The following is a 243,649-nucleotide window of genomic DNA, read 5'->3' as shown; positions in this document are numbered from 1 at the left end:
CATTGATCACTTGTAAAATATCCTCCCAAATGTTGACTCATTATATTTTTTAAATTGCATTTGTTCATATCACCACCAATCTTATCAGAAAAATCCTTTAAATATTGGAAAGCTGGCAACCTTATGATGACAAATACAAGTTTTCCAAACTTCTGATTTTCTCTTGAAAGTTCAAATATTATCATAGGCAACAACACTTTCAGTGATTTTCCTTGAAGAGACGGGCTTACTTCATTAATTTTGACAGTTTGTGTGTTCTCAAGGACCAAGAGTTAATAAAATTACGTTACTGCTTCATCAAAGACATTCTTATTTTTTAAAAAAAGATTTATTTATTTATTTTAGAGAGAGAGAGAGTGCGAGCTGGAGGAGGGATGGAGGGAGTGGGAGAGATTCCCTAACAGATTCCCCACTATACATGGAGCCCAACACAGGGCTCCATCCCAGGACCCTGAGATCATGACCTGAGCCGAAACCAAGAGCTGGCCTCCTAACCAACTGAGCCATACAGGAACCCCCAAAGACATTCTTAAGTGAACCTTACTTTGTCTTATTATTTTTTATTTTTATTGCAAGTGTGTGGCAGTGAAGAATACAATGCATATTATACAGTTTGGTATCACTGCTTTGATTCACGCCAAAGCACTAGCCAACTTAGCCACCAGGGCTTTTGTGCCATTAGTGCAAATATCAATATAATGAAAGGCAGATAATATTTTAATATTATTATAAAAATGGTTTTTAACCTGAGAGATACCTTGAAAGGGTCCTGAGGACTCCCAGAGGTCCACGGAGCATACTTGAAGAACTGCTGCCTCATGGATTCCTTCTTTCTGGTTCTCATTGCTTCTAGTATTTACATTATGGTACTCATCACAAAGGATTTTCATCCCCTTTTTCATGTTTTATCTATCACAATGGGAGCCCTTGGAGGACAAAGGCTATATGTTATTTGCTTCTCTCTCCTCAGGTCCTAGCATAGGACCTGAGACATGCTAAGTAAGTAATATGAATAAATTAAAATTTCTCATAAATTTTCCCTTGACCTCCCATTTGGTGGTGGAAAAACTGAGCTGAGGGCCTAGGTCACTGACAACATCTCTTTTCCTGAACGTTCCTTCTCACTAAGTCAATCTATATTACTATCTCTTATGCCTAGCCTCATGCTTATTATTTACTTTTTATTTACTAATTATGTGGGAAGTATTTAATAAAGGCATATTAATATGGGCTGTTCCTTATAATGTTTCCTGTTCACATTTCTTCCCCAAGGGATATTTATATTTATGTTTTTATATGTGGTGGGGACTAGTTTAAGAAGGTCAAGCTCCAAAGTTCTCTTTGAACTGTGGGAGACAAAAGAAACCTTTCAAAAGTTGGGCCTTGGCTCAGAAATACTCTTCCCACGGTCTGCAAGAGCTCTCTCTTTGGGAATTTGCTGGCCACATCATAATATTCATCTACTCCATTTGGCTGTGGACTTGTCAGTGGGGCAGGAAATTATTATTTTTAGAGTACTGAGTGAAAGATAAAAATGAAAAGAGAAACTCTACTTTGGCAACCAGTTGCAGGTCCCAAAATATTTGTGTTTTATTTTTGTACATGAGCCCACCAGTTGCCTAATAGATTCGTGATAACTTAGAGAGCAAATGATGCTATAGTGTTTCTATAAAGAGCTTGGAAAATAACTTCATTAATTGGGACTTCAACTATTTCCTTTCAAGCACACAGAATTTTCATTGTTGGTGGTTTTAAAAGTCTGAATCTGGACATTTATGCTTTCAACGGATGGGTCAGGGAGCATCTGGGTGACTCCATCGGTTAAGTGTCTGACTCCCGATCTCAGCTCAGGTTTTGATCTCAGGGTCGTGAGTTCAAGCTCCGTGTTGGGCTCCATGGTGGAGCCTGCTTTAAACAAACAAGCATACAAATGGATGGGTCAATTAAAAAAATATGTGATTTATGGGGCGCGTGGGTGGCTCAGGGGGTTAAAGCCTCTGCCTTCGGCTCCGGTCATGATCTCAGGGTCCTGGGATGGAGCCCCACATCAGGCTCTCTGCTCTGCAGTCTGCTTCCCCTCCCCCCGCCCCCTGCCTGTCTCTCTGCAGACTTGTGATCTTTATCAAATAAATAAATAAAATCTTAAAAAAAAAAATACGTGACTTAGTCACTTTGGTAATTCTTTTCCTCCTTTACTGAAAACAAAACTTTGCAAATGGCTGATTTTCCTCATTTTTGAATTGGAAAGTATGGTTGATGAGCCACAGTTTATTTATTTATTGAACAGCTATTTACTGAGTGACTACTATGTGCCAAGGGGAGTTTTAGACCCTTAAGGTATATTAGTGAACCAAAAAAAAAAAAAAAAAAAAAAAAAAAAGGATCCAACCCTTATCCTAATAGGCAGAGGCACCATACATTTTAAATCAATTTAAATAATAAATGAGTAGGGGCGCCTGGGTCGCTCAGTTGGTTGAGCCTCTGCCTTCAGCTCAGGTCAAGATCCTGGAGTCCTGGGTTTGAGTCCTGCATCAGGCTCCCTGCTCATTGAGGAGCCTGCTTCTCCCTCTCCCTCTCCCTGCTGCTCTGCTTACTTGTGCTCTCTGTCAAATAAATAAATATACTCTATTAAATAATAAATGAGTAAACTGTACAGCATATTAAAGGGTGATTAAGTACTTTGGGAGTAAGAAAAAAGTAGGTAGGGAGGAGGGACAGAGAGAAGGAGAATACCACATTGGCAGCTACAAAGTCTTACAGTTTTATGGAGGTAATTGAAAATTGGGACTTGTGTCTCATTTAAATCTCTTTCTATATAATACATTTATAAGCAAATACAAAATGAAGTGGTGAAATCAGTAAAAATGGTGAGGAAAGTTCCTCCAAAAATTCTTTCCTCCATAAAAGAAATGAGAATACTGTAAAAAAAAAAAAACTGTCAGAATCAACTTTTTTGAATGTATACCATAAGCAGTGAAACAATCACATCGCTTCTTTCAGTATGTTGGTAATTAATACTCTGTGTATTTGGTTCACAGACACACAGCAAGAATGTCGTTGTGTCAATTCCTTGTCTCCCCAGTGATAAGCCTGTGTGATATTTAAAAAAAAAAAAAAAAAAAGATTACAGGGGCCCCTGGGTGGCTCAGATGGTTAAAGCCTCTGCCTTCGGCTCAGGTCATGATCGCAGGGTCCTGGGATCGAGCCCCACATTGAGCTCTCCCCTTGGCGGGGAGCCTGCTTCCTCCTCTCTCTCTCTGCCTGCCTCTCTGCCTACTTGTGATCTCTCTCTGTTGAAAAAATAAATAAAATATTTAAAAAAAAAGATTACAGAATTGGCCAAAAGATGAAAGTGCAGCAAAGAAATGAAAAATGATAGGGCTGGAAGTGAAATTCAAATTGAACATAAATGGAGTTAGAGAAGAAATAGGTGATCATGGGAATGTTAACACTGTCACCAAGACAAAGTGTAGATCCGTATGAATCGAGTGAAGGCTACTTCATTTCCAAAAGGAGGAAAGTGGCTGTGACAAAAGGGATGAAGATGTCTCATAAAAACTGATGCCAGCAAAAAACCACTTTGCCTTCACGGCATTCTTAGAGATACTTCATGAGATTTTACGTAAAAAGGATATAATGTCAGAAGTAAAGAGGACTATGACAATTCTTCAAGGCATAGTGAAGATACTTGTTCTGTATTATAAGAAATTAGAGGCCAGTGCCTGGCTAGGTCAGTTGCTTAAGCGTCTAATGCTTGATTTTGGTTCAGGTCATCATCTTAGCGTTGAGGGATCAAGCCCCCATCGAGCCCCGGGTCAAGCCCCACGTCTGGCTCTGCATTGAGCATGGAGTCTGCTTGAGATTCTTGCTCCTTTTCCCCTCTCCTCACCTTGCTTGAGCTCTGAATACATATATACATACATACGTATGTACATACATACATATGTAAAATCTTAAAAAAAGGAAAAAGAGAAAAAAGAGGCAAGCATTGTTCAAACTATTTTGGTAAGTTTTTTTTTTTTTGCAAAGAAAACAATTTAATTCTCAATTTCTCTAAATGCTTGAGATTACAAAGTACTAAATAAATATTAGTTTTACTATGTTTTCATTTCCCTACACATTTATAAATGATGCTAAGAAATTTTTTGATGCTTTGACAAAAACTTTTAAAGGTCACAGAACAAGGGTAATTCCTCCCATTAATGATTAAGATTTTTGTTTGGTTTCAACTTGCAGTGTCACATTCTTGTAGTATGGTGAAAAATGAAGATTTCTTTTTTTAATTTAATTTTTTGGGAGAATTCTTTTTTTTTAAGATTTTATTTATTTGAGAGAGAGCACAAGTGGAGGGCTGGGCAGAGGGAGAGGGAGAAGCAGACTCCCCGCTGAGCAGAGATTCTCCACCCCCCACCCCACCAACATGGGGCGTGATCCCAGGACCTGCGGATCATGACCTGAGCCAAAGGCAGATTTAACTGACTATGCCACCGAGGCACCTCGATAACATTTCAAATCAACAGTAAAAGGGTAGATGCTTCTGAAAAGGAAGCCATGTTGGCCATGTTGGCTATGGCCAACAGCTAGTATGTGGAAAAACCCTCTACAGAATGGGCTCTTTTATTTTTTTTTATCTTTAAATAGATTTTATTTATTTATTTGACAGACAGAGATCATAAGCAGGCAGAGAGAGAGAGGAAGGGAAGCAGGCTCCCCGCTGAGCAGAGAGCCCGATGCGGGGCTCGATTCCAGGACCCTGGGATCATGACCTGAGCCGGAGGCAGAGGCTTCCACCCATTGAGCCACCCAGGCGCCCCGGGCTCTTTTATTTTTTTAAGATTTTATTTACTTATTTGACGGAGAGAGAGATCACAAGTAGACAGAGGCAGGCAGACAGAGAGGGAAGCAGGCTCCCCACTGAGCAGAGAGCCCAATGCGGGGCTCGATGCCAGGACCCTGAGATCATGACCTGAGCCAAAGGCAGAGGCTTAACCTGCTGAGGCACCCAGGCACTCCCAGAATGTGCTCTTAACAAGTATACTATAGTGCCTTCTCGTGGTATACATCCAATATATGGTTTCTTTCATAAGGATTTTGAATTCATAAAGAATTAAAAATTTTGTACATTAGGAAAAAACATACATGAATTTAATGGCAAAGGACACACAGGGAAAACCAAGGTATTATAACATCTGACATGACAAAGGCATTAATTTACAGGACTTAATACTTTAGCTACCAAGACAGCAGGCTTTGGCGCTGGCAGACCACCATCCAAATCCTAGCTTCATTATTTATTGACTACCTGCGTGACAAGGCAAGTTATTTAATTCATTTTTGCTCTAAATTTCTCATCTGGAAATGGGGACAATAAGAGTATTTACTTCATAGAGCTAAGAAGATAAAACAAAGATAACAGATGTACAGCTGTTAGCACAGTGCCTTGCTGTGCTTATTACTTTAATACTGTGCAGAGATTGTTATAAATCAGTATGAAAAGTATAACACCAATAGACAAAAACACAAAAAGAGCAGTTTGTAAAGAAGAAAAACAATTGCTCAGTACATAATAAAAGCAGTACAAATTAATGTAACAATCACCATTCTTCAGCATATTAAATTATCAAAAATATTTTTAAGTGTTAATGCCAGAGGGTGGTCAGAGTTTAGGAAATAGACACTAATGGAAACAAAACTGATACATCCTGGCAATTTGACAGTTTGATGGTGAGTTTAGGATGTTATTCTAAGGAAATAATCAAATAGGTATAAAAGGCTATAAAACATGAGGATGTTTATTATAATATAGTTTTCAATATAAAAAAATTTAACAACCTTAATGTTCATCTATAGAGGTGGCTTTTTTTTTTTTTTTTTAAACTAAGCTCTGTGCCCAACGTGGGGCTTGAACTCATGACTCTGCAGGCTGAGCCAGCCAGGTGCCCCAGTGGAGGGTTTTAGAGGAGTACAAGTTATGAAAACTCAAAATGTAACAAAATGCAGCCAATATAAATAATAGTTACAGTGAGTATTCCCCTTGTTCCAGTGACCATCATTTCCTGCTTGGATTACTCCCTGCTTCCAAGCTCTCCTCAACTCATTCTCTACACAGATGCCAAAGGCAAATCTAATCATGTCAATCCCTTGCTTGGCCCCCTCATGGCTGGTCAATACAAAATCCTAAAACAAGCCTCAAAAGCTCTAATCTCTTCTCTCTCTTCCCATTATAGTCCGGTAACACAGGACTCAACGTGCTTCTTTGCTGGACTCTGTGCCCAGTCATTCTCCCTGATTCAGCATTCCATTGAGCCCCATGGGTTAGTATCACCCTGCTCTGTCTTCTAACAATACCTTGCACTACTTCTTTGGAGCTCTTACATAAAGGCTATTAAATGTTGTTTATGCAGTTATTTGTTTAATATACTGTTTCCTCTTGCATTAGAGTTTAAATTCCAAGAAAGCAAAAATTATCTGTTTAACCAATATTTTCCCCATTGTACTTAGTACAGTGCCTGACATAGGTGTTTGATGTGTTTACTGAATGAATGGATGAAGAACAAGCTACAAAATACAGTATGAGCCCAGTTTGGTATAAGAGGGACCAAAGACTTAAGTGGCCAGTACGAGACACAGAAACAGACTACCTCCAGCAGATGCATGCTGGCCAGGCTCTTCCCTGAGAACAGAAGGGGAATGTCCTCTCTGCAGGGCAGGCTGCACAAGAGGGCGGGAGCTTGCTGGGAAGAGCAGAGCTGATGGGAGTGGTGGCCTCTGGGGCTCCTATTCTTCCAGCTCCCCAGGCAAGAAGAGGCTGCTGGAAGAGGAAACTATGTCTTCCGTGGACCACCCAACGCACAGGCACTGGGGAGCCACAAGATGAGGGCTGCCTGGAAGGCTCAGCTGGGGTGTCAGACTCAGAGTTATGGGGAGATAGGCCTTGGGTTGCACACAGCCCCAGGGGGCAGGGCTCAAGGCCAAGGCAGGGTAGCGTCAGGACTCGCCCTAGAGGGCAGCGTGGAGAAGCCTTGGGAGAGGAGTGCCACTTCACTTGAAACTGATGTTGACTCCTTTGGCTGGGGGATGGGGCTGGTCTCTATGGTCAGGAAATTTCTCATTGGGTACTTTTTCTTAAAGATGCCTTTTAGCTGTGTGGTAACTGGAGGCAGTGTCAGATGTGGATGGGTAGCTATGCTGCTGCCTCTTTTGTCAAAAATTTGACTTGTCTGGTTTATCAGCCATCTCAGGCTTTGTCTTTTACGATGTCAAGTTCTTCTGCCCACCTGGTTCCTGAAGGTGGGCTCCCATCCTCCAAATCACCACACCCATCCCAGAAGATGCCAGGCCAGGATCTGTGCAGCCCACCCCCGCTCCTGCCCATAGTAGCACCATTGTAGTTCCCTGCTCAGCTTCAGATATAATGCTTGTAAATTTGTAGACCCACCACTCCCATGTGACACACAATCTCCCTGGCTTCCAGCCCAGGTCCCTGAAGTCTTAGAAGAACCTTCCCTCCAACCCTCAGTAGCCCAATAAACACATTCTGAAGGAATGAATACATCCATTTATTTAACTTTCCCATGTGCAAGACCTTCTTTGATGGAGTGTCATGGAGGCCCTTGAGGGAGGACTGGGGCAGGGACTTGCGGTTAAGTCTTAAGGGCAGGTTTAAAGTCTAGGCTTTGAGTTGGGTGAAAGGGAGCTATTGCAGATTTCATAGAGGACATAACTGGCCTTAACCTTGCACCATCTTGGGGCTAACACAGCAGATGGGAAATCAAGTGATGCCTAAGTATTGGAAATGGTGTGATGGTGGGGGTAATAAAGATGTAATGTGGAGTAGATGGAGGCTCTGAGCCAGGGAAGGTGGTAGAACCTTCAGTTAAGATTGGGTTGAAGGGCAGAGCTCACACTTTGGGTACAGAGGGAGAGGAGGAAAAGACAGCTGCTGCTTCTTTCTTGGGTCAGGTGTCCAAAAAGGAGGGCCATTACTCTCTATCTATCTGATGCCTTGTCTGGGGAGGAGCCTCCACTCTCCCCAGAGGTTTTAGCTTTGGGTCCCGGCTGAAGCCAGAGAAAAATAAGGAGAAAAAAGGAGGAGCCAAAACAAAAACCAAAAAAACCCCAACAACCATAAAAACCCTGAAGTAAAGTCCATGGTGTGGGGAGCTTGAAGGCCCCCTTCAAGTAGCTCAGGCCTGGCAGCTTGTGCTGGGCTTGCGGGAAGACTCCCTCCCACAGAGGCAAACTAACTCGGGAAGCAAGCCCGAGCTCGCGGAGGGCTTGTGGGTGTGCGGGGCTGGGCCACCAGGGTCAATCAACCGCCCCCACTGCAACCAGACACAGGGGCGTGCTGTCTTTCCGAGCGTGTGGGCTCAGGTCAGGAGCGTAGACGCCAACCTGGCCAGGGGCTGCGTCTTCACCCCACGCGCCGCCTGGTGGGACCCGCGCAGGCGCAGTCCTGCTGGCCCGAGGCTGCCCCCTGGCGCCGCCTCACTCTTCCCAAGGGCTCATGTCGGTGTCAATAGCCACGCAGTTGTACGCGGCATAGCGGAGCTTCTCCTCGCACACCTTGGCACTGAGGGAGACAGGACCGCGGTTGGCGCCAGGGGCACCGCAAGGGCCAGTGCAGGGGGGCCTATGGGCGCCGGGGCCCCAGTTCGTGCTCTTCATGACTGGCCATCCTCCTCCATCCTAGGGTGAAGCCCCTACCCTGCTCCCCACTCTGTAGGCTCCCCCGCGGCCAACAGACCCACCTGGCATAGTGTGGTAGGAAGAGGGTGCTGGAACACGTGGAAGATTCCGGCAGCGCGTCTGTGGTTTCGTAGCTGGGGGTGCGGACGGGCCACAGATTAGGAAGAACTGTAGGGACACAGGGTAGGGACACAGCCCCAGTCCCTTCGGAAAGCAAGCCCCGCCCCGCTCCAGCCACACTCACCCCAGTTTGTCTGGGTAGATGTAGATCCGCGCAGGCAGCCGGCTGCGGCCAGTGACAAAGCGCAGGAAGCGGCTCCGATCCTCTGCATGGAGAAGGACGTCAGCATCCGCACTGATGGCGGGGAAGGCTCTACAACTCCTCCCCTGCCTCGGTATCCCACAGGTGGAATCCGAACCCAGGCACCACGCTCTCCTTTGCCACTCACCGTTGGTGAAATTGTTCAGCGCTTCCCAGAAGTACTGCACCCGAGTGTCAGATGGCTCGAAGTCCTCAAACCGGGCTGGGGACCAGGTCGGAAATCGAGCTTAGGTCCCAACCTGCCTCGTCCGTAAGGCCCCCGCCCCCACACTGCTGGACCCCCATACTCACTGAGCTTGCGCAGAGCATCCACGGTGACCTCTGGGTCCCCGCACACTTTCTTCTCCAGTTCCTGCCAGGTCAGCAAGTCCAGCACGGCCTGCGGCACCACCTTCAGCAGCCCTGCCTGCATGGCTGCCACCTGGGGAAGGAGGGAGAGGCCTGGCTAGGGAAGAGGGTCCAACTCCCAAGTCAGTGTGTGGTGGGGTACTTGGCCTCCACTCACAGAGATCGTGGGGGCATGATCTCTGTTCAGCACTGGGGGCCATCTCTGAACCCCACTGATAAGCAGGAACATGGGGCAGGGGAATGGTGGGGCCCAGAGTTCTTGCGACTGGGTACTGGGGGCCTATCAGGCTAGGCTCTGCCTGTTAGGAGCTGCACAAAGCTCTTGTTCTGCTGGCCTCTGGGTGGTACCTGCTCCTTGCTCTCTTCTAGCCGGGTCTTCTGCACCAGCTGGATGAAGCGGGAACGGTCCTCATATCCCACCACGATGCCTGCACCCCCGGGGATCAACTCTACCACTTGCTGGTCACTCAAAACGGTGGTGAATGTTAGCTCCTTTCCAAATTTGAACTCAAATGTCTCTTTGTCCATTCCTTCCATCACTTCTAAGAGCTTCACCTGGCAGTTGGAGAGAGGGAACGAGGTCGGCCTTTCATTGTGGAGACAGTCCTTGTTTTCTCTCAAGATGCTCACAGGGAAACAGGAGAGGCAGCTAGACAAGGAAGTCCCCATGCAGCCAATGAGGGCAGTGAGGGGGGTTGGAACAAGGACTATGAAAGCATCAAGACAACACCTTGCCAGTCTTGGCTGCCAGAGAAGGTGTCCTGGAAGAAATGGCATCTAAGCTGAGACCTAAATGATGGCTGGGAATTTGCCTGGCCACAAGGAAGTCAGGAAAGAGAACAACATGAAAAAAGGTAGAAAGAGGAATCTGTTTGGCTGGAGTCAAGTGGCCAGAGACACAGAGGTCACATAAGGCTTGTCAGGTTCTGCATTTTACCCTAAGCCTGGGGCAGAGCCATTGAAGGGTTTAAACAAGGGGAAGGAAATGAATTATTCTGGCTGCAGGAATCAGATGGGTTAAGAATGGAGACAGGAACGCTAGGTTTGCAGTCAGTGGTTGTGTCACAAGGGAAGGTGGCCTGAAGCAGGAGGATAGCAGTGAGATGGATGAAGTGGACAATGCCAGAGGGAGATGTGATAGAAAGTAGGAGGTAAGGGAGGAGAAGTAGCGGGTGGCACTGAGGGCCCTGGCATGGAAAAGGGGTGGATAGTGGTGCCATTTGGAGACAGGAGCCCTGGAGGGCAGAAGAGCGGGGAGGTGAGGAGGACTGGGCTGAGGCGGAAGTGCCATCTTGGGGCAGGCGTCCAGCAGGCAGGTGCACATAAGGGTCCAAGCTTAGGAAAGAAGCTGGAGTTGGAGGTAAGGATTTGGGGGCCGCCAGAATAAAGACAGTGGTTGAAGCCATGGGAATAGAAGGAATCAGTAAAGGAGCATGTGTGAGAGTAGAGAAGGTTCAGGACACCCTCGGGGAACAGCGACATTTAGGGGCTGTGCAGAGGAAACACTGGGTCCAGGCCCTACTTACCAGCACGGAGTCCACAGCTGGGAAATCCTTGCTCCAGCTCACCTCCTCCCCAGATAGCTGCTTCCACACAAAACCGGGCAGAGCCAGGACCTATGGGACAAATACCATCGTATCCTCATCTTGGGCTGCCCAGGTTTAGCTAGCCCTTCTTCCTTCCAGGGGCTGGGCTGATCCAATGGAGGCACAGATTTGGCTACTCACCAGGAACTCCTTACCCCGCAGGGCAGCCCCCATCAGCTGTCCGATCCACTCGTATTTGGCAAAGTCTCGGCAGGAGGGGTTGGGCACGTACATGTCCCGGGCCTCCCCAGTGCCATTGCCCTGCTCCCAAGACAAGAGCTATTAGCATGGCATGGAATGGACCCTACTTTATTGCCCCAGACGCTCCAAAGACTTGCCTGCACACCTTCCACCGGAAGCCCTGAGTGGTCCCTCTGATTGTACAATGGCTACTCCTTCCCTGTATGCCCAGAGGCCGCCCTAGGCAACCTGGTCCCTCCTCTGCCCCCTCTCTAGTTCAGAACCTGGGAGGTTTGCAGAGATGAACAGCAGAAACAACTGGAGAAGTAGGGATAGGAGATTACCTGGTTGGCTGTGCGCACAAAAAAGGGCAGAGGCACAGGGGTGTCTGCTGAGCTAGGGCACAACTCTTCTGACATGTCTGCCAGGCTATCCCGAAAACCACCCCCTGAAATGACACACAGATGCTCTCAGCTGGAGCATTCAAGAGCTCCAGCCCCCATAAAGAGGTAATAAACTGGTCCTCTATCTTGATTAGCTGTGACCCCAGAAGCCTCTACCACTCTACATAGGGCAGGACCATCATTATCCTTCCCCAGGGCCTCACCTTGGTCAATGATGCCTTCTGCAATGAATTTACACTCCCACCACTGGTCATAGCGCATGGGCCACCTGTAAGAAGGGGTGGATCTTTGTTCCCATACTGGGTCGGGGCTCAAGATATTTCACCAGTGAGGGACAGGGGCCACAGAAGTAATGACAAGGGGTTTTAGAGGCAGTGTGCGGAGATGTATAGTTTATGTGTGCCCAGTCCAAGTCCCTCAACCCTCATGCCATACCTGTAGTCTAAGGGCTTTTCGTACTTGTCAGAGGGCTTAAGGCCTTCATAAACCTGGGGGCAGGGAAAGGGAAGGGAGCTGTAGGAAAGTCTATGTCAAGATCTTGTCCTACTCTGGCCCAAAGGCCTTACTTAGGCCCAGCCCCCACCCCAGACCCTTTACTGACCCTCCCTTAGATCGACCCCATGTGGTCCAGACCTGGGTGAAGACCGCATTCTTGCAGGCAGGGTCCCTTAAGGGGCAGGCACGGTGCTCCATGGCGAGGCGCCGGTTGATGTATAGGCGTGGCATGAAGCTGGGCTTGCTGCTTTCTGAGTCCCGCAGGCACTGGGCCACCAGGCCTGGCCTCTGGCGTGACAGCAGCAGGAATTGCTTCACTTGCTGATGAGGAGATGTGGCCAGAGCAAGACTGGCAGGCAGTCAGTGTCTGTCCAGGCTCTGGAACCTTCCTCCATGCCTGGACCTGATTCCTAACTCTAGTCCATGCCTAGTCCATCCCCAACACCCTCTCCTTCCTTGTTTTCAGTCCCTCCTTAGTCCAGCCACCCGGGGGAGCTTTTTAAATGCACCCCCCCCAATCAAACCTGGTCATCACCTACTTAAAACCCTTCCAATGGCTCCAGGGACCTAGGACATAGTCCCTCCTTCACAGCCTGGCCCAAATTGCCCTCTGCGATCAGGGCCTCCTATTTGCCTACATAGCCTCATCCCCAAGTTATACACACATCTACCTGGGGTGCTTCTCTCGTCATCTTTGGCAGCTAATAACTCCCAGTGTTCACCTTCCATGCAGCTTCCCTGTCTATGCTGTTACTTCTCCTCCCCCAGTTCTTGTACATTTCACACACTGTCTGGGAGAACGGCAACCCAAACACTACATTTTAACGATCTGTGTCTGGCTTTTTTCCTACAATCCTAGAGCCCAACAAAGGTCCAGGCCTAGAGTAGCTTTTAAGAACCCTGTAGAAGAGAGAGCACTTGCATGAGCAGAAGGGAGGAGCCCACTGCTGACACCACTACTAGGCGGGCCAGGCTTACCTTAATCTCACTGAAGGTGCCCAGCGTGTGGTCCCAGGCAGGTACCAGGTGGTGCAGGACACTGTCCAGGATCTTTATGAATCTGGGGTGAGTGGGTAAATAAAGATGGTGCAACTAAAGAGGATGGCATGGATTTAAGACTCCCTCACTCCCCAACACACAAGGACAGGAGAAGGTGGGGTCCAGGGGCTGCTCAAAGTGGAAGAGCTTACAGTATAGGGCCTGGGGAACCTCCTTCCTACTGACGAATGAGGCTCAGGACTAGGGGAAAGGAAGGGCTGGGCAGGCACAGGACCACAGCCACCTCTGCAGGAGAACAGCTCTGCGGTACAGAATTTCAGGGTCCGTGCCTTCCAGACGTGGGTATCGCACCAGACTGGTTGGCTGGAACAGGTCTGCATTCAGCCCTAGTTCCCGCTGTCTAGACGACTTGATCTTGATCCCTCGAAGACGCACATCAATCCCATCATCTGGGGGAAGAAGTTATTTAGGGCACCTGCTGCCTCCTCGGCCCTTAGACCTGAGAGTGGCCCCTGAATGCTCAGGATTTCAGAAACTTGGAGCCTTTGAGACGCCTTTCTACTTATCTGACTTTGATTATTATATTCTTTGTGGGTTTCTCCATCCCTCACTATATTGCAAGGCCTGAGGATCCCAACTCAGTTCCTCTTCCAGGTAAGCCCAACCACCTGGCAGCTTTAAGGCAGGCCTACGCCTGGCGCCTCCCACATGGCTCAGGCCCAAAGCTTCACCTCCCAGAGAGAGTTCAGCTATTCCCCCATCCCAACTCCAAGCCCATTGCTTCTCCACACTCGCTGCCAACTAGCCACTGTCTATACACTGGGGCTCCCTTTCCCTCCTTAGAGCCTGAAGCCCCACCTCGGCACTCGACGATGCGGATCTCGATGACTGGGAGGTGAACGGTCATGTCCTCCAGGACACACACATCCCCGATCAGGGTCCTGACGAGATGGATGAGAGGCACTCTGAGTACCCCTTGCCTTCAGGGATTGCTGGGCTCTCACTTGACTTTCTGCTTCCCAATGGGGCCAGGCCCCATTGCTAGGATCATGCCCCATTCTCCCTCCCAGACCAGCCTGTTCACTCACTCGTCAATGCTCACGTCACTCAGCTTCTTCAGGTTGTCCCCTTCGCCCCCATAGATCACTACTCGCTTAGGCATAAAGTTGTCATCTGTGGTATCCACTGTGAGCAGTAGCTTCCTGAGTGGTCAGAGGATGCACATGGGTGTCTGTACACTTACAGGCATGGGGCCCGCCCACTCTGTCCTACCTCAGAGCCCACTCACTTGACAATGGTGCCCTTTTTCATGGTAAGCCGTACCCAGTGCTGGCACTGGGACCCATCGCTCTCCCAGTAGGTGTCTGCATTGCTGTCTGTCAGGCAGGACACATTGAACTCCTCCTGTGGAGGGGCAGAGAAGTGGAGACAGTGTTTACCCCACTCCCTGAACATGGAGGCTTAAAAGCACAGCTGGTATGGGTAGAAGTGTCTAGGCATTCCCACAAGACTTCCAAAATGGGGTGCTGGACTGAGTCTGGCCTGTGGGAATTCAGGTTTGGCCCTGGCCTAAAGGTGAGGGTTCTGGATCTAGCAAGAAATGACCTCTTGCTTGGGGTGGGAGGAGTCCCAGAACCCACCGTGTAGGAGGAAACGTCTATGCTCTCCACATACTGCTTCACGCTACCCAGGTTCTCATCCTCCTTGCCCAGGTGGTCGTACAAGAAGTGGATCAGGTCCTCGTCGCACTCGTAGGTCCACGTCGGGGGCACATAGCTAAGCAACCCCAAGTCCCTAATTAGGCCAGGCCCAGACCTGGAGATTCTTCCTCCCTATCCCACCCCAGCTCACTCACAGTAATCTCTGTACAGCTTCCGTATATGCCTCCGCTGGCTGGGGCTTTGATCCAAGGCGATGAGAGTATGTCAGGTCCACCACCTGTTCCCATCTGTGGGCACGGAGTGGGGGACGGGGAGACATCAGTGGGCAGCGGGGTAACCCCAGGGAGCTTTCTCCGGAGCTCCATCTCATCATACTGGGCTTCCAGAAGCTCCACCCCATTTCCATTCAGGTCCCGCCCCTTCCTGCCTTTAACCCTGCCTTCACTCCCTATCCCACCTCCCCGTCTGTGTCAGCTTAGTTCCCAACCCTTCGGGGCCGAGCAATCCGGCAGCAAGCCCCGCCCTTTCAAGTGCAGGACCTGAGCACGGGTCGGTAGTCCACGCCGAAGAGCTGCTGCTGCCGTTGGAGGTGGTCTGGAGTGTCGATAGGTACGAGGCGGGCCCCGCCCTCCGCCGGTCGGCACACCAGCAGCCAGCCTTCGTTCAGCCCGCAGTCACCCAGGTGTTCTGCCAGCTGCTCCTGCCGGGACGCGCAAGACGGGGACAGCCGTCTCGAACTGCCCAGCGCCCTGCCCAGCCCAGCCCAAGGCAAAGGACACGGAACGCAGTGCTCCCTCAAGGTGGGGGATGGGAAGGGAACGGCCTGGAGCTGCCCTGGCGCCAGGGGTCTTCTGCGGGGCCCAGGGCAGGCCAGGGAGTACCTTGGTCAGCTTCACCCAGAGCCCCTGGCCGTTGCACAGTTCCTCGCCGGTAGTTCGCACGCAGGCGCCGCGCCGGAGCTCAATGCTGTCTCGGGCCGCACGGAGGGGCCCGGAGCCGGTACCAGGGGCGGAGCCCGCCGTTCCCACACGCAGCCCCAGGCCCTCCGCCTCCCACACGGGCAGCAACACGCGCGACGGACCCGCTGGGTCCTTGTAAAGCTTGTAGAGCACCTCGCGTGGCACGAACGCCAGCGCCGCCGGCAGCGGCCGTCCAGCGCGGAGGCTCTGCGCTGCCTCTGCCAGGAAGCGCACGCGGCCCAGCAACTGCCGCGGGGACTCTAGAGCCGCGCCCGGTCCTGGGCCTGCCATGGTGAAGTGGCAAAGGAGAGCCCAGGAGCGGCGGTTCGGCTCCCAGAGCCGCAGCCGCGAAGGCTGACCAAGCTTCCCACCACGCTCGGCCCCGCCTTCGGCCAGCCTTCGCCGTAAGTTCTGGACTAAGGGCACCCAGAGCGCCTGCCGTATTAACCTGTGTACTCAGATACTTAAACTTACTACAAACCAATGTGCCTCGTGCTGGGCCAACCAGACCCAAGTTCAGTTGTCTTTACCTGATCCATCTCTCCCTGTCTGTCCTCTTTGCTTCCACCATTTTATGCCCTCATTGAACCGCTATCCTATCTAGGCTGGATCATTGGAACAGACATTTTTCTGGTTCTCTGGCCCGTTTTTGCATTCCCACTCTGATGAGTCACACACAACCAGAAGACTCTAAAAATCTAACAGACATCCTCTTAGCTCCTCATCCTAGGGGCAGTATTGCTAAAATATTTGGGAGAATAATCCCCTCCTTAGCCCTGCCACTGATAGGAGCCTTGAGTTGTTCAGCGCTCATCCTGGTTGTTACTCCTAATCCTAGGACACTTGTGATCATTATCCAGTTTCTCCCAGTAATTCTGAACCAGATGAGAGGAAAGGTCCAATGCGGGAAGATAGGTCCAAGGTGGGTAGATAGGATGGAGGCAAAAAAAAAAAAAAAAAGTACAGGAGCTGTTGGTGAAGTATAAGGAAACTTTGTCTCCCACCCTCCCTGGCAAACAGTTTTTTAAAAAGTTTTTTTTGAGATATAATTCATATTCCATATAAGTCACCCATTTAAAATGTATGATGGTTTTTTATATATTTTTAAAAACTGTAGTAAAATAAGTGTAAATTTGCTGAGTTAACCACTTTAAGAGTACAATTACCTATTTCCAAAACTTTTTCATCATTCCAAACAGCAGGGCTTTCTCTTTAAGCAATAACTCCTCATGGCCTACTCGATAAACTCTAATCTACTTTCTGTCTCTATGAATTAGCCTATTCTAGATATTTCATAAATGGAACCATATAATATTTTCCTTTTGGGTCTGTCTTATTTCACTTAGAATAATATTGCAACAATATCATAGCATGAATAGAACTTAAATTTCTTTTTATGGGTCGACTAATACTGTGTTTTATGTATACACTACATATCGTTTATCCATTCATCCGTTGATGGACATTTGGATGGAAACTTTGTTTTGATTTAGTTTTCAAATAATCAAAGTTATCAAGAAAGAAATAATTTTTGATCCCGTGTAATTCTGACGATTTTCCTTTTATTTTCTCCTTAGAAAGCTGGGAACATAGTGCCCCTCTTCCCTTCTCTCCAAGCTGTTTGTATGCTACGGTGCTACTACAGAATAAAGTGGATAAGTGAATCTCATAAGGGCATGCATGACCTGGACTCTGAAGACACCTCTAGCCTCTTTAATTCCAGCAGATGGGTCTTCTGGTTCCCACAATAGCCATTTGTTCTTTTGCCTCTTCTCTTTGCACCTGCTGTTCCCTCTATTTGGAACACCCCTACTGCTTTCCCTAGTTACAGGAAGAGCCCTTGCTAGCTACTTCTGGTTTTTTCCTCTTGAAACATTTACTATTATGATCGCTGATCCACCAGTCTGTAGCTCCTTAAAGGAAAGGGCTGTCTTGGTGACCACTGTTAACTTCTGCATCTACTATATATAGTGCCCGCCTCTTAGTAGGTAATATAAATATATATTTTAAAAAGACTTATTCTAAGAGTGAGAGAGAGATACCGCACTGTGCCTGCGCACACTTGAGTTCCGGGTAGCGGCAGAGGGAGAGAATCCCAAGCCGACTCCCAGAGGAGTGTGGGGTCCCACTGAGGACTCAGTCTCAGGACCCATGACATCATGACCTGAGCCGAAATCACAAGCCGCACACTTAACCAACTGAGCCACCCAGGTGCCCCGGTAACGTAAATATTTAATTATTTCATTTCCCTGTAGAGCTTGGTTCTTTAATCCACTGTGTGCCTGCCTGGTCGCCAGGCCTAAGATTGTTAGAATCATGGAGCATGGGAGTAAAAGTGAGTCTCGGCTGAAACTCTCGGATTTCCAGGCCATCAGAGGAGAGGAGATTCCTGATGCCACGGTAAGGGGTAGTTATTTGCGGAGTTCTTGGCGGTGGGGAGGGTAGGAGAAGCGTGGGGGCGTTTGTTGCTGCGACGCTACAGCGGATTTTACGGTGGAGAAAGGTTGTCGGGGGTCCTACCGGCAGCACCCAGGGCAGCCCCGGAGCTAATGCCAGTGTCTGATCATGTGACTTTCAACATGGCGCCGACCCTGGCTCCCTCCAGGAAGGGGTGGAGCTTGATCTCACAGACTCTGGTTGACGTTACGGTGGAGACTCTGCTCGCAGTTAGCCACGGCTTATCATGGAGGCGAACGGGTCGGGGTGAGTTCTCTGCACCACTTGGTATGGCCGGCGTGGTTTCTGACCTGACTCTTCCAACTCAGGAATCTGTCCCTATACCCCTCTTTCCCGACCTTGGAGAGTTCCCAACCCGATTCCTGTCTCTGGAATCCCTAATCCTCTATACATGGATTCCTGAGACTCGTTTAGGGGATGCCTCCAGGATTTTCTAATCCTCAGTTAGGATCCGTATTTTGGGACCGTCTTCTCTGATTTCTCAGTGTACCCTAGCCTGGGATCTACCAGCTTCCGAACCAGCCAACTGGTAGCCCTGTTCCTGAGATTTTCTGGCCCAAAGACCCTGATCAGTTCCTACTGGGCTTTCATTACGCCCTTCCCCCAGTTTCTCCAGTGGCTTTGAACTTGGGGGAGTTGGGGCTGTGTGGAAGATAGAGGCCCCAGCGCGGGCCCTTCTAGTCTTGTGCACCATCTGATAGGCAAAGAAGAAATGGAATGGGCGGGGAGCCACAGCTTAGGAACTGGCTGGAGAAGGCAGATAGTGGTGTCAGAATGAATCCGCCTTAAGAACCCGGGCCTTTCCCAACTCTTGTCCAAGCTTACTGACACCTACCCCTTCCCCCTCCTGATCTCCAGATCCCAGGGTTTTCCAGAGCTGAAGAATGACACGTTCCTGCGAGCAGCCTGGGGAGAAGACACAGACTATACTCCCGTTTGGTGCATGCGGCAGGCAGGCCGCTATTTACCAGGTGAGGGTCGGGCCCAGGAATCCAAGTGAAACTCTGGAGAGTGAAAAGATTTTTGAGGGGCAGGGGAGGGATCCAGAGGTTCCTCAGAGTTCGGCCCAGCTTTCCCTCTTCTGTCTGCAGAGTTTAGGGAAACTCGGGCTGCCCAGGACTTTTTCAGCACCTGTCGCTCCCCAGAGGCCTGCTGTGAACTGACTTTGCAGGTGAGGCCTCTATGAAAAAGGGAGGTATTTATGCCCTCAGTTTGCCTTCTAGTAACCTGTCTTCTATTCCCTACAGCCACTGCGTCGCTTCCCTCTGGATGCTGCCATCATCTTCTCTGACATCCTTGTTGTACCCCAGGTACCCATTCAAACCTGATGGGTAAGAAAGAGTAAAGGTAGCCAAGGCTCAAGATAAGCACTTATCTACACTGGACAGATGGAAAAACTGGGCTGAAAGAGATGGAGTTTGACCAAGTTTCATTTTCCTTTTCTTCCTTCTTGACATGGGCTGAACAGAGCCTTTTCTCCTAGAGTTATAGGTAGGAAATCCAGGTATTTTCTTCCTTGCCAGGCACTGGGCATGGAGGTGACTATGGTACCTGGCAAAGGGCCCAGCTTCCCAGAGCCATTAAGAGAAGAACGGGACTTAGAACGTCTCCGGGATCCAGCAACAGTGACCTCTGAACTGAGCTATGTGTTCCAGGCCATCACCCTTACCCGACAACAGCTGGCTGGGCGTGTGCCGCTGATTGGCTTTGCTGGTGCCCCGGTAATGTGGAACAAGGCAGGGACTTGGGCATGGGGAGATCATTCTGGTGGGTCTGGTGTAGACAAGGGAAGTAGGTATCAGTCTGGCTTCTACACCTATGACATTCTCTTTGTATCCTTTTTGCAGTGGACTCTGATGACATACATGATTGAGGGTGGCGGCTCAAGCACCATGGCTCAGGCCAAGCGTTGGCTTTACCAGAAACCACAGGCTAGTCACCAGCTGCTTCGCATCCTCACTGATGCTCTGGTCCCATATCTTGTGGGACAAGTGGCTGCTGGTGCCCAGGTGGGTCCTGAGGGAAAGGAATAGACTTGGGGTCTAGAAGAATGAGAAGCAGTATGGTTCCCTACACCTGAGAGGGTAGGTGTCATAATGCCCAGCAGGAAAGAAGCTTGGCCTACGATGATCTGACTGGAGCACCTAGGTCCAAACTTGTCATTGACACTGGCAGTGCTAATATGCATTCAAAGACCAAAGCTCGCACTGGTATGTGGAGAAAGCAGAACTTTTTGAATGGAACTGGATTTATAGGCTTAGGCAGTATGAGGGTCTGAAGTTACTCGGGAGAAATTGAGACACGTGGTGTGTGTGGGGTGTGAGATACTTTGTGTGTTATGTATTTGTCTTTACCATCCCCTCCTCCCCTCGAACTGTAGGCATTGCAGCTCTTTGAGTCCCATGCAGGGCATCTTGGCCCACAGCTCTTCAGTAAGTTTGCACTGCCCTACATCCGTGATGTGGCCAAGCAGGTGAAGGCCAGGCTGCAGGAGGCAGGCCTGGCACCAGTGCCCATGGTAAGGATGGGGATGGAGTAAGTGAAGGTGGGCCTGGGGAATGGTCAGGGACTGAAGTGACCACTGGAGGGCAGCAGAGGCGCAGCCAAGATAAGTTAGTGGGCAAAGGCAGGCCTTTTGTTGCCTCAGAAATCTGTCCTTTCCCTCAGATCATCTTTGCTAAAGACGGACATTTTGCCCTGGAAGAGCTGGCCCATGCTGGCTACGAGGTGGTTGGGCTTGACTGGACAGTGGCCCCAAAGAAAGCCCGGTGAGTGACAGAGGATGAGGTGGAGAGGGAGCAGCTGCCACAAGAGCAGTCACCAGGACATGGCACTGACTTTGCTTTCAGGGAACGCGTGGGGAAGACGGTGACCTTGCAGGGCAACCTGGACCCCTGTGCTCTGTATGCATCTAAGGTAACCAGGGTCCCTACATGTGTGTGTATATACTCCCATGGCTGTGAACATGGTTGTATTACTGTGTGTGTCTTTATTGCATGTTTGTCCCGCTGTTCGTTTCATGTGAGCTCTAGGAAAGCAGGAATTTCTTTTTATAGTTGTCTGGCCCATACTAAGCATCCAGTAAACTGTTTTGAATTAACGACTGAATGAATAACACGGAGTAGAAGCATGCCTACGTGCTGTCATGGTTATGCATAGGGAGTACAGGGGAGTGCTGGCCCCCCTGTAGCCAGTGCCCTGTTGGTCCTCCAGGAGGAGATCGGACGGCTGGTGCAGCAGATGCTGGATGACTTTGGGCCGCAGCGCTACATTGCCAACCTGGGACATGGACTTTACCCTGACATGGACCCAGAACACGTGGGGGCCTTTGTGGATGCTGTGCATAGACACTCACGTCTGCTTCGACAGAACTGAGCACACACCTTTTCTCTCAGCTACCACTAACAAAGATGATTGGTTGTTTCCAGGAGAATAAAAGTTCCAGAGGTGGAGTCTAACATACGGTTTCATCTGTGGAAGATCTTTGCTCTTATCTTCAGTTCCTTCTTAGCCTCTGCTTCTTCCCTGGGGCCCCTTTCTGCATCTTCTCCAAGTCTTGGGAGCTCAGATATCAGTGAATATGTACTGTAGGACCCAATGTCAGGGCCCTCACTACCATTTTGCTCTCACCTCTCCGAGCCTGAGGGCTAGGTAGGATTGGGTAAAGCTTCCTAGCAGCTGAAGCTGTGACATTTGCAGAGTAATGGGGTCCCCACAGCATACGAGGCCAAATTGACAGAGCTTTGTGTCTGGGGATGGAAGGGGGTGTAGATCAGAGAGGGACACAGAAATTGCTAGAATATTTTAGAGAGTCCCCTTGAGGAAGATGGAATCTAGGTGAGCAGGGAGAAGCTTGAGAGGACTTCAGCTTTGACACCAAAAGATGGTGGGGGAAGAGGGTGTGGACATAAAAACTCAGGGTTAGGGTGATTAGGAGTAGAGACAGACTTGCATCTTTGAGGGGAGAAGGCCTTTGAAGCCAAAAGGCCTTATTGCACTCAGGGTTGCTCTGCATTCTTTTCTGAGTATACCCTCCAATTTTCTCAGGACCTTGGTGTTTCTGCCCATCGTAGTGGTACCTACTTCCTGGGACAAGGTCTGAAGTGCCTGTGAGCTCTGAAGAGGGGAGTGGTGTGGCAGGAAATTCTTCATTTGTCATTCCACATCTTAGACCACTAGGGACCCACTGTACTAGAGGCGCAACCAATTCCTTGTTCCAGCTTAGGGCAATGCAGAAGAGAAAGAAGAGCCTCATTTATTGAGAGAACACAATTCTGATTTTAGAAAAATGGTATTTTCTGTGATCCATGATTTATTCATAGAAAAGCACTGTGAGTTCACATACTTGCTAAAAAACGGCAAATCGTGATACAGAAATGGGAGTGGCTTCTTTTTTCTTTCTTTCTAACCAACCTATTGGGCTGAGAGGTTGTAGGGGCCCATGGCTGGATAGTAAGATTTAAGTAGCCACAGACAGCAAAAACGACTTACTGGTTAGTGTGAAGGGGCGAAAAAAGTGACATTTTGTCAAAGAAAGGAACATAAAGCAGAGAGGTCCTTAGTTCACACTCTAGCTATACCACCCCTTCCCTATCACACCCCACCCCCCACTTGGGAACTAAAACATGAAACAGTAAACACCAAGACACTGGCATCCAGATGACTCTTCTGAAAGCCCATGCTACCTGCTATAACAATTCCAGGCTGAGCACAGGGGTCAGGAAGGTAGCAGGAATAGGATACACTGTGGAGGTCAGCTAGGGCTAAGACAGGCATTGCCTGCTAGGGGTAAAAACTACTCAGAAAGGGAAAGGCCAAATGCATTCCAGCCCCAGCCTCCAAAACAGTGACCAGTGGGCAGGCAGAGGAAGCTTGAGGTAGAAAGGCAAGGGAAGAAAGCAAGTACAGGGCAAGAAAAGAACTGGAGCTGAAGGAGTCACTCTTAGGGCAGACGGAGACTAGTGCTTAAGAGCTTGCTGAGAAAGCGGTGAGTAAGGGAGGCAAAGAGATGGGGAACGTGTTCAGCGAGTGAGTGAGATGAGGAATGCGGAAGAGAGATCTGGCACAAAAAGGGACACATTCATGCAGATTCTGAAACATAAATTCACACATACTTATATGTCAAAATATCCAGTTACACATATAAAGACAGACCAAAGGAGAGCAAGCATACACACACACACATGTTCATACACATGCATCTGTGCGCGCCCCCCCACTGAACATGCATTGATAGGTGTACACACACAGGTATGTATGCGTACATGTTCACAAATGTGTATACCCTCACACACAACTCACAGTCCAGCACACAGACAATGTACTGACACACAGACCTGACAGACACACATAAGTACATGTGCAAGACAGGTATGCACAGATCTATGCACAGAGACACACGTACTTAGCCATACAGATATGTATACACACATACATAGTTTGAGATAAAACCAGACACTCTCTAACACAAAGGTGACCAGAGTAGATTAACGTTAATGAGCTCAGTGGCCTCCCAGACCTTTACCCTCCCCCTGCACTTACTTCTCAGGAGCTCAACAGGTTCTTAGAGAGGCTGTGTGTGGCAGGAGTGAGAGCTTCACTGTCCTTGAGGCTTCATGAGGCAAGAGTCTAAGTCCAGTCCTGGCCCTGGCCCTCTCCCACCACTGGGCTATATAGATGCCCTGTGTCTGCAGGCTGGGGTTTCTGCATAGACTAGACCTGGGATTTATTCTAACCGGTCATTGTATTCCCCACCACCCCCACTCTTCCACTGCAAACTGTATATATTCTGCAAGGGAAACCTGAGAAATGGTTGTGTCTCCTCAGAAAACAAGCCTATCTTCCCACCCATAGCTACTTCAAGTACCCATCAAATTAGAACCAGAATTATAAATAGTTACAACTTTACAGTGTAATTGGCAACACATATACTATAGTATTTACAGTACCATAAATGCTTCTGTTTCTCTGGTTAAGCGATCCCTGAGACGGAACAGTGTTCTGTGTTTGCCAAGGGAGAGCGGGCCAATGCCCAGGACACGCAGGATATAGGGGCGTGAGGTGGCATGTTGTGGGGTTTCTGATCGATCTGCAGGGCCCAGCTCCTTCAGGAAGAGTGGGCTGTAGTGAGAACTCTGCCAAGGAAGGCATATTGGCTAGAGTTGGACTCTCCCATGCTTAGCCCTGTGGTGCTTTGGCTTCAGCCACAGGCGCTCAGAGTCCTCTCAGGGTGGTCGAATGTTTCAGTGTCCTTGGCCTGACCTGTGGTACCTGGGAGCCCAGGCTGCCCTGGCAGTGAGTTGTTTGCTTTCTCAGCCAAAGCGCTCTCGAACCAGCAGCATCAGCTTCTTCTTGCCCTTGTAGATTTGTTTGAGGTTGTCGATGAACTGGGCAAACTGCAGGTGGCCGTCCTGGGGCAGCAGGAAGGTCTCCCGAGCCTTGCTCAGAAACTCGATGAACTCTCCGTAGTGGCGAGGGCTGATGTGTGTCAGGCGTGAGTGTGTAGTGTTGATATAGGCATTGATGGTGGCATCCAGCAACTGGCGCAGTGGAGCTTTGTCGGTGGACATGAGCTTTCCAGAGCTGCGGCGGCCTGGGATGCCCGCCAGGCCGGGGGCCGTCACTGTACAGCGCCGCAAGATGTCTGAAAGCACTGTGGCGCAGTGCACACTCTTCACCACCAGGGGGATGAGGGCTGCCAGCTCGTTCTTGCCCAGAGAGTGGCTCAGGGCACACGCCCAGAGCACATCATTGATGGCTGGATGGGTATCCTGGTTGTAGGCCAGGTTGAGATGGCTCATGGCCAGGGAGGCCAACTTGAAGGCACGTAGCGGGTAGCCACGGAGCTCCATGTAGCGGGCAATGGTGAACAGTTGTGAATGTGTCATGCCGCCGGTGGCAGCGTCAATGGCGATCTGGTAGGCTGCCTCAAAGGCGATGTGGTCTTTCTCACAGAGTGTAAGGGCCGACAGGGCACAGCTCTGGGGATCCTTCATGGCACACTGTAGGGCCAGCGTGCGAGCACAGCTAGCCAGCTCCTCCCGCTGTGGATAGTCAAGACTGAGGCGCAGGATAGTGGTGTGGGATACAGCTGTGGCAGCCACAATGCTAGTAGCTTCGGTGGGGGTGAAGAGTGTGTACCAGCTCTGCAAAATGCTCACCAGGGCCCGCACACCTGTCAGGGAGAGCCTGAGCTCAGCTGTGGCCATCCGGGTCCCGATCCAGGTCTGCCCAGATGACTGACCCTTTGGGGGTCAGAACTTGGCCTGCAGAGATGAGTTATCCTTCCTCCTCAGCAGCCTTGAGATGATCTGAGGCAAACCAAGGAGCATCCCGGATGGCCAGACCTTGTTTGGGGTCTCTTCCTTCCCCTTCCTTCCCCAAGTCAGAGGGTCAAAGATTTCTGCAGGTGCTCTTAGCCCCTCACAAGGATGGAGCAGCAGAGCCTGTGGTAGTCATAGGTCTGCCTGGGGGTTCTAACTGAAGTGGGACCTCTTAGGGTAGAGTCTCATGCTGGGACTTTGGGTTTTAGTTGGGGTCCTGAGACTCCAAGTCGTTTGGGGTTTTTTTTAGAAGCACAGGCAGGGACTGGGACCAAACCACTGGGCCAACTACCTCCCAAGGGTGCACTTGTATACTGGTGGCCGAAAAGTCAATCTCTCAAATGTGTCTCTGATTGGAGGGTCAAAGTGGGTATGGTCCAAGCAGTAAGGGCAGAGCTTGGGCTAGGTAAATAAAGGCCATCTTTCCTGTCAGCAGCTCCATGCTTTCCCAGGCCATCAGTAAATGGAATATGAGAGCTCTAAGGATTCACTGTCTTGTTCCAAGAGTAGGGCCTAAGAACTCCTTTCCCTGGGGATTAGAGGGAAGTGGGAGACTCACCCACTTCTGTAGCACATGTCACCAACCACCGCACCATCTCCCGGCGCCTCCAGTTAAGAGTTGATAAGGTCATCCTCATCACCTGAGCAAAAAAGAGGCATTTCCACTTGGCTAAGCGTAACTGTTGGACTTCTACATTCCCACATGCCCTTACCATCCATTTATGCAACAAGTGTCTATTGGTGCTTTAAACAGCCATCTCTGATAAGTACAGACAGGTTTGTTTAATTTCTGCCCACCCCTCCCACCAATCAGATAGAAGACTTCTCTGATGACCTGTAACGAAGTCCTTATGTCACACCTTATTATTGACTTGACTTGGGAGGAATGGGGAGGGGTGGAGAGAAAATGGGGACCCGATGGAACCTAAAGCTACATTGCTTCTGGCCTTCACTTCAAAATGGAGCTCAATTTGGAGATCCTTACCTAGAAGCCTAGTCGAAAAGTTGTGTTCTGGGGACACAGAAAGAACCGGGCTTAGCTGGTTCATGCCCAGTGCCTCTTATCTTCTACCGATGATCACTACGCCAGAAGCCTAAAGCAGGGATAACCTATTCCTCCTCCATACCTGTAACCCCAGCTCCAGGGCCACGTTGAGCAGGGTGCTGTCGGTACTACTATCTGTGGGAGTGGCAATCTTGAATGCATCTTGGGCCAGTTTGAAGATGAGAGAGGAAGAATGGATGTGCTTCTGTATTGCTTCCAGAATTGTTCGGAGCCTCAGAGTATCCCCTATAGGTGCAGAGAGAAGGGGCAGTGACAGGTCTTCTTTAAAGTCTCCCTGAATAGTCTACTGATCACATAGATACTGGCTGAACTGGCTGCTATCAATTCACTGAATAATTCTGAATGCTACCATCCCTTCTGGGTAGACAATCTCTGTCTCCACTAAACCCAATGAAGACTGCTTCACCAGGCACCCACATGAATTCACTTCTCACCACCTGTTCATCTGCCTCTACCCTTCACCTTCTTCCCCTTAACTCCTTAAGTGCCAGAAATAATTTTTATGAACACCTGACTTTTGAGAGCTACTTATACAGGACACAGGAAGCCACATTATTATCAAGAAATATGCTAATCCCACTGTCTGCCTCTCACTGCAGCTCCGTATGCTGTACCTTTCATCCCTGTGTTATGTTCATTCTGTAACTGGAGGCATGTACCTCCCATTCCCCTTTACCCATTTTGCTCATCCCCTTACTTCCCTCCCCTCTGGCAATCACCAGTTTGTTTTCTGTATTTATAGGTCTGTTTCTGCTTTTTGTTTATTCATTTGTTGTTTAGACTCCACATATAAGTGAAATCATACGATAGATTTTTGTTTGTACAGATTTTAAATTTTGCATAAAATCTTTAATTCTTAAGGTGAATAATGTATGGGCCACAAACTAGGATGTTTTATGGAAGCAGATTAAAATTATGTGCAACATGAAGCAGGCCCCCTGCTGAGCAGAGAGCCCAATGCGGGACTCGATCCCAGGACGCTGGGATCATGACCTGAGCCGAAGGCAGCTGCTTAACCAACTGAGCCACCCAGGCGTCCCAATTAGTTCTTGATGTAATTAGTGTTTCATGAGTCATTGTTTGCATAAAACACCCAGTGCTCCATGCAATACGTGCCCTCATGGGCTAACCTATTCCCCCACCTCCCTCCCCTCTAAGATCCTCAGACTGTTTCCTGGAAACAATCCAGTATTCTTTCTGTTATTGATTTCTAGTTTAATTCCACTGTGGGCTGAGAGCATACTTTGTATGATTTCTTTTAAATTACTTAGGTGTGTTTTATGGTCCAGAATGTGGTCTGTCTTGGTGAGTGTTCCATGTGAGTTTGAGAAGAATGTATATTCTGTTCTTTGATGAAGTATACTATAAATGTTAATTGGACCCAGTTCATTAATATTGCAATTTAGTTCAAGTATATCCTGATTTTCTGCCTGCTAGATTTATCAATTACTAATAGAAGAATGTTGAATTCTCCAACTATAATAGTGGATTTGTCTATTTCTCTTGACTATATCAGTTTTTGTTTCACATATTTTGGTGTTCTGTTTTTAAATGCATATTCATTAAGGATTATTTTGTCTTCTTGGAATAACCCTCTTCATCCCTGTAATTTTCCATGTTTTGAAATTTATACATATGCATACACTCCAGCTTTCTTTTGATTTGTGTTAGCATGGTATACCTTTCTCCACATTTTGTTGTTGTTGAAGAAATTGTGTTTAAGAAATATTTAAGAAATTTTTTTTTTAAAGATTTTATTTATTTATTTATTTGACAGAGAGAGATCACAAGGAGGCAGAGAGGCAGACAGAGAGAGGAGGAAGCAGGCTCCCCACTGAGCAGAGAGCCCGATGCGGGACTCGATCCCAGGACCCTGAGATCATGACCTGAGCCGAAGGCAGCGGCTTAACCCACTGAGCCACCCAGGCGCCCCTTAAGAAATATTTTTAAAGGTGAAAATAACAAACTGGCATGCTTTCCTGGGAGAGTATCTTTTCCAGACTCTTCCTGCTTTCAGTGTGGCTAGTCTGGCAGTAAGACTATAGGGTGTGGAAAGTGAGGGCCAGAGTGTTGATATTCTGTTGGTTTAAAGCCCTGGCCTCTATTTTTTTTTTTTTAAAGAGAGACAGCACAGAAGTAGGCAGAGGGGGAGAGGAAGAAAATCTCCAGTAAGTTCTATGCTCAGCACAGAGCCTAATGTAGGTCTTGATCCCATGACGCTGAGATCTTGACTGGAGCCAAAATCAAGAGACAGACGCTTAACTGACTGAGGCATCCAGGCACCTGTGGCCTTTGTTTTTAGAGAGAAATATTTGAAAAGTAAAGCATATAAGCTCAGTCATAGAGAAATATCTTCCTAAAGGTACTGAGATAAAAATGAAGCCCAGTGATGTTCACTGTTTGTACTTTTGTTTGAGTCTTTTTGCTTGTTCTAGCACTCTTTCTTAGGGAGTGCTAATTCATTTAACTATCTATCTAGCTATCTAATTTGTGGTTAACATATATAGTCAAATTGCCATTTTTTAAAGATTTTTTTTTTATTTATTCATTTGTCATAGAGAAGCAAGAGCAAGAGAAGCAAGAGTGGCAGGCAGAGGCAGAGGGAGAAGCAGGCTCCCCGCCAAGCAAGGAGCCCGATGTGGGACTCGATCCCAGGACGCCGGGATCATGACCTGAGCCGAAGGCAGCCGCTTAACCAGCTGAGCCACCCAGGCGTCCCTCAAATTGCCATTTTAACCATTTTTAAGTGTACAAATGAATGGTGCTCATCATATTCAAAATGTGTAAATATTACCACTATTTGTAAAATTTTTAATTTTTTCTTTTTGACAGAGAGAGAGAGAGATATCTCGCAAGTAGGCAGAGAGGCAGGCAGAGAGAAAGGGGGAAGCAGGCTCTCCACCAAGCAGAGAGCCTGATGCGGGATTCGATCCCAAGACCCTGAGATCATGACTTGAGCTGAAGGCAGAGGCTTAACCCACTGAGCCACCCAGGCACCCCTGTAAAATTTTTTAATCACCCCAAACAGAAGCCCCTGTAAAACTCTAATCTACTTTCTGTCTTTATTAATTTGCCTGTTTTAGCTATTTTCATGTAATCATATATTTAAAATTTTGTATCTGTATTATTTGACTTAGCATATCTTCAGACATCCCCCAGGTTGTAGCATATTATCAGAATGTCATTTCTTTTCATGATTTAATATTCCATTGTGTGTATATACCACATTTTATTTATCTGTTTGTAAGCTGATAGAAACTTGGGTTGTTTCCAATTTTTTGGCTGTTACGAATAATGTTGCAATGAACACTGATGTGTAAATATCTGTTTGAGTCCCTCTTTTTCATTCCTTCGGGTATATACCTAGAAATGGAATAACTGGGTTATATAGTAATTCTATCTAAAATTTTCAGGAACATGTGTACCTGGCTGGCTTGGTCACTGGAGCCTGTGACTCCTGCTCTTGGGGTCATGAGTTCAGGCCCCACACTGGGTGAAGAGCTTACATTAAAGAAAAAAAAATTAGAGGCGCCTGGGTGGCTTAGTTGGTTAAGCATCTGCCTCCGACACAGGTCGTGATCTCAGGGTTCTGGGATTGATCCCTGCATTGGGCTCCCTGTTTGTGGGAAGCCTGTTTTCCCTCTCTCCCTCCCAACTGCCCCCCCCTTCAATGCTCTCTTGCTCTCTCAAATAAATAAATAAAATCTTAAAAAAAAAAAAAAGGTAGGGGCGCCTGGGTGGCTCAGTGGGTTAAAGCCTCTGCCTTCGGCTCGGGTCATGATCCCAGGGTCCTGGGATCTAGCCCCACATCGGGCTCTCTGCTCAGCAGGGAGCCTGCTTCCTCCTCTCTCTGCCTGCTTCTCTGCCTACTTGTGATCTCCGTCTGTCAAATAAATAAATAAAAAATCTTTAAAAAAAAAAAAAGGTAAAATTTCCAGGAACAAACTATTTTCCACAACAGCTGTACCACTTTACATTCTCACTGGCAATGTACAATTCAATTTCTCCACATCCTTGCCAACACTTTATTATTATTATTTTTTATAAAAGCCATCCTAGTGGGCATGAAGTAGTATCTCACTGTGGTATTGATTTGCATTTCCTTAATGACTAATGATGTTGAGTACCTTTTCATTTGCTTATTACTTATATATCTCCTTTGGAGAAATGTTTTTTCAAATCTTTTGCCCATTTAAAAATGGGTTGTCTTTCTGTTGTTGAGTTGTACTTCTTTATAGATTTGTATATTAAGCCCTTATCAGGTATATGATTTAAAAATATTTTCTTCCATCCTGTAGGTTGTCTTTTTAGTTTCCTGATAATATTCATTAAAAGATTTTAATTTTTTTCAACACTTTACTTTTAAGTCACCTCGACATACAAGGTGGGGCTCGAACTTATAACCCTGAGATCGAGTCACATGCTCCACCAATCAAGGCAGTCAGACACCCCCAAAAGCTTTTAATTTTGGTGAGGTAGAACTTATTTTTTTCCTTTGCTGTTCATCCTTTGGTGTTATATTTAAGAATTCACTGACAAGTCTGAGGTCATAAAGATTTATCCCTATATTTTCTTCTATGAAGTTTATGGCTTTAGCTCTTTTACTTAGGTCCTTCCCTTTACTTTTAGTCTGTGTCTATATATATACTTTCATTATCATTTGTTTCCATAATTTTTTTCAATTCTTCTTTAATTTCCCAGTTGACCCATTCATTCTTTAGAAGGATGCTGTTTAGTCTCCATGTATTTGGGTTCTTTCCAAACTTCCTCTTGTGGTTGAGTTCTAGCTTCAGAGCATTGTGGTCTAAAAATATGCAGGGAATGATCCCAATCTTTTGATACCGGTTGAGTCCTGATTTAGGACTGAGGATGTGATCTATTCTGGAGAATGTTCCATGTGCACTAGAGAAGAATGTGTATTCTGTTGCTTTGGGATGAAATGTTCTGAATATATCTGTGATGTTCATTTGGTCCAGTGTGTCGTTTAAGGCTTTTATTTCCTTGCTGATCTTTTGCTTGGATGATCTGTCCATTTCAGTGAGGGGAGTGTTAAAGTCCCCTACTATTATTGTATTATTGTTGACGTGTTTCTTTGATTTTGTTATTAATTGGTTTATATAGTTGGCTGCTCCCACGCTGGGGGCATAGGTATTTAAAATCGTTAAATCTTTTTGTTGGACAGACCCTTTGAGTATGATATAGTGTCCTTCCTCATCTCTTATTATAGTCTTTGGCTTAAAATCTAATTGATCTGATATAAGGATTGCCACTCCTGCTTTCTTATGATGTCCATTAGCATGGTAAATTCTTTTCCACCCCCTCACTTTAAATCTGGAGGTGTCTTCGGGCTTAAAATGAGTTTCTTGGAGGCAACATATAGATGGGTTTTGTTTTTTTATCCATTCTGATACCCTATGTCTTCTGATTGGGGCATTTAGCCCATTAACATTCAGGGTAACTATTGAGAGATAGGAATTTAGTGCCACTGTATTGCCTGTAAGGTGACTGTTACTGTATATTGTCTCTGCTCCTTACTGATCTACCATTTGTAGGCTCTCTCTTTGCTTAGAGGACCCCTTTCAATATTTCCTGTAGAGCTGGTTTGGTGTTTGCAAATTCTTTCAGTTTTTGTTTGTCCTGGAAGCTTTTAATCTCTCCTATTTTCAATGATAGCCTAACTGAATATAGTATTCTTGGCTGCATGTTTTTCTCGTTTAGTGCTCTGAAAATATCATGCCAGCTCTTTCTGGCCTGCCAGGTCTCTGTGGATAAGTCAGCTGCCAATCTAATATTTTTACCATTGTATGTTACAGACTTCTTTTCCCGGGCTGCTTTCAGGATTTTCTCTTTGTCACTGAGACTTGTAAATTTTACTATTAGGTGACGAGGTGTGGGCCTATTCTTATTGATTTTTAGGGGCTTTCTCTGAACCTTATGAATTTTTATGTTCGTTCCCTTTGCCATATTGAGGAAATTCTCCCCAATAATTCTCTCCAGTATACCTTCTGCTCCCCTCTCTCTTTCTTCTTCTTCTGGAATCCCAATTATTCTAATGTTGTTTCATCTTATGGTGTCACTTATCTCTCAAATTCTCCCCTCGTGGTCCAGTAGCTGTTTGTCCCTCTTTTGCTCAGCTTCTTTATTCTCTGTCATTTGGTCTTCTATATCGCTAATTCTTTCTTCTGCCTCATTTATCCTAGCAGTGAGAGCCTCCATTTTTTATTGCACCTCATTAATAGCTTTTTTGATTTCAACTTGGTTGGATTTTAGTTCTTTTATTTCTCCAGAAAGGGCTTTTATATCTCCCAAGAGGTTTTCTCTAATATCTCCCATGCCTTTATCGAGCCCGGCTAGAACCTTGAGAATTGTCATTCTGAACTCTAGATCTGACATATTACCAATGTCTGTATTGATTAGGTCCCTAGCCTTCGGTACTGCCTCTTGTTCTTTTTTTTGTGGTGAATTTTTCCGCCTTGTCATTTTGTCCAGATAAGAGTATATGAAGGAGCAAGTAAAATACTAAAAGGGTGGTAACAACCCCAGGAAAATATGCTTTAACCAAATCAGAAGAGATCCCAAATCGTGAGGGGGGGAGAAAGGGGATAAAAAGAGGCTCAAAAAGAAAGAAAGAAAAAAAAGAAAAAAAAAAGAAAAGAATTAAAAAAAAAAAGAAAACGAATAAAAAATATATATAAAAATACATATATTAGATAAACTAGTTAAAAAACGTTAAAAAAAGAAAAGGGTAAAAGTTAAAAAAATTTTATCAGAAGAAGAGAGAAAAAAATGAAAAAGAAAAAAATTAAATTAACTGCAAGACTGAAAAAATCACAGGGAGAAAGCCATGAGTTCCGTGCTTTGCTTTCTCCTCCTCTGGAATTCTGCTGCTCTCCTTGGTATTGAAACCGCACTCCTTGGTAGGTGAACTTGGTCTTGGCTGGATTTCTTGTTGATCTTCTGGGGGAGGGGCCTGGTGTAGTGATTCTCAAGTGTCTTTGCCCCGGGCGGAATTGCACCGCCCTTACCAGGGGCCGCTTGGGTTTGCTCTCAGGAGCTTTTGTTCCCTGGGCGCTTTCCATAGAGTTCCAGAGGACGGGAATACAAATGGCGGCCTCCTGGTCTCTGGCCCGGAGGACCCAAGAGCCCGGGGCCCCACTCCTCAGTGCGCCCTCAGAGAACAGCGCCCAGTTACTCCCGTCTGCCTGACCTCCGACCGCGCTCCGAGCTCACCGAGACTGCGACTGGTTCAAGGTAACACCGAGCTGTGATCTTACTGTCGGCTCTGTCTCTGTAGCCGGCTTTCTCGTTCCAATACCCGCAAGCTCTGCGACACTCAGACACCCCCGATCCTTCTGTGACCCTGCGGGACCTGAGGCCACGCTGACCCCGCGTGGGCTTCACTCTGGATTAGCCTCTGGAGCGATGTCCTTCAGCGGAACAGACTTTTAAAAGTCCTGATTTTGTGCTCCGTTGCTCCGCCACTTGCCGGGAGCCGGCCCCTCCCCCCGGGGTCTATCTTCCCGTCGCTTTGGATTCACTTCTCTGCCAGTCCTACCTTTCAGAAAGTGGTTGTCTTTCTGTTTCCAGAATTGCTGTTCTTCTTCTCTTCGATCTGCCGATGGATTTGCAGGTGTTTGCAATCTTTAGATAAGCTATCTAGCTGATCTCCTGCTAGCCGATGTAGTTTCAGCCTGCTACTTCTCCGCCATCTTGACTCCTCCCTCTGTGTATATATATATATATATGTATTTTTAAGTATTTTATTTATTTGACAAAGAGACAGATCACAGGTAGGCAGAGAGGCAGTCAGAGAGAGAGGGGGAAGCAGGCTCCCCGCTGAGCAGAGAGCCCAATGCGTGACTCTGATCCTGTGTCTTTATATTTAAACCGGTTTCTTGCAGACAACATATAATTAGGCCTTTGGTTTTTTGTTTTTGTTTTAAATTTGCTCTGTCAGTTTCTATTAAAGATTTTTATATATTATTAAAGATTTATCCATGGGGAAAAAAAATGGGGAGCCTGGGTGGCTCAGTGGCTTAAAGCTTCTGTCTTCAGCTCAGATCATGATCCCAGGATCCTGGGATTGAACCCCACATCGGGCTCTCTGCTCAGCAGGGAGCCTGCTTCCTCCCCTCTCTCTGTCTGCTTCTCTGCCTACTTGTGATCTCTGTCAAATATAATAAATAAATAAATAAATAAATAAGATTTATCCATGGGGAAAGGTAGGGACAGAGAGAAAGGGAGAGAACTCTCAAGCAGGCTCCCTGCTGAGCATGGAGCCTGACCCAGGGCTGGATCCTAGCACACTGAGATCATGACCCAAGTGGAAATCAAGAGTTGGATGCTCAACTGACTGAGCCACCCAGGAGCTCCAGTCTCTATCTTTTATTTATTTATAAAAAGATTTTATTTATTTATTCGACAGAGAGAGAGTGCACAAGTGGGCAGAGAAGCAGCGGGGGTGGGGTGGGGGGGGAGCAGGCCCCACCGAGCAGAGAGCCCGATGCAGGGCTTGATCCCAGGACCCTGGGAGGGATCATGACCTGAATCGAAGGCAGAGGCCTAGGCACCACTCCAGTCTCTATCTTTTAATTGGCATATTTAGACCATAACATTTAAAGTGATTACTGATATAGTTGGAATAATATCTACCATATTTATTAACTATTTTCTATTCATACTTGTTCTTCGTTTTTTTTTTCGTTTTTGTCTTTTTTTAAGATTTTATTTATTTACTTGACAGAGAGAGAGAGAGCACAAGTAGGCAGAGAGGAAGGTGGAGGGGAGAAGCAGGCTTCCCACTGAGTGGGGAGCCCCATGCAGGGCTCTATCCCAGGACTCTGAGATCATGACCTGAGCCAAGGCAGCCACTTTAACCAACTGAGCCACCCAGGTACCCCCCTTTTTAAAAAAACCTGCTCCCTTTTTGGCCATCTCTGGCTTACACTGATCTTTTTTTATTTAATTTTCTCTCTTATCAATTATACTTCTCTCAAAAATTCTTTTAGCATTTGCCCTAGAGTTGCAGTATACATTTACAATGAATCTAAGTTCAGTTTTAAATAACTATAAGTTCATAAGATGCCTTATAATAGTATTCTCAATTTTTTCCTTTCCTTCTGTAACATCATTGCTGTCATTCATTTCACTTATCTTTAGGCTATAATTACCCAATATATTGCTACTATTATTTAAAATTTCTTAAAAGTTTGTTTGTTCGTTTTTTATAGGGAGGAAGAGAGAGAGAATATCTTAAGCAGGTTCCACGTCCATCATGGAGCCAGAAGCAGCACTCGATCTCACAACCTTGAGATCATGACCCAAGCTGAAATCAAGAGTTGGATGCTTAACTGACTGAGCTAACCATGTGCCCCTAAAATTTTATTTTTATGTAATCTCTACACCCAACATAGGGCTCAAACTTACAAACCTGAGATCAAGAGTCACACGTATCAACTGAGCCAGCCAGGTGCCCCTGCTATTATTATTTTACTTTTATTAGTTTAAGTAAGAATTAAAAAAAAAAAAACCCAAAGGTTTTATTTTACCTTTATTTGTCTCTTTTCTAACATTCTTCCTTTCTTTATGTAGATCTGAGTTTTACATCTCTATTATTTTCCTTTTCCCTGAAGGACTTCTTTTTTGTTTATAAGTTTTTTTTTTCTTTAAAGATTTTATTTATTTATTTGATAGAGATCACCAGTAGTCAGAGAGGCAGGCAGAGAGAGAGAGGAGGAAGCAGGTTCCCTGCTGAGCAGAGACCCCAATGCGGGGCTTGATCCCAGGACCCTGAGACCATGACCTGAGCCAAAGGCAGAGGCTTTAACCCACTGAGCCACCCAGGCGCCCCTCTCTGAAGGACTTCTTGCAAAGAAGGTCTATCAGCAATAAACTTCTCAGTTTTTGTCTGAGAAAGTATTTCTCTTTTATTTCTGCAGGATAGTTTATTTGGATACCAAATTCTGGGTTTTTTTTTTTTTTTCAACACCTTACATATTTTACTTCATTCTCTTCTTGCTTGCGTGGGTTTGTGAAGTGATGTAATTCTTATCCTTGTTTCTCTATAGGTAAGGTAGTTTTGTTCTCTGGCTTCTTTCAAGATTTCTTGGTCTTTGGTTTTCTGCAGTTTGAGTATGATGTTTAGGAGAAAATTTTTTGGTGTTCATACTTGGTTTTCTCTGAGCTTCCTGGATCTGTGTTCTGGTGTCTGTCACTAACTGGAAAATTCTGAGCCATTATTACTTCAAATATTTCTTTTGCTCCTTTAGTTCTTCTCCTAGTATTCCCATCATGTATATGTTGGGTATCTTTTCTTTTTTCTTTTTTTTTTTTTAAGATTTTATTTATTTATTTGACAGAGAGAGATCACAAGTAGGCAGAGAGGCAGGCAGAGAGAGAGGAGGAAGCAGGCTCCCTGCTGAGCAGAGAGCCTGATGCGGGACTCGATCCCAGGACCCTGAGATCATGACCCGAGCTGAAGGCAGCAGCTTAACCCACTGAGCCACCCAGGCGCCCCGGGTATCTTTTCTAATTGTCCTACAGTTCTCAGATATTCTATTCTTAGGTACCCCATCCCATCATTTAAAAAAATCTTTGCATTTTGATTTAAGCAGTTTCTATTGACATTTATAATTTAAGAATTTGGAAATATTCACATGGTTTAATGTTAAAATGACACAAAAGATAAATAATTAAAAGTTCTTTCTTCCCCTCACCCCTGATGCTCATTCACCCACTTCTAACCCTATATGCAGTCAATATTATGAGTTCTTGAATTACCTTCCAGAATACTCTACGGATAATAAGAAAATACATTATCTAGTTCCTCTCCTTAAAAACAAACAAACAAAAAACCTCACAAATGGTAGCCTAGTATACAAAGATTTGCATGTCCCCACCCCCCCCACATATCAACATATCTTGGAGATTCTTCCACATCAGTATATAAAGCTCTTCTTTCCTATTAAATGGCTGCATAATATTCCATTTATGGATGTACAGATTCACAACTCCTTATTCAAAACCCTTTGAATGTGTTTTGGAATTCAGAATTTTTTTTACAGAAAGATAATTTATGTATGCATTATACATAATCTTTGCAGTGGGCTTGGGGCAAGATCCCATAATTAAACACACTGTGAATGAATAAATATTCACACTAGTTGGGATGAAGAGCAAAATAAGTATTGTTATTTATCAATAACAGCTTTAAACTGAGAAATGAAATGGTGTGATATAGACCATAAATACTTGGTATTCTTTATTTCTAAGAAAACATTCAATAAAACCTAAAACCTAAAACCAAACTAAATATTTCTACATACACATGCCTAAATATTTGCTACATTTGGTTTCTCGAGCATCTTGGACAAAAGGTTTCATCAGGTTTGTTATTATTGTCACCAAAGATTAGAATTAGGTATTTAATGATGGGCCAGGAATGGGGTTCTTTAATGATAAAGCAATACTACACTATAATAGATGTCCTTTAAAAATGTGTAGTTCTAGGGTAATGTATCTAATATGGTTTTCTAGATAAGCAGTCTGCTTAATTAAGTAAGCAGATTTAAGATCTTCACTGCTAAATGCATATTATTCAAGGCCAAGTAAATGCTCATACATTTCCCCCGTATTGCTTATGGAGATTTTTTCCATCTGTTATATCTCACCATTGTCATCACTACTAGTCTCATGCTTCTTTGGGTTAACACCATTTTAGCAATTTTTCTATCTTGCAAGAAATGTACAATAGGCACATACTTTATTCCGTATTTTTTTGATATCCGATTGCTCCATCTCAGTGATTCTACAACCTTAGTGAACATAAAAGTCATCTTGAGAATTTGTTTAAATATAGATTTTTGGGCTTCACCCACAGAGATTCTAATTCAGTAGGTCTGGGAATTCACATTTCTAACAAGATTCCAGTTGTTATCAATGTTGTTTGTCCACTGACTACACTTTCAGTAGCAAAGTTCTGACTTATTTAGATTTCTAGTCAATAAAATTTTAGTGTCTACTTTTTTGTTGATTTCATGGTAGGTAGAAGCTTCTTCATCATAGATATTCAGATATTTTATACTATGATGCTTCTTAAATTTCTACAGCCAATTCTGATATTTTATACTCACCTTAAATATGTTCAGTCCTTCATGACATAGTCTAGCTTTTTTCATGACCAAAACCCAATCAGGGGCATAGTCACACTGCTTCATTGTTGAATCTATACAATCATGGTCATTTCAGCATCTTCATTTTTCCCCCTCTGAAATCTGTTCTTCATTAGTTCTGGTCAAATTGGTGAAACTTCAACACTATATTTTTCAAGTCATATGTTGTGTTAATTCTCACACCCTATTCTTTAGGAAGATGCCTCACAGACATACCTGGTTAAGCTTCTACACTAACTCTATGTTCTGTGCTACTGAAAATGATGGATGCTTCCATTTCTTCTTATTCTTATCTTCAATTTTCTGGACATTTTTACAGGACAATTAAACTCAAATGGACAAAATGACAACAACACAAACAAAGAAGGCAACACATTACTGGTGAACAGCAAAGATATATGTGACTAAGAGTGCTGAGGAACAACTAATGCCTAATGTCAGTGGAGGTGAGGTTTTGCTGTGAATCTTAAAAAAAGTTTGGATTTTCAAAGTTTTTCAGATTTTGGAATTCCATGTTAGAGATTTTGGACATAATATACTTAATCAGCCTCCTATTGATGAATACTTAGAATATTTCAAATATTTCACAATTAAAAACAACACTGGACCAAATAACCTAGTGCAAACATCATTTCACGTTTGGGTATAAATACATTTGTAAGATAAAATCCTGGAAATGAATTGCACAAAGGATATGTGCACTGTAATTTTCATATATATGCCAAATTGCCCTCCACAAAGGATTACCAATCTATATTCCCAGTCCACACCTTTGCAAACACAATGTTTTATCAAAATGTTTTCTTTTATTTTGAAATAATTTCAAGCTTACAGAAATGTTTCAAGAATAGTACAGAGAGATCTTTTCTTACCCCTGAAGTTTTCAAAGGTAATGATACCCTATCACTCCTGAATAGTCTACACTTCTGGCAAGCAAGGAAACTCTTCTACATACCCATAATACAACCATCAAAATAAGGAAATTAATATTGACATATTACTACCATCTACCACAGATCCTATTCAAGTTTCACCAATTGTTCCAATAATGTACTTTATAGCAAAGAGATTTCAAACAAGATCATATGTTGTATTTAATTTTTCCTATCTCTTTAGTCTTTGTCATTTTGGAAAAATTCTTCAGTCTTCCCTTGACATTCATGACCTTGACACTCTGCAGATTAAACTAGTTATTTTGTAAGTATGCCCTTCAATCTGGGTATGTCTGATGTTTCCTGAAGTTCTTATAGCTTCCTAACTGGTGATATATAATTTTGACTTGACCCATTTCTGATGGTCTTAACTGTGATCATTTGATTAAAGTGATGTCTGCCAACTTTCTCTACTGTAAAGTTACACATTATCCCTTTGTGATTGACAAGTATTTTGTGGAAACATACTTTGAGATAATGTAAATATCCTTAATCAAATGTTCACCCACTAGTTTTAGCATCCATTGATGTTTCTAGGCTGAACTAAGTATTATATATAAATACAGTCTCTCTCTCTCTCCCCCTCTGAATGCTATATTCTCATTTCATCATTCTTTCCACAATCATCAGCTGGCATTCTACTCTATTCTTATTTGCTCAAACCAGTATAAAACTCATGGATAAAACTATTTTATTCAATGAGTTATAATAAGTTGCCATCATTACTTAACTATGCATTTATTTATAGCTTTATTGAGGTATAACTGACATATAATCATCACATATTTTAAAATGTAAAACTTGATAAATTTTGACATATGTATACCCCCAATAAACTATCACTACAGTCAAGATAATGAACATACACATCACCCCCAAAGTTTCCTTGTCACCTTTGGTGAGCCCTTTTTCCCTTCCAACATAGCTTGCCCCAGCTCCCATTCCTGTGAGACTCCTGATCTTCTTTCTGTCACTATCGTGTGCATTTTCTAGAATTTTATATAAATGGAATAAAACAATATGTAGTTTTTACTTTGGTCTAGCTCCTTTCACTTAGCAATAATTATTTTGAGATTCACCCATGTTGTAGTGTGTATCAACTTTTATTCCTTTTCATTTGAATATTTGTAGTATTCCACTGTATGGTTATATCACAGTTTGTTTATCTGTTCACCTATGGATGTGTATTTGGATTGTTTCCAGTTACTGGTTATTAAAAGGAAAGCTGCCATGAATATTCATATTAAATAATTTGTACAGACATGTACTTTCCTTTCTTTGCATAATATCTAGGAATGCAATGGCTGGACTGTATGTGTAAGAGTTCATTTAACTTTTAGGAAATTATGAAATGGTTTCTCAAAGTGGTTTTGCCACTTAAGTTCCTGCAAGTTAGTATATGAAGGCTCCACTTGCTCCACATCCTTGCTAGTCCTTGCTATAGGTTTTTATTTTTTGTTTTTATTTAGCCATTTTCTTATTGTGATTCTATTGCATTTCCCTAAGAACTAACAATATTGAACATTTTTTCATGTGTTTATTTTCCATCAGAGTATCTTCTTTGGTAGAGTATCTCTTCATATCTTTGCTCATTTAAAAAGTGGGTTATTCATTTTCTTATTACTGAGTTTTGAGAATTCTTTACATATTCTGGAGGCAAGACTTTTTTTTTTTTTTAAAGATTTTGTTTATTTATTTGACAGACAGAGATCACAAGTAGGCAGAGAGGCAAGCAGAGAGAGAGGAGGAAGCAGGCTCCCTGCTGAGCAGAGAGCCTGATGCGGGGCTCGATCCCAGGACCCTGAGACCATGACCTGAGCCGAAGGCGAGGCTTAACCCACTGAGCCACCCAGGCGCCCCTGGAGGCAAGTCTTTTATGAGATATATGATTTGTAAATATTTCTCCCATCTGTGGCTTATCTTTTCTTTCTCAATAGAGACTTCATAAAGCAAAAGTTCTTAATTTTGGTTAAGTCCAATTTATCAATTTTTTCTTTTATGGATTGTACTTTTAATGTTTTATCTCCAAAATCTTTGCTTACCAAAAAAGGAAAATGATTTTCCTAATGTTTTCTTCTAAAAGTTTTATAGTTTTAGTTTTTTACATTTAGATCCTTGATCCATCATAAGTTAATTTTTGTATATGTTGTAATATCTGTTGAAAAGACCATCATTTTTCTCAACAGAATTGGCTTTGCCCTTTATTGAAAAAACCTGACCACATATATATGAGTCTACTTTGGGACTATCCTTTTTCATTGATTTGTTGTCTAACTTAACACCAATAATCCTATTTTGAATACTACAGCTTTATAATAAGTCTTGAAATCAGGTAGTGTTAGTCTTAATACTTTTATTTTTCTTTTGAGAAGTTGTTTTTATTTTTTATTTTTAAAATTTTTTTTAGATTTTTTTATTTATTTCAGAGAGAGAGAGATCACAAGTAGGCAGAGAGACAGGCAGAGAGAGAGAGAGGAGGAAGCAGTCTCCCCGCTGAGCAGAGAGCCCGATGCGGGGCTCGATCCCAGGACCCTGGGATCATGACCTGAGCCGAAGGCAGAGGCTTTAACCCACTGAGCCACCCAGGCACCCCTGAGAAGTTGTTTTTGGCTATTCTAGGTCCTCTGTATTTTCATACAAATTTTACAATCGGATAGCCAGTATCTATCCCAAAGGCTGTTGGGATTTTGACTGGAATTGCATTGAATCTATACATCAATTTGTAAAAAATCAACATTTAATAATGTTGAGTCTTCTAATCCATTAAATGTAGTATGTCTTTCCATTTACTTAGGTCTTCTTTCATTTCTCTCAGCAGTATTTTATGATTTTCATTGTATAGTTTTTAGACATCTTTTGTCAAGTTTATTTTCAAGTATTTCATATTTTCTTTATACTATTTTAATAGTAATTTTTAAAATTTCAATTTCTGATTGTTCATTGCTGGCATATTGATTTCTATATATTGATCTTGTATCCTGCAACCTTGCTAAATTCATTATTAATTCTAATAGCTTCTTAAGATTTCATAGGATTTTTCTACATAGATGAGCATGTCATCTGAGAATAAAGACAGTTTTACTTCTTCCTTTTCTTTTTACAAAATATTTTATTTTAAAGTAATATCTACACCCAATGTGGGGCTTGAACCCACAACCCAGAGATCAAGAATAGCATGCTCCATCAACTGAGCCAGCCAGGCACCCCTACTTCTTCCTTTCTAATCTGGGTATCTTTTATTATTATCTTTTATTGTCTTATTGTACTGGATAGAACCACCAGTTTGATATTGAATAAACAATATCTTTGCCTTGTTCCTGATGTTAGGAAGAAAGGATTCAATCATTTACCATTAAGTATAAGAGTAGTTATATCTTAGATATCCTTTATCATGTTGAGGAAGTTTATTTCTTTTCCTAGTTTAAGAGTTTTTAATGTTCTTATTAGGGATTAATGTTAGATTTTTTTAAATCCTTTTTCTGTATTATTAAAATGATAAAATAACCCATGGGTTTTCGTTTTTACTCTATTAGTACGGTGAATCACAATGATTGATTTTTGAATGTTAAACTAACCTTACATTCTTGAGATAAATCCTACTTTGTTGTGATGTTTTATCTTTTTAAAATATATTATTGGATCAAGCTGTAACATTTTTATTAAGAATTTTTATACCTGGGGTCGCCTGGGTGGCTCAGTGGGTTAAGCCTCTGCCTTCAGCTCAGGTCATGTTCCCAGGGTCCTGGGATGGAGTACCGCATCAGGCTCTCTGCTCAGCGGGGAGCCTGCTTCCCTCTCTCTCTCTTTGCCTGCCTCTCTGCCTACTTGTTATCTGTTTGTCAAATAAATAAATAAATTCTTTAAAAAAAAAAAAGAATTTTTATACCTGGGGTGCCTGGGTAGCTCAGTGGGCTAAAGCCTCTACCTTCGGCTCAGGTCATGGTCTCAGGGTCCTGGGATCGAGCCCCACATCTGGCTCTCTGCTCAGCAGGAGCCTGCTTCCTCCTCTCTCCCTGCCTGCCTCTCTGACTACTTGTAATCTCTATCAAATAAATAAATAAAATCTTAAAAAAAAAGAATTTTTATACCTATGCCCATAAGGATATTATTAGTTTGTAGTCTTCTTAGGATTTTTGACTGGTTTTGGTATCAGAGTAATGTTGGCTTCATAGATTTAGCTGGGAAATATTTCCTCCTCTTCAATTTTCTGGAAAAGTTTGTATGGAATTGTTGTTTTCCTTAAATAGTTGGTAGAAGTTACCAGTGAAACCATATAGGCCTGGATTTTTTTTTGTAGAAAGGTTTTTAACTACAATTCAGTTCTTTTTGATGTTCAATTCTATTTATTATTTTTGTGATAAAATATATATAACATAAAATTCACCATTCTAACCATTTAAGGGTACAATTCAATGACATTAAATCCATTCACAATGTTGTACATTATGGCCACTATGCATTTCCAGAACTTTGATCATCCCAAATAGAAACTCTGTACTCATTAAATAATAACTAACTTCCCCAGGCTCTGTGTCCTACTTTCTGTCTCTATGAATTTCTCCTCTGTTTTGCTTTCTGTCCCTTTGAATTTATGATATTAACTGTGGCCACTTTACTCAAGTGATGTCTACCAGGTTGCTCTATAGTAGACTTGTACTTTTTTCCTTTGTGATTGATTAAGTGCTTTGTAGAGAGATACTTTGGGACTACATAGATATCCCCTTCCTAATAAAATGTCCTCTAGTTTAGCAACCACTGATGTTTCCCTGCTGTGGCAGTTCTAGGTACCTCATATAAGCAGAATCATATAATGTTTCTCCTTTTGTGTCTGTTTTATTTCACTTAGCATGTTTTCAAGGCTCATCCATGTTGTAGTATGTATCAGAATTCTATTCCTTTTTATTGCCAAATTAATATTCCATTGAATGCATAGATCACATTTTGTTTATCTCTACATCTGTTTATAGATGCATTTCCAACTTTTTGCTACTGTGAATAATGCTGCCATGAACACTGATGTACAAGTATCTGAGTCCAAGTTTTTGTTTCTTTTGGGTATATACCTAGATCATCTTTATTCTTTTTTTTTTTTTTAAAGATTTTTTTTTTTTTTTAATTTATTTGACAGACAGATCACAAGTAGGCAGAGAGGCAGGCAGAGAGAGAGAGGAGAAGGAGGCAGGCTCCCTGCTGAGCAGAGAGCCTGATGTGAGGCTCGATCCCAGGACCCTGGGATCATGACCTGAGCTGAAGGCAGAGGCTTTAACCACTGAGCCACCCAGGTGCCCCGATCATCTTTATTCTTGAGTGAGCTTTGGTAGTTTGTATATTTCAAGAAATTAGTCCACTTCATTTCTGTTGTTTAATTTATTGACATAAAATTGTTCACAATATTCCTTTATTATCATTTTTATATCTTTAGAATTTGTTGTGATGTCACCTTTCTCATTCTTGGGATTGGTGATTTTTTTGTCTTCTTTTTTTCTTGATCAGTCTGAATAGAGATTTCAATTTTACTCTTCTTTTCAAACAGTGTTTTGTTTCATTGATTTTTATCTACTGTTTTTTTTTCTATATTCTGTTTATTGATTTATGCTCTGATCTTTATTATTTCCTTTCCTTTGCTTTGAATTTCATTTCATCTTCTTTTTCTGGTTTCCGGTTAAGGTGGAAACAGAGATCATTGATTCGAAACATTTCTTCTTTTCAGATACAGCATTTAATGCTAAAAATTTCCTTCTAAGTAAAGCTTTAGCTATATTCCAAAAACTATAATATGCTTTTCTTTCATTTTCCTTCAGTTTAAACATTTTCTAATCTTGGGTTTTTTCCCTTGGTCCAGTGAGTTATATGAAAGTGTGTGGTATAATTCCCCCCAATTTGGTGGATCTTCCAGATATCTTTTTATTGTTGACTCTAATTCAATTAAGGTTGTCTGAAAACGTTTATTTCACCTTTGTTTTTGAAATATATTTTCAATGGTGTAGAATTCTAGGTTGACGGTTTTTTAAAAGTACTTTAAAGAATTTCCTCCACTTTTTTTCTGGTTTATACTGTTTCAAGTGAGAAACTTGCTCTCACATTTAATCTTTTGTATATAATATGTCTTTTTTCTCTAATTACTTTTAAGTAAGATTTTCTCTTTTAATACTGGTTTTAAACAATTTGATTATGATGCCCCTTGATAAAGTTTTCTTTGGGTTTCTAGTGCTTGAGGTTAATTGAACGTCCTAGATCTGTAGTCATCTGATCCTGCTTGGAATCTGATACTCCATGCCACACCACTGCCAACATCACCCCCACATGGATGCCTATTAATAAGTTTATTGATTTTTGCCTATAAGATTGGTGAATATTGTTATCTCAGGGTAATTTTAATTTGCATTTCTCAAGGAAGTCCAGGTATTTAATTGTTCAAAAGTTATTCGTATCTTCTTTTCTGTGAACTATCAGATCATATCCTTTGACTATCTGATCATATCCTTTGTTCAAGTTTTGTGTTGGTGTATTGATCATTTTCATATTTATTTATCTGTATCTTTTACCTTTTCCATAATGAACATATATTTTTTGGGCAATAAGACACAACCTGAAATTATTTTTTAATAAAAAGTACCTTAAAATATCCATAGTTTCCTAGTATCAGAAAAATATTTGCAACCCACACAAGCTAGTATTTCATTATAGCTTCTCAGGGGCTTGTTTTCATTTCTTTTTGTGGTGAAACCTACCTAGCTAACAGGGAGGTAGTATGTGAGTTTGAAAATGTGAGAGTCCATCTTAGCTGCCTATCTTCGGACAAGGAGCCCTGGAAATATCACAGACTCTCATATCTATAGAGATTTATAATTCTTAGTCATGACTTCACTGGATCTTCCAACGGCCCTGGGGAGGCTGATAGGTTCACTGACAATGAATCCCATTTTATAGATTTTGAACCTGAGGCTTGCAAAGACGAAGTGACTACATCATATGGAAGGTTAAATTTAGAAGTTATCTTAAAGATGATTTCATTCTACATACTCCGCATCCCACAATTAGTAACAAAGGCAAAACTCTGTCTTGGACCTGGGTGCTCATTCTAATGACAGCAATCAAAGTGGGGATCCCTATCACTCTAAGTAGTCAAGAATAGCTTTTCTTCTTTAGGAGACCACAGACCAAGCGCTTGATAGACCATCAATGGGCCAGCATAGTGGGGGTGCTGGAGCCTAAGTTCTATCTATGCTCACCTTTGGCAGCGGTCAACATGGTGGAGGCCAGTTCACATTGCTGTGATTCCAAGTGTCCAAGCGTGAACCAGCGAGGATAACGGCTGGGCACCACAGACACCACATGGTGAGGGTGAGAAGTGTCGCCTGTAGAAGTTGAGTTTTCTAGAACAGGTAACCTAGAAGACCCAGGGAGAGTCATCAGCCACCATCCAGACCCTTTACATTCTGAGCCACCTTAGAGAAGTTTGTTCTTTGCTGGGGAAGAACTGTGCAAGAAAGGGTTAACTAAGAGCTTTAAAGATTGTTTCTCTGTTTTTTAATGTAGGCTCCATGCTCAGGATGGAGCCTAATGCAGGGCTTGGCTCCATGCTCAGGATGGAGCCTAATACAGGGCTTGGACTCATGACCCTGAGATCAAGATCTGAGCTGAGATCAAGAATTAGACACCTAACTGACTGAGGGACCTAGGCACCCTGAGCCTTAAAGGTTTTAAAACTTAGAATACTATACTGTATGTGAGATGAATGTCTGGGTACTTGTAGAACTCAAGCTGAATACTTTTTACTGCAAATAGATTTGAAAGGCAGTTTGAAAGCCCTACAATTATTTTTTAAAGTATAAGAAACATATGCTAAGGAATCCTCTGCAGTCTTTTTCTGGTTGAAGTGAAGAGCTCTCTCAGCCTTCTGATCTAACTAAAATTCTTCTGTACGGTCTACTGCATCCTAGAGGTCCACCTGCCTAAGGATCCTATTCTAGTTTGAAAACAAGATCCTCATAACTTATTGTTCTCAAGTTCTGGTATAGAAAGACTTATTTTTATTTCTTCTAGATGCATCTGGTGACCTCTGCCTAGGAACCATGACTCATTTGAGCTACAGAAGGGCTCAAACCCATTCTCATGCTGCCTAATGGGCCCCGGAGACAAAGATACTCAGGTCTTGGGTGCTCCATATCTACTAAAAACTTAGGGGCTTTCTCAGGTGACCCACCAGGAGTACAACCAGGGAGCCAAGTGAGTCACCAGCAAGTCATTCCAGACAGGAATCCTAGATAATAAGAATATGCCTGAGTAATTTTAGGGTGTGCTTGGTCCAGTATTTTCAGGTCTAATAGAAGAGACAAAGAGGGAAAGAGAAGAAAGTGAGATAAAGAAAAAGAGCAGTGGAGATTTCTGCTTTGATGGAAGCAGCTGGGCTGGGAAAGGGCTACCCACCTCATGGCACGTAAGGCTAATTTATAGGACAGGTCTGGATCATGAGGCAGCAGAGCTGAGAACAAATACTTGGCAAAGGTATGCATGGGAACACTCTCTCGGTGAATGACTTCTCCTAGACCACTGAAGGGGCCTCCTGCAGGAAGAAGATAGGACAGCCAGTTATTTATCTACATGCTTCTATTTGCCAATCTGGACTTGAGCTATAGGATCCTTCACATGTTTGCTAGCCCTGGGAACTTGAACTATACTTTAATGTAAAAAATGATTCTGTACAGTACTCTGTTACAGAGAGGAACTCAGAGTTATAAGCCTAAGGTACTACGACAAAACCCTTCTCTACTTACCCTCCAGGAGTAAGATGCACTGTTTCTGCAGTGTTCGCACTAGCTCATCGTCCAGCTGCAGCTCCTGAAGTCGACTCAGGAGCTGTTCCTCGTTACGGCACACCTTGTCCTGTGTGTAGAGGCCTTCAGGCATCACTCTCTGCTGACCCATCCCCATCAGAGCAACTTCCAGGGCCAGTGACAGGTAGGACTCATGGCTGTTTGGGCAGCCTGTAGCCACAGGTACATGCTGGTATACAGGGGGCCTGCTTTCATTCATATCTGAGGGCAACATGGGACCAGATTCTTTAGGTCAGTTCTGTGGATTCTTTTGCTCCTCTCTCCCTCCCACTTTGGAAAACAGTTAGGTCAGCAGATGCCACAGGGAAGCGGAGTCAAAACCCCAGAGCAGTAAGGAAAATATACTGAAAAAAGATTACACAGAGCCACAGAGATTCCCAACTCCTTCCCAATATGTGAACTGGCTAGACCAGTTGGGGAAGAAGTGGATCTTATATTAAACTTTTGCTAACACATTATGTAATACATGATTATCTGTTGGGTTTTTGTTTGTTTGTTTGGTTTTGGTTTTTTTTGTCTATTTCACTAGAGTATGAGCACGTAAAGGGAAGAGACATTATCTTATTGCCCTGTGCATCTCCAGGGTCTGGTATGTGAAAGGAGCTAAGTGTACGTCCTTGATGAATATATTTCAAGTACAGTCTCAGGTTTTTGAGACGTAAGTGTCACTGTGCAGAGGAAACAGACCAAAGATGATGATTTCTTTTCAGGTGATTAGAGGGAAGATAAGGGCAGCTCTAGCTCAGATTGGGGACAACCACTGTATCTCTACCCAGAGAGATCCAAATCCATCCATTTAAACTATTACTTTGTAACACTTGCAACTTCTTTGTAATTATTACTTTCTATGTTCCACCTCTTGGGTTCAAAGTTTTAGAAAACGAGCACAGGTTTAAAGTCTTACAGGGGTTTAGAGTCTTGTTTCTTTTCTTTCTTCTTCACTTATCTGGTTAAATATTTATGGAAAACTATTAAATGAGCGGTATTGCACTAAGTGCTGGGATCACAAAGATAAGTAAGTCATAATTTCTACTTTCAAGGAACTGAAGTCGAGTAAGATAATCACTTGTAAACAAATTGTGCTGCAGTGGGCTAAATACCATAATAGATGTATGTATAAAATATAGTGATGGCATAAAATTCTGTCTCTAGTCCTTGCTACACTGAGACTACTAAGATTCTTCCTTTCTAGTTCTATTATCACTGGTAAAATCAGAATATAACCATCATGAGGAAGAAGGTTCAAAGAAAATATGAGAGTATTATGCAATTGTAAGGGTTACACACATTCTTTTTTTCGGAAGTTCTTTTCCACTTCAAGACTGCTCCAAGACTTGGCCTCTGCCTCCTGAACACTATCGCTCTTCATACTCACTTTGGATCACACTCATTAGGTATTCATGGTATGGAAGTGAGAGGAGCAAAGGAAAGCTGGCAAGGGGAAATAGGAGAATAGGATGGGGCCAGTCTACGGGGTGGGAAAGGAAGGTGAGAAAGAGATGAAGCCCAAGGAAACCCCTCAGGGTAGGTCCAATTTGGATAAGAGGACAAAGGCTGCAGGAAATGTAGACAGAGTCAGACAGGGAAGGGAGAGCTACTAAGGACAGTTCTGGTTCTTCTCAGGCTGACCCCTGTACCTGACACTTCAAGATAGCCATCATCATTCAGACGACAGGCCTCAGTCAGAGTGAGAAACAGGCAGCCAATGGGATCCAGGGGGTGGCCCACCCAGCCTTCCAGGTTTGTGATGGTTGTGGTTCCTCTCTGTAACAGTTCTGGAAACAACAGATCCAAATTTTAGAAATTGATAGGGACACATTGCTCTCTGTCCCTGTCTGAGTCTTCTCATTAGCAACTTAAAAAAAAATCTTCCCCCATTGTCTCGCCTTGGGTGGTCACAAGTTTATTAGCTATAAGGTCTTGAAGTCTGAATTTAGACTTCTTGCTTGCAGCACACATAACGTAAATATAGTTTTACAGTTTAAAGAGGGTCTTATACCAGATCTTACTGGGTCTTCCAACTGCCTGTGAGGGATGCAGACCAGCATTATTATTCCCATTTTGTAGATTAAAAAAACCCTGAGATTTATAGAGGTAAAGTGAGGTAATCCACACATCAGGTAGAAAACCCTGAAATTCCTTCCCTCCTGCCAGTCCATGAAGATCCTCATCAGCCCCAGCCTGAGAAGTTAAGATGGCTCCTTATCACTATACCTTTCTTCTGGTGCTTGTAGATTTCCAGCTGCCGTTGCTGCTGCAACCTCAGAGTATTGATAATGGCCACCGTGAGTCTGAGGGCCTCTTTTGGATAACCATGGGAGCGCAGAGCATCGACCCGAGCGCAGGCTGTAGGCACATGCTCTACCAGATGAGAAGAAAATATTTTGGTTGGGTTAGATTTTCCAATGAGGAAAATTCATGTTTGACAAAGGGGGTTTGTGTTTTGCTCAGTTCCTAAAATTCAGCTGATATCTACTGTGTACCAAGACCCATGTTTTATCTTTTAAGAATACAGAGTTGAGGGATTATGGACATTGGGGAGGGTATGTGCTTTGGTGAGTGCTGTGAAGTGTGTAGACCTGGTGATTCACAGACCTGTACCCGTGGGGATAAAAATATATGTTTATAAAAAAAAAAAATTAAAAAAAAAAAAAGAATACAGAGTTGAATAAGTCACAGGCACTACCTTCAAAGAGCCACCATGTGGCCTCTGTAGAGTGGCATGGTGTAGAAAGGAACACACAACTAGGATAATAAAATGTAGTACCTCTTTGTGACCTTGGACTATGAGAACTCAGTGGAGGTAGCAGCTAACTGCCTACAGAGAAAGGCCTCATTTATTAATCCTACATTCCTGAGAACCTATTTTATGCCAGTTTGCTTGACAGGCAAGGGAAGTACAAACGTAAATAAGAAATGACCACTTGCTCAAAGACCTCACAAATGATACATAAATAGATCATTATAAAACAGTTAAAAGTAAACAACATGATAGTAATATATACAGAGAGAAAATAATATTTGAGCAGCACTTTGTAGAACTAGCAAGATTTTAATTAGGTAGACAAACAGGAAAAGGCATTGCCAGCAAAAAAGAACATATAAGCAACGGCATATAAATAAAACATAAGAAGTATTCTATAAAGCATCTTTTGAGTATAACAAATAGTTCTGTGCAGAGTAAGTTATGTCACCAGAGACTGCCTAGAAATGTAGAGTATGATATGCCATACTAAGGAGACTGGATTTAACTTAAGGATAATGGAGGGCCTCAAAAGCTTAAAAATGGGCAAGTGGTTATAATGAGATTAATGGTTCATTGGGCGATTTTTAAAAAATTTAAATAGGTTCCATGCCCAGTGTAGAGCTCAATGCAGAGCTCAAACTCATGACCCTGAGATCAAGACCTGAGCTGAGATCAAGAGTTGGACACAACAAGTGAGCAAAGCAGGTGCCCCCATTTTGTGATTTATTTTAAAGATAACATTAAAAGTCAGAAATAACTGCAGAAAATTTGAAAATACAGATAAGCAAAATATAAAATAAAAATCAGAGATAACCATTATTTCCAGTATTGTGTGTATGTATGCATTAAGTATGTGTGTGTATATATATTCTGATTATGTATATATATACATGGAATGATATGATCATTATTTTTTTAAGATGTTATTTACTTATTTGTCAGGGAGAGGGAGCACAAGCGAGCAAAGGCAGAGAGAGAAGCAGGCTCCCCGCTGAACAGAGAGCCTGATGTGGGGCTCGATCCCAGGACCCTGGGATCATGACCTGAGCCGAAGGCAGCTGCTTAACCAACTGAGCCACCCAGGCATCCCTTATTATTATTATTATTATTATTTTTTAAGATTTTATTTATTTATTTGACAGAGAGAGATGACAAGCAGGCAGAGAGAGAGGAGGAAGCAGGCTCCCTGCTGAGCAGAGAGCCCGATGCAGGGCTCGATCCCAGGACCCTGAGATCATGACCTGAGCCGAAGGCAGTGGCCTAATCCACTGAGCCACCCAGGCATCCCTTATTATTATTATTATTATTATTATTATTATTTTTTTTTTTTTTTAAGATTTTATTTATTTATTTGACAGAGAGAGATCACAAGTAGGCAGAGAGGCAGGCAGAGAGAGAGGAGGAAGCAGGCTCCCTGCTGAGCAGAGAGCCCGATGCGGGACTCGATCCCACGACCCTGAGATCATGGCCTGAGCCGAAGGCAGCAGCTTAACCCACTGAGCCACCCAGGTGCCCCCCTTATTATTATTTTTTAAAGACTTATTTATTTTAGAGAGAGAGCATGAGCAGGGGGAGGGGCAGGCAGAAGGAGAAGGAGAGAGAGAGAAAGAGAGAGATGGAGAGATGGAGAGAAGCAGACTCCCCTCCACGTTGGAGAGAGCCCAACGTGGGGCCCTATCTTACGACTTTGAGACTCTTAACAAACTGAGCCACCAGGTGCCCCCATGGGATAATACTATAATTGTTTTGTAACTGGGTTTTTTCTCTGAATAATGTATTATAAAGTTTTTTTAATATCATTAAATATACTTCTACAACATTAAAAATGCTGATATACCATTCCTCTGAAAATATGGATATAATCCACTGAGTCAATCAATCCCCTACTGTTGGACATTAAGACTATTTCCAATCTTTCTCATCTGTACATTATTTACGTCCATGCTCTAATAAAGCCCCTAGCTTTACACATATTCTTAGTTAATTATAGCACAGGATAAATTCCTAGATGTAGAATTCCTGGGTCAAATGGTATGAATGTATTTTAACAGCTTTTGATAAGCATTATTGACAGGGTATAAGCACTTACATTCCTACTAGTAGTAAATGAGAATAACTATCTCCATGTAACTTTTCCCACACCATAAACTAATTATCTTTACTTCAAAAATCTCTGACCATTTGACAATCAAAAAATGGTAATTCAGTGTTGTTGTCTTTTTAAAGATTTTATTTATTTATTTGACACAGAAAGAGAGATCACAAGTAGGCAGAGAGCCAGGCAGGCAGAGAGGGAGGCAGGCTCCCTGCTGAGCAGACAGCCTGATGTGGGGCTCAATCCCAGGGCTCTGAGATCATGACCTGAGCTAAAGGCAGAGGCTTTAACCCACTGACCCACCCAGGTGCCCCAATTCAGTGTTGTTTTGATTTTCACATTTTCACCTTTGTTTGCTGACGAGATGCATATGATTTCACACACTTGTTAGATTTATGTTCTGGACGTGTTAGATATGGGAAGAGGCAAGGTGACGAAAGGAGACTTCGGGTAGTGGCCCACAGTGAGTTTGGGCAAGGCTTTTAAGAGAGACAGGGACATATGCATAGTCAGCAAGTTTTTTTTTTTTTTTAAAGATTCTGTTATATTTATTTGACACAGAGAGAGAGGCCACAAGAACACAAGCAGGGGGTGCAGGAGAGGGAGACGCAGTCTCCTTACTGAGCAGGGAGCCTGATGCGGGGTTCAATCCCAGGACCCTGGGATCATGACCTGAACCGAAGACCGACGCTTAACCAACTGAGTCACGTGGGTGTCCCTGCATATTCAGCAAGATCTTGAGAAAGACAAAGAAATGTAGTGAAGGATGAAGGTAAGGAATTGGGAGGAGATATAAAAATAAATGTCATTGTTGACATATATACATTGTTGTAAGACTCAGAAAATGAGTATTTTTTAAAAGTGTCTGTTTTGGAATGAGCATCCTGTGATAAAGCAAAGAAGAGATTGACATACAGCCAGAGGAATATTTAAACCCACAATGGAAGAACTCTGTTCCTTTATAATGAAGGAAGGAAGGGAAGGTGGAGAGAAGGAAAGAAGACAGTTTGCTGACAAATGCAGATAGTGCTCTAGCTACTAGCACAGGGTAATTTAAGTTTCGGAGTTAGTGCCTTTTTGTAAAATATATTAATTTCAGAGTGGATTATAACATTGCTCTGCAACTGTTGACTAACTATGAACTGATGTTTAATGGTTTTATGACTACTCTTTGAGATTTACTAACTCCTTTCCCCTTCTAAAACTCAGGAAACAACACAAATTCCTCTGTTTGAGGTCATTATACTTCAGCTAAATACACATGGAAGTAGCTGAAGCTTCACATAAATACCCCAAGTCCCTAGTTAAGGCCCCAAAAGATCTGTCCAAATTGGAATTGTGTTGCCAGCCCCTATGTAGTTCTGGCCTGGCACAAGGTAAGACTGAGCTCTGAAATTCTTAGAGGAGAGGAGAGGTACACTTACCAAGCCACAGCGGCTGGCCTTGGGAATTAAACAGTAGTCTCTCACTTTCCTGCTGGCAGGCAGGAGCTGTATATATATCGCTGCTTATTATTCGCTGTAAGTGGCTGTCCTGCCAATGTAATTCACGGCCCTCGATGGCTCTAGTGAACACTGTTCGTCTTGGTCTGGATAAGGAGTCTGGGGAAAGAAAGACATGCAGCAGTTCAGTGACAGGTAATCTGAAGCTCTAACGCTTATGTCTTCTTCAGAGTGGGAGGATGAGAAGAGTAGTATGTGGTTCGTGAGAGCAGCCACTCTGCCATCTGTCTGGGTGCTTGTTGTGCTGCCTCTTTATTGGCTAGCCCTTAATGTAGCTGTGCCCTCTATGGCAAGATCCTTTCTACAGAGACCTATGGCTGCCTTTCCAGTCTACAGAAGACCAATTTCTCCTAGGATTGAGAGCCACATGAAAAAGAAGAGAGACAGTGGTGCTCAGCTGCTCAATTATGAGGACACCAACCGCTTCTATAGAAGTCAGAGGAAGAGAGAAGTAGCTAGATAAGTCCCCTGGACAATCCATAACCTGTCTCATTTACAGCCTGATCCTTATCAGACTAAAGACTTCATGTAATTTATATTAAAAGCTGAAAAAGGGTGCAAGTCCTATGTATTCTGGTCCCTTTATCACACGGATATCTACAGGCTTACAGTCTTGTTCTTGAATATGAAAAACTGATACTGACAAAGACTAATTTAATTAACATAGACTCTTACCATGCCATCTCTATTCAGGAAAAAGTCTGCAAGGAAACCAAAACAGTTTAGACAAAATAGCCTCAACTTTTAAGGGTGGTATGGAGGAAGATCAAATGAAAGATATGTCATCAAAAACTCTGGAGACAGAAGGCCTCATGGAAACTACATTTAAGGAAATTAAAAACTAACAAACAAACCAACCAATCAACCATAAGGGATTATTTAATTGACTCTCTGCCAGATTAAGGACAAGTGGTCTGGGATCAAGTACTAAAATACTATACAGATGTTTCCAGAGATGCCCAAATGAGCTATACATCCACTGAGTCTGTGCAAAAAAAACTGGGAGGGGAAGCCAGAGGATTCAAAATGAACATGAATGAAATGAAGAAATGAACATATTCATTCATTAGGCAAAAGTCCTTAGAATATGTTCATCTCTTCAGAATTTGATATATTCCATAGAGTGTGGGTTTAGAGGGTTAAATAAGAATAGCATGACAGGGGCGCCTGGGTGGCTCAGTGGGTTAAAGCCTCTGCCTTCGGCTCAGGTCATGATTCCAGGGTCCTGGGATCGAGCCCCACGTCGGGCTCTCTGCTCAACAGGGAGCCTGCTTCCCCCTCTCTCTCTGCCTCCTTCTCTGCCTACTTGTGATCTCCATCTGTCAAATAAATTAATTAAATCTTAAAAAAAAAAAAAGAACAGCATGACAATATTTACTGAAATGTCTTCTCCTTCAAGTTGTCCCTCAGTAGAAGCACAATGTACCTCCTACTGGCTGCAGTCTAAACCCCTCTCTTGCTGAACTGAGACTCTACCTTGGGTCTTCTCAACCCACAGTAGGGATTAGGCTCCCAATATTCAACAAGTCCGTAAATAACGAGCACCTACACATGGCAGGTACTTGTTCTAGGTGCTGAGGATAAATAAAGTCACTGCCTCATGGAACTTTACATGTAAATGGGCAGAGATAGTTCAATAAATCTACAGTATACCCGGTATATGAGATGGTTTTGAGTGCTTTAGAAAAGACTAAAGCAAAATTAGGGAGAAAGACAAGCTGGTGTTGGGTGGGGGTTATTGTTTTATATAGAATGGAATCTAATAAGGTAACATTTGAACAGAGACTTTAAGCCTGATAACTAAGTAACTAAGGGAAGAGCATTCTAGGCAAAAAGGAATAGCAAATGCTAAAATCCTAAGGTGGGTACATATTTGGAGTATTGGAACGTAGCAAGGAGGTCAGTGTACTGAGAGTGGAATGAGCAAGCAGGAAAATTATAGGAGATAAGGTCAGAGAGATTCTAGAAAGCCAGATCATTGAGGACCTTACAGGCCATGAGTAAAAGATGAGAAGCCACTGGAGGGCTTTTAGCTCATAAAGGTGTATGATGCGACCTGCTTTTTAAAAGGTTAACTGGCAACAGTATTGAGACTAGACCATGAGGTTGAAGGGCAAAAGCAGGATGGGCAGTTAGGAGGTCACTGCAATAATTTGTGAAAATGATGGCAATTTGGCCAGAGTAATAAGCAGTAGAGGTCATAAGAATATATGGATTCTGATGGACAGAAGACATGGAAGGATAATTTTCCAAAGAAAATATCTAGATGGCTAATAGGCACATGAAAAAATGCTCAATGTCACTCATCATCAGAGAAATACAAATCAAAACCACAGTGAGATACCATCTCACACTTGTCAAAATAGCTAAAAGTAATAATACAAGAAACAGAAGATGTTGGCGAGGATGCAGGGAAAGGGGAATCCTCTTGCACTGTTGGTGGGAATGCAAATTGGTACAGCCACTCTGGAGAACAGTTTGGAGGTTCCTCAAAAAGTTAAAAATAGAGCTACTCTATGTCCCAGCAATTGCACTACTAGGTATTTACCCAAAGGATACAAAAATACAGATAACAAAGGGGTACATGCACCCTGATGCTTATATATAGCAGCACTATCAACAACAGCCAAACTATGGAGAGAGCACAAATGTCCATTGACTGATGAATGGATAAAGATGTGTACACACACACACACACACACACACACACACACACAAACAGCCATCAAAAAGAATGAAATGTTGCTGTTGGCAATGGTATGGATGGAACTAGAGGGTATTATGCTAAGTGAAATAAGTCAGTTAGAGAAAGACAAATACCATATGATTTCAGTTATATATGGAATTTAAGAAACAAAACAGGAAACAACATATGTTGGAGAGGATGTGGAGAAAGGGGAACCCTCTTACACTGTTGGTGGGAATGCAAGTTGGTGCCGCCTCTTTGGAGAACAGTGTGGAGATTCCTCAAGAAATTAAAAATAGAGCTTCCCTATGACCTTGCAATTGCACTCCTGGGTATTTACCCCCAAGGATACAGATGTCATGAAAAGAAGGGCCATCTGTACCCCAATGTTTATAGCAGCAATGACCACGGTCGCCAAACTGTGGAAAGAACCAAGATGCCCTTCAACGGACGAATGGATAAGGAAGATGTGGTCCATATACACTATGGAGTATTATGCCTTCATCAGAAAGGATGAATACCCAACTTTTGTAGCAACATGGACGGGACTGGAAGAGATTATGCTGAGTGAAATCAGTCAAGCAGAGAGAGTCAATTATCATATGGTTTCACTTATTTGTGGAGCATAACAAATATTATGGAGGACAAGGGGTGTTAGAGAGGAGAAGGGACTTGGGGTAAATTGGAAGGGGAGGTGAATCATGAGAGACTATGGACTCTGAAAAACAATCTGAGGGGTTTGAAGTGGCGGGGGGGGTGGGAGGTTGGGGTACCAGGTGGTGGGTATTATAGAGGGCATGGATTGCATGGAGCACTGGGTGTGGTGAAAAAATAATGAATATTGTTTTTCTGAAAATAAATAAATTGAAAAAATTATATAAAAAAAAGAAACAAAACAAATGAACATATGGGAGGAGGGGGAAAACAAAAAAAGAGAGAGGGAAACAAACCATAACAGACTTTTAAATATAGAGTACAAACTGAGGGGTAATCGAGAGATGTGGGTAGGGGATGGGCCAGAAGGGTGATGGGTATTAAGGAGGGCACTTGTTAGGATGAGCACTGGATGTTGTATGTAAGTGATAAATCACTGAATTCTATTCCTGAAACCAATATTGCACTGTATGTTAGCTAAGTAGAATTTAAATAAAAATCCGAAAAAAAGAAAAAATATATGGATTCTGGATATATTCTGAAGGTAAAGCCAATAGGATTTGCTCATGGTTTGGATCTCAAGTGAGGGAGAAAAAGAATCAAGAATGACCCCATGGTTTTTGCTTTTTTGTTGTTTTAAATATTTTATTTATTTATTTATTTGACAGAGAGAGATCACAAGTAGTCAGAGAGGCAGGCAGAGAGAGAGGAGGAAGCAGGCTCCCCGCTGAGCAGAGAGCCTGATGCGGGCTCCAACCCAAGACCCTGAGATGATGACCTGAGCCAAAGGCAGAGACTTAACCACTGAGCCACCCAGGTGCCCCAGACTCCATGGTTTTTAAGACACACTTGCCATATGTGGACATAGGGAATACTGTAGGAGGAGCAGGTTTAGGTGGGGCTTGACAGATAAGAAATCTAAATGGAAATATTGAAAAGGGAGTTGAGCATATAAGTCTGGAGTTGGGATTTAAGACAATATAAATTTGGGAGTAGTTAGTATACAGATGATTATCAAAACAATGCAATCACCAAGGGAGTTTCTATATAGAGAGAAGTGTTTGATGACAGAGCCCTAGGCACTCTAACATTTTTGGTTAGGAAGAAGGAAGGGGACAGTAAAGGAGGCTGAGGAGGAGGAACCAATGAAGAAAGTAAGAACAGAACCAAGAGAGCAGTGTCTTGGAAATAAGATGAAAAATGTGTTTCAAGAAGAAAGTAAATAATTCTAACAAATAGTGCTAATGAGCCACTACATTTGACCATGTTTAGCATCAGTGACCCATATAAGAGCAATTTCAATAGCAGAGGGATGAAAGCTGACGAGAGTGGAGAATATGAGCAGAAGTAGAGATGATAAATACGTACTATTCTTTTAAATTATTTTTCTTAATTCTACCACTTATTTCTACTACCTCAGGGAAATAGGGTAGTAGCCAGAGAGGCATATGGGAACAACATGACTGTGTTTTGTTTTGTGATGAGAGAGAAAGCAATGTACTTATATACTCATAGGAATTTGTTTTACAAACAAATTTGTAAAACAGGGGAAAGAAAAGATAATTCCCGGAGTTCTATCCTGGATAAAAGAGAAGGAATAGGATCTTGAGAATAGGTAGAGGGCTTGGGCTTAGAAGCACAAGTAGAAACGGGGAGAGGAATGGGTGCCTGGGTGGTTCAGTGGGTTAAAGCCTCTGCCTTTGGCTCAGGTCATGATCCCAGGGCCCTGGGGTCAAGCTCCGCATCGGGCTCTCTGCTTGACGGTAAGCCTGCTTCTCTCTCTCTCTCTGCCTGCCTCTCTGCCTACTTGTGATCTCTGTCTGTCAAATAAATAAATAAATAAATCTTAAAAAAAAAAAAAACAACCCAAAAAACGGGGAGAGGAAGACTGGATGGATACAGACAGAAGAAGATGTAGTGAGAGAGTCATGGAAATTCTCTTGTGATTGCTTCTATATTCTCAGTGAATAGGAAGCAAGGTTATCAGCTGGAAGTGAGGAAGGGGAGGAATAAAGTTTTCAGAGAAAGATTCATGAAACAGTAATTTAGAAGAGTAAAAGAATGCACAGATTAAGGAAATGTCTGGACAACACTATGGACCCATTTAAAATCAGTGGTCATAAACTTAAAATAAGACCAGTTACCATGCTTATGTTTCTTTTCATCATGTTCAGCAGTGTGGGCATGCACTGAGGAATCAGAAAATGACAATGAACTACTAAGTTTAGTGTTTTGCTATCTGTGTGAAATGAAGGGAAAGAGAAGTTTGAGCATGTATGTGAGGGAATGATTATAATGATTCACCAAGAAATCAGGAGGAAAACAAGGCTACCAGGAGAATGAAAAAGTGGTAGGATCAAAAGTCCTAGTGGATCAAAGAATTATTGGAACCAGGATACTAGAGAAAATAGGTTAGCAAGACTGATGATGGTATTGACAGCTGCCTGAAATTGAGATTATGAAGAAGGTATAGTTACTGGCAATGATAAGGTTTAGGGTATGGTCTTGGGATTGTATGGCTCAATTATGTGGGAAGATGAGACTATTAAAAGAGAGGAAGTCAAAGAACTGAGAGGCTAGGTTTTGGAATGATCATCTGTGTGGCTACTGAAATTATCAAGAATTATGATAGAAGCAGTAACAGAAAGCAGTATCACTCAGCCAATAGCCAAAATCTTCAAGGAAAGAGCGGGGTTGATACAGAGATCTACAAATATCAAAACCAGAAGAGTAGCTGATAGTATATTTTGACAGCATGAACTTTAAAGCTGGGGGGTGTTTTAGGAAGGAGGAAAGGATAATGATATAGAAATGGCAGTGAAGAATAAGTGGGACCCCCATTGCTCCATTAGGTATAGAGACCTGAGAGCTAAATCAGCCACAACTTGAAGCAAGATGTTGCAGAAGAAACAAAATCCTCAAATGAGAACCAGTAACACAAGCAACCAGTATGATAAGGAAGAAACTACCAAACTAGAGGCATGTCTTTATATGCTTTTGACTCTCTATGCCAATCCCAAACCAATACTAAATGGATGATGTGTTGTGGAGATTAGAGGAATGCCCGTAAAGTGTAGCTTAAAGAAGTGGCAAAACTATAACTTTTCAAACTACTGTTACTTTTGTTGCTTTAGGTATACTGACAATCAGTTATGGTACAGTAGACGAAGACCTGGCCGGAACAATAATTTAAGTGATTTTCTCCTTGAGATTAAAAATCCCAGATTTATCACTTAAACTAGAAGGACCACATGTAAAATCAATATCTGACAAAAAATCTCCTACCAGTAAAGGTTCCCAATGGGCTAAAGAGCAATCAGTTGCCAAGAGCAAACAGCCTGAGTTAGATGAATTAAAACTGACGTGAATAGTGATGCTCAGTGTTACCTGCAGGCCAGGGGCTCAAAAGGCAGAGGCTCAAAAGGCAGAGTGTATAGTATCACTGTACTAGATTTGTCTTAAAATGGGCCAAGGGTCCTAGCAGTAATTTGGGAAGATAATCCAACCTAGGTATCTGCTGTATAAAAAAATTTGAGGAAAACAGAGAAAAGGAAGAAAAGCAATTGTCAGGACATTTTTAAAAGCTGTTTTTAAAAATAAATAAATAAATAAGTAAATAAATACTGTTTTTTGCAGGCCTTCCATCCTTCCCTTGAGGTAGGCCTTCTAAGCTAAAATCAACCCCAACTGAGGATCCATTAGTCATGCAGAACTTGAAAGGTAAAGAGGATTCATGCAGAAGGCTCTAGGAATTTACAGTGGGCACTATAAGAACACTCAGATATGGAAAAAGACACAGCACCTCCAAAATGTCAAAGGTAAAAAGCTTACCCTTATTTAAGGCTTACTCTTATTCAAGATAAATAAAAGGACAGGCTTTTCTTACTGAGAATGGCAATACTGACAGCCAACTGTCTGGCCACCTTTGTTCTAGAGCTTTACCCTCCCACCTTTTGGAGATCTGGCACAGAGACCCCAGAAGGATATATGGCTCACCTGGGCTGTGACTGGCATTCTGGGGAAGTGCATTGGTGATGTTGGGCAGCTCATGCCCATAGTTCCCATCCTCCAGGGGACAGACATCCAGGTCACTCCACTTCTGCAGCTGCTGTAGCCAACAGGACTTTTCCTCCAGTTTGCAATGTGGATTTAAAATGATGCATACCCATAAGGCCCCTGGAAATAAAGCAACCAACAATCTTGATATCTTTCCTCTGATCTGTCAGCTTTAATTTTTCAGGCTACTCTTTTCTTCCATTTCTGGTTGGTAGGAAGAATCTCCAAAACATCAGCTTTTCTCAATATAAAAAAATAAAATCTGCTAAAGTTTTCAGAAATGGCTTATTTTTCCTCCCTAAAGCTTTCTTAAAGCAGTGATTATCTGGATATCTGGATGTGTGCCTGTAATGATGAATAAGACAGATTTGGACTTGAATTCTGATCTCAGATTTGTAGTCCAACATACTATTTATTAAGAGCTTTCTATGTTCAAGGCCTATTCTCCTACTGGAGAATAAGACACTGTTCCAACCCCTGAGGAGCTGCCCAATGAGGGAGATAGACTAATAAATATAAAGTCAATTGAATAAAATGAGTGTTAAGATAAAGATATGTTGGGGTGCCTGGGTGGCTCAGTGGGTTAAAGCCTCTGCCTTCAGCTCAGGTAATGATCTCAGGGTCCTGGGATTGAGCCCCGCATCGGGCTCTCTGCTCAGCAGGGAGCCTGCTTCCCTCTCTCTCTCTGCCTGCCTCTCTCCTACTTGTGATCTTTCTCTGTCAAGTAAATAAAATCTTAAAAAAACAAAAGATAAAGATATATTCATGGTGGGGTGCCTGGGTGGCTCAGTGGGTTAAGTGTCTGCCTTTGGCTCAGGTCATGATCCTGGAGTCCCAGGATTGAGTCCCGCTTTGGGCTCCTTGCTTAGCAGGGGAGTCTGCTTCTCCCTCTGCCTCTCCTACCCTGCTTGTGCTCTCTTTCTCGCTTACTCTCTCTCCATCAAATAAATAAATAAAATCTTTAAAAAAAGAAGGCATGTTCAGGGTATAATAGCAGCATATAGGAAGGACACTTAGCAGAAGGACAGAGGTCATAAAGGAGGTGCTCAGAAAACATCAATTTTTGATTAGTTGACCTTGGATTTTTTGAACTTCAAATCCCCCAACTGTAAAACTGACAGCATAGAAAAACTACTCTGTAGCGATAGTGTGACAATTAAATGAAATAACATTTGTAAAAGGCCTAGCATATTACTTGGCACATAGCAGAATTTTAGTATTTCCTTTTTCCAAGAAAATTTATTTCAACTTGGATTTTGATACTGCTGATCAACCATGATGCCTTAAAACTATCACATTCTTCGATCTTCTCTGTCACTATAGCTGAGTATCACATTTTCCATGTAACCAATAGCTACTGTTTCTCTTACCATCTCACTTTTCTTTTAAAGCAAAGCTGCCTCTTTTCAAGGTTGGCTATGTGACTGCGCCAGATGTATTCTCAATCTCAAATCTGCAAAAAGCCTGGCTGCAGAATATCTTAAGTTTAAAATCCTTTGGGATGAAGCTACATCTTTGGACAGAGGTACTTTCAAAAACTATTTCAAGCCTGTTAAGCTCAAATAGGAATGTTTTAAAGGATATTTTTAGCCTCAGTATCAGATACTACTTGAAATATCAGATACTACTTGAAAATGGTGAAGATGCATTTCTATTGACTCAGTTTTAAAAATATACCATGAAATATAAACTATACTATGTAATAAAATATATTATATTATGATGACTCTCAAGAGAATTATAGTTAGGAGTCACCCAAATAATAATTAAAGCATGGCAAATGCTATCACAGACATACATAAAATCCTATGACAATATATGTTGGAGCAATGAATTCTGCATATGGGGTCAGAAGAAGCTATAGAAAGGATATGACATATGAGCCTGAAGAATAAACATGAATTAATTCTGGTTAAAGATACCTAACGACTTATAGCAGCAATGGCCACAATAGCCAAACTACGGAAAGAACCTAGATGTCCATCAACAGATGAATGGATAAAGAAGATGTGGTATATCTATATCTATATCTATATCTATATCTATATCTATATCTATATCTATATCTATCTATCTATCTATACACACACACATACACAATGGAATACTATGCAGCATCAAAAGAAATGAAATCTTGCCATTTGCGATGACGTGGATGGAACTAGAGGGTATTATGCTTAGCAAAATAAGTCAATCAGAGAAAGACAACTATCATATGATCTCCCTGATATGAGGAAGTGGAGATGCCACGGGGGCGGGGCAGGTTAGGGAGGTAGTAAAAGAATAAATGAAACAAGATGGGATCAGGAGGGAGACAAACCAAAAGAGACTCTTAATGTCACAAAAGAAACTGAGGGGGGTTAGGGGGAGTGGGGGAGGGAGAGGGTGGTGGGGTTATGGACATTGGGGAGGGTATGTGCTATGGTGAGTGCTATGAAGTGTGTAAACCTGGCGATTCACATACCTGTACCCCTGGGGCTAATAATACATGATATGTTTATAAAATATAAAAAATTATTAAAAAAAGACATGTACACATAATTACTAGCACTTAACTAGCATAAGGGGTTTTAAAAAATGTGTTTACATGTTTATATCCTTCTCTAGAGTGTTCACTCTTTGAGGACAGGGACATTGTACTTATTTTTGTGTTCCCAGTGTCTGGCACAACTTGGTACTCAATGAATGTTTGTAAAATGAAAATAAAAGGAACACAATTATTTATCAAAAAAAAAAAAAGATACCTAACCACTACTTCCTTCTGAAACCTCACTAAAATGAAAATAAAGGGATAAAAATAGGCATAAACTCACACAGTTACAGGGAATGGGAGAGATAAAACAGAACAGCCACAGAATTTTAGAATTTGTAAAGTCTGTGGATGAATGATAGCTGACTTAGAAAAACAAAGTTGACACCTCCACCAGCAGTTAGGAAAACCCAGAAGCACAACTGATTCAGGCTGCAGAACCCTGCTGAAAGTGGAGATGAATTTAGTAAAATTGGTTAGAAATTTGTCAAAGTGCTCAGGTTTGCAGAATTCCTCCTCTGTTCAGAGTATCAGAGTGCCTGCTCCTTTCCTTGCCTGGATGAAGACCAGAGTTTTACTCACTGGGAAGGTTGATTCAGACAGGCTCTGGATTGGAAATATTATGCACAGTCAAGAGTGGGGTGTCCTTCCTAAAAACTGAGGGATTAGGGAAGATATATATATTGAACAAATGGATACCTCCCAACCCAACCCTCTTTCTCCATTTGATTCTAAGAAGACTGTGACAAGTTTATAACTCAGAGACAAGAGACTGGAGGATTCATCTCTGGAAATCACGCTGGGGGGAAAAACATATAGCACATACTGTAGTTTGGGCTCTCCACTGAAGAAAAGCCCAGTTAGATCATCCTCAGTTAAACTGACTAATTAACAAGGTCTCTCTCTCTCTCTCTCTCTCTCTCAAACACACACATGCACACATACACACAGAGCTTCCATCTAGCTCTTAAGTATTATTCTTAAATAGGATTGGGTAGCTAAGAAACATTAGATATATAAGAAAAGCATCTTACATAAAGGGCAAAGAACAAAGCAAACAGAAGGAAAACCTTAAGGGAATACCAAAAAGGCACAGGTCACAAAAAAAACTTAAAGAGAAAAACATTTCCAGTTGATATTCTCAAAGTGAGAAAATCCTGCATCTATGAAGAGCAGGATGCAACAACAACAAAAATGGGCTCTTGGAAATTAAAAACATGATGACAAGAAAATTTATTGAAAATTAACAAAATGGTGGATGGGGCGCCTGGATGGCTCAGTTGGTTAAGTGTCTGCTTTGGTTCAGGTTGTGATCCTGGGGTTCTGGGATTTAGCCCCACGTCGGGCTCCCTGATCAATGAGGAATCTGCTTCTCCCTCTCCCTCTGTCCCTCCTGCTCCTGCTCTATCCACCTCATTCTCTCTCTCTCTATATATATATTTTTAAAGATTTTATTTATTTATTTGAGAGAGAGAGAAAGAGAGAGTGAGAGAGAGCATAAGAGGGGAAAAGTTCAGAGGGAGAAGCAGATTCCCTGCGGAGCTGGGAGCCTGATGCAGTACTCGATCCTGGGACTCTTGGGTCATGACCTGAGCTGAAGGCAGTGGCCTAACCAAATGAGCAACTCAGATGCCCCATCTCATTCTCTCTTAAATAAATAAAATCTTTATTAAAAGATTAATAAGATGGTTAAAAGATAAAACTGAGAAACCTGGAAGATAAAAGACAAAAAACAAAAACAACAAAACAATGAGAGAAAAAAAAGTAAAATTAGAGACTCAATCTCCATTTAGTATGTTCAGTCACATAAAATAATCTAACAATTTTACTATGTTGTTAGAGACATCCCTCTGGAACCCTCTATTTTCTTATTCCTGTTACAGACCCTCCTCTAAGCCTGCAGCATAGTAACCTAGAAACTAATATCCAAATAACAGAAGTAGTTACAGACAAAAAGAGAAAATAAAGGTGAGGAAATGAAAAAGAAAAAGAAGTTCAAGAAAATGTCTCAAATTAAAAGATATAAGTTTCCCATTTGAGAAGGCCTACTGAGTGTTAAGCAAATTAGATTTTAAAAAATTTATTTACTTATTTTTAGTAATCTACACACCTAATGTGAGGTTCAAACATGCAACCCTGAGACCAAGAGTCACATGCTCTACTGACTGAGCCAGCCAGATGCCCAAGTAGATTATTATTAGTATTATTTTTTGGTTTTAGGAGTAGAAATTTATGTATTCATCACATACATGTAATACCCAGTGCTCATCACTACACATGCCCTCCTTATTGCCCATCACCCATTTAGCCCATCACCCATCCATCCCCCCTTCCAGCAACCCTCAGTTTGTTTTCTATAGTTAAGAATTTCTTATGGATTGCCCCCCTCTGTTTTCGTCTTATTTTATTTTTCCGCCTCCCCTGTGTTCATCTGTTTTCTTAAATTCCACATATGAGTCAAATCATATGGCATTTGTCTTTCTCAGACTTTTTTTTTTTAATTTTAAGACTTTTATTCATTTCTTTGACAGAGAGAGAGAGAGAGAGAGAGAGCACAGAGGGAGAGAGAGAGGGAGAAGCATGGTCCCTGCTGAGGACCCTGGGATCATGACCTGAGTCAAAGGTAGACGCTTAACCAACTGAGCCACCCAGGCACCCCCTGAGAGACTTATTTCATTTAGCATAACACCCTCTAGCTCCACCCATGCCATTGTCAATGGCAAGATTTCATTCTTTTTGGTGGCTGAGTAATAATATTCCTGTGTGTGTGTGTGTGTGTGTGTGTGTGTGTGTGTATACACACCATATCTTCTTTTTCCATTTATCAGTCAATGGATATTTGGGTTCCTTCTAGATAATGCTGCTATAAACACTGAGGTATATGTGCCCCTTTGAATCAGTATTTTTTTATCCTTTGGATAAATACCTAGTAGTGTCAATTGCTGGATCATAGCATATTCTATTTTTAACTTTTTGAGGAACCTCCATACATTTTCCAGAGTGTCTACACCAGCTTGCATTCCCACCAACAGTCCCCCTTCTCTGCACCCTCACCAATATCTGTTGTTTCCTGTGTTGTTAATTTTAGCCATTCTGACAGGTGTGAAGTGGTATCTCATTGAAGTTTTGATTTGTATTTCCCTGGTGATGAGTGATGTTGAGCATTTTTTCATGTGTCTCTTAGCCATTTGTATGTCTTCTTTGGAGAAATGTCTGCTCATGTCTTCTGCCAATTTCTTAACTGGGTTACTTATTTTTTGGGTTTTGAGTTTGTTAAGTTTTTTATAGATTTTGGATACTAGCCCTTTACCTAGTATCCATGACAGATATGCCATTTGCAAATATCTTCTCCCATTCCATGAATTGCCTTTTAGTTTTGTTGACTGCTTGCTTTGCTGTGCAGAAGCTTTTCATCTTCAAGTCCCAGTAGTTCATTTTTGCTTTTGTTTCCCTTGCCTCTGGAGACGGGTCTAGTAAGAAGTTGCTGTGGCTGAGGTCAAAGAGACTGTTGCCTGTGTTCTCCTCTAGGAATTCGATGTTTTCCTGTCTCACATTTAGGTCTTTCATCCATTCTGAACTCACTTTTGCACATGGAGTAAGAATGTGGTCAGTTTCATTATTCTGCATATTGCTGTTCAGTTTTCTCGACACAATTTGTTGAAGAGACTTTTTTCCCATTGGATATTCTTTCTTGCTTTGTCAAATATAAGTTGACCACGGAGTTGAGCGTCCATTTCTGGGTTCTCTATTCTGTTCCACTGATTTATGTTTCTGTTTTTGTTCCATTACCATACTGTCTTGATGATTACAGCTTTGTAATACAGCTTGAAGTCTAGAATTGTGATACCTCCAGCTTTGGTTTTCTTTTCAACACTGTTTTGGCTATTTGGGGTCTTTTCTGGTTCTATACAAATTTTAGAATTGTTTGTATCAGCTCTGTGAAAAATGTGGGCAGTATTTTCATAGGGATTGCACTGAATGTGTAGATTGCTTTGGGTAGTATAGACATTTCAACAATGTTTGTTCTTCCAATCCATGAGCATGGAATGTTTTACCATTTTTTAAAAAATATTTTATTTATTTATTTGTTAGAGAGTGCACAAGAAAGGGAACTGGAAGGCAGAGAGGGAGTAGCAGTTTCCCCGCTGAGCAAGGAGTCCAATGAGGGACTCACTCCCAGGACCCTGGAATCATGACCTGAGCTGAAAGGAGACTTTTAAATGACTGAGCCACCCAGACATCCTTGTTATTCCATGTTCTTGAACTGCTTTCATAAGTGTTCTATAGTTTTCAGAGTACAGATCTTTTGCCCCTGTGGTAAAGTTTATTCCTAGGTATCTTATGAGTTTTGGTGCAACTATAACGGGATTGATTCCCTGATTTCTCCTTCTGCTGCTTTATTATGCATGTACAGAAACACAACAGATTTCTGAACATTGATTTTATATTCTGCAACTCTGCTGAATTCCTGTATCAGTTCTAGCAATTTTTTGGTGGAGTCTTTTGGGTTTTCTACATAGAGCTTCATGTTGTCTCCAAATAACCAAAGTCTGACTTCTTCCTTGCTGATCTCAATGCCTTTTATTGCTTTTTGTTGTTTTATTGCTGAGGCTAGGACTTCCAGTACTATGTTGAACAACAGTGATGAGAGCGGACATCCCTGTTGTGTTTCTGACCTTAGGGGAAAAGTTCTCAGTTTTTCCCTATTGCGGATGGTATTAGCTGTGGCTCTTCATATATGGCCTCTATGATGTTGAGGTACGTTCCCTCTATCCCTACTTTCTTGAGGATTTTTTTTTTTTAATCAAGAAAGGATGCTATATTTTGTCAAGTGCTTTTTCTGCATCTCTTAAGAGGACCATATGGTTCTTATCCTTTCTTTGATCAATGTGGTATATCACATTGCTTGATTTGCAGGTGTCGAACCATCCCATAGCCCTGGAATAAATCCCACTTGATCTTGGTGAATAATCCTTTTAATGTAATTTTGGATTCGACTAGCTAGTATCTTGTTGAGAATTTTTGCATCCATGTTCATCAAGGATATTGGTTGATAATTCTCCCTTTTACTAGGGTCTTTGTCTGGTTTTGGAATTAAGGCAATCCTGGCCTCATAGAATGCATTTGGAAGTTTTCCTTCCTCTATTTTTGGGAATAGTTTCAGAAGAATAAATATGACTTCTTTAAATGTTTGGTAAAACTCTCCTGGGAAGCCAGCCAGTCCTGGATTGTTTGTTTGTTGGGAGGTTTTTGATTACTGATTCAATTTCTTTGCTGGTTATGGGTCTGTTCATATTTTTTCTTTCTTCCTGTTTCAGTTTTGTAGTTTATGTTTCTAGGAATTTATCCATTTCTTCCAGATTGCCTAATTTGTTGGCATGTTATTGTTCATAATATTCTCTTACAGTTGTTGGTATTTCTGCAGTGTTGGCTGTAATCTCTTTCATTCATGATTATGTGGGTCCTTTTGCTTTTCCTTTTGATAAGTCTGGTTAGGGGTTTATTAATCTTGTTAATTCTTTCAAAGAACCAGCTCTTGTTGATCTGTTGTTGTTGTTGTTTTTTAATTTTCTATATTGTTTAATTCTTCTCTCTTATTTCCCTTCTTCTGCTGGTTTTAGGCTTTATTTGTTGTTCTTTTTCCAGTTCCTGTAGGTTTAAGGTTAAGTTGTGTATTTGAGACTTTTCTTGCTTTTTGAGGAAGGCCTGTATTGCTATATATTTCCCTCTTAGGACAGCCTTTGCTGCATCCTAACTGTTTTGGACTGTCATATTTTTATTTTCATTTGCTTCCATGTATTTTTAAATTTCTTTAATTTCCTGGTTAATCCATTCATTCTTTAGTGGGGTATTCTTTAATCTCCATGTATTCTGTGGTCCTCCCAAATTTTTTCTTGTGAATGACTTCAAGTTTCACATTGTTGTGGTCTGAAAATATGCATGGTGTGATTTCAGTCTTTTTGTACCAGTTGAGGCCTGATTTGTGACCCAGTATGTGATTTATTCTGGAGAATGTTCCATGTGCACTTGAAAAGAATGTGCATTCTGCTGTGAGTGGGGTATTAAAGTTCCCACTATTATTGTATCATTATCTTTAAAAAAAAAATTTTTTTTAAAAAAAGGTTTTATTTATTTATTTGTCTGAAAGAGAGAGAGAGCACAAGCAGGGGTAGCAGCAGGCAGAGGGAGTAGACTCCCTCCCAAGCCAGGAGTCTGATGCAGGACTCGATCCCAAGACCCTGGGATCATGACCTGAGCTGAAGGCAGATACTGAACTGACTGAACCACCCAGGAATCCCAATTATTGTATTATTATCAATGAGTTTAAGTTTGTTATTAATTGATTTATACATATGCTCCCAAATTGGGGGCATAAATATTTAAAATTGTTCCATCTTCTTGTTGGATGTCAGACCCTTTATTATTATAGTGCCCCTCTCTATCTCTTTGTTATAACATCTTATTTGTCTGATATAAGGATGGCTACTCCAGATTTCTTTTCACATCCATTAGCATGATAGATTGTTCTCCACCAATTCACTTTCAACTTAGAGGTGTCTTTGGGTCTAAAATGAGACTCTTGCTAACTGAACATAAAATAAATAAATAAATAATAGAATAAAATGAGTCTCTTATAAGCAGCAAATCGATGGGTCTTCTTTTTTAATTAAAAAAAATTTTAATCCATTCTGATACTATTTTTTTTTTGTTTAGAGCATATAGTCCATTACATTGACAGTAATTATTATAGTAATTATTCACCAAATTCTGAATTTGGTGCCATTATATTTCCTGTAAGGGCACTGTTCCTGTAGATTGGTGCTTTTTAGTCTTTTTTGCTTTTTGTCTCTCTTTCCTGCTCAAAGGGAACCCACTTTAATATTTCTTGCAGAACTGATTTAGTGTTCATAAGCTCCTTTAGTTTTTCCTTGACTTGGAAGCTCTTTCTCTCCTATTCTCAATGACAGCCTTCCTGGATAAAGTATTCTTGGCTGCATATTTTTCCCACCTTGCATGTTGAATATATCATGCCATTCTCTTCCTGCCTGCCAAGTTTATGCAGGCAGGTCTGCTGCCAGCCTTATGCATCTACCTTGTAAGTTAAGGACCTTTTGTCCCTAGCTGCTTTCAGAATTCTCTCTGTATCTTTGCATTTTGCAAGTTTCACTCTGATATGGCTTGGTGTTGACCTATTTGTGTTGATTTTGAGGGAAGTTCTCTGTGCCTCTTGACTTGAATGCCTGTTTCCTTTCCAGATTAGGGGTGTTCTCAGCTCTAACTTGTTCAAATAAACCTTCTGCTCCCTTTCCGGCTCTTTGTCTTCTGGGACTCCTATGGTATGGATATTACTGTGCTTTGTGGAATCACTGAATTCCCTACATTTATATTTGTGCTCTAATAGTTTCCTTTCCCTCCTCTTTTCAGCTTCATTATTTTTCATAATTTTGTCTTTTATATCTTGTTGGTTTTGCATCTCAGTTATACCAATTTTTATTTTGGCCTGACTAGTTTTTAAGTCTTTTATCTCTGAAGCAAGGGTTTCTCTCGTGTTTTCTATGGTTCTCTCAAGCCCAGCTAGTATTCCCGTGACTGTTTTTCTAAATTCTTATTCAGATACATTGCTTATATCTGTTTTGAGCAAATCCCTGGCTGTGATTTCTTCTTGATCTTTCCTTTGGGGAGAATTCCTCCCGCTTGTCATTATGTCTAGGTGTCTGTCTTTTGTATATTATGAAAGCATGTTAAGTTTCTTGCTCCTGAGAGTAATACTTTATTAAGAGTAAAAGTATTAAGGGGTCACACATTGTCCGGGGCCTGACACTTCAGGAAGTGTTTCTGGTGTATGCTATATGCACTCTGCTGTTGTGTTTTGTTCTCTTTTGCATAGATCAGTCCTCCACAGAGTTCTTCCCTGCTTGCAGTGGAGAGTGTCTGGGCCTTTAATTAGATATGCTTTGATTTGTTTCTTAAGAAAAGCCTGAAAAAAGAAAGAAAGAAAAAAAGCCTGATCCAAGAAAAGAGAAAAGGAAAAGGAACAAAAAAGCAAACAAAGAGACAAACAAAAAACTATAACCCTGATTCCAAAGATAAAGAAAGAAAGAAGGAGGGGTACCTGAATGGCTCAGTCGGTTGAATATTGGGTTCTTGATTTCGGTTCAAGTTATGTTCTCAGGGTCATGAGATCAAGCCTCAGTGCTGGGCTGTGCATGGGACCTGCTTAAGATTCTCTCTCTACTTCCCCCTCTATACTTCCTCCCTCCCCCCTCTAAAAAAAAAAAAAAAAGAAAAGAAAAAAGAAAAAGAAAAAGAAATGGAAAGGAAAAGAAGAAGAAGAAGAAGAAGAGAAAAGAAAAAGAAGCCTGATCCAAAAAATGAGAAAAAGAAACCAACCAACCAACAAATGAACAAAAAACCATAAACCTGATTCCAAAAGGATAAATAAATGAATAAATGGCCTTGTCCTATTTCTATCAGAACTGAAGCTGACACTCTGGAATACTCTATGATCAATAGACTTGGTATACCTGTGTTGGTCCCCTGGGGGAGAGGCCCACTGTGCTGGCTCACAGTCAGACCTGTCCTAGTAAAGATGCCCCTGCCAGGCAGAGGGTGGAGGAGTTTGGTGTCAGAAACTCCAGCTTCCCCTGGGGGCCCTGTGTTTCTCTCTGAAGTCTGATGGAGCTCGTGAGAGAGGGCTGGCAGTGAGGATGGGAGATGGTGTCACCCTGCCCTCTTATTCCCCAGGGAGTGAACTTGAGGCCACCACAGTTGAGGAGGCCCTCAAAGAAAAGCTAACAATCTCCTCTCCTGTATTCCAGGCTTTTGTCAGATCCCTCCCCTCAACTTGTTTGTGCCTGGGGCCATTAGAACTCCCAGCACCTGCTTTGTCTGGTCTATGTGTCCTTTTTTTTTTTTTTTTTTTTTTAAGATTTTATTTATTTATTTGACAGACAGAGATCACAAGTAGGCAGAGAGGCAGGCGGGGAGGGGGGAAGCAGGCTCCCTGCTGAGCAAAGAGTGGGATACGGGACTCAATCCCAGGACCCTGGGATCATGACCTGAGCTGAAGGCAGAGGCTTTAACTCACTGAGCCACCCAGGTGCCCCTATGTGTCTGTTTTTATGCCAGTACCATGCTTAGTGATCACAGCTTTGTAGTAAAGCTTGAAATCTGGCAACGTGATGCCCCCAGTTTTGTTTTTCTTTATGCCTCCGTCAGAAAGGATGAATATCCAACTTTTGTATCAACATGGATGGGTCTGGAAGAGATTATGCTGAGTGAAATAAGTCAAGCAGAGAGAGTCAATCATCAAATGGTTTCATTTATTTGTGGAGCATAAGAAATACGGAGGACATGGGGAGATGGAAAGAAGAAGGGGGTTGGGGGAAATTGGAGGGGGAGAGACTATGGACTCTGAAAAACAATCTGAGGGTTTTGGAGGGGCAGGGAGTGGGAGGTTGGATGAGTCTGGTGGTGGGTATTATGGAGGGCATGTATTGCATGGAGCACTGGGTATGGTGCATAAACAATGAATTCTAGAACACTGAAAAGAAATTTAAAAAATAAATTAAAAAAAAAAAAAAAAGAAAGAAAGAAAGAAAAGAAAAGGAACTCCCAGCACCACAGTTCTCTTGTGTTTCATTTCTCGCTGGAGGCTGGCATTCAAAACTTCAGACCTTAAAGGACTCGGCAAAATGCAGAGCACTCCCCTCCCTCAGAGGAGAGCCTCACAGAGCTGTGGCCAGCACTGTTCTCTCCCAGAAAAGCAGTCCCACAGCTGTGCAGGTGCCTGGAGTCTACTGTGAAGCACCGCCAAAAGCTACAACCAGGTCACCTGCCCTCTGCACCCATCTCTGTCCCCTGCTGTTGAATGGCTGTTCCATCGTGCCCGGCAGGTCTTTTGTCTTTAGAGAGGCAATATACCCTTTTCCAAATGTACTTCAGGAAGGGGAACATTATCTCCCAGTGAAACCCCGGCGATCCCCACACCAAGGCATCTTGCTGTCTTGCAGTAACCCAACTCATTGGTCTCTTTCCCGCTCACAGCCTCTCTCCCTGAAAAGTCTCCCTCCCCACCACAGCACTGTGGCTTTTCTCTCCCCCAATTCAAGTTTCCAAACCTTGCAATTGTGCAGGCTGTCTTCTTAATCCTCTGATAAATTTCCCAGTTGTTCAAAAAGGTCCCCCTACCACTCTTCCATCTTAATTCCTTCAAGCAGCTTAGATTTGAAAAAAATTTAGAACAGTAAGCGATATCAGTGTGAAATTTCAGATTAATGATGACAAAGATAAAACATATGGTTCCGCCAAGAAAAGATAAGACATTCTTCTGAGCCAGAATGACCTGGTACTTCACAATGGCAAGTGGAAGCTGCAGGACATTGGAGAAATGTCTTCAAAGTTCTAAAGGGAAAGGACATGATTTCCAACCTAGAATATACACCAATCAAAGTATCAATCAAAATGAGGGTAAAATCCAGACATTCAGCAATACAAAATTTATCAACTATGGAAAATTCCTATCTGAGGAAGCTACTGGAAAGTGTACTCCACCAAGGCAAGAAAGTAAATTCACAGAGAGGAACGTGTTGCATTCAGAAAACAGGGAATACACACTGGAGAAAGAAAAAGAGAAGTCCTAGAATGAGAGTGAAGGGCAGTAGGTACCTGACTACTCTGCAGCAGGTTTAGAAAGGAAACAATCTAGAAAGACAACTATCATATGATCTCCCTGATATGAGGAAGTGGTGATGCAACATGGGGGCTTAAGTGGGTAGGAGAAGAATAAATGAAACAAGATGGGATTGGGAGGGAGACAAACCATAAGTGACTCTTAATCTCACAAAACAAACTGAGGGTTGCTGGGAGGAGGGGGGTGGGGAGAAGGGGGGTGGGGTTATAGACATTGGGGAGGGTATGTGCTTTGGTGAGTGCTGTGAAGTCTGTAAACCTGGCAATTCACAGACCTGTACCCCTGGGGATAAAAATATATTATATGTTTATAAAAAATAAAAAATTTAAAAAAAAAAAAAGAAAGGAAACAATCTAAAACAGGGATAGAAAAATAGATGGTTCCAGAAGAAATGTCTCTAACAAGATAATAAAATTGACAGATTATTTGTTGTGACCAAATATATTATATGAAGATTTTAAATTACTGCTAGACAATTTGGGTGTAAATTAATGATCACAACAGAAAAATCTGCAACCTCCCTAAAAATCAAACAGAAAACAAATGAAAGTATTAATTCCTGAAGGGGAAGAAAAGTTGTATAAGAAAGTAAATGCAGAATTAGTATACTACATGACTGTGCTACAAATATTTATTTAGTGATAATAATGTAAACATTTAATTTTGATCTAACCTCATAATATCATTATTTGAGAGAATGAGGGAAAGGTTCATGGTATGTATGTATGTATGTATGTGTGTATGAATTGGGAGTTATAGACTCAACGAGAATAAGATCTCTCATGAGAACCCTTGTTCTTTCTGCTGTGGGAAGATATAGTGAAAAGATGGCTCCCCATAAACCTGGAAGTGGGTCCTCGCTTGATACCAAATCTACCGGCCACTTGTCTTGGACTTTTCAGCCTCTAGAACCCTGAGAAATTTCTTTTGCTTTTAAGTCACCTGGTGGGTATTCTGTTGTAGCACCCCAAACAGACCAAGACAGAAACTAGTACAAGAAGTGGGGTGCTACTATAACAAATATGTGAAAGTGTGAGAGCAGTTTTGGAACTGGCTAAAGGTTGGAAGAATTTTGAGTTGCATGCTAAAAAAGCCTATGCTGCTGTGAACAGATCTTTAAAGATGATTTTGGTGAGGGCTCAGAAAGAAGAGGAGACTTGTAAAGTTTTAATCTCCTTAGTAATCCTGAACAGAGTTTTGGTAGGAATATGGAAGGTAAAGACCATTCTGATGAGGTCTCAGATGGAAATGTGGAACATGTTAGTGGAAACTGTAGGAAAGGTGCCCCTTGTTATATAGGGGCAAAGCACTTGGCTAAATTGTGTTTATGCCCTAGCATTTTGTGGAAGGTAGAACTTTTGAGTGATTAAATTAGCTGAGGAAATATGAAAGTGAAGTATTGAAAGAGTAGCTTGGTTCTTCTTGACTACTTAAAGTAAAATGTGAGAAGAGAGAAATAATTTAAAGATGGGATCGTTTAAAATGAAGCAGAACTTAAATATTTGCAACATTCTCAGCCTATACATATTGAAAAGAAAAAGAAGCCCTATCTGGGAAAGAATACTAAGGGTTTGATCCTTAGAGAGGTTTTACTATAGGAAGATAAAAGATAATATCTAGAATGTAAAAATCAAGAAAGAATAGTCATTCTGAAATATGAAGGCATATTAGAAAAAACACCTAAAGGATTTAAAATTGCATTTAAAACTGTATGAAGTGGTAATTGGCAATGTGAAGGAATGGGGCAAGGGAATACTGTTTTTTATTTTAAAGTTTGTAGCAGTATTTGACATTTTAATCTGTATACATGTATTATTTAATTTTTAAGAAGAATAAGTGATAAATAGGAGTTCTTTGGGCACAGAGATAGAAGAAGGGTGTATCCCAAACAAGGGGAAGGATATAAGCTAAGGCAAAGATGCTCTCTGGAGTCATTTTAGTCCCTTTGGATATTTAGTCTATTGGATGTTTTTTCCTTCTCCAGGGACTGTGAGCTCCTACCAATTACAGAGTCCTTTATGAACACCAGGCGACAGGAAATCCTTAATATGTAAGTGCAGCAGGTAAAAAATTTGGAACAGTGTGCATTAAGAAAGATGCAGCCACTCTGGAAAACAGCATGGAGGTTCCTCAAAATGTTGAAAATAGAACTGCCCTATGACCCAGCAATTGCACTACTGGGTATTTACCTTAAAGATACAAACGTAGTGATCCAAAGGGGCACGTGCACCCGAATGTTTATAGCAGCAATGTCCACAATAGCCAAACTATGGAAAGAACCTAGATGTCCATCAACAGATGAATGGATCAAGAAGATGCGGTATATATACACAATGGAATACTATGCAGCCATCAAAAGAAATGAAATCTTGCCATTTGCGACAACATGGATGGAACTACAGCGTATCATGCTTAGCGAAATAAGTCAAGCAGAGAAAGACAACTCTCATATGATCTCCCTGATATGAGGAAGTGGTGATGCAACATGGGGGCTTAAGTGGGTAGAAGAAGAATCAATGAAAGAAGATGGAATTGGGAGGGAGACAAACCATAAGTGACTCTTAATCTCACAAAATAAACTGAGGGTTGCTGGGGGGAGGGGGGTTGGGAGAAGGGGGTGGGATTATGGACATTGGGGAGGGTATGTGCTTTGGTGAGTGCTGTGAAGTGTGTAAACCTGGTGATTCACAGACCTGTACCCCTGGGGATAAAAATATATGTTTATAAAAAATAAAAAATTAAAAAAAAAAGAAATAAATGAAAAAAAAAAGATGCACAAATATTCAAGTCATAAAAGAGTTACTATCCCTACTTTTTTTCCCAAAGATTTTATTTATTTATTTGAAAGAGAGAGAGTATAAGCAGGGGGAGCAGTAGAGGGAGAAGCAGGTTCCCCAATGAACAGGGAGCCAGATGTGTGGCTCAATCCCAGGACCCCAGGATCATGACGTAAGCTAAAGGCAGTTGCTTAACCGACTGAGCCACCCACATGCCCCTCTCTACTTTTAGGATTTAGGAATCCTAAAGGCCTGTATAAATATAACAAGAAAGAATTTTTTCTTACACTCCCCAATGGTATCTGGGTTGCACTATTTGCTGGTTCTTCTAAAACTGATGTAGGGAGTGATATGGCCCCACCTACCAAGGAATAAAGATGAAGAAGATGTGATCATTTAGGATGAGAGGAGTGCTCAAAACAGAACTGAGGAAACATTTAAGTCATGAGCAGAGGAGAAGGAGGGATAAGTGAAAGAGAAAGAGAAAAGAGAAAAAACCAGGAGAAATCTGTGACACACAAGCCAATTAGCAATGTCTAATGCAGTAGAATGTCAATATTAGTAACACACATCTACTTTACAGTTTACAAAGTGTTTTTCATTTATAGTGAAGTCAAAGATTTTTCACATTTAACCTTTACAAGTAGAGTAAGAAACCCAAAAAAGCCATTAAACTTAGCAACTAAGGGACTCTAAGGACATTATGAATGGCAAAGATCAATAAGTAATAGGAATGGAAAATGGATCAGGTGAGTTGAGAGAGGCTCAAGAGGTAAAGAAACAGGGTGCTCATTCAAGTCATCAAAGAGTTCCTGTTTCCTAGGCATTTAGATATTAAAAAGGGGATCCCTAGAAAGTGAGTACATGTATCTTCCCTGGAAAGTTAAAAAGAAGTTTTTGGTCTAATTAAGTCCTTATGAAGTTGTTTCAAAAACATTCAGAGACGATCACATCTCTAAGAAAGAGCCAAAGCAAAAAATTCTGCAGATGTTTGCATATAATAGCATTCATGGGACTGTGTTACCAATATCCAAAAGCATATTTTCCAGAAACTTAAAAAAAGTGTCACAAACTCTAACCAAAGGTTAGCTAGCATGGAAAATTAAAAATCACATATAATTATTATATAGTAAATACAATAGTAAAATAATAGCTACAATTTATTTTTTAATGGGCCAGGCATTATGTTCAACATTTTATATACATTATCTCATTTAGTCTTCCAACTTTGGGCATCAGCAGGTCTTGGGTTGGCTATAGATGGTAGAAAATGGAACCAAGTATGACTCAGATTTTCTTCTTGAGCCGTTAGATACATCTTGGTGTTGATACCGAGATGGGGACAACAAGGGAAAAATCAGACTCTGGCAGGAAAATTAAGAGTTCAATAACGGTCTTATTAAATTTGAGATGTTTCTTAGAAGTGGTAGGTAGGTGGGCACTGAGCCTAGAGCTCAGAAGGAAGGTCAGGGCTAGAGATATAAATTTGTGACTTACCTATATTTAGATGCTATTTAAAACCATGGCACTTAGGGGCACCTGGGTGGCTCAGTAAGTTGGGTGTCTGACTCTTGGTTTCGGCTCAGGTCATGACCTCATGGGTTGTGGACTGGATCACTGGACTCTCATTGGACTCTGTGCTCAGTGGGGAGTCTGCTTGAAGATTCCCTCTGCCCCTCCCCCCCCGCTCAAATAAGTAAATCTTAAAAACAAAACCAAACCATGGGACTGAATGCGATCACTTAGGTAGAGAATGTAGACAGGGCAGTAGGTGCTATGGAGTACTCAGTATTCAAAAGGGTTGCAGAAAGGCAGAAGGGCCTGCAAAACAGACTGAGAGAAAGCAGCCAGGAATACAGGAGGAAAAACAGGAAGATGGGGTTATAGGGGCCAAGAGAATAAGTGTCAAGAAGGGCATAGTCAATTTTATTGAAAATTGCTAAGAGGTCAAATGAGATAACAACAGAGAAGTAACCATTGATTTAACAATACTGAAATCACTGGTGATTTTGACAAGAGCAACTTCAATAAAGTGGCAGAAATGAGCAATGGAAGCTCAATTATAGTGGACTCAAAACATAATGGAGGTGAACACAGGGGAAAAGGTGACTACAGACAAATTTTTCAAAGAAATATTGCTCTGACTTCTGCATAGTGAAGCAAACAATCAACAAAATTAAAAAGCAACCTACAGAATGGGAAAAGATATTTGCAGATGACATATCTGATAAAGTATTAGTATCCAAAATATATAAAGAACTTATAAAACTCAACACCCAACATCTGAATAATCCAGTTAAAAAATGGGCAGAAGACATAAATAGACATTTTCTAAAACAGACATACAGAGGGCCAAAAGACATATGAAAAGCTGTTCCACATTACTCATTATCAGGGAAATGCAAATCAAAACTAAAATGAGATATCTCACACCTGTCAGAATGGCTTAAATAAAAAATCCAAGAAACAAGACACGGTGAGAATGCAGAGAAAAGAGAACCCTCTTACACTGTTGATAGGAATGCAAACTGGTGTAGCCACTATGGGAAACAGTATGGAGATTCCTCAAAAAGTTAAAAGTAGAACTACCTGGGGCGCCTGGGTGGCTCAGTGGGTTGAGCCTCTGCCTTCGGCTCAGGTCATGATCCCAGGGTCCTGGGATCAAGCCCTGCATCAGGCTCTCCACTCAGCAGGGAGCCTGCCTCCCCCCTCTCTCTGCCTTCCTCTCTGCCTACTTGTGATCTCTCTGTCACATAAATAAATAAAAAAATCTTTTAAAAAAAGAATATTAAAAAAATAAAATAGAACTACCCTACAATCCAGTAATTGTACTACAAGGTATTTAGCCAAAGAATACAAGAATACTAATTCAATGGGAACCATGCGCCCCAATGTTTACAGCAGGATTAGCAACAATAGCCAAACTATGGAAAGAGCCCAAATGTCCATTGACTGATGAAAGGAACAAAGAAGATGTGGCATATATATACAACAGAATAGTACTCAGCCACAAAAAAGAATGAAACCTTGCCATTTGCAATGACATGGATGGAGCTAGAGAGTGTAATGTTTAGTGAAAGAAGTCAAGAAAGACAAATACCATATGAGTTCACTCAGATGCGGAATTTAAGAAACAAAACAAACAAGCAAGGGGAGAAAAAGAGACAGAGGCAAACCAAGTAACAGACACTTTACTATAGAGAACAAACTGATGGTTAACAGAATGGAGGTGGGTGGGGGGAAGGATTAAATAGGTGATAGGGTTTAAGGAGTGCACTTGTTGTGATGCATGCCAGGAGCTATACGGAAGCGCTGAATCACTATATTGCACATCTGAAACTAATATTACACTAATATTAACCAACAGGTTTAAATTTCAATAAATTAAAAAAATTTTAATAAAATGTAATAATTTTAAATAAATTATAATTTTTATATCTATAATATAAATATAAATAAATCTAAATAAAATTTAAATTAAAAAACCTAAAAATAAAGAAATATTGTTTTGAAGAGAAGAGAAATGCAGTAATAATTGGAGGGGGATGGGAATATCAAAGGCACTTTTTTTAAAGATGGACAGTATTAGTCCATTGTAGCTGATGGGATTGGTCCAGTAGAGAGGGAGAAACTAAAAGGCCAGAGAAAGGAGGTAACTGCAGAAGCAAAGTTCTTGAGAAAAGGAGATAGTATAGGCCCAGAACAAATATGTAAGAACTGCCCTGTTACAGGAACAGAGATACTTATAGATATTAACATAATATAAAGCAAAGCATATGTGTGCAGATACGGGGAGATGAGCAAACTTCGTCTGACCACTTCTGTTTTCTCTGGTTCAGGATCTGAAAGCAGTGAGTCCACTCCTCTGAATTCCTATAAACCCTCCCCAGGCCCTTCCAAGTGAGCAGGCCTGGTGAACAGTAAGGAGCCCTCACAGCAGTAAGGGGAAGCATGCACCATAGTCTAGTGTTCGACCTAATAAGGCTTCTCTTAGTATAGTGGTTCTCAAATTGTGGTCTCTGGAACAGATGTAACATCATTCTTTAGACATTTGTTAGAAATGCAAATTATCAGGCCCTAATCCAACCTACTGGATTAGAAACTCTGGGGACAGGGCCCAGCAACAAGTTTAAATAAGTACTCTCGGTGATTTTGAGAAGTTTGAGAACCACTGTCTTTGCAGAATGCGGAGGGTTTCTTGGAAGACTGAAATAGCAATTTCTCAGATACAAAAATGTCAGCAGCAAGAGCTTTTCATAATGAAACTAAGTATATGACAAATGCTTTAAAAGTACTGGCAGTCAGCTGTGTTAACTTCTTTACACATACCTTTGCCTCAAAGGCCAAGCCCAGGTCCACAGCATAATCCCATGAGTATGATAGAAATTACTCCATGAGATTCAGGCCTCAGATGAAACTGACTCACTGAGGAAGGCTGATTTTAAATTTAAAAACATGCACTGTAGAGGAAAAAAGTACATAACAAGATAGAATTGAGGGAGGTGTCGCAGAGGGATGCTTGATTTGGAGTCAAACATATTGCTGTTCCATGGGTAGAACCACCATGTGTGATCCTGAATAAAACACTTAACTTTTCTGAGCTCAGTTTTCTCATCTAAAAAATATGAAGGTGCCAAAATCTTACCTTGGAAGGGAGTCCGTGACTACAATCCTGTCTGAGTAAAGAGTCTAGAAGTAGTGCCCAAGTTTCCATGTATTGTATCATGTGACCCTGGTCACAACAGTTTGGACCAGTAGATTTAGACCAATAGTGTAACATTCCTATACTTCAGAAAATGTGGTTATGTCATGGCAGAGACAGTTTTCTATAATTTTATTTTGTATCCAGAAGTAACCAGAGCTGTCTGTTTCTTTGCAGTAAACACACAATAACTTTATAGGGTTGTTTTGAGAATTAAGTGAAAAAATGTGAGTATAATCTATAACACAGAGTCTGGCACATAAAACTAAAAAATGTCGTTCTTCATAGTAATGAGAGCTCCAAAGCCATTAGTGTCACAGGTGAGATCAAAAAGTCTCAGCACCCAAAACAAAACCCCAAAGTAAATGAGTATAGTTGCAGAGTCATGAAGCCTCACTCTGCAAGGCTTTTAGCTCTGAGGCTATGAAATATATGCTCCTGGGGCTTTAGTCTAGAAGAACTCACTGAACTCCTAACCTGCAGCTTTCTCTTGTATTACTCTGTATGAGTGGAAAGTTTGTTGTTGCTTTCTGGCATGGAGGGACTATGGAGGAGCTATATTAGAAATTTTAGAATATGTTACACAGAACTTTTCCGGTATAACTGAAAGTAGGGCTATGATTGGATTCAGGGTATGGAAGATTCTGAAAATAAGAAGAGAAGCTGAGTATTAGCACTGAAAAACTGGCCTTGGAGCACTGGAATGATACAGAGAAATGATGACCAAAGATGATGGCCTTGATGAGGAGAATCTAGAACAGAGAGGCCATTCGGAAGGCCACAGGTCTAATTTAATCTAGAAGTTCCCAATGCCCTCAACCAGAGCAGTGGTGATAGGAAATTAAAAAGTGTGAGTGGACACTGAATTGCATTTTAAAGGTCAAGGCATCAAATAAAGTTGGTGACTGAATGTTGGGAATGAAAGAAAAATGAGTGCCTGACAGTTTGGTAGAGTGAGGAATGGTGGTGCCACTGCCAGAGTTACGGGAACATGTTTCGGTTGAAGGTCCGAATTCATTTTTGGATTTCTCAAACTTGAGGTGATCAGGGGATTTTTCAGTGGAAATGGTTATAGCGCAATGTTGATACAGGACTGGAACTCAGATTAATAGAAAGAAGATGAGGCTGAGATCAACAGAAAGGTAAGCTCTGGAGCCATGACATTAAAAAAAAAAAAAAGTTCTCAGTGGGGGGGCTATAGAGGAAGAAGAAGTCCAAGGCCCACGTCTTGGAAACTGCCCTATGTCTAAGAGGTATGTCTAGTAGTGATACAGAAGAGCAAACCCAGGGAAAGTAAGAAAAGTAAGGTTGATAAGTATCTGGAAAGCCAGGTTAGTGCCAGGCAGAAGAAGCCAAGGGAAGACATTTTCCCTCAGCAAAGGCTTCTATGAGGTAATATCTGGAACAGAATACTGATGTCAGTAGCAATGTACAATGTTGTGGAAGCAACACAAATGAGCTCAGAATACTCTGGGTGGCCTGCGTAGAGCCTACATCTTTCACAGCTAGGCTAAAGTTCATTTAGCAAGACCCTCATAATGACTGACAGCAAGCGTTTGCTAACACTTCTGCGGGGGGTGGGGGCAGACTGGAAGGACAGACAGAGCACTTCTCTGAGATATGGGGACTTACCTAACTCATCCCAGAGTTGCCTGCATTTATCTGTCATGCTTGTTCCTTGCTGCCTCCAGAGTGTGAGTCGTGGGTCAGCCATAAACTGCTCAGTTATCAGCGTCAGCATCCTGGCTCCATTGGAATCCCTCATCCGCAGCATCTCTCGAACCTGACACATAAGGAGGGGCCAGGGGTTGGTGACTGCACATCATAAAAAAGCAGGAGAAGGAAGGGGAGGAGAAGATGAAGTATCTAAACATAACACACCCAAAGAGCCAAAAAGAAGGTTTCTTGTTCTATAAGCAAGTTCTCTGCATATATCAAGAAAGCATGCTGTGCACAATGAGATACCACTTCACATCCACTAGGATGGCTAGAATCAAAAGTCAGATAACAACAGGTGTTGGCGAGGATATAGAGAAATCAGATCTCTGACACACTGTCGTGGGAATGTAAAATGATGCAGCTACTTTAGAAATCAGTATAGTAGTTCCTCAAATGATTCAATGTAGAATTACATGACCTATCAGTTCCTATTGTAGAGAGAATGAAAACACATGTCCACACAGAAACTTGTATGAGAATGTTTATAAAAGCATTATGCATAATAACCAAAAGGTGGAAATAATCCAAATATCCACTAACAGAGAATGGATAAACAAAAGTGGTCTAGCCATACAACAGAGTATTAGTCAACCATAAAAAGGAATTAAGTATGGATACATGCACAACATGGGTGATCCTTGAAAATACTATGTTAAATGAAAGAAGCCAGTCACAAAAGATTATGTACGATATTATTCTACTCCTAGGAAAGCCCAGAATAGGGAAATCTATAGAGACAGAAAGTAGATTAGTGATTGCTTAGGGCTGGAGGAGGGGGAGTGAGGAATAAGGGAAATGACAGGTAAAGGGTATAGGGTTTCTTTTTAGGGTGATGAAATTGGTCTAAAATTGACTATGGTGACGGGTACATATATCTGTGAAAAATTAAAAACCACTGAAATGCACACTTTAAATGGGTGAATCATCTGTCACTAAAGGCGTTAAGAAAAAAAGAAAGAAAGAAAACCTGCTGTGAGAGCCCAGAGTTCTAAAGTACTACATCTCTTCAAGGCTTTATCTGGCAGCCTTGGGTTCCAAGCTGAGGGATGGTGTCTTCCTGACGAAAACCCCCAGCAATGTTAATTGATTTAGAATGGAGCAGAAGGAAGAGGACTACCAGGGTGAGGCAGTAAGGATCCCTGGATGCCACCTGCTCTTACCAGATCTACTCTGATCAGCCTTCCCATTAGTTTTCGAGGATTCAGTACAGATAGGTCAAGTGAGCTAGATCCAATGCATGAAGCCAGAAGTATGGTGAGCCCAGTTTACTTAAAGAAAAAAAAAATACCCTTCATATCTTACCTTGGCAAACATTGAATTGAGTTGCTTCCCAGAGCCATAGTAACCACCCTGGGAGAGGAAGAGTTTCACTTGTTCTTTCACCTGTTCCTCATCCAAATGCCAGCAGTTCTCATCATCGATGCTGGCCCCAGCTGTGGGGTCAGGGGCACCTGTGAGGGATGGCAATGGTGAAATGAGTCCCCTGAATTCATATGCTACACATTTGGCAGAAGGGGTACTTTGTGAGTATATTCAAAAGTGGATGGCTTATTCTGCCTTATTTGGGAGCTTTGTCAACTGTGTGGTCCTAAATAATTAATGTAAGAGGGCTAATGCTAGTTTCATACTCACTTATGTCTCAGTCTTATCTCCTTCCAAGGTCTATAAATACCATTCCAGGGGGGGCAAAAAATCCCAGAAGAAATGCACAAACATGAAAAAGTGATTTATTTTTTCCCTAGGAGGGTGACTTTTTTTTTTCCCTTCAATTTGCCATCCTATGACATTCAAATAAACCTTAAAGTACAGGTCACAAAATTCTGTGTCATTATGCAATTGTAGCTTCTCAGCAGAGTCAACACTTCTAAATCTCTAGAAACTTGCCCCTTAAGGCAAAGTCAGAGTTGCATGCAAGGTGAAAAATTTTATAAACTTATACTCAAAATATCTTTCATATCTGGACTCACCACACCACCTTCAAACAGTTTTGGTTATTTACACACCTCTCTCCCCTCATGCCCTGTTAGCTGCTTGCTCACAGCTGAATCAGCCACAGCACTGTGCTGGTAATGTGACAGGCACCTAGGGAATATTTATGGAATGAAAACTGAATCTTCTCTCACTTTCTCAAAGACAGAGTCCTGTGTTAAGTTTTTAGAAACCTGCCTCCAAGTGTTAAAAGGCTAAAAATCAAACGCTCTCCAGGTGTGGCCATGCAATAGATTAGAAATTCATGTCATGAAACCATAAGAGACTCTTAATCTCAGAAAACAAACCGAAGGTTTCTGGTGGGGGGTAAGGATGGGGTGGCTGGGTGATGGACATTGGGGAGGGTATGTGCTATGGTGAGCGCTGTGAATTGTGTAAGAAAGATGATTCACAGACCTATACCCCTGAAGCAAATAATATATGATATGTTAATAAAATAAAAATAAATAAATAAAGTTTCTCGGAAGGAGGAAAAAAATAAGAAATTCATGTCATGTTTCATCTCTCAGTCTACTTTTTCTCTTGTCTTCCTGTATCAAAGCCCTGATTAAATGAAATTCAGGTCTACCCAGAAGATGCTCTTTAGTTAAGCTTTTGTAGTGCATCTATCTTTTTCTCCAAGAAACCAGGAGGGTTCACACATTCTGTTATTCTATAAGTACTAATTAATACATATGACTGTCCAGTTTATGCTTATCTACCATATACTACTTTTCTTCGAATGTATTGTTCTAGATAGTTCTAATTAGAAGTCTTCAGTGATGCACCATTTTTATTAAATTAAGTCCATATGCCTTAGCTTGGTATTCAAGGTTCTCCAAGCTCAGGCCTTATCTTTTTTTTATAGTCTTGTCTACCCTGTATTTATGCTATGTTTCAGCTAGGAACTTAGTGTTCTCAGAAATCAACCACATTTCCTTATGACTTCACCTCTGCTTTTTCCTTTTTTTCCCTCCCTCTCCTGCAACCCATTCTTCAGCCAAACAAATGATACTTCTTATTGACAGCATTGCCTGGGCTCTAGAGTCAGGGCTGCAATGAGCAATGGAAACCATGAAATAAGTATAGAGAAAGGCCAACACTGGCATGCTTCATGCACTGCTTAGTTCACTTGGCAGGAGAGGCTCTTTTTACCCCCTCACTAAATTAGCTATATAACCCATTGCCACCTGTCAAAAGTATGTCCATTTTATGCTCAAAATACATATAAAAGGAGTAATACTCTTAGCACTTTATTATTACTTTTCTTTTTTTTTTTTAAAGATTTTATTTATTTATTTGACATAGAGAGATCACAGTAGGCAGAGAGGCAGGCAGAGAGAGAGTGGAGGAAGCAGGCTCCCTGCTGAGCAGAGAGCCCGATGCGGGACTCGATCCCAGGACCCTGAGATCATGACCTGAGCCGAAGGCAGCGGCTTAACCCACTGAGCCACCCAGGCGCCCCTATTATTACTTTTCTTAAAGACCTGTTGCATTTTATTCTGCATCAGAATTGTGAATTTCTCATATATTCCCCAAATTGAAGTTTTTAAAGAGTAAGTGTTTAGTTTTGTACCTCGCAGTGCCTGGCTTATTACAGCACTGAGTTAGCATTTATAGAATAAACAAATACATGTCTCACTGACCGTCCAGATTTAAGCTCCAGGTGGGCAAATAATATATCTTATACTTCTTTTGTATCCCTAAAGGGGCAAAGCAGAACAAGTATACTACTTATTCTTAAATACTGGTTAATAAGAGCCATATTTTTAGTGCTTCCTGTATACCAGAGTCTAAGAACTTTTTACATATATCCTCACTAGAACATACTCTCCTTGAGGGCATAAATGGTTTTATTTGTTGGTATATTTGCAACCTGTAGAACAATATTTGGCACACAGTAGGTGCTCAATGATTATTTGCTAAGTAAATTCCAATGAAATTTTATAACTCCATAAGGTAGTATTATTATTCTAATTTTAAAATGAAAAAAACTAAAGCTTATACAGGTAAGTAATATAACATATATAATAATATGTACTATAAGTATAACATATATGATATACATATACATACATATAACATATGTAATATAAGTAATATAACATACATAATATCAGCCAGTATCTATATGCTGGCCTCTCTTCAAAGTCTGTTTTTTGTTTTTTTTTTTAAAGATTTTATTTATTTGACAGAGATCACAAGTAGGCAGAGAGGCAGGTAGGGAGAGAGAGGAAGGGAAGCAGGCTCCCTGCTGAGCAGAAAGCCCGATGCGGGGCTTGATCCCAGGACCCTGAGACCATGACCTGAGCCGAAGGCAGAGGCTTAACCCACTGAGCCACCCAGGCACCCCTCAAAGTCTGTTTTTTCACTACAACACTGAACTTCAGCCTCTAGCCTCATAGGCCTGAGCATGGAGAGCCACAAGCTGGTTTCAGGCCCTGGAACATAAAGTTGGATGGTGTCTATGAAGATAGTCAAATCCTTTCTTGGCCTATTCCACTGTATAGAATATAGGATTAGGCATTTTCCACTTAGTGAAGATGATAGAGTTCTCACCAGTACAGTGATTCTCAAATGTTAATACATAGAATAATCATCTGGGATTTGTGTTAAAAATGCAGATTATAGTCTCACCTCTAATGATTCTAGTTGTCAGTAGTTCAATAAAGACATAACAGAGATAAAATGAGGTATATTAGGTATAAACCAAGGACTGGGCCTTTGAGTACCTTGTTGCCAAGGATGGGGATGAGGGAAGAACAGAAATGGTGCTCCAAAAACAAGCAGAGATGGTTTGAATACCAATTCTGACTCTTCGGTGGTTTGATTAGGATGTAAAAAAGCAGGAACAGGACCCAATCTCCCAGGGGAAATGGCCTTAATTAACTGGCTGGAAGTGGGAGTGATAACCCCCCATAAAAGTTCAAAGGGGTATGGAGAAAACTGGAGAATCTTTTGGGCCTAGGTGGTGGTAGTGGCAGTTTATATAAGGCACAGTTTATAAATGCACAGTATACGAACCATAGAAAACTGCTGGGAAGGGTTTGGATAAGGCAAAGTCTTGGAAGTTACTAACATTAAAATTTCAACTAGAACTTTAGAAGGGTTCACTTATTTGATAGGCAAAAAAGGAAGGTAAACCATGTAAATGTTTGCTGATCTATAATGAATGTAGGAGATGAGAAAGAGGGCTGCCAAAATGGCTGGTTGCAGCAAAAAAAAGGGGAGAGTCAATATTTGAGGCATCCAGGTAACACTACTATAAGGAGTTGGTGTGACTGTTGAAGGAATTAAAGTCACCTGGGAGAGCATGAGGCCCCAAGGAGGATTTTCTAAGATATTTTCATTGACTCAACCAATATTAATTGAGAGCCTACTATGTGTCAGGATATGTGCCAAATATTTAATGTACAGTGGTAAACAAAGCAGATATAGTTCTTATCCTCATGGAGCCGGTAGACCAGTTGAGGAAAGAGACGTTAAACAAATAATTACATATGGACATATTTGTGTGGGCAGAAAGACAGGTCAAAGTTTTCCCTGAGAAAGTGGCATTTAAGTGAACACCCAAGGAATGAATTAGGAGTTAGTCTAGCAAAGAGTGGAGGAAATACTGTGTGTATTTTTTGCTCAAAGAAGCAGGAAGTCATAAATTATGGTGGTAATTAAGTACAGTCATAATAAGGGGGAAAGCATAAGAAGAGTAAGAAGAGTATTTCCAGAGGGAAAATCACATGAAAATGTAAGCAAAAGCCAGATGATACAGGTTTTATAGGCCATATGAAATCTGGACTTTACCCATGACAAAATCTGTGGTTATAGAAAAGTAACTCTGGATAACTGTGTGGAGACTGGAATAGAAGGGAGCAATAATGGAAAAAGAAAGATAAATTAGACCTTTAGGTGGGAGATTATGGTAGTTTGATTTAGGGTGATTGTAGTATCAATAGAAAGAAGGAGAAAATGATGAGATACATACTTTGGATGAAATATACTTTGCTCTGTTCTACAGGAAATTTCCTTACCCTTATTTTCCATCACTTAGTTTTTAAAAAAATTGCCATTATATTTGTAATTTTCATTAGTTCTTCCTGTTGTGTGAATTTGTTTTTACAGCATCCCGTTCTCATTTCATGGTTGCAATATCTTCTTCTAATCTAATGATAATGTTATTAATAATTTCTCAAGGTTTTCTTCTCTCTGGATAGTTTCTATTTCCCCCAAATTGCCTTTCTATGTTTGTTAACTTTGGTCTGTATCTTCCACAATATTCAATGTTGTTGACCATTCCCTTGTTGAAACAACTCAGTTGTTCCCTCAGTTCTATAATGACTTTGATAATTTCTAGCTATCTTTTTCTCACTTCTCATTCTACCTTTCTCATTCCTACAATGACTTCTGTTTTCATCACTGTATATGCATGGCTGTATTCATTCAATAAACCCTTATTAATTTCCAGGTACCATGCTGGGTGACAGAGACTCAGAAATTAGTAAAACATGGTTCCTGACCCTACTCCTCAATTACCTCGCTTTTCTCAAGGTATCCAATCTCTCTTCATGGGTAAGTAGCAACTGAATCCCTGATTAGATTCTATACCAGAGAATCTCAGGGTATAGAGTTACCAAATCAAATCACTTAGCATTGGCGGGGAAAGGGGGAATGGCGCCTGGGTGGTTTAGTCGTTGGGCGTCTGCCTTCAGCTTGGGTTATGATCCCAGCATCCCTGGATGGAGCCCTGCATCAGGCTCCCTGCTCTATGGGAAGCCTGCTTCTCCCTCTCCCACTCTCCCTGCTTATGTACCCTCTCTCACTGTCTCTCTGGCAAATAAATAAATAAATAAAATCTTAAACAAAATAAAACAAAATGAAAAACAAATCACAGAGCATTGAGCAGTGATCGAGGTAGAAAAACAGTCTACCAAAGGTGACAAGGCAAAACCTAGGTTCTACTTCCTAGGAGAAAAACACAGAAGAGAAATAAAGGGGTTTCAAGGAAGTGAAGAGCGCAGCAATGCCTGGATCCATTCTTGGGATTAAAAGCAGGCAGCTACCAGTTTTAGAAATCTTATTTCTGCTTTTTAAGTCTGTTTTGGTGGGGAAGAGGGTTTGCGAAAGGGAATAAGGAAGATGGTCTAAGTATTTAAAGATTTAGCAGGGAAAAGAAATGTGACTGTGCTAATAACTACAAAATTCTGAATTTTGTCCTCAGTTCCAGATCCACATATCCAACTATCCATCACAGATCTTTTCCTAAATGTTCTATAAGCCCCTCTAATTTATCATCTTCCCAAATTTATTCCTCCTCCTATGTTCCCTCAGTGAACAGCAACATTATCATCAAATTCATCAATACTATCCTAGCTAAACATTCTAGAATTCAGTTTTCTCCCATCTTTCTATTCTTTTCTTTACTCCTGACACAACCTATACACCTGAATGCTGACCAGTCCAGGTTACCTCTAAGATATCTTTATTCTCTGTCCCCCTTTTTTCAGTATCATTGTTGATTATCAACATTGCTTATTAGAAACAGATTAGGAAAGGCCTGTGGAATACTAGGAAGCTGGGTGTAGAAAAGTAATATTAGTATGGAATAAACACAAGTATGGAAGTAGTAGTTCCTGGGGAAGGTTAAGAATCATATCTCAAGGTCAATGTGGTAATGTAAGCCCAATTTCAGAAAAACACATAATAGGATACTGAGATGGGAGGGTCAAGGAAAGATCAAAATTGCTTTAGCCCAGTGGGAAGAGGTAAGAGGGAAGAGGGCTGTTTTGGTGACAGCAGTGGTATAAACAAGACAGGTATAATATACCTCCTTAACCAAGGTGGTCATTAAAAGAAAAAAGGCAAGAGAGTTTGGAAATAAGCAACAATTCTGAGAAAGAGCTAATGGGAATAAAGCATAAGAGATCATAACCTAGTTATTGGGGTACAGAGCAGTACTTCCCTTTAATGCTATAGACATTGCGATGAGGCAGAACTCAGGTCTCTAAGAGCTCTGGATTTAAGGAGGCCACAGAAGTAGAACAGCCTCCCTGTGTGGGATAAGAGATAGGTGAAGCTACTCTTTATAAATAGAGAGAGCTCAGTTACTACATATACACCACAACTTTCTGTATAAAGCAACAAAAGATTATTTCTGCTAGGTAGCAAGAGTTCCTGGAAGCTCGTCTGAGTATCTTTGTTTCTGAGGAGTGCTGAGGTTGTGTGTAGGACTTGATTAGTTCTATTGGACAAATGGGAAAGGCAGACCCTCTAGCACACAGACTACAGTATTATACAGGCCACCCACCTGGTCTCCTTGCCTCTTTTATGCTGGCACCACAATTATCTTCTAAAAATAAAGAAGTACTATAAAGAAGCATAAAAACCTTGAGTTCTGAAGTCAGGTGAGCCTGGGTTATAAATAATTTCCTATTTTATGAAATGGAAGTGGTTAAAACACCTATTTCACAGACTAGTTTTGAAAGCTAAATGAATTGACATATATAGAGTCCCTTGGGTAGTGCCTGGAACATAGTAGAATCTAACAAACAAAATGCCTTCTCAAAATTTTTTCCTATGATAAAGTTCTTACAATCTGGCTTCGTTAGCATCTGTTTCAACTTAGCTATCTTTTCTACTAGATTTTAAGCAACTTGAAGGCAGGAACCATGTCTGTTTTATGCCTTCAATAATCAGCACTATTTCTTGCACACAGCAGGTATTCAATATATAACCAAAGAAAAAGTGAACATTGTATCTTTCTTCATCCATGCACCCTCCCATTATATATAGCTCATAAGCACAAGGCTAATAGATGCTCTTTAGAATAACCCTGATGTTATGTGGGATCCTAAAATATTAAGGAAATTCTCATATCCATCTAATTTCACTGAATGACACAAACTATTTCAGGCATTCACACACTCCTGAATATTCCAGGCTCCTGGGCACAGGGATTATATAGACAAATAAAGTCCATAAACTACATCAGTATATAACTCTAACATTCTCTGTCCTTTTTGCCAAAACCTTTATAAGGTAGACAATTGGACTGCTTTAAGAAACTAAGAGTTAAATAGTTGTTTAGATAGAATGAACTCATTAAGGTATAAGCAATTACAACTGCAAAAATATCCCCCCCCCAAATTTGAACCTCCAAATATGCAACGAAGCAACAAAGTAGGCTTTTGTAAAAATCTGTATAATTACCATGCACTTGGTTGATTTCGGAGTTGGAGGATAGAATCTCATCTGCCAGTTTCTGTGCAGTAGGAAGAACTTCAGTGTGGTGGGCCGTGATTAAATATTGAATAAACTTTTGTAGCTGGTCCCTATTCATCTGGAAAAGGGTTTCTGAGATAGGAAGACGCAATTTGACTTGGTCTGGTTTACGGATCCTGTAGAGTGAGAGCGCTACCACATGAGCACAGTAGAATATGTCTTTGTTCCCACAGCCACATGTCACTGAAGTGATTTTACATCGATCAAAACTGATTGCAACTTTGTAAGTCACTGCTGGTTCAGAAGGAGTAGCTGCCTCAGTTACTGTGCCACTGAGATGGAAGCCTAAGGAAACAAAGAAAGTGTGTTTAGAGATTCTGTAGTAAGAATCTTGAATATTTTCATTTTGCATTTCAATTAATCAATTCAGAAACTTTTTGCTGAGTATCTCTATCTTTGTAGTAGGCTCTGCCATAATACACAGGTCAATGAAACTCAGATATAGCTCATAAGGAACACAATATCTAGAAAAAAAGTCCTTACTCTGGAGTCCACAAACCTGAACTAATTCTGAAAACTTTTGTTTCTACATGTGTACTTTTGCTGAGGATGGAGATGGTTCAAAGCTTTCATTATAGTCTCAAAAGGTTATCAAAGAATCCCAAATAAGTTAAGAAACTCAGGTAGATTTTAAGCTCTTTGGGGGCAAAGACAAGTCTACAAATAACATCAGTACAATCTAGATTAAGGTGAGTGCTATAAATGCAAGAGAAACCAAAAGAATGCCATGAAAAAGGACAGGAGTAAGAACAAGGAGACTATGACAACATTTATTCCTCAAAGCATACAATTCCAAAATGGTGGCCATGTGGAACACATAAAAGGCAAGAAACTTCATAAAATATGGAAAGCACAGCTTGCTGTAGTGAGATTAGCAGTGTTACACATCTATTTACTAGCACATAGCACTGATAATTTTGAAATGTAAGGAGAATAATTCAGTCATTCAAACCAAAGTTTAATGAGACCTTAAATATCACACTGCTAGGCCTAGGAATATTATTAAAAGAAACAGGAGAAGAATATCAAATATCTGTAAGGCATCTATCATGTAGCAGGATTGTAACTGGTGCTTTTAATAATTTATCACAACATGATGAAGTTGGTATTATTTTCCTTGTTTTCTTTTTTTTTAAATTAACATACAATGTATAATTTGTTCCAGGGGTACATGTCTGTGATTCATCATTCTTACACAATTCACAACACTCACCATAGCACATACCCTCCCCAATGTCCATCACCCAGTCACCCCCTCCCTCGCAACCCCCTCCCCTCCAGCAACCCTCCGTTTGTTTCCTGAGATTAAGAGTCTCTTATGGTTTGTCTCCCTCTCTGGTTTCATCTTGTTTCATTTTTCAGTCTCGTCCCCTATGATCCTCTGTCTTGTTTCTAAATTCCTCATATCAGTGAGATTATATGATAATTATCTTTCTCTGACTGACTTTTCAAGTTTTTATTTAAATTCTATTTCGTTAACATACTGTACAATACAGGTTTCAGGTGTAGAATTTATAAACAACGCCCAGTGCTCATCACAACAAGTGCCCTCCTTAATACCCATCATCTGTCTAGCCCATTGCCCACCCACCTCCCCCCATCAACCCTCGCTTTGTTCTCTATCATTAAAAGTCTCTTATGGTTTGTTTCCTTCTCTCTCTATCTTTTTTTCCTCCCCTTCCCATATGCTCATCTGTTGTGTTTCTTAAATTCCACATATGAATGAAATCATATGGTATTTGTCTTTCTCTGGCTGACTTATTTTGCCTATCATTATACACTCTGGCTCCATCCATGCAGCTACAAATGAGAAGATTTCATTCTTTCTGATAGTTAATATCCCATCATATATATATATAATCTTCCTTATCCATTCTTCAGCAAATGGACATCTGGGCTTTTTACACAGTTTGGCTATTGTTGATAATGCTGCAATAAACATTGGGGTTCATGTACCACTCTGAATCTGTATTTTTGTACCCTTTGGATAAATACCTAGTAGTGCACAATAGCTGAGCTATAGGGTAGTTTTCCTTTTAACTCTATACTGTTTTCCAGAGTGGCTGCACCAGTTTGCATTTCCACCAACAGTGCAAGAGGGTTCCCCTTTCTCCCCAACTTCACCAACACCTGTTGTTTCTGGCATTAATTTGAACCATTCTGACTGGTGTGAGGTGGTGTCTTATCATGGTTTTCATTTGTATCTCCCTGATAATGAGTGGTGATGGACGTTTTTTCATGTGTCTGTTAGCCATCTGTTCGTCATCTTTGGGAAAATGTCTATTCATATCTTTTGCCCATTTCTTGATAGATTATTTGTTCTTTGGGTGTTGAGTTTGATAAGTTCTTTATAGATTTTGGATACTAACCCTTTATCATATACATCATTTGCAAATATCTTCTCCCATTCTGTAGGCTGCCTTTAAGTTTTTGTTGATTGCTTTCTTTGCTGTGCAGAAGCTTTCAATCTTGATGAAATACCAACAGTTCGTATTTGCTTTAGTTCCCCTTGCCTCCAAAGATGTGTGAAGTAAGAAATTAGTATGGCCATGGTAGAAGAGGTTGCTGCCTATGTTCTCCTCTAGGATTATGATGGTTTCCTGTCTCCCATTTGGGTCTTTCATCAATTTTGAATTTATTTTTCTGTATGGTGTAGGAAAGTAGTCCAGTTTCATTCTACATATTGCTGTCCTGTTTTCCCAACACAATTTGAAGAAACTGTTTTTTTTTTTTCCATTGAATATTCTTTCCTACTTTGTTGAAGATTAGGTACCATATAGTTGTGGGCCCATTTCTGGATTCTTTTTTGTTCCATTTATCTGTCTGTTTTTGTGTGAGCACCACACTGTGTTGATGACTACAGCTTTGTAATATCACTTGAAGTCTTAAATCATGCTTCCAGATTTCCTTTTCTTTTTCAGGACTGTTAAGCTATTCAGGGTCTTTTGTGGTTCTATACAAGTTTTAGGACTGTTTGTTCCAGTTCTGTGTAAAATGCTGGTGGTATTTTGATAGGAATTGCATTAAATGTGTGATTGCTTTGGGCGGTATAGACATTTTAACAACATTTGTTCTAATCCATGAGCATGGAATGTCCTTCCATTTCTTTGTGTCATCTTCACTTTCTTTCGTAAGTGCTCTACAGTTTTCAGAGTACAGGTCTTTCACCTCTTTGGTTAGGTTTGTTCCTTGGTATCTTATTATTTTTGGTGCAATTGTAAATGGGATTGTGTTTTTGGTTTCTCTTTCTGCTGCTTCCTTATTGGCGTACACAAATGCAACAGATTTCTGTACACTGATTTGGTATCCTGCAACTCTACTGAATCTGTTTATCAGTTCCAGAAGTTTGGGCTGTGGTGGGGGGGCGATTCTTCCAGATTTCCTGTGTAGAAGAGTATCATGTCATCTGCAGATGGTGAATATTTCACCTCCCCCTTACTGATTTGGATGCCTCTTATTTCTTTTTATTGTCTGATCGTTATGGCTAGGACTTCCAGTATGATGTTGAATAGAAATGGTGAGAGTGAACATCCCTGTCTTGTTCCTGACCTAGAGGAAAGGCTCTCAGTTTTCCCCACTGAGGGTGACGTTAGCTATGGGTTTTCCATATAGTGAGCTATTTATTATGTTGAGGTATGTTCCCTCTAAACTTACTCTGTTGAGGGCATCATCATGAATGGATGTTGTACTCTGTCATATGCTTTTTCTGCATCTACTGAAAGGATCACATGGTTTCTATCCTTTCTCTTGTTGATGTGATGTATCACGTTGATTGATTTGTGAATACTGAACCACCTTTGCAACCCTGAAGGAAATCCCACTGGATTGTGGGGAATAAGGTTTTTAACACATGTTGGATTTGGTTTGCTAGTATTTTGTTGAGGATTTTTGCATCTATGTTCATCAAGGATATTGCCCTGTAGTTCTTTTCCTGTAGTTTTGTTTTTTTTTTTAAGATTTTATTTATTTATTTATTTGACACAGAGAGAGAGAGAGATAGATAGATCACAAGTAGGCAGAGAAGCAGGCGGGGGGTTGGGGGGAAGCAGGCTCCCTGTTGAGCAGAGAGCCCAATGTGGGGCTCAATTCCAGGACCCTGAGATCATGACCTGAGCTAAAGGCAGAGACTTAACCCACTGAGCCCAACCCAGGCATCCCGCCATCTCAAGGTATCTTTAACAGGCTTTGATACCAGGATAATGCTGGCTTCACAGAATAAACTTGGAAGTTTTCCTTCCTTTTCTATTTTTTGGAATAGTTTGAGAAGAAAAGACATTAGCTCTTCTTTAAATATTTTTTTGTTGTTGTTCTTTAAAAAGATTTTGTTTATTTTGAGAAAGAGAGAGAAAAAGAGAGTGCGCTCATGAATGAGGGGGAGGGGCAGAGGGAGAAGCAGACTTCCCGCTGAGTAGGAAGCCCAATGTGGGGCTTGATCCTAGGACCTTGGGATCATGAACTGAGCTGAATGAAGGCAGAGGCTTAACCAACTGAGCCACTCAGGTGCTCCTTAAATATTTGATAGGATTTGCCCGTGGAACCATCTGGTCCTGGACTTTGGTTTTTTGGAAGTTTCTGGAGGGAGAAGCAGGCTCCCTGCTGAGCAAGGAGCCCGATGTGGGACTTGATCCCAGGACGCTGGGATCATGACCTGAGCCGAAGGCAGCTGCTTAACCAACTGAGCCACCCAGGCGTCCCTTCAAATGAAACCTTTTAAGTTTCATTTGTTACTCTCTTTTTAGCTCCTTTTGATGCAAGGCTAGGTTCTTTATTTGAGGTTTTTCTTGCTTCTTGAGGCAGGCCTGTATTGTTATAAACTTCCCTCTGAGAACCGCTTTTGCTGCATCCCAAAGGTTTTCATTTTCATTTGTTTCCGTGTACTTTTTAATTTCTTCTTTTACTTCCTGGTTGACCTATTCATCGTTCAGCAGCATGTTACTTATGGTCTTTCCAAATTTTTGCTTGTGGTTGACTTGTAGTTTCATAACCCTGTGTTGAGAAAAGATGCATGGTATGACTTCTATCCTTTTGAATTTGCTGAAGCTAGTTTTGTGGCCTAATAGGTGATCTATTGTGGAGGAAGTTCCAGGTGTACTTGAAAAGAATGTGTATTCTGCTGTTTGGGGCTGGAATGTTCTGAGTATTCTGTTAAATCCATCTGGTTCACGGTGTCATTCAAAGTCATTGTTTCTATGTTGATTTTCTGTTTAAATGATCTGTCCATTGGTGTAAGTAGGATGTTAAAGTCGCCACTGGTATGGTATTATTATCGATTAGTTCCTTCATGTTTGTTCTTAACTGTTTTGGGTATTTGGGTGCTCCCATGTGGGGCCCATAACTATTTACAACTGTTATATATTCTTGTTGGATTGTCCCCTTTATTATGATAGTGTCCTTCTTGACTCTTGTTACAGTCTCTGCTTTAAAGTCTATTTTGTCTGATAGAAGTATTGGCACTCTGGCTTTCTTTTGACATCCATTTGCATGACAGATGTTTCTCCACTCCTCACTCTCAATCTGCAGCTGTTTTTAGGTCTAAAATGAGCCTCTTGTAGGCAGTGTATAGATGGGTCTTGTTTTTTTTGTTGTTGTTGTTATTTTCATTCATTCTGTCACCTTATATCTTTTGATTGGAGCGTTTAGTTCATTTACATTCAGAGTAATTACAGACTGGGGTGCCTGGGTGACTCAGTAGGTTAAGCATCTGACTCTTAATCTCAGCTCAGATCTTGATCTTGGGGTATGAGGTCAGGTCCTCCATTAGGCTCCATGTCATTTTGTTATTTGTTTTTTTGTTGTTCTGAAGATTTTCTCTAATCCTTTCTTGTCTTTCTCTCTTTCATGGTTTGGTTTCTTCAGTGACATATTTGAATTTCTTTCTCTTTATTCTTTCCATATTTCTTAGTGGTTTTTGATAAATGGTTACCATAATGTTTGTGTATAACCTCTTTTGCATACAGCAGTCTATGCTAAATTGATGGTCATTTAAGTTTGAACCCATTCTTTACTCCTCTCCTCCCTACGTTTTAGGTATATACTTCCTTTTCTTTTGTGAATTCTTTGACTGATTCTTTTTACAGAAATATTCACTTTTTACTTCTTATGTGTTTCTTACTTTAATACTGTTGTTTGTGGTCTTTTCTTTCCACTCAAAGAGTTCCCTTTAGTATTTCTTGCAGGGGTGGTTTAGAGGTCATGAACTCCTTTAGTTTTTGTCTGAGAAACTCTTTATGTCTCCTTGCATTCTGAAATGACAGCCTTGCTGGATAGGGTATTCTTGGCTGCAAGTTCTTCCCATTCAGCACTTTGAATACATCATGCCACTCCTTTCTGGTTTGGAAAGTTTTTTTGCTAAAAAATCTACTGCTAGCTTTCTGGGGTTTCTTTGTATGTAACAGTCTTCTTTTATCTTGCTGCTATTTATTTATTTATTGTTTTTAAATATTTTACTTATTTTAGAGAGAGAGTGAGAACAAGGGAACATGGTAGGGAGCGAGGAGGAGCAGAGGAAGACGGATAAACACACTTCATCCTGAGCACGGAGTCTGACATGGGGCTTGATCCCATGACCCTGAGATCATGACTTAGATGAAATCAAGAGTAAGATGTTTAACTGACTGAGCTACCCAGGTGCCCCTATCTTGCTACTTTTTAATATTTTTTTTATCATTATATTTTGCCAATTTAATTGTTATATGTCTTGGTGTAGATCTACTTTTATTGATTTTGATGAGAGTTCTCTGTTATTCCTGCATCTGAATATCTGTTTCCTTCCCCATGTTAGGAAAGTTCACCTCTTATTTCTTCAAGTAAATTTTCTGCCATCTTTCTTCTCTCTTCTTCTTCTAGGACTCTTATAACAGGAATGTGTTTATGTTTGAAGGAGTAACCAAGTTCCCTAGGCGTATTCTTGTTTTGCATAATTCTTTTTTCTCTTCTTCATTCAGCTTGATTATTTTCCTTTACTCTGCCTTCTAGACCATTAATTCATTTCTCTGCTTCTTCCAGCCTCCTGTTTATGCCATTAAGTGTGTTTCTCTCTGCTATGTTATTCCTTATCTCTGTGTTAAGGTTTTCACTGATGTCTTCCACTCTTTTCTCAAGTTTAATGAGTATCTTTATGATCATTATTGTAAATTCTCTATCAGGAATGTTATTTTTATCTTTTTTCCTTGGACCCCTATCTATGGCCTTGTCTTGTTCTTTCACTTAGAATAAATTTCTCTGTCTTTTCATTTTGTCTTAGTCTCTGTGCCTGTTTCTATGTGTTAGGAAAGTCAGCTAGGTCTCCTGTTCTTGAAGGTAATGGCTGTACACAGAAGAGGCCTTGTAGAGCCCTGCCAATTAGTGTCTCCTATTACAAGGACCTGACTCTTCTGGGAGTATCTCCAAGATAGCCTTCACTTTAGAACTAAGGAAAAGAACTGCAGAGTTGAAAAGCAGCTATTTTCCAATCTACATCCATAGGATATAGACAGCAGGGTTATACAGAAGAGCATATATTATACTGGGATTAAGCAATGAGGATCTGTTATTAACTATGTAGTCTTGGGAGATTCACTTTAGAACTTTGAGCTTCAGGTTCCTCCCCAGTAAAGTGGGGATAATAATACTTGCCCTTCTCTCAAAAGTGGTTTATAAAACTGTAAAATGTCATGCTTTTATGCTATTTTTCAAATGAGTTTCCATGTCAAGGGCATCAGAGAGAACTTCTCCAATGGCCAAGTTTAAGAGTGGTTGAAAACCAGGTGCTAATGGGATGCCTGGGTGGCTCAGCTGATTAAGAGTTTGCCTTTGCTCAGGTCATGATATTAGGGTCCTGGGATCAAGTGCCACATTGGGCTCCCTGCTCAGTAGGGAGCCTGCTTCTTCCTCTTTCTGTTGTTCTTTCTGCTTGTGCTCACTCTCTTGCTCTCCTGACAAATAAATAGGGGGGAGGAGTCAAGATGGTGGAGAAGTAGCAGGCTGAGACTACTTCAGCTAGCAGGAGATCAGCTAGATAGCTTATCTAAAGATTGCAAACACCTGCAAATCCATTGGCAGATCGAAGAGAAGAAGAACAGCAATTCTGGAAACAGAAAAACGACCACTTTCTGAAAGGTAGGACTGGCAGAGACGTGAATCAAAAGCAATAGGAAGACAGACCCCGGGGGGAGGGGTCGGCTCCCGGCAAGCGGCAGAGCAACGGAGCACAAAATCAGGACTTTTAAAAGTCTGTTCCGCTGAGGGACATCACTCCAGAAGCTAAACCAGAGTGAATCCCACATGAGGTCAGCGTGGCCTCAGGTCCCGCAGGGTCACAGAAGGATCGGGGGTGTCTGAGTGTCGCAGAGCTTGTGGGTATTGGAACGGGAAAGCCGGCTACAGAGACAGAGCCGACAGTAAGCTCACAGGTCGGTGTTACCTTGAACCGGTCGCAGGCTCGGTGAGCTCGGAGCGCGACCGGAGGTCAGGCAGACGGGAGTAACTGGGAGCTGTTCTCTGAGGGCGCACTGAGGAGTGGGGCCCCGGGCTCTCGGGTCCTCCGGCCGGAGATCAGGAGGCCGCCATTTGTATTCCCGTCCTCCAGAACTCTACGGAAAGCGCTCAGGGAACAAAAGCTCCTGAAAGCAAACCCCAGTGGATTACTCAGCCCAGCCCCTGGTAAGGGCGGTGCAATTCCGCCTGGAGCAAAGACACTTGAGAATCACTACACCAGGCCCCTCCCCCAGAAGATCAACAAGAAATCCAGGCAAGACCAAGTTCACCTACCAAGGAGTGCAGTTTCAATACCAAGGAGAGCAGCAGAATTCCAGAGAAGGAGAAAGCAAAGGACGGAACTCAGGGCTTTCTCCCTGTGATTTTTTTAGTCTTGCAGTTAATATAATTTTTTTCTTTTTCATTTTTTTTTCTCTTCTTCTGATAAAATTTTTTTTAACTTTTACCCTTTTCTTTTTTAACATTTTTAAACTAGTTTATCTAACATATATATATATTTTCTTTTTTATATTTTTCTATATTCATTTTCTTTTTTTAAATTCTTTTTTTTTTTCTTTCTTTCTTTTTGAACCTCTTTTTATCCCCTTTCTCCCCCCTCACGATTTGGGATCTCTTCTGATTTGGTTAAAGCATATTTTCCTGGGGTTGTTACCACCCTTTTAGTATTTTACTTGCTCCTTCATATACTCTTATCTGGACAAAATGACAAGGCGGAAAAATTCACCACAAAAAAAAGAACAAGGGGCAGTACCGAAGGCTAGGGACCTAATCAATACAGACATTGGTAATATGTCATATATATAGTTCAGAATGACAATTCTCAAGGTTCTAGCCGGGCTCGAAAAAGGCATGGAAGATATTAGAGAAACCCTCTCGGGAGATATAAAAGCCCTTTCTGGAGAAATAAAAGAACTAAAATCCAACCAAGTTGAAATCAAAAAAGCTATTAATGAGGTGCAATAAAAAATGGAGGCTCTCACTGCTAGGATAAATGAGGCAGAAGAAAGAATTAGCGATATAGAAGACCAAATGACAGAGAATAAAGAAGCTGAGCAAAAGAAGGACAAACAGCTACTGGACCACGAGGGGAGAATTTGAGAGATAAATGACACCATAAGACGAAACAACATTAGAATAATTGGGATTCCAGAAGAAGAAGAAAGAGAGAGGGGAGCAGAAGGTATACTGTAGAGAATTATTGGGGAGAATTTCCCCAATATGGCAAAGGGAATGAACATAAAAATTCATGAGGTTCAAGAAAGCCCCTCAAAATCAATAAGAATAGGCCCACACCCCGTCACCTAATAGTAAAATTAACAAGTCTCAGTGACAAAGAGAAAATCCTGAAAGCAGCCCAGGAAAAGAAGTCTGTAACATACAATGGTAAAAATATTAGATTGGCAGCTGACTTATCCACAGAGACCTGGCAGGCCAGAAAGAGCTGGCATGATATTTTCAGAGCACTAAACGAGAAAAACATGCAGCCAAGAATACTATATTCAGCTAGGCTATCATTGAAAATAGAAGGAGAGATTAAAAGCTTCCAGGACAAACAAAAACTGAAAGAATTTGCAAACACCAAACCAGCTCTACAGGAAATATTGAAAGGGGTCCTCTAAGCAAAGAGAGAGCCTACAAGTGGTAGATCAGTAAGGAGCAGAGACAATATACAGTAACAGTCACCTTACAGGCAATACAATGGCACTAAATTCATATCTCTCAATAGTTACCCTGAATGTTAATGGGCTAAATGCCCCAATCAAAAGACACAGGGTATCAGAATGGATAAAAAAACAAAACCCATCTATATGTTGCCTCCAAGAAACTCATTTTAAGCCCGAAGACACCTCCAGATTTAAAGTGAGGGGATGGAAAAATATTTACCATGCTAATGGACATCATAAGAAAGCAGGAGTGGCAATCCTTATATCAGATCAATTAGATTTTAAGCCAAAGACTATAGTAAGAGATGAGGAAGGACACTATATCATACTCAAAGGGTCTGTCCAACAAGAAGATTTAACAATTTTAAATATCTATGCCCCCAATATGGGAGCAGCCAACTATATAAACCAATTAATAACAAAAATCAAAGAAACACATCAACTATAATACAATAATAGCAGGGGACTTTAACACTCCCCTCACTGAAATGGACAGATCATCCAAGCAAAAGATCAGTAAGGAAATAAAGGCCTTAAACGACATACTGGACCAGATGGACATCACAGATATATTCAGAATTTCATCCCAAAGCAACAGAATACACATTCTTCTCTAGTGCACAAGGAACATTCTCCAGAATAGATCACATCCTTGGTCCTAAATCAGGACTCAACCGGTATCAAAAGATTGGGATCATTTCCTGCATATTTTCTCCTGACAAATAAATAAATAAAAATCTTCAAAAAAAAAAAAAAAAAGAAAAGAAAAGAAAAAAATTTAAAAGACAGGTGTTAAGGAAGTACACTCTTAATTTCACTTAGGCTACTCAGAAGCATTTAGAACAATCGTGAGAAATGACTAAAGTCCTAATGAAAAGAGACCCCATGGAGGAAGGGTAACTTTAAAATTTCAAATATGATAGTAATGTCAATGTAGGAAGAGCTTAGGTTCTGAATCTGGAAGCTGAATATAAACATTTTTACATCAGTTGAATGCTTTGGGATACCTGTCCTACAGCACAGTCTCTGAACCCAAATCTCTAATTCCTTTCCTGCATGAAAATGAGTAAGAATATTGGTGAGATTTGGGGCAGAAGCAATGGGTATCTTATTAAGATGTAAGCCCCAGTAGGGCAGTGCTTTATCTGTGTGTGTTTATCACTATAAAAACCATAATCACTCTGGCTATATGAACAAGAGAGTGGACCTCAGCTTCCAGGGTTTTAAAATGAGAGGCTGGTCTAAAAGACCTCCAAAGTTCATTCTAGCAAGAATATTAATTGACTATATGGTGACTATCACTGAATTTATTATTCTTTTTCTTAAACCAGGTTACTTTTGGGATTTAAAGAATGTGTAGTAATAGATAACCTTTATGAGCGCCTCCCATGTGTTGGGCTCTGTTCTAAGTGCTTTATATGCCATTAACTCATTACATTTTCACAGTTCTTATGAATCTGATATAGGTGTGATCTAAGTTTTAGGTATCAATTTGATTAGGCTATAGAACCCCATCATTCAAACACTAATCTAGATGTTGCTGCAGAGGTAGTTTATGTATGTGGTTAACATATAGAGTCAGCTGGCTCTAACTAAAGGGAATTATCCTCAATAATGTGGGTAGATCTCATCCAATCAGTTAAAAGGCCTTATGAGCAAAACTAAGGGTTCTCTTAGAAGAAATTCTGCCCCAGAACTGTAGAATCAGATTTTGCCCCAGAATTTCCAGCCTGCTGGCCTGCCCTACAGATTTCAGACTTGCCAGCTCCCATAACTGTGTAGACCCTTACCTTGAAAGAAATCATATATACACACAGATACATATAAACATTATGGGTGTGTATATACATATATCCTACTTATTCTGTTCTGGAAAACCCTGATTACTATTATTATCCCCATTTTATGTATGAGGAAAGAAGCACAGAAAGGTTAAGTAACTTGTTCAAGTTCGTTCTGTTAGTAAGTGGCAAAGCCAAGATTTACACCCAGGCAGTATGGCTCAAAAACCCTTATTCAGGTTATCAAAATTCTAAAATTTCAGGGCGCCTGGGTGGCTCAGTGGATTAAAGCCTCTACCTTTGGCTCAGGTCATGATCCCGGGGTCCTGGGATCGAGCCCTGCATCAGGCTCTCTGCTCCACGGGGAGCCTGCTTCCTTCTCTCTCTCTGCCTGCCTCTGATCTCTGTCAAATAAAAAAAAATAAATAAATAAAAATCTTTTTAAAAAATTCTAAAATTTCAGTTTTTATAGCCCTAGTAATGGTTTGAACCCTCTTTGTTAATCTGGAATTAGAGACAAATGTTGATGATCAATTTAGATTCCACAGTAGGTCAAGCTGAACAACTGAGAAACTTTCTACAAAATTTTTAAAGCTAGTCAAGCATGACTCTCTAGAGGCTTTAGCTAAGACCCATGATGCTCTCGAGAACATGTTTATTTGAACTTGGTAAATCTTTTGTCTCCACTGGCATAGTTCATGCTCCAGGCCTAGGCCCATCTGAAAGGCAGAAGTCTGTCGGTGGCTCTCTGGAAGTTTCCTTGCTGTGAGTTACTTTTTCCTTTCATGTATCTTAGAATGTAAATTGAAAGCCAGTTTCACATGTTTGTTCCTCTTGCCTTATTGTAATATAGTAACATTTTTCAACGTTTAATTACTCCTGAGAATAAAACTACGTAGAATAGGTTCAATATAGTGTTTCTTTCACCTTGCAAACCTAACTGCCATAAACATGTCCATCAATTTCTTTCACCTTGCAAACCTAACTTCCATAAACATGTCCATCAATTTGTAGAAGCCTCAAAATCTCTACTGAATCCAACATGTATTTATGGAATAGCCACTGTATGCTGAGTTTTTACTTTTTAACTCTTTTATTCGGACATTTTCAAACAAATAATTAGAGCTTAGTATAATGAGACCCCATGTTTCCTTCACTCAGCTTCAGTAATTTTCAAGAGACATACACTGGTTAATCTTTACCCTTTCCCAACTCCTTCTCTAGCCTCTCCAATAGATTATTTTGAAGTAAATCCCAGAAATAAAATTTCATTGCTGTATACCTCTGTATACCTATCTAAAGATAAGAATTTAAAATTAATAATAATTCCTCAAAATAAAAAATCCAGTGTTCAGATTGCCATTAGTAACATTTTAAAAAGCCCCCAAAACAACAAACAAACAAAAACAGGAGGTTTATTCAAATCAGGATACAAAGTCCAGCCATTACATTTGGTTGATTTGTCTCTTAAGCTCTAAGTTCCTCTCCTGCCTCCACCCCCTATTATTTACTGAAAAATAGTAAGGTAGCTCTAAATGCACTTGACCAGATTCAGGTTTTCTGGTAAAATTACTTCACAGGCTGTATTGCATATTTTCTAATACATCACATCAGGAGATACATAATGCCTGATGGTTTTTCTTTTTGTGCTTTTAGGATTGGTCAGTGTGTTCAAGTGTTGTGAGCCTGATTCGTCCATTTTAACTTTTTTTTATTTTTTTATAAACATATAATGTATTTTTATCCCCAGGGGTACAGGTCTGTGAATCTCCAGGTTTACACACTTCACAGCACTCACAATTGATTCATTCATTTTAAAGTTCCCTATAAACTCTCTACCTAAAATAGTTTTACAGTCATTGATGATCACTGCCTCAATCAATTATTTCATTTAGAATGGCTCTATTTTTTTATTTCAATTTTGACTCTCTTACCTTCTCTGGCTCCTAACACCCTCATTTGTAAAATGAGGAAAGAAACGTGTAAAGTGCCCAATTCAGCATTTAGAACACGGTAGGCTTTTAACAAAAAAAGTGACAGAAATGACAAACACAAAAACTGCTTAAAATTCATGGGAAAAACAACTACTTTATAGAACATCATCTTTGTGATGATCCATCAATCACATTTTCCTAAAATGCAAAAAGAAAATGCATATATTATGAAACCATCCAGCTTATCAATATTCAAATGTGCAAGAACTACTGGCTTTTAAAACAGTCTCTTTTGTCAATTATAGGTCTTGAAATGATTAAGATAATGGATGGGCTGGTGGGAAAAGGCATGGGCAGACACACAGGAAAGCAATCAATGTATGTTTGCTTCAATAGTGGCTCCAGCAGGCCATAATGATCCAAGTCCCAGTACTTCCTTCCTTCATACAGCATATCTTTTTGATGCAAAGCCGTCAGGGACAGTGGGTATGGTGGAGACCTAGCTTTTTGAAGGAAAGAGTCCATCAGGCAGGTGTTCCCCTGATGGCCCTATCACTTCATACAGGAGAAACAAAAACAAAAACAAAGAAACCTCAAGTGCTTTAACACAAGCAAGCCCTGAAAATGTACCAAATACTTTTAAGGAGTTCTGTTTCGTTTTGCAAACATTACATCCCCACCTTGACCCATCCCTAAATCATAAAGTGAGCTTTGCCTTGAGAAAAGAGAGACTTCATTTCAACTTTCTGTTCTAGGCCTGAGATAGCCTCCACACATAGTCTTCACATTGTTTAGAAATTTAACAATAAAATTGAATCACAGTCCCTTCTCCATTACATATCACAATGGCTCTGACATCTGTTTCCAGGAAAATCTCTGGCCTTCTATGAACACCTCCTATGAAGTAAGCCCCTACCAGCATGTTATCCTAATAGTATGCCATGTTTTCCTTGCCTCCAACATGCTCCAATTACCACTGAGGAATGGGGCAAGACTCAAACACTGTGCAGAAATGGCCTCATAGGCTCCTAACAACCAAATAATTTGCACGTGGTCCTTGCTAGAGCCTGCCATGCTTAAATGTGCAGCAAGAGCTCTAAGAACCTCATGATTCGCCAGGAATAACCCATGGATGGCTCATGGATTAAAAGAGTTCTTATTCTCCTGCCTTCTAAACGAAATAATGACCCAGAGGAAATGGAAATGTCTGAAATTGTTTACTTAGTAATTTTCTTTGCCCAGAATCAAGGTGGGAGAATTCAGCACATGGGCTGGACCCCAACTTGGACTAATCAGAAAGTACCAAAGATCAGTTTTGCACTTGTGGAAAATATAAATAAAATTTTCCTTCCCCAAGTAAGAAAATCCTATGTTCTTCATGGCTTAGCTCAAATATCACCTTCATATGAAATTCTACCTGCTGCCCTTATCCTGATTCAGTCATATTAAATGAAGATGCTTTAACATTTATGCTTATGGAGCTTATAATCTAGTTCACAAGAGAGAGATTTTACCCAGAATTAGATAATAAGAGAGACTCATTTCACAGATGAAGAACGGGGCCAGAAAAGTTACACAATTTGACCCTAATTCATTGAGTGATTACAGTCACGAAACAGAATTTAAAATGACCATAAATTCACATTCTGAAACATCTTGGGCTTTAAAAACTATAAAAAATAAATTGGTAAAAGTCTCCTTTAAGTTAATATACTTCCTAAATACAGCCAAATTGCTTCTTTTATCAAAAAAGAAAATAATTTTATTTTTTTGGCACTTACCGTATGCTAGACACTAAGACCTCTTGTAAGCACTATTTCATTTAATTCTAACCACAATGTTATGTGTTTAGCACTATTATTATCTCCATTTTTTGTAGGCAAAAAAACTGAGGCTTAGGGTAGTTCATTTGCCTAGGTTTACAGAACCAGTAAGTGGCAGAGTTAGGAACTGAACCTAGGTAGTCTGGCTTCTGAGTCTAAGCTCCTAAGAACTATATTTTACTTATTTTAGAATGTTGCCCAAACATCAACCTCATATTCCTAGTTCAGGAAAATCAGAGTAATGTTTGGTATTGCCTCTTAATTTTTTTTTTTAACTAAGACACTGCAAAATCATCCTAATTCAATTTTCATCTTTTGTTTACATATAGTCAGCTACTATGATAATTATCAAACTGATAGAAAATGGAATTTGAGCAAAGCTTTATAGAATAAATAAGAATTAATTAGATGAAAGGATGGGGAATGACAGAATAGTGGTAAAGAGTACTCCAGATGGCAAAAAAGCATATACGCAGAGGTGCTGAGGCAGGAGGAAGAAAAAGGCTATGCTAAGGCTAGTAGTACTAAGGATGAGAGGAAGATGGAATATTAAAAAAACAGAAGAGAAGACTAGCACCTTCTCACTTTCTCATCCGTAATTCTCCACTCAAATGATACCTATTTCAGGAAGTCTTTGCTGATCCCTGATCTCTTTGGAGAATTAAGTGTTTTTTCATTAGCTCTCATTTTTAAATCAGTGCTATCTCTCTTATAGCCCTTGACATCAGTGTAATTAATAGATTGTATATTTGTCTTTTCTTTTTAGATTGTAAGCTCCTTGAAAGCAGGGGTTATGTCTTTTTCATCTTTATATTTTCATCTCAGGCCCACTAAGGGCACACACATGGCATACTACTAAGGCTTAGTAAGTGTTTGTTGATATGTGAATGAGTAAATGAACACTAAAATGAATCTTTGATTTACATATCCATATCCATGACTAATAGAGAATTAAGCATGTTTATAAAATTATATTGATAAATTCATAAAATTTATAATTTATTACAATTATAAATTATATAATTTATTATAAAATTGCATTTATAAATTTATAAATATATAATATATTTATATATATAATTTATTATAATTATAATTTATAAAATTATATTTGTAAATTTATAAAAATCATAAAAAGCATGCTTATAAAATTATAAATTATAAAATGATAAAATTCCTGATTTTATGATTAAAATGAAATCAGTGAAGAATTAAACAATTTTACTGGGATGCTGAGCATAGTAACAATAATTTTTACATAATGCTAAAAATAGTAAAGCTCCAATATTATTTTCCATAATTCATATTTATAGTCCAAATGGATAGCTTTTATGCTTCTGCCAATTCTTAACCCAAAATATAAAATATGAGCAGTTTTATTAGCTAACAATTACTGGATACTTACTGTGTATCAGTGTTCTAGTTACTTTCCATGTATTAACTAAATCCTCAAAACAACCCTAAAAGATAGGTTCATTTATTATCCTCTTTGCAGATGAGGAAACTGAGGCTCAGACAAGGAAACTTGTCTAAGATCACACAGCCTCTAAGAGGTAGGGTCGGGATTTGAACACAGGTAGTCTGGCTTTAAAGCTTTTAACTACTATAATACATGTGCTTTTAACTACTACATACATCAATATGACTATGCAGTTTAAATTATATATACAAAACTTTATAAAAGTTATCAGCAAGTACAATTCTACAAAGATACACTGATGATAAGTCAGTAAACTCTGATGTTTCCCTGTTTCCTGGGCAATTGTTCAAGGCAACTAAAACTGACAAGTGGTCTGCAATGCTTTCACAGTTGGAATGAAGATGGACTCGTGAACTCATCTGTACAAGACAATGTTTCTGCACAGTGAGTGAATTATCTGCTGAGAGTTCTAAAGGAAAACACTTCTCAGTACAGCCCTCTGACACCACTCAAAGTCTTTGTGTTTCTGAGTGCAAGAAAGGCTCTAGTAAAGCCTGGGCAATTAAAACCACTTTGCTCATTGCTCTTTTGATTCACAAGATCCGTGAGCAGGTGCTAATGCATGAAAATGAATGTAGTTTCAGCCAATGGCAGAGAAAAGGAGAGCTGTGGTTTATAAAAAGAATAAATTTTCTTATAGTCATTTTGAGTATGTATATATAAACTACGAAGCTCCTTTGAATGACAATACTTTCCTCTTGAATAAATGTGGTTTTGTTGAAACTGTATAGTGTAAATTAGACCTTCTCACTTAATTCCTGTCTCCTGGTTGCCCGTAACAATGTATCAGCAGCCACTCTTTCTCCTTTCTGTGATCTAACAAAACGGTAGCCACAAGAAGGCTTAAAACAGTGAAAGTGACATCCTCAAAATAACTACTTTCCTTTCCAGAAAGTCTTATTCAAAAGCTGGATAACTACTGCCAAACCAAGAGCACTGGGATGGCTTTGTGGACACATATTAGGATATAAGGAGCTCAGGAATCTGGGTACTTGAGTTCTAATTCCAGTATTCAATTCCTCTTTGCCTCAGTTTCTTAATGACGCAAATGGACACAGTAATACTTACATGCCTGTCAGACTCATGTGAAAGTAACTTGTAAAGAACACATTTCCCAGAGATATCATTCAATAGCAATCCCAACTGGCCAGGGCCAGGGCCTACATAAGTTCACAAGAAGCAGATGGCACCTGCACACTGGGTGAGGGTGCGAGAGACTGCAAAGTGAGGAGCAGTATTGTTATTCAGGAATACAAATGATGACGCCCAGTTACTCTGAGAGCTACTTGGTTTGTTTGTATTAGAGAGGTCAGTCTAAGCTTCTTGGAGCAGCTGAGTAAGCTGGGGGGCCCTTCTTGTGGCCATCTGCTCCCCTCCCAGACTCCTCCCGCAAATCAAGAGGTTTTTCTTGTATTAACCTCTGAAGAGCAGCCACAGGCCGTCTCAGCACCAGCTTCAGCAGGCAATGGCCTCTGCTCTCCATCTGTGCCAGCAACCAAAGTTAAAGAACAATGAGGCTTCCCAAACCCAAGTATTCATTCACTTACAGATATAACTCTTCTATTACCTATTTTCCAGTACTCTTTTACTTGGATCTTTATAAGGGGATTAGGTATATAGTTTAGATGACTGAGTTATTTTTCTTCTGTTATTTTAGAAAAAATTTATGTAGAAAAAATAAAATGGCAAGAATCTCTCTGGAAAATTCACTTAAAAATCTAATATGCATAAAATATAATCAATTTAAAAATAGTAATTTCATTTTCCCCTGAACCATTCTCTGAAGTTTAAGACTTAGAGCACAAGTTGTCTTGTACACTGATGGATAACCAATCTATACAGAACTACAGATCTGATGCCTGCTCCTCAGTTCAGAGATTTGAACACAGACTGGGAAAAAAAATACCACACTCCTTAAGCAGTTGTCAGCAGAAACAATGTGCATACATACAACGTACACATGTTGCCAAAATGGATGTTACAGCCTAACAACAGGGGCACCTGGGTGGCTTGTCATTAAGCATCTGCCTTTGGCTCAGGTCAGCATCCCAGGGTCCTGAGATCGAGCCCCACACCAGGCTGCCTGCTCAATGGGGAGTCTGCTTCTCCCTCTCTCACTACCCCCTGCTTGTGTTCCCTCTCTCACTGTCTCTCTCTGTGTCAAATAAATAAATAAAATCTTAAAAAAAAAACAAACAAACACATAATTGTAAAATGACTTCAGAAAATACCCTATTCCAGTTAGTAGACTACATCAATGGGAGGAAATAAAAACTAAATAATAAACTGTTTTTCAGAGGAAAAGGACACACATAGCTATTTTTGATCAACCATGGTATTATGTGATCAAATGTTAATTTTTAAGAGTCCTCAAAATAGCATTCATTTTAAAACATTAAAATATTACCCAGATAACCTTTTTCCTAGAAGAAAAAGATTTCCTGGCTACTTCTCCAAGACTGTGTATACTGACTTGAGTCAGCAGACTATTTGAAATTATACTTCAATGAGTTAATATACATATTAGTGTCTGTGTACAATGTTATTAGGATTCTGACTACAACTGTGGCTAGCTCTCTCATTCCAATATCTAAAGAACCCTCATTTAAAGCAAAGTCTAACCTCAAATGGGCTAAAGAAAAATGCTATATTTATGCTTCTGCATAAATATCAAATGAACTGTAATCAAATTCTTATAGCAATCAAAAGACTCATTTTCAGGCAATCTTAATCCTCATCTTTTCTTAACTCCATGACATTTTATTTCCAGCATGGCCTTTTTAATATGGAGATAAATGCATATTCCACATAACATTCTTTATTTAAAGGTTTCATACACTAGTAAGAACGCCATTCCTAACATTTACAGCATTTTGGACAAGGCCTCATATTACCCTCTAGCTTTATTCTTTTGTTCTGTCTGGCAACTTGACCTGTGTGGGGCAGCAAGAATGTCAAAACAAATTCAATTAGGACAATGCTTTTCATTTTGTTTAGAAACTGGAGCAAAACCATTTTTTCCACATTCTAGAGTAACCTGATTCCATACAAACACCAATCAAATAGAAGACATTCTCATTATATCTTCAGTCAGGGTTCTAAATGTATCCACATCATCCCCTGGATCTGAGGAGCAGTTCTTCAGAGGAAGAATTTCTAGGGTCAGCAACTCTTCTGAATCAAAATTACATTCTTACTGTACCATTCCATTAATTGGCCAGCAACTCCTTGTGCACACTGTTCTCATATGGCTTTTAACTTCTTTGCTCCTCTAACCCCAAAGGCAGGGGATAAATATGCTAAACAGAATATTTCTCACCTTGTATACATCCTGTTTAGAAAGACTCCCTGAAAATCTTTAGATTATCTAAACTGAATTATATATTTATAGATTCTCATGCTGTGTGATATAATTATTTTTCTCTTCTTTAAATTGACTTAAAATTTGTGTATAAAACAAAAGTCATGGGAAGCTTGGGTGGCTCAGTAGGTTAAGCTGCTGCCTTCAGCTCAGGTCATGATCCCAGGATCCTGGGATCGAGTCTCCCATCAGGCACTTTGCTCACCAGGGAGCCTGCTTCTTTCTCCACTTCTGCCTGCCACTCTGCCTGCTTGTGTGCGTGTGCATTCTCTCTCTGATAAATAAAGAAAATTAAAAAAAAAAAATAGTCATCAACTGAACCAAAGCGCAATTTATTCTGGCCTGGTCTCAGAATTACAGCAGACTAGAACTCAGAAAACATATATATATATATATATATATATATATATATATATATATATGAATGAAAGACAAGCTTCCTTCTGTCAGTCCTAAAAAGCAAACTTGCTTTTTGAGTAGCCTGTAGGAAAAAACAGCTATGAAGCTTTCTCCCATATAATCCAGATCTAGATTGAGGAGTTCTTCTGTAGAAATGTAGGGATTCTCAAGATCAAGAATGCTGGTGAAGAAGGCTGTTTTTGTAGGTAAGAAAGTGCAGTGTCCTGAAGGGGGAACAGAAATACTCTTACTGGAGAGGTTGCTTAAAGATAAAAATCTACAAAGTCCATATAGTTGAGAGCCAAAGATGTTGCTTTCTTTGTCTCAAAGATCTAAGACATGGGGCACCTGGGTGGCTCAGTCAGTTAAGCGTCTGCCTTTGGCTCAGGTCATGATCCCGGGTCCTAGAATCAAACCCTACACCAGGCTGTCGGCTAAGCAGGGAGCCTACTTTTCCCTCTCCCTCTGCCTGCTGCTCCTGTGCTTGTGCTCTCTCTCTCAAATAAATAAATAAAATCTTAAAAAACAAACAAATCTAGGACCACACAGTGGAATCCCAGTCTCTGCACCAAAACATTATGTCAGGTAAAATATTTTTTTTTTTCTGATGCAAAATTAGAGGGAAAAAGAACAATAATCAGGCTATTATCTAAGGAAATGGTGTTAAAATTTAATGATCAATTGAGAAAATGAACGCTGAAATGGATACACCACAGATTATCAGGGTTACCAAATTTTTGATAGTGGCCACAGTGAATTCTTTCTCTCATTTTCTGTACTGTGCTAGAGAACAAAAAGTGATTTTCAACTTCAGAATGAATATAATATCCCAACCGCAATTCTAAGTGATAGAATCACTGACTAATTCATTTATCATACATAATTTAAGCCTTTACTGTGTATTAGATACTAAGCTAAATATCAAGGATACTAAAAGGAGAAGGAGTAGTGTCTACTGGGAGAGACAGATAAGTAAACACTGATAGTTGAGGAAATAAATGTTATAACAAAGATTAGCAAGTGGTATTATAGGAGGACAGAAACAAGAACACCTAGTTCAGGCTGAGGGTCTGCAGGTCAGGAAAGACTTCTGGCAAGTAGTGATATTTGAGTTAAATTTTGTTTTTTTTTTTTTTAAGATTTTATTTATTTATCAGAGAGAGAGGGGGAGAGAGCAAGCACAGGCAGACAGAATGGCAGGCAGAGGCAGAGGGAGAAGCAGGCTCCCCGCTAAGCAAGGAGCCCGATGTGGGACTCGATCCCAGGACGCTGGGATCATGACCTGAGCCGAAGGCAGCTGCCTAACCAACTGAGCCACCCAGGCGTCCCTTGAGTTAAATTTTGAAAGGTGAGTAGGAGGTGAACAAAAAATCTACATTATGAGACATGTAATATGAGAGGTGCTATACAGGGAGATGAAAACACAGGTGAAACAACCAAGCTAAGCCGAAGAAGGAGCCAGGAAAGGGTCTCCAGAAGTAGGGAAAGGAGGCAGAATGTCACAAGCCAAAGCAAGGCCTTGCAGCATGTAGTACAATATGACATGCAATAGAGTATAGTGACTGTATTAGTTTCCTATTGCTACTGTAACAAATTACTACAAATTTGGTGGTTTAAAACAACACGAATTTATTATATGACAGTTCCAAAAGTTGGAAGTCCAAAATGGGTCTGGGCTAAAATTAAAGTGCTGGCAAGTGTGCACTCCTTCAAGAGGTTCTAAAGGACAATCCATTTCCTTGCTTTATTCAGCAGTTATTATTTTTTTTCCCAAAGATTTTATTTTTTTATTTGAGAGAGAGTGCAAGAGAGAGAGAGAGAGAGAGAGCACAAGCAGCGGGGAGGGGCAAAGGGGGAGAGAGAAGCAGATTCCCCACTGAGCAGGGAGCCGAACAAGGGGCTAGACACGGGGCTCGATCCCAGGACCCTAAGACCATGACCTGAGCCAAAGGCAGACACTTAACCAACAAGGCCACCCAGGCACCCCTATCCAACTTTAAGTGCTCACCTGTATTCCTTGGCTTGTGGCCCTTTCCCATTTAGCACTAATAATGGCTAAATCTCCACTGTATCAATCTGACACTGAATCTCATTTATCTCTCTTTCACTTATAAAGACCCTTGCAGTTGCATTGGGACCATCTGAATAATCCAGGATAATCTTGCTATGTCAAGGTCAGCTGATTAGTAAATTCCCGCTGCTACATTAATTCTTCCTTGCCATTGTTTTTTTTTTTTTCCTTTAAAGATGAATTTATTTATTTATTTATTTATTACTTATTTACACAAGCAGTGGGGGAGCGGCAGGCAGACAGAGAAGAAGGCTCTATGACGAGCTAGGAGACTGGTTGGCACTCAATCCCAGAACCCTGGAATCATGACCTGAGCCGAAGGCAGATGCTTAATTGAATGAGCCACCCAAGCATCCCTCCTCTTTGCCACTGTTAACATAACTTTGTCACAGGTTCCAGGGATCAGTATGTGGACATCTCTGGCTAACATAGTGATTTAGAGTGCACATGCTGGTATCACACTGCTTGGGTTCATATTTACCATCTTATTTAATAGTTGTGTGACCCTGAAGAAGTAACATAACTTCTCTGTACCTCAGTTTCCTTATCTGTAAAATGGGATAATAATAACTACCTCATTCTGTTGCAGTGAGGAATAAATAGTTTAATATGTGTGTGAGTGGGTAAAGGGTTAACAAAACTCTTTCCCTTTCTTCATGAGACTCTGGCCTTTTGTGGTTTTTTTGTTTTTGTTTCTTTGACTTTGGCCTTTGATTAAATTTTCATTTTTTTAATTTAATTTTATTTTTTGATTAAATTTTTAACTATGTTTCCCTGAAAACCTGATAAAGGTAAAATGTCAACTATATTCTTAAGCAGTGTTATGTTAAAAATAACACCTGACTGGTAATAATGGGAAGAAGTGTAAATACCAGTTGTAAGCCAAATCTTCGGGCTGCCCTGAGTGTTGATGACTCATGTAACTTGGCACGACCCTTTTGGGGACTCTGGATACTATGCCTATATAATTGCTATAAGAGATATTGACTCCTGTGAGACATAAGCCCATTAAGTCAGGGCAACTCCTACACATGTCCAATGTGAATCTCATTTCTTTATACCTGAGAATCACCTAGGGGAAATGGAGGCAAAGAGTAGTTCCTGAGCAGTTGCACAGATGACTCTATGAACTGCTACAAGCTCTCACTCAAGAAGAATGCCTGATGTCTTGCTAACAATCTTTGGTTCCTGTTCTGTATATTTCCTTTTCTTTTTTTATTGTGTTAAAATACACATAACATAAAATTTACCATCACATTAACTTTTTAAATTAATTTTAAAATTAGCATATAATATATTATTTGCCCAGAGGTACAGGTCTGACCATCACAGTAATTTTTTTTTTAAAGATTTTATTTATTTATTTGACAGAGAGAGATCACAAGTAGGCAGAGAGGCAGGCAGAGAGAGAGAGAGGAGGAAGCAGGCTCCCCGCTGAGCAGAGAGCCCGACGCGGGACTCGATCCCAGGATTCCAAGATCACGACCCGAGCCGAAGGCAGCGGCTTAACCCACTGAGCCACCCAGGTGCCCCACCACAGTAATTTTTAAGTGTGCAGTCCGGTGGTATTAAACACATTCATATTGTTGTGCAGCCAACACCACGAGCCATCCCCATAACTCATTTCATCCTGTAAAACTGAAAGTCTATGCATATTAAACAATAACTCCCCATTCTTTCCTCCTCTACTCCCTGGCAACCACATCCTTTCTGTTTCTGTAATTTTAACTACTCTAATTACCTCATATAAGTGGGATCATACAATGTTTGTCTTTTTGTCATTGGCTTACTTCACTTAGTGTAATGTCCTCAAGGTTTATGCATGTTGTAGTTTATTACAGAAATTCTTTCCTTTTAAAGGCTGAATAATATTCTATTATATATACATATCAGATGCTGCTTATCCATTCATTTATCAGTGGACACTTGGGTTACTTCCATGTTTTAGCTTTGTGAATAATGCTGCTATGAACATGGATACAATTTCTTTGAAGGCTTTTAGTTCTTTAAGGCACATAACCACAAGTGGAATATCTGGGTCATATGGTCATTTTATTTTTAATTTTTTGAGGAAACTCCTCACTGTTTTTCACTGTACCATTTTACATTCCTACAAACAGTGCACAGTCTTCCAATTTCTCCACATCCTTCTCAACACTTGTTTTCTGGTTTTTTGATTATAGGCATTCTAATAAATATGAGTTGGTTTCTCATTATCATTTTGACATGCATTTCCTTAGTGATTAGTGAGGTTGAGTATCTTTTATGTACTTATTGGACATTTATTTATCTTTTTGGGAGAAATGTCTATTAAAGTCCTAAGCCCATTTTTGAATCAAACTCTTTGGTTTTGTAGTTGACATGCAAGAGTTCTTTACATATTTTGCATATTAATATCTTACTAGATTTATGATTTGCAAATATTTTCAGCCATTCTATGGGTTAACTTCTTACTCTGTAGACAGTATCTTTGATGTACAAAAATTTTTAGTTTTCATGACATCCAATTTCTTTTGTTACCTCTGCCTTTGGCATCGTATCTAAGAAATCACTGTCAAATCCAATGTTATAAAGATTCGTCCTGTGCTGTCTTCTAAGAGTTTTATTGTTTTAGGTCTTATATTTAGGTTCTTGATTCTTTTGAGATAATTTTTGCATATGGTGTCAGGTAAGAGTCTAATAACTTCATTTTTTTGCATGGGGATATCCAGTTTTCCCAGAACCACCTGTTAAAAAGACTATCCCTTCCCCATTGTGTGGTCTTGGTACTTTTGTCCAAAATCACTTGGTGGTGGTGGTGGGGGGGAATGAATATATATATATATATATATATATGCAAGGGCCTATTTCAGGGCTTTCTGTTCCAATCCAACTAGTCTATATGTCTGTCTTTATGCTAGTACCACATGGTTTTGATTACTGTAGTTTTACAGTAGATTTTAAAATGTCCTATTTAATTTTGAGTAGACTACTGTCAAGTGTGGCCTATTACATAGTCTTGTGAGCCTGAATGTTTAATTGAACCTAAGAAGACACCTTTCCCTGCTGGGTGTGGCAAAGTGTTAAGCTCTTAGGAAGGTGTTGTTACACAGTATGTGCTATATTAACTGTTAGCTATTCCTGTTACATATAAATTGCATACAAGAAGGGCTGGCACAATCCTAACATTTATTGGAAAAATACTGGTATTAGTATCAGTATCACCACCACCTCCACCTCCACTACCACTATGATGGCGGCCTATAGAGAGCACTGCAAGTAATCCTGTATGGCTGAAAGGTACAGTATAAAGAAGATAATGGTAGATATGTGCCTGAAGATGTAGGAAGGCTTGAGATTATAAGGAAACAGATAAAGAGCTCTAATTCTTTTTTTAAAACAAGAAAAAATCATTAACATTATTTTAAATAAGGTAATATCATGATTAGATTCTATATCTTAGAAAGATCATTCTGATAGGAATGTGGAGAATGGATTGAATGAGAGAGGCTGGAACAGAAGCAGAGATTAGCTAGGAGGCTGTTAAAGTTATTCATAGGAGAGAAATGACGGTGACAAGTAGGATAGTTTCAAGTAATTTCAAAGACTACTTTTTGCTGGCAATACACACACACAAACACACACACACACACACACACACCTCTCTAAAAGTCTTCTAGGTTCCAGATCTACATTTCCAACTACATGCTGGACATCTCCTAAGGAAGTCACTTAAACTTAACATGTTCCAAACTGAGCTCATCAATCTTCCCCTAAAAATTATGCTCCTCCTGATTTCCCAGACCCTATTAAGGAAAACATCCTGGTCATTCAATGTTGAAACTTGCCTCCCATATATGAAGTTTACAAGTTCTCTAAAAATGGTTCTATAATCTATTTATTCACTCAGCAAAGCAAGCAATCAAATAACATCTTTGAATTAAGTGCTAATATTGAAGATTATTATAAAGACACAGCCCCTGACTATTTTATAATCTGAAGAGAAAGAGAGACATGTAAATAGGTAGTTATGATACGTGATGGGCAAAGAACTCCTGTGATAGAACTGAGTAAAACTTACAGAAAAATAGCAGACTTATAGAAAAATAGCAAAAAGCCTGGGTGGCTCAGCTGGTTAAGCATCTGCCTTCAGCTCAGGTCATGATCCCAGAGTCCTGGGTATTGGGCTCCAACCCCCATCAGGCTCCTTGCTCAGCAGGAAGCCTGCTTCTCCCTCTCCTTCCTCCCACCCCATCCTGCCCCGGCCTTGGCAGCTCATGCTGTCTCTCTCTTTTAAATAAATAACATCTTTAAAAAATAATAACATAAAAATCAAGTAAAACATTAAAAGAAGAAAAATAACAAAGAGAATGGCAAATACAATTTGCATGCTATGTCCTATTTCATTCTTACCCCTGCTTTTTAGTTCAGGATCTCATTCCTACAATGGTCTATAAGCTAGTCTCTTTTCACCAAACTAACCAACACTCAGGCACAAGTAGAAGTAGCTAGGGTATAATGAAGAATACATTACACTTTAAATAAAAATATATAAATCTGGGTCCTGACACTCATTAGCTGGGTTATCTTAGGCAAGCCCAAATCAGAGAGCTGGTCTTTACATCACATCATCATCCTCTTTAATGATATTAATCTGTTTACTTGTATTCTATCTTTTGTATCTATTTACTGGATTACAATGAGGCTTAAATAGAGTGAAAGTGTAATATCTTCCTGATCTTTTTGTTGGGGAGAAAACCCAACCAAAGAGGTAAAAGATCTGTACTCTGAAAACTATAAAATGCTTATGAAAGAAATTCAGGAAGACCCAAAGAAATGGGAGAACATTCCATGTTCATGGATTAGAAGAACAAATATTGTCAATACTATAGTACCAAATACTGTTAATACTATACTACCCAAAGCATTTTACAGATTTAACAGAATCCCTATCAAAGTAACACCAGCATTTTTCACAGAGCTGATACAAACAATTCTAAAATTTGTATGGAACCAGAAAAGACTCCAAATAGCCAAAGTAGTGTTGCAAAAGAAAACTAAAGCTGGAAGCATCACAATTCCAGACTTCTAGCTGTATTATGAAGCTGTAATCATCAAGACAGTATGGTACTGGCATAAGAACAGACATATACATCAATGGAACAGAACAGATAACCCAGAAATGGACCCTCAACCCTGTGGTCAACTAATCTTTGACAAAGCGGAAAGAATATCCAATAGAAAAAAAGACAGTCTCTTTCAACAAATAGTGTCAGGAAAACTGGACAGCAACATGCAGAAGACTGAAGCTGGACCACCTTCTTACTCTATATACAAAAGTAAATTCAAAATGGATGAAAGACCTAAATGTCAGACAGGAAAACATCAAAATCCTAGACTAGAACACAGGCAGCAGCCTCTTTTACCTCAGCCACAGCAACTTTTTACTAGACCTGTCTCCAGAGGCAAGGGAAACAAAAGCAAAAATGAACTATTGGGATAAAAAGCTAGATAAAAAGCTTAATCAAGATAAAAAGCTTCTGCATAGCAAAGTAAGCAATCAACAAAACTAAAATGGGAGACTGACAGAATGGGAGAAGGTATTTGCAAATGACATATCAGATAAAGGGCTAGTATCCAAAATCTATAAAGAATTTATCAAACTCAAGATCCAAAAAATAAATAACCCAGTTAAGAAATTGGCAGAAGACATGAGCAGACATTTCTCCAAAGAAGACATACAAATGGCTAAGAGCCACATGAAAAAATGCTCAACATCACTCATCATCAGGGAAATACAAATCAAAACTACAATGATACCACTTCACACCTGTCAGAATGGCTAAAATTAACAACACAGAATAAATGAATACATAAATAGAATTAACAACACAAAATAACAGATGTTGGTGAGGATGCAGAGAAATGGGGTTGTTGGTGGGAATGCAAGCAGTGCAGCCACTCTGGAAAACAGTATGGAGGTTCTTCAGAATGTTAAAAAGAGACTACCTTATGACCCAGGAAATGGCACAACTAGGTATTTATAGAAAGGATACAAAAATACTGATTCAAAGGGGCACATACACCCCTATGTTTATAGCAGCAATGTCCACAATAGTCGACCTATGGAAAGAGCCCAAATATCTATCAACGGATGAATGAATGGGTAAAGAAGATGTGATATCTGTATATCGATATCGATATCTACGATATATATATATCTATATATATATAGATAGAGATATATATCAATATCGATATCGATATATAGATATATATTTATCTGTGTAATGGAATACTATACAGCCATCAAAAAAGCCCCAAATCTTGCCATTTGCAACTATGTGGATGGAACTGGAGGGTATCAGGCTAAGTGAAGTAAGTCAGAGAAAGAAATACCATATGATTTCACTCTTATGTGGAATTTCAGAAATAAAACTGATGAACATATGGGAAGGGAAGGAAAAATTAATTGGATAAAAACAGAGAAGAAGACAAACCATAAGAGACTCTTAACTATAGACCACAAACTGAGGGCTGCTGGAGGGGAAGTTAGTAGGGGGATGAGGTAATAGAGTGATGGGCAATAAGAAGGGCACTTGATGTAATGAGCATTGGATGTTAAATGCAACTGATGAGGGCACAGAAAACCTGCTTCTCCCTCTCCTGCTTGTATTCCCTCTCTTGCTGTCTCTCTGTGTCAAGTAAAATCTTAAAAAAAAAAAAAGCAACTGATGAAACACTACATTTGACCCCAAACTTAATTGTATGCTATTAATAGTATGCTAACTTGAATTTAAATAAAACTAAAAAAAATTTGGGAACCTGGGTGGCTCAGTTGGTTAAGCATCTGCCTTTGGCTCAGGTCATGATCCCAGAATCCTGGGATCAAGTCCAGTATCAGGCTCCTTGCTCATCAGGGAGCCTGCTTCTCCCTCTGCCTGCTGCTCCCCCTGCTTGTGCTCTGTCTTTCTGTGTCAAATAAATAAATAAAATCTTAAAAAAAATTTTTTTTAAATAATAAAAAAATTAAAAAACCCACCCAAGTCCAATTTTTTAAATGAGGGGGGGAAAAACTGAACATACTTCACAAAGGAAGATATACAACTGATTAATGAACAGATTAAAAGTGTTCAACAACTTTAATCACTATAGAAATGTAAGTTAAAACCAAAATGAGATACCATTACATATGTACTGAAATGGCTAAAATTTAAAAGAACGATACCACCAAATGTTGGCCAAAAAGTGGAGCAACCAGAACTTTCATATACTGCTAGTGAGAATCCCATAAATCAGGTGATGAATTCCAAAATCACACAATCATTTACATATAGGTACACTTTAACACAAAAATGCCATCCCTGGGGCACCTGGGTGGCTCAGTGAGTTAAAGCCTCTGCCTTCGGCTCAGGTCATGATCCCAGGGTCCTAGGATCGAGCCCCCCCCGCATTGGGCTCTCTCAGCAGGGAGCCTGCCTCCTCCTCTCTCTGCTTGCCTCTCTGCCTACTTGTAATCTCTGTCTGCCAAATAAATAAAAATCTTTAAAAAACTAAAAAAAAGATTTTAAAAAATGCCACCCCTATGTATTTAGCTGAGAGAAATGGAAAAAAAAAGCCCACACAAAGTCTTACAAAGAATATTTATAACAGATGTAGTCACAATAGCAAAAAATTGGAAAAACTCAAATATTATTCAAAGAAGAGTGGACAAAGTGGTATATTCATACAATGAAATACTACTATATGCATTAAAAAGTAATGAACTACTGGACGAATTCCATTTGGAGGCATCTTTGAGCTCACTGAGTAGACACCAAGAGCAAAGCTCAACCTCCCAAGTTGAAAAAATTTATGGACAAGAAATTATCATTGAAATGAAATGGTGGCAGACATGTCCAAGGAATATTGTGGGGGTTCGATCTGTTTATGAATCTTGTGATAGATGAATGTGTGGAGAGAGCAACTAGTGGGCAATAGAACAATATTGGAATGGTGGTAATATGAGGAAATAGTATGTTAGAAGCCTTGGAATGAGTATAAACAATGGGCGTGTTCATCAGAAGAAAGCAACTGCTTCCACATGTCCCCTCTCCATAGTGCCTGTTTTACTACAAATATAAAAATCAGGTCGTGTGCATTTTCATATTGAACTTTTTTGTTAAACAAACTTTTATAATAGTCCAAAAAAAAAGGAATGAACTACTGATACACCTAATAATACAATGACTCTCATAACCATAATGCCCAGCACAGATATATACTAAAAATAATCTCACTTATATGATATTCTCCAACAGGAAAACTACTCTAAGGTGGAAAATATTAAAAGAGTGGTTACCTCTTGCAGGTTGGGGATTGCCACAAGAAGCTGCCTGAAATAAATTTTTGGAGAAAATGCTCTATATCATGTAATTGTGGATTACGCTACAGTATTACAGTATTACAATACTTAGCAACATAGATGAACATCATAAATGTAATGTTGAGTAAAATATATCAGATAAAAAATATACTTAATTCATGATTATATTTATATGAAGTTAAGAAACATGCAACTTTAAGGTATAGTATTTAGAGATATATACTTAAGAGGAACAAGAAAGAAAAGCAAGAATTAGATTACCATCAAGTTAGGGCAGTAGTTATATTTGCAAGGAGGACACACACAGTGATTGTGATGCAGCATGAATAAGTGTTAAAGGGTGTTGGCATTGGTCTATTTCTTGTTCTGGAGGTGGTTAAGTGAGTGGTTTGCTTTGTAATAAAACACTGAGTTATACAAAATAAAGCCATGGTAAAAATAGCACGTTTTAACTAAAAAGTGGATAGAAGCTAATTTTCCAGGTTTCTCTATTACAATTTTATTTTCAATTTGTAAAACTGCAAATTATTATTTTTTTTACAAAAAGTCTAGTATTGCTAAATTCAATCACCATTTCTCAGTCCTTGTCTTAATTTCACACAGTTAACAACTCCTACATCTTTGATACTATCTTCATTGGCTTCCAGGAAAACACACTGTCTTGGTTTTCATTTTATCTTACTGGACTCCCCTTTTTTAGTTTTCTTTGTTGGCTCCTCTTCCTGTTGCCATTTCTCAAGCTCAGAATGCCCCAGGGCTCAGTCCTTGATCCTTTTCTCTACTACTTAACTCCCTTTGTTATTTCAACTGGTGCCTTTGCTTTAAATAACATCTTTATGCCAATGAACCTCAAATTTAGATCTCAGATAAAGATCTCTCTTCCAAAAACCAGACTCACACATCCAACTCCCTCCAAGTGTTTCTATAAACACTTGGAGGTCTTGATAAATATCTCAAACTTAACAAGCCCAAAACCTGTTTCACCTGTAGCCTTCCCCATCTCATCCTTTCAGTTGCTCAGACCCAAAACCATGCAATCATCCTTGATTCCATATCCTATATCCAATCCATCAAGAAATTGTACTTGCCCTACTTATAAAATACTTCCAAAACAATTTCTCAACATTTCCACTATTTCAACTCTGGTCCAAGCGTGGATTATTTCACTAACAGATATACCTGCTCTCTCTCTACTCCTTCTTCTATCTATTCTCCACACAGCAGTCAGAGTGAGCTTTTAAAAATCTGTCGGATCTTGACACTCCTCTACTCAATACTTCCAGTGGTTTCCCATTTCATTCAAAGCTGAGACTCTTAGAATGGCCTAAATAGGCTATGCATTGGCTCCCACTTACTTCCCTGCCTTCTTTTTCTTATTACTCTGTCCCTTCCAGTTTTTGCTGCTCTTCAAATATACCAGGCAGAGTCCAATCTTAGAGCTTCTGGTCTAGCTGTTCCTTCCAAATATCTTCTTGGTACACCCTTCCCGCCTTTAAGTAAGTCTCAGTAGATCTCCCTAAGGTCTACCCAGATCACCCCATTAAATACTGAAACTGTTCTATCTCCCTACTGCCATTCCTACATTCTAAATTCCTTCAAACCCTATTCTCTCGGGACGCCTGGGTGGCTCAGTTGGTTGGACGACTGCCTTCGGCTCAGGTCAATGATCCTGGAGTCCGGGGATCAAGTCCCACATCGGGCTCCCAGCTCCACGGGGAGTCTGCTTCTCTCTCTGACCTTCTCCTCGCTCATGATCTCTCTCACTGTCTCTCTCTCACATAAATAAATAAATAATTTAAAAAAAAAAAAAAACCTATTCTCTCATTTCCCTTTTCAATAACACTTACTAACACATTATGTAATGTATTTGGTTATTATGTTTATCATTGCTTTCTTTTGCTACAGTAAAAGCTCAGTGATCTTTGCTTTGCTCATTGATGTATCTCATGTGCCTAGAATGCTCCGCATTCAGTTAGTACTTATGAAATGTAAAATGATTATTACTGTTTATGTTAAGCTCATGGCACCCTTATCATTAATATCATCAGCCAAAAGCACATGCATCTGATTGAATCCTGAATCAATCATCCTAGTGAAGAGGTCGTGTATTGAGTCAGTGAGGCCGGTCATGTACCTTCATGTGGAGCTAAGAAGAGTGGTCAAACCTACCTGAATCACATGAAATGATTTCCTCACAAGAACAAAGGACAGCATTTCCAAAAGAGGTAAGGGAAAGTATGCTGGACAGGCAAAGAGGACAACTGGAGGGAAGTATAAAGTAGTAGTTAAGGGTGATTAAGGGACAGACTCTGGAATAAGGAAGGCTAAATTGTATTTAATCCATGCTACTTGCTAGCTGTGAGACCCTAAGCAAATTATTTATGCTTCTGTTGCTTCAGTTTCTTCACTTGTAAAACAGGGATAAGTAATAATTATCTCACAGAGTTGTAATACGTATTAAAACAGTTTTAATGAATATAAAAACACTTAGAGGAGGGCCTAGCTTATAGTAAGCATTACAGATGTGTTAGCTATTGTTGTTGTTTCTGTTATTATTATTAATTGAGGCAAAGTATTCCTCATTATAGCAATTGTATCACAGCACTTAACGCTTGGTGAGACACAACAAAGAATAAGAACTGCAGGGTGGCTTGCTTCACTCATCTTTTTTTTTTTTTTAAGAATTTATTTATTTATTTGACAGAGAGAGAGATCACAAGTAGGCAGAGAGAGAGAGGGGGAAGCAGGCTCCCTGCTCAGTAAAGAGCCCGAAGTGGGGCTCGATCCCAGGACCCTGGGATCACAACCTGAGCAGAGAGCCCGATGTGATCTGAGGCTTGATTCCAGGACCCTGGGATCATGACCTGAGCTGAAGGCAGAGGCTTAAGCCACTGAACCACCCAGGCACCCCTTAAATTCGTCATCTTATCAAGGTGCTTTGCTTAATCATCTATACATCCACTAAGTGCTTATGCTGTGCCTGGCACTTGGCCAGCCAGTTCAGCCTTTAAGGAGGGCACAGTCTACTGTGGGGAAATAAAAGCAATCAAGAGTTATAGGTGCTATTTGAGTTCCATTCTTCCTACAATCTCTCATCTTTCTATTCTAAAACCCAATTTAATACTAAGCCCTTAAAAGTCAGAGATGTCTTCTACTTTATATCATTATTAAGCATTCTCTAAAACATTTAAGTAGCCTCTATACCCAACGTGGGGCTTGAACTCATGACCCCCAAACCTCATGACTGACTAAGCCAGCCAGGCACCCCAAGCATTCTCTAAATTTTTAATAATCATCATAATTCTAGGCCTAGTGGCAGCTCTTGACCATGAGCCTTAATGAAGTACCTCATTTCTGCGGCAGCAGATGACTAGTTGGCCAATTCCGTTTTTGGCTAATGATCAATTGCTACACTGACATTTTTATTTACTTTAACTTGTTTTCTGCATAACCTGTGGAACGCACCAGGATCAACTCTGAGGTACAAGGAGAGGACTAGGGCTCTTGAAATTGTATGATGATGGATAAGCCTCATAATATTTCACTCAGACACTCATGCATCACTATATCACCGTTTGAAATGCCAGACTAAATGAATGAAATAGTTGGTTGCCTTTTATCTGATTACCTTTAAAAAGTTCTCTGTCATTGGAAATAATAAAGAAAATACAACCACCTATTTTATTCATTTTAATCATCCATTTGCATGCAAGATCCCATGGAAAGTATTAAAAATATAGTAATGAGCTTGAAGTCCTAAAAAAAAAAAAAAATATATATATATATATATAGTAATGAGTAAGGTATAATCCCTAACATTGATCTCAGTATCTAATAGTTGAAGGGGATACACCTATAAAGATTATCGAATCACATGATAAGGTTCATTTTTCATTCATTCATTCATTCATTCATTCATTCAAATTACATTATTGACTGCCTAATCTGTGCCAGGCACCATGGGAATATAACTGTAAAGAAGACAGAATCAACTTCTACTCTTATGGAGCATAAAAATTAGTAGTAGCAGTGATGCCGATGGAGTTGGTAGAGACAACCTCCAAGATTTCTTCTAAATATGGGGTTCATTTGTTTCTCTACAAATCAAGATGTGATATATGACATGTCAAGCTGGAGACTACACTGATGGCTGTGACCCACAACTACAGATTGGGAAGAGGTTAGGAAGTATATAGAAAAGGAAAGGGGGGGGGGAGGCAAGGCAGAAATAAAAGAAGGGGACTAATATAATAAACACTTCCAAAGTTATTTTTCTTTTCATCTTATAAATAAAATATTTGAAGTTTATAGAGATTAAAGAACTTTCCTGGGGTCTTTACTAACTTTACTAATTTTACAGTTAGTAAAGAGCAGAGCCAGAATGTGAACTTAGCAGTCTAGCACTGTTTCTTCTTCATCTTGCAAATACAAAAAAAAAAAAAAAAAAAAAAAAAAAAAATTAAAGGGGGAAAGAAGGACATTAGGGAAAGCAGGCTAGAGGGAGCTCTGGATGATAAATGGCCATTCAGAAGTAGAATGAAACTCAAGCTCTTGTTAAAGAACTGGCATGCTGCCCATCAAATAGATTCTACTCTGGGTCTCAATTAAGGCAGCTTTATTCTTGTTCAGCCAGATTTACTCCAACTTAAGACCAGTCTCAATTTAGCTTCCTCCTATCTGTGACCAAAATTTACTCATCTTTCCCCAACTTAGCTAACAATTTCTTTGAATAGGATAAAAAAAAAAATCAGAATACTTCATTTAAGAAAATCAATGACCACATCCAAGTTCCCCAAATAGGCTTTTTTTTTTTTTTAAGATTTTAATTATTTATTTGACAGACAGAGATCACAAGTAGGCAGAGAGGCAGGCAGAGAGAGAGGAAGGGAAGCAGGCTCCCTGCTGAGCAGAGAGCCAGATGGGGGGCTCGATCCCAGGACCCTGAGACCATGACCTGAGCTGAAGGCAGAGGCTTAACCCACTGAGCCACCCAGGCGCCCCCCCCAAATAGGCTGTTTTGCTGAAAACCATTACTAAGAGTTTCAAGAATGTGGTGCTTGTCAAAATGCATATTTCTAAGCTCCATTCCACACTCAGTCTCATTGGCTACAATGGCCTATAATCTGCATTTTAAATAAGCCTATCAGGTGGTTCTAATACAAAGTAAAATATACCAAATATTGGGACACTAAAGGAATGATTATAAAACCATGTTATCATCTGATTGATCCAGTATTTTCTCAGAAAACCACATATCTTAATGGGACAGCACATCCTTACAATAAAATGGAGCACTTGATAAGGTAAAAAAAATAGTAAGAGCTCCCTTATATTGAGTGCCCTTCAAGAGGACACCTTTTATATATTTTTTTACAACAACTTCATGATAATTAATGTCATTTTTCACATTAATAACTTGAGGCTGGGAGAAGTTAACTCTTTTTAAAAATTTTTATTTATTTATTTGACACAGAGAGAGTGCACACGAGCAGAGGGAGTAGCAGAGGAAGAAGCAGGCTTCCCACTGTGCAGGGAGCCCAATGTGGGGCTTGTTCCCAGGACCCTGGGATCACAACCTGAGCCAAAGGCAGATGCCCAACTGACTGAGCCACCCAGGTGCCCTGAGAAGTTAACTCCTTGAATACACTTAGGAAGTGACTTTCTTACATAATTCATTAGTAGTAGAGCTTGGGTCAAACCTGAAGCAACTTTTCAAAATTCTGCAAAGGAATCTCTTCTTTCAGAGCCCTGGAAACCATAACCCTGTGATTTCCCCACAACTCTGTGCCTCTAACCAAATACACAACATATATAGTGGGAAGGAACAATAGAAAAGACAAAAGGGGTAATAGCTAGAAAGCACAGTTTTTTTAAAAAGATTCTGTTTATTTATTTGATAGACAGAGATCACAAGTAGGCAGAGAGGCAGACAGAGAGGGGGAAGCAGGTTCCCTGCTCAGCCTGAGCAAAAGGCAGAGGCTTTAACCCACTGAGCCACCCAAAGGCCCCTAGAAAGCACAATTATTAAAATTTTAAGATTTCAGAGGAAAAGTTGAGATATGGATATGGAAGTGGGTGGCTGAAATGGAATGAATTAGAGGTGAAAGTAGGTGGTGTCTAAGACATTAAATAAGAGAAAAGATATGACAAATGTTATAGTAGGAAAAACAATGGTCCCCTCCCACAATGTCTATCTCTTAATCCCTGAAACCTGTGAATATGCCTTACATGGTACACAAGGGACTCTCTTGGAAATGGGGAGATTATCCAGGTGGGCACAATGGAATCATAAAGGTCCTTCAAAGTTAAAGAGTGTAGGGGCGCCTGAGTGGCTAAGTGGGTTAAAGCCTCTGCCTTCGGCTCAGGTCATGATCTCAAGGTCCTGGGATCGAGTCCCACATCGGGCTCTCTGCTCAGTAGGGAACCTGCTTCCTCCTCTCTCTCTGCCTCTCTGCCTACTTGTGATCTCTCTCTCTCTGTCAAATAAATAAATAAAAATCTTAAAAAAAAAAAAAAAAGTTGAAGACTGTATCAGAAGAGAATAAAGAAGGCACCTGACTATGGAAGAAAGGTCATAGCGGTGCAATGTTGCTGGTTCCAACGGTGGAGGAGGTAAGCTGTGAGGCAAGGAATATCAGCAGCCTCTATGAGCTGAACAAGGTAAGAAAAGAGATTCTCCTCTAGTGCTTCCAGAAAGGAATGCAGCCCTGTTGATGTATTGATTTTAGCCAATGAGACCTCTGTGTGATTTTTTTATTATTATTCTTATGTTCAATTAGCCAACATATAGTACCCTCATTAGTTTTTGATGTAGGGATCATTGATTCATTAGTTGTGTACTACATCCAGTGCTCATCACCCCATTACCCTGTCTGCCCACCCCTTACCCTTCTGTAGCCTTCAATTTGGTTCCTAGAGTCCAGAGTCTCTCTCATGGTTTGTCTCCCTTTCTGATTTCTTCCCATTCAGTTTTCCCTCCCTTCCCCTGTGGTCCTCCACACTACTACTTATGTTCCACATGAGTGAAACCACACGATAACTGTCTTTCTCTGCTTGACTTATTTCACTTAGAATAATCCCTTCCAGCTCCATCCATGTTGATGCAAATGGTGGGTATGCATTCTTTCTGATGGCTGAGTAATATTTCACCATATATATGAATGACATCTTCTTTATCCATTCTTCTTTATAAAAGGACAACTTGGCTCCTTCAGTCTCATAAAATTCTATCAGTGCTTTTTACATTTTAATTACTATATTTCTTGGTGTAGACCTCCTTCAGTTGATTTTGTTAGGGGGTTCTCTCTGAGTTCTGGATCTGGATTTCTGTTTGCTTCCTCAGATTTGGGAAGTTTTCAGCTATTATTTCTTCAAATACATTTTCTTTTCTCTTTCTTCTCCTTCTGAGATCTCTATAATGTGAATGTTATTATGCTTGATGGTGTCACTAGGAGGGGATTTGGAGCTCAGGCCTGGCCGCAGGGAGTGTGTCCACAGGAGAACTCAGGGGTGGGGCACGCTGTTAGTAAGTTGGGCTGGTTCCTGCAGGTGCCTATGTGTCGAGGCTGGGGCTGGAGAAGGAAGTGCTGAGTTCCAGCTCTTCTGTTCCTGGAGAACTTGCCCCCAAATTCCTGCCCCTCCAGAGCACGCTCTGCAATTAGTAAACAAATCCCCCTTATGTATACCCAAAGCTTTTTTCAAACTCCTGTTTCTATGCTATATGCCATGGGCTGCTGAGCTGACTCTTTAAGGGCAGGGACTCTGTTTCTTCTGGTTTTCCCTGCTCTCCCATGACCCTACTTTTAAAGTTCAAGGTCTTAACCTCCACTGAGTATAAGAACTTTTGAAATTCAACCCCTCTTGTTTTTAAAACCAAATGTTTACAGAGATTCATCTTCCCCATGCAGACTGCCTTGTGTGAGAGTCTGTTTTTCTCCCCTCTCTGTGCCTGCAGTGGCCCTCCTTCCTGCTACAGTCCCACAGGTCCGTATAGTTCCCTACCCTGCTTCCACCCTTCCTACCCTCTTTCATGTGGCCTCTTCTCTACATTTAGCTGTGGAGAGTTTGTTCTTCAGTCCTTGGGGTCATTTTCTGGGTTATTTACACTGATGAAACTGTTATTTAGTTATATCTGTGGGATGAAGTGAGCTTAGGGTCCTCTTACTCTACTATCCTCCCTAGAACTCAGTCTTATGGTAGTTCTATTTTTAATTCTTTGAGGATCAAGCCTCCATACTGTTTTCCACAGTGCCTGTACCAATTTACATCCCCACCAACAGTGCACAAGAGCTCCTTTTCTCCACATCTTTACCAACACTTTTTTCTTGTCTTTTGCTAATAGCCTTTTTTTTTTTCCCTGAGAGAGACAGACAGCATGCCCCATCAGGGGTTGGAGGGCCAGAGGGAGAGGGAGAAAGAGAGAGAAAGAAAGAGAGAATCTTAAATAGGCTCCATGCCCAGCATGGGTCTCATGACCCTGAGGCAGTGACCTGACTCAAAACCAGGACTCAGACATCTAACTGAGCCACCCAGGTGCCCCTTTATTTTTTATCAAGAAAAGATGTTGGATTTTGTTAAGTGCTTTATTTGCATCATTAAATTTTGTTACTATGAATTAACTTTATTAATTTTTGAATGTTAAACTTGCATTCTTGAGTGAGAAAAATCTCACTTGTAGAGAATCATTATCCTTCTCATATATTGCTGGGTTTGTTAAAATACTGTTTATAATTTTTGTGTCTTTGGTTATGGGGGATATTGATCTATAGTTTCTTTTCTTATGATGCTTTGGTTTTGATAGCAGTGTAATGCTGGCTTCACAAAATGCACTGGAATGTATTTCTTCCTTTTCAAATTTTTGGAATTGTTTGTGTAGTGTTAGTATTCTTTCTTCCTTAAATGTTTTCTGAAATTCACCAGTGAAGCCATCTGAGCCTGGCATTTTTTAGTAGAATGATTTTTAACTACAAATTCAATTTCTTTATTATGGCTTCTTTAGCACTTACCACCTCCTATTTCTTGCTTATTTTATCTACCCCCAGTAGAACATGTGTTCCATGAGTATAAAGTTGTTTTGTCTTTTTCTTTCTTTTTTTCTTTCTTTCTTTTTTTTTTTTTTTTTAAGAAAATCTGTTTTGTTCTCGGCTGTATTGTTAGCACTTAGTGCTTGGCAGCATGGCACACAGTAAGTGCTTAATATACTGATGAATTAAATTATAAATAGGTACAAATATGTGACACATTATCATGTTTTCTAATGCATTTCAAATGCTCATGCATTCGCATATAAAATGTCATCTCATAAATTATTCCTTTTTGTTTTACACATTATTAGGATATATTTATTTTTTTAGACATTATATGTTGAGCAGGTTATGAGTTTCTATGAATTTCATTATAGGAGAGTAAAGGGAACCTTATAAAAACTTGTTTAAAAGGAGAATATTAGATCTGATAGATTGAGAATAAATGACTTCAGTCATATCAGTGAGAGGAGTATACAAGGGGCAGTAGGTCATTGCTCTGGAAGTCCTCTGAAAGAGTTGCTGTTCCTGGAATTCTAAAAATATCCATCTACAAATATCTTCAGGTATTCTAGGACAGGAAAAGTTGAGAGGAAGAAGTAATAACGACCATCAGTACCTTAAAGATATGTTATAGGGTATCCAAAAGAATTCAAACCTTGTTTTCGGGAGGTCGGTCAAGTCAAGGGTGGTATTAATTATGGAAAAATTTCACATCAACAGTGAAGAAATATTCAAAAGCCACTATACATCCTTAAAAGTAAGGATACAAATGGAGTGTTGGCACTCCAGGACTGGGATTTCCCCTGACTGGCATCAACTACACTCCCTCGGGGGAGTGTAGAAAAGCCTGTTTTTCTATGCTATCTTGGTTGCAATGAGGAGAAAGCCCAGAATCAAGAAAGTTCAGAGGATCAGAAGAAGGAAATTTTATAATGATATAAAGAATCAATACAATAGGACGATAAAAAAATTAAACTGTAGATGCACCTAATAACAGTACTCCAAAGTATATGAAGCCGGAGCTGAATGAAGTGAAAAGATAAAGGCAAATTAACAATTAATTTAGAGTTAAGAGTTAGAGATTTCTATGCTCTTTTATCAATAACTGATAGAACAAGAATGTATATAAAGTTCTGCTCTTTTCAACTGACAGTTTGTATTCCATGTTTTCTTTTTTGTAGACAAACATATTAATCCTATATCACTGTGTTCAATGAACTTCTCCATACCATAGCAATGAGTTTTATTTCTTTCATGACATAGAAAATTAAAAATAAGGAACTAGTTTCAATTGCTCAGATTTTTCTCCAAGAGCACACAGAAGATATAATTAGCACCTGGCACTTGAGCTATTTTTATGGTAATCAGATTTTTCTTTAAATTCGTGTATTGTTGACATACAATGTGATATTAATTTTAAGTGTAAAACATAATGATTCAACAATTATATATATTATACTATGTACATCATGATAAGTATAGTTGCTATCTGTCACTCACTATATGTTATTACAATATTATTAACTATATCTCCTATGCTATATTTTTCATCCCCATGACTTATTTATTTCATAACTGGAATTTTGTACCTTTTAATCCCATTCACCTTATTTTGCCTTTGCTCCCACCTGTTCCCCTCTGCAACTACCAGTTTGTTCTCTGTAGCTATAAGTCTGTTTCTATTTTTCGTTTGTTCATTTGTTTTGTTTTTTAGATTCTACATATAAGTGAAATCATAAGGTATTTGTCTTTCTCCATCTGACTTATTTATTTTTGCAAAATATCTTCCAGGTCCAGCCATGTTGTTTTAAATGGCAAGATTTCATTCTTTTTTATGGTTGAGTAATGTTCCATTTTAATTATTTATATATATATATAAATATATAGATAGATAGATATAGATACACACATATTTTCTTTATCCATTCATCTATCTGTGGATACTTAGGTCTTCCTTAACTTTCTTAATTTCCATCACTTGGCTATTATAAATAATGTTACAATAAACATAAGGGTGCATAAACTTTTTTGAATTAGTGTGTTAGTGTTTTGTTTTCTTTGGGTAAATAGCTAGTAATAGAATTACTGAATTGTATTGTATTTCAATTTTTAATTTTTTGAGAAACTTCCATATTGTTTTCTACAGTGGCTATATCAATTTACATTACCACCAACAGAGCACAAGAGTTCCCCTTTCTCCAAATCCTTGCCAACCTTGTTATTTCTTGTACTTTTGATAACAACCATTCTAGCAGGCGTAAGGTGGTATCACATTGTGGTTTTGATTTGCAATTCTCTGATGATAAGGGATGCTGAACATCTTTCCATGTGTCTGTTGGCTATCTGTATGTCTTCTCTGGAAAAATGTCTATTCAGATCCTTTGTCCATTTTTAAATCAAATTGAGTTTTTGTTTGTTTTTGCTATTGAGTTGTATGAATTCTTTATATATTGTGGATATTAACAATTATCTGATATATGATTTGCAAATATTTTCTCCCATTTAGTAAGCTGTTTTTTCATTTTGCTGATGGTTTCTTTTGCTATCCAGAGACTTTTTGGTCTGTTAGTAGTCCCACTTACTTTTATTTGCTTTTGTTGCCTCTGCTTTTGGTGTCAAATCCAAGAAATTATCACCAAGACTGATGTCAAAATCTTACAACCTATGTTTTCTTCAAGGAGTTTTACAATTTCAGGTCTTATGTTCATGTCTTTAATATACTCTGAGTTAATTTTTTGTAATTTTTAATTTTATGTCAGATAGTGTCTAAGTGGTCAAGTTAGGAAAATATGGTTATCTTTTTAGTATCCTTCTGCTCCCCTTAAACACAGACTAGCTCATTGCTATTTTTGTGCCCTTGATCATACTAAAATAATCACTGTCTTCCTCTCTATCCATTTTGACAAGTTCAAATTCCACTAATTCTAAGGTATCTTTTTTGATGATATCAAATTATATTGATTTCTCCCTCTGCTAACTTGTCTGACATTTATTATCTATATTATACAATAGATAAATTACATTCTGTCTTATTTATTAATCATATTCACACCTGGCAGTAATGAGGCAGCTCCCTTCCTACCACTGCCACAGCAGTGTCAGAAGAAACCTGCTACAACAAGACTTCAAAAAAATGTGATGTCATAAAACATAACACTTCAAACGTCCAGATTTCAACTGAAAATTACTCATACCAAGAACCAAGAAAACCTCAATTTGAATGAAAAATGTCAACCATTACACACCAACACCAAAATAAGAAATATTAAACTTATTTGACAATCTTAAAGAAACCAACATAAAAATGCTTCAGTGAGCCATAACAAACACCCTTGAAGCAAATTTATAAAATAAAAACTCTCAGGAAAGAAATAGAAGACACAGAGTAGAATTGAGCAGAAATTTTTGAACTAGAAAATACAAAACTGAAATGAAATCAATTGATGGACTTAACAGCAGAATAAAGGGGACAGAACAAACAACCAGTAAACCCGAAGACAGAATAATAGAAATCACCCAACCTATCAAAGACAAATCAAAACAAAACAAACCCCAACACACCAAACAGCCTCAGGGAACTGTTGGACTGTAACAAAAAGTCTAACATCATTGGGGCGCCATAGGGAGAGATAAGAAGGTAAGGCCTGAAAAAATAATGTCTGAAAATGTCTTAAATTTGGCAAAAGACATAAACCTATATTCAAGAAGCTGAACAAACTCCAAACAACAATATGCCCTAAAAAATCCACAAGATACCTCAAAGTTCTTAAAACAAAAACAAAAACAAAAGAAGCAAGAAAAACAACACATTATTTATAGGGGAAAACAATTCAAATAATAGCAGATTTATCATCAGAAATCATGAAGGTCAGCAGAAAGTGGCACATTTTTCCATTGTTGGAGAAAACTTGTTCTATTTTTTTTCTGTTTGTTCTATTGTTAAACCTAGACTTCTATATTCAGTAAAAATATCCTTCAGTAATGAAGGAGAAATCAGGATACTGTCCGATGAAGCAAAACCAAAAGAAATCTGTTGCCTGCATATTTACTTATAAAGAATACCTAAAGGAAGTTCTCTAAATAGAAAGAAAATGACAACAGGAGAAATCTTGGAACACTATGAAGAAGGCAGTAAGCAAAAATATGGGTAAGCAAAAGACTTTCCTTCTTCTGTTGAATTTTCTAAATTATGTCTGCTGCTTAAAGAAAAAAAATTATGGGGTACCTGGGTGATTCAGTTCATTAAGTGTCTGCCTTTGGCTCAGGTCATGATCTCAACATCCTGGGATCAAGCCCCACAACAGGCTTTCTGCTCAGCAGGGAGTTACTTCTCCCTCTCACCCTTCCTCTGTGCTCTGTCTCTATCTCTTAAATAAATAAGCAAAATCTTTAAAAAGAAAGAAAGAAATTATAACACTGATGTGCTTTCTACATGTATAGGGGGAATATTTAAGACAATTTGTAATATAAATGAGGAAAAGTAAGAAATGTAAAGAAGAATAAGGTTTCCCCATTTCTTTCTTTCTTTAAGATTTTATTTATTTATTTATTTATTTATTTAACAGAGAGACAAGGAGAGAACACAAGTAGACAGAGCAGCAGGCAGAGCGAGAGGGAGAAGCAGGCTCTCCACTGAGCGGGGAGCCCGATGTGAGGCTCTATCCCAGGACACTGGGATCATAACCTGAGCTGAAGGCAGACGCCCAACCAACTGAGCCACCCAGGTGCCCCAGTTTCCACATTTCACTTGAAGTGATAAAATGTCAACATCAGTAAACTATAACAAGTTATTACTTATAATACAAAACCTAGAGCAATTACTATTAAACTACACAAAGAGAGAAACTCAAAAACACTATAAAAACTGAATTCTAAAAAATGTTCAATGCTCAGAAAAACAGAAATTAAAAACAGTAAGAAAAAACAAAAGACAAAAATAAAATGAAAGGATGAAGTCATAACATACCAAAAATTACATTAAATATAAATTATCTACATAAGTTATTTAAAATAAATAGGTAGTGTATTTTTTTAAAAACAGGACCCAAGTATACCCTTGGGTCTTGATCTCACAACCCTGAAATCATGACCTGAGCCAAAACCAAGAGTCAGATGCTCAACCAACAGAGGCACCCAGGCGCCCCTGGAAAAGTCCTTTTAGGAACTCACTTACAACAAGTAAGTTGACTATAAAAGGATGGAAAAAGATATACCATGCAAATTCTAATCAAAAGAAAGCAGGAGTAGCTATATTAGTATCAGATAGACTTCATAACCAAGAAAATTATCAGAACCAAAGAGCAATGATATCCCTAATGATAAAGGGGTAAATCCATCCATAACACATAGCAATCCTTAATTTGAATGAACCAAACAAACTAATGCAAAATATGTAAAGCAATCCCTGACTGAATAGAAAGAACAAACAGAGAAATCCACAATTACAGTCAACACCCCTATCCCAGGAACTGATAGAATGAGTAAGAAAATAAACAAGAATCTAGAAAAATAGTAACACCATCAATCAACAGAATGTAATCAATGTAAAATACCCAAAGAAAGCAGAATAAACTTTTGTTTCAAGTGCCCATGAAACATATGCCAAAATAGACCCTATCTAGGCCATAAAGCAAATTTAAAATGATTGCAACAGTGTACTCTATCACTGCAATGAAATAAATAGCTGGAAAGCAAATAGAAAGATAATAGGAAAATCACCAAACAATACTAAACAACATATTTCTAAATAATCTGTGAGTAAAAAAGGAAGTCTCAAGGGAAAATTATAAATACACCAAACTTAAAAAAAAATAAAAATACAACAGGGATGCCTGAGGGCCTCAGTCAGTTGAGCATCTGACTCTTGGTTTTGACTCAGGTCGTGATTTCAGAGTTGTGAAATCAAGCCCCAAGTTGGGCTCTGTGCTGGGTATGGGGTGTGCTTAAGACTCTCTCCCTCTGCCCCAACTGCTCTCTCACTATCTATCTCTCTAAAATAAATAAATAAAATACTTTAAAAAATGAAAATATGACATACAGAAATTTGTGGTATGCAGTGAAAACAATGCTGAGAAGGAAATTTATAGCATGAAGTGTTTACATTTTTTTAAAAGAGGAAAAATCTCAAATTAATAACCTAAGCTTCCATCTCAAGAATCTAAGAAACACAGAGCAAAATAAAACCAAAACAAGCAGAAGGAAGGAAATAAAAACAGGAATCAATGAAACTGAAAACAGAAAAACAATAAAGAAAAATCAATGAAATAAAAATGTGATTCATGAAAAGTTCAATAAAATTGAAAACGCTCCAGCAAGACTGACAACAAAAAAACAGAGAAGACACAATATCAATATGAAAATGGAAACAGGATATTACACAAAACCTGCAAACAACAAAAGGATAAGGGAATACTATGAAAAAACTCTACACATGGGGCACTTGTGTGGCTCAGTCGTTAAGACTCTACCTTCAGCTCAGGTCATGATCCCAGAGTCCTGGGATTGAACCCCACATTGCTCTCTCCTCAGTGGGAAACCTAGTTCTCCCTCTCCCACTCCCCCTGCTCATGTTCCCTCTCTTGCTGTCTCTTTCTCTCTCTGGCAAATAAATAAAATTTAAAAATCTTTAAAAAAAAAAAAAAGGAAAGAAAAACTCTACACATAATATTGACAAGATGGATGACATAAACCAATTCCTCAAAAAGCACGAACTAACCCAACTCATCCAATATGAAATAGATAACTGAAATAACCTGTTAATGAAAATGAGTTCATAATTTTAAAGCTCCAAAGGAGCAATACTTATGCCCAGATGGTTTTTCTGGAGAATTCTACTGAATGTTTAAAAATGAATTAACATAAATTCTATATAATCTCTTACAGAAAATGTGAAGGAAACAATTTTCAAAAAATTTTACTAAACTAATATTATCATTATACCAAAGACCGTAACAAAAAAGGAAACTAAAGACCATTATCCCTTATAAATATGACATAAAAATGCTTAACAAAACATGAGCACACAGATTTTGGCAATATATGATAAGAGTTATATACCATGAACAAGTAGAGCTCATTTCAGCAATGCAAACTGATTCAGTATTTGAAAACAATTCAGAATTTGAAAATCAATCAGTATAATCCACCATATAACAGGCTAAAAAACAATGACAATCCTCAATTGATATAGAAAATGCATTTGGCAAAATTCAACATACATTCATGATAAAAACTCTTAGAAAAAAAGGTAGGAATAAAGGAGAACATCTTCAATGTAATAATCAACTGAAAACCTACAGCTAGCATTACACTTAAAGGGGACAGACTGAATGCTTTCCCCTATGACAGGAAACAATGCAAGATGTCAGCTTTCACAACTCGAATTCAATAAAATAATGGTACTAAGTAAGTTCACATACTACACCTGATGAGCATACAAAAATCAACTGTATTTCTATATACTAGCAATGAACAATTAGAAGCTAAAACTTAAAACACAATACTACTCATAATCACACACACACAAAAAAACCCACTTAGGTGTAAATCTAATAAAATATATGCAGGACTTGTATGCTGAACACTAGAAAACACTAATGAAAGAAAACATAGAAGATCTAAATAAATGGAGATCCCATTATTCATAGATTGGAAAATACAGCAGAGTAAAGATGTCAATTCTCCCCAAATGCAATTAATGCAACTCCTATCAAAATCCCAGCAAGATTTTCTAAAGAGAGAGAGAGATCAAATAAACAAAACAAAAATACCCCAAACAAACAAAAAAACCAGACTCTTTATTTTATTTATTTATTTGACAGAGAGAGAGATCACAAGCAGGCAGAGAGGCAGGCAGAGAGAGAGAGGAGGAAGCAGGCTTCCTGCTGAGCAGAGAGCCCGACGTGGGGCTCGATCCCAGGACCCTGGGATCATGACTTGAGCCGAAGGCAGAGGCTTTAACCCACTGAGCCACCGAGGCACCCCCCAAAAAACCAGACTCTTATCTACGGAGAACAAACTGATGGTTACCAGACTATTGGCGGGGGCGGTTAGGTGGGGAAGGGTTCAGTGAAATAGGTGAAGGCAGAGTACATATATCATGATGTGCACCAAGTCATATATAGAATTGTTGAAACACTTGAAACTAATTTAACACTGTATATTAACTATACTGGAACTAAAATTAAAATCCCAGCAAGATGTTTTATGGTTACTGACAAGATTATTCTAAACTTTATATGTAAAGAAAAGGAACTGGAGGGCTAAAACATTTTTTTTTTAAGAAGGTTAAACTGGGAGGGGTGCCTGGGCAGCACCGTCAGTTAAGCGTCCAACTCTTGGTTTTGGCTCAGGTCATGATCTCAGGGTTGTGAGATCAAGCCCCACGTCTGGCTCCATGCTGAGTGAGGAATCTGCTTCAGTTTCTCTTGCCCTCTGCTCCCCTCAACAATGTGCACAAGTGTACACTCCCTCTGTCAAATAAATGTTTTTTAAAAAAGGATAAATTGGGAGGAAACAGTCTGCCCACTGTTAGGAATTATATAGCTGTAGTAATCAAGACTATGTGTTACTAGGGGATAGACACAAAAATCATTGGAAAAGAATAGAGAACCCAAACATACACCTATGCAAATATGCCCAGATGATATTTGTTTTAAAGTTCATAGTTTAGGATTCACTCTAAATTTGACAAACACATAATGTCATGTAGCTACTATCATAGCATCATGAAGAGTCATTTCACTGCTATAAATATCCCCTGTTCTCTAGTAATTCCCCCTTCCCAGCACCACCATTCCCAATCCCCTAGCAACCACTAATATCTTTTACTGTCTCTATCAGAGTTGCCTTTTCCAAAATGTCATATACTTGGAACCATATAGTTTAAGCTTTTCCAGACTGGCTTTTTACTTAATGATGACCATTTTAAGGTTCCTCCAGGTCTTTCCAACCTTCAAAACTTCATTTCATTTTTACAGTAAATAGTATTCTGTGGTATGGATGTACCACAGTTTATTTAACCACTCACCTTCTGAAGTACATTTTGTTTGCTTCCAAAATTTGGCAACTATGGGGGGAAAAAAACCTGCTATAAACATCCCCATGCTAGTTTTTATGTGGAAGTAAGTTTTCAACTCATTAAATACCTAGAAGCACAATTGCTGGATTGTAGAGTAAAATTGTGTTTTGCATTGTAGACAAAAACAAAAAACAAAACAAAAAAATACTTTCCAGACTATCTTCCAAAGTGGTTGGAAGTGCATTCCCAGTAAGTATGAATAAGAGTTCTTGTTTCACAAACTTGTCAGCATTTGGTGTTGTCAGAGTTCTGGATTTTAGCCATTCTAACAGGTGTGTAGTGGAATCTAATTGTTATTAAAATTTGCAATTCCGTAATAGCAAAGGATGTTGAACATGCTTTCATATGATTATCTGCCATCTGTATATCTTCTTAACACAGTGTCCAGATCTTTTGTCCTAAAGTTTAAATTCAATTAGCCAACATATAGTACATGATTCGTTTTGGAATAAATTAAGTCTTTTGCCCATTTTTTTTCTTCTGACCATTTTTTAATTGGGTTACTGTTTTCTTAATTTTGACTTTTAAGACTTCTTTGTATTTGGGGGGTGTTGGCCCTTTATCATATATACCTTTTGTAAATATTTTCTTCAAGTATGTGACTTGTCTTTTCATTCTCTTAAAACTGTCTTTCACAGAATGATTGATTTAAACAAAAAACGTCCACCATATCTATCTATCTATCTATGTATCTATCTATTTATTTTCATTCATAGATTAGGCGTTTGGTGTTCTATCTAAAAAGTCATTGCCACACCCAAGTTCACCTAGGTTTTCTACTCTGTAGCTTCTAGAAGTTTTATAGTTCTGCATTTTACCATTATCCACTTTGAGTTAATTTTTGCGGAGGGTGTAACATCGAAGTCTATATCCATTTCCTACATCAGAATATCCAGTTCTTCCAGCACCATTTGTTGAAAAGACTGTTCTTTCTTTCTTTCTATTTCAAAGATTTTATTTATTTATTTGACAGAGAGAAAGATCACAAGTAGGCAGAGAGGCAGGCAGAGACAGAGAGGGGGAATAGGCTCCCTACTGAGCAGAGAGCCTGATGCGGGGCTCGATCCCAGGACCCTGAGATCAGGACCTGAGCCGAAGGAGGAGGCTTTAACCCACTGAGCCACCCAGGTGCCCCAGGACTGTTTTCTTAATTTCTCTTTCTCTGCTTCCTTATTAGTGTACACAAATGCAATAAATTTCTGTACACTGATTTGGTATCCTGCAACTCTACTGAATCTTTTTATCAGTTCCAGAAGTTTGGCTGTGGTGGGAGGCAAGTCTTTCAGATTTTCAATGTAGAAGACTATCATGTCATCTGCAAATAGTGAATATTTCACCTCCCTTTTACTGATTTGGATGCCTCTTCTCTCTTTTTATTGTCTGATTGCTATAGCTAGGACTTCCAGTATGATGTTGAATAGAAATGGTGAGTGAACATCCCTGTCTTGTTCCTGACCTTAGGGGAAAGGCTCATAATTTTCCCCATTGAGGGTGATGTTATCTGTGGGTTTTCCATGTAGTGAACTATCTATTATGCTGAGGTATGTTCCCTCTAAACCTACTCAGTTGAGGGCATCATCATGAATTAATGTTGTACTCTGTCATGTTAATTTTCTGCATCTACTGAAAAGATCATATGGTTTCTATCCTTTCTCTTATTGATGTGATGTATCACGTTGATTGATTTGTAAATACTGAACCACCTTTGCAACCCTGGAGGAAATCCCACTGGATTGTGGGGAATGATGTTTTTAACGCATTGTTGGATTTTGTCTGCTAGTATTTTGTTGAGGATTTTTGCATCTATGTTCATTAAGGATATTGCTCTGTAGTTCTTTTGTGTCTTTTTTCTTTAAAGATTTTATTTATTTATTTGACAGAGAGAGAGAGAGAGAGAGATCACAAATAGGCAGAGAGACAGGCAGAAAGAGGGGGGAAGCAGGCTCCCTGTTGAGCAGAGAGCCTGATGTGGGGCTCGATCCCAGGACCCTGAGATCATGACCTGAGCTGAAGGCAGAGGTTTAACCCACTGATCCACCTAGGCACCCCGCTGTCTCATGGTGTCTTTAACAGGTCTTGATTATCAGGATAATGCTGGCCTCACAGAATGAACTTGGAAGTTTTCTTTCCTTTTCTATTTTTTGGAATAGTTTGAGAAGAAAAGGCATTAGCTCTTCTTTAAATTTTTTTTGTCCTTGTTGCTCTTTGAAAAGATTTTATTTACTTATTTAGAGAGAGAGAGAGAGAAAGAGAGAGCACTCATGAGTGAGGGGGCTGGGCCAGTGGGAGAAGCAGACTTCCCACTTGAGGAGGAGGCCCGATGTGGATGTGGGGCTTGATCCTAGAACCCTGGGATCATGACATGAGCTGAAGGCAGAGACTTAACTGACTAAGCCACCCAGGTGCCCCTTAAATATTTGATAGGATTTGCCTGTGGAACCATTTGGTCCTGGACTTTGGTTTGTTGGGAGTTTCTGGATTACTGATTCAATTTCTTTGCTTGTTATCAGCCTGTACAAATTTTCTATTTCTTCCTGTTTCACTTTCATTAGATTATATGTTTCTGGAATTTATCATTTCTTTTAGGTTGTCCTATTTGTTGGCATGTATTTTTTCATAATACTCTCTTATAATTTTATTTTCATGGTGTTTGTTGTTATTTCTCCTCTCTCATTTCTGCTCTTATTTATTTGGGCCCTTTCTTTTTTTATCGTGATTAAGTCTGGCTAGAGGTTTGTCAATTTTATTGATTTCTTCCAAAGCTCCTGGTTTCACTGATCTCTTCTATTGCTTTTTAGTTTCTATATCACTTATTTCTGCTCTAATCTTTACTATTTCCTTTCTTCAAATGAAACCTTCTAAGTTTCATTCGTTACTCTCTTTTTAGCTCCTTTTGATGCAAGGCTAGGTTCTTTATTTAAGGTTTTTCTTGCTTCTTGAGGCAGGCCTGTATTGCTATAAACTTCCCTCTGAGAACCGCTTTTGCTGCGTCCCAAAGGTTTTGAACTGTTGTGTTTTCATTTTCATTTGTTTCCATGTACTTTTTAGTTTCTTCTAATATTTCCTGGTTGACCTATTCATCATTCAGCAGCATGTTACTTGTGGTCTTTCCAAATTTTTGCTTGTGGTTGACTTGTAGTTTCCTAACACTGTGGTGAGAAAAGATACATGGTATGACTTCGATCTTTTTGAATTTGCTGAAGCTAGTTTTGTGGCCTAATAGGTAATCTATTGTGGAGGAAGTTCCAGGTGTACTTGAAAAGAATGTGTATTCTGCTGTTTGGGGCTAGAACGTTCTAAGTATTCTGTTAAATCCATCTGGTTAACGGTATCATTCAAAGTCATTGTTTCCATGTTGATTTTCTGTTTAAATGATCTGTCCATTGGTGTAAGTAGGGTGTTAAAGTCTGCCACTGGTATGGTATTATTATCGATTAGCTCCTTTATGTTTGTTCTTAACTGTTTTGCATATATAGGTGCTCCCATGTGGGGCCCATAAATATTTATAACTGTTATATAGTCTTGTTGGATTGTCCCCTTTATTATGATAGTGTCCTTCTTGACTCTTGTTACAGTTTCTGCTTTAAAGTCTATTTTGTCCAATAGAAGTATTGCCACTCTGGCTTTCTTTTGACATCCATTTGCATGACAGATGTTTCTCCACTCCTCACTCTCAATCTGCAGCTGTTTTAAGGTCTAAAATGAGCCTCTTGTAGCCAGTGTATAGATAGGTCTTGGGTTTTTTTTGGGGGGGGGGTTGGGTTTTTTTATCCATTCTGTCACCCTATATCTTTTGACTGGAGCGTTTAGTCCATTTACACTCAGAGTAATTACTGATTGGGGTGCCTGGGTGGCCCAGTAGGTTAAGCATCTGACTCTTGATCTCAGCTCAGATCTTGATCTTGGGGTTTGAAGTTTGGGCCCTCTATTAGGCTCCATGCCAGACTTGGAGCCTACTTAAAAAAATAAAGATAGGTACTGATAGGTATTAATAGATAGGTATTTATTGCTATTTTGTTATTTTCTTTGCGGTTGGTCTGAAGATTTTCTCCAATCCTTTCTGTCTCTCTTTCATGGTTTGTTGGGTTTTCTTCAGTGACATATTTGAATTTCTTTCTCTTTATTCTTTCCATATTTCTTAGTGGTTTTTGATAAATGGTTACCATACAGTTTGTATATAACCTCTTCTGCATATAGCAGTATATACTAAATTGAGGCATTTAAGTTTGAACCCATTCTTTACTTCCCTCTCCTCCCCACGTTTTAGGTATATATTTTCATTTTCTTTTGTGAGTTCCTTGACTGATTCTTTTTTACAGAAATACTCATTTTTACGTCTTTTGTGTTTCCTGCCTTCATACTGTCATTTGTGGTGTTTCCTTCCCAGTCAAAGACTTCCCTTTAATATTTCTTGCGGGCTGCTTTAGAGGTCATGAACTCCTTTAGTTTTGTCTGGGAAACTCTTTATCTCTCCTTCTATTCTGAATGATAGCCTTGCTGGATAGGGTATTCTTGGCTGGAGGTTTTTCCCATTCAACACTTTGAGTATATCATGCCTCCTTTCTAGCTTGTGAAGTTTCTGCTAAAAAATCTGCTAACAGCTTTATGGGATTTCCTTTGTATGTAACTGTCTTCTTTTATCTTGTTGCTCTTTAAATTTTTTATCACTATATTCTTCCAATTTAATTATAATATGTCTTGATGTGGATGTTCTTTTGTTGGCTTTGATGGGAGTTCTCTGTGCTTCCTGTATCTGGATATCTGTTTCCTCCCCATGTTAGTCAAGTTTTCAGCTATCATTTCTTCAGATAAATTTGCTACCTCCTTTTCTCTCTCTTCTACTTCTGGGACTCCTAAAATATGAATTTGTTTATGTTTGATGGATTCACTGAGTTCCCTAAGTATATTCTTGTTTTGCATAATTCTTTTTCTTTTTCTCCTTTGTTCAGCTTGATTACTTTCCCTACTCTGTCTTCTAGGTCACTAATTCATTCCTCTGTTTCTTCCAGCCTGCTGTTCATTCTATCAAGCATTCTGCTCATCGTGGTTATTGAGTCCTTTGTCTCTGCTGTTATTACTTATCTCTCTGTTAAGGGTGTCATTGATGTCCCCCACTCTGTTCTCAAGTCCAGTGAGTATCATTATGATCATTGCTTTAAACTGTCCATCAGGTATGTTACTTATATCTGTTTTACTTAGATCCCTGTCCAGAGCCTTGTCCTGTTCCTTCATTTGGGATAAATTTCTTTGTCTTTTCATTTTATCTAAGTTGCTGTGCTTGTTTCTCTGTGTTAGAAAAGTCAGCTACATCTTCTGTTCTCAAGGGTAACAGCCTTATGAAGGAGAGGTCCTGTAGTGCCCTGCAGTGTAGTGACCAAACAGAGGTGCCCTGGGCCTGGTGCTTTTGGGAGTGTCTACAGAGTGTGTTACATGTGCTCTGCTATGGTGTCCTGGTCACTTTATCCTTTAGTCCAGTTATCTGCAGAGGCTCTCTTTGCTTGTTGTGGGCTGTGTTTGGTTCCTGGCCTGGATTTGGCACATTTTAACTAGGTGTGCTCTGGTCTGCTTGTTGAGACCTATCCCTGCTATCACTAGAATGGAGGCCTTACAAACTCCAGGGTTGGGAGACGCCATGTTGGCAGGGGTTTGAGCCAGTCTTCTGGGGGGGGGGGGGGTACACTGCACTGGGACTGAAGCAAGAGTGACTGGAAAGGGCAGTTCTTCCAGAGAGTAGGGAGGTAGGACTTGGTGTAAATAAGTTAAGTAGGGAGTGCTGGTGCTGCACTGGTTTCTACAGGTGGCTCTGTGTTTATACTAAAGGGTAGGAGAAGGAAATGGCCACTTCCTTTTGTTCCCAGAGGTTTCTCTCTGTGAACATTGCTTCTCTGGGACAAATTCTAAGATGAACCACTAACCTCCCCACTGTGGGCCCCAGTGGCTCTTCATATTGCTATTTCCATGTATGTCTGCAAGCTATTTGTGCCACCTTTTCTCCAAGAGTAGCCCCAGTGCCAAGCACACTAACCTATAAAACTCTAAGCCCTGCTGGTTGCAAGAACTCATGAAATTTGGACCTTTCACTTTCCAAACCAGTTATTATGGGGATTTGTTTTCCCTGTGTGCTCCCCTGCATGCCAATCTGTCTTTCACCCTTCTCCATGATTGTGGCTTCCTCCTCAACACAGCACCCAGGATCTGCTTCTCTCCAAAGCCACCTCTCTGCACCTCCTACCTTCCTCAATGTGGCCTCTTCTCTACTTTTAGTTGTAGAGTTTCTTCTTCCACTCTTCAGATAGATTTTTGCAGTATTTAGGATGTTCTGATAGTTATGTAGCTGTATTCATGGGACAAGGCAAACCTAGAGTCCTACTCACCATCATCTTCCCCTCCTCATCAGAAAGCACATCTTTTTAACAAATGATACAAGTGAACATCCATAGGCAAAAGATAGTAATAATGATAAACTTCGAGTTAAACCTCATGTCTTAGATAAATATTAACTTAAAATGGGTCATGGACTTAAATGCAAAATGTAAAACTATACAACTTTTAGAAAAAATATATTAAAATCTTCAGGATTGAGAATTAGGCAAAGAGTTCTTAATGAAAATTAAAAACTCTTGCTCTGTGGAAGAACTTGTTAATAAAATGAAAAGACAATCTAGACTAGGAGAAAATATATGCAAACGACACTGCCAATGAGCACTAGTTTTTAGAATATATAAAGAATTCTTAAAACTCACCAGTTTAGAGAGGGTGGTGGGGATATGGACATTGGGGAGGGTATGTGCTATGATGAGTGCTATGAAATGTGTAAACCTGGTGATTCACAGACCTGTACCCCTGGGGATAAAAATACATTATATGTTTATTTTTAAAAAATAATTAATTAATTTTTTTAAAAAGAAAAGAAAAAACAAAACAAAACCAAAAAAAACCTCACCAGTTCAAAAACAATATATCAGCAAATGGGCAAAGAACATGGAAAGATATTTTATCAGAAAGGATACAAAAACAGCAAATAAGCACATGAAAAGATGTTCAATACTGTATATGCAAATTAAAACCATAATGAGATCTCACTATCCACCTATCAGAGCAGATACATTTTTTTTTTAATTAGCAATAACACCAAATACTGGTGAGGATGGGGAGAAACTGGATCACTTGTAAGTAGTTGTAAAATGTAAAATTTTACATTTTGTAAAATGGTATAGCACTATAGAAAACAGTTTGGCAATTTCTTCAAAAACTGAACATGGAACTACCATATGATCCAGCAACTGCTCTCCTAGGCATTTATCCCAGGGAAATGAAAACATATATTTACACAAAAACCTGTACATGAATGTTCAAAGCAGCTGTACTCATAATCACTAAAAACTGGAAACAATTCAGATGTCTTTCAATGGGTGAACACTTAAACTTTAGTATGTACACTCATACCATGAATGCTATTCAACAATAATTTTTTAAAATGATACGAACAGGGCACCTTGGTGGCTTAGTTTGTTAAGCGACTGCCTTTGGCTCAGGTCATGATCACAGAGTCCTGGGATCAAGTCCCATATCAGGCTCCCAGCTCCATGGGAAGTCTGCTTCTCTCTCTGACCTTCTTTCCTCTCATGTTCTCTCTCACTCTCAAATAAATAAATAAAATCTTTTAAAAAATGATACACACAACTTGAAATAAATTTCCAGAGAACTATGCTGAGTGAAAAGAGACAATCAGCAAAAGTTATATATTATGTTACCCCATTTATATAATATTCTTTATATTATATATAGATATTATATAAAGATATATATATATAAAATAATCTATAGACTAGATTCATGGTTGCCAGGAATTAAACATGCTGGATGGAGGAAGAATATGAGAAAGAAATCAGTGTGGCTGTAAAAGGTCAATATGTAGAATCCCTGTGGTAATGGAACTGGTTTGAATCTTGCCTGTATCAATATCAATATCCTGGTTGTGATACTGTACTCTAGTTTTGCAAGGTGTTATTACTGGGGGAAATGAGGTATCTCATACAGGGGATCTCTGTATTATCTCAACTGCATGTAAATTTATAATGATTTTAAAAGTAAAAATTTTCTTTTTTTTAAAGATTTTATTTATTTGAGAGAGAGCAAGAGTGGGGGAAGGAGCAGAGAGAGAGGAAAAAGCAGGTTCCCCACTGAGCAAGGACCCCAAAGTGGGGCTCGATCTCAGGACCCTGAGATCACGACCTGTGCTGAAGGCAGATGCTGAACTGAGCCACCCAGGCACACCTCAAAATAAAAATTTTCATTAAAAACTTACATAATGGTCCCAAAGATGAGTGGTATATAATGTTTTTGGCCTTGGTGAGCTAATAAGCTCACAGACTTGTAGGGAAAACAAGTATTCAAGTCAAAAATCATAATTCATTATGATAATATCTCATAATTATATAGTTTACTATGTACTAGACACTGTCATAAGCTCTTTACTTACATTAACTCATTTCATTTTCACCACACACCTATGAAGTAGGCATTATTATTATTATTATTTTATGGATGGAAAAGAATTGAAGTACTGAGATGTTCAGTGACTTGTACAAGGTCACACAACCTGTACCTGGAGTGCCCAACTATATCCAAAGTCAAGGGTGAATATAAAAAGTTTTACAGAAGAATTGAATCTTGATAGATATTAAGGAGTTTATCTGGACATTTAAACAGGTGAATCAATATATGCAAATTTCAGTGATGTGAGGTAAGAAAATGCCACTAAGGAAAAGTCATTTAAGTTCCTTGGCTCTCAGTCTTCTCCCTCATAAGATAAGTAGCTTGGATGATGCTATCTCTAATGTCCCTCCTAACTCCTAGAGTCTGTGATTTTATGCTACTAATGTAGAAAGTTAAATTACTGGGACACTGTAAGTACGGTCCTTGTTTCTTGTCTCTATGCTGTACTAGAATAACTTACGGGCAATGTGTCTGTGTGTCCAAGAAACAAGAGTATAGATGTTGTCAATTATAAATGAAATACCACTTGACACGAGTTTAAAAGGCATTGGGAGTTAGCTGGGGAAACAAAACCATCATTTATATTATTGTTTCTATGGGAAAATAACTTTCAAACTAAATATGGCATATAAAGCAATTGTTTGAAAATTGTGCACAGTCTGTTCAAATGTATTCTAATATGTCAGCTCAGAAGAAAAGAAAGAGATAGTTCTTTAAAAAATTAGAATCAGGCTGGGACGCCTGGGTGGCTCAGTGGGTTAAGCCGCTGCCTTCGGCTCAGGTCGTGATTCCAGGGTCCTGGGATCGAGTCCCGCATCGGGCTCTCTGCTCAGCAGGGGGCCTGCTTCCCTTCCTCTCTCTCTGCCTGCCTCTCTGCCTACTTGTGATTTCTCTCTGTCAAATAAATAAATAGAGTCTTTAAAAAAAAAAAAATTAGAATCAGGCTTGGAAGGAGCTGTGGGTCTTAGAGAAAAGTTAATGAATAATCTTTTGTGTCTGATGCCAATTAGCTTTTATAACAGTTCCAGGCTCAAAGAACAGGAAGCGGCAGAGAAGAATTCAAGAAAGAATTTCCATCCAGACTGGAAAAAAGCAGTTGAGGATAATCCTAGGAAAATTGTGCATATGTAAACAGAATCATTTCCTTTCTTTCTGGTTTAGATTGGAAAAAAAGCAGGAGTTGAAAGATGCTAGGAAGGAAGCAAAACCTGAGCAACGATGGTGGAACAGATACAGCTTCTAGTGGGACTCAGTAGTATAACAATAACTAAGAGCAGTGCTTTCTCTTAGCTTTTCATCCCTACCAGTGAGAAGAAAAGTTAGAATTCTTGTTCTGCCCAAGTAAACCCAAGGTCGAATCACAACAGTGGAAGTTTTCTTATGATGAAGTACACAACTATGTTGGAGTATCTTATTCAATTGTGCTCTCCATTATGTGTTTTATACTGAAGCTGCAAGCAAAAACAGACACACAGATAAATGTAACAGAATAGAGAACTGGACCCACAAATGTATGGCTAACTAACCTTCCACAAAGCAGGAAAAAATATAAAAAGAGTCTCTCTGACAAATGGTGTTGGGAAAACTGGACATGCAGGAAGAATGAAACTGGACCACTTTCTTAGACCATACACAAAAATAAACTGAAAATGGATGAAAGACCTAAATGTAAGATAGGAAACCATCAAAATCCTGGAGGAGAAAATAGGCAGCAACCTCTTTGATGTTGGCCGCAGGAACTTCTTACTAGACACATCTCCTGAGGCAAGGGAAACAAAAGCAAAAATGAACTACTGGGGTTCATCAAGATAAAAAGCCTGGGCACAGAAAAGGAAACAATCAACAAAACTAAAAGGCAGCTGATGGAATGGGAGAGGATATTTGTAAATGACATATTGGAAAAAGGGTTACTATCCAAAATCTAAACTGAAGGTTGTATACAGACTATACCAAATTTGTGGTTTAATTTATAGTTTAGGACTTAGTTTTTACAGTTGAAATTGTTTTTTTTTAATTTGAAATTCTTAGATTCAACTGCCTACTAGATTGTTTCCACTTAGATGTCTCGTACCATACTAAACTTACCTGTACTACTGATCTCAACCTCTGCCTTCTCTTACCACCACTCCTAGCACAGCTTTCTTCCACAAAAAGAGCCAATACCACAGAATACAAAGGATTATAAGAGCCTACTATAAGGGGTACCTGGGTGGCTCAGTGTTGGTTAAAGCCTCTGCCTTCGGCTCAGGTCATGATCCCAGGGTCCTGGGATCCCACATCGGGCGCTCTGCTCAGTAGCGAGCCTGCTTCCTCCTCTCTCTCTGCCTGCCTCTCTGCCTACTTGTGGTTTCTCTCTCTGTCAAATAAATAAATAAAATCTTTAAAAAAAAAAAAAGAGCCTACTATAAAAAACAACATGCCAACAAATTAGACAAAATAGAAGAATGAAAACTTCCAACAAACATAGTATCTTCCAAGAATAAATCAGGAAGAAATGGAAAACCTAAACAAACAAATTACTGGTAATAAAACTGAAACAAAGCTGAACCAAAAAAAACTCCCAATAAACAAAAGTCCAGATGGCTTCAAAAGTGAATTCTACCAAACATTTACTTTTATTTATTTATTTATTTTTTATTTTTTTATAAACATATAATGTATTTTTATCCCCAGGGGTACAGGTCTGTAAATCGCCAGGTTTACACACTTCACAGCACTCACTATAGCACATACCCTCCCCAACATCCATAACCCCACCCCCCTTCTCCCAACCCCCCTCCCACCAGCAACCTTCAGTTTGTTTTGTGAGATTAAGAGTCGCTTATGATTTATTTATTTATTTATTTGAGATGAGAGAGAAAGTACAAGAGCAGGGTGGGGGGCAGGGGGAGAAGTAGACTCCCCGCTGAGCAGGGAGCCTGATGTGGGTGGGACTTAATCCTGGGACTCTGGGATCATGGCCTAAGCTGAAGGCAGTTGCTTAACCAACTTCATTGCAATGGATGCAACAAAAGCATTTGACAAAATTCAACAACCATCCCTGATAAAAACTCTCAGCAGAATGGATTTAGAAAGACTGTATCTCAAGAAAATAAAGGCTATCTATGGTAAATCCACAGCTAACATCATCCTCAAAAGCGAAAAACTAAAAGATTTTCCTCTAAGATCAGGAACAACCTAAGTATACCCAACTCTTGCTACTCCTATTGTTCTAGCACTGGAAGTCAGAGCCAGAGTAAACAGGCAAGAAAAAGTAATAAAAGGCATTCATATCAGAGAGGAAGGTGAAAACCTGTGCTGGGAAAACTGAACAGCCACATGGAAAAAAAGGAAACTGGACCACTATCATATCCCACGCACAAATACTAACTCAAATGAAATGAAGACTTGAATGTATGACTTGAAATCATAAAAATCCTACAAGAAAACATGAAGGTGAGCCCCTAGTTGTCGGTAGATACCAGTTTCAGCAAAGGTTTATCAGATATGACACCAAAAGTAAAGGTAACAAAAGCAAAACTAAATAAATGGGACTATATAAAACTAAAAATTTCTGTTCAACAAAGGAAACAATTAAAAAAAAAAAGCCTAAAAGGCAGCCTTCATAATGGGAGAAGATATCTACAAATAACATATCTGATAAAGGGTTAGAATTCAAAATCTATAAAGAACTTATTAAACCCAATACCCAAATAATAAACAATCCAGTTAAGAAATGGACAGAGGACCTGAACAGACATTTTTCCAAAGAAGGCATACAAATGGCCAACAGACACATGAAAAGATGCTTAACATCACTCATCATTAGGGAAATACAAATCAAAACTACAATAAGAAACCACCTCACACCTGTCAGGATGGCTAAAATCAACAACACAGGAGGGGTGCCTGTGTGGCTCAGTAGGTTAAGCCTTCGGCTCAGGTCATGATCTCAGGGTCTAGGGACTAAGCCCCAAATCAGGCTTCTGGCTCAGCAGGGAGTCTGCTTTTCTCCCTCTACTCCTTCCCACTGTTCACTCTCTCTCAAATAAATAAAATCTTTAAAAAAACAAAACAAAACACACACAGGAAACAACAGATATTGGTGAGAATGCAGAGAATGGGAACTGTTGGTGGAAGTCCAAACTGGTGCAGCCACTCTAGAAAACGGTATGGAGGTTCCTCAAAAAGTTAAAACCAGAACTACCCTATAACCCAGCAATTACACTACTAGGTATTTATCCAGAGGATACAAAAGTACTGATTTGAAGGCACATATGCACCCTAATGCTTATAGCACCATTATCAACAACAGCCAAATTATGGAAAGAGCCCAAAAGTCCATCAACTGATGAATGGATAAAGAAGCTGTGGTATATATACACAATTGAATATTACTCAGACATCAAAAAGAATGAAACTTCATTTGCAACTACATGGGTGGAGCTAGAGTGTATTATGCTCAGTAAAATAAGTTAGTCAGAAAGATAAATACCATATGATTTCACTCATGTGGAATTTAAGAAACAAAACAGATGAACATAGGGGAAGGGGAAAAAAGAAAATAGAGGGAGGCAAACCATAAGGGACTCTTAACTACAGAGAACAAACTGAGAGATAATGGAAGGGAGGAGGGAAGGAAATGACCTAAATGGGTGTTGGGTATTATGGAGGGCACTTGTTGGGATAAGCACTGGGTGTTGTAAGTGATGAATCATTGAGTCCTACTCCTGAAATCAGTATTTCACTGCATTTTAACTAACTAGAATTTAAATAAAAACTTGAGGGGCACTTAGGTGGCTCAGTCAGTTGGTGTTTGCCTTCAGCTCAGGTCATGATCCCAGAGTTGGGGGATCGAGCCCTGCATTGGGCTCCCTGCTCAATAAGGAGTCTGCTTCTCCCTCTGACCCACCCCCCTCTCGTGCTCTCACTCTCCCAAATAAATAAAATCTTAAAAAAATTGAAACAGACTAAAATAAAATAAAATAAACAAAACAGATAAACATATGGGAAGGGGAAAAAAAGAGAAAGAAGAGGTTGGGGCACCCTGGTGGCTCAGCTGGTTAAGCATCTGATTCCTGATTTTGACTCAGGTCATGATCTTAGGGTTCTGAAATTGAACCCTGTGTTGGGTTCCGTGATGGGCAGGGAGTCTGCTTGAGATTCTCTCTCTCCCTCGCTCTCTGCCCCTCCCCATGCTTACATGTGTGCTCTCTCTCCCAAATAAACATATCTTTAAGAAAAAATTTAAAAAGGAAGGGAGGCAAACCATAAAGGACTCTTTTTTTTTTTTTAATTTAATAAACACTTACTCCTTTAGTTGAACAACCTATACACACAAAATATATATGGTTTAGGATCTTTTTGAGTGGAAGGAAACTTAGGTCTCAAGAGGCTTTCAGTATACTGTTTTCTGAAAATCATTTAACTAAGCTTAAAAAATACTGAAAAATACTGGATTCAACCTAAAAATGTGGTTCCAAGGTAACATTATTCTGCATACCATAATGATAAAAGATTAGGATGGTCTTCACATTTGCAAGAAAATCCAATTTTAAAAGCCTGTTCTTACCAAACTCCTAAAAAGAGCGATTTGGGAGTAAACCGGGGCATTGCATCACCCCCCCAAAAGTTATAGTTTTTATTATACATACCAACAAATCTACATGGCCAGTTTCTGCATTCTACTTTTACAGAATTTATTTTATATCTCCTATACCAAAAGGCATTTTAAACACTGACATATAATAAAGCAAAGACAAAAGCATTTATCTTATTAGAAACAAGATACACTATCGCTTAGTCTTTTTTTTTAAAAAGATTTTATTTATTTATTTGACAGACAGAGATCACAAGTAGGCAGAGAGAGTGAGGGAAGCAGGCTCCCTGCTGAGCAGAGAGCCCAATGTGGGGCTCAATCCCAGGACCCTGGGATCATGCCCCAAGCTGAAGGCAGAGGCTTTAACCCACTGAGCCACACAGGTACCCCTCAATTATAGTCTTTAAACATTATTTTACTTTAACTTTAATAATTTGACAATGCATTCATGGAACAATCTGCTGATAACTAATTTTTTATAAAGATTTTATTTATTTATTTGACAGACAAAGATCACAAGTAGGCAGAGAGAGTGAGGGAAGCAGGCTCCAAGCTGAGCAGAGAACCTGATGTGGGGCTTGGTCCCAGGACTCTGAGATCATGACCTGAGCTGAAGGCCGAGGCTTAACCCACTGAGGCACCCAGGCGCCCCCTGCAAATAACTTTTAAGAGACAAATTTTAAGAGACAAATTAAAGAACAGTTTTAAGCAGCCATAACTATCCTAAATTGTTTATTAGGTAAGGATTTTACAAACATTACTTATATTAGTGGTAACGGTAGAGCTGGAAAGTATTGTGTCTTCTCTTATATCTCACAGTGAGAACCACCAGTAGTGTGGTGGAACTTGTGACCCTTTCCAAGGCCATGGCTCTTGCAGCCTACAGATGTCAGCCCTCATATCTCCCTGTGCTTGTGGACTGGTCTGGTGATCCACTGGGTGTCAGGATTTTTCTGATAGCTTTATGGAATGGAGCAATAAGGATAACCTCAAAGAATTTGTACATGCAATCTACACCAATGCAGTAAAAATTCAAGACTCTCAGAGTCCCACAGCGGTGTCCAGCTCACTCCTCTACAACAGACTGAAGGCTTGGGGCAAACTTCAGCTGGTTAACACCATGATGGACAGGATTGCCATAGGTAGCACCCTTAAAACTCAGCATTTGTGGTCATCATGTCACACATGAATCCGACGTATGACATAACCTTGCTTGGCCTTGTAACCCAGTCTGTGTGCTCTATCAGGCTTGGTTGGGCAGGGGGCCCTGTGGAGCACAGAAAGCTGGGATACTATCAGCAGCACACCCTGAGCGGAAAGCAAATTACATCAGATGGCCTCTTCCTCCACTGCTCCTGGATGTACTTGTAAGTGTCCATCTTGGCTTACCTTTGAGCTGATGGCTGCCAATGGATGGAAAGGAAAGAGTCTTTCTCCCAAGACTCTTAACTATGGAGAATAAACTGAGGGTTGCTGGAGGAGTGGTGGATGGGGGATGGGCAATGGGTATTAAGGAGGGCACTTGTAATGAACACTGGGTGTTATATGTAAGTGATGAATCAACTGAGGTCTACTACTGAAAAACATTGCACTGTATTTAACCTAACTAGAATTTAAATAAAAACCTGGAACATAAAAAATAAAAATTAAGAAATCAAAAACAAAACTAGCATATTATATAACAGTTCTGTCTCAAATAGAGAGTCTTTTATAGAGAGCAAAAAAAAAAAAAAAAAACAAAAAAAAAAACCACATGATCCAGCACTTCTCAAAGGGTATCTGTATACTCATGTTCATAGCAGTATTATTCATGATAACTAAAACATGGAAATGATCCACGAGTCCATCAAGCAAAAAATCACCAAGCAAAACGTAGATATACATACAATGGGATATTAACCAGTCTTAAGAAGGAATTAAAGTCTGCGATATGCTACAAAATAGATGAAGCTTGAAGACATTGTGCTAAACAAAGTAAACCAGTGACAAAAAGACAAATACTGTATGATTTCACTAATAGGAATACTAAAAGTACTCAAAATCAGAGACAGAAAATAAAACTGTGGGGGGTTTCCTAGGTGGCTCAGTCAGTTAAGTTCTGCCTTCAGCTGAGATTGTGTTCTCAGAGTCCCAGGATTAAGATGCAAATTGGGCTCCCAACTCAGCAGAGTCCCCTTCCCCCCTTTCCCTCTGTTCCTCCCCATTCTCTCTCTCTGTCTCTCAAATAAATAAATAAAATCTTTAAAGAAAGAAAAAAGGGTGGCTCAGTCAATTAAGCAGCTGCCTTCAGCATGGGCCATGATCCCAGAGTCCTGGAATTAAGACCCACGTTGGGTTCCCTGCTCAACGGAGAGCCTGCTTCTCTCTCTCCCTCTACCTGCCACTCTGCCTACTTGTGCTCTCTCTCTATCTATTAAATAAATAAATAAAATCTTAAAAATAAAAATAAAAAAAGAAAAGAAAACTGGTTGCTAGGAGCTAGAAAGATGGGTGGAAATGGGGGACTTTGTTTATATTATAATTATATAATATATAAACTTTGTTTATATTATAAATATATAATACATAATTATATTATAGGGTTTCAGTTTTACAAGTTGAAAAAATTTATGGACATGTATGGTAGTGGCAGTTATACAACATTATGGATGTATTTAATACCAATGAACTGTATACTTAAAAATAATTCCTTGGTAAATTTCATGTTATGTGTATTTTACCACAACAAAAATTTTTAAAATAAAAAAAGGAAGGAGAAATTAAGACAGTCATGGATAAAAAACAAACAAACAAACAAACAAACAAAAAAACAGAACTCACTGCTAGCAAATCTGTTAAGACTAGCAGAGGGAGTCCTTCGAACTAAAATGAAAGAACACTAGATATTAATTCAAATGAACCAAAGAAAAAGAGCAGTGATAAAGGTAACTATATAGGTAAATACAAAAGGCAGTATAAATAGATTTTTGCTTATATCCTGTATTGTTAAGATGGCAATACTACCTAAATTGATCTATATATTCATTGTAATACTTGTCAAAATCCTGGCTATCATTTTTGGAGAAACTAACAAGCTGATCCTAAAATTCATACAGAAATGCAAAGCACCCCAATAGCCAAAACAATCTTGAAAACTAACAAAATTAGAAAACTCACACTTCTCAATTTCAAAATTTACTATATAGCTATAGTAATCAAGACAGTATAATACTGACATGAAGACAGAATATATAAATATATAAAGGCATATATATAAATGGCACAGAATTGAGAACATAGAAATTAACTCCTTATATTTATGCTAAACTGATCTCCAACAAGGATGCCAAGACCATTCAATGTGGGGAAAAAAGCATCTTTTTCTACAAATGATACTGGGAATATGGGATAGTCACATGCAAAAGAAAAAAAAAGTTATAAACTACATCCTCATGCCATACACAAAAATTAACTCAAAATGGACCATAGACTAAAATGCAAGAACTAAAACTATACCACTCTTAAAGGAAAACAAAAGAGTCTCTGTGACCTTGGGTTAGGCAATAATATTTTAGATATAACACCAAGAGCAAAAACAATGAAAAAAAAATAAGTAAATGGACTTCATCAAAATCAAAACCTGTTTGGCTTCAAAGGATACCACTGAGAAAGTGAAAAGACAAGGCTCAGAATGGAAGAATTTTTTGTAAATCATATATCTGATAGGAAAATGTACCAAGAATATGTAAAGAACTTTTACAGCTCAACAGTAAAAAGGCAAGAGCTGGGCAACTCAGTCGGTTAATGTCCTACTCTTGATTTTTATCTCAGGTCATGATCTCAGACCCTGCTTGGGCTCCATGCTGGGTGTAGACTGCTTGAGATTCTATCTCTCCTCTTCCTTGGCCCTCCCCCTGCTTGTGCTCTCTCTCTCTCTCTAAAATAAGTAAAATCTTAAAAAAAAAAAAAAAAGACAAGTCAATGTTAAAAATGAGCATAAGATTTGAATAGACATCAGATATTTGTGTATCTTTGGAGAAATAAGCACATGGGAAGATGCTGAACATCATTAGTCATTAGAAATCAAAATCACAGTCACTTCACACCCAGTAGGATGACTAATTTTTTTCTAGGATGACAAATACTAAAAGACAGACAATAATGAGTATCGACAAGGATGGGGAGAAACTGGAACTTCATACAATGCTGATGGAAATCTAAAATGCTGTAGTTGCTTCTAAATATAGGCAACTTCTGAAAATGTTAAGCACAGAATTACCATATTCACCCAGCAATTCTACTCCTAGGTATCCACCCAAGAGAAATGAAAACACATGTCCACAAGAAAACTTACATACAAGTGTTCACAGCATAATCATTCATAAAAGCCAAGAAATGGCTACAAGCTAAATGTCCATCAACTGATGAATGAATAAACAAATGTGATCTATTCATACAATGGAATATTATTTGACACAAAAAAGGAATAAAGTACTGCTATAATATGAATGAGCCTTAAAAACACTGTGCCAAGAAAAAGTCCATCACAGAAGACTACACAGACTGTATCACTCCGTAAACATCACATGTCTAGAAAAGAAAATGCACAGAGACAGAAATTAGATTAGTGGTTGCCAGTGGGGGAATACTGAGAGTAACTGCTAATAGGCACTGGGTTTCATTTTTGAGAGACGAAATTCTAAAATTAGTGATGACGGTTATATACCTTTGTGAATACACTTAAACCCAATAAATTATATATTTTATTTATTTTTTAAAAGATTTTATTTATTTATTTGACAGACAGAGATTATAAGTAGGCAGAGAGGCAGGCAGTATACATTTTAAAAAGGTGAATTTGGGGCACCTGGGTGGCTCTGCCTTCAGCTCAGGTCACGATCCCAAGGTCCTGGGATCAAGCCCCACATTGGGCTCTCTGGTCAGCAGGGAGCCTGCCTCCCCCTCTCTCTCTGTCTGCCTCTCTGCCTACTTATGATCTCTGTCTGTCAAATAAATAAACAAAATCTTTTAAAAAATAAAAGTAAAAAGGTGAATTTTATGGTATTTCAATTATATCTCAAAAAAGCTGTTACTTTAACTGAGAGAATCTTAACATGAGTCAGAGAAATAAAGAAATATTATATACAGAAGAATAAAGAGAAAAATGACAGCAGCTTTCTTGACAGAAACTATGCATGCCAGAAAAGAATGGAGAAACATCTTTAGAGTACTGAAATTGGGTGGGCCTGTCAACTTGGATTCCACACCCAAAAAAAAATATCTTTCACAAATAAGAGTGAGGAGTGCCTGGTGGCTCAGTTGGTTGAGCATCCAATTCTTAATTTTGGCTCAAGTCATGATCTCAGGATTATGGGATTAAGTTCTGCATCAGGCTCCACACTGAGCATGGAGCCTGCTTGGGATTCTCTCTTTCTCCCTCTCCTTCTCCCCACTCATGCATTCTCTCTCTAAAGACTAAATGAAATCTTTAAAAATAAATAAATAAAAGTGAAATACTTTCACACACCCTTAAAAATACTGAAAGAATTCAGCAGCAGCAAAAGTTTTAAATGAACTCCTTCAGGCAGAAGGAAAATTATAGCAGATGGAAATCTGCATGTACACACACACGAAAACAGAAGTGCACTGGAAACTGTAACAATGTAGATAAATTTATTTATTTATTTTTAGGGTGATAAGATAGTTTACTTTTTTTTTTTTTTTTTAACCCGGTGCTCCATGCAATATGTGCCCTTCTTAATACCCACCACCAGGCTCACCTATCCCCCCAGCCCCATCCCTTCCAAAACCCTCAGTTTGTTTCTCAGAGTCCACAGTCTCTCATGGTTCGTCTCCCCCTCCTATCTCCCCCAATCTCACTATTATTTCCTTCTCCTAATGCCCCCCATGTTATTTCTTAAGCTCCACAAGTAAGTAAAACCATATGATAATTGACTTTCTCTGCTTGACTTATTTCACTCAGCATAATCTCTTCCTTCATTTTTTATTTTAATCTCCTGAAAATAGGTGCACCTGGGTGGTTCAGTCAGTTAAGCATCTGCCTTTGGCTCAGGTCATGATCCCAGGGATCCCATGATCCCAGAAAATATAACTGACTACTCAAAGTAAAAACAATAGCAATATTACTTATACATATTCTATAAAATTTATATCACATATAAAAAGCAAGAAAACAATACTGCAAAGGCTGGTAGGGAAGAATTGGAAGTGTATTTCTTTTAAAGATTTAATTTATTTATTTGAGAGAGAGAGCAAGCATGGCGGGGGCGGGGGGGGGGTGGATAGAGGGAGAGGAAGAAGCAGATGCCCTGCTAAGCAGAAAGCCTAAGGACATGGGTTTTGATTCCAGCACCCAGAGATTGACCTGAGCCAAAGGCATAAACCAACACCCAGGCGCCCCAGAAATGGAAGTGTATTGTGGAAAGGTTATACAAGCGAAGTAGCATAATGTCACTTGAAAGTAGATTGTGTTAAAATTAAAGATATGACCAGATGTTGGCAAACTATAATTTGCAGGCCAAATCTGGCCAACTCCCCATTTTCAAAAATAAAGTTTTATTGGAGGGACACCTGGGTAGCTCAGTTGGTTAAGTTGTCTGCCTTCAGCTCAGGTCATGATCCCAGGGTCCTGGAACCAAGTCCCTATTGGGCTTCTTGCTCAGACAGGAGCCTGCTTCTCATTTGCCTGCTCTGCCTGCCGCTCCCCCTGCTTGTGCTCTCTCTCTCTCTGACAAACAAATAAATACAATCTTAAAAAATAAATAAATAAAGTTATGGGGTGCTTGGGTGGCTCAGTGGGTTAAGCCCCTTCCTTCAGCTCAGGTCGTCATCTCAGGGTCCTGGGATCGAGCTCCGCATCAGTCTTTCTGCTCAGCAGGAAGCCTGCTTCCCCCTCTCTCTCTCTGCCTGCCCCTCTGTCTACTTGTGATCTCTGTCAAATAAATAAATAAAATCTTTAAAATAAAGTAAAGTTTTATTGGAACAAAGCCTGAGTCATTCATTTACATATTGTGTCTAGTTGCTTTTGTACGACAATGGCAGAGTCAAATAGTTATGAGAAAGATAGTATAGTGCAACAAATCTAAAATATTTACTATATGGATCTTATGGAAAAAGTTTGCTGGTCTCTCATGTATACTATAAACCCTCAGACAGGCACACAAGAAATTATAGCTCATAAACTAAAAAAGGAGATAAAATGGAAACATAAAAGATATTTAATCCAAAAAGAAGGCAGGAAAATAAGAAAAAGAGAACAAATAATAGATGGGACAAATAGTACTTGGTAGATTTGATCACAACTATATCAATAATCTTGAATAAGTGGTCTAAATATCCTACTAAATAGGCAAAGATTATCAGGTTGGATAAGAAAGTAAGACCCAACCATATGCTGCCTTTAAGAAATCCACAAAATATATAGACAGAAATAGGTTAAAACAAAATGATAGGGATTCTGGAGCTGTAAGCATAGTTCATTCTATCACTCCTATTGAATGCAACTACAAAACCTTGGACAGAATGCTAGGAGTAGTATTTGAGGACTCTGAAAAGTCCTTATTAGCAGGTGGACAGGGGAAGACCCAAATTCCATCATATCTGGGTTTTCCCTCCCTCGAGGATCCTAAAGCCTGAATTTAATACATCAAAAAAAATCTCGATGTGAAAAATGAGGTACACCTAGAGACAGCTCGAAGAGAAGCCCCTTTTCTGGCTCAGAGCTGGAACAGTAACTCCTAATACTCAAGAAGTGTGAAAATACCCCATGTTTTCTTTCTTTCCTCCATTCTCTCATACCCAGACCCCCAGGCAATCCTACAGTGGCAGTACTGAAGGGAACAGCAGCAGTAAGTGGTAATAAGCAGTGGTGATAAGAATCATCAAAGCTGGGGCACCTTGGTGGCTCAGTCAAGTAATAAGTGTCTGCTTTCAGCTCAGATCTGCTTACAGATCCTGGGGTCCTGGGATGAAGCCCTGGGTTGGGCTCCCTGCTCAGTGGGAAGTCTGTTTCTCCTTCTCCCTCCGCCCCTACCCCCAAACTTGTACACTCTCTCTCTCCCAAATAAATAAATAAAAACCTTTTCAAAGGAAAGAAAGTTAAAACTTATCAAACCTTAAGCACACACTTAAAGACTATACATGGTGCCATTTGCAGTCTAGAGAAATGTAAGCAAATGTAAAGATATGGTATTACATCATAACTGCATAAAATTAACTATAGTGCATATGTGCTACTGTAATAATTTCATAGCCACCTCCTCTTGCTTTTGTGGTGAGCTCAGGTGTTGCAAGCACCTACTTAAAACAACATGTGACAGTTTCTCTAGTAAATTGCATGTATTGCAGTAAAAGTGATTTCTTGTGGTTCTCAACATATTTTTCATTGTGTTTAGTGCAGTATCATAAAACTTGAGTTAACACTAGTGATGCTGGAAGTGCTACCAAGAAGCAGAGAAAAGTCATGACGTTTTAAGAAAAAGTTGAATTGCTTGATATGTACATATCAAGCCAGCAGCTTGATTGAGGCCAGCAGCTGCAATTATCTTTCACTTCAAGGTAAATGAATCCAGTGTAAGGACCATGGTAGAAAAAAGAAAAGGAAATTCATGAAGCTGTAGCTGCAGCTATACCAGCAGGGACGAAAACATTGCACTTCTTGCAAAATACCTTTTTATCTCCTACTGAAAATGCAGCTTTTATGTGAGTGCAGGACTGTTCTAAGAAAGGCATACCTACTGTCTCTAACATGATTCCAGAAAAGTGAAGTCGTTATAGAACAACCTAAAGCAAAAGGAAAGTGAAGGATCTAAACCTGGAGAATTTATTGTCAGCAAAGGATGGTTTGATTTTAGAAAGAGGTTTTACCTAAAAAATGTCAAGATAACAGAAGCAGCAACAAGTTCCCAGACACCACTAAAATAATCACAAAGGAGAAAAGATATCTGCCTGAAAAGGTTTTTAATGCAGACAACATGCCTTTTCTGGGGGAAAAAAATGCCACAAAGGACATTTATAAGTTAGAAAGAGAAGCAAGCACCAGGATTTAAGGCAGGAAGAGATAGGCTAACTCCACAATTTTGCACAAATGCAGTTGGGTTTATGATCAGAACTGCCCTTACCTATAAAATCGCTAACCCCTGGGCCTTGAAGTTGGAAAAGATAAACACCAGCTGCCAGTCTTTTGGTTATTCAACAAGAAGGCTGGACAGGAAAACCCTTTTTCTGGACTGGCTGCATCAATATTTTATCCCTTAAGTCAAGAAGTCCCTTACTAGTAAGGGACTGCCTTTTAAAGTTCTTCTGATATTGGACAATGCCCATGGTCAACCAAAACCCCAAGAGTTCAACACCAAAGGCATCCAAGTAGTCTACTTGTTCCCAAATACAACGTCTCTAATACAGCCTCTGGATTAGGGGTCATAAGGACCTTTAAGACTTGTTATGCATAGTATCCTATGGAAAAGATTGTCAACACGAAGGAAGAGAACCCCAATAGAAAGAACATCATGAAAGTGTGGAAGGATTACACCACTGAAAATGCCGTTGTTGTTACAGAAAAAGCCATGAAAGGCATCAAGCCCAAAAAAATAAATTCTTGCTGGAGAAAACTATGTCTAGATCTTGTGCATGACTTCACAGAATTTACGACAGGGCCAATCAACGAAATCATGGATATGGCAAAAAAGAAAAGGTTGGGGGGGGGCGGTGGCGTGTGAAGAGTTTCAAAATATGTTTCTTGGAGAAATTCAAGAGCTATGTGACACCACACAAGAGGAAATAACAAAAGGTAACTTAATGGAGATGAGTGCTACTGAACCGGTGCCAGACAATGAGGAAGAAGATGTAGAAGAAGCAGTTCCAGAAAACAAACTGAAGTTAGACAATTTGGCTGAAGGGCCAGCTTTGATTTCATTTATGTCATGGACCCTTGTAGGATACAAGCACTGAAATAAAGCAAATGGTGGAAAAAGGAGTGGTACTATATAGAAACATTTTTAGAAAAATGAAAAAGCAAAAAAGTCAGACAGAAATTACAATGTATTTCTATAAAGTTATACCAAGTGTCATACCTCTCCTGCCCCCTCCCCGACCTCCTCCACCTCCTCCACCTCTTCTGCCACCCCTGAGACAGCAAGACCAACACTTCCTCCTCTTTCTCCTCAGCCTACTCAACATGAAGATGAAAATAAAGGCCTTTATGATGATCCACTATTCCAGTTAATGAATAGTAAATAATCATCATGCCGTACAATTGATAAACTTATTTGTTGTGTATGTGTGTTTCTTTGTGTGAACATCTAATAACTGTACAGAAAGAACTGTATGAGGAGCACCTGGGTGCCTCAGTCGTTAGGCGTCTGCCTTCACTCAGGTCAGGATCCCAGGGTCCTGGGATCGAGCCCTGCGTCAGGCTCCCTGTGCCTCGGGAAGCCTGTTTCTCCCTCTCTCACTTCCCCTGCTTGTGTTCCTTCTCTCACTGTGTCTCTCTCTGTCAAATGAATAAATAAAATCTTAAAAAAAAAAAAAAAAAGAAGGAACTGTATGAGATGGTTTTGTGTTAGCAGCAATGCCTAAGTAGTCATTACACGGAACAATCGTCATGTGCAAGACTTGTATGGAAATAGCCTATACTTACACAAGCATAACGTGAGTGATATTTAATAAAAAATTAATAATGTGTTGGTTTTCTTACTGTTTTAAAACTACTTTCAAGATTAACATACAGTATAAAACATCTCCCTCCACCCCCTCCAAATTGGGGAAACTGTATCACCTATCATCACAGGTAACTGTTTTTTTTTTTAAGATTTTATTTATTTATTTGACAGAGAGATCACAAGTAGGCAGAGCAGCAGGCAGAGAGAGGGGGAAAGCAGGCTCCCTGCTGAGCAGAAAGTCCAATGCGGAGCTCGATCCCAGGACCCTGAGACCATGACCTGAGTGGAAGGCAGAGGCTTAACCCACTGAGTCACTCAGGCGACCCTGGTAACTGGTTTTTTTTAAAATGTAACAATGGGGCACCTGGGTGGCTCAGTCCTAATACAGGATATAATACATATATAAAATATATGTTAATCAGCTATTCATATTATCAGTAAGGCCTGCAGTCAACAGTAGGCTATTAGTAGTCAAGTTTTAGAAAAGTCAAAAGTTTTAAGTGGATATTTGACTGTGCAGAGGTTGGTGGTACCCCTAACCCTCAGGTTGTTGAAAGATCAACTGTAATTGTCAAATCACTATGTTGTATACCTGAAACTAATAATATACTATTATATGGCAACTATACTTCAACTAAATATGAAAAAAAAAAAAACACATAATGGGAAATCTCCAAACGTTTTAAGAATTTGAAAACAGAAAAAAAAAAAAAAAGAATTTGAAAACAGAATAGAGAAAAATCATTCAAGCCAAAAGCTGGCTCTCTAGAAAATTAATAAAAAAGATAAATCTCTACCAAGACTGGCAGAAAAAAAGAGAAGACACAAATTACCAATTTTAGGAATGAAAGGGGTAATACCACTACAGACCATGTAGAGATTAAAAGGATTATGAAGAATAGAGATAAAACTAAACACACAAATCCAACAAACTGGATTAAATGAATCTCTCAAAAACTCAAACTACCAAAACTCACCAGACATTAAAATAGGTAATCTAAATAGTTCCATATTTATTAAAGAAATTAAATGTGCAGTTAAAAATTCTTCTGGGGGCACCTGCGTGGATCAGTCAGTTAAGCAGCTGACTAGATTTCAGCTCAGGTGATGATCTCACAATTCTGAGAACAAGCCCCAACACAGGCCCTGTGCTGAGCATGGAGACTGCCTAAGATTCTCCCTCTCTCTCCCTCTGCCCCCTATTCCTCACCCCCACCCAAAAAATAAATAAATAAAATTCTTCTGAAAAATGAATCTCCCAAGAACAGATGGTTTCACAGGCAAAATCTTCCAAACATTTAAAGAAAAAAAATAATGCCAGTTTTATAAAATTTCTTCCAGAAAAAAGAAGTAGAAGAAACAATTCCAAGTTCTTGTTATGAGGCCAGCACTCCCCTGGTACTAAAACCAGACAAAAACAGATAAACAAAATAAGGAAAGAGAAGGAAAAGAAGGAGAGAAGAAAACAAGAGACTAATATTCCTCATGATCACAAACACAAGAATTCTCATCAAAGTGTCTGCATACTGAATCCAGAATAACACACGACAACAAAGTTGGCTTTGTCCTACAAATGTGAAGCTGGCTCACATTGATTTGAAAATCAATCTATGTAATCTACCATATTAATGATCTATATTTTAAAATATGATACTATGAACAGATACAGAAAAAACATCTTGACAAAACATTAACATCCATTTGTGATTTTAAAAAATAAGTTAAAAAGAAACTCTTAGGACTCAAGAGTTTGAGTGGCTCAGCTGGTTGAGAGTCTGCCTTTAGGAGTGCCTGGGTAGCTCAGTTGTTAAGCATCTGCCTTCAGCTAGGGTCATGATCCCAGGGTCCTGGGATGGAGCCCCGCATGTCATCGGGCTCCATGTTTGGCAGGAACCCTGCTTCTCCCTTTCCCACTCCCTCTGCTTGTATTCTCTCTCTTGCTGTCTCTCTCTCTGTCAAATAGATAAATAAAAATTTTTTTAAAAAAAGAAAAGAAAAGAAGAAGAAGTCTGCCTTCAGTTCAGGTCATGATCCCCAGGTCCTGAAATTGAATCCCACTCAGGCTCCTTGCTCAGTGAATAGCCTGCTTCTCTCTCTGCCTGCCACTGCCCCTGCTTGTGCTCTCTCTCTGACAAATAAATAAATAAAATCTTTTTTAAAAATGGGAAAGAAAAGTTACAAAAAATACTCTTAGCAAACTAGGAATAGAAGGAAATTTCCTCAACCTGATAAAGGGTATTATCTACAGAAACTCTCCAGCCAAAATCATCCTAGCTGATCAAGAATTCAATGCCTTCCCTAAGACCCAGAATAAAGCAAGAATATATACTTTCACCACTGCTACTCAGTATCATCCTGGAAATCTTAGCTGGTGCCAAATGGCAAGAAAAAGTAATATAAGGCCTACATATTGAAAAGGAGGAAATACAATTATCACTTCTCAAAGATTACATGACTGTCTATATAGAAAGTCCCAAGGAATATACAAAAATCTCCTAGAACTAATAACTGCATATAGCAAGGAGATGGTTACAGGTGAACATACATGGACATTGGGGAGGGTATGTGCTTTGGTGAGTGCTGTGAAGTGTGTAAACCTGGTGATTCACAGACCTGTACCCCTGGGGATAGAGTATTATGCCTCCATCAGAAAGGATGAATACCCAACTTTTGTAGCAACATGGACGGGACTGGAAGAGATTATGCTGAGTGAAATAAGTCAAGCAGAGAGAGTCAATTATCAAAAAAAAAATAAAAATAAAAAAAATAAAATACATGCTCAAAAAAAAAAATATTTCCTTATACTTGCAATGTATAAATGGAAACTGAAATTTTTAAAAATAACCAATTATAAAAACTTCAAAAAAGGTAAAATATGTAAATATGAGTCTAACAAAACATATACAGGATCTATATGCTGGAAATTACAAAAGACTGATGAAAGAAATTCAAAAAGACCTAAATAGAGATACCTATTCTATTCATAGACAGAAGACTCAACATAGAAAAGACTTCAATTTTCCCAAAATTGATATATAGGTTTAATATAATACCAGTCAAATTCAGCAGAATTTTTTTTTAATTTAGACAATCCAATTCTAAAAGGAACCAGAAAAGCCAAAATAATTCTGAAAGATAATAAAGTTAGAAAAATCAAACTAACTGATTTGAAGACTTACTATAAATAGAGTGCCTGGGTGGCTCAGTCAGTTAAGTGTCTGCTTCAGCTCAGGTCCTGATCCCAGAGTCTTGGGACTGAGTTCCACATCAGGTTCCTTGCTCAGTGGGGAATCTGCTTCTCCCTCTCCCTTTGCCCCTCCCCTCTGCTCATGCGTGCGTATGCTCTCTCTCTCCCTCTCTCTAATAGATAAAACCTTAAAAAAAAAAAAGACTTACTATAAATATAGTAATCAAGACAGCAAGGTAATGGGATAAACCTATAAATCAATGAAACAGAACAGAGAATCTGGAAATAGATCCACGCAAATACAGTCAATTGATTTTTGACAAATATGCGAAAGGAATTCAATGAAATAAGAATAGTGTTTTCGGGGCATCTGGGTGGTTCAGTGGGTCAAAGCCTCTGCCTTCAGCTCAGGTCATGATCCCAGGGTCCTGGGATTGAGCCCCACATTGGGCTCTCTGCTCAGCAGGGACCCTGCTTCCCTCTCTCTCTCTGCCTGCCTCTCAGCCTACTTGTGATCTCTGTCTGTCAAATAAATAAATAAAATCTTTAAAAAAAAAAAAGAATAGTATTTTCAACATACAGGGTTAGACACTGAACATCTATATGAAAGAAAAAAAAAAGAATATTGACCTAAACTTCACTTTTTGTACATGTCTACGGCCATACCACCCTGAACGCGCCCGATCTGGTCTGTACAAAAAATAATTCAAAATGGATTATAGACTAAATGTAAAATGTAGAAGTATAAAATTTTTAGAATGAAACATTAAAAATCTTTGTGACCTGGAGTTACACAGAGAGTTTTTAGATATGTCACCAAAAGCACAATACATAAAAAAAAAACTGATAAGTTGGATTTCATTAATGTTAAAAAAAATCTCTGTTGTTGGGGCGCCTGGGTGGCTCAATGGGTTAAAGCCTCTGCCTTCGGCTCAGGTCAGGATCCCAGGGTCCTGGGATCGAGCCCCCCATCTGGCTCTCTGCTCAGCAGGGAGCCTGCTTCCCTTCCTCTCTCTCTGCCTGCCTCTCTGCCTAATTGTGATCTCTGTCTGTCAAATAAATAAAAATCTTTAAAAAAAAAATAATCTTTGTTCTACCAAATATGTCACTAAAAAGATGCAAAAGCAAGACACAGAGAGGGAGAAAATATTTGCAAAACACATATCCAACAAAGGACCTACATGCAGAATACATAATGCACTCTCAAAACCACAATGAGAAAACAATTCAAAAATAGGCAAAAGATTTGGATACCTCTCTAAGAAAATATGCAAATAGCAAGTAACCACAAGTAAAGATGCTGACTTTATTAGCCCTTAGGGAAATATAAATTAAAACTATGATGAGATATTACCACATACTAATGAGAATGGATAAAATTTAAAAATATTAACAATACTAAGTGCTGGTGAGGATACAAAACAAGTGGGACTTTCATGTGTTGATGGTGGGAATGCCAAATGGGACAGGCACTCTGGAAAAGTATTTCACAGTTTCTTACAAAGCTAAATATATACTTAATGTATTACTGAGCAGTCCTCCTCCTGGGATTTCTCCCTAGGGAAATGAAAACCTGGTTATCAATGTATATAACAGTTCTGTTCATAATTGCCAAAAACAACGCAAACTGGAAACAACCTAAATGTCCTTTAACAGGCAAATGGATAAACAAATTGTGGTACATCCACACAAAGGATACTAGTCAGCAATAAGAAGAAACAAACAATAGATACATGTAACATTTCAGAGAAAATACATTATGTTGAATAAAAGAAGCCAGTCTAGAAAGGTTACACACCGCATAATGTTCTCAAAAAGACAAAATTATAATGATGGAGAACAGTAGTTCCAGGTGACTTCTAAGTTGTGATTATACAAGGGATAACATGAAGGATGCTTTGGAGGTGATGGAATTGTTCTATATCTTGATTATGGTACCAGTTACACAAATCTATTTACATGTTAAAATTCACAGAACTGTACATCAAAAGAAAAACAGTCAACTTTTTTACTGTGATATTTTCTAAGAAAAGTTTTAAGTTAAGGGGAAAAAGAGAAGAGTAAAGTCAAGTCAGTAAAAGTTAAGAGGAAAAAGAGAAGAGTAAAGTAAGTGAAAGAGACTAAGAAGTAGGTGCCAGTGAGATAAGAAAAAAAGTAAGAGAACATCATATCCTGGAAACCTTGTGAAGCAAATAAATCAAGGATGAGGGACTGATCAAATACTACTACTGATAGCAGTTATCAGTACCACTGACAGTGCAATTAGACAAGGACTAAGAAATGACAATTAGCAATGTGGAGGTCATTGGTGACTTCGATGAGGACAGATTAGGAATAGTATAGTTAACACTGGCGGTAATGGGTTTAAGAGAAAATAGGAGGAGAGAAATTGGGAATTAACAAGTAGAGAAAGCTCTTAAAGCTTTGCTATAGATAATAAAGAAATAGAACAATAGCTGACAGAAGTTAACAGAGTTTAAAAAAGATTTTTTTAAGAGGCAAGAAATAAAAGTATGTTTATCCGATAATGTGAACATCCAACAAAGAATGAAGTCGATGATGCAGTCCAAATTATTCTGCATACCGCTTTTCTTATTTTAGTTAACATACAATGTATTATTCGCCCCAGGGGTACAGGTTTGTGAATCATCAGGCTTACACATTTCACAGCACTCACCATAGCACAATCCCTCCCCAATGTCCATAACCTAGCCACCCTATCTCTACCCTTCAACCCCCAGCAGCCCTCAGTCTGTTTCATGAGATAAGGAGTCTCTTATGGTTTGTCTCCCTCCCAATCCCATCTTGTTTCATTTTTTCCTTCCCTATCCCCCACAAAGCCCCCCCCCCCGCCCTGCCTCTCAAATTCCTCCTATCAGAGAAATCATGATAATTGTCTTTCTCTGATTGACTTATTTCGCTCAGCATAATACCCTCTAGTTCCATCCAAGTCACTGAAAATGGCAATATTTCATTTCTCTTGATGGCTGCATGGTAGTCCATTGGCATATAGCTTTTCTAATAAGCACTTACACTATTAATTTTGTACACACACACACACACCATATTGTAACCAAAAAGTCTGGAAACACAGGCAAGTATACCTGTCATCAAGGACTTCTTCAATTTTTTTTTTTAAGATTTTATTCATTTATTTGACAGAGAGAGAAATCACAAGTAGGCAGAGAGGCGGTGGGGGGGCGGGGGGTGTGGAGCAGGCTTCCTGCTGAGCAGAGACCTCAATGTGGGGATCGATCCCAGGACCTTGAGATCATGACCTGAGCAAAAGGCAGAAGCTTTAACCCACTGAGCCACCCAAGCGCCCCAAGGACTTCTTCGATTTTAAATATACATAAAAATATCTATTTCCAGACTTCATGGGCATTATATACACACAACTGCAAATATACATACTCATACTGACTACAGCTATTATGTCCTACTTATCTCCGTAGTCCTTGTAGCTAAGGGAGTATATGGAACAGTCAGAATTCAATTAAAAATATTTGCTAAATGGATAAAGTATGTAGTCAGTCAGTCAGACTTTAAAATAAAGAAAAGGGAATTAGCTCTACTGGCCAGCCCTATTATAAATCAACTTACTTTCCCTTGAATATCTGATATAGCCCAAATTAATTCCCTGATTTCCCTGCCCACTCCTGACCCACAATATGATCATCTTTGGTCCTACACCACCCAATTTCTGGTATTAACGATCAACCTTGCTGAATTCTTTGTTCTGAGTTTCCACTGCTGTAATATAGAGTCCTTGGGCATAAATGAAAAGTTTTGGATAAGACGATGTCTTTTTTTAATTAATAAAGGTTTTATTACCTTTAATTAAAAAAGATGAACATTACCAACTTCAGAAAGAGTTAAATATACCTAAAACTCTAAATTCTGTGAGAAATCCTAATTTAAACGTGGCTAGGGGTGCCTTAAAGCCTCTGCCTTTGGCTCAGGTCATGATCTCAGGGTCTGGGATCAAGTCCTGCATCAGGCTTTCTGCTCAGCAGGGAGCCTGCTTCCCTTCCTCTCTCTCTGCCTGCCTCTCTGCCTACTTGAGATCTCTGTCTGTCAAATAAATAAATAAAATCTTTTAAAAAATAAAAATTTAAAAAATGGCTAAACTTTTTATGTAGATACCGGCCAGTTTAGATGAAATGTCATATTGAAGAAATAATTTTCCTATATAAAGCCCACTCCAATTACTACAAAGAAAAGAGGATAAAAAAAAAAAAAATATATATATATATATATATATCAACTTGCCAGCTTCACTACTAAATGTACAATTACCATCATAGGAAAGGTCTCTGCTTTGCAGAACTCTATGTGCATTCAAAATAGTTCTAAGAAAGGCCTCTAATCTGTTCCATTGTTAGTCAAGTGGTTTATACATGCAGAAAAAGAGAAAGGAAAATCAGTTAGATGTATATAATACGGAAAGAAAAAAATGGGGACAGAAAAAATCACCTTAACAACTCTTACTTTTCTCCTTTCCAAAAATCCCTTCTTATTATTACCCTTTTCTCATTCCTCCCTCCCTAAAGGGAGGGGGGGGGGGGCCAGGACCCTTGCCAAACCCCACAAAAACCCTTAGGCCTCTCTCAGGCATGCAAATGTAATTTTCTACCCAGACAACACACTCCCTTTTTAATGAACTCCAAAAACAATCTGTGAATGCCCACAGAAGAGAAAAGAGGAAAATTGCAATGAAAGAAAATACAAACAGAGAGATGTGGGGGAGGGTCAAGATGGATATGGCAAGTCCAGAGTTTAAATAGACATAAAAGATAATGAAGGTGAAGGGACTGTAATCAAACAAAATGGTCTGCAGGCTGTCATTTCATACAAATTAGAGTCAGAGAAATATATGAATATTCACTTGAATAAAAAATCATTCATTATAGGAGTAGTCCTTCAAGTAAAAAGATCTCTGTCAAGGCCTAATGTGATGTCACTCTTTGTTCCATTTTATAATTTAAAAACAAAAACCAAAAAAAATGGTATATAAATAAAAAAGAGAAAAAATAATTTTACATATGCACCCATCTCTGAAACAGTCAAGAGCAGGAGCAAGTTTCTTCATGATATGACCAAATACTATGTCAAAATTAGATATTCAAAGAATGTTAATAAATGACAAGAGACACTTCAGTCAGTCACATGATTCAGGATCCCTCCAGATGCACATTATGATTCAGCTTTGAACAGTAAACAGAGTAGGCCACAGGGTAGGGTGGGAAGACTTGAAGAAAAACACAATGCAGGAAAGGTCGTCAAAATGAAAACTGTCTTCTTGCCTTGCAATTTGAAGAGAAGTTTTATTGAAAAAAAAAAAACCAGCTTTAAACCAATTTGGCTGAAATAATTACAACATTTTACAATCCAACCTCTTAATGATGAATAGAATTCTTCTCCCTGCTTAAGGATCAAATTGGTTGGGCTCTACACTTGTCTGGCACCATGCTGTGGGCTATTTCCTTTAATATATAACCAATCAAAGATGTATTCAGCCTTTTGTGAGATCCAAAGCTTTGGTAACTGCATATTCTAGAGCATATGAAGTTTCTCTAAAAGGAGCAGACAAAGCTATATACAGTGATAGCCTCCCTTGGACAGCTAATGTTCAGTGGCCCCTCCTTTCTCAAAGGTAGACACTGAAACCTTTTATGATACACCAAATAGACACTTTTAATACTTACAATACTTGTTCTATAATATTTATATTAGCTTTTTCTCCTGTCACTTTGTACCAGCATACCACAAGATCACAGCTGCTTAGGAGAGTGACAAAAGCAAACCAACTCTTCAAAATACCTAAGCGTTAAAAACGCAGTAATCTAGAAGTACTAACTGAAAGATAATAATACTACCTTATCAGACTTAATGATAAATGCCATCAACTGAATATACAATTTAGCATAGATCTTTATGGGGTTACTATGCCAACATACAGTATATATAAACCCTATACCACACCATTAAATTTATGATTTATAGGTGAAAGTAATGTTACATATTGGTACACATTAAATAGTATTATCTACATAAGTATAAGACTGAACATATAAACTTTTAAGACCTTTACAGCAAAATTCACTAAGGTAACCAACTTAAATCAAAGATGTAAGCTGAAAGAACATACATTAATAATATTACATGAGGGGGCGCCTGGGTGGCTCAGTGGATTAAGCCGCTGCCTTCAGATCAGGTCATGATCTCAGTGTCCTGGGATCGAGCCCCGCATCGGGCTCTTTGCTCAGCGGGAGCCTGCTTCTCTCTCTCTCTCTGCCTGACTCTCCGCCTACTTGTGATTTCTCTCTCTGTCAAATAAATAAATAAAATCTTTAAAAAAAAAAAAAATAATATTACATGAGTTCAATCTTCCTTTCATTTATCAGTGACAGGTGCATCACCCAGGACACCCACATGGGAGTACAGAACACAAATTATCTTGAAAAATTGCATGTATTTTTTTTTAAAGGTTTTATTTATTTGAGAGAGAGAAAGCACACAAGTAGGGGGAGTGGCAGGCAGAGAGGGGAGAGAAGCAGGCTGACTGCTAACCTGGGAGCCTGATGTGGGGTTCGATCCCAGGACTCCAGGATTATGACCCAAGCCAAAAGCAGCCGCCTAGCCAACTGAGCCACCCAGGTGCCCCAAAAAATCACATGTATTATTGTAATAAATCTATTTCAAGTTTATTACATTTTTTACAAAACAATATTTTGTCCATTTCCCCCCTTAAAATCATATGAAAGGGGCACCTGGATGGCTCAGTTGTTAAGCATCTGCCTTAGGCTCAGGTCATGATCCCAGGGTCCTGGGATCGAGCCCCGCATCTGGGAGGAGGCCTGCTTCTTCCACTCCCCCTCCCCCTGCTTATGTTCCCTTTCTCACTGTGTCTCGCTCTCTGTCAAATAAATGAATAAAATATGTAAAAAATAATCATGTAAAAACACAAATTAATGATATTTTTAGACTACCGTAAAAAAAAAAGCAGCTATAAAGAAACTCATTAAAAAATGTTTGGGTTGGGGCACCTGGGTGGCTCAGTCCATTAAGCATCTGCTTTCTGCTCAGGTCAGGATCCCAGGGCCCTGGGATCAAGCCCTGCCTGGGGCTCCCTGCTCAGCAGGGAGCCTGCTTCTCCCTTTCCTTCTGTCATTCCCCCGACTTGTGCTCTTGGGCTCTCTCTGTCACATAAGTAAATTTTTTTAAAGATTTATTTCTTTATTCCACAGAGAGAGAGAGAGAGAGAGAGCACATACACGAGCTAGTGGGGGGGATGGGGGAGCAGAGGGATAGGGGGAGAGAGTCCAAAGCAGACTCCACACTGAGTGCAGACCCCAATGTAGGGCTCGATCCCACAACCCAAACTGAAACCGAGAGTTGGACACTTAACTGACTATGCCACCCAGGTGCCCCTCATTAAAAGACATTTAACATCATTGATAATTAAGAAGATGTAAATCAAAACCACAGTGTTCACACCCCCTATAATGGCCATAATCAAAACAACAGAAAATAAGGAGTGTTGACAACAATGTAAAGAAAGAGAAACATTTTTACATTGCTGGTTAGAATATAAAATGGTGCAGCCAGTGTAGAAAACAATTTGGCAGCTCCTTTAAAAGTTGAACACAAAATTACCATATGACCCAGTAACTACACTCCTAGGTATATATCCACGAAAAATAAAAATATATGACCACCCAGAAATTTGTATACAAATATTTATAGAAGCGTTATTCATAACAGCCAAAGGGTAGAAATAACCTAATATTCAGCAGCTGATGAATGGATAATAAAATTGTGGTATGTCCATACCAATGGAATATTATTCAATCATAAAATAAAATAAAAGGTATGATGCTACAACTTGGGTAAACTTGAAAATATTAAGAGAAAGAAGCCAGACACAAAAGGTCACATATGGGATGATTCATTTACATGAAATACCCAGAATAAGCAAATCCATAGATACAAAGCAGATTAGAGGGTTCCAGAAAATAGGAATGATAATTTAATAAATACACGGTATTCTCCTTTGGTGATAAAGAAGTATTATAATATGAGAAAGGCAGTGGTGCACAAGTCTGTGAATGTATCAAATTCCCGTTAAGTTGTATACTTTCAAACAATTGTGTTGAGGTGCCTGAATGGCTCAGTGGGTTAAGCCTCTACCTTCGACTCAGGTCATGATCTCACAGTCCTGGAATCAAGCTCTGCATTGGGCTCTCCACTCGGCAGGGAGCCTGCTTCCCTCCACCCTCCTCTGCCTGCTTCTGCCTACTTGTGATCTGTCAAATAAATAAATAAAATCTTTAAAAATAAATAAATAATAAAATGATTGTGCTGTATGAATTTCATCTTAATAAAAATAAGTAAAAGTTTTTATATTTTTAAAAGTTAGGACAAAATGGTATAAAAATGTAATACACTTTATGCTCTAGGAGGAAAAAGAGAGAAAGTGGAAAGTAAAATAAGATCATTAACTATAGTAAAGGTAACACTGAAATTCAAAGGGTATTTAAAACCGACAAACCACAGGGGTGCCTGGTTGGCTCAGTCGGTGGAGCATGTGACTCTAGATCTCAGGGTTGTGGGGGGTTCAAGCCCCACATTGGTTGTAGAGATTATTTCAAATAAAGTCTTTAAGAAGACAAACAAATGGCTAACAAACACATGAAAAAAATGTTCAGCATCAGGGAAATTCAAATCAAAACCACATTGAGATACTACCTTACACCAGTAAGAATGACAAAAATTGACAAGCAAGAAACAACAAATGTTGGAGAGGTTGTAGAGAAAAGGAAATCCTCCTACACTGTTGGTGGGAATGCAAGTTGATCCAGCCACTTTGGAAAACAGTGTGGAGGTCCCTCAAAAAATTAAAATGGAGCTACCTTATGACCTAGCAATTGCATTACTGGGTGTTTACCCCAAAGATAGAGATGTAATGAAAAGAAGGGCCACATGCACCCCAATGCTCATAGCAATAATGTCCACAACAGTCAAACTGTGGACGAGCGGAGATTCCCTTCAACATACAAATGGATAAAGAAGATGTGGTCCATACATACAATGGAATATTTTACTCAGCCATCAGAAAGGATGAATACCCAACATTTGCATCAACATGGATCAAACTGCAGAACATTATGCTAAGTAAACTAACTCAAGCAGAGAAAGATAATTATCATATGGTTTTACTCCTCTGTGGAACATAGGGATAGTATGGAGTACATTAGGAGAAGGAAGGGAAAAATGAAGAGTGGGGGAATCAGAGGGGAAGACAAACCATGAGAGACTATGAACTCTGGGAAACAAACTAAAGGTTTCACAGGGAAGGGGGTTGGGGGTTTGGGTAGGCCTGGTGGTCAGTATTAAGGAGGGCACATATTGCATGGAGCACTAGGGGTTATATGCAAACAGTGAATCATGGGACATTATATCAAAAATTAATGATGTACTGTATGGTGACTAACGTAACATAATAAATATAAAAACTAAAAAATAAATTAAAAACAATAAAGTCTTTTAAAAAATTAAAAAACTGACAAACTAAAAAGTAGAAGATTAAGTTAAAACAACATTGTAGGCATGATAAAAAGTATAAATATACAGGGGCGCCTGGGTGGCTCAGTGGGTTAAAGCCTCTGCCTTTAGCTCAGGTCATGGTCTCAGGGTCCTGGGATTGAGTCCCGCATCGGGCTCTCTGCTCAGCGGGAAGCCTGCTTCCCCTGCCTCTCTCTCTGCCTACTTGTGATCTCTCTCTGTTAAATAAACAAAAATCTTAAAAAAAAAAAAGTATAAATATAACGATAACCACTAGAATATAAAAAAACAGACATTTTCACATGCCAGAAATCTTAACAGAACAAAGGCATAGAAAAAAGAAAAGCTCCCAGTATATAATACAGCAAATTAAAACATAAATAATAACACAATAGCTTTGAGATCAAATGTGTCAGTCACATCAATAAGTGGAAATGGGCTCAATATATATTAAAATCCACAGCAAATATCATTCTCAGTGGGGAAAAACTGAAAACTTTTCCCCTAAGGTCAGGAAGATGGCAGGGATGTCCACTATCACCAGTGCTGTTCGACACAGTACCTGAAGTCTGAGCCTCAGAAATCACACAACAAAAAGAAGTAAAAGGCATGTGAATCAACAAAGAAGTCAAACTTTCATTTTTTGCAGATGACAGGATACTCTATGTGGAAAACCCAAAAGACTCCCAAAATTGCTGGAACTCAAACAGGAATTTAGCAAAGTGGCAAGATATAAAATTGATGCACAGAAATCAGCTACATTTCTATACACTAACAATGAGACAGAAGAAAGAGAAATTAAGGAGTTGATCTCATTTACAACTGTACCCAAAACCATAAGATATGCAGGAATAAACCTAAGGAAAGAGGCAAAGGATCTGTATTTAGAAAACTAGAGAATACTCAGAAAAGAAACTGAGGAAGACATAGAGAAATGGAAAAATGTTCCATGCTCGTGGATTGGAAGAACAAATATTGTTAAAATATCTATGTTACCTAGAGCAATCTACATATTCAAAGAAATCCCTATGAAAATACCATCAACTTTTTTCACAGAGCTGGAACAAATAATCCTAAAATTTGTATGGAACAAGAAAAGACCCCCGGACACCCAAAGGAATGTTGAAAAAGAAAACCAAAGCTGGTGGCATTATAATCCTAGACTTCAAGGCTCTCTTACAAAGCTATAATCACCAGGGTGCCTGGGTGGCTCAGTGGGTTAAAGCTATAATCACCAAGACAATATGGTACTATCACAAAAACAGACATACAGATCAATGGAACAGAATAAAGAACCGAGAAATGGACCTCAGCAATTAGGTCAACTAATCTTTGACAAAACAGGAAAGAATAGCCAATGGAAAAAAGAAAGTCTCTTCACAAATAGCATTGGGTAAATTGGACAGCCACATGCAAAAGAATGAAACTGGACCATTTTCTTATGGCAGGCACAAAAATAGACTCAAAATGGATTAAAGATCTAACTGTGAGACGGGAATCCATCAAAATCCTAGAGGAGAACACAGGCCACAGCAACTTCTTGCTAGACACATCTCCAAAGGCAAACGAAACAAAGGCAAAAATGTACTACTGGGACTTCATCAAGATCAAAAGCTTTTGCACAGCAAAAGAAACAGTCAACAAAAAACAAAAGATAACTGACAGAATGGGAGAAGATATTTGCAAATGACATACCAGATAAAGGCCTAGTATCCAAAATCTATAAAGAATTTACCAAACTCAACACCCAAGGAACAAATAAACCAGAGATGGGCAGAAGACATAAACAGACATTTCTCCAAAGAAGACAAACAAATGGTTAACAGACATATGAAAAAGTGCTCCTCATCTCTCAGCATCAGGGAAATATAAACCAAAACCTCAATGAGAGAGAGAAAAACCGTAAGAGATTCTTAATCTCAGGAAACAAACTGAGGGTTGCTGGAGGAGTGGGGGTTAGGAAGGATGGGGTGGCTGGGTGATGGATACTGGGGAGGGTATGTGCTATGGTGAGTGCTGTGAATTATGTAAGACTCATGAACCACAAACCTGTACCCCTGAAACAAATAATACATTATATGTTAATAAAAAAACCCAAAAAACCATAATGAGGTACCACCTCACATGGTGGTACCTCAGAATAAATAAAATTACCACTCCAGAAATGACTGATATTGGTACGGATACAGAGAAAGGAGAAACTGCAAGCTAGTGTAGGCACTCTGGAAACAGTATGGAGGGTCCTCAAAGGGTTGAAAATGGAGCTACCCTATAACCCAGCAATTGCACTGCTGAGTATTTACCCCAAAGATACAAATGTAGTGATCCAGAGGACCATGTGCACCCCAATGATTATAGCAGCAACATCCATAATAGCCAAAGTATAGAAAGAGCCCAGATGTCCATCGACAGATAAATGGATACAGAAAATGTGGTATTTATACACACACTGAAATATTATGTAGCCATCAAAAATTGAAATTTTGCCATTTACAACAAGGTGGATGGAACTAGAGGGTGTTATGTTAAACAAAATAAGCCAGTCAGAGAAAGATAATTATCATATGATCTTGCTGATATGTGGAATTTAAGAAACAAAACAGAGGGTCATAAGGGAAGAGAGAAAAGAAATAAAACAAGCCAAAAGCAGAGTGAGAGACAAATCATAAGAGACTCTTAAGCATAGGCAACAAACTGAAGGTTGCTCGGGGGAGAGGGGTGGTGGAATGGGGTAACTGGGTGATGGACATTAAGGAGGGATATGATGTAATGAGCACTGGGTATTATTTAAGACTGATGATCACTGACCTCTACTTCTGAGACCAACAATACCTTATATGTTAACTGAATTTAAATAAAATTTTTTTTGAAAATGGGCTTAATTTGCTTATTGAAAGAGATTTTCAACTGCCTCATAAGAAAATCTAAATCTATGTTGCATATAAGTATACATCTAAAACAAGATTTAGAAATACTTAAAAAAAAAGAATAAGCAAAGAACTAATGAGGAAATGGAAACAATAAGAAAGCAATTCTGTTATCAAAGCAGAATTAGGCCAAAATTATTAAATATAACAAAGGAAGATATTTTACAATGTTAAAAGCCAAAATTAAAATGAAGACAAAACCCATCCATATAAAGCAAAACACCAAAAGAAAAAAATAAGAAATCGATAGAAACACTAGTAGTAGAATGCTTTAACATACCACTCTTAATAAAAGATAGGTGAAGGAGACCAACAATAAGAATAAAAGGTGAAGCCGACCAACAACAGAATACATATACACTCAAAATGGATGAAAGACCTCAATGTGAGACAGGAATCCATCAAAATCCTTGAGAACACAGGCAGCAATCTCTTCAACCTCAGTCGCAGCAACTTCTAGAAACATCGCCAAAGGCAAGGGAAGCAAGGGCAAAAATGAACTATTGGAACTTCATCAAGATCAAAAGCTTTTGCACAGCAAAGGAAACAGTCAACAAAACCAAAAGACAACTGACAGAATGGGAGAAGATGTTTGCAAATGACATATCAGATAAAGGGCTAGTATCCAAAATCTACAAAGAACTTATCAAACTCAACACCCAAAGAACAAATACTCCAATCCAGAAATGGGCAGAAGACATGAACAGACATTTCTGCAAAGAAGACATCCAGATGGCCAAAAGACACATGAAAAAGTGCTCAACATCACTTGGCCTCAGGGAAATACAAATCAAAACCACAATGAGATACCATCTCACACCAGTCAGAATGGCTAAAATTAACAAGACAGGAAATGACAGATGCTGGCAAGGATGCAGAGAAAGGGGAACCCTCCTACACTGCTGGTGGGAATGCAAGCTGGTGCAGCCACTCTGGAAGACAGCATGGAGGTTCCTCAAAAAGTTGAAAATACAGCTACCTTATGACCCAGCAATCACATGACTGGGTATTTACCCTAAAGATACCAATGTAGTGATCTGAAGAAGCACATGCACCCGAATGTTTATAGCAGCAATGTCCACACTAGCCAAACTAGCCAAAGAACTTAGATGTCCATCAACAGATGAATGGATAAAGAAGATGTGGTACATATATACAATGGAATATGATGAATCCATCAAAAAAATGAAATGTACCATTTGCAATGACATAGATGGAACTAGAGGGTATGATGCTAAGTGAAATAAATCAATCAGAGAAATACGATTATCATATGATCTCACTGATATGAGGAATTGGAGAAACAAGACAGAGCATTATAGGGGAAGGGAAGGAAAAATGAAACAAGACCGAAACCAGAGAGGGAGACAAACCATAAGAGACTCTTAATCTCGGGAAACAAACTGAGGGTTGCTGGAGGGAAAGGGGTTGGGAGGGATGGAGTGGCTGGGTGATGGACACTGGGGAGGGTATGTGCTATGGTGAGTGCTGTGAATTGTGTAAGAATGATGAATCACAGACCTGTACCCCTGAAACAAATAATATATGTTAATAGAAAAAAATTTTTAATTAATTTAAAAAAAGAATGCATATAGAGGGGCATCTGGGTGATTCAGTCAGTTAAGCATCTGCCTTTAGCTCTGGTCATGGTCCCAGGGTCTTGGGATTGAGCCCCGTGTCTGGCTCCCTACTCAGCGGCGAGTCTGCTTCTCCTTCTCCCTCTGACTCACACCCTCCTAGGTGCTTGTGCTCTCTCCCACTAGCAAATGAAAAAATTAAAAAATGAAAATCTTAAAAAAAGAAGGAGCATATAGAAAGATCTATCAATGAGAGCCCACAAAGATAGATACAGATACCAGTATAAATAAAACACTCTTGTAATAGAAATACCACCTTTTTCTCAAGTGCACATAGAATGTTCACAAAAACTGATCAGAAAACACCAGTAAATTCCAGAAAGCAGGAGTGTTAAAACAGCATGCTATGATTATAAAGCAACAAAATTAAAGAAACAAAAAGACCCTTTGACCTAAAAATGGAAAAAGTCTTCTGTTAAATAACTCTTGAGTGACATGGGAAAGAAATACAAACAGAAATGATGGGATTTCTGAAAAATAACAACAAAAACACTATATAGCAGAATCTATGGCATCCCCTTAAAGCAGTGATCAAAAGAAAAAATTCATAGCATTAAATATCTATACCAATAAAAAGAAAATAATGAAAATTAATTAAATTTCTATATCAAAAATCTAGAAAAAGAGCAAAAAGTAAACAGATAATGATGAAAGCAGAAATTAATGAGGAAGAGAACAGAAATTAGTTGATGAAATTAATAAATTAAAATCCTGGCTCTCTGAAAAAAGTCAACAAAATATGACAATATAAAACTCCCTTTACAACAGCAGCAAAAAGGACTAAATACTCAGAATAAACTTAAGAAATGTTCGAGTCTATATTAAGGAACCCATTAAACAGTGACGCCTGGGTGGCTCAGTTGGTTAAGAGCCTGCCTTCAGCTTAAGTCACGATCCTAGGGTCCTGGGATAGAACCCCACATCAGGCTCTCTGTTCAGTGGGAAGTCTGCTTCTCCCTCTTGGTTAGGATGTTTCAACATCATCAAAATTTTAGTATGCCCTAAATTAGTATGCCCAATCCCACAATTGCCCTAAATTAATGAATACCAATGAACTTTTTTTTTCTGGAGCTAGACAAGTTGTATTAAAATTCATATGGAGGGGCGCCTGGGTGGCTCAGTGGGTTAAAGCCTCTGCCTTTGGCTCAGGTCATGATCCCAGGGTCCTGGGATCGAGCCCTGTGTCGGGGCTCTCTGCTCAGTAGGGAGTCTGCTTCTTCCTCTCTCTGCCTGCCTCTCTGTCTACTTATGATCTCTGTCAAATAAATAAATAAAAACCTTTTTAAAAATTTTAAAAAATAAAAAAAAATTAAAACTGAGAGAAAAAACAAAAACCCTTCTAAAATTTGAAGCAAATGTCCCTCACAAGCCCTTTGAAATACTGAGGAAAAAATGGGAAAAGACATGAACAGAAAATTTACAAAGGAAGATATAAAAATGTGTTCAATTTTTAAATGATCTTTAAATATATGAAAAGATGTTCAACTCTACTCATTTAAAAAATACAAATTAAAAAAATACTGACTACCATTTCTCATCCATTAGATGAGCGAAAACTTAGAAGTAAGACAACTCATTCTCTTGGTGAGTCCATGTGGAAATAGGCACTCATTAACTGCTGCTATTATTGTGAGTATTTAGTCCTGAGTATTTAGTCAATATAAATGGAAACTGGTATAACCCTTTTGAAGGAAAATTTGGCAATAACTACAAAGCTACATATGCAGTTTTATCCTTTGACCCAGCAATTCTACTAGTAAGAATGTATTCTACAACAATACCTACATAATCATGTGCAAGGTTATACACTGCAGCAAAAAATACCCAAACATAGGAGGCTGACTGAATAAACCACAGCACTATAATGTGTACATTCCTTAAGGAACTGTGCAGTTATTTTTTAAAAAAATTTCTATTAACTGATAGGGCATGATTTCCAGCATATATTAAGGGGGGGGCAAGCAAATTTCCAAAGAGTACATAAACTATGTTATTTTTTTACTTGTGGCAACATGAATGGACCCAGAAGGTATACGCTAAGTGAAATAAGTCAGGTAAAGAAAGACAAATACCATAGGATTTCGCTTACATGTGGAATCTAAAAAACAAAATAAATAAACAAATCGAAACGGAGTCATAAACACAGAACAATGATAGTTGCCAAACAGGAGTGTGAGGAAGGTGAGCAAAATAGGTGAAGGGGATTAAGAGGTACAAACTTCCAGTTATAAAATAAGTCAGTCACAGAGATGAAAATACAACATAAGGATTATAGTCAATATTATTGTAATTACATTGCATGTTGACAGATGGTGACTACCCTTATGGTGAGCACTAAATAATGTACAGAATTGTCCAAACAATACGCCATACACCCGAAACTAACACTGTATGTCCACCATATTTCTATAGCAAAAATTTTTTAATGAAAATAAAGCATGCTACTCAGAAAAATAAAATAAAAATCACATAAAAATGTGATAAAGAATTGGGAAATAAAACTACATAAATGTAGCTGCTTATTTTTGATAAAAGAAATAGAGGAAGACCAAACCAGAAACCAGTGAAATTAGGGGCGCCTGGGCGGCTCAGTGGGTTAAAGCCTCTGCCTTCGGCTCAGGTCAGGATCCCAGGGTCATGGGATTGAGCCTCGCATCAGGTTCTCTGCTCAGCAAGGAGCCTGCTTCCTCCTCTCTCTGCCTGCCTCTCTGCCTACCTGTGATCTCTCTCTCTCTCTCTCAAATAAATAAATAAAATCTTTTAAAAAATAAAATAAAATAAAATTGAATCAACAAAGATGGAGGGGGGTAGATTCTATAAAATTGAATGCAAACAGGAACAAATGACCCTAACAGTATTTCAAAGGGGTAACATAAACACATCTCAGAAAGTTTCCTCAGGCCACTTCCTAGTCAATCTCTACCACCCTAACTGCTTCAGTGACAATAACTATACTAATTTTATTTATTATTTATTTATTTGCCATAGGTTAGTCTTGCCCATTCTAGAACTTCATTTGAATGGAACCATACTGTGTATATTCTTCTGGTTAAAATTTCTTTTACTAAGCATAGTGTTTTTGAGATTCATCCATCTTGCTATATACAGACCAGACAAGACACTGTTAAATATCACATAATCAGGCTGACTGGTACTACTAACAGTTTAGGTTCACCAATTTTATTTGGGCTCACAACATTATGTGTCAATAATAGATACCATATGGAATGCTGGGTGGCTCAATCGGTTAATCGTCTGCTTTTGGCTTAGGTCATGATCCCATGGTCCTGGGATAGAGCCCAGGCTCAGACTCCCTGCTCCTCCCATTCCCTCTGCACCACCCCCCACACTTGTGTTCTCTCTTGCTTGCTCTGCTTGCTCTCAAATAAATAAGTAAATAATCTTTTAAAAAAAAGAAAGAAAGAAAGAAAGAAAGAAAGAAAGAAAGAAAGAAAGAAAGAAAGGAAGAAAGAAAGAAAGGAAGGAAGAAAGAATAGATCCCACAGTCTTGAGCTGCCTGGGCAGCTCAGTCAGTTAAGTGCCTAATCTTGATTTTAGCTCAGGTCATGATCTCAGGGTAATGAGATGGAACCTGATGCAACAGTCTCCACACTGGGAATGGAACCTGGTTAGGATTCTCTCTCTCTCCCTGGGGGCGCATGGGTGGCTCAGGCATTTAAGCAGTTAAGTGTCTGCCTTTAGCTCAGGTCATGATCCCAGGCTCCCTGCTCAGTGGGGAGCCTGCTTCTCCCTTTCACTCTGCCTGCAGCTCCCACTGCTTGTGCTCTCTCTCAAATGAATGAATAAAATCTCTTAAAAAAAAAAAAAAAAGATTTTCTCTCTCCCTACCCCCTCCCCAACTGCACATGTGTGCTCACACTCTCTCTTTTAAAAAAAGAAAAAAGAAAAGAATAGATATGACACTCTAGATCCCTCCATTCCTGGTTACCAGGGAGGATTAATTGTCAAACAAACAAAGACTCTGGGAGCGACACAGTATGACGCATTTTGCATTTTGGTAGTAGAAAAAAAACTGCCTTGTTCTTGGGGGATTCTCATCAAGAGACATTGGTTGCGGGCTCTACAGTGAGAGGATACCTGAACTTACCTGAGTACAACCTCTCTGTTACAACAGAGCCTTATAAAAGAAGAGTTTGTGTTTTATGCCCAAATAGACTAGGAATTAAAAGTGTATAGAAAGGAACACCCTGAGTCAACTGGAAAACTAAGAGAGTAAACTTGTCCATGAAATCATCCTCATTTGAAAGGACTTCACCAAAAGCTGTCCCAAAGAAATTTTGCTGTGTGGGGATAGGCAGCACCAGACTATGGAGGTACCTGACATCTGTACCAATTGTAATAGCCAAATGAGAGTCACAAAGATTCCTCCCTATTTAGAAGTGGAAATCAGTTACACCTTCTGTTTGGAGTGAAAAAACACTTTGATGCTTTCAGACAATACAGAGGAAAGGGAAGTGTCTGTGTTTCAGACATTATGGGAAAGGATGCTATTGATCTTTCTATTAAGTACAGTATATAGGGACTTGGGTTGGTCATAATTTAAATTAGGGAAACAAGAGATGAACTGCATTTTCACTTAGAGTTTTGTAAAGCAGACCATACAAACTGCATAATGTAAACCATTTAGTACGAAGTCTGGATATTGCAATGAATCAATAAATGGTAGTCTTTTATTATTTTAGAAGGAGAGAGCTGTCACAAGGCTCACAGTTTAAATTATTCTCTGGAGAGAATAATTACAAGTAAGGAAATGGGGGGGAGATCTGAGTTTGTGGAAAACATCTGCTTTACACATGCTAAGTTTGAGGTAGAAGAAAGGCATTCAAATAGAAATGTTCATTTGCTTAAAAATGCACTTTCTAGGGGCGCCTGGGTGGCTCAGTGGGTTAAGCCTCTGCCTTTGGCTCAGGTCATGATCCCAGGGTCCTGGGATCGAGCCCGCATTGGGCTCTCTGCTCAGCGGGGAGCCTACTTCCTCCTCTCTTTCTGCTTGCCTCTCAGCCTGCTTGTAATCTCTGCCTGTCAAATAAATAAATAAAATCTTTAAAAAAAATGCACTTTCTACCACTTTTGCTAGTTGAAATCTTACCTTCCTCTACCCTGTTTCACCTTCCAGCTTCCTTTCTGCCCTCACACCTTCTTGCAATTATTCTCACTTTCTTCCATCCTGTAGCAATTTACATTTCTATCACTTTTATTACATTGTTTTATATCACAATTATTTTTCCCATATATGTCTTGTCAACCAGATTGTGAGTTTCTCAAGAGCAGAGAGAGATTAAAGCTAAGCAGACTGTCCCATAGGATTTTGCTGACGGTTCGTACTTTAAATCTATCAGCAGCAATCAAGGAAAACACCCAGAGCTCTATGTGCTCTATCTAAAAATCAGTTTAACTTTCATACCACCCAGTTGCCAAAGTGATTCAGTCCTTAAGTGTCTGCCTTTGGCTCAGGTCATGGGGATTGAGCCCCAAAAAGGGCTCCCTGCTAAGCGGGAAGCCTGCTTCTCCCTCTCCCACTCCCCCTGTTTGTGTTCCCTTTCTGGCTGTCTATCAAATAAGTAAATATAATCTTCAACAACAACAACAGCAGGAAAAAAAAAAAAAAAAAACTTCCATACCACCATCTGCAAGAGAAACAGAAGGAACCCAGGATTCTGTGTGATCCTAGCAAGATTCCCCATCCTTCCCTTGCTCAACACTCATATAGCTTCACTAATTGCCTTGAAACTTTCAGGACTAATCTCGTAATATCCTTTATGCCCCACCTGTCCAAGGAGTCTAGAGCTCCTAGGCTATCCCTCAATGCCCAGACTCTAAATCCCTGTTATGTCTCTATGGGCAAAGAGACAAATTCACTATATGCCTCAGCACTACTTACTCATCTTCCTTTCCCCCACTTCATTTTTCTCCATTGCATTTACCACCACCTGACTATTTAATTGTCTGTGTCTCAGCTCTTAAATATAAATTCCACGAGTGCAGAGATTTTTTTATTCCTGTTTTGTTCACTACTGTAACTCCATAACTAAAAAGAGTACCTGGTTCATGGCAAAGCTCAATGGATATCTACAGAATAAATGGATACATATTTTTTAATTATTTCTATTAACATATAATGTATTATTTGTCCCAGGGGTACAGGTCTGTGAATCATCAGGCTTACACATTTCACAGCACTCACCATAGCACAATCCCTCCCCAATGTCCATCACCCAGCCACCCTATCCCTACCCCCAACCCCCAGCAACCCTCAGTCTGTTTCATGAGAGTCCCTTATGGTTTCTCTCCCTCCCAATCCCATCTTGTTTCATTTTTTCCTTCCCTATCCCCCACAAACCCCCTGCCCTGTCTCTCAAATTCCTCATATCTGAGAGATCATATGATGATTGTCTTTCTCTGATTGACTTACTTCGCTCAGTATAATACCCTCTAGTTCCATCCACAAACTAGAAGATTTGCATTCATTGCAAATGGCCAGTTTTCATTTCTTTTGATGGCTGCATAGTATTCCATCACACACACACACACACACACACACACACCCCACATCTTCTTTATCCATTCATCTGTTGATGGACATCTAGGCTCTTTCCATAGTTTGGCTATTGTGGACATTGCTGCTATAAACATTTGGGTGCATGTGCCCCTTCAGATCACTACATTGGTATCTTTAGGGTAAATACCCAGTTGTGCGATTGCTGGGTCATAGGGTAGCTGTATTTTCAACCTTTTGAGGAACCTCCATGCTGTTTTCCAGAGTGGCTGCACTAGCTTGCATTCCCACCAACAGTGTTGAAAGGATCCCCTTTCTCCGCATCCTCACCAGCATCTGTCATTTCCTGTCTTGTTATTTTTAGCCATCCTGACTGGTATGAGGTGGTATCTCGTTGTGGTTTTGATTTGTATTTCCCTGAGCTTAAGTGATGTTGAGCTCTTTTTCATGTGTCTTTTGGCCATCTGGATGTCTTCTTTGCAGAAATGTCTGTTCATGTCTTCTGCCCATTTCTGGATTGGAGTATTTGTTCTTTGGGTGTTGAGTGTGGTAAGTTCTTTATAGCTTTTGGATACTAGCCCTTTATCTGATATGTCATTTGCAAATATCTTCTCCTATTCTGTCAGTTGTCTTTTGGTTTTGTTGACTGTTTCCTTTGCTGTGCAGAAGCTTTTGATCTTGATGAAGTCCCAATAGTTCATTTTGGCCCTTGCTTCCCTTGCCTTTGGTGATGTTCCTAGGAAGAAGTTGCTGCGGCTCAGATTGAAGAGGTTGCTGCCTATGTTCTCCTCAAAGAGTTTGATGGATTCCTATCTCACACTGAGGTCTTTCATCCATGTCGAGTCTATTTTTGTGTGTGGTGTAAGGAAATGGTCCAGTTTCATTTTTCTGCATGTGGCTGTCCAAGATGGATACATATTTTTTTTGTTAATATGATATGTGCCTATAATATATCCCTAGCATATATTTGTGAACAAGAAAGGCATGGTCCCTATCCTCATGAAGCCTACAGTCTAGGGGAAAAGATGACATTAAACAAGTATTACATACTTTTACATAATTATGAGAAATGCTTTGAAGTACAGGGTATATAATAGGGAGACCTCACCTAGAGAAATGGGAAGAGGGATTCCAAGTTAGATTCTGAGGAATTCTATTTAAGTCAAGACTGAAGAATAGGTAGGAGTTAGGTGAGCAAAGAAGAGCAAAAGAAGATCTGAGACAAAAAGAATGTGCCAAGACCTAAAAAGGAACATACAATTGTTTGTTTAGCACATTTATTGAGAAAAAACTGGCATGCAATAAACTGGACTCATTTAAAGTGTACAACTGGTTATGGTTTGGCATATATTAAGTTTGACATAAGATTTGACATACACATATGAAACCATCATCACCACCAAGATAAGGAACACATGCATCTCTATCTTGGCACATAATCTATATTTACTCAACTAATACTTAATTAGTGGCTACCATGTCAGGCCCTAACTATACATGATCCCTGTCCTTTTGGTACTCAAAGTTCAATGGGTGTCTAGTTCAAAGAAGTAAAAGAAAGCCAATGTGATAATGTCCGGGAGGTATGCAAAGGCCATATCTTGCAGGGCCTTGCAGACTATATTTTTAATCTTTATACAAAGAACAATGGGAAGGAAGCAGGCAGGGACTTAAGCCTTTCTGGACCTGAACAGGAAGAAGCCATTAGAAAGTTATTAGTAGGCAGTGATGTGATCACATTTGTCTTTTCAGAAGATCACACTGATAGAAAGGTGAAGAACAGATCATGGAAAATCAAGCTTCTGAGGGAACCAGTTAGGCAAGTACAATAATCCTGGCAAGAGATGATGGTAATTTGGCTAAAAGTAGTGGTAACAGAGAAGATAAGATTTAGAATGATTCAAGAAATATTTAGCAAACAGAACCATCAGGATTGACAGGTGGATTAGATATGATAGGTAAGGAAAATGGAAGAGTCACGGATGATTTCCACCCAAACAATTAGTTGTAATGTCATTACCAAGTGATGTCATTACCTGCTCTGGAGGAATAGGACTTTTGTAGAAAAGTTCAGTCTTAGATTCGGAGCTCAGTCTTGGACATAGTGACTTTGAAGATCTAAAGAGATATGTAAAAGGAGATACCCAGGAGACACTTATTCCAAGGCTGGATAGAATAGAAACAGACTGCAAAGGTGACTGAGAAAGGGCAAAGAAAAGTAAAAAGCATCCAAATTGGAAGAGAAGAAATAAAACTACTAACACTATTCATAGGTGGCATGAGCTTATGCAGGGAAAACCCTATGGAATCTACACAGAAACTACTGAGAGGTAATAACCAAGGTCAATAAGGTTATAAGATCGGGGCGCCTGGGTGGCTCAGTGGGTTAAGCCGCTGCCTTCGGCTCAGGTCATGATCTCAGGGTCCTGGGATCGAGTCCCGCATTGGGCTCTCTGCTCAGCAGGGAGCCTGCTTCCCTCTCTCTCTCTCTGCCTGCCTCTCCGATTACTTGTGATTTCTCTCTGTCAAATAAATAAATAAAAAATCTTTAAAAAAAAATAAGGTTATAAGATCAACATCCCAAAATTAATTGTACTTACATGCATTTGCAATGAGTAATCCAAAAACTAATTAAAAAAAAAAAATCAAGACACAGAACCTTACCATTACCCTAGAAAATGTTCTCATGCCTCCTACCAGCCAATCCCCTCCATAGGCAACCAGTGTCCTGATTTTATTAAACTACTGATTAGTTTTGCCTGTTGCAGAACTTCCTATAATAAAATCAAACAAACATATACTCTTTTAAGTGAGGCTTTTTTTACTCAGCTTAATATTTTTAAGGTGTATTCATGCTTCTGCATGTATCATGTATTTTGTTTTGTTTTCTAAGATTTTATTTATTAGTCACAGAGAGAAGGGGAGAGTGAGAGAGAGAGCACAAACAGGAAGTACAGGGCAGGCAGAGGGAGAAGCAGCCTCCCTACCGATCAAGAGATAGATGCAAAACAGAATCCCAGGACCCTGGGACCATGAACTGAGCCGAAGGCAGACGTTTAACCAACTGAGCCACGCAGATGTCCCAGGTGTTTGCTCCTTTGTACCGCTGAGTAGTAGTCCATATATAAATATCAAGTTTATTTAGCCATTCTTCTGTTCATGTACAACTAGGCTGTTTCCATTTGGGGGTTATTATGACTGAAGTTGCTATAAACATCCTTGTACAAGGTTTTTTGTTGATACTGTTGAAATGTGCTCTCATTTATCTTAAGTAAATACGTGAGTAGAATTTCTGGATGATCGCATAGATGAATGTGTAGACCTTTTCCCAAAACAGGTATAACATTTTATATTCCCAAAAACAATGTATAAGACTTGGGATTGTTCCACATCCTTGCCAATATTTGGCTTTTTAATTTTAGCCATGCTGACAAGAATTCGGTAACGTCTCACTGTGGTTTTAGCTTACATTTCACTGATGATTAATGATGTTGAGTGTTTTTTAATGTCTTCATTAGTCATTTGGGTTTTTTAAAAAGACTTTATTTATTTTATTTGCAAGAAAGAGTGAGAAAAAGAAAGGAGCACGAGCAGGGGCAGGGGCAGAGGGAAAGGGAGAGAATCTCAAGCAAACTAGGCACTGAACATGGAGCCAACATGATCTCACAAGGCTGAGATCACAGCCTGAGCTGAAACCAAGAGTCGGACACTTAACTCACTGTGCCACCCAGGTAACCCGGTTCATTAGCCATTTGTATATAAACTTTCAGGATGTGTTTATTTACACCTTTTGCCCGTATCATGTTGGGTCTTGTTATTATAGAGCTGCAAAAGTTCTTTATATATCTTAAAACCAATCTTTTGTCAAACATATTTGGCAAATGTTATCTCCCAAGTGACAAGTATTTATTGACCAAACTGCTTACAGTTTTTAAGTAATGTGACAGAACTTTGAAATCAAATACGCTTGGGTTTAAATCCTGGCTCTATCTAAAACTAGTTGTTGGAATGTGAATGAGGTATTTAATTTAGGGGGGCATTTTTTCCCATCTATAAAATACCTTTACAGGGTTGTTATGGTGATTTAGACAATGGGCTTTAATGTTGTATCTGGCATATAAAAGGTTTTCAGGGTGCCTGGGTGGCTCAGTCCTTAAGCATCTGCCTTTGGCTTAGGTCATGATTCCAGGGTCCTGGGATCCAGCCCTGCATCGGGCTCTCTACTCAGCAAGGAGACTGCTTCTCCCTCTCCTATTCCCCCTGCTTGTGTTCCCTCTCGTGCTGTGTCTCTCTGTCAAATAAATAAATAAATCCTTGAAAAAAATTAAAATCCTTTTCTGATTTAAGTTCTATGATAATATGGCAGTTGCTGCCTTAAAGAGCTGAGTGGCAATTTTTACACTGCAAAACTGTTAAAATTTGAATTTTCACATCAGTAAAAATCATGGTAATAGTGGAAGACATAGAGAATAAGGGCTCCTGCAAAAAGAATAATGTACTTTTCTTTTATTTGAGTTCAGTAACATATTCAAAATAAAACTTAATCTAAAAGTAGTCGAATCAAATGAAATTCATCTGGAAGTGAAACTGTAAAGAAAAAGGTGAAAAATCCAAATTGTGTTGTGCTAACAGTATCTGCTATACTACATGGAATATTTAAATGACATGGCATTGCAAATACAATTGTACTGACTCCTATCTATACCAGTTAGTAGTATTTCATCTCTTATAAAAATTCACATAAAAACAGATTTAACCCAGAGGCACCTGGGTGACTTAGTCCATTAAACATTGGACTCTTGGTTTGGGCTCAGGTCACGATCTCAGGTTGTGGGATCAAGCCACACATTGGGCTCGTGCTCAGCATGGAGTACGCCGGAAATTATCTCCCTCTCTCTATTTCCCACCTCCCTCTGCTCCTCTCTGCCCTCTCCCACTGTGCGTGTATTCTCTTTCCCCCATCTCTCAAATGAATAAAATCTTAAAAAAAAAAAAAGGTTTAACACAAAAGCATTTTTAGGAATAATTTCAACATGTCAATAATACTCTGAGTTATACTAATAACTTAGTATAAATAAGTTAGTGCATTTATTATTTATTATTATTATTTACTTATTTACTATTTACTTATTTACCTATTTACTTATTTACTAAAAATAAGACTTATTATATAGTGCAGAACTTGCTTTATTGTTTGCCGTTCCTATTTTATTTATTGTTATAAAATTTCAGGTTGTGGATCCAAGTTCTGTTCCCATAATTTAATAGTAAAGTTAGTTAACTTTTCAAATATCACTTCCTTCATTTGTAAAATAATAATCATATTATGTAGCTTATATCATTGCTATCATTGCCAGTTTTAAATATAGTAAGTCATCAGTAAATATTAGTTATTACTGTTGTTGCTAAAGTATGCTAATCAAGTTTAAGTTTCTGTGACTAGTCTGGGCTTCACATCTTCCAAGTTAGAGAGGTACTGAGAAATGATTATGTTTCATTTCCTAAACTGACTGGAAACACTGACAGGTTTTATATTTTGCATTCTTCAGATCTCAGCTTAAATGACACCTTCTGGGGCACCTGAGTGGCTCAGTCAGTTAAGTGCCTGTCTTCAGCTCAGGTCATGATCCCGGGGTCCTGGGATCAAGCCCCACATCGGGCTCTCTGCTCAGCGGTGAGCCTGTTTCTCCCTCTCCCTCTGTCTGCCTCTCTGCCTACTTGTGTTCTGTCCGTCAAATAAATAAGTAAAATCTCAAATAAATAAATAAATAAATGACACTTTCTTGGAGAGATCTAACTCCAAAGCAGACCCCTTATTTAAATTTTCATTTCTAATATGGCAAATATTGATAGTAATGACCCACATGAGCAAATGTTCTGTGGGAGTCCTCAGTAATTTTTAACAGTGTAAAGGGCTCATGAGACCAAAATGTTTGAGACTGATACAATGAATTGTTTAGAAGATGTGTATTCTCATTCAGAGTGTAACACCGCCTGTCAAACTCATTTATATTTCCTTTTTAGCTAGATTTAATTTGAGTAGTAATTAGGAATTGTACACATTCACTTTTCCCTATTGTGCTCATACTTACAGTAAGGCTACAAAGGCTAATTACAATTTCAGGGTTTGGATTTTTTACATTTCGGGGTTTTGTTTGTTTTGTTTTTGTTTCATTTTGGTTTTTTACTATGAACTAGAATTGCACAACTCAATGTTGTATGCACTAGTCATCTTGTGCCTATAGGAACCTGTAAGTGACAATTAAATTTTATGGTAATATGATTGCTAATAAATACAGTTTGCTTGTAAGACATAAACCTTTCCAAATGGTAAATTCACAATAGTCCATGAAAGGGAAAATACAGGGAAGCACTGCACTGAAATTCTGACTTTGATTCATCTCTTCTTCTAGCCCTAATGCCACTGCCTTAGGTTAGCCCCTCCTTTTCTCTCACATTTTCTGTTACATTCTGTGCCATTCTGTGTTCATTCATTATAACCCAATCTCCCTCCACACTGAAATGAGAATAATCTATTTCAAAATCAAATCTGGCCATGTCAATTACCCCTCCCCTTTTTAAAAGATTTTTATTTATTTCTTTGACAGAGGGAGACACAGTGAGAGAGGGAACACTAGGAGAGGGAGAAGTAAGGCTTCCCGCTGAGCAGGGAGCCTAATGCGGGGCTCGATCCCAGGACCCTGAAATCATGACCTAAGCCAAAGGTAGATGCTTAAAGACTAAGCCACCCAGGTGCCCCCCCAATTACCCTTCTTATTTTAAAAAGCTAGTATGGCTTCCCAGCTTTCTATAGCAGAACCCATAAATTGATGGGTTGCATAAAAATGTAGGGTTTTCCCCCATACACAGGTGTTTTGAACACAGGAAGATTTCACGCTAAAAATATAGATATCTGGTTTCACTTCAAAAAATTAGAAAATTTAGCAACACTGGGCCCAAATCTGCACATAGCAAAACTCAGCTGGAGCAGGAGAGAGGACACCTAGGTAGGACAGCACATATATGATCTGAGATTTCCCAGAGTTTACTGGAGTCCTTACCCAGTCCAATTGACTCATTTACCTTAGCTGCTTGGTTCCCCATGAACAACTGAATTTGCACAAACTGCCTTACAGGAGAAGGCCCAAACTGCTTAGAAAGACAGACCCTCGATCATCACAAGTTAAATTTCCACTTTCAACTCTCATCTCTCTATGCTTTGCCTTCACACACATGCTCATCATTTCTCAAACATGATGTTCTTTTACACATCCTTTTACACTTGCAAGCTGAACATCTAGTTCCTTTTGGTTGGAATGTTCTTCTTACATTCACTTCCCCACCCCACCAGCATCTGAAGAATTTCTCTACATCTCCTTCAAATCCAACCATACAAGTAAGTAGGAAAACATATAAATGAGAGCAGTTAGCACAGAGCCTAGCATATAGTAACTTTCAATGTCCTAACAACTGGAAAAAGTCGATATTATAGCCTCATACTAGAGAAAAGAATGTTGTCACCTAAAGGAGTTAGTTAGTCAAAACCAAGGAACTAGTAAGTGACACAAACAGTTGGAATGTAAGCCCTAATCTTATCACCAGGCTACACTGTCTTCTTTTATTTGACTCTAATGACACAGAACTGCCGGATTCTTTCCTCATATATTTTGTGTAACTTTTCTCATCAGGTACCTCCAATTGTTCCCTACCATCAACAAATCCAAGACATTCTCTTTTTATATCCCTATTGCCTATCACAGTTCAGCCCACATTACAAGCTTAATATATAGTTTCAACTAATTCAACTCCTATTACTGAATGAATAAATGAATGAGAAAAGTTCTACTGTACTGATAATCCATATTAAATGATAGGAACTGAATACTTTAAGCATTTCCCACAACACAAATCTTTTTTTTTTTTTAAGATTTTATTTATTTATTTGACAGAGATCACAAGTAGGCAGAAAGGCAGGCAGTGAGAGAGGAGGAAGCAGGCTTCCCGCTGAGCAGAGAGCCTGACGTGGGGCTGGATCCCAGGACCCTAGGATCATGACCTGAGCCAAAGGCAGAGGCTTCACCCACTGAGCCACCCAGGTGCCCCCACAACACAAATCTTAATGCACGGTACGTAGTGAATAAAAAAAACTTAAAACCTGTAATACATATAAGCACTAGAAATTTTTAAATCTTCCTAAAGATAACATTATTCCTCTAAAATGATGAAATACTAAAACTCAGCAATATCTATGTGTATGTGTATGTAAACTATTTATTTCATTTTAAACAAATGATCTAAAACAACACAAAGGTTGTACATACTATTATGAGCCTATTTAGATAAAATTATATGCATATATTTCTGCGCCTGTTTACTGATAAGGCTGTCTGGATAAATGTTCAGATGATTTTTACCTTTTCCTCTGAACTTTGATATATTGTTGTAATTAATTAGTATGTAATTTTTAAAATAAAACAAGCTGTTTAAACTACTTTGAAAAATAACTCTTTTTGCATCCTCAGCAGTAATGGAATTAATCATAATCCCTCCCACCTCATTCAGAAACACAGTGAATCACATTTGGGAAGTAAATATTGAAGTCCTAAGTAAGAATAGGCAGATACATAAATTAGAAGACAGTTTTAATTTTAGAAATGCATCTTATTGGGGCGCCTGGGTGGCTCAGTGGGTTAAAGCCTCTGCCTTCGGCTCGGGTCATGATCCCAGGGTCCTGGGATCGAGGGATCACTGCTCAGCAGGGAGCCTGCTTCCTCCTCTCTCTCTCTGCCTGCTTCTCTGCCTACTTGTAATCTCTGCCTGTCAAATAAATAAATAAAATCTTAAAAAAAAAAAAGAAAGAAAGAAAGAAATGCATCTTATACACTCAAACAAAGGACATGAAATAACTTATTAAATTAAAAATGATTGGAGAGGGGTGCCTGGGGGGCTCAGTGGGTTAAGCCTCTGCCTTCAGCTCAGGTCATGATCTCAGGGTCCTGGGATGGAGCCCTGCATTGGGCTCTCTGCTCAGCAAGGAGCCTGCCTCCCCCTCTCTCTCTGCCTGCCTCTCTGCCTACTTGTGATCTCTGTCTAATAAATAAATATTTTTTTTAAAAAGTGATTGGATAGTTGTCTTTCTCCGCTTGACTTATTTCGCTAAGCATGATCTCCCTGATATGAGGAAGTGGAGTTGCAACAGGGGGGGTTAAGGGGGTAGGAGAAGAATAAATAAAACAAGATGGGATTGGGAGGGAGACAAACCATAAGTGACTCTTAATCTCACAAAACAAACTGAGGATTGCTGGGGGGAGGGGGTTTGGGGGAAGGGGGGGGTTATGGACATTGGGGAGGGTATGTGCTATGGTGAGTGCTGTGAAGTGTGTAAACCTGGTGATTCACAGACCTGTACCCCGGGGGATAAAAATATATTATATGTTTATAAAAAATAAAAAATTATTTTAAAAAATGATTGGAGAACTACCAATATCTAGCATAGTATCAAATTTACATTATTTCACATGATTTTTAAAAAGTATTTAATTTAACTTACAACATAGCAATCTGGGTTTTATTTAGAAATCACTCATTTGTCATATCTACTCTAAATGTAATTTTGGGGGGGGAAATCACTTAACAGTGTAGTGTAGAACTAAGAAATTACAACACAAGGATTTATTCAATTAACCGTTATATCATTTACTGAAAAATTCTGCCAATGGAACACAACTACTTCATGTTGGCTTCTAGAATGTCCCATGTTCCTGCATATACATTTTCAATTCCCTATAATCAAGCTTTGTTAAAAAAATTTTTTTTAATAAAATACCAAATACCCTCCTCTGTTGCTTTTTCAACAAGCTTCAGGATTATACCACAGCAGCTAAGACTCAAAAATTAATTTTATGTTTGGGCGCCTGGGTGGCTCAGTCGGTTAAGCATCTGCCTTCAGCTCAGGTCATGATCCCTGGGTCCTGGGATCATGCCCTGCATCGGGATCCCTGCTTAGTGAGGAGTCTGCTCTCCCTCTGCCTCTCCTCCTGGCTTATAAAAATCCCTTTAAAAAAACATTTAATTTTATGTTGAAAAAATTAATGTGTGGTATTTCTTTGTTCTAAGGGTAGAAAGTCAATTGAATTTGAATTGTCTAAAATAACATGTATCTCACAAAGATTAACTTAAAACGGATATTGTCTCTCAAACCAAAATCCACTGAGCAGTTTCACAGCCTATCAGAAGTGTGAAAGCCTCTCTGGCTGCAGCTCTGCTGACTGCTACACTTCTTACGGAAATAGTTCGGTCTGTTCTCATAAGATGGAAGGATATTTCATATTATTATATTCCATAACCCCAAAAGAATCACAAACGCACAAACGTATAATTAAAAAGATATAAAGCATGATCTAAGGGGCTTTGTGAGAATGAACATTAACCAATACTCTATCTAGAAAAAGCTGAGGGAATACTGCATGGAGCATTACATCCCTGTAACCACTTTTCGGTTATTAAGAGTAATTCAACAAATACACTTGAAAAGTTATTTAACCTACTGGCTAGCAATTATTTTAGCAAAATCTTACACAATTATTTGGAAATCCAATGGTATCTATAACCTTTTTATAAAGGCAAAATATATTAGAGATTTAAATGGAGCTATTTAAAAAAATAAATAAATGAAGGTATTCAAGTAACAGTTCACCTTTTCCACTCACATGCTGCTTTAAAGAATCAAAAATTTTACTATACCAGTTTTTCAGCCTAAAGATTCTTCTAAAATCCTCCCAATCCATAATATCCAAAATTCAGAAGGAAACCAAATCATATTGTAAGAATGCTCATAGGTGTGGACTTAGATATAATGATCAAAAAAAAAAAAAAGAAAGAAAAAGAAAGAAAGAAAAGATGATCCATTCAATGACTGAGCCAAAATGTAGCTCAAATGGTTGTGACGCTGGACCAACAGGATCCTGTTCAGGTTGTGCTCATATATTTTGTTTTGACCACATTTGTTGACAGATATTAATAGTTGTATTTTCCCTCCCCCAAAATTAATCTGCTCAAAAAAAGAAGATAAAATCCAGTTGAAAATAAATAGCATATATGTTGGCTAAAGGGAACAGAATATATCTGAAGAAGTGAGTGCCAAATTAGTACTCCAAATACACTCTTAGAGCAGTGAGCTAAAACCAAAATATATTATTAAAAAATGAAATATTTTACTATTCAGAAAACTGAAAAAAATGCTAATGTACAGTTCTGCAGCAAATTCACCACATATGATCTTAGAAAATTCACTATTTATATCAGTACAGAACTGTATATTTTAACAACCACCTTCAGGTACATTATCTCCTACAGCTGAACTCTGGGGGAAACTATCCTCCCACAAAAGGAGCTACAAAAACTGGTGCACATTTTTTCTCCCACAATGTGACCTTATAATCTTCCTAGAATCACAGGGTTTGGAGCCGTTAGCAAATGAGCCACATATTTAGATTACAACCGCCATCCAAATCATTCTTAAAGTTAGTTTTATAGGGGCGCCTGTTTGACTCAGTTGGTTAAGCACCTGCCTTCGGCTCAGGTCATGATCCTGGGATCAAGCCCCCCCATCAGGCTCCCTGTTCTGCAGGAAGCCTGCTTCTCCCTCTCCCAGTCACCCTGCTTGTGTTCCCTCTCTCACTGTCTGTCTGTCTGTCTCTCTCTCTGTGTCAAATAAAATCTTTTTTTTAAAAAGTTAGTTTTATAAACCACTCCAGTAAAACTTCCAAATGTTCTGCCTCTTCTTGTTCTCTGTAAAAACCTACTGCTTTCTAACAAATTCTGTAACACAAGAAAGACTGAGAATATTTAAATTGCTATGGGTAAATCATAAAGCCAAATAAAGATAAAGTGAATAAAATCAATAACATATTCTCCATTTATGAAGTTACCTGTTTGATTGTTCTATCTATACTACAAAGTGAATTATTTCCTTGTATTAAAATTATAAACATCCAATTTAAATGAATACATAATAGGTCTGTGATTATACGAATTTAATATATTGGGCTCAACAGTAGAGTTATGGTTCTAGTACAACACCACCTAGTTTTTTTAAAAGGTCTGCACATTAAATATGTGATATAATACAAAAGGCAAGATTGTGTGTTATTAAAGGTAATAAAGATTTGCAATGCACTATATAAAATCTATGCCTGAATTTTCTTGTTTATGGACAGCAAAGAAAACAAGTTCAATATATACTGTCTTCATTTGACTGACTTTTTCCCCCTTCGCAATCACTCTTTGGATTTAAACTGGTTGTTTTACTTTTCACTATATATATAATTGAATATAACATAATGATTAAGATCTTAAACCCAGGCATCAGAATGCCTGAATTCTAACCTCAGTTCCACCACTTAACCAGTTATGGGAACTTTCATGAGCTGCTTATGCTGGCATTATATCCTCATCTGTAAAATTGGGATCATACCAGTACATACCTCAGAAGATTGTTTTAAGAGTTAAATTAAGGGGCACCCGGCTGGCACAGTTAGCCAAGCATCTGACTCTTGATTTTGGCTCAAGTCATGATCAAGCACCACATGGGCTCTACACACTGGTCCTGGAGCCTACTTAAGATTCTCTCTCTGCCCCCCAACCCCCCATGTGGTCCCTGCATGCATTCTCTCTCTCAAAAAAAAAAAAGTTAAGTTAACGCAAAACATCTTAAAGACCTAGCAGAGTGCTAGTACACAGTAAATGTTTACTGTGTATTAGCTATTAATATTCTTGTTATTGCCACTGTTATGCAAAAAAGTGAGATTACATTAAATGCCAATATTCACAAAACTAAAAAATTAGAAGACTGGGGTGCCTGGGTGGCTCAGTCATCTGCCTGACTCTTTATTTTGTCTCAGGTCATAACCTCAGGGTCATGAGATTGAGCCCCGTGTTGGGCTCCATGCTGGGTGTGGAGCCTGCTTAGGATTCTCTCTATCCCCCTCCCTCAGCCCCTCCTTCCGGCTCACACACTCTTGTGCTCTCTCTCTAGAGAGGGAGGGGAAAATAGATACATATGTAAGTTAGAAGACTATAAATTCATACATTCAGGAAAGACACAAAAACTTAAAATTTAGGGACACCTGGGTGGCTCAGTCAGTTAAGTGCCTGCCTTTGGCTCAGATCATGATCCCAGAGTCCTGAGATCAAGCCCCACATCGTGCTCTCTACTCAGTGGGGAGCCTGCTTCTCCCTCTCCCTCTGCCATTCCCCCTGCTTATGCTTGTATGCTCTCTCTCTGCCAAATAAACAAAATCTTTTAAAAATTTAGCTTATAATTTGAATAAGAAATAACCAACTATTACTTAAAATGAATGATAAGTTCATACTGTTGATAATTTAACCTTTAAAATGAACATGAGCTCTCAGACCTAGTTTGCAGCGACACGGCTAAACGCACCAAGAAGGTCGGAATCGTGGGCAAATATGGGACCCATTATGGTGCCTCCCTCAGGAAGATGGTGAAGAAGATTGAGATAAGCCAGCATGTCAAGTACGCTTGCTCCTTCTGTGGCAAAACCAAGATGAAAAGACGAACTGTCGGGATATGGCATTGTGGCTTCTGCATGAAAACCATCACTGGTGGCGCCTGGACCTTTAACACCACTTCTGCTGTCACAGTAAAGTCTGCCATCAGAAGACTGAAGGAGTTTAAAAACCAGTAGAAGCGCCACCATTTGAAACATTGCTAGCCTATAATAAATGGGTTAATTTATTTAATAAATAAATAAATAAAAATAAAAATAAAATGAACATGAAATGAAACTAAAACATTAAAGAGTAATTCTTCTTCAAATAACTTTGGAAATTTGAATTATAAGCTAAGAAACAAAAAAAAATATTCTTTTTTTAAAAATTGAATCAACTATAGTTGACACACAATGTTACATTCATTTCAGGTGTATAACACAGTAATTTGATTAAGTCTATACATCATGCTATGCTTAGCACAAGCATATCTGCCATCTGTCCCCATACAACATTACTGCAATACCTCTGACTATGTTCCTCATGCTGTATTTTTTATCTCCATGACTACAAAAAATATTCTCTTGAGCAGCTCAAAGTAAATAGATAATGGGGAAGCACTTACTATTAAATAAAATTCATACAAGATTAATTATCATATTTCTTTTTATTTTGAAACAATATCACACTTGCATAAAAGTTGCAAGTACATTTCAAATAATTCTTTGGAGGAAGGAACACTTTTTTCCCAGCTTTATTAAAATATGATTGACAAATAAAAATTCTATATATTTAAGTTGCATAAAATGTGATTTTTTAAGATGTACAATATGATTTTATATATATATACATTGTGAAATGCTTGCCACTATCAAGTTAATTAATATATTCATCACATCATATAATTACCATTTGTATACATGTATATGAGGGGTAAGAACACTTAAGACCATTCCAGACTTCAAGCTCTATTACAAAGCTGTCATCATCAAGACAGTATGGTACTAGCACAAAAACAGACACATACATCAATGGAACAGAATAGAAAGCCCAGAAATAGACCCTCAACTCTATGGCCAACTAATCTTCGACAAAGCAGGAAAGAATGTCCAATGGAAAAAAGACAAGTCTCTTCAACAAATGGCACTGGGAAAATTGGACAGCCACATGCAGAAAAATGAAACTGGACCATTTCCTTACACCACACATGAAAATTAGATTCGAAAGGGATAAAGGACCTCAATGTGAGACAGGAATCCATCAAACTCTTTGAGGATAACACAGGCAGCAACCTCTTCAACCTCAGCTGCAGCAACTTTTTCCTAGGAACATCACCAAAGGCAAGGGAAGCAAGGGCAAAAAGGAACTACTGGGACTTCATCAAGATCAAAAGCTTCTGCACAGCAAAGGAAACAGTCAACAAAACCAAAAGGCAACTGACAGAATGGGAGAAGATATTTGCAAATGACATATCAGAGAAAGGGCTAGTATCCAAAATCTATAAAGAACTTACCACACTCAACACCCAAAGAACAAATACTCCAATCCAGAAATGGGCAGAAGACATGAACAGACATTTCTGCAAAGAAGACATTCAGATGACCAACAGGCACATGAAAAAGTGCTCCACATCACTCGGCCTCAGGGAAATACAAATCAAAACCACAATGAGATACCACCTCACCCAGTCAGATTGGCTAAAATTAACAAGTCAGGGAATGACAGATGCTGGCAAGGACGTGGAGAAAGGGGAACCCTCCTACACTGTTGGTGGGAATGCAAGCTAGTGCAGCCACTCTGGAAAACAGTATGGATGTTCCTCAAAAGGTTGAAAATACAGCTACCCTACAACCCAGCAATCGCACTACTGGGTATTTACCCTAAAGATAAAAATGTAGTGATCCAAAGGGGGCCGTGCGCCCGAAAGTTTATAGCAGTAACGTCCACACTAGCCAAACTAGCCAAAGAACTTAGATGCCTATCAACAGATGAATGGATAAAGAAGATGTGGTATATATATACAATAGAATACTATGCAGCCATCAAAAGAAATGAAATCTTGCCATTTGCAACAATGTGGATAGAACTAGAGGGTGTTATGCTCAGCAAAATAAGTCAATCAGAGAAAGACAATTATCATACGATCTCTCTGATATGAGGAACTTGAGAGGCAGGGTGGGGGGGTCTGGGGGGTAGGGAGGGAAAAAATGAAACAAGATGAGATTGGGAGGGAGACAAACCATAAGAGACTCCTAATCTCATGAAACAGACTGAGGGTTGCTGGGGGGTGAGGGGTAGGGATAGGGTGGCTGGGTGATGGACATTGGGGAGGGATTATGCTATGGTGAGTGCTGTGAAATGTGGAAGCCTCATGATTCACAGACCTGTACCCCTGGGGCAAATAACACATTATATGTTAATTTTTTAAAAAAAGAAGCATTTCCAAGTTCACTGAAAAGCAAGAAATCTCCCTTAGTCCATTGCATTCTATGGAACTAACAACACTGAGTTTTGTGACCTGCAAAAATAAGGACCACACGTTCCAGATTGGAAAGAAAAAAAATGATCTCTACTGACAGAACTAATAAATGAGTTCAACAAGGTTGGTACAAGATCTATTTATATAAAAATCAATTACATTTAAACACACTAGCAATGAATAACCTAGAAATGAAATCAAGAAAACAATTCCACTGGGGCGCCTAGGTAGTTCAGTCAGTTAAGCGTCTGCCTTTGGCTCAAGTCATGATCCTGGGATCCTGGGATTGAGCCCCGCATGGGACTTCCCTGCCCAGTGAGGAGCCCACTTGTCCTTCTCCCTCTGCCTCCCCCTACCCCAGCCCATGTGCTCTCTTTCTCAAATAAATAAAAAATATTTTTAAAAAATAATTCCATTTATAATAGCATTAAAAAGAATAAAACACTGAGGAATAAATTCAACCAAGAAAGTATGGTACTTGTATTGTTCTGAGTATAAAACATTTTTGAAAGAAGTTAGAGGACCCAAGTAAATGGGAAAAGATCCAATGTTCATGAATCAGAGACCAGACACTGTTAAAATAGTATGGTAGATAGAATAATGCCCTCCACTCAAAATATATCCATGTCCATGTCCTAATCCCCAGAATCTGGTAAAAGGGACTATGCAGATATGATTAAACTAAGGTTCTTAAAATGTGCAGATTATCCAGGTGTCTGGGTGGCTCAGTTGGTTAAGCGTCTGCCTTCAGCTAAGGTCATGATCCCAGTGTCCCGGGATCAAGCCCTGCATCAGGCCCCTTGCTCAGCGGAGAGCCTGCTTCTCTCCCTCTCCTTGCTCTTGTGTGTGCAGACACTTGCTCGCTCTCTCTCTCTCTCTCTCTCCCCCCCTCCCTCCCTTTGGTTTTTTTTTTTTTTTTATGTGCAGATTATCTGAGTGGGCCCAATGTAATCACAGAGTCCTTATAATAGGGAGGCAAGAGGCTTAAAGTCAGAGGCCAAGTGTGACAATGGAAGCAGAGGTTGCAGTGATATGCTATGAAAATGGAGGAAAGAGCCATGAGCCAAGGAATGTAGGTGGCTTTTAGAAGCTGGAAAAAGCCATGGAAAGTGATTTCCCCCTAGAGCCTCCAGATGGGACACAACTCTGCTAACATCTTTTTTCTTCTAATTGAAGTATAATTAAAATACAATGTTATATTAGTTTCAGGTACACAACATATTGATTCAACAATTCTATACATTACTCAAAGTTCACTACATTAAGTATAGTCACCGTCTGTCACCGTATAATATTATTACAGTATTACTATGTTCCCTATGCTATAATTTTCATCTCCATGATTTATTTATTTTATAACTGGAAGTTTGTAACTCTTAATCCCTTTATCTATTTTGCCTACCCACCCCCCCCAATAAACCTCCCCTCTGGCAACTACCAATTTGTTCTCTGTATTTAAGAATCTGTTTGGTATGTTGTTTGCCTTGTTTTTTAGATTCCAAATATAAGTGAAATTATTTGGTATTTTTCTTTTTTGTTTAAGATTTATTTATTTATTTATTTGACAGACAGAGATCACAAGTAGGCAGAGAGGCAGGCAGAGAGAGAGGAAGAAGCAGGCTTCCTGCTGAGCAGACAGCCCGACATGGGGCTCGATCCCAGGACCCTGGGATCATGACCTGAGCTGAAGGCGGAGGCTTTAACCCACTGAGCCACCCAGGCACCCCCATTTGGTATTTTTCTTTGACTTATTTCACGTAACATAACATCCTCTCGGTCCATCCATGTTGCAAAAGAAAGATTGCATTTTTTAAGGATGAATAATATTCTATTGTATTTATTTACTACATTTTTTTATCCATTTATCTATCAATGGACACTTGATGAACAACTTGATTTTTGCCCAACAAGACAAATTTCATATTTCTAACCTCCAGAACTATAAAATATTAAAACTGTGTTGCCTTAAGCCACTAAGTTTGTGGTATTTGTTAAGCAGCAACAAACAACTAATACAAACGACAATAACACTTACGCAAATATATCTACAGATTCAACGCAATCCCTATCAAAATCCCAGCTGACTGGTTTGTTTTTTTTTTTTTTGCAAAAATTGGCAAGTTAATCCTAATATTCATAAGAAAACTTAAGGGAACCAGAACGTAGAAACAATCTTGAAAAACAAGAACAACAGTAACCAAAACAGTACGGTATTACATGAAAATAGACCAATGGAACTGAATCGATAAGCCAGAAATAAACCCACGCATATATGGTCAACTAATATTTGACAAGGGAGCCAAACATATTCAATGGGGAAAGGACAGTCTCTTTAATAATGGTGTTAGGAAAACTGGATATACACATGCAAAAGAAAATCTGGACGCCTATCTTATACCACTTACAAAAATTAACTCAAAATGAATTAAAGAAATTACACATAAGACCCAAAACCATAAAACTCCTAGAGGAAAATACAGGGAGGGTCACCTGGGTGGTTCAGTCAGTTAAGCATCTGACTCTTGATCTCGGCTTGGGTCATGAGTTCAAGCCCCACAATGGGCTCCACACTGGGCATAGAGCCTACTTTAAAAAAGAAAAATTATATTTATTTATTTATGGAAAAAGCTCTTTGACATAGTTCTTGGCATGATCTTTTGGATACCAAAAATACAAACACAAAAGTAAAAATAAGTAAACTAAAATGCTTTGCACAGCAAAAGAAAATCAACAAAATGAAAAGACAACCTATAGAATAGCACAAAATATTTGCAAACTATATATCAGATAAGCTATTAATATCCAAAATATATAAGGAACTCATACAACTGAATAGCAGGAAAACAAACAATCCAGTTTTTAAAAAATGGAGAGAGGAAATGGACAGACATTTCCAATGAAGACATACAAATGACCAGCAAGTACATGAAAAGGAGCTCAACTTCATCAGGGAAATGTAAATCAAAATCATCATGAGATATCATCTCACATCTGTTAGAATCGCTATTATCAAGGAGTGCCTGGGTGGCTCAGTCAGTTAAGTGGCTGCCTTCAGCTCAGGTCATCGTCTCAGGATTTGGGGACCAAGCCCCTCATCAGGCTTCCCTGCTCTGTGGAGAGACTGCTTCTCCCTCTCCCTCTGCCTACTTCTCTGCCTACTTGTGTTCTCTCTCTGTCAAACAAATAAATAAAATCTTTATAAATAAGTAAGTAAATAAATAAAAAAATGGCTATTATTTAAAAGAGAGAAAGAGAGAGATAACAAATGTTACCAAGGATATGGAAAAAGGAAACTCTGGTGCACCACTGGTAAGAATGTAAATTGGTACAGCTTCTAGGAGAACAGTATGAAGATTCACCAAAAAATTAGAAACTGAACTACCTACCATCTGACCCAGCAATCCTACTTCTGGAACTCAAAGGAATCACTATCTGAAAGAAATGTCTGCCCTCCCATGTTCACCGCAGCATTTTACAGTAGCCAAGATGTGGAAACAACCTAAGTGTCCATCAAGGTATGAATGGATAAAGAAAATGTGGTCTGTGTACATATATACAAAAGAGTATCGTTCAGTCATAAATAAAGGAAATCCTACCATGTGTGACAACATGGGCCATGAGGGCATTATTTTAGGTAAAATAAGTCAGACAGAAAAAGACAAATACTGTATGATCTCACTATTTTTTTTTAAGATTTTATTTATTTATTTGACAGAGAGAAATCACAAGTAGATGGAGAGGCAGGCAGAGAGAGAGAGAGGGAAGCAGGCTCTCCGCTGAGCAGAGAGCCCGATGCGGGACTCGATCCCAGGACTCTGAGATCATGACCTGAGCCGAAGGCAGCGGCTTAACCCACTGAGCCACCCAGGCGCCCGTGATCTCACTATTTTTTTTAAGTTTATTTCTTTTTTTAAGGATATTTTTATTTTATTGAAACATAATCAAATTTTAGATTACTTTTACCAAAATTCTTTTTTTTTAATTTTTTATTTTTTATAAACATATATTTTTATCCCCAGGGGTACAGGTCTGTGAATCACCAGGTTTACACACTTCACAGCACTCACCATAGTTTATTTCTTTTTTTAAAGTAACCTCTACACCCAATGTGGGGCTCAAACTTATGACCCTGAGATCAAGAGTCACATACTCTTCTGACTGAGCCATCCAGGCACACCTGTGTGATCTCACTTTTATATGGAATCTAAAAACAGCAAACTCATAGAGGGGTGTCTTACTGGCTCAGTCAGTAGAGCATGCATGCAACTTTTGGTCTCAGAGTTGTGTGTTTGAGCCCCACATTGGGTGTAGAGATTACTTAAAAATAAAATCTTTAAGTAAGATAAATAAAAAATAAAAATACCAAACCGTAGAAATAGAGAACAGAATGGTACTTCCCAAGGGCTCAGGTGGGGACATGGGGAAATCACTCAAAGGCTACAAACCTTCAGTTATAAGATGAATAAGTTCCAGGAATCTAATGTACATCATGATGATCATAGTTAAACAATATTGTACAGTATATTTGAAAGTTGTTATGATAGTACAGCTTTAATGTTCTCACCATCACAATAACAAAATGTTAATTGGATGAGGTGAAGTATGTGTTAACTAACTCTACTGTGGTAAATGCTTTGCAATATACATGTGTAACAAATCAGCACATTGTACACCTTAAATTTGCACTGTAGTGTATGTCAATTATCTCAGTAAAACTGCAAAAAGAAAAAGAACAAAGTAGGAAACTCAAACTTCTCAATTTGAAAACTTACTATGGAACAACAGTAATCAAGACAGTGTAGTACTGGCATAAAGACAGGCACACAGATTAATGGAATAGAACTAAGAGTCCAGAAATAAACCCATCCTATAGTCAACTAATTTTCAACAGGAGAGCCAAAGCTATTCAGTGGAGAAAGAACAGTCTTTTATACAAATGAAGCTGGGACAACTGGATAGCCACACACAAAAACAATGAAGTTCAAAACCTTTCCAACACCATATATAAAAATCAACTCAAAGTGGAGCTAAAACTGTAAAACTCTTCAAGGAAAACATAGGAGTAAACCGTTGTGTTAAGCAACAGTTTCTTAGACATGTTATCAAACAATAAGCAACAAAAGAAAAAAAAAGGTAAACTATATATCATCAAAACTAAAAATTTTTGTGGTTCAAAAAGTATAAACTGGGGGCGCCTGGGTGGCTCAGTGGGTTAAGCCTCTGCCTTCGGCTCAGGTCATGATCCCAGGGGCCTGGGATCGAGTCCCGCATTGGGCTCTCTGCTCAGCAGGGAGCCTGCTTCTCCTCATCTCTCTCTCTGTCTGTCTCTCTGACTATTTGTGATCTCTCTCTCTGTCAAATAAATAAATAAAATCTTTAAAAAAAAAAAAAAGTATAAACTGAAAAGATAACTCAAAAAATAGGGAGGGGCACTTGGGTGGTACAGTTGGTTAAGCATCAGACTCTTGGTTTCAGCTCAGGTCGTGATCTCAGGGTCGTGAGACTGAGATGGGCGTGGGGCTCTGCACTCAGCAAGGAGTCTCCTTGAAGATCTCCCTCCCTCTTCTTTCCCCCCTCCTCTCTCTCTCTCTCCCTCTCTCAGGCATAAATCTTTAAAAAAAAAAAAAGGAAAAAAAACCAGGAAAGTACGTTTGCGTATCTGAAAAGGGACTACTATCTATAAAATAAGTAATAAACTCTTACAACTCAACAATAAAAAGACAAATAATCCAATGTAAAACTGGGCAAGGTGCCAGAGTGGCTCAGTTGGTTAAGCATCTGACTTTGGCCCAGGTTATGATCTCAGAATCCTGGGATCAAGCCCCAGTGTCAGGCTCCCTGCTCAGCAGGGAGGCTGCTTATCCCTCCTCCTCTTCTCCTCCCCCTACTCATGTTCTCTCTCTTTCTCTCACTCTCAAATAAATAAAATCTTTAAAAAATAAAATAAAATAAAAATAGGCAAAGAATCTGAATAGTCATTTCCCATAGAAGATATACAAATGATCATTAAGCACATGAAAGGATACTGAGTATCGTTTGTCATCAGGGAAATGAAAAGCAAATCTAAACCAGCCACAATGGAATACTGCTCCACCTCCACTTGAATAGCGATAATAAAAAAAGATATGATAATATCTTTGCAACAAGTGTTGCAAAGTTGAAGAGAAGCTAGAACCCTCATACATTGCTGGTGGAATTGTAAAATGGTAGTCCACTTAGGAAAACACTTTGGCAGTCCCTCAAAAAGTTAAACATACAGTTATCATATGACCCAACAATTCTATTCCCAAGAGAAATTAAAACATGTCCACACAAAAGTTTATACATGAATGTACATGGCACCATTATTCATAACAAAAAGGGAAACTCAAAAATATAACAACTGGGGCACTTGGCTGACTCAGTGCGGCATGTGACTCTTGATCTCGGGGTTGTAAGTTTGAGCCCTGAGCTGGATGTGGAGATTACTTAAAAATTAAATCTTTTTTTAAAAAAAGTATAACAACTAGTGAATAGATAACCTATATCCATATGATGGAGTATTATTTGGCCATAAAAAGAAATGAAATACTGATCCATGTTATAACACATATGAACCTTGAAAACCTTATGCTGAGTTAAAGAAGCCAGTCATAAAAAACTATACATTATATAATTCTATTTATATGGTATCTCCACAACAGGCATAGGGAAAGAAAGTAGTATTTGCTTAGGGCTGCAGATGGGGTGGGGATTGGAAAGTGATATTGAAGGGTACAGGGTTTTTTCTGAGATGATAAAAATATTCTAAAATTGGCGATGGCAGCCCACATCGCAAAATATACTAAAAACCATTTAATTTAATTTAATTTTACACTTAAAATAGGTGAGTCTTGGGGCATATGGGTGGCTCAGTCAGTTAAGCATCTGCCTTTGGTTCAGGTCATGAACCCAGTGTCCTGGGATCAAGCCCTGCATCAGGCTCCCTGCTCAGCAGAGAGTCTGCTTCTCCGTTTCCCTCTGCCTGCTTCTCTGCCTACTTGTGGTCTCTATTTCTCCGCCAAATAAATAAATAAAATCTCTTGGGGCACCTGGGTGGCTCAGTGGGTTAAAGCCTCTGCCTTCAGCTCAGGTCATGATCCCACGGTTCTGGAATCGAGCCCCGCATCTGGCTCTCTGCTCAGTGGGGAGCCGGCTTCCCTTCCTCTCTCTCTACCTGCCTCTCTGCCTACTTGTGATCTCTGTCTGTCAAATAAATAAATAAAATCTTTAAAAATAAATAAATAAATAAATTTTTTTTAACTTTAAAATAAAATAAATGGTTAGTCATGTGGTTATGTGAATTATATCTTACTAAAAGTGTGAAGGAAAAAAAAGACAGAAAGCCTGCTGTGAGAGCCCCCAGTTCCAACATACTGAGTCTTCTCAAGGACACCGCTGACACTCTTGTCTTCAAGGCCTCATCAGGCACCCATGGGGCTTAAAGCTTCCTAAAAAAGGTTAGCAATGCTACTTGTTACTTACTAGTTGCCTTCCCTATCACAAGTTAGCAACATGATCTTGTATTGATGGTTCACTAAAAATGGCATGTTTATCATAAGGCTATAAAACCGCAGTAAATTATACTCCAACTCCTCCATAGTTTTTCAATTCTAACTTCTAAGTGGTAATGGGGAGTAGGTGCTAGAAAACCACTCACTACTAAATAAAGTTCTAAATGAAACTATGCTAAAATACTAGAAATAAAAACTTAAGATTTTGGTTGTGTGAGTTCTTTTGTTGCTCATTATTCTGACAATATATTAGTAATATGTGCAAGGGACAACACAAGAGGTGACAATCTATAAACCTCTGCAATTAGCACCCTGATAATATATCAAAGAAACATTAATAAAGTAAATTCAACGTAATATTTGATCTGTAAAACCAAAATAACAGACCTGATTTTAATCACATAATATGCTACCTTAGCAACATATGGTATTTGTGAAATAAAATAGAGTCACCAACACAAAGAAAAGTAGCATAAAGGAACAGATGACATTTAGCACCTGGATTGTCACCGGGGTATCTCTTGGTATTTCCCTGTCCAACTGTGACAGTAAATGAACAAGTACAGTGGTCAAGGCCTTAAAGAGGCATTGTAACGAGGCTCAGACTCTTCAATTATGATAGTCACCCATCTGGTATGCCGTCTAGACAAGTGGAGATATTGGCCAAGAATCCAGAATGGAGATTAGAGGGAGACAGTAAGTATCAGTGTGATCTAGGGACAAGCTGTAGTGGCAGCAGTTGTAATTCATTAAGCCACTAACCTTACTATTGTGAGTTCTCAGAAAAAGAAGCCAAACAGAATGCCAAGAAGCTGTTCCCACATGGTGTGAATTTGCTATATGAAACGAATACAAGAGATACAAGGAGTGCAGTGACCAGACACTCCCTTCAAGACCAAGACATTCATTCCTCTAACTGCCTGGAGTGTTCCTCCAACTCCAGGATCCTAGCAGCTCACAACTAAATCCTGCTCAATAAACTGCCCTCAACCAAAGCATCAGGGATTAAGTTCTCTGAAAGCAGGCACTGAGATGGAGTTTACGATGCAAGACACTTAACAGAAATCAATTACCTATGAAGGAAAGGCAGCAGAAGCAGGACTAAGAAGAAGTCAAACTACAATGCAGGCCTGACAATCAGGTACAGCTCTTACAGCAAGTACTGCTTCTCAGGGAGCTCCATTTTATTTATTTATTTTTAAAGATTTTATTTATTCATTTGACAGACAGAGATCACAAGTAGGCAGAGAGGCAAGCAGAGAGAGAGGAAGGGAAGCAGGCTCCCTGCTGAGCAGAGAGCCCCGACACAGGGCTCGATCCCAGGACCCCGAGATCATGACCTGAGCCGAAGGCAGAGGCTTTAACCCACTGAGCCACCCAGGCACCCCTTCATTTTAGACTAAATTAACTGGACCTTTTTATCCAACCTTGTTTGGCATTTGCAAGCTGCCCCTAGAAAACTGTGATCTTAGGTAAAGCAGCTCTCTGTAGCTGTAGGCAGATCTGAACCAGGTGACAGTTGGAAACCATCTGCTGAAAGCACTTCCCGAAGCTGGAAAGGAAACTGTAGTTTAATCTCATCTTTACCACAGAAACTGCCCCACCGAAGGTTATGCCCTCTCCCCTCAGGTCAGCCCACATCTAATTCCAAATAACTCTTAAATATCATACTAGCTCCAGAGTTCCCAAAAGGATTGACTAAAGTCTCTGAGGCAATTCCATTAGTTCAGTCTCTCTGCCCTCCAAATCTTGCATCCCTTACTCCATTACAAGTGTTGCTCCTCAGTAAAACTCCTGCAAGCCAATCTCCATCTCAGAGTCTGCTTCCCAGGAAATATAATCTAAAAAAACCAATTCCATAAAGTAGCTATAGCCTCTCTGTTCAGTAACCTCATAGGATATTACTTCATTTCAACAAGCGCAAATCATTAAACTTCAGCTGTCTGTGGTATAATAATGCCAAGTCATCATCCTATTGAAACAAACGAACAAACAAAAAAGTAACAATACAGCAGCATTAGAAAGGAGTAGAAAAAGATGAAATGTCAGAGATATGGAAACTGAAATATTTAACTAGTAGAAGTAGCAACAGCAGAGCCATGTTAATCTTTTAAGAAAATAAACTATTCTATTCATAATCTGAAAATGGGTAGAATAAAAAAAAGTTATTAACTCACATTCACCCATATTATATACATCGGGACTCAAAGGCAACTGAAGAATTAATCACAGAATTTTTATCAAATAAAGCAGATTCTTCTACATAAACAATTAGTGGTTCCTTACTTTGGAACCACTTGAACTTACTTGAGTCATGGATCCCCTTGAGGGATATTATGAACAATGAAAGTTACGAACTGTCTTCTTTGAAAAATGTCCATATCTAGGGGCACCTGGGTGGCTCAGTCGGTTAAGCATCTGACTTGATTTTGGCTCAGGTTGTGATCTCAGGGTCATGGGAGCCAGCCTTGCTTTGGGCTCCATGCTCAATGGGGAGTCTGCTTGATAGTCTCTCTCTCTCCCTCTCCATCTGCCCTTCCATCCCCACACTCTCTCTAAAAAAATAAATAAACTTTTTTTTTAAAGATTTTATTTATTTATTTGAGAGAGAGACAGTGAGAGAGAACATGAGCGAGGAGAAGGTCAGAGGGAGAAGCAGACTCCCCATGGAGCTGGGAGCCCGATGTGGGACTCGATCCTGGGACTCCAGGATCATGACCTGAGCCGAAGGCAGTCGTCCAACCAACTGAGCCACCCAGGCACCCCAACCTTTTTTTTTTTTTTAAAGATTTTATTTATCAGAGAGACAAGGGTGCAGGGGGCACAAGCAGGAAGAGCAACAGGCAAAGGAAGAAGCAGGCTCCCCTCTGAGCAAGGATCCCAATGTGGGACTCAATCCCAGGACCCTGGGAATATGACTTGAGCCGAAGGCAGACAGACACTTAATTGACTGAGTCACCCAGGTGTCCCAAATAAATAAACTTTAAAAAGCGGGGGGATTTTTCATAACCATTTGTAAAATCTAAAAAGAATTTTAAAAATTTATGGATCTCTGAAAGCTATTTATAGATGCCCAGTTAAGAACCCCCTGACCTAAATGACGTTTATAAAAGTAAGATAACATTTCTCTAAATCATTAAACTTAAAAGTCTAAAAATGGTTAACAAAAAAAAAGCAACTGAAAAAATCATATTATCTATTACTTATTTTAATTATATTATTATATAAGAAATATACAAATAGGTTGTCATCATAAAATGATTCAAGCAATATAAATTAACTAAGTTTCCTCTTGGTCACCACTCATTCCCCTTCCTCTTCACAGAGATAACAGTTCTGTTCAAATCCTTTTTTTTCTTTTAATTTTTTATAAACATATAATATATTTTTATCCCCAGGGGTACAAGTCTGTGAATCGCCAGGTTTACACACTTCACAGCACTCACCATAGTACATACCCTCCCCAATGTCCATAACCCCACCCCCCTTCTTCCCACCCCCCCTCCCCTCAGCAACCCTCAGTTTGTTTTGTGAGATTAAGAGTCAATTATGCTTTGTCTCCCTCCCAATCCCATATTGTTTCATTTATTCTTCTCCTACCCCCTTAACCCCCCATGTTGCATCTCTACTTCCTCATATCAGGGAGATCATATGATAGTTGTCTTTCTCCAATTGACTTATACTTAGCGAAATAAGTCAATCGGAGAAAGACAACTGTTCAAATCCTTTTATATTTGTCAATGCTTTTCAGAAACTTACATACCTATTAAAATGTAGAGAATTATTTTGGGTAAATACGTTGAGAACTAGCATTTAAAAACAACAAAGGGGGTGCCTAGGTGACTCAATCCCTTAAGTGTCCTCTTAATTTTGACTTAGATCAAGATCTCAGAGTCATGGGATCCAGCCCTGTACTGGGCTCCACACTCAGTTGGGGAGGCTGCTTGAGATTTTCTCTCTCCCTCTCCCTTTGCCCTGTGCCCACTCTCAAATAAATGAATAAAGCTTTTAAAAAAATAAAAAATAATTTAAAAAAATAAAACAACAAAAGGATAGATACTGGTGATTTTCCTAACAGCAAATTGTAGTATTACTGAGCTTAATGACTTTTCATGTAACTCTTTCCTGAATCCAGTCTGTTTAAATCAATTTGACCCACAAGTTTCAAACATAATTTGAAACAAGCTACTGTATAAGTCAATCAATATATCAATTCAAACAACACTACTAAGCACATTCTATGTAAATCACTGTACTAAATGCTATGGAGCAATGGTTCCCAAACATTTAAACCTGGACAGCTTATCAAAAATAGAAATTCCTGGATCCCATTCCAATCTTACTTAACTAGAATTTCCAAGGGTGGAAGCACAAAATCTGTATTTTACCAAAGCTCCTCAAGTGACTTGAGTAAAGTGTAAAGCAGCCAGTGCTGGAAATCACTATTATGAAAGCCATAGGGGGTGCCTGGGTGGCTCCGTCAGTTAAGCAACCCACTCTTGGGGCTCCTGGGTGGTTCAGTCATTAAGTGTTTGCCTTCAGCTCAGGTCATGATCCCAGGGTCCTAGGATCGAGGCCCACCTCAGGCTCCCTGCTAGCAGGAAGCCTGCTTCTCTCTCTCCCACTACTCCTGCTTGTGTTCTCTCTCTCTGTCAAATAAATAAAAAAGAAAGAAAGAAAGAAAGAAAGAAAGAAAGAAAGAAAGAAAGAAAGAAAGAAAGAAAGAAGAAAAGAAAAGAAAAGAAAAGAAAAGAAAAGAAACAAACCTGATTTGATTCAGGTCATGATCTCCGGGTTGTGCAACTGAGCCCCACAATGGGCTCTGCACTCAGTATGGAGTCGCTTGAGATTCTCCCTTTCCTTCTTCCTCTACCCCTCCCCTGACTAATGCATGTAAATGCACCTTCTCTCAGTAAAAGAATAGATAAAATCTTGAGGGGAAAAAAAAGGAAGTCATAGAAATGAACAAGATAATGTTTGCAATTCATTTCCACAAAGACCTCTTAAAAGGTCATTTTGAAACCTACTAGGCGTGGTGCTAGATGCTAAATATATTGCAGGATACAGTCCTTTACCTGGAAACACCTGCAGACTGGAAGGAAAGATAACACCTTGTAACAATTAAAACACAAACTGAAAATGGAAAGTGTTGTCTGTCACCTCACTAACATGTATGCTCCATGAAAGCAGGAACTTTGTTTTATTCACTGCCATGTCTCCAATGGCTACACCAGAGCCTAGAATATAACAGGAACTCAAACAATTGCTGATCAATGCATAGGACTAAAGTGGAAGGAATGTTTAATTTCAACTAAGTAGATACGGAAATGGCACTTTTTAGAACAGAGGTACAGAGTCTGTTTCTCCCTCTCCCTCTGTCCCTCACCCCCGCTCATGCTCTGTCTCTCTGTTCTATCAAATAAATAAAATCTTTAAAACAAAAAATAGAGGTATAGACTATTAGGAAGCAGGAAAGGAGAAAAGATAGAGAACTAAGATTCACAATACCCCTAAAATGTGTAAGAAATTCCAAGCTGACTTTGAATACACTAACACATTTAACTGTGATATAAATTTTCTGAGATAGTATTGCATCTTCATTTTATAGATGAAGAAACTGAAGCACAAAGAGGTTAAGTAACTTGTCATCCAAGTTTATACATCTGAAAAGCAGCATAATGTCTTCAAGGTTCAACCATGTTGTATCTATCAGGATTCTTCTTTTTTAAGGCTACATAATATTCATGCTATGTCTATACCACATTTTGTTTATTCATTAATCTGTTGATGGACACTTGGGTTGCTTCCACCTTTGGCTATTGAGACTAATGCTTCTGTTAAACATGAGTGTACAGGAGCACCTGGGTGGCTCAGTGGGTTAAGCCACTGCCTTCAGCTCAGGTCATGATCTCAGGGTCCTGGGATCGAGTACTGCATCCGGCTCTCTGCTCAGCAGGGGGCCTGCATCCCTTCCTCTCTCTCTGCCTGCCTCTCTGCCTACTTGTGATCTCTCTCTGTCAAATAAATAAATAAAATCTTTTAAAAAAAAATGAATGTACAAACATCTATTCAAGTTCTTGCATTCAGTTCTTTTGGTATATACCCAGAAGTGGAATTGTTGGATCACATGATAATTTTATGTTTAATTTTTTGAGAAACAGTCATACCACTTTCCACAGCAGCTGCACTCCTTTATACTCCTAATAGTGATGCACAAGATTTCCATTTCTCTATATGCTCACTAACACTTGTTATTTTCTGTGTTTTGGTTTGCTTTATATATGCTATCCTAATGGATATGAAGGGATGTCCCTTATGGTTCTCATTTGCATTTCCCTAATTACTAGTGATGTTAAGTATCTTCGCATGTGCTTATGGATCATTTGCTTACTTTCTTTGGAGAAATATTTATTCAACTCCTTTGCCCATTGTTTTTGTCGTTGAGTTGTAGGAGTTCTTAATATATTCTGAACATTTGGGATGCTTGGGTGACTCAATGTGGTGACAAGTCCCGCACTGGACTCCCTGCTCCACATGGAGTCTCCTTCTCCCTCTGACCTTCCCCCGTCTCATGCTGTCTCTCATTTTCTCTCTCAAATAAATAAAGTCTTAAAATATATATATGTATATTGTGTGTGTGTTTAGATATATACATATATACGCGCGTGTGTGTGTGTATATACATACGTATGTATAAATGTGTGTATATATATACATATTCTGGATGTTAATCCTTTACCAGACATGTTGATTTTCAGTGGCTAGTAATCATTTAGAAATATCTAACAGGCAAATATATATGCTGATCTTGAATTCCAGAGGGAGAAACACCATAGATTTAAAAGTTATATTATTTGCACAATGACATTTATAAAGTGCTTCCGCATATATTAGTTTATTTAAAATCTCACAAAAATCCTGACACTTTTATATCTGAGAAAACCAAGGCAGAGGGGCACCTGGGTGGCTCAGTCGTTAAGTGTCTGCCTTCAGCTCAGGTCATGATCTCAGGGTCCTGGGATCAGCCCACATCGGACTCCCTGCTTGATGGGAAGCCTGCTTCTCCCTCTCCCACCCCAACCCCCTGCTTGTGTGCTTGTGTTCCTCTCTTGCTGTGTCTCTCTCTGTCAAGTAAATAAATAAAATCTTTTTAAAAAAAAAGAAAAGAAAAGAAAACCAAGGCAGATCTCCTGACTTCAAATCCCAACACTATTATTTAGAAGTGCTTCACAGGGGCAAAAAGAAGCTGGCCTCGCTGACTGAGTTGTGGGTCCCTTCCCAATCCTCCAAACTGCTCAAATTTTCTGCTGCAAAACCTGAAATACCATCTAAGATTTAATTTTGAAAATGAGTAGTAGAGTTGCTTTAAACAAAATTTAAACCACTACATTATATGATGCTATCTTGCATTCATAAAACAGTAATTAAAGCTATAGAAATAAATAAATTGCTAAATTAGAAAGTTTGGGGCAGGGCACCTGGGTGGCTCAGGAGGTTACATGGCTGCTTTCAGCTCAGGTCATGATCCCAGGATCCTGGGATTGAGCTCAGCATTGAGCTCCCTGCTCAGCGGGAAGCCTGCTTCCCCCAACCCCCACTCGTACTCTCTGTCTCCCAAATAATAAATAAAATCCTAAAAAAAAAAAAAAAAAAAAAGCAAGCAAGCAAGCTTAGGGCAAAACATACATCCCAATTTTTTTTAAGATTTTTGTTTGTTGGTTTCTTCATTTGTTTGTTTATTTGACAGAGATCACAAGTAGGCAGAGAGGCAGACAGAGAGAAAGGGGGAAGCAGGCAACCTGCTGAGCAGAGGAGCCCGATGTGATGGTGGGTTGATCCCAGGACCCTGGGATCATGACCTGAGCCCAAGGCAGAGGCTTTAACCCACTGAGCCACCCAGGCACCCCAACATACATCTCAATTTTGTGTGATAAGAGAAAAAAGAAGGAAGGTGAAAAGAAAGCCAAAATAGTGAAGTCTAAGAAGTATTTCAAGAAGAAGATGCATGGGGCGCCTGGGTGGCTCAGTGGGTTAAGCCGCTGCCTTCGGCTCAGGTCATGATCTCAGGGTCCTGGGATCGAGTCCCACATCGGGCTCTCTGCTCAGCAGGGAGCCTGTTCCCTCTCTCTCTCTCTGCCTGCCTCTCCGTCTACTTGTGATTTCTGTCAAATAAATAAATAAAATCTTTAAAAAAAAAAGAAGAAGAAGAAGAAGAAGATCCAGTAGACTACAGAAAACTCTACACAGAGGTAATGAAGGATGAAGACTGGAAAAAGGATACTGTGCTTGGCAATCATGAGGTCACTGGTGACCTTTAAGAGATCAATTTTAATACACTGAATGAAAGCACAAGTCAGACTGAAAAGGCTTCAGAAGCCGGGGGAATGTTGAAGAAGGAAAGGTAACAAATACAGAATATTTTCAGTAATTGTAGTATATTAATAATACCAAATATTTACATAGCACCTAATAAGTGCGAGGCCCTGTTCTAATTATTTTACCTATTAATTTATCCTGAGGGTCACTTGGGTAGCTTAATCGGTCAATGTCTGACTCTTGATTTCGGCTCAGGTCATGATCTCAGGGTTGTGAGATGGAGCCTCACCTCAGGCTCAGCCCTGGGCATGGAGCCTGCTTAAGATTCTCTCTCTACCTCTCCCCCACCCACCTCCCCTCACCTTCTTCCTTGATTAAGGTGCACACACGGCATTCTCTTTAAAAAAAGAAGATAATTTATCCTCAAAACAATGGTTGGTATCATCATTCTGTCCATCTACAGGTAATGAAACAGATACAGCAAGAAGCCAGAATTCTGAGGCTACCTACTGCATAGACCCTGCATATATGTGATAATATATAATATTATCATGTTATATAATATATACCCTGTATCATATTGGGTAATATATATAATAATATATATGATAGATATATATGGTAGCAAAGAATATAATAACATAATATTGAGTGAGAGAAAAAATCAGCAAAATTTTTTTTTTTGCAATAGGGAACAATAGTGTGAGAAAGAATTTTATATTGCTAACATCAACTGTGTACATGATGCTTGCCAGTCATGTCAGTTTATCAGGTGTTGACAGGCTGGCTTTTCCTGAATGTATTAATGCTGCGGGCTTCCATTCAATAAAACCATGAATGAATAGGGAAAAAAACATAATTATCTCCAAGGCTTTCAAAGACATAATACATTCTCTGTTGCTTACAGACTACCGATAACGAATGGATAGACCAAAATCCATTTTGCTGATTGGCTCTATCGTATAGTTATACTTAAAGGAAGCAATACTTTTTTTAAAAAACAAAGGAAAAGGGGGGATTATATGAAGATAACAAAGCTATTCTAAAGACAGAAATCTGTAAAATTATTCTGAGAAAAAAGGATTAACAGCTGGTATTTTTCTGTCATCTTCCTTCCTGCCGATGTTACTCTTTTGAATCACTATGGACTAGAGTATTACAGGGCATAGAAATGTCAATACCGAGGAAATTTCGTGAAGGGCTAATCTAACTTATAAGCAATAAATGCTGCTTTCAAACTTTTTTGTAATATAAGATATAATTTCAATGTTTCTTATAACTGGAATTCTATTAAAATAGAGCAATAGTGGCGCCTGGGTGGCTGAGTCGGTTAAAGCCTCTGCCTTCGGCTCAGGTCGTGATCCCAGGGTCCCAGAATTGAGCCCCGCATCAGGCGCTCTGCTCAGTGGGAAGCCTGCTTCCTCCTCTCTCTCTGCCTGACTCTCTGCCTACTTGTGATCTCTGTCTGTTGAATAAATAAATAAAATCTTTAAAAAAAAATAGAGCAATACATCCAGCTGTCCCCACTTCTTCAGTTAATCACTTCCTACTCTTTGCCTCCATAGTAACTACCTCTATTATTATGAAATGTGTTAAATGTCATTTCACATGTATATCCTACATTAAACAATGTTCTCCTTAAATCTAGAAATTATGTTCTATGTGGCACAGAACATTAAAAAATGTTAAATATGGGGCGCCTGGGTGGCTCAGTGGGTTGGGCCTCTGCCTTCTGCTCCAGTCATGGTCTCAGGGTCCTGGGATTGAGCCCCACATCGGGCTCTCTGCTCAGCGGGGAGACTGCTTCCCCCTCTCCCTCTGCCTGCCTCTCTGCCTACTTGTGATCTCTCTCTGTCAAATAAATAAATAAATAAATAATCTTTTTAATAAAATGTTAAATATGTTTCACAAATGAATAAGTGAACAAACATGAAGAAAATTATACATTGGCATTACATTTAGACAAGTGTCTTCTGATGGTGATAATGACAAAGAATTTATATAATTTTGCATGAGACCTTTCCAAAACACAGGCACAAATTCTTTAAGTGGTAAGAGAATAATTTTCCTTGAAGTTCATAAAGAAACCTAAAAATTGGTAAAACAGAATAGATTGAAGTAGAAAAGAAAGAAGACATGGTCCGTAACATTTGTGTAATAAATATGACATAATGTTTTGATTGCGTACAGTAAGTTTAAAAACTTTTTTTAAAACTCTGAAGTTGAATCCTCATTCTCATTTAATTAATTTAGGGTGAGTCCTGGATGGACACTGTCTTTAAAAAAAATCTGCCACAGTGATTTTAGTGTGAAACTGTGGTTGAAACCCACTATTCTTTCCTTTAAAATCAAATTTTTTAAGTATAATTTACATTCCATAAAATTTACCAATTTTAAGTGTATGAAATTCACTGTTTCAACAAGTAAGTACAGTCATGTAACCACTACTATGATCGTGATATGGAACATTTCCATCACCCAAAAAGGTTTCCTCATACCCCATTCCCCTGTACCCTAGCAACCCCTGACTTACTTTCTGTCACTATAGCTTTGCGGTTTCTAAAATTTCATATACATGAAACTGTGTCACATGTACTCTTTTTGGTCTAGCTTCTTCTATTTAGCATAATGTTTTTTATTTTATTTTTTATTTTTTTAAAGATTTTACTATTTGAGAGAGAGAGAGCACACACACACTGAGCTGGAAGAAGAGAGAGAAGCAGGCTCCCTGTGAGCAAGGAGCCCAACACGGGACTAAACATGACCTGACCGAAGGCAGACGCCTAACTGATTGAGCCACCCAGGTGCTCCTAGCTTAATGCTTTTTAGAATCATCCATGCTTCTAGGCTATCAATAGTCTATTCTTTTTTATTGCTGAATAGTATTCTATTGTATGGACGTACAATTTATTTATTTACCCATCTGATAGGCACTTGGGATGTTTCCAGCTTAAGGCTATTCTGAATAAAGCTGCTCTGAATATTCAAGTACAAGTCTTTTTATGAACAGATGTTTTCAATTCTCTAAGTAATATCTAGGAATAGGGTTCCTTTGGGCGCCTGGGTGGCTCAGTGGGTTGAAGCCTCTGCCTTCGGCTCGGGTCATAATCCCAGGGTCCTGGGATTGAGCCCCACGTCGGGCTCTCTGCTCGGCAAGGAGCCTGATTCCCGTTCTCTCTCTGCCTGCCTCTCTGCCTACTTGTGATCTATGTCTGTCAAATAAATAAATAAAAATCTTTAAAAAAAAAAAAAAGGGAATAGGGTTCCTGAATCTTACGATTAAGTGTATGATTAACTTTTTAAGAACTTGTTTTTCAAAGTGACTGTATCATTTTGCATACTTACAAATACGGTAAGACAGTTCTTAATTGCTCCACATCCTTGCCAGCACTGATATTGGCAGTCTTTTATTTTTAGCCATACTACTGGGTGTGTGTGTGTAGTAGTAGTAGTAGTAGTAGTAGTAGTGGTGGTAGTAGTAGTATCTCCTTATGTTATAATTTGCATTTCCCTGAGGACTAAATGATAATAAGTACACAAATAACTGTTCTAAAGCAAGAAAAGCACAAGGGTTAAAGGTATTTCTTTTTTTTTTTTTTTTAAGATTTTTATTTATTTATTTTGAGAGAGAGAGACAAAGTGAGAGAGAGCATGAGAGGGGAGGTCAGAGGGTGAAGCAGACTCCCCATGGAGCTGGGAGCCCAATATGGGACTTGATCCCAGGACTCTGGGACCATGACCTGAGCTGAAGGCAGTCGCTTAACCAACTGAGCCACCCAGGTGCCCCAACAGGTATTTCATTTTTTGATTCAACTATTTTCAAAGAGGGTAACAATGTTATACTGCCTTGCATACCACATTTGTCACTCCATTACAATGGGAAACAAGCAAATGACCAAAAAAAACACACACATAAAACTTCAAAAATAGGGCGCCTGGGTGGCTCAGTGGGTTTTAGCCTCTGCCTTCGGCTCAAGTCATGATCTCAGCATCCTGGGATCGAGTACCGTGCTCAGCAGGGAGCCTGCTTCCCTTCCTCTCTCTCTGACTACCTCTCTGCCTACTTGTGATTCTATGTGTCAAATAAATAAAATCTTTAAAAAAAAAAGTTTAAAAAAAAAACTCAAAATAGGTTTCAGAGAATCTCTTAGAGTCAAGTACCCACTCAGTTTATTACTCCCCACCTACATAAATGTCAACATAATGTAGTCCCTAGACCCTTAGGCTTTAGTGTCCAACTTGGGTTTATATTCTAAGGCAGAAAAATACAAAATACTTTGGAATGAGGTCCACTAAAATCAGGAAAATGGTTATTTATTGAGCCTTACACAAAACAAGTAACTAAATAGTCAATGAATGAGGGGTGCCTGGGTGGTTCAGTCAGTTAAGTGTGGGATTCTGATTTGGCTCAGGTCGTGATCTTGGGGTTGTGGGATTCAGCCCCACATCAAGATCCACCCTCAGCACAGAGACTGCTTGGAATTATCTCTCTCTCCTTGTGTTCCTCCCCCTATTCTCACACACACACTCTCTCTAAACTAAATATAATCGTTACCAAAAAATTCAATGAATGAATCAAGAATTAGTTAATAAGTGGCATTTTTTAAATCTATGTAATGTTTCAAAAATCAGAAATTACAAATTGTCAATGTATTGCCTAGGCTCCTATTACGTACAAATCAATGAAGAGAGATGTCCATACTACATAAATATAAAAAAGTATAAAATATAAAATATATTAAAAATATAAAATATAAAAATATAAAAAATATAAATATAAAAAAGTCATATAGCAATTTACTCATTTATTCAATAAACATTTATCGAACACAAACTTACAGCATATCACGTTATACATTAAGGGGACAAACAATTTTTTCAATACTGAAAACCAAAAATTAATCAGTTGGCTATGTATGATCATGAAAAATACCAGAGTAATTTAGCATACTATAATACAATACTAAAGTTAGTATTAAAATAAGTATAATTTCCCTGGCATACTAGTTCAATGATACGTTAAAAGTGGCCAAGAAGCATGCTGCCTCTATCAGGAAAGAAATAAGCCTATGAATAAACTACAAGGTAGAAAATTCACATAAAAGTGATCTGGAATGGAAAGGGACACCCAGGTGGCTCAGTCAGTTAAGTGTCTGCCTTCAGCTCAGGTAATGATCCCAGGATCCTGGAATCAAGTCCTGCATCGAGCTCCTTGATCAGTGTGGAGACTGCTTCTCCCTCTGCCTGCCGCTACCCTTGTTTGTGCGCGCGCTTCCTCTCTCTCTCTCTCTCTGACAAATGAAGTAAATAAAACTTTTTTTTTTTTTAATTGATCTGGGGTGCCTGGGTGGCTCAGTTGGTTAAGCAACTGCCTTCAGTTCAGGTCATGATCCCAGGGTCCTGGGATCAAGTTGTGTGTCAGGCTCCCTGCTCAGCTGGGAGCCTGCTCCTCCTCCCTCTGCCTTCTACTCTGCCTGCTTGTGTTCTCCGTCTCTCTTTCTCTGTCAAATAAATAAATAAAATCTTTTTTTTAAAAAGTGTTCTGGAATGGATTGTAATCTATTTCTAATATCAAACACTAATTCTAAACCATATTAACTTGAGGTCTGGAAACAGGTTAAGTAAACGTTCATAGGCAGGGCACCTGGGTGGCTCAGTGGGTTAAGCCTCTGCCTTCAGCTCAGGTCATGACCTCAGGGTCCTGGGATCAAGCCCCCATCAGCCCCACTTTGGACTCTCTGCTCAGCAGGGAGCCTGCTTCCCTCTATCTCTGCCTGCCTCTTATAAATAAATAAAATCTTAAAAAAAAGAAAAGAAAAGGTTCATATGCTTTGAGGGTTACCTATTTCCAAAGACAAGTTATAAAGGATACACATAAAAAAAAAAAAAACCCTCACAGTAATCTGTTCATCCTTGCATGTATATCCTGAGTGCTGTACTGCACAATCATCATTTTTTATTTAAAAATGACAGGTTTAACCTTTAAATAACCACCTACTCAACAAAAAAGTTTCACGTGTACTAAAAATATTAAATAATATCAATCATGCAAACTGAATCAATTAAATTGAAATAATGCTTACCTAATAAAATGAATGTGGTAATTTCTAATTTAAACCTTAGCCAATATAAAACCATAGCCAATATAAAAAAGTTTAAAATTCACATGAAACTATTATGCAACAAGAAGTAAGTGTGAGAAGCTGTTATATGAGTTGAATTGTGTCCCTCTAAGAATGGTATGCTTGAATTCCTAACCCCCAGTACCTCAGAATGTGACCTTAGTTGGAAATAGGGTCATTGCACATGTAATTAGTTAAAATGAGGTCACACTGCAGCAGGGTGGGCCCCTAATCCAGTATGACTGCTATCCTTATAAAATGGCCATGTGAAGACAGAGACACATAGGAAGAATGCCATGTGACAACAAAGGCAGAGATTACAGTTCCAAACCCCCAGAAGCTAGAAAAAGCAAGAAGGACTCCCCTATAGGTTTCAGAGGGAGCATGGCCTTTCCATATGTTGATTCAGACTTCTGGCCTCCAGAATTGTGAGCCAATAAATTTGTGTTGTTTTAAGTCACCCAGTTTGTGGCACTTTGTTACAGCAGCCATAGGATACTAATACAGCATTTTCAGTATCTTTCTTGTATATTCATTAATTTATAGATACATTAATGCCTTGATTTTTAAAAATTATTTTCTAAGGTATAATATAGTAAACTTGACTTTTTGGGAATAGTTCTATATATTTTAACATTTCCATATATTCATATAACCATCACCATAGTAGAACACTGACAGTTAACATCTTAATTTTTAACAGCCACTGTTGAAACAAGAGAAATGAAATTGTTTCACATAGTCATAAATAAATTTCTAGCATTTTCACTTCAAAATTTAGAGTTTGTATTCATACTTCAATAATATATATTTTTTTAATTTCTAAAATAGATAACCTCTAAAATAAAATCCACTATCTTTTAGTTTACTCATTATCTTTTAAATCTAAAAGCTCTAAGCACTGAATTCTACTCCTGAAATCAATACTGCACTATATATTAATTAACTAGAATTTAAAAATTTTGAAAATCTAAAGCTCTTTGAGAAAATTACCTTCAATAATAATTCATCTAAAGCTTTCAACTAAAGAAAATGCTAAGTCATAGCCTTCACACAAAACAGTAAACATAGAAGATACACAAATGTAACACTGATACTACTTAATGCTATCAGTTTATTAATATGCACAGGTATGAAGTTCCCCCATATCCTCTAATAACACACAAATACTAAAAATTTAAGCTTCGCTCTTTTTTTTTAAGTCTTATAACACTGAGACGTCTGTTCTTAACCTTCCCTATTCAACAAATATTTATTAAATATTAAGATGTTTGTGTGATGTGTTAGGGGGAGGTAAAAGGAGAGAACTCATTGCTTAAAAAAAGTAATGTGATTTTAAAATTTGGTAAGTTTCTACTCTAAAAAATTTTTCCACATATCCCTTAAAGTATACAGCTACCTCCTGTGCTCAAACAGCTTAAACATAAATTCATTTTTCCTCACATGAATTTTATTATGATTTTACAACTACTTTAACTTACATACAATGCTATAAAGCTTTTTAGATGAGAATATCTTTTGTTCCCCCCAAAAATACAGATCAAAACAAATCATATACGAAAATCAACAACTAGGGGTGCCTGGGTGGCTCAGTGGGTTAAAGCCTCTGCCTTTGGCTCAGGTCATGATCCCAGGGTCCTGGGATCGAGTCCGCATCAAGCTCTCTGCTCAGCGGGGAGCCCGCTTCCCTTCTTCTCTCTCCGCCTACTTGTGATCTCTGTCTATCAAATAAATAAATTAAAAAAAAAAAATCAACAACTGTAATACTTGTCACAATGCACTTCACAAAAGCTGTATGTACTATAGAAAAATTTCATAGTTTATTGATAATGTACAAGTTCTCATAATTATAAACTTATTATTCGATATCTAAGCTATGAAATGGATCTTCTAATTATTATTGTCTTTGTAATTATACTTCTTCCATGTAAGGTAGTACATAGCATTGTGGCTCTTGTCTTGAAGACTATCCCAGGACAAATTATACTTACTAGAAAATGTAGGGACTAAAAATATGGGGTTTTGTTGACATCAACAGTCATAATCTATGAAAATTTTTGGATACATATGTAAATTATAATATATAATAGATATAACATAAGAATATACATAACAATATATAAAAATTTATATCATTAAGATATACCAGCACAGAAGGTCGCTGAATGCTCTTACCTAATTTTTTAAAATCTAAACATCCAAATAAATATTTCTGCATTTAAGAGAGAAAAACTGTTAGTGCTTTAAAAAAAAGCTTTAAAAAAAACACAGTTGCATTTATTTTTAACAGCATTTGTGAGATATAACAGACATAAGAAAATGTACTGAACAAAAGGAATGGAACAGCAAAAAGAATTAGTATAAGGTAAATATCCAACAGCTACAACCTAGGTTCAGTGATAGAGCATTGTCAGACCATCCAAAGACCCCTGGATACTTCCTCTTAGTCATGTTAATGATTTTTTCCCCTGAATCAATCCAGATTTCCCTGAGAAGTCACAAACCTACCTAAGTTTTACCAAGCAGATAAATTACTTAAGATATGATGAACTGCAAAAAAAAGGTCAACTTCTTAAAACTATTAGTAAATTATAATAATCCCATTCTTATACCATCTACAGACTCTTGAATAAGTATTTTTTTTCCAAAGTCTATACTACTGATAATTTCCATGGACTTCTTAAACAGGTTAAAAATGCAAATACCTAAAACATCTGAACTCTATTACCTTCATAATAACTGAGAGATCAGACTGTCTTTCACACAGCCGTAAATTTACAGATGTACATGAAAAGACTAATTTACAATTTTCCCTTTTTAAAAGGAACAATACTTCTGATTCAGTACTGTTATGTAGAAGAAATGCATCCTTTGAGCATAATAGCCTATAGTTCTCCAATTTGTTTACATCAAGCTGGGAAAGTTTCAGTTCTGATTCAAAATCTGACGTTTTCTACAGAGTACTTGCTTTTCAACAAGCCCATGACTTCCCATTACCGGATTCCATGTAGAAAGTAATCAGAAGTTACCGAACGTAGTATACTTACTCTTTGCACAGGTCTTTTTGTTATTGTCTATTTTCCTTCAAAATTTGTTTTGTGTTGTGCTGTTTTCTTCATTGTTAAATATTTACATTTTTTAATTTTGAGGTCTTTTTGTTTTCCATTTAAATCTCCTTATGAATCCTTTCCTTAAAAAAGAGTATTGTTATAAAAATACCCTAAACTCCTTTCCTTTCTAAACCATCAGACTTCAGTAACTTCCCAGTTCTGAGATTATAACTCTGCCTTACCAACATCAAGGAAATATGTAGCATTTTAAAATTAGGACCACTGAGTAATTAAATTGAGTTTGAAGTTATAAACTGAAAAACACTATTACTATCTTCCTATATCTAAATCATTTCCTCACCAGTCTCTTGGCAATACTTTTATAAAACCTATCATGTACATTAAGTCACATACTCATATTTTAAGTTTAAGAATGAGGGATGAGTCTTAATTTCACATAATAAATGGTGATTCATGCTAAGATACAGAACTCAAAATGCGAGGAATGGAATATCCTTTTTCACACTCATTAGCATAAATTAAAGTAAGAAAAATAAAGATTACACAGCTCATGGTTCTCAAATAGCATTACTAAAGTAAGTAATTAATTCTCCTATCTTCATCTATGAAATCCACAGTAAGAATCAGAAAACGTGCTTATGTGTCTTTTCTCCAGACCCCAAAACTCTCATACAAGAGCTCATTACCCCAATAAGCATGCCAACTATCATACCATGAAAGAAAAATATCTGATTTAAACATGACCTGCATCACCCACAAAATCTGATTTTATATGGAATTTGACAATTATAGTCATTTACAAAATATATACCTCTTTAAAACTCTTCCTGTCCCTCATTTGCCCACTCAAGTTTAAAAATTCTTTCAAATCCATCCCTTACTATAAAACAACCACTTAAATTGACACTTCTCAATTTAAGATATCTTAAACAAGAATCTTAAAAGTTAACTTATCTAAACTCATAAAAATAAAGTTTGCAGATTAATAATGTCTACATTCACTTTCATGTTTTCAGTATGTCAGTACTCAAGTTTTACAATTTAATTATCTGATTATTCAACTCATTCTTTCAAAAATACGAATGCACAAAGCACTAGCTAGCCTTTCCAAATAAAACTTTCTCAATCCATTGTCACTGTATTCGGACACAAGATAAATTTAGATAAATTTACATTTCACATTTGCAAAACAAATTGTGGTACACTGTTGTTTTAAAAAGAAACAGAAGATTCAATGATTCTCAATAACCATAAGTAGATTACTTTATATGAAACATCACAATGCACCACTCTTTAAAAGAAAAAAATTTCAAATATATTAGTTTTACCTGGGGAAAAGAGAGCTAGATGTTTGGCATGCCTGTGTATGTGTTCAGTACTTATTTAATTCTAAAAACAACCTTTCTCCAACTCCTTTCAAAAATCAGTATTTTTTCAATAAATATAAGCATACACTGTACAATAAAATGCATAATGTGCATGTCCAGAAAGCTACAATAACCCGAATAGAAAAAAAAATCAGTATTTTAATTTTCCACACAGCAATTCAATGTTAAACAATGTCATTTTTCCCCCTTTCTCCCTAACCATTCCACATAACAGGTCTACTACTGTATTTATGTATTTAGTAAGATTAACAAATTGACTAGAAGATCTGGAGGAGTAAAAGAAAAAAAATCATTTTTCACTTTCCCACCAACAAAAAGATAAAACAAAAGCAAATCCGAAGACTTGTTAAATGAGAAGCATTTGAAAAACCCAACGTGACCAGCTTTTGATTTACCCTAGTCTGACAAGGAAGACAGACCCCACCCCCACTCCAGATTGTGTGGCTTTTTTTTTTTTTTTTTCCTTGGGTGGGGGTGTGGAGAAGAGAGCTGTCACATTTCCATCTTCGGTTATTGTTAAGTCCGCAGCCTAGATTCCCAAGTACCACTGGTCTAAGGGGAAAAAAAATTAAAGCGTATAATTCTACTTGTTTGAAATGCACAATATTTTGTTGATGTTTTTCCGATTTTAAAGTTAATTATACCCAGCTTCAATCTGTAAAGACTACAGATTGCCTTTGACAGCCTGTCCCTCAAACAGCCTGTAAGACTGCTTGCTCCAGATTCACTAAGAATTCTCTTCTCTCTAAACTTAAATTAGAAAAACGCATTTCTGAAATCATTACATCCAAAAAGGCATTCCTCCCCATCCCTTTGCTTTGGTGTGGGGTGTAGAAGTGAGAGTAAAAAAGAGATCTATTCGCTCTTCGAACAAAAAGAAATGGGGTAGAGGGCGAGTGGGGGAAAGAGCAGCAGTGGACCTGAATGAAATGCTGAGAAAAGTTTTTTATGTGACTAGTGTGTCCTTCAGCAGGGGAACAAGAGTTGGGCAGAAAGCTGGAATCTTGGCCCCTGCAGAGAGAAGGCACCTGCGGAAAAGAAGGCCAGGCACCAGAGAGGAGCCGGGCTACTACCTACCGACTTGCAGCACGTTCTCCACCGAGCCGCTGTCCAGCAGACGGATGCCCCGGCGGAACGGCAGCCCCTCGCCGCCGCCGCCCGCCGCTCCGGCCGCTGTGCCCAGCCCGGCGGACGCCCCCGCCGCGGCGGCCCCGGGGGCGGAGCCGGTCGGAGCGGCGGCCCCGGGGGGCGGCGGCGGCCCCTCCTCGGCCGGCGAAGCCCCCGCGGCGCCGCCAGCCGCTCCGGCGCCGGGGCCGCCACGGTACTGGAAACTGGAGTACATGCAGATCTCCCGCTCATTCCGCGGGAAAGACCAGTAGACGATGCGGCGCTGCACGGGCTCCGGGATCCGCTCGAAGCGCTCCTCCACCCTCTCGTACGCCCACTTTTCCGCCACCGTCTTGGCGGCGCAGTCCAGCAAGGACTCGGGCTGCAGGTGGGGGCGGGCCCCGGGGGCCAGGCAGCTGCCGCCGACGCCCCCCACCCCACCGCTGGCCGCCCCGGGCGAACCGCGAGGGTGGTGAGCCTGCGGGCTGGGCCACGAGCATAGGCGCTTAGCCGGAGAGACCGGCGACGGAGAGAGCAGCTCCTCTCGCTCACCTCCTTCCGCCATTGCTGGGAACTGACTGACTGAGGCGGCGGCGGCGGCAGCGGCGGCAGCACCGACTGCGGCGGAGACCCCGGCCACGGCCACGCGCCCCGCGCAAGCGCCCAACTGCGGCGCCGGGGGAGGGGCGGGGCGAGCAAACCCGCGAGCCGGCCGGCCCGAGTGGGGAGCCTGGGCCGGCCCCGTGCGCGCGCCGCAAGGACCGGCGAGGGCGTCCTGAGAACGAGCGTAAGGTGGCGCGCGCTGTCCGGGCCGCCACGGGCGCGAGAAGGGGCGGGAGCGAGCGCCGGCCGGCGGCGCGCGCCAGGCGCCGACAGCCCAGAACGCGCGCGGAGCGCTTGCGCGGGGCCGACGGCCACCTAGGGGCGAGGAGCGCGGGGCACAGTCGCCGGCCCGCGCGCCTCTAACCCACCTGCCTGGCCAAAGAGGAGTGCACTGTGTGGTCAAGTGAAATGGCCAGGCCGCGAGCCCTCAGAGGAGCCGCCTCCGTGAAGTTCTAGGCTTACCGGGCACAGGCAGAGGGAAAGTTCAAAATCAGGCTGCTATGGTAGAATTAACAAGACAGGAGACTGTCACGGCCGAGCCGAGGAGCCGGCAGAAAGATGCTAGGAAAACACTAGGAGAAAATCGGTAAGTTCGAATGATGGAAACTCTCCTCATGCCACAATAATGTAGAATAAAGTTGGCGGTCCCCTCCAGAGCCGGGCAAAGTTGCACCAGCCGGTGTGGACAGTGGGGCGCCAAGATCTCACCGCCTAGGCGGCTGCTCCCTCCCAGGTTTTGGCGGGTTTAGCACCTTGCGTCCTAGGAAACAAAACAATTTTTTGCGTGGCTTTGGTAGAATTCTCTGGTCCTCTGCCTCCAGTCTAAATTAGGTCTTGCATGTTTCCCTCACTGACTCGGGTTTTGTTTTGTTTTGTTTTGTTTACACCTTTATATTACTTATAACAAATTGTACACATATTTTTATATATTTGTGTAATGTCTGACTGCTCAACTGAGAGTAAACTCCATGAGAGCCAAGATCAATTCTATTTTCTTCACTATAATGTATCCTCAAGTGGGTGCTCAAGAATGGCACCTTCACCGCTAACTTCTCCATGAACAACGGTGAGTTGTAAGCAGCAAGAAAAACTCATTTCAGATTTGCTGACAGACTAATCTCTACAACTTTAAAATGTTCCAAGAACTATATTAAGAGTTCCTGTAATTGCTGCCTCCCTTTAAAATGAACGAGTTCTAGGGTATAAAGTAAGAATAAGAAGAGAGTAAATGATTGGAGACAAAGGAGCCAAAGTAGTTTGGTTTTGCTATAACCTCAGAATGAAAGAGCACAGGCCAGAGAGGCAGAATTGGCTGTCAGTCACTTCCTACACTTCCTACACTTCCTACTTGTGTGATCCTAGTCATGACTCACTTAAATGATTTGTAAAGGGAGCTAGTAATAATGCCCATATTAACTTTTGTAAGAATTACAAATATTCCAAATTGAGTATATATGTAGTACTCTTATCTATTTATATGTGTAAATGGATTTATATCTAGAGATACCTTATTTGGTTGTTGTGAAATAGCATAATCTCTACTCCTCCTTAAATCTGGTACCACAATTATAGACTTCTATGACACTTATTCTTTTCCTTCCTAGAACTTACAGTTTTTTATGGGGGGAGGACAGGAGTGAGTATATCTTTAATGCCTGACTAGAGTACATGTGTGAGACATGCAATGGCAGAAACCATTTCTTTGTAAGGAAGGGCCTATCTCTGTCTCTATCTCTATCACTTGCCATAATGCTTTACACATGGAAGATCTCAAAAAGTACTTGCTTTTTGAATCAATGAATATGTTACTCTGATTTAATCAACTGCTGGTAAAGATGGTTAATAGAAGTTGGAACATAGGAAGAAATATTACTTAAACACTTACTTAAACAAAATTAAGTTTGAGGGGCACCTGGAAGGAGCAGTTGGGTAAGTGTCTGACTCTTGGTTTCGGCTCAGGTCATGATCGCAGGGTGATGCATGGGGCTCTGCTGAGCATGGAATCTGGTAAAGTTTCCATCTCCCTTTCCTTCTGCCCCACCCTACTCTCGCTCTCTCTCGCTCTCTCAAATAAATAAATAAATATTTTTTAAAGAGTTAAGTTTGATTCTTATGCATTTGATGTATGCAATTGGTGCTGGCCCTTGGCAGAAAGCCTTGGTCCTCTCCATGGGAGCCTCTGCAATGGGCTACTTGAATATCCTTTTGACAGGGTTGGTTTTCTCCAAAGCAATTAAGCAAGAGAGCAAGCTAGAAGCTGCAATGCTTTTTATGACCTAATCTCAGAAGTCACACACCATCATTTCTACCATATTCTATTCTCTCAGAACACTTCTGACTCAGTGTGGGAGAAGACTCTACAAAAGCATGAACACCAAAGAAGAGGAAAGGATCACTGAAAGGCATGTTGTGTATTAGCTACCACAACCAACTCCCACCAGCACTGAGTAAGAATACTATTTCCCTATATTCTCACCGATATGCAGCACACAATATTGTCAGACTTAATTTTTAACAGCTTCATTAACAAAAAGTGTTTTTGCTCTATTTTTTGTGGTTACTGGTGAGGTTGAGCATCGTTTTATGTATTTTTGGCCATAATACATCCCCTTCTGTATATTGCCTAATTAGATCATTTTCTTCTATTAGATTGTTTAATACTTTTTTGATTTGTAGTACTCTATATGTTCTGGATAGAAATTCCTTATTATATGTATGGCAAGTATCTTCTTCCAGTATGTGTTTTGTCTTTTAAATTTATTATGTTTATTATATTTTGCTATACTGATGTTTTAAAATTTTGATCACATCAAATTACCTAACTTCTCTTTTAAGTTTTGCATGTATTTTGTATTATTTGAGAAAGCCTTACCTAGTCTATATTTTCTTCTAGTTTTAAAATTTTTTTAACTTTTTGGCCTTTTTTCCCATGTAGAATTTTTTTTCTTACTATGGATATAATGTTAATTCTTTTTCCTATAGGGAGAGTTGGTAATTTCTCTAAAGCCATTTGTCAAAATAGTTCAGGCTTTCCTGAATTGATTTGTGATGTGCCAAATTATCTTATATTTATAGGTTTGTTTCTGGGCCTTTTTTTTCTGTTTCACTACCTTTTTATCCCTTCCTATTACAACAATACATTTTTAATTAATACTTTAATTTGGTAATATGTAACTTTATAAATTTGGAAATGTTTAGATAACTGGTAGGATGACTCTCCCTTCTTTGTCCTTATTTTTCAAATTTGTTTTAGCTGTCCATGCACATTCTTATCCTTTCCTGTGAACCTTATAATCAATTTTACTATGTTCCAAAAAAAATCCTAAAGGGATTTTTTTCTTGGAATTACATTGAATTTCTAGATTAACTTGGGGACAGCTAATGTCTTTATAATTCAGTCTTCATAAATGTACTAATCTCTTCATTTAATATGGGTCTTCTTTGCCAATCTTTTTTTAAAAACTAAATATTTTACTATTACTCATATTTATTTTATGGACTTAGTGATTGCTAGATCTTTTCCAAGATATCATTAAACAAGAAATAATTTCACTCTGGTACCTTAACATCCAGTTAGTGAGATAAGGTGAAACACAGGAAAAGTCAAATAACAGTAAAGACTGAAAGATTATAAAAAAGCAATAGGTACAATAAGCCTCAGAGGATTGTCAGGTGACTTGAAGAAAGAGTGATTATTTTGAGAACCAGAAGAAGGATCACTTTGAGGAGATCACTTGGAGTCTTCTTTCATCTTGATCTTGGAGAATAAGTAGGATTCAAATAGGCCCAAAGACTTACAGAAGGAATTTAAATTGGGTTGAACTACTTCAACGGAAACCCAAAAGCTTTGAAAAGTACAAAACATTTCTTCTTTTTTTTTAGAAAGTGATAGTATTCTTTTTTTTTAAAGATTTTATTTATTTATTTGACAGAGAGAGAGAGATCACAAGTAGGCAGAGAGAGAGGAAGGGAAGCAGGCTCCCTGCCTAGCAGAGAGCCCGATGTGGGGCTCCATCCCGGGACCCTGGGATCACAACCTGAGCTGAAGGTAGAGGCTTTATCCCACTGAGCCACCCAGGCACCCCAATACAAAACATTCTAATGGAACAGGTTTTTTTGTTTTGTTTTGTTTTGCTTTTAGAAGTTTTTAAAAATATGTTTGACTATAAAAATGGAAAATAAAGATTAGAGGGTCTTTGAAAGCCAAATTTGGATAATCTTAAATGCCAGGTAAGGAGTTTGAAGTTGAGTATACAGAATGAGGATTGGGAAACCAAGGTTTTTAAATAATCTATATAACATTATAAAACTGAATATAACTTATTTTCTGTTTTTTCACATCTTTCCTCCCATTAGTCTGTGCTTTGTACTTAGTACATAATAGATTGTCAGTAAACATTCCATGAATGAATGAGTGAATGACCTGGCTATAATGTAGAGAATCTATTTGAAGGGGGAAAATGGAAAACATCGAAAATTCTCAGGAACCTATTCCAATAATCTCATCATGAGTTAGTTGTTAGTGACCTCAATTCACATGACAGTAGGAAAAGAAAAATTTTGCTGAATAAAATGCTTCTAAATAAATAAAGTTCTTCCTGTATATTGTTCCTGAAAATTGATACAATGAATATTTATTAATATCAACACTATACCTTAGAGTAGCAAGATTATTTTCTTTTTGACAAACTATGAAGATACATCTTTGTTTACATTTTTGCCATTTTGAAACAAATAAAATGAATAAACCATTATTTGTGAGGCATTAGAAGTTAAATGTAACAAAGCATACTAAGTTAGTTAAGATAGTCTGGCCCTGATTTGGGACTGGAAATTGACAGAGAAAGCTGCCAAAAGATAAGGAAGCAAGGACATCTAATAATAATGATATTTAAAATGGATACAGTGCTTTACACTTTCAGCTGAGAAATAAAGCAGTGTTGAAGAAAATTCACAGAGTTGTGTTAACCAAAAATACTAATTTAATACTTATTTTCAAATCAAAATTAAAGCCCTAAATGCTGCTTAGTAAACTCTATTATTCATCCCTAACCCATTAGGACCTTTATCCACATTTTACCTATGAAGAAAGGCTCAAAAAGTTGTATGTTAATCAATGTTATAGCAAGTGAGTGATGGAACTCAAATCCATGTTGTTGAATTCTGAGCCCAGTAAAATTTCATTTCCACACATTCTTGTCTTTACCAAGAGCCAAAGGATTTTGTAAGGATAGCATCAAAGTGAACATATATTCTGTTTCCTGGACAGGGACTCAAATTTGGCCAGAAAGGAGCTCTCAGACTGATTTACTTAAAAGGGAATAAGCAATCAGATTTCTCAATGAAGCATGAGAACCATTCCATTGGCTATAGTCAAATAGTGAAACTTAGGGGGAAAAAAGGAAAAGAGGCCAAGAATAAGATGAAGGAGATGGGGAAGGTGAGAAGGAAAAGGGAAAACAGTGGTGACTTAGACGATAATACACTGGAAATACCAGCAGGTGGAATAATAGTGAGACCTAAAGTAAGACCTTGTTGATACTTGGCTTGTGTGGAGTAAAGAGAGGTCAGTAGTGTTTTTGAGAGCTATATGAGGCCATTGTTGACACCCGCCAGTTCTTTTCAAGATCAGTCTAAACACTGGTTCAGATTAAAACAATATTTGTTTGTGTATGTTAACGTTATTGTTTTCTTGCCTTAAATACAAAAGTCAATGTAGAGTTTATAGTCCAGTTTGGGAAACAGACATTAAACAAACACATAAATATATAAAGGCAGGTGGTAATAATGAGGTTTATAAGACATTTGTAAATATGTAAAATGTGTTTTGGAACAGCAAGTACTCTATATTGATTGAAACACCAAGACTGTGGGGAGAAGTAGCAGAAAAAGACTGCAAAGGAGACTTGAGAGAGATCACACAAAACTTTAAAATGCTAATTAAAGAATCTGAATTCTCATTGAGGAAGACACAAAGAAATGGGAAAATGTTCCATGTCCATGAATTGGAAGAACAAATATTGTAAAAATGTCTAGGCTACCTAAAGCAATCTACAAGTTTAATGCAATCCCTATCAAAATCCCATCCATTTTTTTTTCAAAGAAATGGAACAAATAATCCTAAAATTTATATGGAACCAGAAAAGACCTCGAATAGCCAGAGGAATGTTGAAAAAGAAAGCCAAAGTTGGTGGCATCACAATTCCAGACTTCAAGCTCTATTACACAGCTGTCATCATCAAGACAGTATGGTACTGGCACAAAAACAGACACATAGGTCAATGGAACAGAATAGAATGCCCAGAAATAGACTCTTGACTCTATGGTCAACTGATCTTCAACAAAGCAGGAAAGAATGTCCAATGGGAAAAAAGAGTCTCTTCAACAAATGGTGTTGGGAAAATTGGACAGCCACATGCAGAGAAATGAAACTGGACCATTTCCTTACACCATACATGAAAATAGACTCCAAATGGATAAAGGACCTAAATGTGAGACAGGAATCCATCAAAATCCTTGAGGAGAACACAGGCAGCAACCTCTTCGACCTTAGCCGCAGCAACTTCTTCCTAGGAACATCGCCGAAGGCAAGGGAAGCAAGGGCAAAAATGAACTATTGGGACTTTGTCAAGATCAAAAGCTTTTGCACAGCAAAGGAAACAGTCAACAAAACCAAAAGACAACTGACGGAATAGGAGAAAATATTTGCAAATGACATATAAGATAAAAGGCTAGTATCCAAAATCTGTAAAGAATTTACCACACTCAACACCCAAACAACAAATAATCTAATCAAGAAATGGGCAGAGGACATAAACAGACATTTCTGCAAAGAAGACATCTGGATGGCCAACAGACACATGAAAAAGTGCTCCTCATCACTCGGCATCAGGAAAATACAAATCAAAACCACAACGAGATATCACCTCACACCAGTCAGATTGGCTAAAAGTAACAAGTCAGGAAATGACAGATGCTGGCGAGGATGCAGAGAAAGGGGAACCCTCCTACACTGTTGGTGGGAATGCAAGCTGGTGCAACCACTCTGGAAAACAGCATGGAGGTTCCTCAAAAAGTTGAAAATGGAGCTACCCTAAAACTCAGCAATCACACTACTGGGTACTTACCCTAAAGATACAAATGTAGTAATCTGAAGGGGCATGTGCCCCCGAATGTTTATAGCAGCAATGTCCACAATAGCCAAACTATGGAAAGAACCTAGATGTCCATCAACAGATGAATGGATAAAGAAGATGTGGTATATATATACAATGGAATACTATCCAGCCATCAAAAGAAATAAAATCTTGCCATTTGCAATGATGTGGATGGAACTAGAGGGTATTATGCTGAGTGAAATAAGTCAATCAGAGAAAGACAATTATCATATGATCTCCCTGATATGAGGAAGTTGAGAGGTAAATGGGGGCTTTGGGGGATACGAAAGGAATCAATGAAACAAGATGGGATCAGGGGGGAGAAAAACCATAAGAGACTCTTAATCTCACAAAACAAACTGAGGGTTGCTGGGGGGAGGGGGGCAGGGAGAGGGTGGTTGGGTTATGGACATTGGGGAGGGTGTATGCTATGGTGAGTGCTGTGAAGTGTGTAAACCTGATGATTCACAGACCTGTACCCCTGGGGCTAATAATACATTATATTTTAATAAAAAAGTAAAAACTT

General features: G+C 39.4%; 4 protein-coding genes and 1 pseudogene across 8 annotated transcripts; 3 read left to right on the top strand and 2 right to left on the bottom strand.

Moving 5' to 3' along the window:
- Positions 1–7,538: 7,538 nt before the first annotated feature.
- Positions 7,539–16,044, bottom strand: HECTD3 (HECT domain E3 ubiquitin protein ligase 3). Its single transcript, XM_032361605.1, has 21 exons — positions 15,565–16,044; positions 15,223–15,383; positions 14,878–14,970; positions 14,663–14,798; positions 14,311–14,426; positions 14,111–14,224; positions 13,881–13,963; positions 13,306–13,471; positions 13,002–13,083; positions 12,162–12,344; positions 11,964–12,016; positions 11,732–11,796; positions 11,469–11,572; positions 11,086–11,205; positions 10,885–10,974; positions 9,707–9,913; positions 9,302–9,431; positions 9,138–9,212; positions 8,933–9,014; positions 8,751–8,822; positions 7,539–8,572 (listed from the first exon to the last, which is right to left on the bottom strand). Exons 1-21 carry the CDS (start codon positions 15,931–15,933, stop codon positions 8,488–8,490), a joined length of 2,586 nt encoding a protein of 861 aa, XP_032217496.1. The 5' UTR covers positions 15,934–16,044; the 3' UTR covers positions 7,539–8,487.
- Positions 16,045–17,884: 1,840 nt separating this feature from the next.
- Positions 17,885–21,557, top strand: UROD (uroporphyrinogen decarboxylase). 4 transcript variants are annotated; one of them, XM_032361607.1, is made up of 11 exons: positions 17,887–18,042; positions 18,248–18,345; positions 18,958–19,070; positions 19,191–19,270; positions 19,347–19,409; positions 19,623–19,820; positions 19,947–20,108; positions 20,480–20,617; positions 20,767–20,867; positions 20,949–21,015; positions 21,313–21,557. In XM_032361607.1, exons 2-11 carry the CDS (start codon positions 18,326–18,328, stop codon positions 21,472–21,474), a joined length of 1,104 nt encoding a protein of 367 aa, XP_032217498.1. In that variant the 5' UTR covers positions 17,887–18,042; positions 18,248–18,325; the 3' UTR covers positions 21,475–21,557. The 4 variants fall into 4 exon arrangements, with proteins under 4 accessions (XP_032217500.1, XP_032217499.1, XP_032217498.1 ...); XM_032361606.1 differs by having other exon boundaries at positions 17,887–18,345; XM_032361609.1 differs by lacking the exon at positions 19,191–19,270 and having other exon boundaries at positions 17,885–18,345.
- An 837-nt stretch (positions 21,558–22,394) lies between these two features.
- Positions 22,395–236,144, bottom strand: ZSWIM5 (zinc finger SWIM-type containing 5). Of its 2 annotated transcripts, none has more exons than XM_032361603.1 (14): positions 235,334–236,144; positions 93,758–94,114; positions 85,889–86,037; positions 84,500–84,650; positions 62,106–62,285; positions 54,692–54,868; positions 50,641–50,787; positions 50,064–50,201; positions 48,367–48,627; positions 48,020–48,155; positions 46,822–46,979; positions 26,549–26,712; positions 25,981–26,062; positions 22,395–25,273 (listed from the first exon to the last, which is right to left on the bottom strand). In XM_032361603.1, exons 1-14 carry the CDS (start codon positions 235,926–235,928, stop codon positions 24,411–24,413), a joined length of 3,558 nt encoding a protein of 1,185 aa, XP_032217494.1. In that variant the 5' UTR covers positions 235,929–236,144; the 3' UTR covers positions 22,395–24,410. The 2 variants fall into 2 exon arrangements, with proteins under 2 accessions (XP_032217494.1, XP_032217495.1); XM_032361604.1 differs by having other exon boundaries at positions 235,916–236,143.
- Positions 124,624–124,833, top strand: LOC116601025 (annotated as a pseudogene).
- LOC116567302 (60S ribosomal protein L37a-like) lies at positions 203,694–205,582 on the top strand. The gene is made up of 2 exons (XM_032302293.1): positions 203,694–203,697; positions 205,250–205,582. Exons 1-2 carry the CDS (start codon positions 203,694–203,696, stop codon positions 205,543–205,545), a joined length of 300 nt encoding a protein of 99 aa, XP_032158184.1. The 3' UTR covers positions 205,546–205,582.
- Positions 236,145–243,649: the final 7,505 nt, after the last annotated feature.

This window comes from Mustela erminea, chromosome 10, assembly GCF_009829155.1.
Source record: "Mustela erminea isolate mMusErm1 chromosome 10, mMusErm1.Pri, whole genome shotgun sequence".
In the NCBI taxonomy this organism is placed as follows: domain Eukaryota; kingdom Metazoa; phylum Chordata; class Mammalia; order Carnivora; family Mustelidae; genus Mustela; species Mustela erminea.
Note: the sequence above shows the minus strand (reverse complement) of the source record. Positions and strands in the feature narration are given on the sequence as shown.

What these genes read in the sequence shown, in the direction of transcription:
- UROD (XM_032361607.1), top strand. Translation starts at nt 18,326, where the DNA reads ATGGAGGCGAACGGGTCGGG. An exon ending in AAGTGGCTGCTGGTGCCCAG is followed by an intron (nt 20,109 to 20,479) that starts GTGGGTCCTGAG and finishes CTCGAACTGTAG; the next exon opens with GCATTGCAGCTCTTTGAGTC. An exon ending in GCCTGGCACCAGTGCCCATG is followed by an intron (nt 20,618 to 20,766) that starts GTAAGGATGGGG and finishes CCTTTCCCTCAG; the next exon opens with ATCATCTTTGCTAAAGACGG.
- ZSWIM5 (XM_032361603.1), bottom strand. Translation starts at nt 235,928, where the DNA reads ATGGCGGAAGGAGGTGAGCGAGAGGAGCTGCTCTCTCCGTCGCCGGTC. An exon ending in GGAGAACGTGCTGCAAGTCG is followed by an intron (nt 94,115 to 235,333) that starts GTAGGTAGTAGC and finishes TTGTTTCCTTAG; the next exon opens with GCTTCCATCTCAGTGGCACA. An exon ending in GACATGTGCTACAGAAGTGG is followed by an intron (nt 25,274 to 25,980) that starts GTGAGTCTCCCA and finishes TCTCCCTGACAG; the next exon opens with GTGTGCGGGCCCTGGTGAGC.
- HECTD3 (XM_032361605.1), bottom strand. Translation starts at nt 15,933, where the DNA reads ATGGCAGGCCCAGGACCGGGCGCGGCTCTAGAGTCCCCGCGGCAGTTG. An exon ending in CCGCATCGTCGAGTGCCGAG is followed by an intron (nt 13,472 to 13,880) that starts GTGGGGCTTCAG and finishes TTCTTCCCCCAG; the next exon opens with ATGATGGGATTGATGTGCGT. An exon ending in TAGAAGAGAGCAAGGAGCAG is followed by an intron (nt 9,432 to 9,706) that starts GTACCACCCAGA and finishes CTCCTTCCCCAG; the next exon opens with GTGGCAGCCATGCAGGCAGG.